Source organism: Paramacrobiotus metropolitanus, unplaced genomic scaffold (genome assembly GCF_019649055.1).
Source record: "Paramacrobiotus metropolitanus isolate TYO unplaced genomic scaffold, Prichtersi_v1.0 Parri_scaffold0000029, whole genome shotgun sequence".
NCBI lineage: Eukaryota > Metazoa > Tardigrada > Eutardigrada > Parachela > Macrobiotidae > Paramacrobiotus > Paramacrobiotus metropolitanus.
Window position 1 is genome coordinate 964,810 of NW_026570249.1, and position 276,431 is coordinate 1,241,240.

General features: G+C 43.6%; 37 protein-coding genes, 4 long non-coding RNA genes, 1 other non-coding gene and 2 pseudogenes across 57 annotated transcripts; 19 read left to right on the top strand and 25 right to left on the bottom strand.

The window, feature by feature from the left end:
• Positions 1–5,531: 5,531 nt before the first annotated feature.
• LOC129588460 (oviduct-specific glycoprotein-like) lies at positions 5,532–14,989 on the top strand. Its single transcript, XM_055482667.1, has 15 exons — positions 5,532–6,096; positions 8,265–8,535; positions 8,810–9,017; positions 9,395–9,565; positions 10,535–10,656; positions 10,966–11,023; positions 11,090–11,150; positions 11,994–12,036; positions 12,298–12,382; positions 12,525–12,598; positions 12,798–12,913; positions 13,158–13,210; positions 13,584–13,636; positions 13,727–14,069; positions 14,282–14,989. Exons 1-15 carry the CDS (start codon positions 5,741–5,743, stop codon positions 14,839–14,841), a joined length of 2,574 nt encoding a protein of 857 aa, XP_055338642.1. The 5' UTR covers positions 5,532–5,740; the 3' UTR covers positions 14,842–14,989.
• A 54-nt stretch (positions 14,990–15,043) lies between these two features.
• On the bottom strand, positions 15,044–18,469 carry LOC129588463 (dehydrogenase/reductase SDR family member 12-like). Its single transcript, XM_055482670.1, has 4 exons — positions 18,000–18,469; positions 17,812–17,887; positions 17,036–17,432; positions 15,044–15,649 (listed from the first exon to the last, which is right to left on the bottom strand). The coding sequence occupies exons 1-4, from the start codon at positions 18,136–18,138 to the stop codon at positions 15,275–15,277; spliced, it is 987 nt and encodes a 328-aa protein (XP_055338645.1). The 5' UTR covers positions 18,139–18,469; the 3' UTR covers positions 15,044–15,274.
• Positions 18,470–18,634: 165 nt separating this feature from the next.
• LOC129588465 (suppressor of cytokine signaling 7-like) lies at positions 18,635–20,978 on the top strand. Its single transcript, XM_055482672.1, has 3 exons — positions 18,635–19,118; positions 19,408–19,541; positions 20,197–20,978. Exons 1-3 carry the CDS (start codon positions 18,974–18,976, stop codon positions 20,692–20,694), a joined length of 777 nt encoding a protein of 258 aa, XP_055338647.1. The 5' UTR covers positions 18,635–18,973; the 3' UTR covers positions 20,695–20,978.
• LOC129588462 (cation channel sperm-associated protein 3-like) lies at positions 20,932–23,264 on the bottom strand. 2 transcript variants are annotated; one of them, XM_055482669.1, is made up of 3 exons: positions 23,157–23,264; positions 22,326–22,901; positions 20,932–21,772 (listed from the first exon to the last, which is right to left on the bottom strand). In XM_055482669.1, exons 2-3 carry the CDS (start codon positions 22,724–22,726, stop codon positions 21,019–21,021), a joined length of 1,155 nt encoding a protein of 384 aa, XP_055338644.1. In that variant the 5' UTR covers positions 22,727–22,901; positions 23,157–23,264; the 3' UTR covers positions 20,932–21,018. The 2 variants fall into 2 exon arrangements, with proteins under 2 accessions (XP_055338644.1, XP_055338643.1); XM_055482668.1 differs by lacking the exon at positions 23,157–23,264 and having other exon boundaries at positions 22,326–23,126.
• A 978-nt stretch (positions 23,265–24,242) lies between these two features.
• LOC129588298 (uncharacterized) lies at positions 24,243–25,733 on the bottom strand. The gene is made up of 3 exons (XM_055482464.1): positions 25,581–25,733; positions 24,920–25,345; positions 24,243–24,848 (listed from the first exon to the last, which is right to left on the bottom strand). Exons 1-3 carry the CDS (start codon positions 25,731–25,733, stop codon positions 24,444–24,446), a joined length of 984 nt encoding a protein of 327 aa, XP_055338439.1. The 3' UTR covers positions 24,243–24,443.
• A 2,446-nt stretch (positions 25,734–28,179) lies between these two features.
• On the bottom strand, positions 28,180–29,532 carry LOC129588300 (uncharacterized protein F54H12.2-like). The gene has a single exon (XM_055482465.1). The coding sequence runs from the start codon at positions 29,530–29,532 to the stop codon at positions 28,180–28,182; it is 1,353 nt and encodes a 450-aa protein (XP_055338440.1).
• Positions 29,533–39,026: 9,494 nt separating this feature from the next.
• On the bottom strand, positions 39,027–41,940 carry LOC129588301 (uncharacterized). Its single transcript, XM_055482466.1, has 3 exons — positions 39,951–41,940; positions 39,134–39,888; positions 39,027–39,083 (listed from the first exon to the last, which is right to left on the bottom strand). The coding sequence occupies exons 1-3, from the start codon at positions 41,938–41,940 to the stop codon at positions 39,027–39,029; spliced, it is 2,802 nt and encodes a 933-aa protein (XP_055338441.1).
• A 3,729-nt stretch (positions 41,941–45,669) lies between these two features.
• LOC129588464 (uncharacterized) lies at positions 45,670–48,049 on the bottom strand (annotated as a pseudogene).
• Positions 48,050–49,273: 1,224 nt separating this feature from the next.
• LOC129588367 (neuropeptides capa receptor-like) lies at positions 49,274–53,164 on the bottom strand. 3 transcript variants are annotated; one of them, XM_055482553.1, is made up of 7 exons: positions 52,949–53,164; positions 52,223–52,602; positions 51,482–52,135; positions 51,135–51,380; positions 50,802–50,942; positions 50,331–50,571; positions 49,274–50,234 (listed from the first exon to the last, which is right to left on the bottom strand). In XM_055482553.1, exons 4-7 carry the CDS (start codon positions 51,371–51,373, stop codon positions 49,671–49,673), a joined length of 1,185 nt encoding a protein of 394 aa, XP_055338528.1. In that variant the 5' UTR covers positions 51,374–51,380; positions 51,482–52,135; positions 52,223–52,602; positions 52,949–53,164; the 3' UTR covers positions 49,274–49,670. The 3 variants fall into 3 exon arrangements, with proteins under 3 accessions (XP_055338528.1, XP_055338529.1, XP_055338527.1); XM_055482554.1 differs by having other exon boundaries at positions 52,223–52,306; positions 52,423–53,164; XM_055482552.1 differs by having other exon boundaries at positions 52,223–53,164.
• A 403-nt stretch (positions 53,165–53,567) lies between these two features.
• LOC129588402 (atrial natriuretic peptide receptor 1-like) lies at positions 53,568–59,419 on the bottom strand. The gene is made up of 18 exons (XM_055482598.1): positions 59,306–59,419; positions 58,989–59,219; positions 58,853–58,891; positions 58,746–58,770; positions 58,245–58,564; positions 58,005–58,048; positions 57,638–57,676; positions 57,271–57,477; positions 56,899–57,135; positions 56,690–56,828; positions 56,538–56,622; positions 56,162–56,444; positions 55,812–55,967; positions 54,894–55,507; positions 54,594–54,813; positions 54,243–54,469; positions 53,920–54,061; positions 53,568–53,717 (listed from the first exon to the last, which is right to left on the bottom strand). Exons 1-18 carry the CDS (start codon positions 59,346–59,348, stop codon positions 53,658–53,660), a joined length of 3,111 nt encoding a protein of 1,036 aa, XP_055338573.1. The 5' UTR covers positions 59,349–59,419; the 3' UTR covers positions 53,568–53,657.
• A 1,925-nt stretch (positions 59,420–61,344) lies between these two features.
• On the bottom strand, positions 61,345–69,462 carry LOC129588469 (bromodomain-containing protein 3-like). Of its 3 annotated transcripts, XM_055482680.1 has the most exons (9): positions 68,988–69,462; positions 68,854–68,914; positions 68,457–68,756; positions 66,585–67,807; positions 65,543–65,836; positions 64,775–65,174; positions 64,259–64,617; positions 62,572–63,344; positions 61,345–62,219 (listed from the first exon to the last, which is right to left on the bottom strand). In XM_055482680.1, exons 3-9 carry the CDS (start codon positions 68,725–68,727, stop codon positions 61,799–61,801), a joined length of 3,741 nt encoding a protein of 1,246 aa, XP_055338655.1. In that variant the 5' UTR covers positions 68,728–68,756; positions 68,854–68,914; positions 68,988–69,462; the 3' UTR covers positions 61,345–61,798. The 3 variants fall into 3 exon arrangements, with proteins under 3 accessions (XP_055338655.1, XP_055338656.1, XP_055338654.1); XM_055482681.1 differs by lacking the exon at positions 68,854–68,914; XM_055482679.1 differs by having other exon boundaries at positions 68,854–69,461.
• Positions 69,463–69,472: 10 nt separating this feature from the next.
• LOC129588470 (CDP-diacylglycerol--inositol 3-phosphatidyltransferase-like) lies at positions 69,473–72,921 on the top strand. Of its 4 annotated transcripts, none has more exons than XM_055482684.1 (3): positions 69,473–69,845; positions 71,102–71,632; positions 72,244–72,921. In XM_055482684.1, exons 2-3 carry the CDS (start codon positions 71,145–71,147, stop codon positions 72,512–72,514), a joined length of 759 nt encoding a protein of 252 aa, XP_055338659.1. In that variant the 5' UTR covers positions 69,473–69,845; positions 71,102–71,144; the 3' UTR covers positions 72,515–72,921. The 4 variants fall into 4 exon arrangements, with proteins under 4 accessions (XP_055338659.1, XP_055338657.1, XP_055338660.1 ...); XM_055482682.1 differs by having other exon boundaries at positions 69,484–69,957; XM_055482685.1 differs by lacking the exon at positions 69,473–69,845 and adding an exon at positions 70,370–70,887.
• Positions 72,922–74,007: 1,086 nt separating this feature from the next.
• LOC129588366 (INO80 complex subunit C-like) lies at positions 74,008–77,123 on the bottom strand. Its single transcript, XM_055482551.1, has 4 exons — positions 76,111–77,123; positions 75,805–75,904; positions 74,479–74,546; positions 74,008–74,344 (listed from the first exon to the last, which is right to left on the bottom strand). The coding sequence occupies exons 1-4, from the start codon at positions 76,489–76,491 to the stop codon at positions 74,213–74,215; spliced, it is 681 nt and encodes a 226-aa protein (XP_055338526.1). The 5' UTR covers positions 76,492–77,123; the 3' UTR covers positions 74,008–74,212.
• A 488-nt stretch (positions 77,124–77,611) lies between these two features.
• LOC129588349 (mpv17-like protein 2) lies at positions 77,612–80,013 on the bottom strand. The gene is made up of 5 exons (XM_055482530.1): positions 79,925–80,013; positions 79,709–79,824; positions 78,422–78,586; positions 78,098–78,303; positions 77,612–78,016 (listed from the first exon to the last, which is right to left on the bottom strand). Exons 1-5 carry the CDS (start codon positions 79,975–79,977, stop codon positions 77,939–77,941), a joined length of 618 nt encoding a protein of 205 aa, XP_055338505.1. The 5' UTR covers positions 79,978–80,013; the 3' UTR covers positions 77,612–77,938.
• Positions 80,014–81,776: 1,763 nt separating this feature from the next.
• On the top strand, positions 81,777–83,550 carry LOC129588302 (uncharacterized). The gene is made up of 4 exons (XM_055482467.1): positions 81,777–82,250; positions 82,484–82,522; positions 83,136–83,160; positions 83,241–83,550. The coding sequence occupies exons 1-4, from the start codon at positions 81,887–81,889 to the stop codon at positions 83,548–83,550; spliced, it is 738 nt and encodes a 245-aa protein (XP_055338442.1). The 5' UTR covers positions 81,777–81,886.
• Positions 83,551–83,977: 427 nt separating this feature from the next.
• Positions 83,978–90,072, top strand: LOC129588433 (atrial natriuretic peptide receptor 1-like). Its single transcript, XM_055482636.1, has 16 exons — positions 83,978–84,025; positions 84,174–84,254; positions 84,406–84,549; positions 85,621–85,671; positions 85,736–85,921; positions 87,252–87,381; positions 87,459–87,540; positions 87,619–87,733; positions 87,814–87,951; positions 88,039–88,215; positions 88,368–88,939; positions 89,101–89,320; positions 89,392–89,527; positions 89,606–89,654; positions 89,717–89,858; positions 89,933–90,072. Exons 1-16 carry the CDS (start codon positions 84,023–84,025, stop codon positions 89,981–89,983), a joined length of 2,277 nt encoding a protein of 758 aa, XP_055338611.1. The 5' UTR covers positions 83,978–84,022; the 3' UTR covers positions 89,984–90,072.
• A 128-nt stretch (positions 90,073–90,200) lies between these two features.
• On the bottom strand, positions 90,201–92,844 carry LOC129588303 (sialin-like). Its single transcript, XM_055482469.1, has 5 exons — positions 92,747–92,844; positions 92,216–92,436; positions 91,685–91,921; positions 91,446–91,550; positions 90,201–91,094 (listed from the first exon to the last, which is right to left on the bottom strand). Exons 1-5 carry the CDS (start codon positions 92,760–92,762, stop codon positions 90,201–90,203), a joined length of 1,473 nt encoding a protein of 490 aa, XP_055338444.1. The 5' UTR covers positions 92,763–92,844.
• Positions 92,845–94,240: 1,396 nt separating this feature from the next.
• LOC129588304 (atrial natriuretic peptide receptor 1-like) lies at positions 94,241–99,871 on the top strand. The gene is made up of 21 exons (XM_055482470.1): positions 94,241–94,637; positions 95,026–95,064; positions 95,129–95,153; positions 95,244–95,551; positions 95,730–95,773; positions 95,842–95,880; positions 95,952–96,032; positions 96,187–96,255; positions 96,325–96,375; positions 96,441–96,623; positions 96,835–96,964; positions 97,045–97,129; positions 97,192–97,306; positions 97,416–97,550; positions 97,636–97,803; positions 97,891–98,453; positions 98,928–99,147; positions 99,243–99,378; positions 99,444–99,492; positions 99,544–99,685; positions 99,761–99,871. The coding sequence occupies exons 1-21, from the start codon at positions 94,280–94,282 to the stop codon at positions 99,803–99,805; spliced, it is 2,985 nt and encodes a 994-aa protein (XP_055338445.1). The 5' UTR covers positions 94,241–94,279; the 3' UTR covers positions 99,806–99,871.
• Positions 99,872–99,908: 37 nt separating this feature from the next.
• LOC129588431 (uncharacterized) lies at positions 99,909–101,440 on the bottom strand. Its single transcript, XM_055482634.1, has 3 exons — positions 101,300–101,440; positions 100,985–101,191; positions 99,909–100,767 (listed from the first exon to the last, which is right to left on the bottom strand). Exons 1-3 carry the CDS (start codon positions 101,376–101,378, stop codon positions 100,037–100,039), a joined length of 1,017 nt encoding a protein of 338 aa, XP_055338609.1. The 5' UTR covers positions 101,379–101,440; the 3' UTR covers positions 99,909–100,036.
• A 6,622-nt stretch (positions 101,441–108,062) lies between these two features.
• LOC129588368 (cyclin-dependent kinase 5 activator 1-like) lies at positions 108,063–109,977 on the top strand. Its single transcript, XM_055482555.1, has 2 exons — positions 108,063–108,726; positions 109,051–109,977. Exons 1-2 carry the CDS (start codon positions 108,409–108,411, stop codon positions 109,648–109,650), a joined length of 918 nt encoding a protein of 305 aa, XP_055338530.1. The 5' UTR covers positions 108,063–108,408; the 3' UTR covers positions 109,651–109,977.
• A 7,511-nt stretch (positions 109,978–117,488) lies between these two features.
• On the top strand, positions 117,489–119,783 carry LOC129588411 (uncharacterized). The gene is made up of 2 exons (XM_055482609.1): positions 117,489–117,868; positions 118,908–119,783. The coding sequence occupies exons 1-2, from the start codon at positions 117,724–117,726 to the stop codon at positions 119,540–119,542; spliced, it is 780 nt and encodes a 259-aa protein (XP_055338584.1). The 5' UTR covers positions 117,489–117,723; the 3' UTR covers positions 119,543–119,783.
• A 566-nt stretch (positions 119,784–120,349) lies between these two features.
• LOC129588437 (uncharacterized) lies at positions 120,350–121,847 on the bottom strand. Its single transcript, XM_055482640.1, has 2 exons — positions 121,674–121,847; positions 120,350–120,986 (listed from the first exon to the last, which is right to left on the bottom strand). The coding sequence occupies exons 1-2, from the start codon at positions 121,786–121,788 to the stop codon at positions 120,406–120,408; spliced, it is 696 nt and encodes a 231-aa protein (XP_055338615.1). The 5' UTR covers positions 121,789–121,847; the 3' UTR covers positions 120,350–120,405.
• Positions 121,848–124,992: 3,145 nt separating this feature from the next.
• LOC129588430 (uncharacterized) lies at positions 124,993–126,328 on the top strand. The gene is made up of 2 exons (XM_055482633.1): positions 124,993–125,273; positions 125,463–126,328. Exons 1-2 carry the CDS (start codon positions 125,147–125,149, stop codon positions 126,050–126,052), a joined length of 717 nt encoding a protein of 238 aa, XP_055338608.1. The 5' UTR covers positions 124,993–125,146; the 3' UTR covers positions 126,053–126,328.
• Positions 126,329–128,633: 2,305 nt separating this feature from the next.
• Positions 128,634–129,920, top strand: LOC129588381 (uncharacterized). Its single transcript, XM_055482573.1, has 2 exons — positions 128,634–128,959; positions 129,115–129,920. The coding sequence occupies exons 1-2, from the start codon at positions 128,854–128,856 to the stop codon at positions 129,705–129,707; spliced, it is 699 nt and encodes a 232-aa protein (XP_055338548.1). The 5' UTR covers positions 128,634–128,853; the 3' UTR covers positions 129,708–129,920.
• A 334-nt stretch (positions 129,921–130,254) lies between these two features.
• LOC129588382 (uncharacterized) lies at positions 130,255–131,983 on the top strand. The gene is made up of 3 exons (XM_055482574.1): positions 130,255–130,620; positions 130,684–130,880; positions 130,996–131,983. Exons 2-3 carry the CDS (start codon positions 130,754–130,756, stop codon positions 131,622–131,624), a joined length of 756 nt encoding a protein of 251 aa, XP_055338549.1. The 5' UTR covers positions 130,255–130,620; positions 130,684–130,753; the 3' UTR covers positions 131,625–131,983.
• Positions 131,984–136,127: 4,144 nt separating this feature from the next.
• On the top strand, positions 136,128–137,611 carry LOC129588305 (uncharacterized). Its single transcript, XM_055482471.1, is given in 3 exon segments — positions 136,128–136,506; positions 136,509–137,480; positions 137,601–137,611. Coding segments are annotated over 3 exon segments (1,362 nt in total).
• A 305-nt stretch (positions 137,612–137,916) lies between these two features.
• Positions 137,917–139,226, top strand: LOC129588419 (uncharacterized). Its single transcript, XM_055482617.1, has 2 exons — positions 137,917–138,232; positions 138,361–139,226. Exons 1-2 carry the CDS (start codon positions 138,121–138,123, stop codon positions 138,972–138,974), a joined length of 726 nt encoding a protein of 241 aa, XP_055338592.1. The 5' UTR covers positions 137,917–138,120; the 3' UTR covers positions 138,975–139,226.
• A 2,468-nt stretch (positions 139,227–141,694) lies between these two features.
• Positions 141,695–143,142, top strand: LOC129588347 (uncharacterized). Its single transcript, XM_055482528.1, has 2 exons — positions 141,695–141,999; positions 142,198–143,142. The coding sequence occupies exons 1-2, from the start codon at positions 141,891–141,893 to the stop codon at positions 142,665–142,667; spliced, it is 579 nt and encodes a 192-aa protein (XP_055338503.1). The 5' UTR covers positions 141,695–141,890; the 3' UTR covers positions 142,668–143,142.
• Positions 142,839–147,479, bottom strand: LOC129588346 (uncharacterized). Of its 2 annotated transcripts, none has more exons than XM_055482525.1 (14): positions 147,338–147,479; positions 146,643–146,840; positions 146,079–146,192; positions 145,793–145,983; positions 145,606–145,722; positions 145,327–145,447; positions 145,058–145,227; positions 144,866–144,976; positions 144,659–144,773; positions 144,424–144,596; positions 144,218–144,358; positions 143,967–144,078; positions 143,450–143,640; positions 142,839–143,358 (listed from the first exon to the last, which is right to left on the bottom strand). In XM_055482525.1, exons 1-14 carry the CDS (start codon positions 147,381–147,383, stop codon positions 143,146–143,148), a joined length of 2,013 nt encoding a protein of 670 aa, XP_055338500.1. In that variant the 5' UTR covers positions 147,384–147,479; the 3' UTR covers positions 142,839–143,145. The 2 variants fall into 2 exon arrangements, with proteins under 2 accessions (XP_055338500.1, XP_055338502.1); XM_055482527.1 differs by having other exon boundaries at positions 142,841–143,358; positions 146,079–146,189.
• A 4,496-nt stretch (positions 147,480–151,975) lies between these two features.
• Positions 151,976–152,079, bottom strand: LOC129588473 (U6 spliceosomal RNA). Its single transcript, XR_008690482.1, has one exon. It is a non-coding gene; the product is annotated as a U6 spliceosomal RNA (small nuclear RNA).
• Positions 152,080–152,973: 894 nt separating this feature from the next.
• LOC129588438 (uncharacterized) lies at positions 152,974–154,225 on the bottom strand. Its single transcript, XR_008690474.1, has 3 exons — positions 153,789–154,225; positions 153,474–153,581; positions 152,974–153,097 (listed from the first exon to the last, which is right to left on the bottom strand). It is a non-coding gene; the product is annotated as an uncharacterized LOC129588438 (long non-coding RNA).
• A 201-nt stretch (positions 154,226–154,426) lies between these two features.
• On the bottom strand, positions 154,427–155,245 carry LOC129588441 (uncharacterized). The gene is made up of 3 exons (XR_008690477.1): positions 155,089–155,245; positions 154,591–154,766; positions 154,427–154,524 (listed from the first exon to the last, which is right to left on the bottom strand). It is a non-coding gene; the product is annotated as an uncharacterized LOC129588441 (long non-coding RNA).
• A 9,299-nt stretch (positions 155,246–164,544) lies between these two features.
• On the bottom strand, positions 164,545–165,485 carry LOC129588440 (uncharacterized). Its single transcript, XR_008690476.1, has 3 exons — positions 165,286–165,485; positions 164,726–164,839; positions 164,545–164,655 (listed from the first exon to the last, which is right to left on the bottom strand). It is a non-coding gene; the product is annotated as an uncharacterized LOC129588440 (long non-coding RNA).
• A 3,532-nt stretch (positions 165,486–169,017) lies between these two features.
• On the top strand, positions 169,018–171,020 carry LOC129588406 (uncharacterized). The gene is made up of 3 exons (XM_055482603.1): positions 169,018–169,426; positions 169,537–170,040; positions 170,252–171,020. The coding sequence occupies exons 1-3, from the start codon at positions 169,339–169,341 to the stop codon at positions 170,728–170,730; spliced, it is 1,071 nt and encodes a 356-aa protein (XP_055338578.1). The 5' UTR covers positions 169,018–169,338; the 3' UTR covers positions 170,731–171,020.
• A 1,206-nt stretch (positions 171,021–172,226) lies between these two features.
• LOC129588407 (uncharacterized) lies at positions 172,227–173,846 on the top strand. Its single transcript, XM_055482604.1, has 2 exons — positions 172,227–172,795; positions 173,077–173,846. The coding sequence occupies exons 1-2, from the start codon at positions 172,657–172,659 to the stop codon at positions 173,466–173,468; spliced, it is 531 nt and encodes a 176-aa protein (XP_055338579.1). The 5' UTR covers positions 172,227–172,656; the 3' UTR covers positions 173,469–173,846.
• A 662-nt stretch (positions 173,847–174,508) lies between these two features.
• On the top strand, positions 174,509–175,841 carry LOC129588364 (uncharacterized). Its single transcript, XM_055482548.1, has 2 exons — positions 174,509–174,721; positions 174,945–175,841. Exons 1-2 carry the CDS (start codon positions 174,616–174,618, stop codon positions 175,487–175,489), a joined length of 651 nt encoding a protein of 216 aa, XP_055338523.1. The 5' UTR covers positions 174,509–174,615; the 3' UTR covers positions 175,490–175,841.
• On the bottom strand, positions 175,764–176,974 carry LOC129588306 (uncharacterized). Its single transcript, XM_055482472.1, has 2 exons — positions 176,269–176,974; positions 175,764–176,161 (listed from the first exon to the last, which is right to left on the bottom strand). The coding sequence occupies exons 1-2, from the start codon at positions 176,972–176,974 to the stop codon at positions 175,851–175,853; spliced, it is 1,017 nt and encodes a 338-aa protein (XP_055338447.1). The 3' UTR covers positions 175,764–175,850.
• Positions 176,975–179,050: 2,076 nt separating this feature from the next.
• Positions 179,051–188,787, bottom strand: LOC129588356 (unconventional myosin-Id-like). Its single transcript, XM_055482540.1, has 15 exons — positions 188,413–188,787; positions 186,989–187,025; positions 186,051–186,222; positions 185,828–185,921; positions 185,057–185,144; positions 184,914–184,991; positions 184,463–184,732; positions 182,980–183,183; positions 182,304–182,678; positions 181,726–182,099; positions 180,997–181,333; positions 180,713–180,936; positions 180,091–180,451; positions 179,872–180,020; positions 179,051–179,497 (listed from the first exon to the last, which is right to left on the bottom strand). The coding sequence occupies exons 1-15, from the start codon at positions 188,505–188,507 to the stop codon at positions 179,329–179,331; spliced, it is 3,027 nt and encodes a 1,008-aa protein (XP_055338515.1). The 5' UTR covers positions 188,508–188,787; the 3' UTR covers positions 179,051–179,328.
• Positions 188,788–188,942: 155 nt separating this feature from the next.
• Positions 188,943–189,703, bottom strand: LOC129588439 (uncharacterized). Its single transcript, XR_008690475.1, has 3 exons — positions 189,416–189,703; positions 189,167–189,335; positions 188,943–189,077 (listed from the first exon to the last, which is right to left on the bottom strand). It is a non-coding gene; the product is annotated as an uncharacterized LOC129588439 (long non-coding RNA).
• A 267-nt stretch (positions 189,704–189,970) lies between these two features.
• LOC129588329 (single-stranded DNA-binding protein 3-like) lies at positions 189,971–195,195 on the bottom strand. 2 transcript variants are annotated; one of them, XM_055482501.1, is made up of 14 exons: positions 194,799–195,195; positions 194,099–194,160; positions 193,963–194,035; positions 193,530–193,591; positions 193,143–193,227; positions 192,987–193,076; positions 192,738–192,836; positions 192,571–192,676; positions 192,307–192,398; positions 192,034–192,251; positions 191,864–191,969; positions 191,605–191,641; positions 191,390–191,530; positions 189,971–190,702 (listed from the first exon to the last, which is right to left on the bottom strand). In XM_055482501.1, the coding sequence occupies exons 1-14, from the start codon at positions 194,799–194,801 to the stop codon at positions 190,539–190,541; spliced, it is 1,338 nt and encodes a 445-aa protein (XP_055338476.1). In that variant the 5' UTR covers positions 194,802–195,195; the 3' UTR covers positions 189,971–190,538. The 2 variants fall into 2 exon arrangements, with proteins under 2 accessions (XP_055338476.1, XP_055338477.1); XM_055482502.1 differs by having other exon boundaries at positions 194,700–195,194.
• A 2,144-nt stretch (positions 195,196–197,339) lies between these two features.
• LOC129588307 (uncharacterized) lies at positions 197,340–198,805 on the top strand (annotated as a pseudogene).
• Positions 198,806–231,511: 32,706 nt separating this feature from the next.
• On the top strand, positions 231,512–233,544 carry LOC129588417 (uncharacterized). Of its 3 annotated transcripts, none has more exons than XR_008690471.1 (4): positions 231,512–231,725; positions 232,040–232,209; positions 232,515–232,891; positions 232,963–233,544. XR_008690471.1 is itself a non-coding variant. In XM_055482615.1 (4 exons), the coding sequence occupies exons 2-4, from the start codon at positions 232,062–232,064 to the stop codon at positions 233,074–233,076; spliced, it is 369 nt and encodes a 122-aa protein (XP_055338590.1). In that variant the 5' UTR covers positions 231,512–231,725; positions 232,040–232,061; the 3' UTR covers positions 233,077–233,544. The 3 variants fall into 3 exon arrangements, 2 of the variants coding, with proteins under 2 accessions (XP_055338590.1, XP_055338591.1); XM_055482615.1 differs by having other exon boundaries at positions 232,515–232,621; XM_055482616.1 differs by having other exon boundaries at positions 231,526–231,644; positions 232,515–232,621.
• Positions 233,545–235,352: 1,808 nt separating this feature from the next.
• LOC129588332 (uncharacterized) lies at positions 235,353–263,805 on the bottom strand. Of its 4 annotated transcripts, XM_055482508.1 has the most exons (6): positions 260,537–260,813; positions 255,040–255,132; positions 252,837–253,668; positions 239,052–239,148; positions 236,543–237,298; positions 235,353–236,029 (listed from the first exon to the last, which is right to left on the bottom strand). In XM_055482508.1, the coding sequence occupies exons 3-6, from the start codon at positions 253,651–253,653 to the stop codon at positions 235,906–235,908; spliced, it is 1,794 nt and encodes a 597-aa protein (XP_055338483.1). In that variant the 5' UTR covers positions 253,654–253,668; positions 255,040–255,132; positions 260,537–260,813; the 3' UTR covers positions 235,353–235,905. The 4 variants fall into 4 exon arrangements, with proteins under 4 accessions (XP_055338483.1, XP_055338484.1, XP_055338482.1 ...); XM_055482509.1 differs by lacking the exons at positions 255,040–255,132; positions 260,537–260,813 and adding an exon at positions 263,750–263,805; XM_055482507.1 differs by lacking the exons at positions 255,040–255,132; positions 260,537–260,813 and adding an exon at positions 258,445–258,717.
• LOC129588333 (uncharacterized) lies at positions 243,377–247,920 on the bottom strand. Its single transcript, XM_055482510.1, has 2 exons — positions 246,638–247,920; positions 243,377–245,888 (listed from the first exon to the last, which is right to left on the bottom strand). Exons 1-2 carry the CDS (start codon positions 247,473–247,475, stop codon positions 245,278–245,280), a joined length of 1,449 nt encoding a protein of 482 aa, XP_055338485.1. The 5' UTR covers positions 247,476–247,920; the 3' UTR covers positions 243,377–245,277.
• Positions 263,806–276,431: the final 12,626 nt, after the last annotated feature.

Consider the following 276,431-nt stretch of genomic DNA (forward strand, 5'->3'; position numbering starts at 1 on the left):
TCTTTAAATTTTTGCAGGCGCTCCATTACGACAGATTGTGACTGATGTTGTTGTGACAATAACTGAATGTGGATTTTGGGTACTGGTGACTGTGTCTGACGGAGGAGGAAACAACGTCGCTTGTCTTCGTTTTTTTGGTCTATTCAAACCGTTGCTTTAGGAATACCTTTTCATTTATCATATTAATTTTTCGAGGTAACGTTTTTAAATATACCAGTGTTTTAACATTCTAGAGAGCGTGGAGGTCTTCCCTGCAACTTTTACTTCATTGATGGCAAAAAAGTGTTTCACTCTTTTTGTCCGCCTCACCTGGCGAAGAACCTTGTCTGCAACTGGCGCAACTTGCGCGATGGGGCTAAGCGGTCGGAAATTCCGGTAAATATTTTGTTGTTAATTTCAGTAAATCCTTAGACGATTCATACTATAATCAGAAGTAAGACCCGGTTTATTTTAAACGATTAGTGGTACGACAAAGATGGCAAGAAATACGATCGCGGAGTGAGTTTCGAGTATGTGTGGCGGTTCTTCATATATGACCAGCAATCGGAAAAGAAATTAGCTCCCAAGCTGACCCTTAAACTTCATATGGAGCCGCATGCGTATGCCAAAATGAAGTTTTCTGCGGCAATGCAGCTGTTGAGTGCAACAGTGGCAAAGTAATTAACTACCGTAATGTACAGTATATATATACAATATACAAAGTTTATTGTGGATGGCAAAAATTACCCTTATATATACATACAGTATAAAAATACACACACAGTACATACATACAGTATATAAAATATATTGTTATTAGTTGAAATTATCTTTAGTGCCATGAAACATTGCAAGGATTCAACCATCGTAGAACTGGCACGCCAGTTCAAAGGTGCTGATGCTACCATTGACTGGGTTCTGTTTTGGAACAATGTTTTGGATTACCTGAATACGTCTCATTCCAACGAACGCCGCGAAAGCAGAATGCCAATTACAGCGGAAGAATCTTGAACACCATTGGACGGGTCGATGTAAATCACTTTTTTCATGTCATAGCTTTTTACCGGAATTAAGCACAAATTTTGACTTGACAGTACTTGGAAAACGCCATAAAGAGGCTGGTTCATTGGAAAGAGAATATTCCGCAGAAGGATCGTATACGCAACTCACTAATTGATAGAATCTTGATTTCAATTATGACTGCCATTGACGTGGGTCGCATTTTAGTTGAACAAAATCACCAGGTAATTGAATTATTTAAAAAGCTTTATTAGTTTTTAATTTTTCAAATTTGATTTTATTGTAAAAACCGCTGCAATCTTTGTAGAAGTACATAAACACTCGTGCCCTGTGCAACGACCATGTGGAGTTTTGTTTTTCGCGGATGCGCGAAGCCAGGGGCAGCCGTTTAGGTGGTCTGACCGCTGACCATTGTGGTGATTCTTTCCGGACCGTCACGCTGACAGCAGCTATTAAACCGTCCAAATTCGGGAATCATACATCAGACGGAATATCGAACGAAAGCAGTTTCAGTGTTGTGCGCTTTCTAGGGCAACAGCGCCATACAGTGTGCTGACCCGACTTTACTGCTCACATTGACAAACTAACGACAGCCCTTGAAAAAGAAGAAGCTGAACCTGAACATGAAATTTGCTATGATCAATACTCCAGCTATTCCCAGTGGTGCGTCATCTATTATGTTGCTGGATATGCGTTGCACCGACGGATGTCTGCATTTCCGAAAGTGGGCAGTTGCCTTTGTCTGGATTGCCGTAAATTTGTATTTTTAGACTGCAATCAACCCATGCCATGGTAACTGAAGCAGTTTTAAATAGTCTAAATATACTACCCTTGTTTTATTTGATTTTGTAATTTTAAAGTTTTATTACTGCAGGTTTGCTCAGTGGTGCAGAAACGCTTCACGAGGAAATCTCACAATGGCAAGCGTAGCCATTTTCCATCATTTTCGAGATGTCAGCAACATGTTCGATAGCGCAGTGCAGCACCTGTTTTCCTCATCGAACGTTGGACATGTAGCGATTTTTTTGGGAGTTTTAAAATCCAGAAAAGTTTTTGATGCGATCTGCCGAAATAAACGTAGTAACTCGGAGTGCGAATGTAATATCGAGCCATTTATCCTAGCGGCTACGGAAATTTTCGTGCAGTCTCTTCTTACTATGCATGTAAAACATAAGACTTTAATGGAAAAGTCTCGCCGGTACGGGAGCTCCAAATCAAAGCACGCCTCTGCCGTTCACAAAGCAATCAAGTACGGATATGCACGACCTGAGTATGATGTAAGTATCAAGTATTAAGAATTCGTCATCAAATTTAAATAATTTGCCTTATTGTTGGATAATTTTACTTATTGTTGGATTTTTTAAATGTGTATATTCTCGGGTTTGTAGGACTGCGAGGAGGATGAAGATGGGGAATGTGAAGGTTTTGTGGTTTTTGATCGTTTTTGTTTTAATTTTTTCTGTCATATCTAGTACTTTGTGATGCATTACATTGATTGGTGCGCATACATTCGTTTCGTTACAGTGCATTATTAACGTTTATTGCTCGGCCGCTATTTTTGCGACCGCAAAAAATGAATTATGAAATAGACCAATCATGACACAGTTCATTGTTCAGTTGAGGAACAGGGCGGAGCATGTCATAACCCGAGCATCCGACCTAAGTTTTATGACAGTGATTGCTCCTGTCATACAGAGCGGAGAGAGACGCGGCGTATGTTCATTGTCTCTATGGATCCATCTCGAAAAATACGGTCACCACGGCTTATCCTGCAAAAAGAGCGCTGGGCGTTTTCTTCGCCACACCGCACTGAACGAACTGATTCGGAGAAGTTTGGTCACCGCTAAAACGCCGGCTGTACTAGAGCCGCTTGGAACAAGTGACGAAGACGATCGCCGTCCGGACGGTGTGTCGCAAATGCCTTGGAAGAACGGTTTACGGCTAGCCTGGGACGTGACGTGTGGATACCGTCGCATTTTCAAACGTCATTAGCAGCAGCGTTAAGGCTGGAGAAGCGGCCCGAAAAGCAGAAGACGAAAAGCGGCGGAAATATGAATATTTAGCACCTGAGTACTATTTTGTTGCATTGGCTTTTGAAACTTTTGGCGTCGCTAGCCCTTCCTGTATTAAGTTTTTGCGAGAATTGGGCAGGCGGTTAAAGGATGCTACGGGAGAACGACGCTCTTACGAGTTTCTGCTACAGCGTATTAGCATTGAAATACAGCGGTGGAATGCGCTGTCTGTGACTTCAACCGTACCGCGTTCTGATGGTTTTAACGCTGTTTACTTTGTTTTATAATGTTGATGTTCAAACGTCTGAACGATAAGCAAACCAATAAATTCTTCATAGTCTCGAAAAATAAACGCAGTACTTGCTATGTACACTTGTACAGCAAATTTCTCAGTACTTGCTTTAGCCTGTAGGTACGAGTACTTAACTGTATCTCCTTTGAGAAATTATGGGTTAAGTGAGTAAGTTTCCATAAGTAGTAATTATGTAAAAAAATTATAATTAAAACATACTTTTAAATTTTAATTGAAAAATTTACAATTTCCCCGTGCCCGCAGCTACAGAAATTTCCATTACAGAAATTACGTGGCTATTTTACTCAGGAATGGCATTACCTTAATTCAAAAATCTTCATGGAAAAAAACACTACAGATTCTTACGTCTTCGACTCTTCTTACGGTGACTTTCAAGTACTTACTTCATGGTACTGCACTAACAAGTATAGATATTAACTCGCAACATAGTAGTGATAGTATTCTGTACTTGCTATGTACAGCAAACTTTGCAGTACTTGTGGTAGGTATTTTCGTTGAGAAATTGTGGGTTAAGTGAGTAGGTTTCCATAAGTATTAATAATGTAAAAATTTATAACTAAAATATACAATTAAATTTCAATTAAAAATTTAAATAATTCCCCGTGCACGCAGTCAACGCCCGTGTAGGAATCCCGTGCCCGCAGCCAACACCCGTTCCCAAACTCCGTGCACGCAGCCAACACCCGTGCGGACCCAAAAATATCACCCGTGCAGCCATAATGATATAAAAAACATTTGGAGAAGATGCTGATGTACGTATATACGTACGTTACGTAATCTGTTCATAATATATTTGTAGGTCATCCGAACTCTATGGTAGATGTCCAAATTAATGGAAAACTTTATCGCAGCGCTCACAGTTCTCTATACTCGAAACGCAATCGCGAAAGGAAGCATATTCGTGTATTTTTTCTCCTTGTCATCATTGTCATGCTGTGCTGGCTGCCAAACAGTCTGCGTTTTTTATTTACGTACATTAATCCTTTGCTATACAGCAGTGGTTATGGTCTTGCCGGCACCATATTACAATATTCCTCGGGCATATTCAACTGTCTGGTTTTTCATCTATCTACGCCGGAATTCCGTCGTTTCTGGAATTGTCGTCGTGCAGTTTAATTTGCTTTGGTTACAACCGAAGAACTCTTTTGCAATAAAAAGCTACGTTCTGTACAGTTTTTAGTGCATGTGCTCTGTACATATGCATGCAAGAGAAACGAATATAATCCCGTCTTCCAAGTTTGTTTTTGGGTAACAAAGTGAACCACGCGCGTATGTACAGAGTACAGATCTTCTGTATGTAAAGTAACAAGATTTAGTATGTTCAATCTTACGTGGCGCGGCACTGCGGCACAGAAGGGCCTGCAGAAAAACAGCGCGTTATTACACATACTGTACTGTATTCCAGTTCCAGATAATCGTACCGCAGGCACCTGCTGCCGAAATTTGCTACTCGTGCAATATACGATCTTCTGGTCGTCTCGCGGTTCGTCAAGTGGCGCGCTAAGGACAACAGTACGGCTGATCAAACGTTTGTGGTTTTCTAAAGCCCGTTGTTCCAGATTAACAAAAGAAAATACGCACTACTACTCGCTTTAACAACAGACTGTTCAATCCTCATGCGCATACCTAATTGTAAATCATACCCGACATATTATACGAGTACAACCGCGAAGAAATCTGTACAAACTACAAAGTAAGGCATCATTTGCACCGCTTGCAAGGCATTTCGCCGGCTGCAAACTGTGTGCCGGTGAGATCGACCATAGCGCTCAATTTTGCTGTTCTGTAGGTGTATTAGGTAAAAGATATAAAAACGCACCTTTTATTGCATAAAAAACTTTCTGTTGTAAGCTCGTTTTATCAACTATGCAAAACACATTAACGATTGCATATTCCGTATTATGCAGAATACCAAAGACACTGAATAACCGGTTACCAAACCTATCCGAACGATTATGTAACCATGGCGGTCTTGAACTCGTTACAATTCACGCGATTGTATAAATTATGGAGCTACCGTTACGTTTCTTACTCATCATAAATCGTCCACAACTAATGATGCCGACAATCAGCCGACTTTAAACCAATGGGTAGAAAATTTATGCATACAGCCTTTAAGCGGCTAATTATAAAGCCACCAGGGCATTGTTACATAAAATAAAAATTCTCACCAACGGAAAACGAACTGTAACACTGAGTGTGCAGGTCGGGTATTGTGGCACATTCTAAAGTTTCTATACCGATTAAGCAGGCACAAATGCGGTTCGTTCGCCAGTGCTCAGCGCAGTCGTAATCGCTAAAACAAGAACCGAAAAATATATCACGGTCAACGTAATTTTTAAATTTCATTGATCGATCCGATAGACGCTTGGTCGATGTAATACTAATATCATTTGGTCACACGAGATTTTACAATATGGATAACGCTGTGATTGTCACCGTGTTGACGGCAGTGATATGGGCTGGCTGTGCATCGGGACAGACCATCTTTGATTTGCTGAAACCGCAGCCCAATGGGGCGCAGGTCATGGCGCTGCTAAAAAGCGGCGCTATGGCCAATGCGCCCAAACTGATCGCCATTCCCGACAACGCCACCTATGATTGCCGGGCGGAACAACAAGCGGGATATTATGCGGATGAGAATTACGAGTGTCAGGTGTTTTACCGGTGTGAACGCGATGGGAAGACCAGTAAATTTCTGTGTGCGTCACCGACGGTGTTCAATCAGATCACGCTGGTGTGTGATTACTGGTACAACGTGGACTGCCAAAAGTAAGGGAGCTTTTTTAAGTACATATTTCGAGTTGCTGTGCACGTTAACAGTCAGAAACATTTGCAGCTGTAAAACCGCAATTACTAAGCGCAAAAGCTGTTAGCGTCTTCAGAGTGATCGTGAGTTTTAGTGCTCTTTTTTTATTAAGTACGAGTATCTTTGTATGCACTAAGCGCATCTAGCGTCATTAACTATAAAGTGACAAGTGCTCGTAAATTTCCTGATCAAAGTTTATTGGATGATTCGGAGCAGTAGCGAAAGCAGTAGAGCCCTGCGCGAGCGCTAAATGCTTGCTTCACGCTCGCTCGCGGTAGTTTAACTTTCGCAAATTTTTTCTCAGCTCGCTCGTGCTAGCTCGTTTGCTCGCTCGCTCGGCTCGTTTCGGCATGTCTCACTGCTCAGATCGCTCGGCTCGTAAACCGAATCAGTTTTTCTGCTCATTTAACTCGGAAGCAAACTAATAAAAAATTACTGCATTTTTAATTTTTAAATTTTCATTCAGATAAAGTAGTCTTTACCAACGCAGGTATTTTTGTCATGTGGGCATAGCAAGTTTTGTCAGTTTTCAGATCCTGAATTTATCCCATTTTATCGGTTTCGATAACTAAGATGCTCTACAGTCGAAACTCTGACTGGCAGACGCAAGGGTATTATTGATTTATACGGAAACAAACCCCGCTCGGTGCAGACCAACGAGCAACAGCGTATTGAGATGGGGCAAAACTAATGGGTACTTTTTGTAGAGATTGTTCAAGGCCGCGATTTTCGGTTAGGTATACATTGACCGATGCTGCAGAGTGACTAGTAGCGTCACCAAGTATGTGGCAGATTTTGCAAGTAGTGCAGTTTTTCAAGGGCCGTAAAAAAAGTACTGCTCAGCTCGCTCGCCCTCCCAGAGCGCCGCTCGCTCGGCTCACTCGTTGGTCAATAACCAACAACTCGGCTCGGCTCGGCTCGTGAAAAAACTGACAATACAGACAGTTGTTCGCTCATTCGGCTCGTGAGCGGCGAGCACTCGCGAGCCGAGCCGAGGCTCGGCGCTCGCGCAGGGCTCTAGAAAGCAGTTTATTGATCTGCCGAAATTATTGTGATACGTATCTAGTCGCGTCTTTGTGTGTGGCTGCACATAAAATCATGCGTAAAAAACAAGCTTTCATCTTGTTCGTTGTTTTGAGAGACAGACAGTATTTTGCTACAGAACTGTTTGGCGGCAATTCAACAACACAAACTGAGATGCTGTGCTGCAGTCAGTATATATAAAATCTGCTGGTATGAAGCGTTAGATCTCTTAAAGTTTTCAAAAATTCAAGACGGTGAGCCGAGGCTTCAGCATATGTGTCGTGATTATTATGTGATATTCGCATTTGTATTTACTACTTGCATTAGCTCTTTAGTGTTGCACCGTTTCGAGGCTCCTCGTTTTTCGGCATTACGTCAGATAATTAGTCTGATAATTGATACATGGGATGCCGATGGCAGTACCGTATTACACAGCTCATATTGTAATTATAAGCTGCAGAATCGGTATTGCCTAATTTTACGATTAAATGCGGTAAATATACCAGTGCAATAAATTGTAAAAACGTTGAGTTTTCGCGAAATATCAGCTGAATGTTGCTAATTATGTGATAGTGTAGATAGTAGAGCGTCAACTTTGTAAAAATTTATTCCCGGTATCCTATTCTGAAATTTCAGTCGAACAATACCTTGCGCCGCGCTGAACTGATTATCACACCCTTTTCAAAAACTACTAACAAATTACTAAACAAATCACTAAAGTCTTGACAACTCAGTATATAATAAACTCATTAACATCTTGCTACAAGTTACAACATAACAGAAATCGCGATTTTCGACATTGATTAATTCAAAGCAATACAAACACCTGCAAAACTTGCGACGACTTCTCAGACAGCCTAATTACGTATATGCTGTGTAACGGCAGCCAAATTCATAACAGCTAGCTAAATCGAATACGCGCGCAAGTGATTCAAAATGTACTGCATAGAGAATTTCGAATATCCTATAATCCTCGGGCACCAGAGAAGCTGGAAAGTAAGTAGTTACTACCTACAAAAAAAATGGTATAATAAATGCAGTATATTGCTATAATGTGAATAACAAAAAATTAAATATGTTTTGAATGTTACTGCTCCTTCGGTCATAGGTGGGTGGCGCTGCGAAATTTTGCCAATTCGCGGCTATATCTTGATACCAGCGAGCAGCTGTTTGAAAATGCTCCTGAAGACTACGAGTTGCCAAATTTTGGCAACCCGGCGTTTCCTAATTTGCCCTATGTCAATCGGACAAGTCAGCCGTGGAAGATAAAGAAGGTTGTTACTGCGCCGCCCCATCGCAATTCCAGAACACCTTATGTTTTCGGTTTCACCAAAGTTCCACCTAAGCCGGCCGTTTACACAAAGGCACCAACTGAACCGGTACGGACGACTTATGAAGTGCCGCATTATTTGCAGCAAGTGTATTAGTCGAACCTTAGTGTGTATAGCTCCAAAATTTCAATTTCATGCTATGTATTTACAGTAGTGGCTTCGACAATATATTTTACTATATTGTGTGTGCGGCCGAAAACGCTTAGATTTAAGAGACCATCGCTTTTGTGATTCTTCCTCTGTATTTTATGCATCGGAAATGCGAAAATTGACACATTTACAAACGTGCAGATGCGTATGCTCTTCTCCGATTTTTATAAAGGTGACAACAACTCGGTTGCCGACCACTACATCGTACTACGAGCCGTCTGATACAACAGAACCAACCCATACTTACGAAGCCGATACCACAGAAGCGCCGAAAGGAGTCACGAGCGGTGGAGATGTGGAAGAGTCAACCCTACTTTGCACAACGTGCACAAGTGGACCACTTCTTGTGGAATCCTCCACCGCTTCCGGTAACGGAAAAGGTATGGTCATTTTTTATATATACGCTAGGCTAGTGAAACAATGAAACTGACTGGCACTGGAAAGTTGTCTGCAGTGCTAGTCTGTTAATTCTAGAGTGCATTTGCATTTGTAGTACTCGGTTCGTACGTGTACCTAGCAAAATTACCGCGCAATTTCACTATTATTATGCGAAACACATATCTCTCAACAATAGCAATGGTAACCTTGGAGTTCGTAAACGCTAAAATCTACCAGCATAATTGAAAACGTATGATCTGTGATGGTAGTATTCGGGCTCAGTATTATTAGTTTTCTCGAACAACTGCTCTAACAAGAAAAGCGATGATTTTCAAGGTTCTGTATTGCAACTTTAAACTGTCATTTTACTTACTTACAGCTGCAACAACAGCATCCTCTCATGTGTCCACGGAATTACTCCCTAACGAAGTAACAGACGTTGCCACTGTGCCAACACCAACTAAAACGCCGGTAACTAAGCTAAAAGGCACCAAAGCGCCACGACCACCACGACCGGCCAAAGGCTTAAATATATCTTTAGGCGCAGGAGGTATGTACGTATCTGTCGTTGAATACTTTTTCTGCTGATGTGTTCGAAAAGATATTGTTATATTACACCAAAAACTGGAATAGGTACATTCGGCATTTTATAAGCGCATTCTGGTCGAACAGTTTAAAAACTAACAATCTCCTTTATTCCATTTATATGATATTACGTAGAGAACGGTAAACATAAAAGTGTCACACCGGCGTAATACTTTTTATGATACCGTAATTCGTCACGATTTATTAAAACTTGCATCGTGCAAGCTTGATCGACTGAAAGCATTGCCTTTACTAAAACTATCAAGCTTTCCAACTGTTTTGACTGTACTTTACTGTAAATATATTTTGATTTCGTTAAAACCGCTGCAACGCAAATTTTTATACTTATAACATTTTGGAGCAACAATCCAAAGTTTACTGCAAAACTAACGAATTTTTGGTGCACATTTTCGTATACGATGGTGACAACGCCTCATAACGTAAATCATTTCTACAATAATCAGCGTAGTACAAATTTTATTAGGGCAATTAAAGGCATTATTAGGCTAAAACGTATATTTTTCTCTGATGATTCGCGGATTAAGTGTAACGGTTAATGCCGTTGGCTACAATTCGCAGTAAAATCGCCGACCATGATTATCAGACATTGATACACCAGATAGTTACGATTCTGTATAAAAATACGGATCGTTCATCATTTTCTACTTATACACAATGCGCTGATGAAGATCCTACACTTAGAATAAACGTTCTTTTTGTTGTAGCATTTATTAAAATCAGTATTACTGTCCAAGCTGATGCATGCGACATAGCTGAAAGCTTTATTTTACGGTTGCATAATAACAATACATAATTATATTAAAATATATTTAGCCTTACACAATGCAAGCTCTGAAAATGCAAACTTATGCGGGAGCGGGAATTATATTTTGTTGTTTGATAAATGGCTTGATGGCGGCATCCCAACGTTTAGATGTGGTGACCTGTATCTACAGTTCCTGGGCAGCTACTCGCCGACCAATTGGAAGGATGGCCGGTAATGATATTCCCGTGGATGACTGCACTCATATTGTCTACACTTACACCAGTATTTATGTAAGTATGTGTGATTGGTTTTAATTTTAATTGCTATGATTGGTTCCTATATGCATCTGGAAAAAGTACGTACCCATAAATTATTTATACTGCATACATAAAATTGTGTAAGAACCCTAGCTCTTCTTCATTCCGTTATGTGATGCAGTTCATATCCGAACAGTCAGTTTATGTTGCAAAAAGATGGCTAGCTTTCCACTGGAAAGAAAGATAATACGATAAAAGTTACCCATAAAACGCAATTTTGTTGTACCTATATAGGTTTATAATATGTCATGTACCGCTCCTTTATCGTGTTGAATTTTGCAGGAAAACAAAATTTTTACACTACAGCCGGCGCTGGATGATAAAGAGAACGAAGGAATGGGTATGGAGTACTACGGCGTATTGAATCTGCGGCATGTGGGAAAACAGGACCTAATTTTTATTTTAGGCAATATTGCCAAATTTGCTGGACTGAAGGAGAAAAATCCCAACTTGAAGGCTCTTATTGGGTACGTACAGGATAACAAACTCAGCATGCGCGCACCGATGCATTAAAATTATAATACGCTATACGAGAATAGTTGTAAAATTAATGTTCTTTAAAGTAAGCAAGCAGGACTTTTCTAGAGTTTTGTTTACTTGGCAATTAAAACGTCGTTAACTGACAGCAGCGGCGATGTGCAAAAACGCGCAGAGCATTAATCACAAGGTCACAGACTAACATGGGAGATGGCTGTGGTAGCGATAAGTTACAGTGGCAGACACCGTGGTATCAGCATTTCTGCTCATTCTATTTAGAACATCGGGCTACTGAAGCCGTTCGACTGCAGTTTATAAACATACTGAGAGAAGATGACCCTTTTTATTAGCAGAAAAACGATACAATTAGTTAATTGTTCGATTAAGAAATATCTGTTTTGATGTGTCACGACTGTCGGTAATGTCTCATCAACGGTCATCGATATTTCCGAAAGATTTGTTCACCAGTCAATCACCTGCAATCCGCATCCGTTCACCATTAATTACTTAACTACCTGCGTAGACGCAAGCTGTAAAGCCATTATTATTTTAAATTAAACTAATCTTTTATTTCGATCCTCAGAATTCTCACGGCTCCCGCTTTAAAATTAGGTTAGAAAGTGGAACCAAAGTAGCCTTAGCGCCGGCATCAAGCGGTTTTATGTGTACCACCCAAACACGCTTGTCTCGTCTCTCTCCAAACCTTTTTAGCCTAAAAGCTTAAAAAGATCCTTTATTGGCTTGCCCAGCACACTAAGGGCTTCGCAAAGAACACGATATAAATCTGTTATTAACCTATAAAATTTGCATTTATCTTGGATACTGTTGTCCAGGGTTGGTGGATGGAATTCTGGAGGATGGATTTTTAGCACAACGGTAATTTTATGTTGGAGTTCATTACTCCCACAACATGTACTGCATTAGTTTAGCTTAAATTTTTCCAAGTGTCTAATTTGGTCACGTGTCTGTACGCCGCTAACACCGGTAAAGGTTGCGCTTAATTAGCTGTGTAGATACCGCGGTGTTTGCATTGTACGGACGTCTCAACGATACTATGCATATCGTATAGATTTAGGTGCAGTTACCAATTCAGATGTTGTTGAAGAGAAGCGAGTATACAAATTTCTTGTCTTTCAGTTCTCATCCCCGGAAGGTCGCAGGGTATTTATTCAGAGTGTTATCGAATTCTGCCATAACAACGATCTAGATGGAATTTGGATTGGTATGATTTTAATTTGCAAAAAACATGAGTGGCATAAACATATATACCACTTAACTTCATACAATTTTTAACTGTTGTCTGAACACATAACCCGCTATCCAAAAATTTCCGGTGCAATACTCAAGTATTTGCTTTGATGCAGATTGGCTGACACCCGGTGTCGAAGTCAGAGGAGGTGCGACTGGAGATTATGAAAATTTTGCCTTGTTGCTTACGGTACACGCATTAATGCACCTAGTCCCTCGATTCAAACTAGTTTTTAATTTCATAAATCCAAAAAATTATTGTACCGGGTGTACACAACTAACACGTATGCTAACCTACAGATATTATATGCAGGCGTTAAAAATAATGTACCACTACAATAATTACTTGTAAATTTTGAAATTTCACCAATCGCAGTTTTATCTTACAGGAAATGCGCGACACGTTTGATGCGGTACCCAGCGGTGAGGCAAAACTTTTCATCGGCGTGACCGTGGCAGCCATGCCCGGATATCTTCACAATTACAACGCCGAAGTGCTTGATAAGTAAGCAATGACGGAATCAGGAAATAAAATTAATCTTGACGGGTTTATTAGGTATCTCCATGCACTTTATCTACTCCTTATATTCGGTTCCAGCGGTGTTTTATCAACCTACGCAAATGTTAGCGCATACGAGTAGTTTTAAATTCTTAAATAATTCTGGCTTTTCAGAAGTGGCATCCTGGATCAAACAATATACGAGTAGTTTTGGAGATGCATGATAATCTCTTTATTTCTCGTTTTCTAGGACCGCCGATCTCGTATATCTCATAGCTTATGATCTCGCCGGATACTGGAACGGTACGTGTACATAAACTGATTAACTGGAAAAATGATCATGACGACACTGTAGATCTAGAGCGTATAGTTGGATAATGCAAAAATCGTGCGCAAGATACGGCATTACGATACATATTGACAGAAAGAGAGTTTAGTAGCGCCACGAATAATACCAGAACAGCGCTCATTAATATTGTACGTAGCTTACCGCTGCTTATTTTACTACATGTCGTAAGACTGATAAAAATGGTAGAAGAAACGATATACTTCGTACAGAATTAATTGTAACTGTAGTACTTGTTGTAATCACGTTTTTCCTTCTTGGTTTGTGTTATTGCACAGTACTAATACTATTTTGAAATGGGATCAAATTAAACCTCGTTTTACTTTTCAGGCACAATCATGCACCCCTCACCGCTTTTCAATGAGGAAGAAAAAGCTAGTGCGGTAAGTCATACCATACATTGCATACAGCATATATGCATGAAGCTTCATAATGATCGCTCCTGCCGGTTTAACAAGATTTTTTCCTGACAGGATAACGGTGTTCAAATGTGGATCGATGCCGGCATCGCTCCCGCAAAACTCGTTCTCGGCATTCCCACCTTTGCTCGTACATACAAGATGCCACCCAATGTCCAGCCGAATCAAGGCTACGCAGGTAATTTCAGCGGCGACGGTATCCGGGGAGCGGTCAGTCAAGCGCCCGGCTTCCTGTATTATGCCGAAGTGTGTTCGCGGCTGCAAGCTGGCGGTTACACCATTGTCCGCGATCCCTTCATGAAAGTTCCCTATGCGTACAGCGCCGACCAAATCATTATGTACGAGGACGAAATCAGCGTGCGGGGAAAGGTCGACTATGCTAAAAAATCCGGACTCGGTAAGACGTTCCACAGTGAATAAAAAGGTCTTTCTAATTTTAACACCCTCGTACACAAATTTATATAGATTTTGTTGTTTATACAGTAAATAAATTTTACTTAACACAAATTTTGCAATATTTAATAAAATTAAGCAGACAGAAATACAATTTCTTTCAAAAAAAGGCGTTTGACGGCAAAAAATTATAAGCTACGTTTGCGATTTATCTAGCCGGCGTTTATATGTTCACTATCGACGAGGACGACCCGAAAGGCTTCTGCGGTGAACCGTTCCCGCTGACCCGTGCTGCCGCTTCCGCTGCCGGTTTGGATAAATCCACCGTCATCACCCCGGCAAAGCCTAAGACCGCCCAACGCTGCGTCTCCTCGGAGAAATCCTGCAAAGACCAGGCCGCCTGCATCGTTTTCCCCTCCATGACCTTTGCCAACGAGAGCTCCGATCTGTGGTGCGGCGCCGGCGTCGTCTGCCAGGATCCTATCAGTATCGTCGAGTGCCCAATCAGTGATAAAATTATGACCGCTACCAAAGATCCCTTTATTTCCAAATCACCCATCTACATCGGCAAAGCGTCCAAATCCGCCACGGCGGTCAAATGCCGGCCCAATCTCCCGGTGACCACGGCGGGAGAAAATGTCTCGTATCTTTGCGTACAAGACGGTATGCTGGGAAAAAGTGTACAGGAATACACTTGTCCCGATAATACCAAATTTACTGCGTTATATCTCAAGTGTGTTGTTAGCGGGAATGTGGCTATGCCTGAGCAATCGTAAATCAGTTTGTTAATTTAAGTTTTTAATTTAAACTGTCTTTCTACAACGGAACAGCGCAGCGCGTGGGTTCAACTGAAAAAAAAAACAACTATTTACATCTGCCGGTGTTGTGATCTCCTAGTTCGTAAAACCTGCAAAGACTTCCAATAAACGATGAACAAAAAGTCGAAAAAAGCCTTCAGCAGTCACAATTGTCCCCGAATCGAAATTAGATTTATTTAATCAATAAATTTTCAAATACTGCCTAACAGGACATGCAGGGTCAATATTCTTAGTCAAGTAAAAAGAAATAAAAAGCCGTCAATTCATACGCAAATTGTGCGAGCAAAAAAGCAATCAGGTAAGTAAATTCGTAGAGGAATCAAGAAAACTGGAGGCAACGTACCAATCAGCAGACTAAATCACTATGACAAAGCATCAATTGAGCGTCAAATTAAGTGGCCTCAGTAATGCCTTTTGTTCGCAACGCCTGCATGGTAAAGTCTGCCAGCATAGTCATTAGCTGCGCATCTTCTTCCGGTGCACTGTGCGTCCAGGCCAACGGCAAGTGTTTGGACACTGACTGCCGATCAAAGTAGAATCCCCCATTAACAATTCCGGAATGGCTACGCGGCACGGTGGACAACCAGATGGCGGTGTCGGCGCCTTCCGCCGGTTTTCGTAGTTTGTTCTTCATCATTTGATAGAAGGTTGGCAGAGAACGTTCCACTCCCGGGGTATCCACCCAGCCGGGATGCATCGAAGTGAAAAGCACTTTGGGATGCTTCAGAGCAAACTGCTCCATCATGATGACCTCCTGACGTTTTTGCTATAAGAAACAAACGTCAGTGACTTACCTAAATATTAAAGCAGAAATTCCGTAAATAATACAAGTGCCCTGTAATCTTTATTTTGATGCGCCCACCCAAAAACGCTTCTGCTAGTCAGTCACTACAACTTGACGAAAATGACAAAGACGGGTGGATAGAAAAGATCCAAATTACTCATGGTACTTCTAGACCGAATTCAACGATTACAGATAAGTGCGGCAAAGGCTCTAATGTAACACATCAAAGGCACCCATAACTTAACTAAGAGAATATTCAGTTAAACTGCTTCAAAACGATTTTCTTAGCTGCATACTTTGGGAAAGTTGAAACCTTTAAGCCACGATAAAATTCTTGAATCCAAGGCGCGGTATTGGCAGCACGAAAGTGGAAGCTGCAGCGGAATTGGCCATCCAGGTCAAAAATGCAACGGCTTGGCTTGCACAGAACACTCTTTGCATCAACGAAAAAAAGTGCAAATTCATGTACATCTGTACTGAATCAAAGAACAGCCAAACTTCCCCAGTGCTTACGATCAATGGCCACCAAATGGATGAAGAAAAGTGCGTGAAGTATCTTGGTGTCTACATCGATCGCAACCTAAAGTGGAGCAATCACTTTGATCACATACTGCGGAAAGTCAACTACGGTATCGCAATGATAAACCGCGCGAAAGACGGCCTGGACATGCCTCAGCGTAGGAGCCTTTACCATGCCTGTGTGCAGCCACATCTTGACTACGCGTCGGATACGTGGTCTCCGGCATCTTCGGCTTTACGTGGCAAACTGGACAGGGCACAGCGGAAAGCACTGCGGGCGATTTCTGATTACAAGGAGCGGGTTACACCCGAGCTGTATCAGAAACTGCGCATCCTGCCGGTGTACGACCGTTGGAAGCAGTCTGAAGCGGTGTGGCTGTACAAGATCTACAACCACGAAGCGTACCATCCACCGTCGTATATGGTCGAGATGATTAATTTCACGGATATGGGAGCGCGTTACAACCTACGGAATCCGACGAGAATTGCCGCAAGAGCGAAAATGAAGATCGGAGAAGGCACGCTGGCCATGCGGCTGAAGGACATCTTTGAGCGCATTAAGAAAGTCAACATGCAGATACTTAGTGTTGATGGCATCGGTTTTTTCAAATTTGCTCTCCGAACTGTAGATCTGTTTTGAAGTTATTCACTGTTGAAGTCTTTTTTTTAGCGACCAGACGTTGAAGTCCTGCTAAGCGGGTTGTCTGCTCTTGGTGGAATAATAATAATAATTATCATTAAATCTTCCACTAAACTTTAGGTAATCAGTTTTGAAAAACTAGAGTTCTTTTGCAACGTAACCGCAGAAAATAGAAAAAAAATTGGAGAGAAATGGCAAATGCACCGTACCTGCGCGTACGCTCGTGTTCCATTAAATCCCTTGTTGATACTCTGAATATCCTCCAAATCCAACTTCTCATTGTACATTCCGCCGCTGCTCATGGTGATGACGCGCGCATCCGCACTCTGCTCCAGCAGTGGCAGTAATTCGCGCGTGAGGACGTACGGTCCGAGCGAGTTGGTGGCGAAACTGACGTCGAATTTTTCCTTGGAGTTAATCTGCTCGTCCAACAGTACGCCGGCATTGTTAATCAACACATCCAGCTTGCCGATGACTTTTTTGAAACGCTCCGTGAATTCAAGGATGGCCGACATTTCGCTCATGTTAACCACGTGCTCGGTGACTTGTGCCGATCCGTTCAGCTGGCGAAGATGCCGTCCAGTTTCGGCACATTTATCTGGATTTCTACACAAAATAATTTTCAACCAATACGTACACATTAGGGTAAACTTACGATATCAGTCCCAAAAATTTCTAATCAAACCAACTTCGTCGTTAGATCAAACAAGCGGCAAAACCATGGTACAAAAATTAAAAACAAACTCGGCAAAGCTGAATCAGAAATCAAAAAAGCTTAAACAAAATCATAATTATAAAAATCAAAATTTAACTTAAAAATAGGTTCATTTACAGTTAAAAACAACATATAAAAAAAGCAAGAAATTACAGTCATTAAAAAACCTGTAAACTGCATCAGGAATGTAAGACGTCAACAAAAAAATTCAAAATTCAAAATTCAAATTCAAATTTCAAATTCAAATTTCAATGCAGGTTCATTTTTTACCTGCACACAATATGCACGTTCCCTCCGCGACGCACTAGTTCTTCAGCAATAGCCCGGCCAATACCGCTGTTGGCACCTAAAATACGAAAACGGCTTACATTTTTTATCTGGAACAGGAAAATGGTGGAATGCAACAGGCGGTTTTCGGTACGAGTGTTCACTACGCTCTCTCAGTCTCTGTGACTTACCAGTGATGATAAACACACGGTTATCGCAGGCGACCGTCATCTCTTCATCGTGGAAATTTGCTCGAGCTCGTTCAAATCCGCCTTTCGTGAACTGCCACATTCCCTTCACGGAGAAAACTGAACCACGAAACCAACTCATTTCTCAAGCGGTCCACAAGAACAAAATTTAAGAATCAATCCTGTTATTCGCGTGTTTCAAGCCAACAATACGTCAACAACTCAAAAAAATCACAACGTTCGATCGAGATTTCTTCGGGAACTTCGAAGTAACCAAAATCAAAAATTCCAGTCACCCAAAACAAAATTCAAGTTCAAGTTCAGCGTGATACACACAGAGATGAAGATACAACTGAAGAAATTTCCGTAAGTCTTATTTAAACGAGGAAACCCACAACATTTCGGGAAAATCTTCGGTTCAAAATCCAAAATCTATGCAAATCAGCTGTTGAATCGTCGTCGACTGCTGCTTGTCGGTTTTCCCACGATCACACTGCAAAAATGTAGCGTAGCGGGCAGCAGAGTGGCCACGGTTACTTCCGGCCCCTGGTAGGCCATACAATGACCCTGTCTGTACATTCGCGCGCTACGCCCACCACCAGGTTTTGCTAACTCACTTGTTTCGTAATTCGTTCACGATCGAATCCGCGTTGCGTGTGATTTTGTTTGGGCTCGTCTGTCGTAAATTCATGTTTCCCTTGTTTTTCTCTTTTCATCCAGCTTTGCTTTTTTTAAATCCGTTTTTAACAATCATTTTCCATTGTTCTTTAGATGATCGTTTTATTTTTGAAGTTTTGTTATGAATCCAGCGATCTATCGACTGGCAGCTTGGCCAGTCGATCTGACAGATTCCAGTAAAGCGTGAATCGACGTGAGCGATGGCTTGATTTATTCTTATCCTTCTGGGCAGAAAACCCTGGAGTTTCTTCGTACTGTCTGCAGAACAAGGCAATCTCACGGCCCAGCATTCCGTAGACATGGCTGCTCGATCTCTGCGTAAAGCACTCCGGAAATTTTTTGGTCTGCGGAAGACCAGTTCTGAGCCTCGTCTCAACCAGATCGTGGATGCACAGCCACGGATGAATGGCAGCCACACTCTGCTTTCTCGAGGTCGGAGCGTGGGTAGGTGACATAATAACACAGCGATTCAACCGTTCCATCGTTAATTTTTTGATTTTACATTACATACTGGCATCATGTACTGATATTTTAAAATTTCTATTCAAAGTTCCGCTGTTTTACTGGTAATATTATGAATACCCTGCTGATTAAATTCATAATATATCAAATTACTGCATGATTAATGCAAATTGAATATTGATATTTGAAATAATCACCGAAGTTGTTTATTTGTTCAAAAGTTTACCTTCTATCTTTGATGAGGAAATTTACATGAGGAAATTTTTTTCAGGTATCGGGCAGCATAATAACGATATCGCCGATGCGTATCTGCCATCAGTAATTCCCGACGAGAACTTGGTTCCGGAAATTGCGGAGCACCTGCAGAAATTGAATGCTGCCCGCAGCATTCGTCTCGCACAAGAGGTAGGTGCTGAGCCCGGTCGTAATTGTGATTTTTATTATTTTCATTGATTTTCTGAATTTTCGTTTATTATTTCAGTTTTATTTGATGTTGTTTCTGAGTTTACGGGATGATGATTTTGGAAAATGCTTTTTTGTAAAAAAAATCTCAGTTAGCTATTTCGTGGAAGTCGTTGAGGCTCTTTAGCAGATTTTTGGTGAGTCAAAGTCGTTTACGGCGTTTCTGCATAATCGATGGAGTAGAGCCCAGTCAAGCAGTGTGTTAAGTGTAAAGGCGTCAATTCCGCGATGGAAATACCAAGCAAATTCGTAAAACGACAGGATGTGATGCCCACAGAACGCGCGAAGGCCAGTGTGGCGATATTTATCAGTTCCTTGAAGTTTGCACTACGGCAGTAGTCGTACTATCGTTGTCGATCAGAAATCTTTTTAATCCTACAAGTAGTGACGTGAAAGCAAAACATTTGCGGTTTTATAATCTAGATCTTGAGTTTTTTTAGAATAATAAAAAACTGTCTTGAAATAAATTCGAATTAGGAATCAGTTTTGCTGTTTAGGTGGTTTAATTTAAATTTGTTGTAACGATTTTTTGCTGTTTAGGTGGTTTAATTTAAATTTGTTGTAACGATCTAATGTGGTTTTTTTTTTGTTTTTGCAGTCACTATGGTACTGGGGTCCCATTAATGCCGCCGTCGCGGAGACCGTTCTAGAGAATGAAGTGGACGGGACATTTCTAGTGCGTGATAGTACGGATGAGAATTTTCTCTTCAGTCTTTCCTGTAAATACGACGGCAAAGTGGGCCACGTCCGTATCGAATACTCCAAGGGTTCCTTTATGTTCCGCAAAATCCACCACTACAAATCCGACAACATCAAGGATTTCATCGAGAATGCCGTGGATCATTCCCGCACCGGGAAAATGCAGTTTATGACCCGGCCGCGGCCCGGTGTGGACGCCACTCAGATTCTGCTGCTGTATCCGCTGTCGCGGCGTCGGACGGTGCAGTCGCTGCAGCATTTGTGTCGCTACACCATTATGCAGAATATCAAGGATCGTGACGGTGTCGTCGTTCTGCCCATACCGTTGGGATTGAAGAAATACTTACGACAACCGCAATATTTTGTCGAATTTGATCGGAATGGACCTCCGGTCTAGCTAGAAGGGTATTTTATGTTGTGTAGAAATGGTTGTTTGACCAAACTGTAATGTCACAGTATGGTGAGGGCGTGTTTTTATCTTTGTACTGTTTTGAAATTTTCCATTCCATTTGAGTACTGCTTGGGGCTTCTTCGCGGTGAGATTGTTTTTACCCGATTCTAGTTTTTGATTTTTTTAACCCGCATTCGTTACGTAATTTTATAACGTTCTAGCTTTTAAGATTTCCCGTTTACTTTTCTGTTTTCGTTTCATTGTACAAGATGAAAATAAATACAAGTTATTCGTGCAATTTCAGTTTGTCGTGTAATTTATCCAGGTAGTTTATTCCTTTTTGGAAGGTTCTGTGAATGTTTGATTCATCAGTTTCTGTTCAACGACTAATCCCAATAGATTCCCCATCTCCCGGTACAGATTCCGCTGTATATACGTCTCATTATCGATCAGGTCCAGCACACTGACAAACTGCTGGACAAACAGGAGATTCAGACTGGTATCCCCGCACAACACCCGTTCCTCCGGTTTCTCCGCATGCTGCAACAGTCCCTCCACGGATTTCAGCAGCTGTTCATAGTTAGCGAATTTCGCGCGCCGATCCTGCTCCAAAAACAACCGGAAGCTGACGGCCTCTTCCTTCTGTTTCTGATTCATGGCGATTGTCTTGTCGGCGACGATCTGTTTGCGCTGCGCCCGGTCGGCGTCGATGTAGGCCTGCGTGGCGTCGGTGAGGTTGACGATGACGATGGAGACGAAGACGTTGGTGAAGATGTATGAGCCGATGAAGGTGAAGATGACGCAGAACCAGCGGGCGCTCGGCTGGCTGTCAATGTCCGCTTCGATCTCCGTCCAGTTGTCGGTGGTGACGAGGGTCACCAGCGCCAGCATGGACTGACCCAAACTGGCGAATTTGTCCGAATAGGGCGCGTACAGGTAGAAGGCCATGACGCCGAAGATGAACATGATGAGGAAGAGGACGACCATCAGGTTGAGCATGTACTCGCGGATGGTGGTCATCAGCGCGGTGACGATGACCTGTAGGCTCTGGATGAAGGAGATGGTCCGCAGTACACGCAGTAACCTTTAACACAACGATTCTGGCTTAGTGAAAAAATACAGAATATAAAACGCGCAATGCATTCACTGCTACAAGAGCAGAATATCACAAACATCTGAAACCATCCGTATGGAAAAGCGTAAACATTTAATCAGTTATTTCGGTTTACCGTATTATCTATCCTAATAAATTATAGTTATACGTTGCACAAGTTTTGTAAAGTTCATTTTGAAACATTACTAAAAAATGCGCTAAGTTAACTTACTATGTTATTAGATTATTTGCTGGATAAAAAATTAATGTTTAAAGTATTCAGAATATTTCATTTACGGAGAAAATTGATAGGTTTTCGTTAATTTTTTATACGAATACTTCAAAGTCGAAGTTCACAATGTAAACTACGAGGGTTGGTAGTTATGTTCGTACACAAATTAATTCAACAAAACTAATTCTTGAACGCAAAATACGAGAAACAATTTTTTGGTAGAAATATTTAGTAATTCTTTACGTGTTTTGGAATGGCAGCAATACTACTTTTTCGTAAATTAATGTTGTGTTCCTCATTATACGACCTTACCGTAAAATTCTAAGTACCTTCACGAAGCCAAACTGCGAGGAGTTTTGCGATGACGCCGACACGGTCACCGCGAAGTCCACCCATGTGAAAATCAGCACAATGAAGTCAAATAAATTAAACCCGTTCTTCCAGTATCCCGTGGGATCCACATAAATTTTTACAAAAAACTCGATAGTATACACAGCTAGAAAGATATCATTAAGCACTTTAATGGCCAGCAGCGTCCAACTGTCCAGGTTGTCTGTCGTCTCAATGGCCAGGACGATGGCGTTGACGGCAATGGTGAGTATCACCGCACCGTTGAAGGACCAGTGATGTGTCCATTGCAGCATGTGCCCATGCAGACGCGAGCGCAGCTTGATGGGCTCGTTGTCCGCGGAGGTATCCATTGTTGCGGTCATGGTGACCTTTGGGCGGATGTCACTCCAGATTTCCAGTTACAATACACTATGGTTCTGATTTATTCATGAAAAACTTGATATTATTCTAACTTTGCAAGCATGTTCAGATCGAAACAGATTGCTTCGCTTTGCTGCTTGAAAATTTCCGAACTGCATTCGTTAAGGACTCTGCATTCTATATTGATATGCACAATTATGTGTAATTAGTTTTGCTCTTAAAATTCTCCTTCCGCTGTAAAATTCACAGAAGTAATATATAAATAAGTCTTCTAAGTCTTGTACATATTGAGCAATTAAATAAGCTTATTCATACATGTCTCATGACATTAAGACATTTCACAAGGCAAAGGCACACTGCGAAGTTTACAGTGTAATCTGCAAAAATATTGTTGATTTAATTGTAAATACCTTACTGTTACAGAATCCTTACTGTTACAGAATTATTTGCGAGTGGCTTTTGCGTAAGTGGGTAAGAGCTTTGTTTAGGCCGCTTCGTTTGTAGTTAAATCGAGCTGCCGTCGTTAAATTCGAAAAGTCTTTCGGATTTTGTTGAAAAATACGTTACAAGTTGCGTTTGACATCGCACCATCGTTTATCGACATCCGTATATTTTGCAGCTGGGCAGTTCGGATTTTATCGACTTCCGTCGCTACGATTACCGTGGTAACAGCTTCTTACCGTATTGCAGCGCTTGGTTAAGTATGAGCATTTATTTATCATAATAATTATGGGGTACAAACCGTTACAAATTAAAATGACATTGTTTTCTGTATGCTGTACGTACTATTTAACGATAAGTACTTACTTTAATTTTGTACCGGAAATCTCTTTGATAGTTTTTTTTACCGGCATAACTACTCGTACAAGGACAAGGTAGAGCCATGGTAGACAGTTCAATCTGTCAAATCTACCCAAGCATTTTTGTAAATACTACGTAACTCTACGCCGAGAGCATCGAACAAAAATCTATCAACAGTGATTAGTGAATGACGTTCGTCCCTAACCTTTGTAATCGAAAGGGCAGTACAAATAAATTTTTAAGTGCTGTACGAGTACAATAATATTTTTTTAAGTACATTGATAATTACATAAAATTTCTTACACTAGAAGTACCCCGTACGTATTGCAAAGCTTTGCTTTTATATAAAAATTTTTATAGCATAAGAAGAGTACTCGGGGGAAAGAGCATGGATTTTCCCCGTCAAATAGCATCCCCCGCCCCTTTTATCCCCGTCAAATAGCATCCCCCGCCCACGCTCGTACAAATAGCCTGGACTTCCGGGCGGCAGCTCTCTCTCTCTCTCTCTCTCTCTCTCTCTCGGTGTGTGTGTGTGTGTGTGTGTGTGTGTGTGTGTTTGTGTGTGTGTGTGTGTGTGTGGGTGTGTGTGTTTGTGTGTGCTGTACCGTGTTACTTCCGTTTCTTGTTTAACAAAGACCAACAGTCGGCGGCATTAATTTATTATCATTAATACAATAATTATTACCGTCACCACAACAAATTTCCCCACTAACAAAAACTAACAAACAATAATGGCAATTACCAACATGCGCGACACCACTAATGACAAAAACAACTACATGCACAACTTACTGCATACCAACGCAACAGTCAAAATAACAATGTAACAAACAAACGACAATGACCCACCACCGCGTCGCCGCCACCGCCGCCGCCGCCGCCGACGCCGCCATTTCTCCGCTCAAAAACAGGCACACATTATTTATCCGTGGGAGGCAAGAACGCCAGGTACGGGTGTGCTCGCTTGTTGTGCTTGCGCTCCACGAAGCGGCGCACACACAACTGCTGCAGACGCTTCGCACGCCACTCTCCGAACGTCTGGGCCACACCGCGCAGCAGGTTGCGCTCCTCCTCCTGTAGCATCGCATACTTCCGCTGGGCATCCTTGTTGCCGGCCTCCACCACACTCTTACGCAACTCCCAAACCAGCCCCCGGATCTTCTGGTCGCGCTCCAGGTTGGCAACGTCCGGATAGATGGGGACATATTCCGCTGCAATCCAGCGGAATTCTTTCTTCAGCGTCCGTGGCACTTCACCACGGTTGAAAGCCAAGGCAGCGTTCACGTGCTCCGCGATGACCTTTCGACACTTCTCCTGCTTACCCTGTAATACAGCCATATATATGTATATAATGTATCTATACATATATATTTTGTACACTTTAATTTACGCACCAGCAGTTCAATTAACTGCTTCGAATAACGCTGGACTTCACCGTCCAGTGTCAGGAATAGGTCGGCTCGCTGCAACGTTGAAGTCGACGTTGCAGTCATGGCCACCGCCACCCCGGCAGCCGCTACTCCCGGGGCATTCACTGCCGCTGCCACGGTAGGTGCGCCTTCGGCGACCTCCTTGATTGCCGCACGCTTCTCAGCGGCAAGACGCTTGGCTTCCTCCACTTCCTTTTCCCGGAGACTTTCGCGCTCCGCAGTGGTTCTGCGGAGCAGAGAGGCGTAGCTGTCCTCCGATGCACTGCAGCGCGCTTCCAGGGTATTTTTTTGCGAGGTCAGTCGAGCTACTTGTAGCTCGAGCTCGTCCACACGCTGCTGCACAGCGTTCGTCGGCTTCGTCGGTTTCGTCGGTTTCTTCACTGGATTCATCTAGAAAAAATTAAAAACATGTAACAAGAAATAACAGCAGCGCTTGAACCAAGTACTGCATTAAACAACGTCACAAAAACACATTAATACCTCAACTTGCAACTTCTAAGATTTGAATAAGGGTGAATGCTGACAACAAAATTGCTCGATCCAATTGTCTAAATTCTATAGTAGGAGTGTACATTGAAGTCACTGGTTTCAAAATAATCTCTAGGTTTTGGTTTATTTTGTAAACATGTTCGGTTTGGTCCAGATCAGGAGAATAGCGGTCCATGTGAACCAACCATTCCAAAAATTCTAGATCTCGTTTGGTAAGAATCACTCCAATCTTTTTGGCCTGAGTGTAGCCTTGCTCGTCAGCTGACGAAATATTATTTGCAATGACCATTTTACCGACTGTGTAGTGCCAGAAAATAATTGTTTTACCATTACCAAACCGGTACGTTCGGATCCCCTCAAAACCGGGGTAACTAACTTCTACCAAAGCCGCCTCCATTATAAGTAATTGTGCTGACTTTCAGTCTAGTTCTAATCCAAGTGCCGATCCTTAATGCAAAAAAGGTTCCCAAAATAGTGACGATGTCAGCTTGTCTGTCAATTATTCTGACAAGCTAAGACCGTCACTAATTTGGGGCAACGCCCTCTTTTTTTTGCATTTTGAAACTTTTTTTGCTTTTTATTTATTTCATAGGAAAAAAAATTATTCAGAGTGTTAGAACAGCTAATTTGGCACATAGGCCACTAAACTGAACAAAAGTTAGATCCAAGGGCACTGCCCCAGCACTAGTGATGCGGAAGCAGTTTGTGTCCCATAAGTGTGGTCTGAGACGGATCCGAACGGTTCTCCCTGTGTCGGTCCTGATTCGATAGCACTGAGTTTTCCGTGAAGTAAAAGCCCGATCCCACATCCGAAGAATTGTACCGTCCACATACAACTTTGCCATCCGTATAACAACTGCTTTATCATACTCGCCGATGGTTTGCATAAAACTACAACTGGATCCACGAGCTGCTAATGATCCGATAATAAGATGCCCATCTTGTATTCTGACACCCACGCGAATGTTGTCCGTTAAGTGATACCATAGCACGCCATGGGAAAGGCATAACAACGGTAAAGATAGGCGCTCCATATTGGCGGCTGCAGGAAGGCGAGATATGTGATTATAGACTCTTAGTTTTTCCTAGATAGCGATACAAGTGTGTAACCGCTACACTTCTGACGTTCAGAGTGGCTATGTTACTTCTGTACAACTTCTGACTATGCCGCTTACCATTACTGATCGATCAGTGTCATGAGAGTTGCACAAAGCATCCGGAACTCTAATACAGATATTTCCACGGGTCCACCATTGGCTGGACGTATAAAACAGATCTGTGCTTGCTTATTCATCGCACGTCCATTCACTTTGATGAACAAATCTTTACGCTTGGCATCAGTGATTACCCGAACAACAGGTTGCCAACGATTAATCGATTTGACAAGTGTCTGGGGCATCTCACCGAAGAGTTCCATCCTAATAAGTTTGCGAGCCACACGCACATCATACTCATCCATACTCTCAACAGACTGTTCAAAACCTTCATTGGGATCATTATTTACCAAACCGCCAGGGCATACCCGTACAAGCATAAACGACTTGTTAGCCGCACGCCACCCCATGCACAGAGTATCGGTAAAATGATAATACTTCACACCGTCCTTCTCCTCTGTGTTAACGGACATAGCGTCTTCAGGTTGTGGCTTGATTGAGGACATTCTTAGCTCTAGTGAGAGGGAGAAAACTGGTTTGTTTAATACTGAATGTCCACCGTAATGATACGTATTGCTATTTCCTGGTTGTCTTCTGACATACTCATACCTTCATGGATCTGCACATTGAGAGTAGCTTAACATCTGCCCTTTTATTTAAACAGTCAAAGGTCCGTACCCGGTTATTCTGTATATTTGTCGTCCACCCAGTAGGCTAGTTACGTTATGAAAAATTTTGTTGAACATGACTTCAGGGATCATAACCGGATCACTAGGCAGCTGTGATGTCATCTTGATTTGAACATACACTTCCAACGTCCACAAAATGATGCACAATGTCGAGACAATGCTGTAGAATATGAAATCTTTTTTATCCATTGTAGCTTGTCGAATTGTTTCCGCCGACGTCATCTGACGTTAATCTCAGAGTATTTAGAAACGCTTCTGTCACGTCCTTCGATGCCTTGATATCGATTTCCGTTATATTTCTGTTTCCCCTGATGGATTGATAGATTTGCAGGGAATAGAAACTGAGTAGGAGGCCAAACATAATCACCCAGAAAACGGTACCTGCGACCTGCTTTCTGTTAATTTTTGAGAAGTCCATTTATAAAGTTCCGGTCTTTCACTCGTGTTCGCATACTGAAAAACTTGTTAATAAATTTGCATACGAACACATCGTTCACTCCTTTATGCTTGGTTAACGCTGACATGACATCCTTGTATGTATATCCGTAGCAGCGTAGCGTAACAAAAAACATACAGTATTGGCCGCATACTGTGCTGTTTACGCTTTGTCGCTCCGTGTTAGATAAAATAATAAAGTCGTCTCCCATCCAGTTCTTGATATGCTGCGAGTAAACGGATGGGTTTTCACCGTATGAATCGAAAGCCTCAAGTATGCCTGGTGAGACACAGTAGAATGCAACCCAGTGCTGTCCGGGATCGCCCTCCACCTCCGTATTGACAATGTAAGCGCCGGGAAATTCCTTGTCTGGGATTCTGTTGGCAGAATACACTCCGATAAAAATCTCGCGGATTTTCGGATCTCTCTGTAGCGCGTCTTGGATCTGTATGTTGTTCATGGTGCAAAGTCAAAAATGACTTGACGATTATTGTTGATTTCTATAACGTTATCGAATACTAGCATGGCAACACAAACAACATTTTCCTCCAAACCCTTAGCAAATTTCAAATGTATGTTCAGATTTCCATGACGCGATAAGGACATTGCTCCTCGTCCTGTGTGTCCACGTGTGAAATCGAAACCGTATAGGCAGAATCCCCCCTTGTTGTACTGTTCGCGGTCTATTGGCAATTCACCCGCTCCTTCGTTAAGACGTTCAAGTGTATCAAGCAAGCCTTCATAGCCTTGTATAGAGCTGCCTTTCTCGTAGTTTAAATTGTAGCCTTGTGTGGGAAATAGCTGACCGTCAATCTCGGCAACAATGTTCGTTAAATTGCAGTGCGTGAAATTAAATGGTGATGATGCATATTCCCCGGCAAACGAGCGACTAGGCACTAGGCCAAAAATCATAATTTTCGGCAACTGTCCCATTACAATATTGGACCAAACAGCCTGTTGCTGTCCAAGAATAAGTGTATGTTCACGCATCACCACTCGCTCAATGTGATATTTGACTGTGTTGCTGAGTAGTTGTTTGCTCATTGCGGTAAAATAATCCGGAGATGGCTCAAATTTTCTTACTTGCAAACGTGGATTTCTTATAGCCACAGCTTTTGGGGCGTTGCTATCACTGTCAGCAACAAAAACCACTTCATTTTTGTTCCTCACCAATTTAATTGTGAGCTCAACTCCAGGCAGGAGTGGTTTTTCTTGTTGAAACAGATCACAGTGCAGCTTGCCTGACAATTGTAACGGTTTCATATTCTGTAGCCAATCGCGTCGTTTGTTAGCTCCATCGCTACAGAAACGGTTCACTTTCGCCGCATCCGCTGATGTTACATGACCTGGTTTCTTCTCCCAGTTATTATCCAATGCAAATCCTGATAGAGTTAACTGCGATTTTTGAGCTTGATCCGTAAAGCCGAGCAGCGACTCTAGATACGCACGGTAATGATACAGCGTGCTTGTATCCGTGACATTCCTGCCACCGATACTAACGGTGACAGATTGGAATAAGCTGTGCAAAATGTTGTTAATTGGTGCCAGACAGTCCGAGTCCTTCAAATCTGCGCCATCCTTATTCGTAACGTGCAAGTCACACTTAAATCTAATATCCGCTAGGCTCACCAACTCACTCAGAGAGGGAGCAATAGTAAAAACAATATCGTTTGCTGAATCGAATGTTGCTTGAGCTGGCCCAATGTCATAGTCCTTCGTATTCCATCTTTCTGTCAGTGTTGCCGGTAGGTAAAATAGATGGCTTTCCAGAAGCATTGAAGGCTCCGAGTTTGCTTCGATCATTGCCATTTTTGTCAAAATCTATTAGCGATAGCGTCGATTGCTAACTGCCGCTTGGTTCGTTTTCTTGTTCCTTTTCGTTTTGGCGTGCGTTTTGCTTGTCGACGTGTTTTCTGCGCTTTGTGTCTTCGTACTCTCCGTCGCCTGCGTCCTCCCTTAATGCCCATTTCTTCGCCGGCGGACTCTTTTAGCTTTTTGTTAACTTTCTCTACTGCTGTATCGATGACCGACTCCACTGCCTTAGAAGCAACTGTCTTCATATGTGGTTGTGCTTTGGTTACAAGGCTCGAAATGTAGGGTGCAGCTTTGCTAAATAGACCTTTAGCAAATCCTATCACCCGCCCCCAGAAGCTGCCACCAAAAACTGGTGCGCCTCGGTATTTTGGCATACCGAAACCATGCTGTTTGGCAAATAAATCTGTGTAGCGAGATTCGCTAAAATGGTGCTCTTTGAGTACCATGGTTAATATCTTTTTGGTCTGAAATGTAACTTAATCACTGCTACTCCGCTATGAAATCGTATTTCTTCTCCTCTGTCGTCAGTCACTTCAATCTCCACTGAGCTAAATGTCTGTTTTTGAACAGGCAAGTAATGTGGATTTTCAAAGCGCAGAACAGTACCATCGTACGAACTGGCTTCGGTACACAACGTGCGCAGAACAGGGACCATTGCATCCCCTACGAGTTGATATTCCACTAAATCACAGTAAATGTTTACAATGCGACAATGTTTTGGTGGACGTAACACGAAAGGTTCCTTTTCAATCCCCATATAAGGATAATTATCGTGTAATCCAAGGGCACGTGTATACTCCGCTCCTTCAAATATAACTTGACTGTCACCGCGCACGAAAAGCTGTCCGTGATCTCCTTGAATTTTGATGGCTGCAAAAGGGAGTTTTTCATACTGCTTTTTTTCGTCTTCCGTTGTTTGGGGTAAGTCTTTAGGCTCTCTGTTAATCAAGTCGTGGTGGCTGTAGCGAAAGTCCAAATTGCGAGCGAAACGCGGATTGTATGTGAGCATTTCGTTTACGCTACTGATTAAATCATATTCATCTCTATAGAATAATTTCCTTGGCAGTGTACACACTTCAAAAGTCGGCAAATATGGTTTGCTTATCCCAACCTTTAGATCTGAATGAAAACGCATTTCCATTGGCGGGAGAATCAGTTCAGAAAGTCCAACCTCCCACGATCCGTCCAAGTCAATTGAACGGACGAGTTGTGTCGTATAGCAGCCAGGACGATTATCCGGGAATATCGTCTTGGATGCAGAACTTGGTAATGACATGTAAAAACTCATTTTAGATTCTCCTTATTTTCCCATGAATCATAAGCTGGTCCGTAACCGTACCATCTCACGAGATATTGTTCCTTTCCTTTATGCTTTCTCGTCCTTAATATGCGTGATATTTTATGACCTGGTCGTTCAGTCATAATAAATTTCGACAACTCTTGACGATAGAACAGGCCGTCCACTGCTTCACCTGATAAATCTTCAACTGCATACAACCATTGCTTTCCTTTCTTGACAACTTTTACTATTTTGAATAGCTCTTCCGTGTAGTTTGTTTCATAGCCTTTCTCAAACGTAAGTTTTTTTTTGGCAAGTCTCACATAGTCGTTAACAGCAAAAACAGGAGGTTTCATTGTATCCTTTTCATCATCCTCAAGCATTTTCCCCCGAATAACGCGAGCTTCTTCTACGTCCACTTCACTTGGTGCAAAACCTATAGCCGAATGCACGCTGTTATTATATGCTGATACTACATTATCCAGTGCATCCAGGTATCGGTAGGTCTGCTTCTCTGTCATATAGACATAAAGTCTGTCCTTGAGCGTTCTGTTGAAGCGCTCCACCATCGCACACTTTATATCGTCGTTCTTTGTGGTGAAAAAACTAACTCCACAGTCGCGAAAGAAATCTCTAACTTCCTTTGCTGTGAATTCTTTTCCATTATCGCTCTGACATCTTAGCGGCGGTGTACGTAAATCTCCATAGATTTTTCCAACGCTCGAACGATCTCCTTTGGTTTCTTCGATTTTACAGGAATCGCCCATGCATATCGTGAGAAACAATCTATGCAGGTTAACAGGTACTTCACTCCATCGTTTTCCTTATAAAACTTCTGCATATCGGCAAGGTCAATTTGATGTTGATCGTTTACGCCGACACATATGATTTTTCTTCTTTCGAATTTTGAGCGGTGCGGCCGGTGTTCGGTGTAGGTGTCTTTTGACTGCAAGTATCGTTCAACTTGCTCTTTTGTGAATCCGTGTTTACTAGCTTCCGCGTACAGACGCTGAACTCCGCCCAAGCTACCTGGGTTAGAGGGGGTCCAAATACAAATCATCCAATGAAACCATTATGCAAAAGATATCCAACCACCACCGCCTGTCTGGTGTTGTGTTTTATGTTTCTTTGTTGGAGGCTGGTTATCACTCCTGGCTTTCTTGCTTCGCAGCGGCACTATTTCTTCTGGCTTGTATAAAATTGCTGGAACGGGGGGTTTTGTTTGGTGCCCTATATGTCAATGCTGGCGTGACTGTCGGTGCTGGCAAACTATGCTGTTGAAAAGTAAGCGCTTTTCTGGCCGCAGGTGCTGCAATACTTGGCTGCTCGTAGGTCAAAGCTTCCAATTGCTGAGATGTTGGCAATTGTGGCTGCGCATATGTGATAGCTTTCCGGCTTGAACTAGTAGGTAGCTGCGGCTGCTCGTACGTTAAAGGCTGTACTAAGGCTGCGGATGGTATCGCATATAAAGAATCTAAATCATCGTCACTTTCTGGCCATTCAACATTCGGTACAGTAGTGTTATCAGCTAAAGCCAGCGTAGGAGAAGGACTGCGTAATTCCCAGTACGGATTGCTTGCTGTGGGCATTGGAACATTTTGATACACAGGCTGCGGGTTTAGGGTGTTGTAAGACAGGGCAGGTAATGCTGGTCCTTTAGTTATTTTAGACAGATTTGGTTGCCGCATCGTGCTAGATGTACTTTTAATACGGGCCTGCTTGGAAATCCGTTTATTCTTTGGCTGAGGTTTATAAACATGCCGCACAATTGGTCTTCCCGGTACATTGATATACTGAGGCACGGACACCGGATAATATACAGGCTTTTCCTTTTCGATATACTGAACCGTAGGTTCGATTGGATCGGATTGTGCTTGAGTGTCTACCGTTAGAGGTTTAGGTTCGGGAAAATACTGAACCATGGGTACGGTATCCACTTGTGCGGCATGATCGTGAGTAATGGTTGACCGCAACGGTGCACTAGGGATTTCCGTTTGGATTGATACCGGTGTCGGTTGCGAGGCTACGAGATCCAATTGAGGAGGCTTTTGTACACTAGGGTTTCTTTCGGTGTTGTCTTGGTGCTGCAAATGTCTTTCGATCTCGCTCCGAATTTGATACGCTTTCGTCCAGGGTGTTGGACACGGCTTCATCACCGTATTATATTCTGTCTCCGGTACGAGCACATACGTCTTCATTTTGCAATGAATGTAGATAACAGTGTTCCTAATATTGGTAGTAAGGCACCAAGAAATCCGCCTTTTTGCTGCAAAATTTTCTGTTTCCGTTTTCGCGGAATATCGCGGTCTGCCAGTCGCTTAATGCTTGCTGCATATTTTCTAGCTTGGTGGACTTCTGTTTTGCTAAGACTGGCTGAACTTTTTAGCAAATTTAAACATGCCTCCTCTATAGCACTCATTTGTTTCTTGGTACATCGTGCAAAATAGTTCCTGCGTTGTATGGGTGACATTGTTTGCAATGCGCGAACTATATCAAAAATTTCTGATGGATTCATGGTGTATAAATACGTCTGTGATTAAAAATATGCGATTGGAGTCGTAGATTATCCGGAGTCTCAGGTCGCAAGTTTATAATCAGATATCCGTATTGCTCCTTAATGGCCTTTTTGTATGCGTCCTCTAAATGTTTCATGCCAAGTTGCCGACTCAAGACACGAATTTGTTGAATGTCTCTCACACTTTTGAACAAAATCAGATATTGAGAATTCACTGCTATATCACGCATGCTTTTTCCTTGTTTAAACAAGTTTTGTGAAATAAAAATGGCAGTCACATTTTTATGATGCACATCTCGCGTGAACAGTGTTGAGGCTTTTACATTATTTGCTAATTCTTCCATCAAATCATCAAGAATGAGTAACGTTGGGACAACAGGGTTGAAAAATCCTTCTTCAAACAGTTTATTGAAATCAGATATTAATTCAACAGAAGATGGGAAATCTTTGAACAAATTCTGCCAACTGCCGTATGCATATACAATACGCTTGGGGCAAGGATAAAAGTACTTGTGCGGCTCTTTCAGTAACTTTATAATCAAAGTAGATTTGCCAGACATTGTGGGTCCACAAACGTACACCGAACACGGTGTCTTGAAACGAAAATCAAAATTTACACGCTCCATTCCTTGTTAAGTTGTAACACAGTGTTTACAACATATACGCAACCTAGCAGCCTGTACCAGCTTAATGAGCAAATTACCAAAACAGCAGTAGATTCAACTTGACCGCAGGCAAGTTAAAACTTCTACCGATTTGGAGCAATTCAGCTCTCTTTTTTTCGCATTTTCTTGAAACGAATATATGGAGTTTTTCTTAACAGAACAATGAATACAAATAACTGCCTAACATGTATGTGGAAAACTCAGAAAAATGTGTAGCAATGCATGCAGAGTCAACGGAAACGTCAAGTCGTAAAAGTCAAAGTTTGCGATGGGAAAAACTCATTTTTTTTAATAGAATCGTGCAAATTAACTGAAATTTTCAAAACAATTCTTCGGGCAAGGTAAACAAGCCGACAGTTCTATTAGGACACTGCGCAACCAGTTTCTCACACTGTGTTAACGTAAAAATTGGCTCATCTTCTTCCGTTTTGCACTCGTCACGCTGGTCGATTCCGATGGAATTATTTTCCCATTGTGCAACCAGTTTATCGCATTGTGATAAAGTAAGGACTGGCTCCTCCTCTCCACATTTGTCAATTTCATTCAGCCATTCTTCCAACTCGTTGGACTTTTCCTCCTGAACAGGCTGACTCAAATCAGCCTTAACCGGATTGGTCCGATTTTGCTTCTGAGGTGTGGTCTGCGTACTTCGACTAACAGATTTAGTACTAATCTTGAACTCGCACATCATATCTGCCTCCGGCAGCCGCTTGCGCTTGCGAGGTGTGGTCTGTGTACCTTGAGTAGCAGTGGTGGGGTGGCACCAACCAGTGACTCACACATGAGCTCCGCCTCAAGTTCCTGACAAACTCGTCAATGTCCGAGGTAGCAGATTTTCGTTTTTTGCGCACGGCACTTACATCAAAGTCAGGAGACGGTGGCGGATTAGAAGGGAGAGTGGATCGGAGGCGGTCAATGCAAGTGTTTACTGCTTTGACACTCTTGGCGCCTAAAATCGTACACTTTCCCGAACTAAACACTTTAACCGTGATTCCAAGATCGTCGTATCGCATTTTGGCCGCATCAAACAGTTCTGGCTCGTAATACAGGCTGTTGGCTTTCGCAAATTTATACAGATTAATAGGATGCTGATGGTTGTACGTCGCCATGATGTTTGCAATGCGCTTGCTGAGAACTTTGGCCGAAAAACCAAGATGGGTTAAGCGAAAACGGTATCGCTTCAACAGTGTGCGTACTTCTTTTTCAGAAGTACCACCATTGATGATCGCTTTGCCCGAACTGAAAACTTGGCAATAGCTCCCATCATAAGATGTAAGATTGAGCGCCTTAAAATCCTTCACAGATGTACACTTAGTGGACGATGCAATTTTCTGCAGATCAAACTTGCAGTCAAACACAACAACAGTTATGATATGGTGAATCATTTTCCAAGTAGAATGAAATAAGAACCGTGCAAAACTGAAAATGAAGTGAGACTGATTTCAGACCTGTTCCTTCATACCCTTTTTATATGCATTTCATCGTTCATATCTGCTACGGAGCAGAAGCAGGAATTTCCGTGCACCGTAAGCCAATCAGAAGTCAAGATCCGCCTTCTAAAGAAATCTGGAACTTTCCTAATTTAGAGTGCTACCCAGAAACCACAATACTTTCAGCTTGGCCGCAGACAAGCTAAGAGTAATGCAGATTTTGGGGCAACGCCCTCTTTTTTTATTTTTTTTATTTTTTTTATGGTTTTTTACATTTTTTCTTAGATGATTTTATAAATAATAATAGGAAATAAGTAGTTCGAACAAATTTATTTACGGTTTAGGAATAAGTTGGCTAAGCAGTTTGCACACGCTCCGAAAATTCCGGTATCCCAGCATAATTAAGGCTCCCTCAAGCGAGATAGAGATCGTACGTCCAAAGGAGGCGTGGTAAGCCAGTTTAATATCGATAACCGTATCGTTGGCATCTTTTATGTGGGCGTACTTTGGGGTTTGTCCAATGCACGCAGCGTCCAAACCCAATCGAATTTTGCCTTCGTTTAGCAATAGGAGTAGATTATTAATGGCAGGTAAGTCCAGTATAATACCTTTCTGCCGGGCAGTACTAAGTCCGTCAGAAGCGGGACTGCGGGCAAGAATAACAGTGTTACCGATTGTATCAAACCATAATGAAGGTTTGCTGGTGATCTCATAGCACTTGACGTTGCCGTCCTGAAACTGGTACTTCAGTTCGGGAAAATCCATTGTGTAAGATAAGGTAAATATTATTGACTGCAAGAAGAACAAAAATAAAAGCAAGTGTAAAATATGTGTCACAAACGCCGTGCTAGATAACTTTCAACATACTTCTGCCATATTCGCCTCTACCCATAAGAAAAGTATGATTAAGGATATGGGGACAGATATCGACACCATCAACGGGTTTCACTTCACTGACATCCGGCAGATTGTCCAGTTCCATATCGGAATGAGCATATGGCCCATCAACTTGATCCTCGGAGTCATCGCAACCACAGTGGAAATTCAAAACTCTCCGATTCCATCGACTAAGCATCCATCCGCTTAGCTGCTCTTGCACATCCAGTACATTCTTTATAAATTTCTTGCTAACTACAGTATTTAGATGCTCACACGTGTAATTGTATCTTGCGTGATGCACACTGATATCCTCAAAAGGTAGGAGATCTTCAACCCCAATCCGCAAGTAAAACAATACAACCGACCAGCACCGCGGTGATAGAACCCTGCCTCAGCCATCTGGTAAATATCCTGACCAGGGAACAGATTTAAAAGCCAAAGAACGTCTCTATGCGCTTATTCACGTCCATCATGTTCGAATTGAAAGGACTACCTCGTCCTGATAGTCACGACGATAATGCGTATACGTAGGTTCCAAATCTTTAGGATCCACCATTTTTTTGCAATTGAACAGAAAAAATCCGAAGAAAAAGAGAGAGTCAAACTTACTTTGTACACCACCCTGTCCCTGATATATTTTCAAATATGTTAGTTCGTTCAATTCTGACGTAAGTTGCGACTGTGTCTGACTTGTAAATCTTCGTAAACTTCTGCCACTGGTAAATCAGTAACTGAAATTACAGATTTTCGAGCAATGATTCCTCAACTGTAGCCGTGTCAGATTGCCTTAACAGGCATCCCTAACACAGGTACAGATGGGGGGTTTTTTTTGCCCTTTTTTTTTCCCCCATTTTTTTTTTATCATTTTCCCCCACACCTTTTTTTTTTTTTTTTGATTTTTTTTCCATTTTTTATTTTTTTTTAAACAAGGCTTTTTTTTTGTAATTTTTTTCTCTTTTGTTAATTTTTTTTGGGCTTTTTTCTCTTTTTTTTATAAAAATAAGTGCATCAAAACATCAAACGAAGGGTTGAAAAAATAGTAGAGAATTTATCGTGCGAAAACTTCAACACAGCTTTATTCCTGGCTTGAGAAAAATAAATGCAGAAAAATTTTCCAGTCTTGAAAGTAATCTTAAGATTATCATTTGCCCCATCACCATGCAAGAAAAGTTCCATCGGCTTACATTTTAACACTGAAGAATCCAAAAGATCCTGAATAGTGCCATCAGAAATGTGATGAAGTATTTGCGAAACAACGGACGAAGATAATTCCATGGCAGTATACACAAAGCGTTGGTCAGCTTCAGTCGAAAAGGTCTTGCAGAATGATACGGCACTGGTCTTCTTGTGAAATCCATGTACGAGTCACGTTTAATCTCGTACCACACGGTCGTTGCGTCTTCCAGATACAAGTCCATTACGGTGGCTGCGGGTCCTGTGAGTAGTAAAATGAAAACTAAATATAAGCATAAAAGTCTGCACGCCGTCCTGAGTGTTTTGTATCATCGCATTCTTCATTAACATCTGACTATTGATCTGACACAGCGGCACAGACGTGACTGAACACGCTTACCGGGTTCTTGAAACCGAAAGGTACTGTGGTGAAATCCTCCAGTAGCACACGCTTGTCGTACACCATACGTAGATGCTTTTAAGACGAATGGTGGAAATTTCTTGTGCTTTAAAGTTCCGTTTAATGTACTCTGGGTACACAACCTGCGCAAAAATTGATAGTAATTACTGGAGAAGTTTTTAAGTTTTGTTTTAATGCATACAGGTAGCGTAGCGCCCTCTAGGATTTCGGTTAGTTTGGCGAAATCCAGCTTCTGTCCGGTGCGCTGAAGATCGTCGTTCAAGATATCTTCAGTGTATCCGTTCTGTGTCATACCCTTAACCTTCAACTGGATTCGGCCGGTATTGGTCTCGTAACTGTATACCTTCGGACCGCAGGATACAAACCGGACAATGTGCTCATCTGGCTTTAACTCACTGCTCCATTGGCCAAGACCGCTGCCGATATCTGGAAGCCAACGCCCTTCTTTATGGACAAAAATTACCGAATCTGTATCGAAATAGAAGCCGAGGCCAAGTTTGGCCATGGTTTTGAACAACTGGATGCGGGCATGACTGGTCGTAAATGCTGCGATTGCGAGATTGGCACAGTTGCTACCTTCGTTATAGTCATCTTTCTGAGAGTAAGTTACCATCATACACTCAGCAGTGACGGCATGAACATTGTGGATTTCGACGGACTTGGATCGTATCAGATCGAGGTATTTTTTCACGCAGAAGATGAACACGGTTTGTTGCAAATTATCTCTTTGACCAAATTTTCCCCAAAAAGAGTTCAACATGAGTTTAGCAACGGCGCGCCTGGCAGGATTATCTTCAATACGATTGATATCGAGAAGAATTCCATCGCGGAGGGCAACTTCTTGAACATACAACTCTTTCTGTCGCTGTGTGGTGCAGCCTGCAGGAAATCCGCTGGCTTCAACTTCTCTTTGTAAAACTTATCCACGTATTCCTTGAACAGGCCAACCCGAGTCTCACTCCAATGCCACACTTCATATATTTCCTTGACCTGATATCCCTGTCTGAGTGCCATGTGCAATTCCGGAGTACAGAACACTCCTTCGAATGATCTTTCTTCATCCGAGTGCGAACAGTAATCGTTCAACCCTTTTTCCGCACACGTTCGACAAAGTGTAAATATCAGCTTATTGTTTACGGTTGCTGGCAACACGGGGTATCGAATCCTGGTCGGTGCTAGGACCCTGCATTTAACAAGACCGAAATATTCAGTTACGGGTTTGAAGTTGGATACGATTATTTTTGGATGTCCAATTGGATGCTCGGCTGTCTTGTTGATGAATGGGTACAGGGAAACGATGTCGTAGTGAAGAATTTGCTCATCGTCTTGAATTTCTTTGAATAAGCATGACGCGTTGGTGCGGCCTCCTTTAAACGCGTCACGAGGCTGCAGAGGATCGCGCAGATTCTGACTGAACAGGAACTGCTGGATGTCCGGATCTTTTCTTTCCTGCAGCCATTCGCAAGACCACTTTTCTTCCACATTGTACCCCATTCCTTCCAAATATAGCTTCTTACGTATCCACTGCTCGTACACTTCTGACATTTTCTTGAGCGAAAACGGTGTCCGGTCATCTTCGTTGGTGCACGTAGGATGTCCGTGGTGGACACAGCCGTTGTATTCATAAATCGTATTCGTATCAGGGTCAAAACCATCAACAAAATACCGATCAAATTTCCGTTCTTTGCCGTTCCGTCCGTGCTCAATGTTCGGATGTTCCAACCGTAGCCATTCAAGCCACTGAGTCGCCTCTGCACTTGTCTTACGATTCGGCTGGTATCCGTTTGCGGATATGACAGCAATTTCCTTCTTTTTAAGAATTTTAGTCTTGAAATAAGTTGAGCAAGCAGCAGCGATCGTAACGCTTTGATAAGGATCAACGTTCGTCATGGCAATAAAGTTGTCTCGAAACTGCAGAGCACATTTCCTCAGGATTGTAACATCTTTCGAACAATAGCCTGCCATTTCCGCACGAAAATCAAAAACACCTGTAGAAGAAATAATTGAAAAACGGTACAAAACCTTAGAAAAATAAAATTCACAGTCTAACCTTTCGCGTGTTTTTCCTCGGTGTGCCACTGTTCAAACTTTCGTCTATCCGCGCGGTTCAAACCATCGATCATGTAGTCTTCAAGGTCTGGAAACGGCAGAACTTTATCCCAATTGTCCGGCTTATTAAAACGGTGGGGAAAGTCCCCCTTCTGCTCGCATTCGGCTAGACCCACGGCTTTCGGAAAGTTCGAAAGTTTTGTCATGACAAAGTTTAAGGTGTCACGAGCGCAGATCTCTAGGGCAGGATACCGAAGGTCCAGAATCTGACTCCCCCGTCGTATGACTTCCACTCCTTTAAGATTGTTTTCAATGAGATAAGATAACAGGAAGTGTCCGTCGTAGCCACGGAAATTGTGGGCGATTAATGTGGCTCCACGATGCTTTTCGGAAAAAACCCATTCACCAAATTCTTTCTGAACGTCGTATCCTGCCATTGGAACCCCATCAGGCGGAAACCGAAACTCTTCTCCAGTAGAATATTGCGCGACTGCATAACAAGGCTTGTGTATCCCTTCCGTGTCCAAATAAGTTTCATAATCAAAGAAAACGAAACGGTTCTGCTCTCCGTGCATGCGCGGTTCCAACGGTTTCAGGTAACATTTGTGGGTGGCCTGTTTCACCCACTCTTGGCATGGATGGCAAAACATCTCACCGCATTCATGAATTTTGAATTTACGAGTAAGGAAACTGACAAAAACTCCACACTTCGGACATATAAACAAATCCTGGCAATAGGTGCGTCCGTTCTGACGCCGCTTTTCGTGAATGTCGAAGCAGTCGTTGTTGTTGAACTCCCGCTTACACTTTTGACAGAACACGCGATCCTTTGGCTCCGGTTCCGGGCACTGCTCTCGGGGCCGATAACATTTTGGACAATATCCTGGACAGCGGTGCTCTTCTTTGTGGTCGGTGGCCTTATCGCAGCTGTGACAATAATATGCACGCTGATGAAATCCAGACGGTGTGGTGATTAAATCAAAATGGCCATCTTCGTAGAGTAAATAAATGACCTTGCGCTTCTCTTGCTTTTCGGGGAATTTGGCAATCACTATATTTCCTTGCTCAGCCCCGACTACCTTGATCTGGTAGTCCTTCAAGACCGTCTTCTGGAATTTATCAATGCCCAGGATTGAGAATTTTTTCCCGACATCCAGACCTGCTTCATTAACAAGTTCACAGGCTTTCTTCTCTAATTTCAAGCTGGTCTTATTGGTGAGAGTGCGCCAGTACGCGCGATCCTTGTTCGGGTCGTGATGACATTGCCCGAGGACAAGGCAAGCTGGCAAACAAAGATTTTTTCCCACATTCACCTGCACAATAGATCGTGCAAACCTTTTCCGGTCGTGTGATGAGTGGATATGCTTGCGCTTCGCAGCGCCTCCGGCAGGGATAACGGTACGCTGAATTATCAAGCGCAACGAGTCGTCGATACAAAAAAGGCCACCAGAGTTTATCTTCATCACCATTTCTGTCAGGTCACGTGGATTAAAATTACTGAAAAATTGCATCTTGAGATGCATGGGATTTTCCATGGTCTTCGTAAATATCGTCACACAGACAGCATCAGTGGGGTTGAAATCTTTCGAGCAAAGCTCCCATACGGCCTGAAAAATCTCCGGAAGCGCTTGCAAAGACGTCACCGTGTCAAACTCTTGCGGGAGCGATTTGATCTTTAGACTGTAAAAGTACTGATCGTGATTGAATTTCTTGTTCCGGTTGTGGGCCACCTTTTTAAGCGTAAACGTATCAGACCAGTCGTGTATGGTTGGAGGCGCTGACGGTCCTGGCTGGGGGCTAAACGTTCCGGCTTGCTCTTGAACAGCCGGACTAAGCAGTTCTTCGTCCGATACCATATTCGCTGCAATGGCTGCATCCGCATCGGCGTTTAGTTGATTATTATTCGCGGGTTGTGCACCACCACCACCACCACCAGACTGTGCCACCGCGGCAGGAGATTGAGGCGGGGTGAAGACCTGCGACCAATGCATGCTAGAATCGACATCCTGAGACGTTGATTGAAGAGACTGATTATTAGCCTCAGTAGCTGCTGAGGATTGCGGCAGTGGTGTGTAGACTTGCGACCATCGGAATGGATTGGTTGGTGAATGTGTTGTGGATGGCTGTTGACCAGGCGGCGAGTAAGGATTTGTGAATAAATGGAATTCAAATCCATCATCGTTCATAGGATCGTTTTCGTGGTTCATCTCCGTGCGGACGATCTGACAACTAGGTGCTGCTGAGGACACGGTTGCGGGTCTGTAAACCATATTTATTATGTTACTAAATGGCTTCTAGCATAGCAAAATAGATTCCGATCTCCCAACCTTAGTTTATCATACGCCCTTCTGAAGTAGTCGCCTCCTATTGCACTTCGGATATGGTTACAGATCTCGGTAATCTGTTGCGATGTGACTTGACGGCTAAAATTTACTCGGTGCCCCATCAACTGAACACTGACGCCGACTTCGCGGAGAGAAGCTTGCAAGTCATGGCCTGCCATGACCTTTTCCATAACGGTATGAACAAAATATCTGGAAAGGTACGTACAGGCTTTTCCAAGTACAGGCTTTTCGTGTTGGACACTATCCGGCAGAAAATTGTGGAACTTCCGCGGAATTGTCGGTAGCCACTGATCCGCGAAGAATTTATGAAGAGTTGGAAACACCTTAGATTCTTCCAGGACTGTCCTGATGAATCCCACACAATTTGGCTCGGAGATCGAGCCATAACTTCCGCTACCATCGAAAACTGAAATGTTGATTTTTGTTCCTAAAACAGTCAAATTTTTTTTTTCTTTTTTTTTTCGTTGTTTAAAAAAGATAATAGAACGGAAAGAAATCTACTAACCTGTGTTCGAGTAAACCATAACTGCAGAGTGAAAAAGGTTTCTCTTCAGCATTTGTCGGCTACTGCATTTCATGAAAATCATGAAATTCCCTCTCAAGGTTAAAGCTTCAAACATTTTGAGAACGCTAGGGAATTTGAGTGAACTCGCGAGAAAGTCGAGATCCCACTTGTCGCCGAACAAGCGACCAGGGATATGTGAGTTGTATCGTTTGGTATCGTACATGTTGGTGCACCTTATTCCGGAACGGCGGGCAAGAGCCCTGGTAACTTGATCCAAACATCCAGTTAATCCCGTGGTGGGGCAATCAAGTTCGTTAAGGGCGTTTTCATTGTACTTAGCTTCGGTTGGATTTTTTGTCACTAGCTGGTCAAACAGGTTGGAGAGTTCAGGGCAGTTTCGAATTATATGGTTATCCACAAGTTTTTGACGACACTTTGGGCAATTTTTCATATTTTCTTGTGACGATGGGGTCATAGACTTTCGGATGATGATGTTCTTCTTCTTCTCCAGCAAAACATTTGCCTGCACACTCCGGTTACGAACCGGAGTTAGCTTTGGGCGTACCATCACGGTACCCACTATTTAAAAACGAAAAAAAGAAAAGTTGATATGCCTGTAATAGAAGGCACAAAAAAAACTTCAGTTCGACCCGTTATGTCACGCTGAGCAAATACAGTACATAACGCGGTCGAGAACCGGGTTCGAGGCCAGCAGAATTTGGTGTTGTCATTGGGGGCCATGCCGGATAGAAATCCCTATGAGCCCCTGAGTTCCCTTGCACTTGCATAGAAACTCAATGGCGACCGCCCACAGACGTTGGTATCGTCATTGGGGGCCATGCCGGATAGAAATCCCTATGAGCCCCTGAGTTCCCTTGCACTTGCATAGAAACTCAATGGCGACCGCCCGCAGACGTTGGTATCGTCATTGGGGCCATGCCGGATAGAAATCCCTATGAGCCCCTGAGTTCCCTTGCACTTGCATAGAAACTCAATGGCGACCGCCCGCAGACGTTGGTATCGTCATTGGGGCCATGCCGGATAGAAATCCCTATGAGCCCCTGAGTTCCCTTGTACTTGCATAGAAACTCAATGGCGACCGCCCACAGACGTTGCTTTAACAGTAACGAGTCGAGGCCTTGTATGACCCTGGAAATGAGAGACCCGCAGGGGCCCCTAGACTACACCGTGATACGTGAACGTGCCCTCACATTAAAATCGGGCAGAGGTTTCCCCATTCGGGTAAACCAAAACCCGATTTCCTCGTTTTCCCTGCTGCATTCAAAAATTTATTTTCCTCGGTTTCCGTGAAACCTGAGCGAACATTTTTTGAAATGCGGAGGTCGGGAACACTGGTTCTATTTCCAGTTGAGAACACCAACTGCACACACTTCCGGCGCAGTCATTCAAATTAAATATTCGACTGCAATTTGTATCCATGTTATATGCAACTGGTTTTTTTTATATTCTAATAGAAGATTTACCAAGAAAATCCTATAATGTTATAAATAAAGAAATAATGCTTCTGCGAAAAAATTAAGAAATAAAAGTCGTGTGAAAATACCATAGGAAATTCATTGATTTTACCTTAACGTCTGTCCGTTGGCGATCCGGAATGGTTCCGATATAGACGGCAAAAAAAACGGAAGTGAAGAAGGATTTCTGTTGTGGACAAGAAAACAGTAGAAATATATATAATATGTATTTAAATTTAAATGGTACTAACATTATTCCGTTGGCGGAAACGTGGTCGGAAGGCACGACGCACAGACACAGACACACAGCGAATGCTTGTGTACAAAAACGCAAATACGCACTGTAAATAAGAAATCTTGTGTTATTTTCATTTTAGTGTATAAAATATCATATTGTAACATTTATAACATCATATTATAACATATAACATCAAATATTAACTTTATTATAATTATATATGTATAAAATAAATGGAAGAAAAATTGCACATACGTTTTCCAAACGGAGCTCACGCACGACAATCCGTTCCCACAAACGACACCAAACACATACACACGGAATCTGAAAACAGAATAATATTATATAAACTATAATCATACAAATATACAAAATTTAATAATTAAATACTTACTTTTAGCGATTTGAATCGAGGAGATTCAAAAAACCAACTTGCATCCACACGGTGGAAAAATGGCGCTTGCAACGGCTGGCTTGCATTAACTAATGTTATGCAAGCCAGCCTAACAAGCAGGTGCATAGCAAGCAGGTGCACACCACTGCCCTCTGTCCGACACACAGACACAGCACAGACAGGGAAAATGCGCACACCCACACACACACACACACACACACACACACACACACACACACACACACACACACCGAGAGAGAGAGCTGCCGCCCGGAAGTCCAGGCTATTTGTACGAGCGTGGGCGGGGGATGCTATTTGACGGGGATAAAAGGGGCGGGGGATGCTATTTGACGGGGAAAATCCATGCTCTTTCCCCCGAGTACTCTTCTAGCATACTTACTTTGGTACTTTTTTATTGCAAGTTAGTACATTAACGGTACTGTGGGTACAATCGTGTATAATAGATTTGACAGGAACAAAAAAAACTGTGGCACCGAACTGCCGTCTTGATTTATACAGCATGAGACAACTGCAAACTTTCGACGAAACATTTTTGATTATTGTAATCAGCTAAACACATGTCTGTCGCGGTTCGCGATCAGCCGTTCATAGGTACATAGCACATACGAATACTAAGTCTTTGTAAATGTAAAAAATGGTGAACGTTCGAAGATGCTGCATCACGCCGGTGCGACAAGACGCTAACGACGGCAAACAGCTGATTTATGGGAACATGATCATTCATTTCATCAGGGCAGTGATTTAATGCGTATAACAAACAGACAAAACAACGTAACAACAAAAGATGTGCGATCGATATACATTCTTCTCGCACAGTTATGGATTATAATCGTAATCATATATGCTGCTAATGAGAATCATTTTTGAGATTTTTATACCGACAATTATTTGACAGCATATTTTTAGTGCACTGGAGTTATTATCAGACTCTGGTCACGCCTTCGAATGGGAATTTTCGTAGAAAATACTGTCCCGTTAGGATCAATTCGAAAAAACATTGTCTGTATAGACTGTTTGGCGCTTAAGGCTTTCTTTGGAATAGGCGGCTGACGGATGCCGGGCACTTCGTTGTCGTCCAGCCATGCACAGCGGATATCGTCGTAGCCGAAACAAATACCCTTCGGGCCGCGGTTTCCCATAAAGGCTCGCGGGAAGAAATAATGACAGACACTATCCGGCAGCACGGAGCCTGGATTGCACATAATACGGTGCTGATATTGTTTAAACTGGCTGTGGTTTTTGGCTCGGGGAAATCAACATCGTTGATATTAGGAAAAACACTGTCGATATCATCATCTGCCAGAAACAGATTAATTACATGACACGATGAAAATATTTAAGTTGAAGTGACAATTTAGACATATCGTTGATTTGATGTACAGTTATAACAATATGCAGCAGTGCAGTTTATTATACAATTATTGCTAAATACATCCGGCCGTACCTTTCATAATTGCGGTAATACATAATTCTTCAGTTTTAATATGAAAAAAATAATGTATTGTCAAAATTAAAGCTCATGGTCAGCTGCATCGATACTGTGTGAAGTTGTAGAATTTGCGTGGCGTTAGTTACTGTATGTGCGTTAGCAATTCTAGATGCAGATTCTGTCTAGTTTTGTTAAGTAAATATTTTTGAAACAGCAAAAAACGGAGTTCGGTTCAAGACATTTTTTAATTTGAAAAAGTATTGTACATTTTCGATTGTTTAACTATAGTGCCAAATTATAAACGTACGTGCTTTCTTACCGCATACGTATCTGTGGCAGCATTCTCCAGGCATACTAACGGGCATGCAATAAAGAGCATCTGCCGGGGGTGGAGCGCAGAGCGACCGGCACTGATAATCTCCATTGCCCATACATTCGCACTCGACGGAACAATGGGGACTTGGATAATTTCCGAGATCTTCCAGATTCTCCTCCATCCCATGGGGCGATACCCCCACCCCGCGTCTAGCACGGACAAGCATGCCAGTGAAAGGGCATACCGGCTGTCCCACTTCGACACCTTTTCCGCAGATCAACAATTGATTAGACAATAACTAATAACTTTTTGACTATTCTTAATGTAGGTAGAATAATGTGATTTCAGTAGTTCTGTGCATTGTGGATAGAACATGCGTTTTACTGTTCGTAGATTACATATTGCAGTAGGAGAAATTGATAAGAAAAGTGCGCAAACCTACCCCACTCGAAATATTCTACGATGTCATTAGAAGGTAGCATATGTATTGGGATTCTGGCGGTAAATGTTTTGCGCATCTGGTTTGCTCCAAAGAAACCATCATTCATAAACTGGGACTGAGCACCTAGAAAAGAAATTGTTTATTCTGCTGGCAAGATAGTACGAGTAATTGTACGAGGCCGGTGCTCTACGTAATTATTGATATTTGCCGTCGTTACGTGCAAACATGTTACGGCATTATGTAGATCTCGGTGTAATAATTAATTGGCGCAAAATGGTTGCAAGTTGCAAGTAATCTTCGGCACGGCTTATGCGTATAATAATGTAGGCAGATGTTGCAGTTATATAGATATTATGTTGCAGCAAGTTTAATAACTCAATGATTTAAATAAAGCTTGTCATAATTCCCATGTGTTTTGCTCATAGAAAATAAAATCGGTAGCAACGTATAAAATATTTTATTAAAATAACGCTCAAGCTGCAAGCTTTATAGGTTAGCTACATAAAACGATGTCGTACGTAGTTGCATTTTGGAAAATTTAGTAAGTTGTAGTTTGCTTCATAGACGGCATGTGCATTTTTAAGTTAAAAGAAAGAATTAATACAGATGTTCGTACTTTGGGATAAAGTACAGAAGTGCGTGTTTAAATAAATTCTTACCACATATAAAAAAATCAGCGATGGCAAGTAAAATTGTTAGGGCTCCACGATTTGCCGGTGAGATCAACGAAGCTAACATTATAAAATTATCGGTGAGAGCTCACTTTTTCCAGCTCCAAACAGAGTAATATTCAAATGATTATACAACAAACCAGATGTAACTTTTTCAGTGCAAAGAAAGTGAAAGATGTGCAATGCTCTTAATATAAGTGTATATGGACGTTCAACTTAATTACAGATTGCCTTGCCGTGCCAGGTATACGAACGTTCTACTAGGTTGACGACGAGAACCGACAATTTTTGCCGATGAGTTATTACGCAACTTGCTTGTCTTTGTCATGGAATGGTTTTTTTAAGTTTAATAGGCAATAACAATAAGTGCGCATTATGACTAACCGTATGATTATGGGCGGTGTACGACAACTGCAATTTAATTTGGCTGGCTTGAAAAGGTACACCAATACACGGCTGTAAATCATTCCATAACGAGCAATAACACTAACCGTACGTAAGGCACAGTAGTACAAGTTTAGAACGAAATATTAAGTATGCATTATAATCATAAATATGCGGAATTGCGGATATTTTAAAACCTACGACCATAATGTCAGGTTCAAGGTGCGTTAAAATGCTGCTCCATAAAAGAACAGAACTACGTAATTATACACACGACTGAGCGATTTAATAAATAACTTCGAATAATCCGGATCGCTTTCAGTAACAGTAGCAGGTATTGCAGTTTTCTTTTGAGAGAGACCGATCCCAGCAGTAAAACTGTCGTAAACTTCACAGGTAGCTTCAAGGAAGGAATACGCGCGTTATGCTTTGCTCGTGGAAAATATTTCACGGCGGCTTAGGCAAAGTCATATTTTTATCCACGACAGCCAGAAAGCGCATAATACAAATTGTTTTACGAAGTTATGTGTTGTGCGTATAATTGTTTGCAAACGCAGTTTAGAAAAACATTTGACATGCCCCATAATTTGAAAAGATAAGCTATGTTACACTAACAGAAAATTTAATTCAAGCACCACGCAGAGATTGATTGCGTCATATGCTTAAATTATTACCAAATTCAAGTACAGAAATACGAAATAATTTCTCAAACAGAGCCACATATTCGGGACTACTTCTGTGGATCGACCTAAAGATGGGACCCAACTTACCTTTATATTAATATTATCCCAACTTACAGCTTAGGACAAAATGGTCGCATACCCAACATCTCCACATTCAGTACGAATGCAGCGCAGTGCACTGTACGACTAAGTTCAAAATATCCGGTTCGTACAAGTGCACTGCACCGCATGCGTACAGAATGCTGGGTATGGGGCTATGCGACCATTTCGTCCTACATTGTACCTTTATATTAATATAGAAAGTTCGTGTCTTTCTGTTAGTGAAGACTGAAGATGTAGTACACCCCGTATAAGATGCACTTCATCAATTTTAGGACAGCAAAAAAAGTTTTAGGCTTCAGTCGTAATGTTAAGAGCAATCTTGTTGCATTATTCTGAAGAACAGTTGCAGGTGCATTAATATTTTGGACAACTGGCATTCTTTTAATCCCTGTTAATAATTTTTAAGCACAAACAAACATCCGAAAATGTTAAAGGTAGTGAAAATAACTGCTTAATCAGTAAGCACAGATAACGAAGCAAATACATAATGCAGTATACGTATACGATCACTTATGAGAACTAGTTTGCATTATCTGTACTTGAAAGCTATTGCTTATGTATGTACTGTGCATAGAAATGACAAGCAGAAAATTAGTATACTCGTAGATATACTGCAAGATCAGATATTTGCACCTATATTACAGACGTAAAGAAAGGAATTTCGAAAATAGCACATTGGTCAAAGGAGGAACTGTGCCGACATGTAAGAATTAGTATCATTCAACAGACAGGTTACTGAACACTGCATTAACTGTGTTCCTCGGTCGTGAATGCGATACCGGTACCGGCTTTTTCGAATTCTTTGTGTGCCGTTGTCGAGAATCCGCTGCGATACTGTACCGTAACCGAGGGACAGCATGACACAAATAAAAGACACTCCGCCGAAACCTTTTGTCGATACTACAGTAAACCAGAAAATTGCAGGAATAGTTGACATTGAGGAGAAAATTGCAGACCGGCACCGCCACGCGGCGCCATTCCACCGGATATCGGCGAATGCAGGATTTCTCCAGCAGATGCAGGATGTTATGCACAACGACCGGCATCTGTGTAATGAGGAACATGAGCACCACACCCCCTAGCAGAATCAGAGCGTTCTTTTCCATTCGCGGATTGATACGTGCGTTGCTGGGCGTGCTGTCACTGCTGTTCGATGATGTATGCGACGCCAATGAGCGCTGAAACTCCACCTGCTGGAATTTTCTGGTTCGTATAATTTCCCGCAAAAGTTTTGCATTGACAGCTAATATGATGATAAAGGTCGTCACGTTGATCAGGGTCTACAAAAAAAGCGAATAATAACACAGTATTATAGTGAGCATACAGATATATAGAAGTAGTCGATATATGCAATTATTTTCGTTATTAGTACGCACAATTAGCCACGTGTAGACTTTATTCCAACCATCCAAAAAATCAGGTCGTTTGTACGGTGAGCCAGTAATGGCGGTCGCGTGGTACCAGTAATAATCGACCAGACGGTGGCTAGCCAGGACAATGGCGGTCGGAAGAATACCTGCGATATTGATCCATGACTGACGGACGTTGTCCTTTACTAAATGTTTTAAGGGGCACCGGATCGCCATAAAACGCTCCACACTGAACGCGATGATCAACCTGAAAACATTATGGTATCTGTATATAAAAACGGTAACACGTGATATTTAATTACAGAAAATTTTAATGGTAATAGAAAAATTACTTAAAAATCATATGTTGATTAGTATATATTGAACTCGTCCTTACGTGCATGACATGATACGTAGCGCGATAATTTAATTACTCTGCAATACAGTTTTATATTTCATAGCGGGGTGGTTCAAGTGGAGACCAGACCGTGAACATACCAGGAAGAAAAAATTGTCGCCACTTCCTGGCAGAAATGGCAGGCTCCGCCCATGTGGCGGACCATTGCTCGTACTGAATCTCTAGGCCGTCCATGTACCTCCCCGTCGAAATTGGAAACGTACACGAAAAATCCCATCCACCTTTGAGAGCAAGCACAGAAAATGACAAGAACTTAATTGTTAATGATGCACCTTGAAAATGGTAATATGCATACTTTCACGTATGCGTATGGTAATAACATGTAAGATGCACAAAAAATCAGTGAGAAAAACAGATTACACTACGCCATGCTGTAACGTATAGAGCATTATAAACTGCACTGTGAAACTTACATAAAAAGCATATCCGATAAAGCAATGGCAACGAGGTACACGTTTTTTGATGTGCATGGTTTTTCTTGCTTGAGAACGATGATATTGAGCAAGTTGCCGAGTGTACCAATCAGCAGTAGCAGCGGATAGGTATAGAGATCCAGGTGACGAATGTCGTGCCGGTCCAGGTTATGCCTGGGGACAGTGGCTATTGGCCATCCGCACGCCGTCAGATTCATAGAGACGGAAGAGTTATCCATTGTTTACCTGCAGCCAATCATCATTCACCAAGCAACTTGTAGTATCATATATCACTCAGCTTATGTTGCTATTGTCCTTTGAAATAATCTTATAAATTTCAAACTAACCGATATTACTCTTAACAAACAGGAACGGATAAGTTTTGCTGTTCTGGGAAACCATAGCTAAAAAAGACTGCGATTGAGCTTTTGACTAACTGGCGAATAAAACGAAAGCGAAAGTACTACTTTATTACAACTTAAATAAAAGTGTATTAATGTCTGTGAGTCAGTTTTATCGACGGCCTGATCAACTTATCAAAGAATCACTTTCGCACATGTTTTACCGCTGTGTACTTATCAATCAGGCATCTTTACTAGCCTTTTTAAAAGGCTGATGGAAATTGTCGCGTGGTACTTTGTAATAAACAACAAACCATACATATATCCAGCGACACTGAGATAGTTGTAATTAAGTGTTCCAGACGAAAAATTACGTGTTGCCGCTATAATCGCTTGTCCACGCATTTTATTACTCGTAGCTTCCGTCACTGAGACATTTCAGGGCTCAACAACAAATTTTAGGAACGATCAAAGTCCATATTCCAAAGTTGTATGTACATTTGCTCTAGGAGCAGCATATATAAGACCTTTGCCGAAAATCCTTCTTGGCTGAAATTGCCCAGATACATGTCCAATAATGTTTTCCAGTGATCGGTACCGATTATGAGATAAAAATTATCCAGGGGAGTCGCACTAAATAGGTGACTAAATATACGGATCCTGTAGTAGCATAACACGTCGTGTAAGAAGAACCGTACATAAACAAAGATGTTTAAGCTTCGCGCGAATTTTTACAAAAATTGTTACCTTCTTAGTCATTTTTTTTTTAAATTGGCTTGGGGCATGGTATCGTACTTCTGTGTCACTTTCATGGACTTCTCATTAGAGTAACTAAACACAAACCGAAATGAGACGTGCATATGAAATACACTTTTGCTCTATGGGGACAGTCGGTAATGCACGTGACTGCGATAACTGTCACAAATTATGCGGCAGACAATCATTACTTTCTCGTCGATGTTTTGTTCCAGAATTAAATGCTTTATCGGGGTCAAACCTTTATCAGGTTGTTAATAAAATAAAAGAATAACCGAGAAGTTAGCCATATACAGCGACTAGCAAGTTTCCGGAGGTTCCCGTAATTCAATCGTTCCGTCGATACCTGCCGATGGCGTCGCAAATTGGTTCTAATAAAAATAATCATAGCAGTTGCACTGGAAAAGGTTCATCCCAATGGATAATCTTATGTACTGCATGCATATTGACACACTACTGTTGTCTTGTCACTTTAAACAAAACTTTTGAAAATGCATTATACATGCCTGCATTGTGAAGTTACAGAATGCAGGAACAGACGAGTATTGTACGTACGGCTGTACGTGCAAACACCGGCGCAAGATTCTGCAGCCGTATCAAAATAATTGGTTCAACTGAAGAATCTTTGCTTTTGCAAAGTATAGATAATCGGTAGTGCGCGTATTGAAGAAACAAATCAGCTTTACCAAAGCAAAAACAAGAAGCCAATTAACTTACCCGGCAACGCTAATAATACAGTGCAAACCGGAAATATCTGTTCGACCGACGATGGCGGATAAATTGCTGACAGTTTTCCAAAACATAGACTGCGTTCACAATTCCCGATAAAGAAGCCTTACTCTAGGGAATCTGGCCAGTCCGTAAACTGTTACCCTTTAATGAGATGCAGTCGTTCGCACAAACCTCTGTACACTTCCAAGCTTGGAGTCGATTATGGGAAAAAAGGCTCCATGTAAGGATATCAATATAAAGAACGGGCCACTTAAACATGCAACATGCATGCAGTAACTGTCAGTAAGCTAAACATCACCAACAGTGTACAGAGTACTTGCATGCAGCGCAATAGCAGTCTGTAAGAACTAACTATAATTCGGACTGAAAGGAAGATATAGCTTTTGGCGGTTTTTTTATGGTTTGAAGTGTGATGATAAAATGCAGGTAGAGTTCGATTACGCTTGCAGGTTTTATCACAGTACTTTGCAGATGTTGCCTATATAATTTTACTACTAGACCTTTTAAGGAAAAAAATCTTTAAAAATTGTGCACATGGGCGGTATGTGGTGTAGAAGTACAACGAAAATCCAAGTCCATGTTGTATGAATTTATATTACATTGTTTTGTTTTGTTACTCGACACATAAATACAAGAAAATCATCAATACTTCAAAGTACAACAAAACAAATAATGCAGTAATATATACAACTCATTAAAATAATACAGTTTGACTGTTGATCACTAACCAGAATGTTTGCATTAGGCCCCTTCCCTGCAAATCATATGCGCAACTTTGTTAATAATCGTTTGTATCATGTAGTCAGTTCAAAACATCACTAAACGGCCAACGCAGTTCACACTACTCTACAGTTAGAATACTCGTACATTACTGTTTGTGGGCCCGGCAGTTATTCTCCCACTGTATTTTTTCAGCCGCGACTGGGACCAAGGGAATACATCCAATACAAACTCACCTTGACGGCAATAACTCCGCGTTCCTGACAAAGGATCTCACTAAAGGGCAGCAAGCGGTGTGCAACATCCTCGCTGACCTGCACGCGTCCCGCTTGACCTTGCGACATCATGCGAGAGGCAACATTGACTGTATCTCCAAACCTGTTACAAACCACATTTATCTCGAGAATGTCGAAATGCGTTTTCACTGTACAATTTACACTAAGCGACGCCAAGAAATAACTTTTGCGCAACGAACTTTTTGCAAAGTAAGGCTACGGTACCGTTTAGTTATAAAATTTATGATCTTGGCTCCTAATTAAATCAGTGAATGCATTCGTACAAGCAGTAGCGTGGTACTTTGCTGCCGATGACCCCGGCAGCACAGCTGCCACAGTGAATGCCCCACAACAAACATGATGAACGAGGGCGCATTCCACGGTAATCTTTCCCGCGAAGGTCCACATCGCTGCCTGCCTGAGCGTCCAGTTGCGTCTGGTGTGCTTTCACCATTTTGCACATTTCCACCGTATGATCGAAACCTTCGTCCACCGGAATCCCACTAACGACCTGTCAAATTACAAATTCACGTACTGTATAAATGCATTAAAAACAGGACCGTTCGTTAAATTAGTTTTCCATATTCCGATGCGAATCGACTACCTCTATAGAAACTAAATGTTTATATACATACCAAGTTGCAGTCGTTCACAGTCTCGATTTTCTGGACTCGAAATCTGACAACAACATGGTCGAAAACGGCATGAACCAGCTGAAGTCCAGCCATGATAATGTCCGGTGAGACAGTAGCCGTCCAGTCGGCAAATCCTTGCAACTGACTAAAGCAGATGGTGACGCTTTCATATTTCTCAGCTTGCACAAGATCACCGTTTCTTAATTTAGGCACGACGAACCTGCAAATAAATTCACAGTTTCTGCTACATTAAAAACCACTAGGGTAGAACGTAAATCGTGCAATGCTAAGCAGGCTTACGAAGGTAACATCTGCAAAAGAATATCGTCACATCGGGCCTTCTCCGAGTTGAGCTCCTTCATACGCTCCTCGGCCGCGACCTCCATAAGCTGTGCATATTTGTCTAATTTCAGTAGTGCTTCTTCCGTAGCCGATCCTTCACCACAAGCACATTCTTTGCGAATAGCGCGGAACGTTTTCTTCACAGTCTTAATTTTTGGCCGCGAACTGGGACACTCTTCACTACAGCTGCCGATTAGCTGCTGTACCTGCATGCCGCAATCGAGATCACTATGGAAAGCGCCCGGTGTACGATCGTTGGTGCCAATACAACCGCTAAGCAGCGCGCTCATCAGCATAGCCAAGGAATACACATCCCCGGCACATGACCGGCGGTCCTGACGCAAACTGCCATATGTCCCACGTCGGCCGTATCGTCGCTGTGTGTACTCCGGGGGATCCCAGATGGTGGCGATGCGTTGATGCAGTGCTCGAGGCTGGAATTCACACAGATGTTCTGTAATTTCGGCAAAACCGTATTTGCCAATTTTTAGCGTTAGTCGACTGTCCACTAGGCAACAGGACGGGTGCAGGTGTCCATGTGATCCAACACATACATGCAAGTAATTCAATCCCTGCAACAAGATTTACTAATGGATCAAATGTGTTACAACGCTGTCGAACAAGATGAGTACAATACTAAAGACTCTTAAAATAAATCACAACAGTTCGATACGATCGATCAACGGTATAAGTACGATCAACGGTTTTAGCAATAGTTATCTACATACAGTTTTAGTGTCTCATGCCTTAGCAGAAACGGAAAGGTCACCTAGATTCCTGACGTGTTCAGCGTAAGCATTACGAGTAATTTTATGCTTAGATTATGCGATAAGAAGGCTTGTTTTGAAACTGAGAATTAACCGAACTCGGACAAACTTCGATTAAGTCGTCGATGAGTGCCAGCTTGAAGGCAACGTCGAGACTGGTGATTTCAAATATATCTTGCAAAGATCCGCGGTGGCAGTACTGGCTCACAAAAAGGATATTCCCAGCTTGAAAGCATATGCCGATTAAGGAGCAGATATTTGGATGCTGCAACAAATATAATATGTGATTAAGCAATACGAGTACAACCTAACAGGCAAAAATATTTGCCGGTGTTCTGCTACGAATCTGAATGACTTTGCTGTCAAAACACGCGCATGGTAAGTTAATTGTACGGTATGTACTTCTGCTGTTTGAACCATACATATTACATTTGAATTGTGACAGCATTGAGAGCTTACACATAGCTGAAAAGGATAAACGCTCTTCATGAACTTTGGTGTTACAGTCATGCCGCGATCCATACGGGCCCATCTGATCCAGACGACTGTGTCACGCCACTGAACCGCTTGTCCATTGGCGCTCTGGATTTGTGTGTGGAAACGGCCGGTGTAGCTGCTGTTTCGAGCTGATGCCCACCGCGCAGCGCCCGAAATCAGCTCATGCCATGCCGGTAGCTCTTCTTCATCCATCAGCCACCAGGGATGCCCATTCTTCCAATCAACTCCTCCCAAGCGCCAGGTCCTGTTGACCGGAAGGTCACCAAAATTGTTGATTCAAATATGAGCATGCGAGGCTGGTTGATCCTTAATTACAATTCTTCACATTTAAACTTACTTCACATATCTCAGGCTTAGTCCAAAAACTATAATTAAGGCCGACAAAGTGATGATCGGGGCAATAAACTTGACGGAACCAAAATCTGCGAAAAATATGTCATCCTATGGTATGAGTTGGCTTTAAAATAAAGAAAGGATAATTTGTCATACTGGAATATAGGCATCTGCTGCTATGTCCCGAAAAGCCGCACCAGGGTATGTCAGCTGGTGAGGATCCTGAAGGCCAGGAAATTGCAAAGTTTGCCGACAGTGTCATTTGTTGAAGAGACGAATCATACGATGCATACAGCTGCAATCATATACTTGCAGCCCTTGCCTAACCGACAGATTATTATTGACTATGAGACGAAACCGACTACCTGCATATTTCTCGAATCCATGGAAAACGCATAGATATCGGCATTGAGGTTGTGAATTCTCTGAGCGTTGACATACAGATTGTCGATAGATGTGGTAAAGGTTTTGTTGACAACGGTTCGGGCTAACCGCAGTCCAGTGCAATCGTCAGTGTCGTTTGCGGTATCGGACAGTGTCATTAGCGCCATCAGCACTTCAACGACATTGTAACTAACTTGGACCACAAAAGAATCTAGTGGCTAAATAAAATACAGTACAAATATACAGACAAGCTTGCAGATACATTTAAATAAAAGCAGGCTAAGATAAAAGTCTCGCATACTAATTATTTGAAACTAATTTCGATGAGACCGTAACGGGATAGCGAAGCGTACTTTGCTTTCAGCAGAATATGTCGTGTTGAAATCCCGCATGGCTCTGTATGCCAGCTGCGCGTTGAGCTGGTCGGTAATTAGTTTCGGCGGTTGGAGAGTGATAAAGAGCAGGGACCGGGTCATATTTAGCATGCTGTCAGAAGGGTCACGGAAGTCGGATCGACGACCGTAAACATCCGTTTCAATAATTTGCACGGTAACAAATGCCTGAAACAGACCCAGGTGCGGATATTATAAGCAGATGTTTCTGTACGTTAATGAGACACAGTATCTATCGGATTTTAAAGAAATTGTTTGCCGTTAGTTTATAACGCATACATGCTACCGCGAGGTGAGTAGTACCCGTGCTATATTTTAAAGCACTTACGTATTCTCCGTTATCCATACTCAAATTCTGAGCGGTTTCCTGTGACACAATTTACAATTATGATGCGCAATATATATCTTAAAAGGCACAATAGAAACTGGACAATAAAATACTGTTACTTATGTATGATCTGTGCTGGAATGGCTATTTTGATGTTTTTGCTAAAAAAGCAGTAGCAGTGAGAGAGAAAGAGATAATTTTAGATAAGCACTTCAAAGTAATTGTACCGCAGTTTAATTTATCAGGTATAATTATCAATATTTATATTTAATGTTTTTGGAGTTATTAAATTGTGGTAACATACAGTTAAACACCTGTCCAAGGATAATCAAGATTCAAGAGCGTACGCTGACGCTGTCGCACTTACCAGAACTTTTCTAATTTTCTTGGTTGTCATCATAAGTAACAACACTGCAAAATTGTATTAAAATAACCCAATGTACATTTGCCAACTTAATGCTGTATATGAAACCCTGCCAGAAGGTATACTACTGCAGTATAGGGTAATACTGTGGTATAAGGTATCCTGCCAGGAAGGTATATGAAATCCTGCCAGGAAAGTATACGGGCATACTGTAGTATTAGTGGCAAAGTGTTACATACTTACCTCTACTTCGTTGTTTGGCATTGTTTAACGTGATAGCCACAGAATCCGCTGTGTCGTTGGAAAAGTTCAAAATCTGAACATCAAACGGCTGCAGCGTACCGCGTCGTTTCCCCAAGGACTTGAGGATTTTAAAAATTGCATCAGTCTGGAACTTGTAGATTAACATGCCGGATTGTTGGTCAATAAGGAGACTGACATGATACCAGTTGTGGTACTGCAAGATATCCAGCACCGCTAATGCAACACCTTCGTACGTTCCGGCCAAGGCCATCGCAGAGGGATAACTGAATTCGTTCACGTCATCTTCCAGACTGATCCCGCTACAATTCCAAAAATGCCCCTTTGTTAACATTGTACGCTAAATATACTGCTGCTGATGTTCATATATCATTACAGTATATTTAGATTGTTTGTAGAGAAAAGCCAACTGAAGGTTAGTTATAACTAAAACCAACATTATTATGTGTGTATATATCATTTACTGCAATTTACACTTCTTACTTATAAAATGCCGGCCAGTTCCACTCTGTAAAGGGACATCAAGTTTTCAAATTGCCAATATGGAAGTAGTGAATGAAAAGTTACACCTGAGAAGAAATTTTACTAACCACGAGCGAGACCGCCAATCGAGCCAATGCCATTACACGCTGTGAAAAAGCAAATATCAAAAAACAGCAAATATGCGCACCCAGTACGAATGCGTAATTAAAAGTACGAGTATATAAAACAATCCTTGCAACTTACAAGTGTACAAAATAGCGTTGCATGCGGCCGATGGGCCGGTCTCGTGAAAAAGTTCACGATAGTACAGCTGCGACAAGAAATCGGCACTGTTGGCGGACAATTCGGCACAGGTCATAGGAAGCAGTTGGGGAATGGCTCGGATGCTGATCGAAATATTTTGTGCTGAATATTTTTCGTTGGCCCGCTCGGCAGCCGTTAGAAGAGCACTGCCAGTAAAACGCAGTCCGCTGGCTAAGGAAGGATCCAGAGACAACAAATGTATCAAACGAATATGTCTCGTATTAACACTGGACAATGTTATCACAGCGAATGCACACCGCACGGAGGTCCAGATTGCCGGCCGCATGATATCGATCTCATATCTTCAGTTTCAATTCCGGTATCGATACAGGTAAACTAAAAACTCATTCTGAGGCGGACGCCTGCAAGAACCGAAGGAACAATAATGTTAAACTGGAAACAAATGTGAGATCTGATGTCAGCTACTTGCACTTAAATAAATATTATGCACGTTACACATACTGTGTGTATTCCACTATGTGTATTCCACCATAAGGACCGAAGACAATTAGACTAGCAATTTATAGCCATGACCTTTAGATATTTACTGGTAATTAATATAATCAGCTGCATTTCATTTCCTCGTCTGTATCGGTTCCCGATTGTCTTACGGTTCCATGGCGTGCCCCGTTCATTTTAACAGAAAAATTAAACCGAACAAACAAATTTACAGGTGCTTTACCAGGAATCGTATGGCCGGCTGCGAAAATCGCTAGCAAAAATCTTGAGTTTTTAACCACGTCAGGCCACAGGTGTGGCTAATCTAATTATATTGCACAAATATCGATCCAAATTGAATGCTCTGCTAGCAAGCACATAACCGTCATAACGGTTTAGGTTAATCTAATAATTTTGATCAATATATGCTTAATGCTACGATAGGATGGAAACGATTCGAACGTAAGAGGCTGATAAATCACTAACCGGTAAGCACTAAGCATATGCAGATCATTGTAATTATTAGCTCCTGTTATACATGTAAATTTGGTTATTCCAAAATTGTTTTGATTTACGAATCTGCGGTCGCGAATATTGAATTGCGACTTGAATTGCATAACAACTGTCGCGAATATTACGTACGCGCCAAAATACAAATATGTACCGTATGTTATGCTATGGCTGTGCCATAACTACTCGTAGTTACGGCTCAAGCCAAAGACAGTTTACGCTTTACGAAATACGTTTTACAAAATACTTTACAAAATGAGCAAAATTTTATAGGAATAGCACTGATGACTTAGACTCTCAAAAACGAGTTAAACGCTGTTTATGGTAGTTGCTACGGACCTGCACACATAGCAAAAAAAAATTTTGAAATCGGCTGGTAAATGACCACTAGCCAGCGGTTGTGATGGTTAAATCCGAAAAAAACACTTTGCGAGAAAAACGCGTTCGAAAAGTAACTGCGTTACGTATTGTGATACTGGGACGTTATCGCAACCTAACCACAGCACATCGCACGATTCTCAAACTGCCACCCCTTTGAAGCCTGGTTGTAGAGCAATGTTTTCTGCATATGATAGAGCATATAAGTCGATTTCGACCCCCGTGGGCGGGCGGTACCGTTTTCACGCTCTCCTGTAAAGTACTGTGTGACGTCATCAGTGCTAGTCCTATATAATTTTGCTCAAATACGCTTTGGCGTATTTTGCGTAAAAAATTTCTTTATTGCTTAAGCAATAGTTAAGAGTTTTCTCTATGCGGCAAATGAATTTTACTTGCTAGTAAGTCCAGTAATTTTAATTAATAATAATAACATTAAATTTCAGCCGGCCTAGCGTATATATGTATGTCAAACTCTGAAGCATGTTTGCCTTTTTGTGTTGTTTATCCGAACATCTAGACTCTAGAGTCGAGTAGTTCAAGTACACTGTGCAGACGTTCAAGCACAAAGTCTGAAAATGACTACCGATATTCCAAAATAAAACTAGATGTTTTTTAATGAAATAACCAATCCTGATCCAGCTGCATAATTAACCATCGTATTCTACATAGACAGTCAACCAAGAACCGAACCGACATGGAATTGGATACCAAAGTAGCGTGATAAATCTATCACAACTCACAAACAGAGAAATACAAGCAGCGTAGATAAAACTGTTAATAAGACTGCGTCCGTATTCCTTATACATCAACAAAAATGTCAAAAACTCCCGCTTTCCTCCGCGCACCGTTCGCCAGCCAGAAATCCATATCCGGTCGTGGACAGGAGAAAATGCAAATGCCGTAGTGTGTTTGTCCAGATTCCCAATCAACAACCCAGACACCAGCAGCAGGTTTTGTAAAGCCAAACAAATAATCAACGTCTTTTAATTTTCAGACAAGGAAAAAAACTTTCTCTGACACAATCGCATCATACCCAGCGCAGCGTTTTCGCAGTACACAAATTGGAAAAAATGAAACAAAAACTCGTCCATCACGACAAATTACAGAAACATGACACCAAAAAAACAAATTACATTCTACCGCGCCGCGCCGCTTTCCCCAAGCAAATTCTCACATAATAACAGAAGACAAATTCTCGTCCCTAAAATTTTCACGAAATCCCCCCTTCCCCTCCCCCGCTTCAACCGCGCCAACGGGCACACCAACCTCTCTCTGTTTGGTAAATTTTCTTCGAGATAAACCGAGACTTATTTCTCCAAAAAAATCAAGAAAAAAAATCCGACGACTATATACAACGTTACGAAACGCGCAACACACTAGACGTACACCTTCCATTTTCACATCCGCGCCGCTCACTCGCCTGCTCAGTACTGCATCTGCGATTCGAAACTGGCAATAATGTCATGTTGATGATTCAGATCAATCCGGCCGGCCATGGCCTGTCGACGCCGTCGCTCCGCCTCCCGCATCCGATCGCGCTCCCGCTGACTCATCGTCGCGCCGCCGCCGGCATTATCCGCCACGGGCTCCGGCGGGGAGGCCGCACTGCCCGGTGACATACTCAGCGAACTGGGCGACATACTGTTCGACGGGGACGGCTGCGACAGCACGAAACCCGACGGCGAGGGGTTGTTCATGAACATGTTCCCCTCGAAGGATCCGCGGTGGTGATGGTGCGCCGGTTGTTGGGCGGGATGATGATGGTGGTGGTGCTGATGGTGTGGTTGGATGGCGGGCTGGTAGCCGTGATGACCGTGGTGCATCTTCTCCATGTCCATTTCACGTCTACATTAAAAAGAGCGTGTTGTATGTAAATCCCGCAAGTTTAAAACGATAAAAAGCGTTATAAAACGAAAACACAATGACAAACCACAACAGCATGTAATAACTTATGTGCAACAAAAACTAAGTTAAATTTCAAGATGCGGTGGTACGTAACACCGTTTTTAAACACAAATACTTGAGCGATTATAAGTATTTTTCCATGTTACAGTGAGAACAAATGCCGAGCACCATTCGCATAATAATCCGTAAAGAAGCAACTTAATTACAGTTACTACTTAAAATAAAATGATAATTGAAGCTTTGTTATTCAAAAGTTCAGGCAATTAATTTCACCAACTTCACTGCCTCTTACCCCGCTCGCTCCCGTTCCCGTTTGGCATGCTCCGCCTCGCGCTGCTGCTTTTTCGCCATCTCCTGATTCTTCAGCATCTTCTGCTTATCCTCCTTCTCTTTGGCCTGCTTGCGAAACTGCTCAAAACTATCCTGAAAGACTGACGTACTGTTCGTCTGCTGCGGCGCATTCTTGGCAAAGGACGACCACGACTCGGCGTTCTTCAGCTGCGGCACTGCCGCCACGGCAGCCGCCGTCGGCTGCTGCATCTTCCCGCTGTCCTCCTTCAAATTATTCTTCCCCAGATTCCCGAACGTCTTCTCCGCCGCGCCGCCCAATCCGCCCGTCAACGGGAAGACTGGCGGCATCTTAGGCGCTCCTCCAAATACTGGCTGATCCAACACCGTCGGCGTCGCCGATAGTGGCTTAGCGCCGCCGCTGCGCTTTCGCGTCTGCTCCCCTTCCGATTCAGAGTCCGTGGAGCTATCGCTGGACGAGCTGTCTGATGAGTCGTGCTTGTACTTGTTGGATTTGGCTTTCTTGGCTCGCGTACTTTCGGGTTTGGGGGGCTCCGGCTGAGGAACGACCGCACCGGGCACCACCGGCGGCTCCTGTGCGCGCAACTCCACCGGCGCCGGTCCCGGCAGACCCAGTGCTTCATTGACGAACATTTCCAGCGTGCATAAAGTCGTCGGATTCAGTGTCTCAAAGTCAATCTCGATCTCCTCCGGAGCGTCAGCGTACTGGGGTTCCAGACTCTGGATGATCTGCACGACGCGCTCCAATTTTTCACCCTGCAGTATTGCCCAAAATGAAAGTGTGCAACGATAATTAACACGCAAGGACTAATCGGGTATTCAGTATAAAATCTTCACAAGTTAACTGAAATAACGGACAAACGGTTCCTGACAGGCAATGGACTCTGTCCACCGTTGCTATCCACACGTATGAGGTCGCGAACCCCTAATATTAACTTAAACAAACATAAACGGTAGACCTTTGAATAGTACGAAGTTACGAACGTGAAGCACAGCCTTAAGCTAAACAACCACAGCCGGGAAAAATCACTTGCCACTCGTGCAGCAAAAACAAATCAGAAAACGGCACTGAAAACTGTAAGGGATTTATTTGAAAGTTTTTTAGCTACCAAACTGGGCAACTGACTGCGTACCCTCTACCCAGCGCAGACCAGCTTAACAAAAAAGCATGTTTCAACGTGACCAAACGTCACGACTCATGAGTCACGAAGTGACGGTACGCTTTACGTACTACGCATAACTAACCACGTACTCGTACCGTATTCCCAATGACCGCAGTGACCCGCACTATTCAAAGCAGCAAATCACACCGGCAGAAACATGATGCTGCACATGCCAAGTTACGTAGACTGTAGAGCGTACGCAGATTTAATAATTTGTTAATGCGGGTAATACAAGTTGTAAAATTTGCGTAGTATTTATTGTTATGATCGGTAACTGTGTAGTGTGTACGCATTATATAATCTTCCGTAAACGTAAACTGCAAAATGGGTACTACAATGCGACAAAGTAGCCGTTTTTTTTTTATCAAAAGACCGTTGATTTCCTCACAATATTCAGCAAAAATTCTGAACCAAAATTAGTTAGGAATTATTTACCGAATTCGAATAACAACATCAGTTTATTTTGCGCTTTGAGATCATGGCCACAAGAGTATGTTTTAGACATACCTGGAGAGAATTGATCCGCACACTCAACTGCTGCTTCTCATCAAACGTCATTTCCCGGGCATTGGTCACTTTCGGCAATGGGTGGCCAGTTTTCTTGGGAGATGCGGGAACGGCAGCTGGTGCTTGTGGTGGCGTCTTGCGTTGTGGCGAAACAACCGGCGATGTAGTCGTCTTCGCAGCCTTGGCTGCTGGCGGATTGATAACCGGAGCTGGCACAACCGGCGCCACTTCAGGCATTTTCTCGATGGTATGCTTCGGTGTACGAGGCTTGCGTGGCTTTTTAGCTGGTGGCGCTACGACTTCCGGTTCCATCTCGACTGCGCCACGTTTCGGAGACTTTTTCTTGGATGACGCTGACACTACGATATAAACAATCAGGTAAACAACGACACAAACAATTATTTACTTAATCAAAATTAATAAACGATAACAAAAAGTCACCGGAAATTATTTACTTATTTAGCGAGTGATTTACAGAATGAGCACGCGAAGAATTTCAGCAAATTAACCATTTACCTGGTGTAGCCGGTTTCTTTTCCTCGATATGCGGGATCTTGGCTGGCTTTTCCGGTTCATCCGATTTCCTTTTTCGGCCCTTGGAAGCTGGCTTGGGTGGCGATTCCGGCGGAGGTGCCGGCTGGGGAACAGTATTAGGCTGCATTTTATTGACTGTATCCTGTAGACTGAGCAGTTGCTGCGACAAACTGGAGATCAAAATTTTTGTGGCTTTCTCTTTGGGTTGTGATTTCTTCTTTTTCTCTCCGCCAGCGACAGTGGGACTCTTGGAAGCGGGCGCTTTAGGTGAGTCAGGGGCGTCATGCAGCGGCCACAGCAAACAGCCCTGCTGTTCGCGTAATATACTCGGTGTCGGTGGAAGAGGAAAGGGGACTTTTCCCCATTTCAGCTCAAATACTTCCTGCAAAGGACGCAATAATAATCAGCTACGCATTCTGGATGTCAGTATTCTCTAAAAGCACTTTATTGCGATTTGCATTGGGGAAGTCCATTCGTCTACATAGCAGTATGGTCACGTCAACCAACAGGAAATGTCAGTCGTTAGCATTTATTAAGCACTAGTTTCGTATCGGTATGAAGCTTCATTAATCGGCACTTTAGTGCAAACACAGCTCCAATCACCTATGTACAATACCCACACATTTCAAGGACTGCATTAATTATCAAGTAAAACGAATACTTTTATCTACTTTCTACAACAGGTACTACGTGCGTGTTTCACAAATTTATGGAATTTCAAATTTGGTAAAATTAATAATGCTGATATACCTGTAACTGCCATGCCATGTTCACCACCTCGTGTCCCTCCGGATTATAGCGGTAACAATTGAAAAATATCAGCCGAATGTCGTCGCAAAAATCCGCGGGTGCTTTATATGCTCCTCTAAGAAACTTCTCCTTCACCGTCTGCAAATCCATGGGTCGTTTGATAACCTTGAAATAATCATCCAGTTTCAACGCCTTCACATCCACCGGAACAGCAAATGGCCAAGCATATTTCTTATGGCGATCGTGGTTTAATTCATCCAGTATCCCGTAACAAATATCCATTTGTTCACGGATCTAGTGGAGGCAAGACTTCGTTTATAAAAAAAGCTATCATATTTTACCAAAGGTTATAAAGGAGTCATCTCCTTACAAAACTATACTGATCACCAAATCACCTTACAAAACTATAATGTTTATAATGTTCAAGAAGGGTTTTGTCACTAAAACTCTTTTCACCAAAAAATTGAAAGCGACCCTAACATTCGATGGACCGAACAATGAAAAGATCCACTTTACCAGGAAGTTTTGTGTAGTCGTTTAACCGTCGCCGTATTTCATTCTTAATTAAATTCAAAACGATATTCGTACAACGCACTTCAACAGTAGCCGAAAACAGCAGATGAAAACCATTAATTTTACTAGTAATGGCTCACAAGCTGACAATGAGCGTAGTTCCAGTTAAAACTACTAGTAATTCCAGAATACTAATTTACAGCTGTCGAAGATTAACTGTTAGCTAACGCAGTTGCAGTTTTGGGGGACGCGTTCGTAGATTACTCGTACTGCGTACTAAAATCTTTTGGAAAATAGGTTGTAGCGACTTAACATTTTATTCAAGTTAACTGATACTGTACAGTATTCAATAATACACGATATTTAGGGGTAGCATAAGTACCAAATACTGAAGAAACGGCTTATTAAAGTTTCGACTCGGTAGTTGGTACTAAATCTATTCGTTCTGTAAGTTTGGAAGACGGTTAACCGTTAACGACTAACCAGTAATTAATCGACTAAAAACTTTTTGCCATCTCTACGATCGTACCGAAAAAATTTTTTCTTCCTTCCTCTCCGCATCCGACTGCCGGTTCATCTTCTTAACAGCGATCTGCTGCTGATTCTTCTGCACCGTCGGAGTCGGCGGCGGGGCAGACTGCCGCGGTTGCGGGGGTGCGTTATGGCGCGCATTGGAAGTAACTTTCACATTGTGCGCCGGCGGCGGCGCCTGCGGGATGGCCATGGGAGGGCCGCGCATCTGTGCCGGCGCCGGATTTCTCGGAACAACCGACGTGGTAGACTTTTTCCGGCCGGGGCCCGAGGGCGGTGGTGGTGCGGCGGCCGGCGCCGTATACACCGGTACCGGTGGGGTGGCCCGCGGGGTGGGCATGCGCTGAGATTGGTTGGGGCGGGGAGTGGGGCCCCGAGGCGGCGGGGGTGCCGTCGTGGCACGCTGCGGAAGTGGTACGGTTGGGAAGGTGAAGGGGCCCTGATTGCTGAGCGCAAAGACGCTATTGGCTCCGGCTACAGACACCGGCATCACGGGGATCATATTATTATTTGGCATTATTGCAGGAGCGGCCGCGGCGTGGGCTTGAGGAGGACGCGGCGGCGCGGGGGTCGCTCGCGGCACCACGGGAGTGGGTGGACCACCGACGGCCGGGACAGCCGCTGCTTTCCGTCCACTGCCCACCGGGCGACCGGGACCGCGTTTGCCTTTGGCAGGTTTCGTCGGTTTGACGGGAAGCTCGACCATCTCAGCGGGCATGAGGGCTAACTTGGTCAGGAACGTCTTCTCCAGCTCGTTGGCCATCTTCACCACATCCTCACCGGACTGGTTGTACGTATAACAGTTCGTGAACATCACCTTGAAATCGGCGATGCACTCCTGTGCATCGCGGTACCAATAGTTATCCAGCCGCTTCTGGATGGTGCCCAGGTCCATGGGCTGCGTGATGATGTCATGATAGTCGGGGATGCACAGCGCGATGGCATCCACCGGCGAGGCGAAGGGCCAGGCCATGTTGTGCTTGGTCAGGGCTTTCATCATGACGTTCTTCAGATACTGCAACTGGTTGGAGTTCTTGAGAGGGGTGCCCGGCGGGGGTCGGTAGGGGGGCTGGACGATACCGCCGCGGCGGTAACTGCCGTCGAGATTCTCATTACGGGCGCCTTTGCCGTTGGAAAGACCGGATGGGCCAGCGACTAATGCACTGCTGGTCGAACTGTCCTCGGAGGATATCGAACCTGCCGAGCCGTTTATTCCTGGACCTACAAGAAGGAAAAATGAACCAAAATCAGCTGCAAAACAGCCATCATTCTAACTAGCTTTCGAAACATAATACATTCACTACACCAGATGAACAGGACGGACACGAGAAAATGAAAATTAAAGCCAATCGTCTAAATTTCAGTAAATTGTTATTTTACGGCGCTGCTGTTAAAGTAGCCAAAAAGGCAGCACTGTCACAAAATTAACCATAAGATCTCTTAAAATTAATATAGGAAAACTTCAGCAACCTGAGAAAAGGATATACAAGTCATAGTCTCACCAGTGGAAGAGTAAAACTACCGACTGCTTAAACGGATGACGAAACGCTGGGGACCACATCACCACAAGATCGCGATCAACAATTCAACACTGACAGTGAGTAAGTAATTAACCATTCGAAACTCTTTAGTAACCCGTAGATCTTACCAAAAACGCTACAGAATATCGCTGGAAAAATACTCCAAATTTAAGACAGAGAAATTTGACATTCGAAATTAAAAAAAGAACAAAATGATACTGATATCAGTATACGCAGATACGCTCCACGACAAGCGTTCAGCTTAGCGTTTACGAATTCGAACACTGGAGATACCCCAAAACACTCTATTCCTTATGCCAGAAGTAATACGATGTGGGAATTTCACTCACCGTTGGCGTGAAAGCCATCCATGCCGTCGGTGATCCCGCCGTTCACCATCAGCATCCCTGGTCCGTTGGGAGTGGAAGGGGCGAGCCCCTGCAGATGGGGGCCCGCACTGCCCTGCAGAGGCCGATTGCGGCTGCTCAGCAGATGATTAATCGCCGCACCCGGAGTCATGGTACGCAGTGCGTTATGCGGCAGCGCCGTGGTCGTCACCGCCAACCCGTGAGGATTCCCTGGAGTACTGGAGGACGACGCGCTGGTGCTGCGGCCGTTCATCGTGAAGCAGGGACCGCTTACGGTACTGCCTACATGTAAAACACATTCTGCGTAGAGATTCAGGTACCTAACTGACGGGTGAATACACTAAATTCGTCCCAAATCGTCAAAACGGTTGGTACGAACCAGATTCACTACGTCTTCCGGGTTTCCTCACAATAACGGATCAAACACGGATAACACAGGGCTACAATCATAGCCAGGACGTCATTCTACAGCGGAGATCTCGTAGTCTACCAAAAAAGCGCGAAAATCCTTACGTATGATCAGATTAAGGCAAACACGGAGGACAACATCCCGATTTTATGGAAGATCCCAAGTCGGCGCTGGATACCATCAATTACCAACAGATTCCGCTATGTTTCCGCATAGAAACACGATATTCTTATCAATGAATATTTTCACTATGTTTTTATGATTTATTTCATCCAGAATTTGTGGAAATAATGGGAAGAATTATCGTCATCACGGTAAAACATGGCGACTATCTGGAAAGGCCATTGAATGCTGTAACGTGTGTCTGTGTGTGTGTGTTATTTGGAGGCCCCAGTCTGAGCTTATGCGCACTTCCTCGTGATGAGTGCATTTCTGCTTTGGCATGTTTTGATGTCATGCCACTGCCAGGCGCTTGCGCATAACCACCCTATAATGCACTGCCGTATCAGCCATTTTGCTTTCCACCGCAGCTTACAACACACACAGCAGCGGCAGCGCAGCGCGCTTTGAAGAAAAATTTTCCAAGCTTGTGCTAGATTTTCGCCGACTGGCAGCGTTCACGCTTTCAACGTTGGCGCAGTATGGGAACGCCCGTCTCGCAGCGTGTTCATCGACTTTACTTCAGCATTCAACCAATCAGGATGCTCGGCGGGTTGGTAAATTTGCGCGCGCTTTCTGAGAGTAGACAGAAAGGGGCGGACCTAGAGCAAGGTTGGGCGTATTGAATATTGATCTCTTTTCAGTCTGTTGCCGTCATGTGACCTCTTTGTTACTGCGATTTTTCCCCTTGGGCATTTATTGTTTATAAATTTATCCATTTTTCCTTGTTTTTTGGGATTAAAATATTTTCCAACTTTATCGCAAAAATTCTTTGGAATGCCGAATTTTGGAGGAACATAATGGTATTTTTTATTTACTATTGCGGGAATTTTAACCATTCTATTTATTCTGTGATTTGATGGGCGATTTGGAATAAATTATTTCTATTCCGATGTTGGGGAAATTATAAAAATTGTGAGTGTAATTTTTATGCATCAACTTACGCTTGACATTTTTCAGCGTATTATGAGCAATATTTCAAAATTAGTCACTACTACCATTCAGAGTGTTTACTCACTTCAATGCCGTTTGCAACCATACAGGGATTTTGTGGGTGGCGTTTGGATCTGTTATTAATTTTTTGGTTTATTCGACCTTTGCCGGATACGGCATCCTGATATCGTATTTTTATTTTGTATATTTTTAATTTTTTTTCAACTTTTGACCTCCTAGCGGAACCTCTGGTGCGATTGGTATTATTGTATTTGTGTTTGTTCCGTCCGGAACGCTTAGAAAATAATAAAAAGTGGTAATTTAACTGCGGCACTGCGGCACGTAACTGTACATTGCGCATTAGTGGCATTACTATCTACAATCTACAGTTGGACACCGTTTTTCTGAATTTAAACAAAACATTATAATTTTAACTTTTAAGAGAGCAGTATCTTATCGGGAATATTTGGGGTAATCTATTTTAATAATTGATAATAGAAAGTGCTTTTTCGACGTTTCTTATTGTGTATTGGTGAAGGTACAGTAGTTATAACGGTCCATGAAATTTCAGGCTCTTCTGCTGGGTTACGTTGATGTATCATAACCGAATGGTTTATTCACAAACTTATTCATTGTTTTGGAAAAAGTTAAGTGTTACGGTTTACCGTACCATATTATTGAAAGAAGGTCAAGGAATCATAAAACCCAAATCGAAAATTCGAAACGATTGCAGAGATGCCGGGTGCATTGTCGCGCGGATGCACCGTGCGGCGTGCACAGCAGCCGTTTCCGGTTGCCGTCAGTCCAATGAATCCATTTCATTCATATTGGGAAATCGATTATTTCTGTGCTCATGGGCCACGCTAAACATCCGGGACGCGTCAGCTTGGTCGTGTGTTTATCAGGCATTTGGTATAAAATCTCTTGTCGTTGTTGTTTAAATGCTACAAGAAAAATATTAGGAATTTGCTACAGAAAGCTGAAAATCTGAGGAATCCGCGTGGTCTGTATTGCAGAGATTAGGGCCATTAGGCAGTGGTTAGTGGTCACACGTGAATCAGAAAAGTCATATCTGCGATATAATTTCTCCGAGCTTGAGTTTGATCGTGATTTTGTGCTGTTGTAGGTTTTTTCGTTGATTCCCCGGATCCGTTAATTCTCCTTCCATAATGGCCACTCCGACCTACGTCCGTGATCTCAAAGACATGCCCGGGAACGCGCACAATCCCTTTTTAATCCCGGGCGCCAAGGAGGCCCCGCGCGACATCTTCCTCTTCGTCCCGAATCTCATCGGGTATTTCCGCGTGATAGCCGCCCTCATCAGCTTCTACTACATGCCCTTCAGTCCGTACCTGGCCTTTTGGTGGTACATGGCCAGCGCCCTGGCCGACGCTCTCGACGGCTACGCGGCGCGCTACCTGAAGCAGACCAGTCGGGTGGGCGCTCTCCTGGACATGCTGACGGATCGCTGCGCCACCAACTGTCTGATTATGGTGCTGGGCCATTTCTATCCCAAGTGGATGGTGCTGTTCCAGAGTATTGTGGCGCTGGATATCACCAGTCACTGGATCCACATGTACAGCGCCATGCTGAAGGGGACCGTCTCGCACAAGATTATTGATCTCGCGGCGCACCCGCTCTTGAGGATCTATTACAGGTGAGCCGAGTTGGAAACTGGTTTATACTTAATACTTAGCAGAGGGCTAAGAAACTGTCATTTCAATGTGAAATCGATAGATGGCGCATGTAATTGGTGGAGAAGGGCACGCAGTTGAAAACCTGAATGCTGGTTAAACGTAGCGGGGAATCGTGGATTAAACGGAATTACGATCATAAATGATTTAATAATCGTATTTTGCAGCATTTGTGTCTCTTCTTCGTTTTCTGGCACATCGTCATCATTATTTTGTGTTATTAAAATTGTTTTCGAAATTTGTTATATATCGCTCGCATACCATTATTACAGGATTATTGGTTTTCAGTTGCAAGTGTAAATTGCTTTTAGCTTGTACAAGTTACGTAAAAATGAAAGAGATTTTATTACAAGGTGGGTAGATTCCAGATTTAAAGAAGCAGTTGGATATTAAATTGGACATCAAGTGTAATTTGTGATTTTCGGTTACATAATGGGTTAATGAGGAGGCGTTTTTAAGCAGACTTGGATTGTTAAAAGTATTTATCGTTGATTGCATTTGTGATGTTTCTAGACTTGCTTGCAAGTGACAGCTTTCGATTGGCTCTCCTAAATGTTTTGTCTGCCTGTTGTAGCTCTCGCACGGTGTTATTTTGGATGTGTGCTGGAAACGAAGTATTCTACGCCGCGTTGTACATGCTGCACTTCACCAGTGGCCCGGGAATATTCTTTGGATGGGGTCCGGGATTATTTACCACCCTAGCCATTTTGTGCACTCCGGTGGCAGTTGTCAAAGCCGGTATCAGTGTCATCCAGCTGATTGCAGCCATGCGCAACGTGGCCTCCTTCGATGTGGAGGAGCGCGCCGAAGTGGCGCGAACGGATCGGGAGAAGAGCAAACCGTGAATGTTCGTCATGCGGCGTTATATGGTCGTTTTATCTCATATTTACAAAGATATTGTTGCTCCATTGAAAGGATTCCTACATTTCAGAATGTTTATGACTGCCAAGAGGTTTTATTTTGTTTGACGGACGGCGTCGTTCCATTGTGGCGTGAAAAGTATTGTGCTATCAAGCCCGGTGGCAGATATTGCTAGTCTATCACACTGCTACATATCAAACTCCTACGAATCTTGACTAGTCTAATGGGTAATTTGTGATGTAATTTTATTATGTTGTTATTAAGCTTTATGATTCCGATTTATTACTAAAAGCTTCGCTGTTCAAACTGTACTTGGTCCATTTTGAAGTTTGAAAAGAGGAAGATAGGTACTGGCATTAGTCATCAGCTATTAAAGCTACCAAAGTTATCATGATATTTCGATGATTTCGTTTTGTTGTCGAAAGAACTGCCAGCGATGGCGAAAATTATGGTTTTTTAAAAAGAAATTCGCATAATCCGCTCCTAACGCTTACACAAATCACAAATGTACAGCATTTCAGTTCAAAGTATGTCACTATATCTATACGATATACCATCCAGCAAGCACATACGTACAAATTAGCAGTAAATCTGGATGCCCAGTTGAAACAAGGATTATTCTTTACTTCCCGTCTACTCGAACCTCCGCTTGCGATACAATAGGTGCACGGTGGTCAGACTGTTTTTCCCGAAAGACGACCGGTGTCATAATTATAAGGGGTGTTTCTGTCATCAGCGTTAAAATAGCACCAGCATCTTCTGAAGTGCTGGTCAAATTTCCTGCGGAAACGTCAGTGATATGAGACGCGTTGCCGTCATTGTCGAATACAGTAACAGGAGTACACGCATACGAAGCAAAGATCAGGAAACCATATGCGAGTGTAATGATAGTGCCAGCACGGTGGAAGGACGCTAAGAAGCCAGATTCAGGCATTGTTCGATAAATATCACCGACACCCGCAATACTGCTGTTATCATCTGCGGCTTCCACCGAAACCTTTTCGAAAAGGAATGCGTTCTTAAATTACTGAACTATGTACGTAGGTATGTGTTTCTTTGTCACATTGCACTGTGCTAACTTTCTATTCATCATTCGGAATTTTCTTAAGGCTAATGTTACTCAACAAAAGTCAGCCAAATGCCAAAGGCGAGATGTTAACTTGACGCCAGAATTATTAGCAATGAGAACCAGAAGATCCATGACGATTAACTGCTGCCAATCCGGTCAGCTTTAGGCTTCCTGAAAGGCAGATACCAGTTCAGGACTATAACAGCTACGAGTAATGATAGCTGTAATGCCCAAAATCCAAATATTAGCATGTTAAACTGCCGAATGTCTCGATTTCGATGATTGATTTTTTCAACAGATTATGGTTCGCTCACCGAATAGTCAGTAGTGAGCATTTACAGTAAGTAGTTGTATATTAATCATAATTAGGTAAGTTTGCAGCATTAACAACTACTCTACTGCACAAAACAAATCTTCAATATATTTATCCCCAAATTATACTGATTTCTGTACAAAACACTGAAAACAGAACTGGTTTGCGTCGATACAAAACAAAAATGCAAAACAAACAAACAGGAGTCTATCGATGGACGATGCGCATCTTATTTCTTAAATGAAACACAAACGAATTTTGGCAGTTTACAGAATTCAGTAGACAATTGGCGTTCGCCGGTCAGCCGATTATGTCTACAAATCCTCGTAGTCGTAAATAACTCTGCACCAGATCCCTGGTCAGTGAGCGGCATACTTCAAACTCCTCAGCGTCCGCGTAATGTAGTTTGGTTTCTGGATCGATGTATTTCGCCTGATAAAAACGCACCAAATCAAATGCCACGGTCAAAATCTCATACGCTACGAAACGCTACCAAACGATAATAATTTCCACCAAAATTGATTCCTAATAGTAATTGCAAGCAATACTGAGGGTGCGCAACTTACTTCCAAACCAGAAATGTCGGAGTATCGCTTCGCGGGCTTCAGCCGCGGAGGCGCTCGGATAGTCCAATCTACGACAAAACAACCACAATTGTGTAAACACTAAGCGCCACCAACTACCAAGTTTACAAAACAGACGAAAGATCGGCCTCGCTATCGGCAAACTCTGCTGTGTTCGGCCAGGTTTAAATTCCTATGCTGTGTATCAACGTATGTAAAACAGCAGGTTTATTGGTTACCTGTTTACCGCGATGAAACTACTAAGAATGCCCCAAAATTCAAAATATTTACATCCCCAATAGCCACATTTTTCGCAACAACTTCCGGTTCAATCAATCTTCTAAACAGATTATCATTAACCGTAATAGGCTTTTTGAAATTTCCTTACACAATACACACGACTACAACTAGCAACTACAATGGACGCCAAAATTGTCTTACACTTATGTAATCACAAAACTCGCGCAACCAAGCACTTTTCTGTACTCAAACAGCCAAATTTTTGACTGGCCATCGGCCTGCTGACATTTACACTTGCACCTTACGCATTTCCCAACGAAAACCATCGACCAATATCTCAAACGAATGAGGAGAAAATTTCAAGCATTTTGATACCAAACAAGGTGTTCTTTATAAGATCTAAAAGATAATCCAGGCATCTAAAGTTTCTCGTAGACATAGCATAGGATTTGCATCCGCGGTTTGGTTTCAGTTTTCACACAGAAATCTTGTGCTTTTTCTACGACAAACTAAAATGGCTCGATTTTCTCTTAGATCTCATAAAGGATGACATGTTTGGTATCGAAATTCTTGAAATCTTTTTGTCTTTCGTTTGAGATATCGCTTGATGATTTTCGTTGGGAAATGCGCCAGGAACAAGTGTTCGTATTCTTGCGCGTTTTCTGTTTGTTGGTCATTTGGTCCTGGCCATTTATTTTTATTGGTCATTCGGTCCCGGACCGAATGTAAGACAATTTTGACTTCCATTGTACTGATGAATTCCTCACAGCAACAAGTTGCCCAACAAGAATTAGGCAACTTAAATAAACCAACTTGAAAAAAATTTTCGAACTACAGCATGTTATCGAAAAATTAATGTTACTGATGTTCGCGCAATGGGTAAAAACGCAAAATGCGCCGCCAGTGCGCCGAAATCTATTAAACCTGCTGCAAAACTCAGAATTTATACCGAACTTACTGGTAGGAAAAAAAGTAACGATTTAACTGCTAGTTTTGCTAATGGTAATCTGCTGGTAAACTACCATTTCGTCAAACCTTACGCCCATCGTCTTCACGGGATCGTCTTCCGATAATGCATTTGCAACTTACAGGAGGGATGCGACGGCACATCTCCCCATTCCGCTTTCTCCTGGGCGATAATGTGCTTCAGCAGCCGATATGGAGATTTATCTTCATCGATGGCTCTGCGCTGTTACAAAAACCAAAACAACATCAACTCAAGTCTCAACCATAATTATGTACTACTATTATTATTAATTAATTACTTGGCAGATTAATAAACTGGTACACCTGCAGTACCAACATTCATTAACATCCGACTATCTTTTTCGTGTGCATAATCTGTGCTGGTGAAATCAAAAAATTCCAAGATCAGTTCCGAGGATCAGTCAGTACCTTGAGAATATAATCCGGATTTTTAAAGGGGAAGGGATGATGCATCATGATATTCATCGTTGGTTTGGGGATTTCTCGTTTCTTGCCACTACGCTCGCCGCCATCCCCGTCCGTGTACGACAGCTCCAGATCGTCCGTTTCGCCCTCCAACTGCGCACTGGAAGGATGCGAGGTCTTGGCCACTTTAGTCTGCTTGGCGGAGGACTTTTTGCTCTTGCGCTTGGACTTCCCCGTCCCTTTTTTCTTTTTCTTTTTAGCGGCGGGGGGTGTCACGACCACTGGGGCGGGTTCGGGTTCCTCTTCGAGATCTTCTTCTTCCTCTTCAGGGTTTTCGCCCTCTAACTCATTGGGATCCGAATCTCCAGATTCCACTTCGTCCATTGTTGACGGATAACAACGGACCAATTTAGGACTCCAGAATCAGAGTGGAAAAATGTTCTGGACCTCACAGCAACAGTGTTATACCCCAGCGAGATAAATAATTCAAATCAAAATAATTCAAATTCGGAAAAATGTGAAGACTCGGTGATACACCAAGTTGATAATACTGGAATTTGGTGAACTGTAGTTGAAAACAAGCAAACAGTAAACAGGCGGTTTGCAGCAAACTGCAAACTGCTGAGTCAGTATGTGCAATCCTCAATTCATGAAGCAGTAAATAAACTGTAAATTCAATGCTTTCTGTTTTCACGTCAAGCGTCGCCGCAGAAGCAGAATTAGAAACAACCTCCTAGAGATCAAACGCCGACGCAGAAGTAAAATAAGAAATACTCTCTTGGAGATCAATCGTCGACGCAGGAACAAGATTAAAAACAATCTTCTAGAGATCAAGCCTTGACGCAGAAGCAAAACTAAAAAAATTCTCGTAGAAATGTACTTTCGGAGAAACAAAAGATATAAAGTAGACTTTCGCATTTTGGAAAAAACGTTTGCAAATTACATTATGAAATAATTATTATTTACGTTTGCAAAAATTGACGTCGGAATACGACATGCAGTTAAAGCATCGACATCCAACGCGGGAACGCGGCCTCGGTCATGGGAACAGCACCAGCTTCGGCTAACTTAGACGAAATGTTCTGCGTGATTAGGCCGCCCATTTCTGTAATCGGCTGAGCTGTGTATTCAGTACAAATCTTTCACTTTTATAGAAAATCTGCGACAAATACTCGTGTACCTTGAGTTTTGAAATTAATAGTTAAACCATGGTCTGTGGTTAAACCACACCAACGAGATGTAATGCAGCGGTGCGGTTTTGGCAATTCAGCGCGCCAAAACGCCGGTATCCTTGGTGCTTGGTGGTTGTTACCGCTTTGAGGGAGACGTAAAGAAATAAGTATAGATAATAGATATAACGGCTCTGGTATTATTAATAAAGTGTTCTATAAGTTATTCTTGTATTATAAATTTTTTGTTATCGATACCTCGTAATATCGTAAAATTATGTGTTGTAATAATTTATTAGGCTAATTGAAGGTTTTACCAAAAATTATATCACACATGATTTTCCATATAATTTTATGTACAATACATGCATGCTGTTGATACAAAATTCGACCGATGTACGGCAAAACAAAATATTAACAATCAGCTATAAAGATTTGCGGTCTGGAATTCTTAATTGAGTGACATTCATGACATGCATCGGCAGACAAAAAACAACATCTCGATTCTCGAAGCATTATAATATTAGTAATTAGAGGCAAGCAAAACACCAGTCGTTTATGCGAGCATAAGTACATTTATTTTGTAATAGTAATACTGCTAAGCAAATAATCACAACAATCTGGATAAAATGAGCATCGAGCGGTTTCTGTTGGATGGTGTATTACAGCATAGGCAAGGCGTGTGTGGAAGCTGACCGCTGAATTGCTTTGATTTCCCGCGCTGCTTGTACCGGGAGGTCCTATTTTAGAGTTGAACATTAATTGCACAGTTCCACAATGTAATATTTATATGTGCGCATGCAGTTTCATTAATTACGTACCGAGTGCTTGAAGTAGGAAAGAATGGTGTTCCACAACACAAATACACAACTGATGAAGAGAATCCTGTGTTGAGGTTGGACAAAGTAGAAATTCAATGACTGCAGGGGCACCCACACCATACAGTCAGCGGCGAAGACATAGGCGAATTTCGACTTAAACTCGTGTGTGATTTCTTTCCATTTCTTTCGTTCCAGTGTCCCCATGCCTGTGAAATTGTGCAGGCATTTAGTTACATGAATAAGAAGAAAATGTATGACTGGATGCAAATTAAATAGTATGACTATGTACATGTATGTACTGTTTCAAAGTTCAAAATTACTTACTCCAGAAAAAGGCGAACTGGAATGCCGGGCCGGATCCCAGTTGATCCATGGCCACTTTCTTGGCGATCGTTATCCCATTGCGCAAAGGCCACATCCGGTCGAGGAAGCGGAACCAATGGTGGGATAGTGGACCCATAACGAACATGCCGGTTGCTGCCATTCGGCCTGTATGATACAATAAATAAATTACACCTTTTTTTGTACAACAAGTCAATCATGTGTTCAGAATGCAAATCATGTTGAAATTCAAGGCCAGAAAGCCGATGATAGCAAATTATCATAGGCACGTGGTTACTTTTACACAGTATACGTAACAACTGAATGTATCTCAAGCAAGTGTCTCGTGATCATTAATGCAGTATTGCTGTACGTATAAACTGTGTCATCACGTTAATTTTATGCGTTACAAAACAGGCATTCCGTGGAACGGTGTTCCGTTACTCCCATTTAATACTATCCGTGTATTCGCAGTTGCATATAACGTTAATTTAAGCATTCACGTCATATGACCTTATCTTGGAACGGCAGTTTTACTACTGAGTACAGACCTATATTTTTTGAACAGGCGTATATCACTAACATCACTAATACAATAAATACGATGATATCACTTTAGCTAAAGGTATGGCTCATTTGCTGCGGTGCTATAACTAAAGCCACGCTCAACAGGTAAAGCAGATATTTAGCCTACCGAAAGGTCACAGCAAGAATTTGCTGTATTATAATTAGTACGATTTGCAAAACTACTGTTAACTGTAAGTAAGTATAGTTCTTATTTCAGGTAATAAAAATATGCAATGTATAAAACCAAATTACTAGTAGTAGACTAGATCTCACCGTATTAGACATTCAGCTGGACTGGCCACGTTTACCACGAAGTAGTGAAACGGGCGTCTGCTAAACTGACCGGAAGAACTGAAAACACTTTGGAAAAAAAACTGCATCGTTAGTTAATTCACGCATTTGAAGGAGTGAACAACCCGTGCCAAAAAACCACGTCGCATATAAATTATTTATATCTTGTGTTTACTCTAATTACAACCATGTAAAACAAGAGTAAGTACATAAGTAAAATAGTGGCAGTATCTTTGGTTACTTCCAAGCTGCTTAGCTACTCTAGGCAATCGGAAAATATAAAATTAGTAATAAATTCCTTATTTATATTGAATTGATATTCCCAGTCAAGATCAAGGAGGACTATTTAACGTTTTAAATAATATAAAATTAAAAAAAATGTAAATACGCATTTAGAAACGGAAAATTTGGTAAAGAGTAATTACTCCATACCTGTTCGTGCCCAATCGAACGGCTTTTTGTTCTTTTGGACATGGATTTCGATGTTTTGCTGTAGCGCATCACCTAACCCAAAGAGAGTACCGCTGACGGTAATATTAGTAAGGAATCTGGAACAAACAGAATAATTATGTAATTGGTTATCCGATGGATTATGAGTAATTATCCAGTCATCGCAAAAGTAAAGTAGTGAAATGTGAAAGTACGTACAAATGGCGTTCAAACAATCGCTTGGCTGCATCGCGCACTTGAATAAGAAACATTTTCGTAAGGACGACATTGCCCTGGTGGACGAACCGATTTGAAAAAGACGATACTGCAAGTTCGCCCTTTTATATTATTGTCTTGCTCAGTGTTGAGCGGAATAGGGGATACTTCATGATTAACGCATGATTGTTTATCCGTTCCCCATTGTGCATATCTATACCTTATCGCTTATCGGAGATTGTTCCGTGCAGAAATATGCGACCTGGATTGTTGCATTGTCCGACCGGTGGTAATCGGAAATCATCCTGGGTGCAGACCCATTATAGAACAACGGATTATGGATGCTTATCATCTGTGTTTAAGATTGAATTTGACATTGTCGTCGAAGGGTAAACAAGGTAATTAAATCGTGTGACCTCCCAAGTACTGTGTATTTATTTCGCTACCGTATGGTTTAAACAAGGACAGGTACTAATTTTATCTGTATGTTTCCAGTATTACGTTGCGTTATGTATTCGAGGTTTGGAAATGAATTATGGGCAAAACGTAATCGAAACTACCACAATAAAAATTATTATGCATCAAGCGTGCGTGTATAGTCAGTCACTTGACGAATCTGTCAGCACATACGGTGATTATAGTGTACAATGATTATGAGTTCGTACCGTGATCGGTGTTCATAGAGCTGTTGCGTATATACTTTGTATATATAGATATATAGATATTATGTACGAGTAGTATACAATACCAGTCACTCCGGTCGGTCGCAATTATTGTAATTATTAATGGTGCAAGGTAACGAAGTTTTATACAAGAATTTCTAGGATTTGATTGACTGAGTTATTGTTAGCATCGAAGGAGATTTTGACCACCTCCACTACGCGGATATCAAGAAAAAAAATAAAATGCTCAGTTTTAAGCAGGACAGTTGAATAAATCCTTACATTTTTTCACCCGATAATTGTGATTGCACCGAGGCTTGCATTAGTAAAAGTATTCGTACATTTCCATTTAACTACATTTCCAGAAGACTGCTCTAAACCATCTTTGAACATGCTTCCTGTGAATGTTTTCTTCAAAATAATTTTTTATAGCTAGGCTGTATGCAGTGCTTTGTAAATTATTCTGTATTTTGTTTACACACGTGCATCTATTATGACTTAACGAGTACTCGTATTACAAGTAAAATTGGATATTAGGTAATAATTGCCACCATCGGTGGTATGTACTGTGTTGATTAAAATTTTTGCAACTACATGTAAGTGGGAGTTTCTGCTGAATTCTGCATGCACGTGACCTTTTGCCATTTATTGTATATCAAAACTAAATCCGACTACTGTGAACTCTATCTTTTCTGGAGCCGCTCAACGATATTTATTAATTTTCTGTTTGATACATCTGTATATATCTATACGTACTTCTTATTTTTCGGTTCTCCGATCCTTTCGTTTAAAAATGCATAGTGCACTTGTATTTTTAGTCGCGTAGGTGATTAAATTACTTTCCCGTTAATTCGAAGGTTTCTATACTTTGTAAACAGAACGATATTGAGGCGTGACTGTTATTGTAACTTCATAATAATGACAGTTACCTTCAATATTGAATCACGATCCTGAGCTTCGAAATATAGTGTCGTCTGGGGATCGATCGTAGAATTCCGCAGGATGGTGTGCCGGGAAAGTAGCCAGATTAGTACAACCCATTGGAAGTCAATTAGGGCATGGATACCTTTATCAGTCTACTCTAGGATTTCAGGTCTCGTGCGTGGATGCGTATTACGCACATTCAGATTCTCACGGCATGCTCTACAAATTTCTAAATCTTCACATGTCCTTTCCTCTCTAAGCTTTTCCTTGTAGATTATTTTGTTGTTTAGAAAAACTTCTGTACTTCTAGCAAGAGGCATTAAGAACTGCTCACATTGCATCACGACTTTGTATAGTTAAAAAAGAAAGATATGACATTATGTTCTTTTTTGTGAAAAATGCTAATCTACCGGTAACGTCTTTCTGCTGTTTGTGGTTGCTGTGGTTTGCCGGCCTGGCATCCAGCTTGAATATCACTTTCGTTACATACGGTTTCGGAAATGTTTTTGGAAGAGGCAGTGGTACACGGCATACTGCTGCTGGTTTGGATGTGGCCATCAGTGAATTTAATAACGGGCTATTTTCTACGTCCAAGAATTTAAATTTAACATGCAGTCAAGTAATCCTGGAGATAGCAAACGCCACAGACTGTAAAGATGCCGAAGCCAACGCGAACATGGTTGCAGACTACTACTACAAAAGAGCTTGGGACGATGACAATATAATGACCTTGATTACATCAGGTAAAATTGTTTGTTTAGCATATGTCTAAATTTAGCAAATTCAACTTCGTTGTAGAACTGTGTCTTAATCCATAAAGCGTACAGAGCTACAGATTTTCGTAAAGAGGAATTTAATCGTGTGTTACAGATCGAACTAATTGCTCCAATTGCTGGTTAAACTAATTGCTCCAATACGAGTACCTAAGCACGGTCTTGCAGCCCAGGTAGATTTTTTTGTTTGGATTTTTTTGCAGGATGTGGGGATTCCTTAATTGTTGGTTCTTTGGCTGGAGGTAATCACGACAAAAATACTTGTACATACATATTACTTGTTTCAAATAAACTGCAAAAGATGTACCAATCTTTGCCTAAACAAAACAAGTGAAACAGTGCTTTCACTGAAAGCACGAATAAGGGCATATTACAATTTGCAAATAGGGATTTTAAAAAATCTTGTATTGTTGCATACGCTAAATGCTGCCTTATCATAATAAATTAAAGAAATTTTTATTATCTTATACTTTTTCAAATTCGAGCGAGTATTTTTCATAAAGGAGCTGCCTATCTGCGGATCTAAATCATTCTGCAACGAAGAATTTTACTGAAAGCATAGGATTCGTTTGTACAGCCACAGGATATTGCTTCTTACTTTAAGAAATTCGCAACCTCAGCGCAGTACTAATAAGTTATAAGTACTAGCTACGTTGTCGCTACGATCATCTCTAAATTTAAAGGTAAAACGTCATTCGTTATGCAAAGATATCGATTCCATTTCCAAGCAATAATGAGGCTGGTTTTCTTCCCGCTTTTGTAGAATATCATGTGATAAACATAAAATAATTAGCGATCGAAGCATCAATTAGAGTTATATGCATAGTACGTAAACCGGAAGCCTGCGTTTTACAGAGTGGGATGTTTTCATGGCAGCCACGTAAGCTACAATTTGTTATGCCAGCGTTTAATGGTACGTGTGAAGCCCTATTTATGGCGCCTAATTCTCTGCCGTTATAGCGCTTTTAGTTACCCCGATACACGTGACCGGGATGCTTATCCCAGTTACGTGACGTTTTCCAGCATCCAGGTCTCCGTGATCGTCGATACCATGCTGGCTTTTTTCGATCGCTTTAACTGGACCAATGCTGGCGTCATTTATGATATGAGCGGGTTGCCCAGCTATTATGAACTCATTGGGACAATGAAAACCCAGACGGCCATGGTGGGGTCACCGGTACAATTCGGTTATCATGGAGTGCGTTTGGATAAAGCCTTCGCGCCTAAATCTCTGCTTCTCACCGTAAAAACCTACGCAAGAAGTATGTGACAAGTGAATCAAAGACCACCGCGAATCATAAAACAGTATCAATACCACGGTAACACATACTAGTACAATAATAATTACTTATCGTAGCTCTACTTTTACCTATAGCATATGCAAACTGTTCGAGTTCGTAATAACACGCCAATGGTAATATAATATCAATTTAATTTTCATATTTCAGTAATTGTTTTGTCCATGCATCCAGTGAATGTGCGAAAATTCATGGTATGTTTTGAAATTCCTTTAATATGAACATTATACAAAACACATCTGCCTTAGCTGTTTTTGGCTACTGTTTCAGCTGGCTGCTCGTGAGTTGCAAATGGATACCGGCGAGTACGTAAGTATACTTTTGAATTAGAGTCTCTATTTTAACAGGACACTTTCTGATTTCTTCGTTCCGGATAAAGCTAACGAAACACTACAAATTAAAAAAACCTTTAACGTGGATGCATGATGTATATCTACAGTACGTATGGTAAGCAGCCAATGCGGAAAATTCAAGCTATGTTTGTTTAATAACTGTAAGTTTGTAACTAGGCTTATAAGCCTAGAGATAATTACAATTATTAAACATAGCTGCTATGTAATTAAGTACATAACAGCTATGTTTAATTTGTTACTAGGCTTTTATAACAGTTACAGCCACACCGGGAGCAGCGGTCAGTGGGAACCTTACCTGGGAAATGCACGATGACCAGGACGAGGTGGTTTAACTTGTCATAAATTAGTTGATTTTTGTTTTGATTTTTGCAATCCTGTTTCTTTTGACGGGGTGACATGTGCCACAAGTTAATATATCGCACTGATTTATTTCGGAAAACTATACAATGTATAGTATGTGTTGTATATTTATAGAACGCTTTTCAAGCTCTTCGCAACCTGTTCAGCATTCAACCCTGTCCAAGAAAAAATGCGACACAGAATCTCATGACTTTGAATTCCATGAAACAAGTAAACGCTGAAAAATATAACATCTCCTTTGGATCGGGCGACGATAATGTAAGTCAAATTGCAGAGTGCAGTATGTAATGACGGTTTATCGGTATTCCATTATTTTTTATATAACTTTACTGCAACCTTCTCAAACCTTCTCAAGACAGCCGTCAGAAGTCTTACCCTTATGTTTGATGCATTTAACTGACCAGGGCACATTTTCCGGGTCAAATATAAAAAAAAGTCCATTTTTTTGCAGAAATTTAGTACATACTCAGAACATAATTAAAAATAATAATTTTCGGTACTGAGGCTCAAGGGCGTGGCCAAAAAATTTAAGTGAATACCATAATACTAAATACTACTCTGTACTATTGCAATGCACTAGTGAAGCACTCGTACATTACTTTACGTAATAATAATTCAGAAAAACCTCCTCTTTTACCTAACTGTACGGTTAGTAAAAAAATAATATTATCTGCAGAGGTTAATAAGGCACTGTCAATCACAACAAATTTACAAAAGCCGACTGCAGGTGCAATAGTACTGCACATTTTCATGCACAGCTGATTCCTATTGTTTCAGGATTTCTGTCCCGCGTACCAGTACTTAGAGCGAATAACAGACAACATTTGTTTGCTATTTAACAAATTTTAGAAACACAATGCGGTCCACATAAAGTTTTGCCGTCCCGTACCTCTCAGCTGCAATACTACTACACTCGTACCGGTATTTAGTTTTTGATACTATTATGCCCGGCGACTTCCTGTTGAGCTTTGCAGATGATGTTAATTTTTTAAGCATTCGCATTTATACATACCCTTCGGAAAAAAAATAGTAAACAGTTTAATATGACGTGAGCAGCCTGTACTGGTACTGCACTGGTGCATTGCAATAGTATGTGGTATTATGGTATTCAGTTTAATTTTTTGGCCACGCCCTTGAGCCTCAGCACCTTAAATTATGTTTTTAATTATACTATGGGTATAAACTAAATTTCTGCAAAATATGAGAATTCTTTGAATTTGGACCAGAAAAATGTCCCTGGTGAAAGTAATTTACTGTCACTTGGTTTATGGCTCTTATGCGTGAAAATTCCTAATGGTGCTTCGATTATGTAGCTTCTTTGCTTTGCAGCCAAGTGATTTCAATATCGCCGCATATCAGGCATTTGATGTGTATGTGCAAGTAAGTCGGTGATGACCCAAAAGTGAATTTTAAGAAGAAACGAATAATAAAACGCTTTTACCAGACGTTGTTGGAGATTTACAAAAGTGGAAGTGGAAAGGAAGCATTTGGTGGAGCTTCTGTAGCGAATCACATGCTGCGAAAACGGTATAATACAACCGGTTTCGGAGCATTGTATATTGACAACGGAGGGCAGCGCCGATCTCGCCACTGTATTTTGGATCTAAATGTCACCAGCAAACTCTTCGAAGTAAGTGTGTTGTCGCCCAGAAAAAACTTTTAACAATTTATATTTTTTATTTGAAACCGTCTTTGAGTAAGTAGCGTAAATAGCGTATGTAGTTGATGATAGATCACATGAATTCTTGTAGCGAATAAATTACCTTTTCGCTTTGTTAAACAACAGCGTGCAAATAAATTGAAAAGTGGAGATTTAGGCGCATTGCGAGCTTATACAGTAATTGTGAAGGCCGAAAAGCGAGCTAGTCAATTATGCTATTATATAACAGATACAGACTGTAAAAATTGAACTACAGTATAATCAGACAAGTGGAAACGAGATAGTAGAGGAGACAGAGATGACCTTTCCACATTCCGCCTAAGGAAGTGGCCGGTACATGGTACCAAAGTCGAGTACATGCACGAAATCTATCACTTCGCGCACTCCCCAACTCTTTTTCTCTTGTTTTATGATATTCTGTAGCCAAATGATTGTATACACTGGCTTGAAAACCGTTTGTGCGCGCAACATCCGGTTCTCAAGTTATGGCTGTTAGAATGCATTTAGGTGTACCAGAAGTCTCATTATGGACCGATCTCCTTAAAATTTTGCACGTAAATGCACATAACCACGAAGAACGTTTCTACACCAGTTGACTGTTCTTGCATCTTTTTTAGTTTTTAAAATGAAATCTTTTCTTTTCTTATAATGAATCTTTTCTAGTTTTTAAAAGAAATTCAAAAATTTTAAAATTCATTTTAAAATTAAAAAATCATGGACACGAGTAAAACAGCTTGTAGGAAAGACGTTAGTTTAACGTGTAACTACCGTTAGGTGAAAAGAGGCGTGTCAATTTTAGCCGTCTACTAACGTTTAGCTAAGATTTTTTTGCAAGTTTTTTTACTCGGGGGAAGTTTGGATCGGCGTAACAACGATCTTCTTGGCCTGTAAACTTTTTTGGAATTCGCTAACAGCCATGACTGCCGAACCGGATGTTGCGCGCACAAACGGTTTTCACGTCAGTGTATACAAATCGTCTAGCTACAGAATGTCATAACCCGCAACAAAAATGCTTTTGGGAGTGCGCGAAAGTGAAAGTTTTCGTGCATTTGCACGAATTCGGAACCATGTACCGGGCCATTTCCCTTAAGAAATCTAAAGTTTGTCAAAGAACAGGATCGGAGAGAAATTTTTAATGTTCGACAAGTAAACTATATACACGTAGGCTAAAACATAAGAGTATATAGCTAAAACATAAGAGTATATTAACTATATACACGTAGGCTAAAACATGAGAGTATATTAATGTCTAAATTATAAAGACAAAGTAAGCAATTAAATTGCTGAGCCACTCTTTCAGACAGTGATTTATTATGAACCCTACTTGAAAAAGATGGACAACGACGACGGCATGGTACTGGACTTTGGTGGCGGGCCACCGCCTCGAAACGAACCCATATGTGGATATCTTGGAACTAAATGCAAACCAGGTGGCTCGAGTGTTGTAGTTAAAAGACTATAAGTACTTCTGCGTTAAATGTAACTGAAGCGGCAATTTAAATTGCAGCCGACAATATTCTTACGCGAACGCTTCCATCGGTCATCGCAGCACTGGCTGTTCTGGCCGTGTTCTTCTGGCTTCTTTTCAAGTAATTTTACAAGTTTATGTGTATGTTTCATTTATAAAAAGTTAAAAAATCTGTAAGACGTCGTTGCACTGTTTATAGGCGTTTGAGTCGCGAACAGCAGATTAAAAGTAACATTTGGTCACTGGACGCTACTCTTCTCGAGCCGGCTACCGGCGTCAGTGTGTCATCCGCCTCTTTCAAATCCAGCAAAAAGGTGACGCTACCCGATAATTTCGTTCCAGTATTTGTTTTGATTAGCAGGATTCGATGATGCGAGGGTGTTTCTTTTTACAGTTGAATAATTCGATGCATCATCATTACGAGAAACCAGATTATCGGTACAAAGGCGAACCGGTAGGCGTGCACATTTATCTGCGAAAGCATGGTCGGAAGGTGTTGGACAAGCGCAATGACAAAAAATTACTGATGCAAGTAAGCATAATGCGACGCGTAGGAAGCGTTTGTAATCTCGCAATAACCGGTTGTTTGTGACAATTACCAGTACGTTCGGTTTAACAGATTATGCAAGCGTCGCATCCCAACATTGTGCCCTTTCTGGGGGTGTGCCTGCAGAATGAGCGGGTATACTTCTTGGAAAAATTCTGTTCCCGAGGGAGTCTTGTCAATGTGTTGCTGGATACGAATCAGTATTCCGATTGGGAGCTAAGGTGTTCGCTTATCAATGACCTTATCGAGGTAACTTAAGTAAAGTGCCCCACTGCGTATTCTCAAACCATTCATTAAAGAACAGAATTTGTAATGTTCAGACTTTAACATCTTTTCACGCTCGTTATAACCAAGTACGATGTCTCGGCATTGCGCAGAAAGTTAAACATCCTTATTTGCAGGGACTATGCTACATCCATGACAGTCCTCTAAAGCGCCACGGTTCACTTTTGCCATCCGTTTGTTTAATTGACACGCGGTTTACTCTGCTCATTTCCCAACTGGGTTTCGTTGATCTCGTGGGACCGGCCCACAATCTGATCGCTATCGACAAGCACGGCAATCTCATGGACGAAAGTGACCGGTGGGCGGTGTCATCTATGAATCTGAGAGCCAGTGAGGAGCGGGCCCTAATGGATGCCAGCGGCGATATTGTGCGCCTGGGTCGCATTATTGAGGAAACACTATTAGCCGCGGACACCAGTGCTCCGCCGACAGAGACACAAACTAGTCTGCAAAAACTGGTTACGTCATGTTCTAGTAATGTAAATCCGAAACTGCATCCAACGACGAAGGTTATCCGAGATCGCTTCCGCCGTATCTGTAAAATCAAAGGTGATGGCTTGTTAGTGAATATCTTGGCGCGGATGGAAACATACGCGGCGCAACTGGAAAAGCAGGTGCAGGAACGTAGTGCGGCACTGGCTAAGGAGAGAGCGATCTGCGATGAATTACTGCTAGAAGTGCTGCCCAGGTATGTATGTACAATATGTACTCGTGTACAGCAGGTATAGTCCTAAAAAAATATATGCAGTACCGTCATGTTTTGTGCCGGTATCTCTGCATTTAGATTCAAATGGGCCGACCGGGCGTGTGGTATTTCCGTGATATGTATAAAGTAGGATATGTTTACAGGTGGATTCTGGATCAACTATATTCAGGCAGCAAAATTACACCAGAGGTGTTTTCGTCTTCCACAATATTCTTTAGTCATATATGGGGATTCCTGCATTTCGTATCCACCCACAGTCCACTGCAAACCTTCAGCGTCATCAGTAGTTTATTTGTAAAGTTTGATAAAATTGTGCCTAATTTTAATGTCTACAAAGTGGAAACCGTGGAAGACCAGTACATGGTATACACGCCCGTTTACAGCCCGACTGAGATTAATGGAAAAAATTTGTTGTGAAAGGCTTTGCTTAACAGGTTTTCAGTGGACAAAGTGATACTGGGAAGTACGAACATGCGGTGGAAATTTGCCGAATGGCACTGTCTTTCCGAATTTCGTTTTCCCAGACACGCAGCGACGGTTTATTACAGTTCATGGCTGGCGCACATACCGGTACGCAGAGTAATTAATACTATGACCTTTGAATTTTAATAATGCTTTGCGTCACCTGATGACTAACGAAATCTATAGGTCCATGCGCCGCCGGAGTGATAGGGCATAAATGTCCTCGATACTGTTTGTATGTATGACAAATCTGCATTTAAAACACTCCACTGCAGCTAACACGTGAATATTTTGTAGATTCGGAGACAGTGTTAATGTTGCGTCACGAATATCGACAAGCAGCAAACCTTCCCGCATCCACCTTTCGGCTTCCACTGCAGAAAGTATTCAGAAATGCCCGGAATTCGTTGTAAAACAACGCGGACTAACCTCGCTGAAAGTATGAGTTTACTGTAGGATCTGTGATAGCAAAACAGCAATTACTAAAAAACTATAAATTTTCTTTTCAAACAGGGAAGAGGGGAAATGCAAACATTCTGGCTGAACTCGTCCTCGCAGAATTGAGTAAAACCGCTAAAATGGAAGCTCAAACGCAGATAAAATTTTCCACTAGGGAAATATAAGCATGCTCGATTTAACTTTGCAGTCGGCAAATATATGTAATGTTAGGATTGCAATCTTGCCAGAAAAAGCATTAATAAAAGACAGAAGACAAAGTTTGATTGATACCTCCACGCAGTATTCCTACTGAAAATGCACAATTAGTTATTTAATATGACGATTAACGATCGTTAACATCGCGATGTTCTTGTCCTCTGGTGCGAGCACGGCGTTTTTCTTCCCAGTTCTGCTCTTCTCCCGATCCAAAAAGGCAGTACATTATTGCTCCGAAAATTCCCATAGCGGCGCTGATATAAAACACTATCCGCCAATTTTCCATAATCTGTCCGTTTGGGCCACCGGTAACCACCCCCACAACGTAAGGCGTAATGAAACCCGTCAGCATCGCCGGTGTCTGCGAAATCCCTCTCAGAATTCCTGAATACTGAGGTGAAAGGTCGATAAAGTTTGCACCAATCGCCACGAACGAGGCACCGCCCAGACCGACTCCCACGTTGAGTAAAATCATTGCGAGATACGTGTTGCAGGTAAACCCCACACCCACCAGACAAACTGATGGAATAACTAATCCAGTTACGTGGCTGACCTTTCGCACCACAGTCGTTGATGCGTAACCTTTTTGTTGCACCCAGTCTGATATAAAGGATGCGATCTGCGTCAAGACGATGGAGGATAAATACGGCGAGGCGGATAAGAGACCGTTGGATTCCATATCAAAATGCAGTACATTGTTCAGATACGTCGGTAAATTGGTCATCAGTGTAAAGAAGGTCCAAGAGAAGACAAAATGACATAACATCACTGCGATGAACGGACGAGACGTCAGTGCTTTTCGCCACGGAAATCTTGCATTCTTTTCATCCGGTGATGGCTTGGTGACGTCGAGAAACAGCTGCAGCTCCTCTTTGGAAATATGTGGATGAGTGGAAGGGCATTCGTAGACCAGGAGCACCCAAAGGGCAAACCATATGCACCCCGTACTGCCAAAAAGATAAAATATGCTGGCCCATCCCCAGTTGCTTGCTAAATATCCAGATAGGGCTAGCGTCACCACCTAGGATAATGATAACAATTTATTGCAGCTGTGCACATCGGTTTATTTTACAAAAATTTGCCTATTACCGGTATTAGCATCTTTGTAGTTTACTAATGTATGAGAAGTTGATCACGAAGTTTACGCAAGGATACGGATCTACAAAGTGAAGATGCATATTGTAATTCCTACAGGACTGGTCATTCTACCTCTACCGTACTCACATTTTTATGACCTGGTACCGCGTGTATACGTTAGCGTTAACACAAACTGCAGTGTCTGGACGATACGATGAACAGTGAACTTCGTAATTTTCGTAATAACTAATAATTAATCACTATATGGACAAGGAGAGGCTCGGAAATTATTTACCATGCCAAAAGGTTGTCCGGCAGTAAGGAAACCCACAATCTTCGTTCTTTCATTGGAGGGCGTCCATTTGCTTGCCATAGATTGTAAGGCAGGGTAGCACACTCCCTAGCATAAACATAAGTCGGTATTGTGTGTAGTTCTTCCAGAACGCTTTGTTCAGTTAATGTACTGCTGCTATAATTATGAACAGTACATACAACACTATGCGTTTGCTGTTGAGCGGCTACATACGTACGTACATTGACAACTCCTTGAATCGCACGTGTAGCGATCAGCGCTCCATAGTGTGTTCGGGCTGCTAAGGGGGCCAACAGCGTCAAAACGGCACCAATCAACACACTTGGTCCAAAAATATACTTTCCACCAAAACGATGTCCTAGCCATCCTCCCAGGCAACATGTAAACACATATCCGTAGAAGAATGACCCCAAAACCATTCCTTGAACCGGGCCATCCCAGTTAAAATTTCCATTCGGCTACAAAGTACCGTGCATGACCTTGGGAGCATTATATATTGCAAGTGTAAGTATCTGTTTTCTAAGTTTGCTTATTGCCATATTTATTTTGCGCAATAAATGTTTCACCGAAATTTCCAACTTTGTGTCCTACGAAAATTAACGTCAAAATGACGTAAAGAAAGTGTTGCTGACCTTGCAAAAAAGGAACGGCATCCGTTTTACCATACACTCAAAGCGAACGTTGTGCGACAGTTGTCGGCGTTATACACGTGGGGAGTTGATTGTGCTCAACAGACTAATTGCAATTCTTACCATTGTTTTCTCACGCAGAATTTCTGTAGTAGCAGGACAAACTGTTCCGTTCAGATGCTGGGTGGCGCTCGCGCGTTCTGCTCGGTCTATACTGGTGTGGTTGACCATGGCCACGATGGCGACACTAAGGTTGACGCTTAAAGCATACAGATGGAATGAGCCGAAGAATGCCAACACGACAAAAAGATACCGGTATGGGAAAACGGTGCAATTTCTCATTCCTGGAGACAATAAAAGCATAGTTTACTGCAACAGACCCATAAAGCAGAAGTACAGATACAGGAAGATAAAATGAATTCAGTTTTAAATGCAGCCGTTGCATCGTTTAATTACAGTGCGGTATATCGCATTAAGGATTCATTACACAACAATATAATGTTATACAATGATTTTCGACCGGTGACTTATGACAATTAAGACTGTTTCTTTTGCGGAGTGTGTGCAAGTATAAAACGTATAAATTGGCTAAAAGTTGTCATCAGTTTAATTTACTGAAAAGTAAAAATTTATTTACGCAGATCCATATCGCACCTTTCAAGCAGTTCATTTTGGTCTTACTCTATTTCCAAAAATAAAAAATTCTACGGTGTGCCGCAGATAGTGCTGCTGCCAATCAAAATTTAACTTATGAACGATACATATTTTGTAGTCACAGACGCAAAAAATGTTTTAAATTTCCCTTGAACGCATCGTGTTTATGCGGCCGGCAAACCACTGATACTGCAGGATCAAAGATGACGCTCGTGTTTACCACAATAATTGTATCCGCTGACTATCAACTTTCTGTTGTCGGCAAATAAACCTTTAGAGCAAACATGCGTACTTTTTGACAGGTCATTTTGGCGATATGGATTTTTAAGTTCTACACACAACGAGGGCTCATTTGTCTCTACTGGAACTTCTTGGAACTCTTGGCTTTTTCCATTCCATGTTTTCAAAATTGCCTCAGACTCAGAGACACTTAAGCACCAAAAAGTGTTGAATTACGATTTTCGAACAATAATATTTGAGTTCCCACGATTGTGTCGCTGTAGATGTAAAAGCATTAATGCACAGCTAATGGTAAACGTGCATTTCATATGCTGTACGAGTTGCTACATGAAATACTGTACGTAAAAATGCCGTTGAGTTAAGAAGAGTTGCCGCCCATTTCCCAGAATGCTGAAAAATGCGACAATATTGGTTTTCTGTAGAAAGATCTTCCTGTTTTTGTCATTTTATTTCCAGATCACGTGTTCTCACTTTGCTGTTTGTGGATCCACGTGCAGGGGAACATTAGACATGAGTGTGCATTTCTTTTCACGGAAGCCCCGGACTGCATTAACCGAGAATCCCACGAATGAAGCAACCGGCGTATATTATTAAGACGGCACACCCTAGCGTCCCATAATACGGTAGAAGGGCAATTAGACCTCACCGCAGATGGCAAACCGCAATGCGCATTACCCGTTTTTAATGGGAAGAGGAACAAAATATCCTGTATGAACTGAATTTCACCAGATACGTCAGAAAAATCAGCAATACAGTCAAATCTCCTGTACGAGTACCAAGCTACTGTAATCAAACAATCTGCATAGCTAGAATAATTATATCGTTGGTGTGTCGGTCAGCAAATAGAGTGTTTCATCCTTTTTTGTTTATGTTTTCTGGTGTCATATGTTCTCTTTGTTTGATATTGAAAACATTGCTCATGGTAAAATGCACCTTTATTCTTCGGCATAGGAATATCTGTGTCCGGGAAATGACCTTTGTGTGTATCTTTATCTCGCACGCACACAACGAAGCATTTGAAGTGCCGCGGCAGACACAGAGATCTTGTCAATGCCGGGATTAACGTGTTCAAAGGCCCGGCAAAAGGTCTGCGAGCGACCCCGTTTGAATCTGTTCAGCGTCCCATGTTTTGATCGGAAGCGTTGTCACGTTTTCGAAATGTCGCATGCGAAATGTGCTCCTCTTGCAAAGCAGTATCAAAACACTTCTGCTCGATATGATTCCGCTCTCGATTGAAGACATGTTATGATTTTAGTACAGGTTAGCTGCTACAACGCTATCTGCGCACTGAAAATGCCTCCTGACCGAATTATAAAAACAAATTTGTCCGCACTTTTAATTTTATTTGCCAACTGTTTATCGATGGTGTTTTGCATAAATATAACATTTGTTTCATATGGATATGGTAACGTTCTGGGAAAGAATGGAGGAGCTCGTCATACGGCGGCCGGTGTATCCGTTGCGATTGACGAATTCAACTGGTATAAGAATCTTGATTATCCTGACCTTAATCTAACTTGCAACCAGTTTGTTCTGGAAATACCAAAGAGTAGTGATTGTAAGGACACCGAGGCTAATTATTATATGCTGGCGGACTATTATTATCGTCGAAAATGGAGCGAACAAAATCTTATGGCGCTCATAACTTCCGGTGAGATCGAGCTGTCCGGCTGCTTGTTTGAAGGCTGTGTTTCCCTTTTTCCGTTTTAGTACTCTATATACAATACAAATACGAGTATTTACTATAAAAGCAATAAGCACTACTTGAGTATATATTCTGAAATATGATACATATCTTAATATAATAACTAGTGAGCAGACTGGAGCAGACAACTCGTTCATGGAACTTTAACAAAGACTATCGATATCTTATACACCTGAGGATAAACCAACCCGCTTGTTTAGTGAAATTAGACGGTGTACCTTTTTAATTTATGGTTCGGTGCGGTTCGGTTTTTATATTTCAACGTTTAATGCAATTAGTAATGCAGTGTAATTAAATAAAACAATGGCGCTCTTAATAATCAACTGCGGATTAGGTTGTGGGGATTCGCTAATTACCGGGATGCTGGCACGAGGTAAAACATATTGAGAACTCTATCAGCTCATATTCTGTATTACTTAACAACTGTTGGCTTCCAGAATGGGATGTTTTCATGGGAGCTACGTAAGTTGTCTGGCATGACCGTCGTAATAATTTTATTTATGCCGTAAGTATAGTCTTATCAAACCTGTAGATTGCTTTTCTTTCAATTAGCGCCTTTGCCTATCCCGCAACGCGCGACCGCAGTGCCTATCCCAGTTATGTCACGTTCTCCAGTATCCAGGTGTCGGTGCTAGCTGACACCATGTTTGCGCTCCTGGACCGCTACAACTGGACCAACGTGGGACTAATCTACGATACCAGTAATGTGCCAAGTTATTACGAATTAGTCGGAGTCATGCAGTCGCAAAACAAGGCGCGCCGGTCACCACTGCGCATTGGCGCGGTAGAAGTACAGCTCGATAAAGATAAACCATTCTCCCCCAAGCCGTTCCTGCTGACCTTGAAGACATACACCCGAGGTAAGCACAATCAATATTTATACTAACATTGGCATTTTGCTAGTTAAATGGTGCCATGGTAGCTTTAAAGGGAATATTAGCAGATTGTATTGCGCATTATATAACACCGCAACGATTTCTGGTAATAGCGAGCTTAATGAATTTGCATGGTTGCGCTTAAGCTTTGCACTGATTTCAGTCATTGTCCTCTCCATGCATCCTGCCAATGTGCGCAAATTCATGGTACGTTCAAAGGCGACGTGGCATCCGTTCATAATTGATACTGTTTTACTTTTTGGGTTTTTTTGCAGCTTGCTGCCCATGATCTACACATGACTAACGGAGAGTACGTAAGTGACCTTAGTATGACTGGCCAATGCACCTGCGCCAAATTGTATACGGTTGTTTCTTTTCTTACGAGGTGTACATTACGGCAACCGCAGCGCCTGGCTATTACGTATCGGGAAATCTGACATGGGAGATGCATGATGGACAAGACGAGGCAAGTTTAGATAATATTTCATCGCTCTGCATAGCACGTTCTTGCGCTGCGAAGGTCCGCGAAAAATCGAACATTTTAGGTCGCATTTCAAGCTTTTCGCCAGCTGTTCCATATTCGGCCTTGCCCCAGGACCGTTTCTACCAAAAACATGCAGACACAAGACACCATGGCCAGTGTCAACATAAATCGGTACAACCTCTCATTTTATCCAGGAGACGACAATGTAAGGAGATTACCACGGTCGCGTGCTAGAATTATGGTTGAATGTTGCTTAAGCCCTGTACATTTCCAGCCGAACGACTACAACATCGCGGCATATCAAGCGTTTTATGTTTACTTGCAAGTAAGCTGGACACAGTCAGCCAGCAGTTAATTAAAGCACAGCGCAAACGTTTGTACTGGCAATAGATATTGTCGGAGATATTTAATGAAACCAGAAAGCAGGCATACGGGGGAGCGTCTGTGGCGCGCCGGATGCTGGGGCGGCAATTTCCCAATGCAGGTTTTGGCGAGGTGTTCATCGATGCAGGTGGTCAACGACAATCCCAGCACTGCATCCAAGATCTGAATATTACTACCGGTAAATTCGAGGTACGTCATTTGGAACCAAAATATGCTTCGTGCATTAGAAAAATTAAAACGGCACAAATGTCTTCAAACAGCAGTCAAAAACTATGCTACGTAGCATACACTCGTCAACGTTGTATAGCAATGTATACATTGTTAATTGTTATACAACATTGACCGCGTTTAAGGTTTACATTTAACTACGGTATGTGCAATTGCTCTTCAATGTTATTAGACGGCGATTCGGTACGATCCCTATCAGAAAACACTGACGAATGAAAACAACGGGGAACTGGATTTTGGTGGCTCCGGGCCACCGAAGAATGAACCACCGTGTGGCTATTTGGGAAATTATTGTCACTCAGGCGCGCCATCAAAATTATAAGCTGCATTGTCTATAATCTACATATTTAGTTTCAGATACCGGATATTGTTTTATTTGTAGGTGATTCAGATAGCAGTTCTCGTACCATTCCAGCAGTTACGGGAACTATCGCTGTTCTGGGGTTTCTTTTATGGTATCTTTACAAGTAAGCTTTGAACGGTTGCGCAAAAAATACTGTGGATTCATCCTAACCCTTCTTTCTCGAAGGCGCTTGGAACGAGAACACCAGTTGAAAAGCAATTCTTGGATGCTGGACACTGCATTCCTTAAGCCACTTAATGAGAAAGCTGTTTCGCGTGACTCCGTCAAATCTAGCCGAAAGGTCAACCATGCTTACTTACACATAACTTCAGTTTTATTGTATGTGTTATGGTTTATGGAACTACAGTATATGGTTCATGGTGTAGATTGGACCGTTCATTATTTTATAGAATAATTATTCCCTTCGTAATTACGATAAACCGGATTACATTTACAAAGATGACCCGGTCAGCGTAAAGCTCTTTATAAGGAAACACGGTCGAAAAGTACTGGAGAAGCGGAAAGACAGAAAGCTGCTTCTGCAAGTAAGCACATACTGTAAGCAAAAGGTTTACAGTACCGTAAAGGTGCAGTCATGGTCTTTGAAATTATTTTTTTTAGATAATGCAGGTTTCGCACCCGAATATTGTGCCTTTTGTTGGAGTCTGTATGCAGCATGGGATCGTACATTTCTTGCAAAAATTTTGCGCCAGAGGAAATTTGCCGGAAGCGTTGCAAGACTCGACTTACAGTGCTGATTGGGATCTGAGATGTTCGCTCCTTAGCGACCTCATAGAGGTACAGTCATTGTGAAAATATATCTGACCACGAATGCAGATCTAAAGGTCGAACACATTAAATTTGCAATAAAGATAATGATTGTAGGGAATAAGGTACATCCATGGCAGTCCATTAAAACGCCACGGGTCGCTAACGGCTGCCATCTGCCTAATCGACATCCGCTTCACCCTTCTGATTTCCGAGCTGGGTTTTGTGGACCTAGTGGGTCCCTATCACAACCTGATTGCAGTGGACAAACAAGGTACACTGCTCCACGAAAGCGACCGTTGGGCTGACTCCACGCTGACCGTCAACAGCACGGAACGGCTGGACGGGAGCGGTGACATCTTGGCTTTGGCGCATATTATGAAGGATATGATTAAATACTCCGATCTGAACAGTCGCGCGTCACAGCAGCAGCGGACTGGCCTGCAGACGCTGATTGGGGCTTGTGCGGAGAGAGACGCTAGACAGCGTCCGACGATACGTGTAGTGAGGGAGCGGTTTCGAGCGATCTGTAAGGTCAGTGGCGATGGCCTGTTGGCTAATATTCTGACGAGGATGGAAACATATGCGGCACAATTGGAAAAGCAAGTACAGGATAGGACGGCGGCGTTGGCCAAGGAGCAGTCGGTGTGCGAAGGGCTATTACTGGAAATGCTACCAAAGTAAATAATTATAATAAGTGGAGAAAATTTAAAATCGTTATGCAAGAACGTTACATACATACGGTATTACTGGTCGGTATAGCTGCTAACCATAAGAGTAAGAGCGTACGGTAACACAAAAAACCGATTTCCCAATAAGGGATTTAAAACCGAGTTTACCGGGTGACTACGAGTAGTCTCACGAGAGTTTGCGTACGCTTTTTGCCGCCTTTGTTGATGAAATATTTTGGTCCGATGGTCTGGCGTAGGGAATTAAATCTTGTCCCAAATCTGCTTGCATCTTAACGTGTACATTAAGATGCAAGAAGATCTGGGATAAAATTACTTTATTTCCGTACTTCAGAAATTTAAGGTACATGGTACGCGTACCACGTACCTTAAGCTTAGATTTCTTGTGGTACGGAAGACATCCAAATAATCATTTTTCAGGGCCGTTATTTCTCGTTTTCAGTGCATCTAAGTTTGCTTTTACAGATGGATACTGGATCAACTGTACACAGGAGACAAAATCACACCCGATGTGTTTGCCGCTTCCACCGTATTCTTCAGTCACATCTGGGGATTCCTGCACTTTGTATCCACGCATAACCCGTACCAAATTATCGAAGTCATCAACACTCTTTTTACACGATTTGACAAGGTCGTGACGAATTTTGCGGTGTACAAAGTGGAAACGGTAGAGGACCAATACTTGGTATGTTGTATATCACATCAGCTCAAGTTCCAATGAGGGCGCATTTGCCAGTGCTGCTTGAAAACCACTACAGTACTTTTCTGCCACAACCACAGGTTTTTAGCGGGAAAAGTGATAATGGGAATAACCGGCACGCAGCCGAAATCTGTCGCATGGCGCTGGCCTTTAAGAGGGAATTCTCTCAACTGAGGAATGACAATTTTCTACAGTTTTTGGCTGGCATACATACCGGTACATCTGGTACAATAAGGTCATAACTATTAACAGTATCGTTCACCGTCTGCGAACGGTTTCAGGTTCGTGTGTCGCCGGCGTGATTGGTCACAAGCGTCCAAGATACTGTCTGTAAGTATTGCAACACCACCAAAAAAGTTGTCAACCATAGAGGCTTCCTAGGTTCGGCGACACGGTGAACGTTGCATCCAGGATAGCGACCAACAGTAAACCCTCGCGAATCCACATCTCCATAACGACAGCAGATATTGTGCGGCACTGTCCAGAATTTGCCGTGAGACAACGTGGATTCACGTCTCTAAAGGTTTTGCCAGATTGCAAAATGGTTGTGTAGCTGCAATAATCTGCTGCGTCTGACAGGTTTTTTGGTTTCTACTAGGGACGAGGAGAAATGCAGACATTCTGGTTATTCGCACATGAATGAAGTGAACGTTTGTTTGAAACAAACGTAATTGTAGTAATTGTACATGTAACGAATAAAAGATCTGGCAATTTCCATTCAGTTTTAATTCAACCTTCCTGTTCTTAGCACGCATTGACAGTTCACAGCCGCTCAAAAACAACCAGTACAAAAATTAAGACACTCGCAAGTATCGATCATGACCAGAAAACAACGTCAGAAAATCAACTCAACAAGAAAATTCGCTCAACCACACTATTCAGAATCAGTTGAGCTATCAGCGCTTTCATCAGACGAACCAAACATGCTGTCATCGGATGAGCCCTCATCCGCGCTTTCATAGGCACTCTGGTACTGCTCCTTCAGTTTCTTGTAAATACTATGCGGAACCGGCAAAACACGAACCATGGACTTCTCTTTACCTTTAACGATGTTGTCCAAATCCTGATCCGTCACGGCTGTCTGGACGCGCTTAGGGATGGTCTTGTGGAGACGAGTGAAGACTTCATGCGGAACGCGCAGCACTTTCATCCCCTTCACGTTGGTGGCTTCCTCCTGCTCGGTGTTGTCGGCGTCGATGCTGGCCTCCATGGGGACTTCATTGTCGATGTCGGTCATACCGCTCTCCGTCATGTGGTCGGTGTCGATGCCGTGGCCGGTGGACTGGCGAGCGTGGTGGACGAAACGGCGGAATACGGAGGTGGGGACGCGAATGATACGGACCTTCTGGTTCATGTTGCTGGTGGAGGTCATAGGGGCGGTGTTGGTGGCGTCGATCGAGGTAGCCATGTTGGCAGTGGAGGACTCCATGCCGGGTTTGTTGTAGAGCTTCACCTTCATCTTGTGGATCATGTTGCCGGGGATGACGATAGTCTTGAAGTCGCCCTTGCTGTAGGACTTCATGTGGTCGTCCATCATCTCGTCGTTTTCGCCGTCCATCTGAGATTCATCGCTGGAGCCACTGGGCTCTTCGTCGAAGAACAGGCCTACACAATGAACCGCGATAAGTCAAAAGTCGATCCATGTCAGACGATTCCAAAAGTCATTAAACGAAAATCGTTCTTTATCACCACAAAATTAAGATTTAACCAGTCACAAAACTGAATGCGTAGAAAAAATTACTTGAAATTCACGAATCAAAAGCCAAATCACAAATTATTCAAAATTCACTCATTTCAAACTGATAATCAGCTTGCACTATACCTGGGTATCCGAAGCCGTATCCTCCATATCCAAGTCCACCCAAACCGTAGCCAAGTCCGCCAAAGCCAAGACCGCCATAACCCAGTCCGCCCAAACCGTAACCGAATCCGCCCAAGCCCAGTCCGCCGAGACCGAATCCGCCAAGACCTGGGAAGATGGCACGCTGGGCGGTTACCCGACGGATGATAGCGCGTTCTTGTGGACTGGCTACAAACGAAAAAAGACGTACAAAGTTATATCAGACACAAGCAACGATGTAATACACTAGCGATAACCACTGAAAGGTCAAACTATCAGGCAGGTTTTCAGACTTACCACTATCACTCATGTCCATGGGAGCAGCCATAGCGCATGCGACGAACGAAGCTAACAAAGCAAAAGCAAACTGAGCCATTTTAAACGTGACCTTTTAACGAACAAACGATAGGACTAAATCTGGATGCAGTTGAAATTTAATTTAACGATAGTGCAGCAATGAAAATTTCGGAACGTGTTGAGAATGCTTTATATACTAGCCTTGGTAGGAAGATTCAACAGTTCAAACTAATATTCGATTACGCCACCTGAATGTTTGACGCGCACTTTGCCTGAAATTGCCCAAACCCGGATGCCTTTATATTGAGCGGTAAAAGACTTCGTTCTGTTTAATTGCATCAGCTGTTAGAGGATACCAGGACGCGTGCTGTACTGTATGTTATGGAAACTTGTAATAACGGATTCGTAAAAACGCCTGTGTAAACTTTGATTTCAGGTTTTATAAAATAACATCCAGGTTCATGACCCTGTAAGCGCAGACATTACTAATTTTGACTGCGGGTCGATATATTTGGTAAAAGTCTAAATGTGGTACATAGATCACATACCAAGTTATTAATAATAACTACACTAAATTGCGGTCTTCTACGTAACAAAATTGGTTTAACATTAAGCAGACACGTTCTTATAACGTTATTCTGTGCATGAACGCCCTGTTGTCCGAGACGTCTGGCTGTCATACAGACATAATAATGTGGATGGTAGTAGTTACCTGCAGACAGAGCATTCTGTCGATAAAAATGGTTTTTGCTTGCGTATTTGTTTGCGTAATGCGAGTATTAATATCATCTAAGAAAGAAAGAAAATGTCTTGTTGTTAAGACTAACCGACCCGATATGAAAGACCAATGAAAGAATTCTATTTTACTGTTAATTAATCGAAATAAAATTAGAAAGAAACACGACGCGTGTGTATGTGAAAGCGCCGCACATTGCCAGCTTAGGCACGCGCTTGTATTGCAAATGGTCAACCTTTCGGCGTAGGTGTGTCAGGATCTCCATTGTTACTGAGAACTCTTCACCGGCACAGCGTGATGCTTTACGTAGGAAAACCCGTGAAACATCTTAATTTCCAGTAGATGCGTCTGAATTTCTAATAGACCCTGTCGCCACAATACCTTCCTTTTACACTGCACGTGTTATGCAATCGCAACTTCAACACTTCCGGGACGTTTGGGCGCTTGGCATCCACAAGTGCCGTAAAGTGCCTTCGAAATGTGGAAGCACATGTGAGCTCTTCTTGGCATTTTTTGCAGTGTCCGCTCCGCACCTTAAATCAAAATTGGTGAATCGTGATTTTTTTCCAGCATACAATATTGTTGACCTTTTGGCCGTTTGGTCGAATCGTGTCTAAGTGCAGTGACGTCTCGCATGCACGTCATAAATTAGAAAACTGAATGAATTGTATTTTTCCATTACTCTACTTATTGCTTAATTACACTTCCACTGTAAATGCTGTCTTTCCTCTTTTCCTCAGAAAACGAGGAATTTTCAATCAAAAGCATATGCCAGATTGATGGTGTTTTTTCCCGAAATACAGCATTTGCATGCAAATGCAAAGTGGTATGTTTTGATGTTATTTATAGTTTGGATAGGGCTCTTCCGGGCTGGCAGAAGAGATATAAAATCGATGGCTGTTGGATGTGCCCGTGGTTTGGTGATAGGAAGCAATTAAGCCCTAGCAAGTAGCATCTTCAAATCCATCAGTGTAATTGCACCATTGAAGAGTCAGATGACTTAGCTGGCTTGAAGTTAACGTCAGACAGTCTCCCGTTAGGCACTGCATATATGGAGGAGCACAGTCAAGGTCAGAGTGTGAAATATTCATAAGAACCTGGAAACCGGCAGCATCTGGTGTTTGTGTCGGGGAAAATAAAACATACCCCGCAGAGATTTAGCTGAAATTCGTAAATTCTTAACACTGAATTTAGGGGATCACATGTTTTTCTTCGATTCCAGATTTGTAAAATACTTACGCAAACCATTAATGCAATTCTTTGGCCTTCTTATCTAATGTTGAATTAGTACCGCAACATTTTTTTTACAGAAATCGGAATTACGACCACAATTTTATATGCTGTTAATTAAAAGTCATTTTTTAAATAATTTTGAAATGTTTAAGATTTTTTAAAATATCTGTAAATATTTGCAGCTTTTGAAAAATATACGAAAGTGTGTTTGAAAAAACTGGTTGCAAGAAGTTGTGATCAATGAGCGCAGCACTGTATCTGTATCTACTGAAGGATATTAATGCCGGCATATGTAAATAGTGAGTAAAAATATTTTTATTCTTGACAACCGTCCCCATGGTGCAATTGGAAATTGCGCTGCTATTGATGATGTTCAAGTTGATTAGATTTGCATTTCATTTACGGAGTATTAGTGTCTAAGGCTGATGTGCATGCTGATGTGGCATGTAATCACGCGACCTTTAATACAATTTAAGATAGTCAACTTAATCCCCAACTGGATAGGCATGTGCGTGCAATTAAGCTCCCTCTTCATTCAAGGATAACTCAATATGCATATTTATCTGTGGACAATCCGATAAACAAGTGCCTCTGCCAGACATCGACGTCGTCGTCTCTAACCGGCTTGATGCGGCAGCAGCGCTACCAGGCACCGGGAAAAATTAAATTGCAATCTGGGATTATTGCTCCACTATATCCATCGTAATGGACTGTCTTTTTCCATACAAAACAAACCGAATTCCCGATGAAGAGCGTTCGGGGGTGTTTTTGTTGTATTGCAATAATTGGATGTCCGCGACACTGAATGAATTATTGGCGCTAATATTGTTTACGAAAGCATTTTGCTGTGCGTTCGGAGACTTGTGCGTTGCGCAATTAAAACGACTCTATGGAATATATTACTGTTTCTGTATAGAGTACTGATTATAATACATGTATCGCTGGTTGTAAGATTTGCTTGCTAAAATTAAAGATACACATGTATTTGCATCAAGAAAACATTCAAAACAATTTTTTTATCTTTTGTTAGAAATAAATCCGTCGACTCATGGTACATCAGCCACTTATTATTGCATTTATGTGTGTTTCTAACTAATTCATCAAACGTCAAAGCATAAGAAAAATTGGCCGAAATCAAAATCAAATAAAATCTGCATTTATATTAAATTTTTTCCCGAATTTACATAGACAACGCCCGTAATTCTAAATACACACAGAGTAGCGCGTGTTGATTTTGCCGCGACGCCACTAATTTGTCAATGGAGTGCCGCGCGCGCGCGTTCTTTGACCTTTTTTTCCGGTGTAGACTGAATTCATCAAAGGTTCAAAGCAAAAAGTTTATCGATATTTGACCGAAATTGTTGTTGTTGTAGTTGGTGTGGAAGGGCTTAGCGCTTTGATAGCAGCAGTGTAATCAGGAGTAAGTCTTATTGACTATAGCGTTCTAGCTGTCTTAGAAGGAAGACCGGCATTTGTGCCCCCGCTGCAGGCGCTGTCGCCTACTTTATTGACTTCCGGTCGCTCTTGCTTCAATATTATGCCATCCGACAATAAAATAACGCCAAGCTGACGTCAGCAAGTCGGCACAGATTGTCACGGCGAAGATCAGGCGTGAAAAATCTGATAGAATCTATTAAAAGTCTGGAATACATTAAAAGTAATCTACATTTTGACCAATAAACAATCAGCAACATGTTTATATCGTACATGCAATAGTTAAACAGCTCGCATCCTAATTATTTTAAGCTTTCTTATAAACCTGCAAAATTCAGTACTCGCGCAGTAGTTGGTTTGAAAAATAATAATGGGTTTTCTAAATACATTTCCCGAAAATTTAGGATGCTTATATAAGAGAATTGCATGATTAAGTGCTGTTATGATTTGCTATAATAATCTCCCGTAAAAGGCAATTATGTCCATATTCCTGCACGACAGCGCGTGAAATTCTGACAAACTCGTGCCTAGATAATTGTGGTAGGGTGCAATACGAACGACAATTTTCCGGCATCTTTTCCAGATTGTGCTTTGTCTTGTGAGTTGCTCGATCATTTATTAAAATGCAGTAGGCTCCTAACGACCTTCTGACGCGGTCAAACAGAAATTATTCAAGTGCACCACCATGCATAAAATATCGTTTAGTTTTCAATTTTGCATTTAGGTGTATTAAATAGTGTTTAGCGTAATGATAACTAACGGTGATGACTTTATTCAGTACGTTTAAACAAATGTAGCGCTTTGCATGGGCATCGTAATTGATAGTGAGCCTTGTGCAGTGTAAAATGCAATAATTAGGGGTTGGCAGAACGAACTTAGACTTTCAACTTTTGATAGGTATTTTATACGTGTATGCTACTACGTTATTTGCGCAAATGTAGCTTTTTCTCACAACGTTTTGCTTTTTGGATACAGTCCTAATAAGCTGTACCATGCCGGCCTGTGCATTACACTTGTTTACGGCAAAGTGTAATGCCACTTTTGTAAGAAAATGGCATTTTCTAATAAACTGTCCTTTAATTTTAAATAAGCATTTACATATATTTGCAAGCCTTGCATCTTCGCTTTTTTGGGTTTATTTTTTTGTTGTCCAAGCTTCAAAGATTTTTTAAATGAATGCAACTAAACACTCAATAACGGCGGAAGGATCCCGGCGAATAACAAGAAGATTAAAGCATTATACGCTGGGGCGCATTCCAAACCGGCATCTGGCTTAAAAGTCAGATTAATTGGTCGTTTCCTTGCGTTAAGGGGATATTAATAGCCGGCGTCTACGTATACATGTATATTCCTGTGGCCATTTCTTCCCGCGCCGTAAACACCATCCGACCACGCTGTACAGCTGCTTTCTCCCGCGATAAGCATGATGGATGCCGATGACACACGGCTGATAACGATGATCCATGGTGCGGGAGGAACGGGGCGCAGGCGGACACGTCCATCTCCCACCGGAAGCGCCGGGCACAATTGGCACCCGTGCTTAATTGTGGGGCAGCGAGCGCGTGGGCCTCCGCGCTCCGGAGATAATGTGGTTATCTATAGCAAATTTCTTCTTCTTTAATTCTATCACGCGAGGGCAGCATTGTGCGTCATCGGGGAATTTTTTCCCTATTGTTAATTTGGTTGTAAAAAATGAGAGCGTGCGCTGTCTGCCCAATGAATGCATTAAGTATCAACGTGAGACATTGTCGACCGGCTAAATTTATCATTATTTCGGCGAAATTTATGCGATTATGAATTAAAGTGTCATTGTAGTCTTCACTGTAAAATTGTTTATCCACATTGAAATCACACGAGAAGGGTGACCTTTATGAACAATTTGCCAGTAAAGGAATATGTTACACAACGCGCATGTCTACGTATAAGGTTTATATAAGAGACAGTATTAAATGCTAACAATGCACTGCGTCGATACAAATGAGCAGGATCGTCTTACAAGCCGGCTCCCAACGGAATGCATTGTCCTAATGTTCTATCCGCCCCAGAAACATTATCATGTACGTCAATCGCCTACCGGAAAATGGGACCGCAACTTATTTATACCCCAGGTGGTCATAATATTTATCAACGCTGATTGCGTTTGTATTTTTGTCTTATGCGCCGCATTTAGCTTTTGCTAATGTTTCGGCTGCTCAATGCGCAGGAAGCATTTGTCAGGTTTCCAAATGCTCCTGCGGCGTACTGTAACCGGCTATTCAGGATGCATTTTTGGGAGGTGCACAGTACACGTGCCGGCGTAATTTGGTCACCCTAAATTAAGTGTACATAACATTTTCAGGTTATTTAGGCGGTATAAGACATACGTGTCCTTTACCATTTAGCAGTTTTTAGTGGAGGTTAAGGTGCAATTACGTTAAAATAGCGTGCCGCACGTTTTTGTTCTGACAGGTTCATTAAACACACAGTGGCAACGAATTTACCGGTGAGCCTCTTAAATCTTGGCAATGTACTGCGCAGTCTGGTGTGCCTTCTAATAAAAGAATCCAAGGCGTGGCGCGGTAAATCTTGAAATAACTCGTAAACAATGGCGCTTTATAAAAATATTCCTGGGAAAAAATTAAAAAGAAATAAGCGGAGAGGAGTGCGCACATCGCACGTATCTGTACATGCTGATTTATTCGGTCTAAAAATGTAGCAGAATATATACTGCGCTGCATTTCAAATTACGTAAGGCACATGAATAGTCAGTAGTATATATATAAAAGACATCACACAAACCGTAAACAAGTTCTATCAATTTAAAATTTATTGTTTGATGTGTATCTTATATTGCTTTTTTTGCTCTGTTCGATTTGCACGAACATGCAGTATCGCTGGTCAAAGCTATTTATAGAGCACGACGAAAACGATAACCCTGGAAGCCGAGCATAAAGTCCCACACAATGCCCCGATCGTAACTTTGTCACCCAGAATCCCCATCAGTGCATGTCCCCTTCAGAAACGATCATTCCCGAGTCTGAAAAGAATCTTCCATTTTTTCCCCATAATCTCGCTGATCAAAAAACACGAACACCATTAAAAAACGCCGGTTCCAGCTCATCACATTATCGATCGAGTGATAGACACGACAGGGCATTGGTATGTACGCTGATGCCGGCATATATATTCACTGATATACACTTCAGCATCCTTGCATCCCATGCTGATTAAATATTCTTCCAATAAAACGCCTGTCATTCCCTGATATCCACAGGCTGACGTCAACGCCCACAGCTGGAGCCGTTCTGCTAGCCGGTGCAATTGGGGGATCCATATATTTTACATGTCTGCGTAAAACACTCTTGCCAGGAATGATGTGCATATATAACAGCCGGCCCGCACGCCATTTCATTCCGATGGAGTGCAGCCTCCCATAGACTGCTCTCTACACAGCTATTGTACAAACACATCATTCAGGACCTTTTTCCCCCGTAGACCAACACCGTACACCAACGTTGCTTGTCTTTTGTATTCGGCAAACCCGGCAACGCGGGATAAACAATCCGTGACGTTGACGGTGCTAGTTGCGAATTAACCGGCACAACGCGACGGATTTAGTGGACTAATTTAGCACACACCGCGCGCGCGGGGGAGGGGTGTTTATCGCACCTTTATCGCCGATTCCTGTGCGACGTATTAATCATCCCGCTCGTTGGTATATATACACATGGTACAGCAGAAGATGGGTGCCACATTATCCGTTTTCACGCCGACTGGCGGGAGTAATTTGTCCGCACCGACCAAGGTAGCCAGTGTATTCTCCTATCAAAGCCTGCCATCGAGTAAAGCCGTACAGGACACCACCGGAGCCGCTCGCAATATGATTGCGCAACACTTCCACATCATGAACACCAACACCTTGAAGAAGCTCATCAGTTCCGGTGCGCTGAGCCGTGCTAAACGGAATAGTAAGGCACGGATTCTGCCGGAAGATCTGGTACTGAAACGAGCTGATTCGGAAAAGGTCATCGAGAGGACACATCAGGTATGCGGCACGCACATGAATTATGCACAGCGGTAGAGTGCGTAACCAAGCTTGAAATTCGATTTATATTGGTAATTCTCCGGATAACTCGGATGCCGCGTGAGCGTGTTTAATGCATAAATCATAATCATATTCAAAATTAAATGGAAAAATGTTCTATATAATGCGTAGATACAATTGTATTACCGTGTAAACAGCATGTATAAATTATTGTATGTTCGAGCTAACGATATCGCGGTTTTTACCAGTTTTTGTATGAGCAAGCAATTCCGATGAAAATCTTCTTATTCATTTTTCAGTATTGTGATTGTAATGCATTTTCAGATTGCACAGGAAGACCTTTCTCGTATAACCCGCGAATCTGACAACAAAGAGAATGTAAAAGCCGACACAGCAGATGTCAAAGAGGAAGTCCCGCGGATTGTTAAGCGCACCGTTCTGCAGGCCTCCACCTCGGAGCTGCTGCGCTGTTTCGGCATCTTCTTACACGGTCGCTTCCGCAACCTGAACGGCGACTTCTCCCCACAGGATCCGCCGTTGTGGCTGCGCGGTCTGGACCGTAACCTGATCGCCCAGGGCTGGCAGGACATTGGTTTCATCAATCCGGCCAACATTGTCTTCCTCTATCTGCTCCTGCGCGATCTCAGGATGGAACACGCCAAATCCATCCGGCAACTGCAGGCCCACGTGCTGACGGCCTTATACCTATCCTATTCCTATATGGGACACGAAATCTCCTATCCGGTGAAATTATTCTTATATGCCGATGAGAATAAGGATGATTTCTGGAAGCGCTGCCTGCACATGATCGACGTACACAGCGCCAACATGCTGCGATTAAACTCCGATTCGGGATATTTTGCCAAGATCTTCGCCGAGCTGAAGTCGTTCGGCGCCATTAAACCGGTTCAATACGTTCTCTGATAATCAAAATCCACAAAAGGCTTATCTTTATTTTTTTCTAGTTTTTCTGTTTCGTTCTTCCGGGAGAAGAAAGGTCACGCTGTTATATTTTTTCCGTATCACGCCCGGTAACCGGCATTTCTTGATTGTTGAATCTATATATTATATATATGATTCTATAATTCGTATGGTTTCCAAGAAGCGCATGCTTTTCTTGCTCAGTTTGTGTGAGAATGGGGTGTCTATATAATACTGTTCGACAACGATTGATAATACAGCTGAAGGTTATATAAACCGTTTTCATATAAGACATTTGACTCGGCGCGTGGATGCTGAGGAATAAATTGATCCGGAAATGATGCTTTGCATTTGTAGCTGCGTTTTTTCCTTTTTCTCTGGCTCTCTCTCTATCAGGCACTCACCATATATCCTCGTATATATATCCACATTGTAGTATGGGTGGAATCCGGCCGGCGCGTGTACACTTGACGAGGGGTTATTTGGTTTACATAGATCGTCTGTTGAAAAATGCGACAGAAAATCAATGATAATACACAGTTACACAATTGCATGATAGGAAATTACTCTATATATCCAATAGAACGCAAATGCCCCCCATCCTAAGTGGAACATGCATGCCACAGTGTTGGTGGGTGTGTAAAAACGGGATCGATGCTGTGTGCGTTTGCTCAAGTTTTTTCCCATGTGTAATACCGTGTATGTACAGTCTGTGCGTGGCTTTTTATGCCCTAGAATATACTCACTCGGTCAACAATTATCGAGCGGAAAAAATCACAACCTTTGACGCTACATAGCATAAAAAAGCGGTAATGGTTAAGGAAAGCATTTTAATTAATTTAAAACTTTTCGACGCAAATCAGTAGCTTAAAGCCATTAAATTACCACCGATTCAGTAATTACTTACGAATTTTAAATACAATTTATGGCACATAACGCGGTCATTACGCACAACCCTTTTAAGTTCAATTTAAATGTTATCATACTTGATTTTTGCTGCGATAAAGTACAACAATAATACATAGTACCACACGATTTACTAAATGCGTTCTGTGTTTGCAATTATTATGTACGTCACCAAAGTGATCACGTTTTGCGAATTTTTTCAATGATTATTAGGCTCTTTTTCATTCTAACCGCATTAGTCATTTCCGTTGAAGGTTTCTGGCATGACAGTCTGACGGAGAGAATTTAAAACAGGGAATTAGCCAACGCTTGACTGACCGGATGGGAAATGGAAATTGAGCTTAAGTTCTCACAGCCGACCGTTCGTTGTGTTGTATTATGGAGGCACACATCAGCGGATACAGTCGGGAGAACAGGGAATCTTATTCTCCATGACAGTCACGTCAAACCCGGAGTGAATTGCCAAGACAGCTTGTAATTACATTTTTCCTGACAGTCTCCAAATCTGGAACGACATAAATTTGGCTTAGCGCTCAGTCCGACTAGTCCGTATTCCCCAAAAAGTGGGATGTGTGCTATATATATTTAACTGGAGTAAAATTAATGATCCCTGTAAAGGGTTGATAACAGTGGATCAGGATTTTCATGGCCGGCGCCAAAAACAATCGATCTAGTTTTGAAAAAAGTGGAGCATGTTCCCCGTCTCAAAATAAATCAATAAATAAATACTCTAAAGATTTAGCTAAATTTTATAAATATTCGATAACTAAAGTGCAGAATTACGCACTTAAAAATTTAATAACACAAGGATATAACAAAACAGCAGATGACGTCACAAAACTAAATCGTGTGCACGCTGTGCCGATGGTTTTTTCCCGACGTTCTAAAATTACCGAACAGCATGCGTGTTTATTTTTCCGTTGGGCCATTGTGCTGTTCTTCCTGTTGTGCAGTACGCTAATTTACTGGCACGGGCCAGCGAATGTTTTCTCAAATGCAATGTTTTTCCATCTTGGCGCGCGCGCGAAATCCCTGAAGGCCGCCGCTGAGCAGCCGGCGCTGATACGGTGGCATTATTAAAAACGTACTTGGTGTAATTAAACATTTCTGGATAACATTGGGGATGTCTGGGCGTTGTTTGCCCGCTGGGCTCAATCTACGGCTAACACTGTACAGACGACGGGCCTCTGCGTAGGCGGCTCGGTTATGCGATTACGCGCTGGATTATCTCCACGTACAGCATATGTACGCTGATGCTGTTAGTTGCACGTCTTGTATACATCCCGTAGCGTGATGTACAGTGTATGTTACGCTCAGCTGTTGCTTTGTAGTGGATAGTTCCGGTGACCTTTACAATAGCTTACCACGCAATCTTGATCCAGTTGTTTATGTTGTTGCAGTAAAAACAACAACATGTTATTCACACGACATTGTTTCTGATTTCTTATACAAAATCACAAAAAGCTGTCAATATTTTACTAAAATCAGAATCTGCTTTCCAGATATTTTTAGCAAGTACGAAAAACGAGATAATTCCAGCTTTTTACAATGTTTAAAAAGATTTTAAAATTCTAGTGGAATTATATTCAAGTGGACCAGATGTCTGGAAGTATTATATTTCCAGACATGTATTTTTATTATTTCGTAGAATATGGAGATTTGCATAACTTCGTATATTTTTATTGTGAAAACAGAAATGCTAACCGCAGTTTCCTGGTTTAGTTCGTTTCAGTATTTCGATTTGGTTTGTCATATATTTACATACAGTTCCAATTAAGTATATATACCCTGTCATTTAGATAACACTCACAATCAGGACAAGTAACGATATCTGCCGTACACAGCGCTTGACCTTATTAGAGTTCAAACTGCACCACTATGCAGCAGTGGCTAATGAGAATATTTTGAAACTTCCACATAATTATAAACATGGAAAGGAAACATTAAGGAAACTGTATACTGCGACTGTTGCCTGTGTGTTTGTACTGATGCGCAGTGGAATTGGCTGGATTAGTTGGGTAAGAAGCACTTGAAAGCTGCGCGCGCAATCAGACTTTAGCGTATCTTCAACTGCGCAGCCGGTCCCGCATCGGATGTCCTGTTGTGGCCGCAACTTGGCCGGAGATTATGTTCATTGACGATAGGAAGAACAAATCTTGAGGATTGTGTTTGCTGGTCATTCCCGGGTGATCATATGACGCCCGGCATACTGTATGTAACGCCACGCTTTATTTTATGACTCATGCTTAGCTAAATACTGTTTTGGAACGCAGTGAATTGGCATGAAAAGCGGGATTTCAGCGGCTTCTCTGATTACATTTTGTTGTGATCTTCTTTCACAACTGCTTATTAAAAAACGAAAATATTTGCTTAGGCTGTCAAAGTGGAAATGCAGGTACATTACATTCATTCACATTCCCGCTATTTTTTAATCACGAAAAAAACTGTGATAATCGTACGTACAGTTTACACACTTATCCACAGTTTTTATAAAATACATGGAATTTGTTTTGCAAATATGCAAATGGCTGACATTTTGCTACAGTATATAAGTAAGCAAAGCAAAATTGTTTTTACTGTGCAAAACTTAGCATGCAAAAACAAAATTTTTAGATAAAGCACACAAAATCCTTAATATCCTTTTGACTTAAATCGAGCTGATCGATGAGTTGTAAATTAGGTATTCAATTTGGTTAAACGTAGAAAATCGAGGTCAAAAGAAGCTGGATAGCGTCCCGCGTCCGTTTTAGTATCGCCGCAACAACAGCCATGTATCGCTAACACACGTGTTAATTTGCCGTGGACCAGTTTGGTTGGATACAGCAATAAGACACAGTCCACGCATAATACACACCAGTGGCACTGGTGTGTCGTGATGTGCACACATCCAGCGGGGCTTAATTGCATCCCTGGGGGATCGTGTAGTCATCCGTCTTGTCGGACATTTCCCATTTTCTCATGATACTCGTGGTGCATGTTGAGTAGGGTGCGGAAGAGAGAGCGGGAACGGCGCAAGCGAGCAGTCCCGGCGTAGATTGACGTGCTGCTCTCAGGGGAAACGCCTTCGCGTACGAGGTGCCGTACAATATTTGCGTATACCGATGCTGTATGCTGCTGCGCAAATAATCCGGGGGCTAGATCAACTCATTTTAGTATTAGCTAATGCAAAACGTATAAAAAAATAAATTTATACGTTTCGAAGAACTTCCCTGCTTTTTATATAATACCTGGATTTTCTCTTTAATACGATTTTCTCTTTAATACAAAAATATTACTTACCACGAAGTTTCTGGGTCAGCTAGGGTAATTCCGGCTGGCCATTACAAACGTCGAAATCAAAATAAAACTTGGTTGGTAGGAAGACTGTGTTGTTCGTATATTACAAACATTTGTATTTATTTATAATATTTAAAGATTAACAATAACATTTTTAATGATCAAAACTAACAATGACATAGTATTTTGTCTTGGTTTAGACGCTACAATATTTCTACATACTGCAAATATAATGCTCCAGGAAGGGTGATAAAAACCGGGACGTGTACAGTATCGTTGCCAATGCTATACAGTGGTTCCGGATTAACGTGACTGTGCAGTGTAATCAGTAGCGGGATACGTGTGGGATGTTTGTTGTGTAAGGATATTTGGACAAGTGGAGCAGTGCGGAGCGTTATTCACCATATCCCGTGCTAGTGCAATATGCTCCGCCGGCCTAATGGTCACTCGCCACTCAGTCGCCAGCGTACATATAATATACTCGCTACCGTGGCTCAAGTGGCTGCTGTCCGAATATTGACCCGGAAACCTCGCCAGATTAGCATACTTATCAACTGTATCCAGCCGCATTCCTCCGCATCCCCATTTAATCATTCAAATGCATCGCCGCGACTGCATAATAACCATGATTACAAGGCGCACCATTTGGGTGTATTAAATTTTTAGTTTTCGCAGTTACAGTGAACGGTGGCATATATACTTTTGTACGTAGCAAATACTACATAATTATAAGCCTGTTTAAACTCTTTACAACACTGTTTTCGTGTTGCTGCTTCTTAAAGAAATTTTTTTTAATATAATATAGTTTTCGTAAAACAAAGGAACACTGCCCACAAGAAACGGCCAATGATCAAACAGTTATAAAAAATATCAAAATAAATTCGTATACTCGTATTTAACAAAACTGGAGAGCGGCAGGTTGTTGACACATTTTTTTGTCCACGCAAAGTGAACCAAATCGCTATATTCGGCACTGACGAGATAGCTGTGACGCATTCCGGTATCCTGGTGACGAAGTTCCACCGGCTAGATAATAAACTGAAAAGGTTATCCCTGATCAAATGCAGTCGTCTACTGTATAGCGGAAATAACACCGGTACGCCCATTAACCTGGATGAATTGTCCGATGTGCTGTTAAAGCGGAAGTGATGATTTGCAACGCCAGCGATCAGGAAATTATTTAACATTGACAATCATTTGTAAATGTCTTCACACGTAAGACCGGTGCCAGGTATCCTTAATGTGACCGAGGTCAAATTTCGCTTATCAGGTCAGCTAGACGACCCTGTATTATAATAGACTGAATGTCGACCGGAAATGCACCACTTTTCAAATGTTAAAATAGCCAATATTCTTCAAGAGAAACCAAGAATTTACAAGGCCCGTTTAAAGCGAATTTTGCATTTAGTGAGCAACAATTTATATTAAAAATATAATCAATATATTTTTAATATGCGTATTAATAATATAAATGAAAAAATTGAAAAAATTAAAAACCATAGATCTTTTTCAAAATCTTCGGGAGTTGGAATAAACCAAGTGAATCTATTTGTAAGTGTATCTTCTACGTAACTTTACGAAATTGCTTTCTATGTAATCGCCTTTGCAATACTTGCATGGATATTAATACTTTGTTGAACTAATTGCATTTATTTTGATGTTTAACGTATCCGGCCCGAAACAGTTGCTGTATTACAAAACTGCTTTAAAGGATGCATTACTGAAATCGATTTTATTTGTGCATTTTGTGGACATCAAGCTGTTTAAATCAATATTAGCTAAAATAATCTACTGTTCGTTGCAGGTCATAAAAGTCCGGCACAATGTGCTGGAGTGATAACGGCTATAAAGCGTCAAATCGCGTTTTCCACGAACTTTTATTACAATTGTCAAATGGTTGATTCTGTCGTCAATCACATGTTAACAAGGAATCTTTCGGCACTTGACTACTGTAAATTATTTCTCCTCGGTAAAGTTAAAATAACATTGCTAACTGAGCTGCTACATGGGTATTTGGATGCATGCAGAGTGTATTACACAAATGCTTTTTGTACGGAGAGTGCCTGTGCCTGTTTCCTGTGCATTTGGATGTCTTTGGAAATTTAAAGAACGTTTACAACGGGATAACGTAGAATAAGGGCTGTTGCAGAATTTGACTACCATAAATTATCATCAGCCAGATTTTAATGTGATTTTGTTTAAAGATATCCCAATAAATTTGCTTCTTTTTTTGCTTTTACTTATGCCATTTCACGGGTAATTGTTCCCTTCTTTACAGTTAAATATTCTTTCAAAATTTAACGGAAAACATTTTACCTACTAATATTTTTTATCTCGGTCAGCAACGTGTCATTTTTAATTTATATTCGGCTCTTCTAGTTTAATATGGATACGGTGGTCATTTGCGGATAACATTTTTTGACACATAGTCTGTACAAAATTAATTGGTATTATACAAATCGTACGAATTATGCAAATTATACGAGAAACTGAAAGGTTATTGTACGTCTGGTAGCGTAGTCTGTCCAATGACATCTGTCGGCTGTCCAATAAAGGCGCTCCCATTTTTAACCCCTTTCCATATTAAACAGCAATAAATAAGCTAGCAAAATCCACACCACACTCATTACCAGCTATTATTATTCCACAGCCGCCGTAAACCAGTCGATAAATGTTACATATATCAGACGGGAGCAAGCAGTGCTTTCCAGTCCCGTCATGCATAACAAATTAGACAGCCACGAAATAAGCGCTCGTTATTAATGTTTATTGAACATCAACTTCCCCCCACCACTAACGTCCCGTTTATTGCCGCATCTTGTCATCATATGATTCACTCTGCTGGACTGCCGGCTCCGGTCAGAACTAAGTACCGGAAGTGGGATTGTGGGCTGTTTGGGTGGGGTGGTGCTGGAAAACAGTTAAATAAAAGATTGACCGTTAAATGGCCTTTCTATCGCTCTTTGATACACCATAAACCTAGCAATACATTTTCAAAAATTGCAGATTATTTGTGGTCTAGAAATGTCGCACCACTAACCAATCATCGAATTATCAAGTTATCTATAATTATTATTCATGATGCCTTAATGAAAAGAAGCGACATCTTGCCACAATTAAAAACTGTGCACCAGTTAACGGAATCTTACTGCGTGCATGTAAATAATTTACTAATTACACAACTGTTAATTATGCCGTACATATGTGCACAATTACTGTAATAAAAACTACAGTAAAAATGAAAGGAAGCGTCACTACTCTACAACTACGTATACTCGTACCCGAATAACCAGTGCCAGTGCAATATACTCGTACGTACTTTAAATCAATAGGGTAGTAAAGAGTCTTCTGGTAACTTCAAAACTGCGTTCTAGCTTGTGTTTGACACAGGTAAATACATTCCAACAACTAAACGATTTGATAAATAAGTTTTTGACACATAAACATGACATGCAAGCGTAAGCGTCATGCTAAAGTAGCGGAAAATCCCACGGTTTCTGCGTAAAAAAATGATTATAATTCATTATTGACATATTTATGTATATTTCCTAGAAATTACCGGGTAGGTTTGCCGTGCACGATTGATAAATTTGCCGCCACAGTGAAAAATTTCTCTTGAAATTTGTTAACAAATTTTGGCTTCTGGCAATGTTTTGGTTTGGAAATATGTAGACACTACATTGGCCAAATCATTCTCATGTGCATGTTTGTTTACTGCTTGTACAAGTAAAACACTTTTTTTAGTACTGATCATCTTGTTAGACTTTCTTTCACATGTCCTTTAAAGTTTCAAGGACAAGCTGCATTCAGTTAATATTTTACAGTTTATTTGCAGGCATATTGTTTGCAAACAGGCGTTCGTAAATTTTGGTTAATAACGGTAATTTGTTGAAAATGGATACCAAAATCAAAGTATCCCATCTCAACGGAGCGCCGCAGCAGATTCCGGACGTACAAATGCAGAACCGTACGGCGCTGATGCTGTTTGCTATTCTTCAGTTTGTATTTGGAATCGGTTTGATTGCGCTGGATATTATCAGTAGGTTTTTCATTTTATAGTTAAGTTATCAGAAGTATAAAAAATACTTTTGCCCGTATTAGATAATATGCGCATATGTATATGATACTTGGTTCAAAACACCGCCAACACCTGTTATTTGTACGTATATTACGTATAGAAGTGGTCTTTTCTGTTCTGTTTTTCTTGTATCATTGTATAAACCGATTAACGCTGTCAGAGTATACTTGTACACTATGTACGTTATAATTGTATTTTATTAATATATTTCCAAGTTGCAACCCAAGTCAAGTAATAGCCGGAGGAAAATCCAGGGAATGAATACAGCGTACGGTATAACAAAGCGAAAAAGGAGTTCTCACTTGTACCTACTGCAGCATGTACTTGTGATAAAAAAGACAGTCATAAATATTATAACCTTGGAAGACAGTGTTCAAGGCACAGAATTACGGTTATTACAGATAGATACCTACGTAAAAACCTTAATCCTAATACAGCAATGACGTTGATGTCATGAAATTCGTTCACTTCGTCACTTTAGTTTTCATGTATCACTTAACTATAACTGATCAAGATAACATTCAGCTGTAAAATAATTTCTCAATTTCGGCATATATATTCGGGCTGTATATATTTTCTTGGTGGGAAAACTCTTTTTCTTAAAGGTGTCACATTGAATCTTTACCCAGAATATGTACGAATCACCTAGGACAAAAACAAAGCTTAACGAAAACGCTGAAGTACAAATGCGCAACACTTTTGCTTCGCATGACCTTTTGCTGACTTGTTCTGCCAGGTTTATTCAAAATTGTCGTCCTCTTAAAAAACAAGTGCAAATTGCAAAACTCTTGCTCAAAGGTAGTACGAGTAATTGTTATCGAGCGTTATAGAAGTATAGATATTAGTAATTTGGAGTACAGAGTTTAGTTTTATGCATAGAAAGCTGTTGGTGACAACATGTTTGTGCACGCCCGGATACACGGATAGCTTTACAGCATTTGGTAACAATTTTGTTCTCATAAAATTCTAATTATGTTCCAATTTTTGCTACTTGTTGCAGCGTTCTCGATGACGCCCCTGCATCATGCCATGCTGTACAGCATCATCGGGTCGGGATTCTGGGCCGGCGCCTTTTTCACCCTGAGCGGCCTCTTCGGCATCATCTCTAGCCGGCGCAGCACGTGCCGCAACTCCTTCCGTGAGCACCGCTGCCACCTGGGCATCATGGTCACCACCAGCGCCATCGCCGTCATCGCCTCCATGGCCCTGACCATCATCACCGGCGTGGCTTTTATCCTCAAGCTGACCGGTCTGGGCCGGTATGCGCAGTACGAGCGCATCGGGGTCAATCTGATGATCGCTCATTTTGCGCTGTACGTCCTCATCTCTATTTTCAACATTGGGCAGATTATCGCCAGTCTACTGAACTTCTGCCGGTTGAAGGCCACATCCGACAGGGTCACCGTGTATCTATCCTCGGAACATCCGCCGGCGAAGGCTGCGGGGTTGCCGGCATCGGTATCGTATCCGGTTTTGTCGCATATAGGCGGGTTGCCGGTGTCCTTTTCCTATCCGGCGCTGGTGACGGTGACCTCGCTGGGAGAGAAGCCGGTACCCGGGGCGGTGCCGTTTGAGAAGAGCGCAAGGTTCTGGAGAGAGGAAGATGTGCGACTGGCGTCGTTGACCCATCCGTAGTCCCGCACACAGAAGGCTGCTTATGTAAATCGCCTCATGTGCTTTCGTTGTTTTCGCAGCTAGCGTTACTCTTGTGTTGTCTTTCGTATCGATGCTGTATATTTTTGCAAATTGCTTTACGGCTTGAACCCTGCAGTATTTTAATCATCTGTGACTATCCATAGGGATTGCAACCAGTGCAATCACTTCTAAACTACAGTATGTATAATAATATAAAAGGTATTATATATATTTGTAATAGTTCGCCCGGATCAGCTTTTCCAATACATACGAGTCACTGCGAACCTATACGACATTAATGTACACAAATATTATATATTCGTTTCCATTACATTTTGTAGAAATCCTAGAGTCTGTACATGCTGAGTTTATTATAGCGGAAGCTTAACATGCTCTTTCGGATCAACAGAGTAACAACCGTTGGGCTGTGGTTTCAGTTTAAACAGTTGGTATGTTTTATTAAATAACAGCAAACGCGTCGGGGGCAACGACACAGGTGACCTTGTATCCATCAAATTTATGTGCTAATATACCCGTAATAAATTTCAATGTACTATAATTATTGAAGTACAAGTACCTATTGCGTAGGTCTTTTGCATCTGCGGCAGGGATATATTTTGTAACGGTTCTCCCCTGATAATTAAGCACTCCCGTCATATTTATATCTATAGTCATTCCACACAGTACTGCATTTACAAAGGGTAAAGTTACTTATGCGGTACATTATATAGTATTTATTTATGTAGCACTGCAATTTAAACTGTACAAGCCATATGGCACATGAAAAAACATCGGTACTGCGCACGGGACATTATCGTGAAATGTCATGCAGACTAAACAACATTCTACACTTCTCAGTTTCTCTACACTTCCGATAATCGTCGACTACTAGGTGACGCTGTATTTTTCTTGCATATCCTGGCCCCGAACGCCGTGAGAATCACATAGAGAAAGTGGATCAACAGCACCGGTATGACACCGGCCAGACTTCCGGTGGGCCGGCCGCGGTACACCAGGGACGGCAGAGTGAGGATCACGTGCGTGTATCCCGCACCCGAGGGCTCCGTCGCCGACATGGGCGTGGTCGGGGTGACGGCATCCAGCCACTCCACTCGTCGCAATGTCGTTGATGATGTAACCGGCATATTCACGGTTTCGGTCGTGAATTGGCGTTCTTCGGGTGTTACGTACCAAGGATAGGAGAGATACGTGCGCCGGGTGTCCACGGCTAACAACGTAGCGGCGCAGACGGACAGGATTAGAAGGAGGGTGAAGAGTATACAGAGGATGATGTTGAGGATGGTAAGGACGGTGAAGGGCCGTTTAACGAGGCCACCGCGACGGACTTGCCGCACCGTGAACACACCAAAAGCGCCGGTGGCCAGAAGGAGGATATCCACAATGATGAGAATAATTATGCCGTAGGAATGACTTCCCGGATCACCTGCAAAGGATTGTACATAAATATCTATTGCATGAAAAATATAACGTTGTATTTGATATGAGATCGTTTTCTGGTATTATGCAATCGGTAGTCTAGCGTGCAAACAGGCGCCGCCAGCTATTTACATAGTGCAATCCAGGTTCCATCAGAGTATAATATCTGTACTGCAAATATACTGTACTCGTACTGTAAACTGTCTGCTGGGTAGGATACGTTATGCAGTGCCATAATATTAAAAATGCCAAAATATTTTTTTAATTTAGTAGCAGCATTAGTTTTTACGCGCAAGTTAGAATTTTACTGCAAATTTTATATGCGTTTGTAAATACGATTATCGCAACCTGCAATACCAATCAAATAAATTAATAGTTTGATATAGATACTTTGTACACTATAACCTCGAATAATGCACAGCAAAAGGAAAAAAGTACATGCCCGAGAATCCCGGACATGGTTGCGTAACCAAATATCAGAATTTTTTGCTAGGCGCTAATTTTTTATTAGAGGCTTTGCTTTTCTCTAGATCCATTGTTTGCCTGGACGCTCAAGACGTATATGCGTAAGACGGAAGATCGGTACGCATTATTGTATACGATAACAATTTAAAAACAGTAACACCACTTAGGTCTTCTCAATTGTACAAAAACAACAGAGAAAAGGGCCGATGAACCCCCTGGTGTGCCTTACCGATGAGAACCGTTATTGAGCGGATGAATCCCACCACGCCACCGACGACTTCCGCTATGGAAATATAGCTAAAACACGGTATGGAGCGGTAATAGGGATTTCCGACCTCTCCCATGGCGAAATCAGCGAATGTTGTTACAACAGATTTAAATGTGCTGCACTACCACATTATGGTTCCAGATGGTATTCTTAAGTACCCTGCACACGTGTGCAATCTGCATAAGCGTATGTATATAAGTGGCAAGAAGCGTGGATCACCGGCCCTGATACGTATACGAGCCTGCTAGCTTCCGGTTAAGTCGATAATCCTCGATTACAGCATTGGCTCTGTGTGTTGGGTTAGTGTGCGTATAGAAATTTTCTTTGATTGTTCACCGATCAATAATTTCTTGTTTTTTTGCCCGCTTGGGAATCGGATAAACGCCGGTCCCCGCCGGCTGCCCGTGTCAAGATGATGAAGCAGGCAAGCACGCACATAACCACGCCGGCCGGGGCGCGCTCATGTAAGCGTAACAATCTTTAAGTGATGTGATCCATCATTTGCCACGGGAATCCATAACCTAATCTATATATACCGGGTTCATCCCGATGTGATACACCGATTTAGTACAGGCGCGGATACACGAACCACTACATGTATTTGTAAGCTCCATTTGCTTCGAATAATCGTGTAACACACAGTATTAGTTTTACGACCTGTTGTTGCACAGGTTTTTTATACTGTCGGCCGTTTTTTTATAAACGGGCCATAAATAAAGTCTGTTAAGCACAATACTGGAGCCCCGCTTTTACTGCTTGGTTAAGATTTTTCGCTTTTTTCTCCTGATGTATTTTATTAAGTACAAGATCTATACTACGCGCGGCGCCCCATATAGTTTTCCGATCTCAATAATCAAAACCATTTTTTTTAAAAACTGACCACGCCAGTAGATCGACCTCGGTCCACAACTGGCTCACATGATTTTCGTTTTTAAATTCGTTCGACCAGAATCGTGTCGGCACGACGCCGCACACGATCCAATCCACTTTCGAGGTGACCTTGGGACTTCAAAACAATATGCCTGGATACATTACAAAACATAAATTGACATATTACACTAATTAAACCGAAAAATAGATAAGTTGTACTTATTTTCGTGCGGCATCAAGCGCATAATTATTAAGAATTTAGCCTTCCGGCTTTGGTTGTCGGCACTTTTGTACGCTATTTAAAGGTTCTCATCGTACTTACAAGTGCTGGAAGTTTATCGGGTAGTTTGATATTGCTAGATTCAAACATTCACTACAGCTGCATTTACTAATATGTGGCTACTCACTAGTTCCCCATAATGTTTAACTTCTATTCGGAACTAAATATGCAAAAAAAGAAAAAGTTTTCGAATTTCTTAAAGCGTTCTAAACAAGCTGAACTCGAATTATGTCTCTGTTAATCAACAGCGCAAATTTACACCAAACGCGTGAGTGACGGAATTACCACCCCTGTCCAGTTAGAAAAAACGGAAGCCAGGTTTGTGACCGAACTTCCATCATTGCCCAGGGAGCAAGATCTCTGGATGAGTGAATGGCTGAGTTACCACCACCGACCAGTAAGAAAAATTTCTAAACGAGTGAGCGACCAAACTACTATCACTGCCCAGTGAGAGATGAGTTAGTGACCGAGCTACCACCATTGCGAGAATCACTGGACGAGTTAGTGACCGAACCTACCCGAAAAATCACCAAACGAGTGAGTTACCGAACTATCACCCCTTTCCAATGAAGAATCTTTAGGTGCAAGAGTGACCGAGCTTCTATCACAGTCCAGTCTATGCGTGGTTAAACTTATAATTTTTTGGTGAGACCCATCAACAATCGAATCTAGATTCTAGTCTTTCCTCAAGACGCTGTACAATAACTGCTAAGGCTGTTGATACATTTAATGAACTTAACGAATTCTCCATTCAAACCGGCCGTGGATCACAAGAAACACGGAGGCAAAGCCGAAGCTGTTTCTTGTAAGTACTATTGTGCGCGTTCACATCAGCACCCTTTATACTCGTATTCGCACACTAATGCAAAAGCCAACATGCGTAGACACGTTAGCCGCAACATACATCGACCGCACCGCGGTTACAGCTGGAGCCGCTGCCGAAATTGCCGAGAACGCTAAGCGACTCAAGCACGCTTGGCTATCTCCGCGATACAACTTTGCTGCTGCTGCGTTCGGCCCACAGGGTGAAGGCGCGAAAAGCCTAGTGGACCGTGTAGGGCGTGGGATCGCTCAGGCTACCGGCCAACCACGTTCCAAAGAGTTTTTCCGACAGCGACTGTCCATACAGATTCAAAGAGGAAACGCGCTTTGCGTTATGGGCACCTTACCGGACACCGACGGCTTATCTGAAGTGTTTTTGTTGTAATTTTGCTGTTGTGTTTTCGTTGTGATTGCAATGCAACGGTAGTATTTGCATACTACATATTACATGGCTAGTATTTACTCTCAGTATCCCCATGTTTATATCTATAGTCTATTCTAAAGCCAACATAATTCACGTAAATGTATTGTTCAATGATTATGTTTTTATCAATAATTTTCATAATAATTCCAAAGTTGTAGAGCATAGAATTTTTAGTAGTAATTCCAACGGTAAGTAGTAATGCGAAGGAGAGAAGAGGTTCACTGGCAAGTATTGTAAGCGAGTTTTAAAGCTTTGTTACGAAATTCTGCAAGTTAAAATGGGTGTCTTCAATGTAAAAACTGTCCCCTAATCGTGCACGAGATTTTGACTTCTTTATCCGAAAACGAACACGTTAGTCATCAACTCATCATCATTGGATTAATATTTATCGGTACGCAGGAAATTGCTCCAGTGCACAATCGTGTAGCCGTTTAGATCAACTTTAAGAACTCTTGAACTCGCAGCGGCTAGGGACTTTTTTATATTTATCGGTGGATTCGGTGTTGGTTGCACAACTGCTGTCCAAATTTTCAAAAACGGGGATGCGATTCAGTTTCCGGTACCGTGCGTGACTCGTATAATGTAAGACACAATGCGCAGCCATAATAATGCGAAGGACTTCGTACTCTTTGTACTAAAGAAGCAAACGACAAACCAAATGCTCAATTGTTACCGTCAAAACCCTTCAGTGATTGCAGTAAACATTAAAGATCATAAACTTATCATTCAAAATCCTGCGTGATCACTGATTAGTGTTGCGGCAGTTTTGCCTAATAACAAATGGGTATTATCCATTTTCGAAATGGCCCAGAGCTGTCAACAATATTAGCCGCAGTGTTGTGTTTGTTTTTTAATCGGTATACATGAAAACATTCAAAAATAAACGAGTCATAAATAAAGTCTGCAAAGCATAATACCGGACCCCGCTTTCATTGCTTAAGTGTTTTTTTTATTTATCTTCAAAATGTGAAAGTTGCAAAGGGAAATCTTTTTGATTGTCCATGTATTTGGAGAAGAAGAATCTTTTGGCATTTTGACATGTCGGTCGTCACTTTACAACCACTGGCGGTTACAACTGGGCAGCTCCACAATCGTCTAGCAGTGGTGACCTTTGGAGCTCTGCAAATGTCATTTGGGATATTGCTTGTTATATTAGAAGCCACAAGTAAATAATCTGATTTTTGATAACTATGGTTGTTTACTCTTCACGCTTTCTCTCCGCTGCACAGACCCTTTCGTCTTTCGTTTGTTATATTGTGAGAATACTGTGGAAGTCATCAGAGTTGAGGATGTTGAGGTTGAGGAAGTGATCTATGTTGTTGTTAAGGATTGTATTCTTTCCTTGACTTTTCAGGCTTCACATGGTTTCTTCACGTGGATCATACAACTGTCAGGCGTCCCAGTACAGCATTCGGCTCAGGATTTTGGGCTGGTAGCTACTTCCTTGGCACCGGTATAAGTGGTATTCTCGCGGGACGCGTCATACCGCCTCCACAAGGACCAAGGGTTCGTCGTGGCGTGCTGATTACATCATTAGTGCTCAGCGTTCTGGGCCTAATTCTTGCCGTGGCAATGAGCGCATTTTTTTGTAAACACTGTAAATATTTAGTACATCCGGCGTGGGTCTTTTCGAGCTACCATCTTGATGCCGATCAACTGTTTGTTCTACTTCACGCTACATGCTACATCGTTATGGTGGTGGTCAATTTGGGTCAGTCGATGTCGACCAGTGTCAACCTCGGCAAATTGCCTAAACATGCTGCCGTAGTGACGTATATTATGACCCAAATGCCCATTGGCTCTGATCAACAGATGACGACGACAGCGATCCACGCAGACCACACTCAAGCAAAAACCATGCCAATCGTACCCACGGATTTGGTTCCACCTCCCTACTCGCTAGCACAACAAAGCTACGTTCAACCTGCCGTTAATTTGAAGTAGCCTATTCGTACTTTCCATCTGGAATTATTTCAGTGATACATAGTTTTGTTATCGGTACGCAGTAGATGAGCCTGAAAGAAGGCTATGCATACTATGCATATACATATATGAACACTTGGTGAAAGAATAATGGTTTTTTGTCTATTGTAAATTTGTATCCGATATTGATGGTTTTCTCCAAATCTTGTATTATTTTTGAAGCGCACTGAGGCGCAGCTGTAACTAATTTTATAACGGTTTCGACGCATTCTTAGCATATGTACTGTTAATAGTATATGGCCATAAACACTTGTTGTTAGGCTTATTAAACTATGTTTCATGCCGTTACAATGACTTTTATATAATCAAAAACCGATGAATTCTGCTTAAATTGTAATTTTTTTCTCTTTACGAGCACAACTGTTGCTGAGCTCGCGAGAAAAAAGATCACAATTTTCTTCACGAGCACAGCAAGAGTTGTTGTGCTTATCCAATGCCGTCCTACAGAGTGCACTACGAGTAGTAAAGGTTGAATTGTTTATTCATCTATACTACTGCAACTAGAATCTCATAGCGTACGAGTTGCCTGCACTATTAAAGTACAAGTACCTGTAGTCCAAATGTAGATGGTTTTGTCTGCATGATAACTAACTCTGCAAAGCATCTGTATTTGAATTGCCTAGGGCGGCAGTGCAAAAAAAGATTTTTGATAACCATAAACATGGAAGCATAAAGATGCCGATCGTAGCTAGCATCGGTAGGCAATTCTAATGGGTATAATTTGAATGCTACCGGAAGCCGCTTTTAACGCCTTCTTGTTTGGTAAATACAGCCCTCGTGATAAAAAGTTTTCTCGGTTCGCTCGTATACAAAAAATTCTGTAACGCAGCAAGCATGTCTAATATCGTCACTTTGCAACCACTAGCAGTGTCTACATGGCAGCTCCACAATCGCCGGGCAGTTTTGACCTTTGGGAATGTGCAAGTATTGGGTGGAATACTACTGGTTATATTGGATATCGTAGGTAAATTATCTGATACTCTTAACCATGGTCCATAATGCAAATATGTATTGTATAATGTTTATCCCACCTACTTGTGCATTATGGTACTTTTACATGTAAGCACTTTTACCGAAAAACCTCCTTTGCTAATACATAGATTTTTAACACGAAGTTTTTCCATGCAGCCTTCGCATGGCTTTATAGTGCCGTCGTGTCACAACATTTGGCTCGGGATTCTGGGGTGGCGGTTTTTTTATTGCGACCGGCATATTGGGCATTCTTGCTGGACGCGTAATCGCTCCCCAACAAGAGCCAAGGGTCCGCCGCGGGTTCCTGATTGCATCATTAGTACTCAGCAGTTGCGGTTTTGTCCTTTCCGTGGCAGTAAGCGCATTTTCCGGTGATACCTACGAAATCCTATTTCGCAACGACCACTTTGTAACTTTTGTTGGAGTAATAAGTGTGCTTCACGTTGTTCTGTTCACTGTTATGGCGGTGGTCAATCTGGGTCAGTTGGTGTCGACCAGTGTCAACATCGCCGAACTGCCTACAGATGCTGCTGTGATGACTTACATAATGACCACAAGGTCCACTAGCCAGCTTGGCCCTGATCAGCAGATGATGACGATACCGGTCAGCACAGACCACATTCAGCCAAAAACTATCTCATTGGTTCCCGCTGAGTTACTCCCACTGCCCTATAATTCGCTTCCACAACAAAGCCAGGTTCAGCAAGCCATTAATTAATACGCAAGCGAATTATTCGTTTATGCCTCCGAAACTTGCAGTTGTGGTATTTAGACTTGAGAGTACACCAGTGGTTGAGAGTATGCAGTGTATTGTACATATGCGCACTTGGCGACAGAATACGGTTTATTGCAATAACTATTATCTATAATTCTGGTTTTAATTCTCCTAATTAATAATCCTTTTGGTCGAATAATTTGTTGCGTTTTTTATATTGGACTTATATATATATATATATATATATATATATATATATATATATATATATACAATAATTATAGTAATGTACAGATGTCGGCCACGAAATGTGTTGTAACGCCGTTATCATCAGTATGTTTAGGATCGAGAAACGATGAATTTTAAATACTGCGATTTTTTGTTTGCATGAACGTGGCTGAGTGACTGTATTTGCGTATTTTTGAACGCCTAGTCGCCTACTGAGTAAGCTTCTTGTCTGAACGAGTACTGTACATACGTGTATCAGACTGTTAATATCGCACAACGAATTACAGTCTTTCTTTAAATACCGCATAGCACAATGCAGTTTATGCTACAGCGCAATAAAACATGTCTGCATTGGGTGTATCAGACTGTTAATATCGCACAACGAATTACAGTCTTTCTTTAAATACCGCATAGCACAATGCAGTTTATGCTACAGCGCAATAAAACATGTCTGCATTGGAATATAAGTTATTCACAGTAAGGCAGTAATTAAACGTGTACTTCGATGAAGCACGGATGTCATAAACCGTTTCGGCAGACCCGTTTCCGGTCCGTCAAAATGCCCCGAGCAAGAATGACTGCGTACATCGCGGGCCGTCGCCACGTTCAACGAAAGCGCTTCCGGTTTTTCAGCTTTATAAACGTGACGATACGTCAAGGACGCTCGCTCCAAGTGGTAGCCGAAGAAAACATGCACTTTTACACACCAGGTGCAGCTCTGTCGGAATCGTAAACGGCAGCAGAAACGTCAAACGTCTCTGACTTTCTGCATACCGTACGGGCACTGCATCTTCTCAGCAGTCACTTAAATCCTGATTCCTGACGATCCCTCACGTTTACCGCCGTAATGGAACCGATTTTTGGTGGACAACTGCATAACCGGTGTGCGGTAATTACGTTCGGTGCTTTCCAGGTGACGGTTGGATTGTTATTGATTCTGTTGGATGGAGGAGGCAAGTATAAGCAGAACTACATAGGATATCACATGTATATATAATTATAATATACATACACTTGGACATATGTATTCTGTACTTGTATAAAGTATAAATTGTTTTGCTCAGTTATTTGAATTGAAACTTAAATACATACTTTGGATTATTTGTAGATTTCATATTCGAACAGACAAATTCCTACATTAATTACGGAATGTGCAGCGCGCTGTACTATACCATCCTCGGCTCCGGCTTTTGGACCGGCGGGTTTTTTGTTATAACTGGTGCATTCGGCATTGCCGCTGGTCAACGGATTCCGGATCATAAAGAACCGCGCAGCCGCCGATGTCATCTAATCACATCGCTAGTGCTCAGCATTCTGGGTTTGCTTCTGGCTGCCATAATGGCCCCTGCCGCTTACTTCTACGCATCCCAACCGGTGCTGCTGTTATGCCTGGAAAAGTATCCATCCAGTCAGATTGTTCCGATGGCGCATGTGGTGCTGTTCGGTATTATGGTGGTGCTGAATTTCGGTCAGCTGGTGTCCAGTAGCGTAAACATTAGTAAACTGCCGCCGCGGATCGCCGCCTTCACCTACACAATGACCACAACGGCCGTTCCCGCCCAGCAGCAAATGATTGCCACGGCGGTGCACACGCATCCGGCTGGTATTACCCCGCCGCAGGGCACCTTTGTCATTCCTCCGTACTATGCAGGCCAACAACAAAGCTATATACAACAAGCCGTCGAGACGCATCCCAAGTGACAAGACAAGCGTTTTAAAAACCAATGCCGGCTTTTATTATTTTACATATATGTACTGCAGACGTTGTCTTTAGATCTCTTCTTTCTGCGACAAGAGCTGCAGTTTTCGTATCTTTTCCTCTCAACTTGGCAGTTTCTAAGCGGGATCTAATATTCTTGAATTGCGAAACACATTAACACAACAACGAAAGTCATGATAAAAAATTAAAACCGATACTTTAACAGTTGATGGCTAACATAAACGTGTTGAATTTAGTATTCAGATTGGTAGATTGCCTAAAGGTATGGCACGAACACTACAGTTGCAAAAGTAATGATTGATTCACTCAGTGCATTCAACTCTCTAGAGAAGCATAATGAATTCAAGCGCTGATAGTGCTTACATAATTATTACAAGTAGACGCAGCATGTACGTAGTTGACGCTGTATAAGTACAGATACTCACATGGGCGGAATAAGTAGTAAAGATTTCGAGCATGTTACAGTGCAACGCGAATGGCTTTTTAGTTACATAGTTAAGTAACTGTCAGAAACACCAAAAATAATTTTATTATCAATACCTTATCTTGCAGAGGATGCAAACAGGTTATTGATAATGTTTTGATTTCAGTATACCTACCGTACGCTCACCGGCGTTTGAATTAGCTGATCCTGATCAGATGTTAATTTTTTAAAAGCGTCATATAAGCTCGCGGTGACACTTGTATTGCTAAAGCACATCACCTGACTCAGTCCGAAAAAGTTCCGGTTCTATTAAATCGCCCAAAGCTAGTTAAAAACTGATGGGTAACCCCCTGAATGAAATCTTTAATTTTGTTGAAGTTGTTTAATTCAAACGCTGCACGACAGATTGGAAATTGTGTCCACAACAACTGGAATTTGGCTGTTTGGCAGTACATATAAGAAACCGAACGGTAAGTAACAGAAACTGATTGCAGTTTATAAATGTGTACTGCGAGCTGACTTTGCCGGTGCAGCTGTAGACAGTCACATTTCCATTTGCCAACGTTGTCTTAACCCGACGGCTTCATTTTCCACTGTCCGAAGATGTCGATCGTTACGCTGCAACCATTGGTGCTGACGACTGGACAACTCCACAATCGTATAGCAGTACTGACTTTTGGAGCCTTGCAAGTGTCTTTTGGAGCATTGCTTGTCGTGCTCGATGTTGGAGGTAAGCGACATAAAAAGAAAATGAAATTTCTGGCTAATTATCTCACGAAAATATTTTTCAATTTTGATGATTTTCTGTAAACGTTATCCTGACTATATTTTGTATATAATTACAGCTTTTATTCGTTTGGCCCCGCCATCAAACGCAGGGTACGGCTGGTGTCACAATGTGATGCGTAGCACCGGCATTGCATCAGGATTTTGGGGCGGTGGTTTATTTATCTTTACCGGTATATTTGGCCTGCTCGCAGGACGCAGCATCCCACCACAACAGGGACCACGAAGCCGTCGCGCTTTTCTCATCACGGCACTGATATTCAGCATTTTTGGTTTGATTGCTTCCATGGCAGTGAGCCCGATTTCCAGCTTGTTTGCTGATAATTTATCTTATTGTGCGTATTATGCATCCCAGAAAGAAGAAAATACAGATACCACTCCCTTCGCCGGCCTTATAATAGCAGCGCTGCATGCGACTATATTCAGTATTATGATCGTTGTTAATCTTGGTCAACTCGTGTCCACCAGCGTCAACATCAACAAGCTTCCCAAGGATGCTCCACCAGTGACCTACATTATGACCACGATGCCAAACGTCCCGGACCAGCGGATGATTCTGACAGCGGTCAATACCCATCCAACCACTATGCCATTACCATTGGCTCCCGTTGATTCGGTCCCGCCTCCCTATTCGCTGCAACAGCAAATTAGCTTCGTGCAGCATGCCGTCGACACGCATCCCAAATAATAGACTTAGCATCCATTAATTTCCCGGGAAATGCAACAAGAATTGCTGGATAATTTATAATTTACATTCTACATATGTTCGTAACTTAATCTAGGCCACCATGTCGTTGAGACTAAAACTATATACTGTAATATAAGCGCAGTGGCGTTTTGGCAAAAGTTACTTAAGTCAGTTTAATTTTGATGCGTTTAGATGATTACAGTATAAGCTGACCAATCGTTATTATTTAGTTTTTTGCCATATTGAAATGCACGAGAATTGCAGTACAGGGTAGTACATGTTTGTTGATGATCTGCTTGTATGTACTAGTAATTTTAGATAATTAACCAGTTCAGTTAAACAAATCCTTCGAATGGGGATGGCGTCGTTTTCGGATCGATATAAAAATTAATACTGATCGACTGTAATTAATAGATATCTCGCTATGCCGCTGTTGCCTCGAGCCTAAAACCAGTTTTGTTCACGCATTCTGCACGTTTTGTGCCCCTCGAAGCTGTATTGTATTCATGTATTGAAGCTTACAATTTCTGCGCTGAGAATTTTACTTCTAAACACAATACAATGTCATAATATGGTACGTACCCTTTGTACTCTTGCAAAGCCCTGCACACGCCTTTTCAACTCCCACTGCGAAAATCAAACTGCACTGTTGCACAGTGTTGTACATGATGCTCAGTTTAATATAAATATGACTACAATATTAGGTGCTACAGACTGTGGGATTTGGTGAGAAACAAATTACGTCCCGTAAACGTGAAACGCTACGCAAAACAAAACCAGCATCCGAAGAGAGCTACTATGCATGGATTTTTTTGCAACGATTACAGTACGATTGTTACTTAAAACAGGAGCTGACTTAGAATGATACAATTCCTTTTTTTTCAAGTACCTTTCACCCAAATTTTGCCAATGACAAAATGTGACCTTTGCACATACTCATTCAGCCCTTCGCTTAAAGTCATTGCAATAGATGCGTTAATCAGTTATGGAAATATTGTGGATCGGGAAACTAGGTAAATACTCAGCTAGGATAGTAGGACGGCATCTGCGAATTAACCCACGGAGGTTGTTCAGGATAGCCCGGATAAGTTATCGCACCCCAGTAGCAAAATATAGGATGTGGAGCAGAACACCCCGAACCGCCACATCCTGTGCAAGGAGGTTTTTTGCGATGAGGATGGGCACTGGACACTAACAGTCCGGCTGGTCTCTTTAGAGAATAATCACCAAGAGGCCGAGCAGGGGTAGGGGTGGTCATCAGCCACTGCGTTGCCGGTGATACTGGTATAAGAACTACTCCCAGAATTGTTAGCGACATCCCCACCAAAAAATGTCTTTTCCCTCCGTTTTTGTTCATGTTTTAAATTTCGAACTGCTACTACAAGACTACGTTGTATGGCGCGCAGTACTATAACAAGAAACTGTACTTAAACACGTTTTAAGAACATTTAAAGAAACAAAAGTTCATTAGAAAACATTCAGAAACTGTTGTAAAGAACACGACAGATATACAGAATCTGTACTTGGTCGCGTTTTTTCGTTATGTTCTTTAAACCGTTTCTCAACTGCTTATAAGGTTGTAGAAGCATGCATGGCTAGCCTTGGCACACCCACGGTGATTACAAACTGGAAGTCGACTCCAAGGCGTTAATTATCGAGTTCCGCTGGCATATTATACTGTAGTTCCCGAAATACTGTACGCCGAATCGCCTGCAACGTAGTTACATCATTACTATTTTCTGCAAAGTAACACAAACACAAAATAATAACTGCCTTTGAATGACCCGAACTTACAATAAACAAAAGTGCACGCATGTTGTACAGTTTTTTTTCCGAAAATGCCAAATTCTATTACGTAAATAAGGAAATATATCGAGTGCCAAGATGCGGTATTATTATGTCGAACGTTGTAAAGATATCTGTGCCGCATCACTTACATACTGTACTTCGGAAGCCTATTCTGGTGCTGCAACTGCATTGCAGTAGTAACGTTAGACTATTTTGCAAGGACCTTGTTTGAGCGCTCTGCAGTGTCTGTTTAGACGCTACAGAATGTAATAAACCGAAGCAAAAATGCGTTCGGGAGTGCGCGGAAGTGTAAGTTTTCGTGCATTTACACGAATTTGGTACCATGTACCGGCCCACTTCCCTTAAGCGGGAGGCATCCAACATATTTTTTGCATTCCCGAAGCGGCTGGTTTGCAGCCAGTTTAACTAATGCATTATGGCACCAACTTTAACAAGTTGTGTTACCATTTGATAATTTTTCCATTGTGTTTTTGTACGACCGTCAACAAAATAACCACGAAACTGTTTTTCGACTTCAATCCAGGTGAAAATATTCACTGTTGATTTTATTCAATTTTAATGTTGACTACTTAGGTGTATCTGTTTCTGGGAGGGATTTTGAAAACTAAAAAGAAACGCTGTAGAACTGTGTAAAGCAATATTTCAGGCAAGATCCTGGCACTGACATACAAGTATACAAGGTTTAGGAAAGGTCACGCTCTAGTATGTCTGCAACACCGTTTCCCCATGACGCTTTCACTTACCAATTTTACACTTTCATAAGTGCCGAAGAACGTACGATCTAAGCACTTGTGGCTTGTACAACCACAGTTATTATTTGCAGTAAAAGTGTAGGTAAGTACTGAACGCCACCTGTTAAATTAGAAACATGTTCAGCCTATTGTTAGAGAAAATATGCCGGGATAACTCTACTGGAAAAGTTTTGATCCCCTGAGCTTTGAGTTTACACTGGAGAAAAAACTAATATTCGGAGCTTCAACCAATATGTAAAGAAATATTGAATGTTAGTTTAAAGTCGAATACGGAATGAAAGCATAATCTTAAACCTCCACCAACAGGCATGTCTGAGGCGCGCAGTCCATTTTGATGGATTAATTGTCGATGGCTTGATTGGTAGAATCCACCGACTAGTCGATCATTGTCCCAAACCGTAATATTTCACTTGCAGTTTGCAAGATACCGCTAAGTGTGTCTTGCTAATTACAGAAGACCGCAATCATTAAAACTTTTTGGTTTTAAACCTTTCAAAATGCTTTGTTGACATAAGATTCCGTTGCGCAAGGAATGACACAGTGACCAATAAAATCCTTTGAGCTATAACGCCAATTTCAACAAAGGTCACAATGGCCCACGATCGCCATTTTTTGAAATGGTGAAGAAATGTCTGCATATATTGGGCTCGCTTAGTACGTACGGGACGATGATCAATCTCATGAACCATACTTCCACTCAACCACCGGCAAACAGGGACAACAAATGTCTTTGATATTAGCAAACTAGCAATGTAGTTGTGAGCCCGGCCCTTCCACAAAGCAAAATCAGCCACTGCACATGTAACTCGCAAACACCAAGCTGAATGGGACATACAGACTGTAGTGTTGATAAGCACAGTATGCTAACGCTCAGAAACAAGTTAAAGAGCGAAATAGCGAATTGCATTGTGAACATGATCATGTTGATATAAACATCTCAGCACAAAACCTTTTTTTGGTTAAAATACTTTTATCCATGCAGCAGGACCATGCTGCAAAATTTTTGCGCTTGTTTTTTTCAGTTATTTAACCCAGAAACTACCAACCGGATGAGGTTGCATGTTTGTTGCCACACGATCTTATTGTTGCTGCAATAACATGATAACATTTGATGTCACATATCTCGTGCATTTGACTTTCATAGTGCCTTTAAAGCGATTGACATCTACTTTGTAATTTGTTAGTGCATACTTTGTTTTTTGACTAACTATTAACGGAGGTTTGCCTGTGGGCCAGTTTTGGTTAATGCACCTGCATTGTAGATCGAATGTATGCCATCACTTATATCTGCAACCAACCATCCTGTTTACATAGCCACGTCCGTTTAGATAACCTGTGCAGTGTGCAGCATAATATAAACCGTATAATCATAGACTTCCGCAATTTACGGAACTGTACCTACAGTAACAATCATTTTACTTTTGGAATATAATTAATTCAAATCGGATCTGACTCCGAATTCATCACAAATATGCTTAAATTTTAAATCATTTTAATTACTATATTTGCAGTGCACATATGAGCTATATTTGCAGCGCACGCATGCAAGCCTGTCCCAATCTGATTCTGAGTTAGAGTTAGCGTATGTAGATGCCAAGCAAAAAAATCCTCATGTAGATCTCTGCTTTTTTAAATAAAACAAAGATCTAGATTAACTGTATGACCGCACTGTCAAGTGAAATCATAACAACATTTCAATTTTTTGTGATACAGTTTTTGTGATACATCTTTTTACATACAGTTTTAAATACATGTACATACATTAATACATTTTATATACCATGGTTTTTACAATATACGATTGGGCCGAGACATAATTGCCTCGGCCCATGGAATTCAGCAGGGAGATCCGTTGGGGCCGTTATTGTTTTGTTTGTGTACAGATGAACTCTATAAAGGAATGCGGTCTGTATTCAACTTGTGGTATTTGGATGATGCGACGATGGGAGGTGTTGTGGATTCTGTATTTTCGGATTTTAAGAACATTATCGACTGTGCATCGGAAATTGGGCTGCAGATCAACCCTCAGAAATGTGAATTGTTCATAAAGGGAGGAACGGTCGCTGAGCAGAACGAAATTTTCCGGATGTTTAGCGAAGTAGCTCCCGGTATCCAGTGGGTGGGCGAAGACGAGCTGGATCTGTTGGGTGCCCCGCTGACTGATTGGGCAATTGGGCGAGTGCTGGATCGCAAGATCGGTCAGATCAAACGACTGACCGATCTTCTTGGTGTGTTACCAGCTCATCAAGCGTTATATTTGCTCAAGAATAGCCTTTCTCTGCCCCGGTTATTGTTTACTCTTAGGTGTTCGCCTTGTTGGAAGTGCCTGAGAAGCTGCACGAATTTGACGATTCCATAAGGAGGAAAGCGCAGGAAATCACAAACGTTAAGATGTCGGATTCAGTGTGGAAACAAGCTTCCTTGCCAGACCGGATGGGAGGAATAGGGCTTCCAAAATCAGAGGAAATTTCTTTGCCTGCATACTTATCCTCGCGTTATGCTACAAAGACTCTCGTTGCCGAAATAGTGCCAGAGGAAGGCAAAGACGACATCGGGTCGTGCGTGGAGGAGTTTCGTGAGAGGAGCAGTGAGGAGCCGCCACCAGCAGAGTATCGTCGTTATCAGTCGGCGTGGACGGCAATTGTGTACGCTAGGGAGCATCGGTTTTTATTGGAAAGTGCTGACGTTATCGAAAAAGCGCGCTTGTTGGCAGTCTCCACAAAAGAATCAGCTTCCTGGTTGTCCGCTTTGCCTGTAGCCAGCCTTGGGAATTTGCTGGACGAAGCGGCAGTGAGAATCGCAGTTGCGCTGCGTTTGGGTGCTGTCATCTGCAGCGAACATAAGTGCATTTGTGGAAGTATGGTTGATAAATTCGGTCGTCACGGACTGTCCTGTAAACGAAGTAAAGGGAGGATTCCTCGACACGAACATTTGAATGATATCACACAAAGAGCAATCGGATCCGCGAAGATTTCATCTATCCGTGAGCCTACGGGTCTGGATCGAAAGAACGGTAAACGGCCGGATGGATTAACTCATTATCCGTGGAAAAACGGCAAAGCGCTGGTGTGGGACGTAACTGTCGCCGATACGTTTGCACAGACTTATATTGGTCAGACATCCGATCATGCTGGTGCTGCAGCAGAAGCGGCCGAATATCGGAAGTGCGGCAAGTATGCTGACTTGGCTGACCGATACAATTTTCAACCCGTCGCGTTAGAGACAATGGGAAGCTGTGGTCCTCTCACCATGGATTTTATTAATGATCTAGCTAGACGCATCAGAGAGCAGACTGGTGAAATTCGCGCAAAGTGTTTTCTGTTACAACGTTTTAGTATTGAAATTCAGCGCGGTAATGCTGCTTGTGTCTTGGGAACTGTTGAAAAACAGCATGAGCTGGATGGTTTATTTTTAGTTTGTGCATAGTTTCCTACACAAGAAAATAATATATATACGATTATGTTACTTTGCAAATTACTTTTGACAAGTGAAGTGTAAAACATTAGCCGAAGTCTTAACTTGCATTCGCAAAGCATTCCGCCTCTATGCAATTTAAATGAGTGCATATTTCTACCGATGTGCGTGCCGGTCGTCGGCAATATAACCACTTCCTACTTCAATTTTTGCCGGATAAGTACTGACTCGGAATATTTTCCGTGATTGTGGGCTCTTCATCGGGTGACAATTTATGCAAATCTCCAGTCTTAAATAGCGTCACCTATTTTATGGCATTGAAGTCGTCGTTGTGATCGCATGACGCTGCTTCATGTTTGTAACGCTTGCACTTTACAGTTTTTCGTCTAGCCGGCCTTGCAACTAAGTTTCCACATTATATTCCACATTTTATCTGGCATATTAGCTTTGTGATACAGAAAACGCAAAATTAGAAATTTTTACACTATTGTTTTTGTTATTAAGATTTAATTTCGGCAATTATGGAACAAGTATCTTTATTTCCCAGAAGACTGTACAACCCAAACGCTGTGCTAAGCTTTGGGGCTTTACAACTGACTTTCGGAATATTCTTTTTTCTATTGGACATCGGAGGTAACAATTGTTCAAATGAGTCAATGTCTGAAGAATGTTGTGCGCTAAACTTATAACTAGGTCCTTCATAATTTATCGCACGTTTTTGCATTAATCGAGAATTCTTTGATTGATGCTCAATCTTGCAGTGTTCGCTTACGGAAAAAGCCATAGCACAACCCGCACTATAACTCGGGAAGGATATGACGAAGTCGATGCGTACAGCTGTTCCCCACCTAGTTATACTGGCATTGGCTCGGGATTTTTCTGCGGCTTCTGGTTTATTTTGAGCGGCTCGTTCGGCACAGCTGCCGGACAGCGGCTTGCAGCGGACGAGGGACCGCGATGCCGACGTTGTCATTTAGTGACGTCCCTAGTGCTCAGCATTCTGGGGTTTCTGTTGTGCATAATTTGGGCCGCGCTTACCGGTGTAATTGTTAGTCTGAGCTGCGTGGTATTCAATGACTCGTATCCAGGAGCAATCGCAGCCGTTCACACGGCGATATTTTGTATTATGGTGATCATCAATCTGGGCCAAATTATTTCTGCCAGTGTGAACATTTATCACCTCCCTCCGCCGGTGGCTGCCATTATGCACACAATGACCTCAACGGCATCGGATCACCAGATGATTGCTGCTGCGGTGCATACACATCCAGAGTTTGTGCCTGCTCCGGCGGTGGTTCCAGTTGTCCCTCCTTACTACACATATGGACAATATGGTCACATTCAACAAGCTGTGGAAGCGCATCCCAGAATCTAGCGACTTGTGCAGGCAAAGACTGATATTACGCTAGATATCGTACATCCCCTAACTTGTAAACTCTTTCTGACACGCTGTGGATTTGCCAACGTTTTTTGTATTTTTTATTCGCAAATTTGTTTGCTACACTAAGTATACTGTAACAAATGCAAAATTTCATGTGCATCTTGGTGACTGAACTCTTTACGTTTCGTGTACTGTAACGCTGGCCTACTTTATCAGTCGTCTCGATTACCATTAGTAGAATCTGCGTCGACCCTTATCAACAAGAATTTAACTCAATACCTGGTAATCCCGAGCGGAGAAAGTTGCCGTTAACAAACAAGGTCAAAGGAGTTGAGAGGCATCATGAAGATTTGCGCTGTCGCAATACACTAAATCTTTTTCAACCCTAATTACGTTAAGATGTATGGCTAACGGCTCTATCCATCTTCAGTAACTCGCTGTAGGGCGCATTCCCGTGATTAGTGCCTGAACTACATACAAAGAACTGCATTACGGCGCACAAAACACAGGTGCGCTAAAACTTCGAAGATACAGACATGCGCAGAAACGTTAAAGGGACCGCGTTCGGGTAAAATACAATGTCAATCTGTTCCGGAAGAGACCACTTAAAAATGGTCTAACGGCAAAACTACTTAAGTACGCCGAAGAGATCCTCCTCACTGTGGTCGGTTGTTATCGGGTGACTTTAATTTCCGGGATTCGAGCAGGTTTTTGCACATGTTCTCTATTTAACGATCTTGAGTTTTTCTATTGTCCCCGCTGCGACATTATATAAACCCGCACGCAATACTGGCATTCCAGTACTCGGTTTTCCTGCCTTTGCAACACTCATTTGGACTTCGCACAGAAGATAGTTCCTGGTAATTCAACATGACTTCCTTACCCAATCGAAGTTCGAATTATACCGAAATTTTTAATACATCCATGCGTTGTGGAGGAAAATTCACAACCACCTCACAGCAACGCAGTCTCATGTTAATACTCTTCTGCATCTGCTCAGTCGGAGCGTTCTGCAGTTTCATCAACCTCCTAGTGTTCCGCAAGTGGAAGAATAAGCAACCGTTTCTGTACTTTCACGTGTCGTTATCTCTGGCCGAAGGTCTGTATCTTTTGATGCTGACACCGTCGCTATTGGCCCGCGTCATTGGCACATCACCGTCGCATCTCTGGCCGTACATCATTGGCGTTGTGGCGTCGTACTACGGCGCTATGTTGTACAATATTCACATCTTCTGTATCAGTATGGACCGCTGGATATCGGTGGATTTTTCTGTGTTCTACCGCAATCGTATTGGCCGACTGGTGATATTGGGAGTGGTCAGCGGAATGTGGATTTATTGTACGGTTTTTGCTGCGGTCTTGTTTTCGGTGCTCGGGCAGTATATCGTGGTGTCTTGCACGTCGGTGGCCGTTTTTACGTATCCGAAGATCTGGTTTGCTGTTTATGTGGAGGGCAGTCTGGTGTTCACGACCGGTGTCGTTGCGGTAACACAGTCGCGGCTTATCTTCGTCGCCATCAGGGCAAAGCTGCGCGTGCTACGTACCCGCAAAATTAACTCGGCCTCTTTGTCGTACGGTAAGAGTAGCTTTAAAGTTCATTTAAGCCATTGGTTTACGTTGGTTTTATCTTCATAGGTGAAACAGGAGGAAGTGTGAATAATAGTGGACGCAGGAATATCATATCGGAGTCGAAGCGGACCAAGGAACTGCTGGCCGTTATGACGAAAACGGTTTTGACGGGATCGATCGTCGTTATTCTAGCCGTTGTGTGCCAGATTCCCATGGCGATTCTACGGTGGACGAACCAATCACAGAGCAGTCTTTACGCGTTATTTGTGCTGCTGTTTCACGGAGAGCATATTTTACCGTTATTTGTATACATCATTTTTTATCCTCAGTATCGGCTAGCGGTACGGTCTTTGATTAAGCAATCCGTCGATTTCTGATATTTTTCGTTACGTGTATTGAAACTACATTTCGTGGAAGAGAATTACTATGTTTCATATCCGTTGGTGTAAACGCTACCGGTAGTGGTGTGCCGGATTGTGGATGAAAACAATCGATAGCCTTCGGCAATATAGCTTATAATCGCATCGCATTTCCTGCAGATGAATTTCTTCTTTATAAAGTTAGTGCAAGTGCAGGCAGGCTTTTAAGTTTTCCCTTCAAAACTGAGTACCCCAGTAAGTCATTTTTAATAGTTCAAAAATTAAATATTCATATGAAGAAGACAGCTCTGTATTTTTGTAATTTTCACTAAAGTACTGGAGGAGCGACAGACTGACAGTACGTTTTGTTTTCTCTGAAGCACACACTACAGACGTACATGTCGTTTTCACTTTTCATTATGCTGGGAGCGTTCCGCTTACATCAAATGGACCCTTATACTGTAATTATCCTGACACTATCCTTTCATTGTCTTCCAAAAACGATGGCCTCAAACTAGAATTTGAACAATTGTTTATGTACTGAGTGTGTCAACACAATGACTGTGGCTTGTGACACAAGCGTCAAAAACACGGATTGGCGCTAATGCACACTATTTCGCGCTTTGATACTTATTTCCTCTCCGTCGTACAATGACAATTTAATTTCTGAACTTAAGTCACGAGCATCGTCATTCCTGACATGAAAAGCCTGTAAGCCAGAAGTGCGTTTCTCGTCAGTTTGCCAACAAAACGGCCTGAACGTCACTCGGATCTATTTAAGACACAAACTTTGCGCCGAAGTTAGCAGACGTTGTTGTGGCATCTCGAGTACACCTCCGAGTTGCGCCTTTTGTTTTGCAGTCTGCTAAGCAAAAACTCTCACTAACGACAGCTTTCTAATTTCTGTAACCAGAGTCAACAGAAGTAGCTAAGGGGATAGCTTTGCTATCTAGCTAAGCGTTTTAAAATTCCTCTCCTGATCATGCATCAAGAATCGGCGAAAGGACAACTTTACAAACGTGCTGCTGTGCTATGTTTTGGAGTTCTATATATCGTGTTTGGAATACTGCTTGTATTACTAGACACAGTCGGTAAGGTTACGTAAAAGGCGGATTTCATAGTTTGGAAAGGAGAAGGGAAATTGAGTACGCTAGCAACATGCCTGAAAGTTTACTAATCCAGGGTACAAATTTTAAAGCGAGGCTAAGCTCTGATAATTACATATCGCATGGCAGTGTTTGGAAGATCAAAGCGCTGTTGATTTTGTATGACCTTAACTTGTGCTGCAGATGTTGCACTGAAACGACCAGAGATAACATGCATCGTACTGCCGGGGATTGTAATCGGTTCGGGATTTTGGACAGGCGCCTTTTTTATTGTGGCGGGTATCGTCGGAATTCTTGCCGGTCAACGCATTCCGCCCAACGAAGGACCACGCGCTCGCCGTTCCTCTTTAATAACCACTTTAATATTTAGCATCCTGGGATTGCATGCAGCTCTGGCACTCAGTGCTCTTTCCATTCTTTCGTCTGTGTACTTTTTGAATGATTGTTTTAATCAGGATTTCTCCGGGTTCATCATAACTCTAACCCATGCAGTTATTTTCTGCATCATGGTGCTTATTAATGTCGGTCAATTGGTATCGATCAGTGTCAACCTGCACAGAATGCCACCGCCGCCGGTGACGAACGCTCGTATGATCGCGAAACCGGAGTTGTGGATGATTGCAACGGCTGTTAACACTCATCCACCGGTCTGACGGATCCTAAAAACGTTCTCATTGCTACTGTTATGGTGGACATTTCTAGGGCTCGTGTTCCACGAGCCCTGCTAGCATGAGCGCAGAACAGCTAGTACACAGAAGTACCAGACCTCAACGAATAAAAAAATATAGACGGTACAGGTAGGACGTGAAGTTATAACGTCGTCAATATGACTTGCGATCTTCTGAATTCGAAATCAGTTCAAAGTACCCGGCATGAAACTTAAAAGCGTGCTCGTACGTGTACACGAATATTTTTACTGAACCATCTTGTTTGTAGTCGGCCGAGCACTATTCTTATCTGCATTTCTTTTGATGTAAACCCTTACTCTAACGTTCCACCGTAAGAAGGCTGGTGCCGTCACAATCTCATTTTTTACCATGTAAACCGCGAAAGATATCTGAAGATCTCAAACCCAAACGGATTGCTAGTTCGTAGTTGGACCGATATGCGTCAGCCGTCAAGTATCGTGGCTCAAGTCATTTGTTGTTTATCCGCAACAACATATGCCCTGGCTTTAAAGCATGTTGTCCTGCACATGTATTCGTGTAGCCCTTCCGACGACGCCTCAAGAATTACTGCCGGGATCAGATTTTGTCTCTCTGTGCGTTTCCAACCGGCAGAAGCAGTTGGGAACCCCGTCAGTATCACCTTTCCATAGACCTCCATATAATCGAATGTCAACCTCTGCATGAGAGAGGGCAACAGTCATTATAATATGAATGGACTATACTTTTCTATAAAGCATCTGCTCTATAAAGCATCTGCGATTGCGCACCATTTCTGTTGGATCTGGCTCCTGACCGCCCGGGGATAAAAACGCTGCAGGAGTATGCAGAGGAAAAATTATAACCCGCGTAGAAATGTCGCTAGGGCCATCGCCAAAAAATGTGTCAACGTGTATCTTCAGCTTTCCGTCAGGCAGCTGACTGATTTCCATACTCGAATTTGCAAAGCCTGGTTGAGAACCTGACAGTGAAACAAAAGCAACAACATTACACTTCTTTATAACGGATAGGCGAAATCCTTCTGAGTTCGAATAATTTTATTATTTTCAGTTATATAGCAACAAGTGGTACAAATATTTGCTAATGTTATTACTTTTATGATTTTAGTGAAACCGCATAGGATGAGATAGTTTGATTCTTACTTTGTACATCAAATAGTATCCGTTTACAGATAGTTAGGTGCATATACTGCATGTGCAGCTGCTCTTATTTCCTGCTGTTAATTAAATATTGCAGCTGCAGATTAGCATACGCACAATTATCAACGCGCCTAGGCATATTTCTTACCTTTGCCGGTGAAAATGAACTTCCCCAAAATGAGAGAAGATGCAATGCGCTGATAATATTTATCCCACTGATGTGCCCTCCATTGTCCTGGCCGGATTCCCTCTGTGTAGTGCTGGAAGCGCAGTTTTAAGTTTCGGTTATAAGGATATAAGGATGCGAATTAAATACTAATCAACGGCGCAGATTCGTACAGGTGAATCGAGTCTATCAAAATACTTTAATCACCGGCATAAGCCGCAAAGTAACTGTACCACATGCAATCCTGCATTGGACGATTCCTCAATTTTCAGTGTCAAATTGCGCTCCAGTTCACCTTCGGATCCATTTTGATACCGCGCATACGACAGAATATTAATTGTCAACTGCCCATCCGTTCCCAGTTCACTGCTGACCTAACCATTAATGTGACCTTTCGACAAAAATTCAGTTTCCTGCACGACAAATTACAATTTCTGACCAGGATTCTATGGTTGTCTGAAACGTTTTTGTCTTGCTCTACAACATCATTGGCTTTGATTCGGTAAGGCATCTTGCGGCATCCCAGCTGAAGCAGGACATCACGGCCGTCTGGTCCTTGAGTTATGCTGATGCGCTTTCTTGTGGTGCAGTTTACGTTAGAGTTATCGTCATCTGGGAGTTATCACAAAGCTGTTGGCTTTAATCAGTTTCCATTAAAGTGATAGCGTCCTGACCTGGAAATGTTCGTGGTTCGACGTCATTTTCGGTATCTTCGTAGGTGCCATGATACGTCCAGGGAATTGTGCGCTTGAATGTTAGCGTAGCATTTTTGTGCTCACCGATAATATGCTGCAAAATAACGCCGTAATCCAATACAAATTGATGCTTAAGTAACTGCCGGTCGGGAATAATGCGTGCAAAGACGAGTGATTAGCACAAACCTGTGTTATTGTCTGGAACTGAAACTCGGTTTTAATGGTGACATTAGATTCCAAACGACGGCGCAGTGAGGTTGAGAAAGCAGTCGACTGATCAACGTGTACACGCAGTCCCTGCACAAACAATCAAACATGCCAGTTGCTGCTGTTGATGAAAGAAATTATGCAAAATTTCACTATGGAAAATTTTTTTACCTGAGTGATTTCCAGCAGATGTTTGGCGCTATGATTCCAAATGTATCCCTCGTAGCGAAAATGCTCCGTATCGTAAAAAAGTGTCGATTCAATTTCGTCAGCTTGATGAAACGGACGCTGTGAAATCGAATAGCCGCTTTGGTTTGTCCATCTCAAAGGACTGCTGTTATCTGTGGGCATACGAACCGATACAATATCGGACGAATCGGGTACCGAACCGGACATCAATTTAGTACCAGTAATTAGGATGGTCGCTCAGCAGTACTTACTGTAGCTCAAAATGTCATTTGCCGTATCGATGGCAGCCGCATCAGGATCTATGACGAACGCGCCCAACATGTACCATCTCATTGCTGGCACATAAAGCGCTTTTGGTTGCCCGTTGAAACTCTGATGGCAAGCACAATATTAATTAATATTCAGCCGTTTGAATTTTGAAGTTTTGTATTGTCAGTGTAAATCCGTGCCAAATGGCACAGCGGTGGACAAGACAGGTAACTAGTTTCGATACTTGTATGTTTCAGAAAAATGAAATCTGAAATACTTACAACTTCTATTCCTTGCTCAGTTGCTTTGAAGAGAATTGTAGTTTCCGTAGTCGCGCATGACCCCCAGGAGCGTCTTATCTTGGCATGTATGCTGCCGTTCACTAATGCGAGCATAACCTGCAATAAAAATTGGCTGAGAAAAGTCATCCACCTGATAAAAATCAAGAGATTCTAAGACGTAAATTACCTGTACTTGGCCTCCTTCCACCTTTTCGGTAATTTTTTCGTTGAGCTTGAACGGAATGCATTGCGCAAAAACACCATTTCTGCTGCTTGGGCTATTTTTAAAGAAAACACAATATGCGTCGTGTTCGATGAAATTTCCAGGTATGAATTCGAAAATGTTCCCTTTTTTCAGATCGATTATGTCCGAAATATCTAAACGATGCAACAAACATAAACGATCTAAACGTTGACCCATAAATAAATCTTTGAATACTATAAATTCTAAAACTTGTTTTGCGCTTTCTTACTGAAGATATTCCATAAAGCGCTAATGTGGTTTATCTTGTCTTCCCCGTTAGTGAATGCACCAAGGTAGGCGTCCGGGATTTTCCTTTCTGGTCGTTGTTTATACGTCGAACCTGCTTGTTAACACAAATCCCGATTTTTATCCTATACAGCGATCTAACGAAAGAATGTTTAGCTGCATTGTTTATATTGACTTTATATCGTGATTAAGTAACAATACATTTTACAGTTATTTCGTATTTACTGTATTACCGCTTTTTAGCTTCATTATGTATAAGTATTGCCGGGCATGTTCTAGCAGAGTAGTGGCTGTTTTATATATGCATACTCGTACAAACGGTTATTATTTTAAATACGGTAACCTTGTTACTTGTGGATTGATTTACTACAGCTATGTAATTTTTGCCATAGTCCCAGGCATCTATATGCAGATACATCTCGTAATGCATATATATTGGACCATAGAAGAAATCCTGTCAAGTTACCAGTAACAATCAAGGAATACATAATCGGTGCAAAAGAATGTTTTAAGCAAAATAAGAATGCGTATACCACTTTAAATTTACCTGGGAATACTGCCGACGACGCACTCCAGGTATTTGAACCAGTACCGTAGCTCGAGGTCGAGCGAGAACTACTGCCTGAGCGGGAGCCATAGCGCGAACCACTGGTAGATCCGAAGCTGCCGCCGCCGCGTTCACCGCCGCCTCTACCTCCTCTAGCACTTGTGGGGACTAGAAGCGCCCAACAGATTGTAAGGACACCTGCGGAAGTCAAACCGTAAACATAATCAAACAAAATTTATGGTAAGAGAATTGTAGAAATCTGCAGTTACTTTGGCCGTTATTAGCTGGCATACGATATACTGTATTTAGCACCATGCCACCATCCACGGTTTACTTCAGCACAGGTCACAAATCAAAGTTATAATTTATCGTAACGAAACTTAAAACCAAAAGAGTAACCGCATGTGGTTTCTGAAACGTAAAAGCAAAAGAATAACCACATGCTGTTTTCGAACATACGGACTCGCTGTCTGTCGTGGCAGACAAAATCCAAAAATTTAATACCTTAATAATAAATACGCAGTCTCAGCAAGGTTTTTCGAAGTGAGCAACATTACCGCGGCTTTCTTTAAATACAGTACTGCTATGGGAAATATAAATAGTATGTGCAAGAGCACAGTCAGTCGGAAGGTACGCGTATTTACAACTCCTGCTTATTGGCATGTTTATAAAATCTTGATGTACACTAACTTTACCGATTATAAGCATTGAAGAATACGGGAATTTGGATGCTGCAAGCATTTTCACTTTGCTAAATAAAAACACTGCTATAGGTGTAAATTAGCGCTGTTTGCACACTTCCCACATTGTGAACTTAGTGTATAAGCTTTGTAAAAGTTGAACGCTTGATTTTTATCACTATGTGCAATCAAATATTTAACTTTAAGACTCAAAGATATATCTTCGATAAAGGAGGATAAAAATCAACGTGTTACTACATAATATATTTCAACCTCTTTGGTGTTTACTACATCTAGTGATGTGTGAAATTTAGTCGAACGTTTGTGAATCATGCATGACAAAAATTGACACAAACTTTGACCCTTTGACACACTTTTTCACAGCAAGTTGTGGTACAGCAAACTGGAATCGCGTGTATTACAATAGCAGCTATTACAAAAAACAGGAAACAGAACGATAAGTAATCCCAGCGGCGCATAAAAAACAGCAGATACTATGAAAAACCGCTTTCAGTTTCCGAGATACAGCAAACTTTATAAATGTTAACTTACTGTCCGTGAACGATCAAACTATCCATTTAGTGCGAACATCCAGAGTTCGAGCCCCAAAACTGTTTCATGAACTGTACTATCAGCTTGCTGCTTTCCCACACACAACATGAACTTTGGCAGTAAGTTGCTATTTTATCGATACACGTGATGCCGTTGGGGGGTGACAGTTGCAAAAGTGCCTTGGAATACGCACATGTGGTCTGCCGGATTTGGCTGTTGTCTTTAAACATTGTCGCCTAACAGATACCTAGTCATCTTGCTGCTATGACCTTTACACGGCCTAACTGCAACATGGAGTTCTGCTGTTAGCCGAACGTAGAGAAACCCTTTTGAACAAATTTGCGGAAGGAAGAGGTCAGGTAGTTGTCTTAGATATGAGCGTATAAATGGGGCGACTGCGAATACCGTTTCAAGCAGAACCAACCACGACTATACAAATATAGATAGATATGTGTATGGTTTGCTGATGACGATTTTCAGTTTCCCGTACTCGCTTTCCTGCTGTTTTCTGTTAGAGGGCACGTGAAAAATATTATTATATGGTATTGCCTAAATTGTATATTTTAAGGTACTGATGCTGTTGATTTCACCGTTTGTTTGGTACGACTGCGGAAGATACGGCGGACACGACTTCGTGGCCGAATAAATATCAATAAATCCATGGCAAAATCAGTCCTCCCTCTTACAGTTACTGACCATACACTATACCTAGCTACAGTATCTGCACAATTTTTGATTTGAACGGATTTCTGAAAGCACTAACTCAGTTCGGTCAGGTGCACGGAATTTTGGGAAGGCTTTCATTACTGGTCAGGAACGTCGCTTACCTGTGTTACCGCCATTCCTGCATTCGTGTTAATGTGAAGCGTTTCATGTGTAATAAAGCTTGTACAGATAAAGTTGCAATTTCATTTTGTTCAATAATTATAGTAATTTAAATATCTGAAGCTCGCAAACGATCATTAAAAAAAGACTCCAATTTATTTCCGTGCAAACCAAACGGATTCTTAATGTTACCGCTTCCGGAGTCCACTGTGGGCACTGGAACCCCGGCTGCTGGGAAGCTGGTACTCTCGGCAGTCGGCTGAGTGCGGTGACCGTGGGTCAGCGAGAAGCCGGCCGACCGGGGGTCGGCAGAGGAGAGCGACCAGTGCCCTGCACAACCGAAGGCCCCAAACAAAACCCCAAACAATCATCGGTAAGGATTGATGCCGTCGACAGGCACAGTGCCGCGGATATATTTCGCGAAACATCCGGATTTCCATCGGCCGGTACGTTGAATTTGGCTGTCTTCGCATCCTGCCAAGGCGGCTGTCGTTGTACCGCCGATGCGGAAGCTGTGGGTACTATACTTCTGGTGATCCGGTAGCGCACGCAAAGTTTCTTCAAGGTGAAATCGACTGCAGAGCGGGTAAGGTAGGCACCGCTAGACTGAATGAAGAGCGGTTCGCGTTGGCTGGCCATGGTCGTCCTAACCGCTGTGTACGCGTGTAAGGATTCCACGGGACACACGGAACGCCCGGTCTTGCGCAGTGACAGACGATAACCATACCCGAACTGATCCGTCTTTGTTGACTTCAGATTCAGAACGACAGAATCTGTGTGGAGTGTAACGTCTTCCAAGAGGAGGGTCTGCTTGGCTGCAAACTGATTGGGCGCAGCAGCGGTATATTCGCTCACCCTCAAGAGTCCGGTGAAAGCCGCAGTGAAGGCTGCCCAGTACATTTTCTTATCGAGGGAAGGCAGGCTGGGCTTCGATATTTCGTCTTTCAAGTGACGCATAATCTGCAGCGTGATGGGCAGGCGTTGGTCACGTTGTTGTCCAGATAAGCGCTGGTAACCGTCCATTGCACGCATCACGACGTTTGAGCCAGCGTACGAAGTTAAGCCACGTTCAACATGCAGCTTACTAATAGCTGCTAAATACACCTTTGCGGTTGATGGCGCAACATTCCGCAAATGCAAATGCGCGATAAAACGGAGAAGGGTTTCTTTTGATGCCGGCAGGCTGGTTTCACCGTGCGCGCGGCAGTACGTGGCAAACTGGTGCCATCCGGACCCATATGTATTTCTGGTAGTCTGCGCCAAGTGGTGTTTCTGCAGCATGGACGCAACATCATTCAGCTGACCGAGGCCGTGTAGCTGCTCTGTAAATCGCTCCATATGTCGGGAAGACTGTCGGGGTAGAGGTTGGCTGCGGGTGCTAGCCGGCGAAACCGGTCTACCTGAAAGCGGGAGATTGCATCAGCTATGCCGTTATCACATCCGCTAATATGTTTGATGGTGAAGTGGAAGTTTCCTTCTGCTGCGATCATGGTCATTCTGCGCATGAGGTCAAGCACAGCTCGATTGGTTGAGCCTAACTTATCCCAAGCCTCACAGACTCCCAGATTGTCACAGTGGAACATAACTTTCTTATTCCGAAACGATTGCTGCCACAGCGTTATCGCGAACAAGACGCCTAACATCTCCAGATACTCGATGCACGGCATGGCATCTTTAATCCATTGTGGCCATGGAGATGCAAACCAGCGGCCGCTGTAATAACCGCCCACTCCAAGGCGGCCCGAGGCGTCGGTAGAGAGGTGCAACGTGTCTGGCCTGCTCCATTCTGGCTCCAGAATAGTAGCTGAACCATTCCAAGCGGGCAGAAACTTGAGCCACCAAGCGATGTCCAACTGAAAGTCAGCGTCTAGTTGAATGGACGTGACAAACCGGGGTCTGTGAGTGGTCAGACCGGACATTTTGTGAATGAGACGTCTTAAGTAAAGCCGACCAGCCGGCACACATTTGGTTGCAAACTGTAACGAGCCGACAAGACTCTGCAGTTCTACCAGCGAGCATGACGTTTTCTTCGACCAGGACCGAAGCAGCTCAGTTAGACTGTTGAGCTTTCCTTCTGGTAAAGACAAAGTCTGAGCAACGGAATCGATAGTTATTCCCAGAAAGACTATGCGCGTGCATGGGCCCTCTAGCTTGTTTGCTGCGAGCGGAACACCCAATTCGTCACACAGTTTCATGAACAAACTGACCAATTCAGCGCATCTACCACCAACCGGCGCGATGATTAGGTAATCATCAATGTAGTGTAAAAGTGCAACGTGACCGGAAATCTTGCAAAATATCCAGTGTATGGCATCAGAGCACATACAAAATAAGCGCGGTGCGGAGCGGCAGCCAAAAGGTAAAACCACGTCGTGGTAATATTTACCTTTGAACTTGTAGCCAAGAAGGTTCCACTGAGAGCGGCGTACAGGAATTAGGCGGAACGCATTGGCAATGTCCAGTTTCGCCATCACTGCGCCCTTGCCATATGCGGCGATCAGCTTAGTGGCATCGTCCACAGAACAAAACTTCAAAGGTGGTTCATCCTTTGCGATGAAGTCGTTGACGGATGTTCCAGTCGGTTGGGAGAGGTCCATAATTGTGCGAAATCCACCGCTGGACTTTGGTCTAACACCAAGAGCGTTGCAAACAAAGTTTGGTAGTGGCGGCCGGTCGAAAGGGCCGAGTGCGTGACCGCATTTAACGCTGTTTTCAATTGATGATGAAATTGCTTCAGGATTCTCATCTGCAGTGCGGGAATTTTTTGTGTAGCGGGATAATTCTGGGCCGCGGTATCCAATATCCGCTCCGTCAGTGATCATGCGGATCAAATCTTCGACAAAAGTTCGGTCAGGATGTGCTGTCAGGAGTTTTTTGAAGGCCGCCGGTTTTAGTGGCGTACTACTCCTAACGGCGTTCAGCTCGCTTGTCATACCGACGGGGGCAATTGTATTCGGCGTGACGTTCGGAATTGCATTCGCTGCACTCGTGCAACCGTCCTCGGCGGCATGGTGTTGTGCAATTTCCTTTATTGAAATTGTTGCAGATTTCGCCCTCTGCAGCCGGGCGCCCGCGAAAGGGCTGCTTACAGTCCCGTGCGACGTGACCCACCTCCTTGCAGCGTCCGCACTGCAGTGTGCTATGTCGTGGGTTCGACAAGCCGCTAGTGCTGGCTGTTCGTGCAGTGAGAGTCTTGGGATTAGCGATGCACTCCTGGAAAGACTCTTCATGGCGTCGCGTCCAGATATCAAAATCAAGGGGGTTATTGGTTTTTTTAAAATTTGGAAACGCTTCACGATTTTGCGTGTCATCCTTGCGCAGGGGCCATGCTAATCTTCTCTGTATCGTTTCCAATTTAGTATACGAGGTGGAAACACCTCGGTGTTTTTTTTTCTTTTTTTTTTTTTTAAAAAGAACAAGATCACTCGCGCGCACACGATACAGAATTAATGCAAAGACAACTGCATGTCGAAGCAGAAACGCAAAACCAAATGCGGGCACAGGAACAGTGCCGGACGCAAACAGCACGCGCAAGCGCGCCGGCGGCCGCTTTGATCTAAGGGCCACGACAGCGCGCAGCGCCATCTCTCGAGGCTCACGTAACGCGCTACGGCGGAAGAAAAGAAAAGAGCGGGAGGCATACCCTCCAGCTAACATTAACAACAATTAACTTGTTAATTGTAACATAAATCGCAGCTGGCATAGTAGAATAAACAGACAAGCGCCAAATAGCACCATGCTTTTAAATATCTTGCCGCCTCTGCACGACAGTGTATGTCTTGATTTTGTGGCATGTTGTATGGCACATGTATTCGTGCAACCCTTCCGATGACGCCACAAAAAATCCTTTCGGTGTCAGATAGTGTCGCTCTGTCCAACCGACAGTTGGAATGTCGAACGCCGTCAGTATCGCCTTTCCATAAACCTCGACGTAATCGAATGTCAACCTCTGCCTGACAGCAATAATTATTAAACTGGAAGAACTTATCGAGAGGGCACTTATGTTATGCTTTAATAGCGCACCAATTGTGTTGGATCATCTCTAGATGGCTCCTGACCGTCAGGGGAGACAAACGCTGCAGGTGTACGAGGACATTTGGGTGCTGTGAACATACCCTGCACGATTAGGCTGCGATGAACAGCCGCCTAAATTTATAGCCGTTTGCATTCAGACTGTGATATCAGTAGCGTTGCGAGCTACGGCTAACCAGCTGTTCATCGCAGCCTAATCGTGCAGGGTATGTTCACAGCACCCAAATGTCCTCGTATGTAAGGAGAAAGTTATAACCCGCGTTAAAACTTCGTTGTCGCCGTAAATTGTGTCCATTTGTATCTTTAGCTTCCCGTCAGGCAGTTGACTTATTTCCATAGTGGCATTTTCGAAGACCGGTTCTGAATCTGATGTAATTGAACAATATGTATCAACATGTGATTATACGTATATTCTTAAAACCTGATGATGAACAAATAAATGCTCGCGAACCAAAACGATTTTGTTTTTATTCGTTATGTAGCGTAATATGGGCAATAATAGCGAGCAACATTATTTTTATTTTTTTATAATTTGAATAAAGCAGCTTTAATACCATTAAAATTACTTAATTTGATTACCACAAACGAAACGCAGTGTACGCATAGGTGCGGTGTGCTTAATGCTTATGCAAATGTTGATATTTAATACTGTTAAACACTGAAGTTGGAGACCAGAGTTAGCTATATAGTATATAATATACAGAGTACTACCACTATTACTGTACACCCAGATATTCCCTACCCTTTTCGGTGAAGCTAAACTTCCCCAAAAGAAAGGAGATACAACACGCTGATAGTATCGATCCCACTGTTGGGCTCTCCACCGTCCCTTTTCCCAGTTGGAAAAGTGCTGGAAGCGCAATGTGAACGATGAACATTTTGATTTAAAAAATCATAATATCTGTGCCAAGTATGTATACTAAATAGTTGACCGAAGCAAAACGAAGTTCCAAAAAACTGAATTTGTGTCGGTCCCTTCGTCGGTCACGCACACATTTAACGATACGGACGAATCGGGTGATTAAACACACAAAAATAAACGTCACAGTCACCGTACCACATGTAATCCTCGCACGGGACTCGTGGTTGACGCTTCCTCAATTTAGAGGGTAATGTTTCGTTCCAGTTCAGGCTCAGACCCATTTCGAGACGCGTACGACAGAATACTGATTGTCAGCTGCCCGTCTATTCCCAGTACAGTGCTTGCCTAACCAACAATTAGAGACCTTTCGAATAACATTCATTTTTTGCAACACAGGCCTGCTAACCGAAATTGTGTGGTTTTCGGAAGTATTCTGCTCTTGCTCCACAACTGCATTAGCTCTGATTCGGCAAGGAATTCCGCATCCCGCTTGCAGTAAGACATCGTGACTGTCTGGTATCGGGGTTATGTTGAGTCGCTTCCTTAAGGTGCAGTTTGCAGAAGAATTTTCCTCGTTAAAATGATATAACCTATAACCTTGAGATGCTTGTGCTTCGGCCTCATTTGCGATGTCATCGTAGGTGCCGTAATACGACCAAGGGATTGTGCGCTTGAACGTCAGCGTAGCGTTTCTATCTTCACCGATGATGTGCTACAGCAATGCGTAACCGAATGCAAACCGGCGCTTAAGATACATTTGAGTACAACCTTGTACTCGATATCGTGTTTATTGGGGTGGTTGCACGCCGGCATTTTGTACCTGCGTTATCGTCTGAAACTCAAACTCAGTTCTAATGGTGATACCAGGTTCCATACGTCGGTGCAGCACAGTTGAGGCAGCAGTGGATTGATCAATCAGTAGACCGCGCTCCTGGAAAAATATTTGCCCGTCGCTGGGTGCTAAATTTCGCCATTCAGGTGACTAAAATATTCTTACTGGAATTTTAGTGGGTTTGCGTAGTTCCTTAGCACTATGATTCCAGAAGTACTCCTCGTGGCGGAAATGTTGAGTGTCGTAAAAGATTGTCAACCCAAGCTCATCAGCTTGGTGATACGGGCGTTGCGCAATAGAGTACACGCTCTGGTTGGTCCATCTTAAAGGACTGCTGTTACCTGTGGAAATACGTACAATTTTACAGCAATCTACTATCCTGCGACACACTTATCTACGTCGGTACGTGGTATCGGAAGGTTATGCAGGATTTTGTACGAACACAGTAGTCACAAATCAAGAGAGCGCAATGGAAATGCAACGCTCATTTCCTGTGCGTAGTTCGTACAGGTAAGTTAAGTTAACTGTACAGACTACGAACTACCATGCAGCAATTCAAACGCACATCTAATAATTTTGTAATAGTTTTCATAGCATTTACTTGATTGACATGCTGTATTTAATAAACGGAATCAATAATATTTATCGTGCAGTTGTACTTACTATAACTGAAAACTTCATTTGCCGCATCATTGGCAGCTGCATCAGAATCTATGTAGAACGCTCCCAACATGTACCACCTGATTGCTGGCGTGTAAAGAGCCTTCGGTTGTCCGTTGAAGCTCTAACGGCAAGTACAATATTAATACATAAAAATCATTCAAATGTTTGAATTTTGAATTCTATGCCAAGTTTTAGTTTTTTCTGCCAACGCTAATGCGTACTAAATTGCACACTGGAATATTAAATCGATTAATGTGTCATGTTGTGTATCGGATGGCTGTTACGTTAGAAGTCAGTGGGACGATGCGTGCACGACGACTTAGGATTCATTCTTGTTTTTGCTTTTCTGCCATTTTCTATATTTTTTTTAGCTTTTCTTCTGATGCGGAGCAGTAAATCTGCTGGGAGACGTAACAAAAGTGAATTTGTCGTGTCCCGTTCTTTTCCGCAGTAGGGAAAACCTAGAAAATCACGGGGGTATCGATTTGCCCTTGTGACAAGTGGCGCTCCTGTTTAACAATCACCACCTCGTGTATACCGGTATCGGGGAACCCAGCGAAAAATTCGTAGTTCGCCAATGACTCTGCGCAGTGGCCGTCGATTTCAGATGGAAGAACAATCAGAAAGGTACAACGAAGTGAACGCGGTGCAAGACCCGTTAAATGTTAGCGCGGAAAACGATCGCGCTGATCCAGTAGTTGAAGACGTCGTTGACGAAGAGCCACCGGCGGTCTTTCGCAGTCCTCGGGCTGCTATTCAAGTGCATGTGAATAATATTCCTCAAAACAGCGTAGCAAAGCCTACAGGAAAAAATAAACGGGCTTCTCACGGTAATTCCGGGCAACAAAATGCAACACCGGACGGTGTTCGACGTGATAGCGCGATGGCAGAATATGATGAGCCGCCCATGGGCTTCAGCAGTTCCCGGGCTGCTTATCGAGGTTCTGGGGACGGTATGCCCTCTACTAGTGCACCACAGTCTTGGGAAAACAATGTGAGGGCATCTCAAGAGAATTACGCGCTGCCCTCGGCCGGTTTCAGACTTGAGGGTGTGGTAGGAGACGACGGGGAAAACGCCGAACTACCGGCGGTCTACAGCAGTCCCCTGCCTTCGTCTCGAGCTCATGGGGACGGTATTTTTGGTAACAGCGGACCGAGGCCACCGCCAAGAAGTAAAAGGGCCTCCCTACCAAATTCAGTGCAGTTTGTATCGCCTTCGGCCGGTGATCGTCGCGACAAGGCCGTCGACCGCAGAGATTGCGCACCCAGGCAGTCGCTGCCGTGTTTCGACGATTTAGAGATGTCAGACCGTATATTTTCTCAACGCCGCTTCAGTGGTGTTCCGGTACAACATTCTTTTGCGACTCAGGAACAGAACGACATGGCTCGAAGACCGGAGCTGGGCGTACCACACGATATACTGCGTGGCGAACCTCGGCAGCCTGTCATTCCCCATCCGAAGCAATTATATACAGACAGGGATGCTTTAAACCGCGAAAACATCAGTCTCAAAAAGGAGCTGGATGAACTGCGCGCAAAACTCTTCCGGTTAGACGTCGAAGAGCTAGACAGCCGGCGGAGTTTTCGTCCACATTTGTCGGGAAACCAGAGCGTCGGACCGGTGCCGCCTGTCCGATCGCAACGTAGAAGTGCTGGCAGTGGTCCCTGTTTCGATGAGCGGCCGCTGGCTTTAGGAAGTACTGTGTATGGCGACGATGAATCAGGCAGTGTGGCAGCTGGCCTGGCTCAGCAGGTTGCCGCGTTCCTGACCCCATATTTTCAAGGATGGCCCGTTTCCGAGGCTTATCCTCAAGGGTTTTCTGCTACAGGGCGTGGACATTCGAACGGTCGGCTTGGCGGCCGTTTTCTTGCACCCCCAATGGATGCCAATACTGCGTTCGGAGATGGTTCAGACGAAGCATATTTGCCGAGACCAGGGTTGGCCGGGCGGACAATGGCATTGCCACCACCGCCATTTGAGCCAGCTCACGGCTCACGTGGCTTTTCGTACGTACAGAAAGACCAGCGGGTTAAAACCCCCGTCTTTAAAGGGGAGAAAGATGAGCGCATCGAATGCTGGATTCAGCGCTATGAAGCGGTAGCCGTAAAAAATGGATGGGATGATTATTTCAAGTGCATTGAATTGATTAATGCACTCCAGGGTAACGCTGCCAGATTTTACGATAAAATGGTGCAGTTGTTTCCCGAGGGTTTAGGCTGGAATGACTGGAAAGCCAAACTGCAGGACAAGTATTTCGACAAAGATCGGCAGTTCTTTGCGGCGCAGCAGCTGGCTAACCGCATGTACGATTGTAAGGAAACGGTCGACGACTACTACGAGGCCGTCATCGAGTTGATTGCCGACGTAGATTACGAAATGAGCCCAAAGATGCAAGCTCATTATCTGGTCAATGGGCTTCGCTCCCATTCGGAACTGTATAAGCTGGTGGCAGCTCAAATGCCACAGACTGTAGCAGCGTTCTTGACAGCTGCTCGCAACTGCAAGCGGATTGTCGACCAGACGGCCGCTGACCGCCGGCAGTCAGAATCGAGTAATCGCGCGGTTACATTCAGCGATCAACGGCAGACAAGTAGACGCGACCATCGGTATTCGAATACCAAAGTGCAGGACAGCAATCCTGGCACTTCCGGTGAGGATGGCACGTCGGACACTAGTCGGCCGCCCTCGCGACCCCGCACGCCGACAACGCCCGAGCCTGGCGACGCTAAGCCAAGTGTCACCTGTTTCACATGTGGTGAAAAAGGACACTACAGCACAACGTGTCAATGGCAGTCAGTGCCATTCGCCAATCTGCCCGAGTCAGTCCAGCAGTATCAAGCCGCTAAGAAACAACAGTGGAAAGGAGCCGTGCCACCTCGGGCGCCGACTCCAAAAAACTTAAAGCAGCAGTAAATGGAGGTAATACTGCTGCTGGCACTGTAGACAAACCTCTACCGGAAACAACACCGATCGCGGATGTTTATAGCACGGACACGAGCCTGCCTACAATATCTACAGGCTTTACGTATACAGTAGATATTAATAATATCGGAGTTGCTGCACTAATCGATACTTGCGCAGCTGTATCTATCATTTCTCGGGAATTTTGCGACGCGCATAGTATTCCGTGTACGCCTTTACCATCCGATCATAAGGGCGTGTGTGTGGTAGGCGTCGGAGGTGGTCGCGTGCCACTTCGTACAGCGTACTGTGACGCAAGTGTACGGATTGGCAAGAGTGATTTCCAGCACTCTTTTTATGTTTGGGACGGCGATCCTCAGTTCAGCGTGCTGATTGGTATGGATTTCTTACAGAGTAAGCCGCTGTCCATTGACGTGCAGGGTAGGCAGTTAATTTATTCGGCAGTCGAACGAACCGCTGACCCGCATGGGCCAGGCCCACCGATCCCTGCTGAAGGAAGTTATGAGATTACGGTACTACCATTTAGCCAGGAAACATGTGCAGTCAGTGAAGTGTTGCCTGCTTCCAAACCACTCCGCGGTTTCCGTAAAGTCTACGCTCTATCACAAGTGGTGATACCACCACGCTCAAGCGTAATTTCTGACGCTAAAGTTTTAAAAGCTCCAGATAACGGGACTTTTATTTTCTTACCGGAAGACAGCACGCTGCAGAGCGCTCAAGTATTTTCACCGAGTGCTATTGTTCAAGTAAAAAATGGGCGATTTTGCACTATGTTTATGAATAACACCGACAGACGTCGTGTAATACGAAAAGGCGCATTGGTAGGCACTATTGATTGGTACGATGAGGAAGACGACGTACAGGTCAATACTCTGTCACCTGACGAAGAAGAGCAAGCACTAAAAGACTTTGAGGAGCTGTTACCAGAACTGAATATTAATAAGGAACTAACTAAGCAGCAACTGGAACAACTGCTTAAAGTTTTGCGTAAAAACCGTAAGGTTTTTCCAACGTCGAAAAATCCTTATGGGTTTTCAGCAGCGCAGTCCCATCATATCGACACTGGTACGGCGCAGCCAGTTAAATCAGCGCCGCGCAGAACGTCATGGAAGGGACGTAAACTCATTCAAAATGAAGTTCAGAAAATGCTTGATAGTGGCATTATCCGAAAATCACAATCACCATGGAGCAGTCCAGTAGTAATCGTTCATAAAAAAGACGGAGGTATACGGTTTTGCGTAGATTTTAAGGATCTCAACAAAATCACGCGCAAAAATGTTTATCCTTTGCCGTTAATTGACGATTTGCTACAAGCAGTCGGCACCGCTGACTGGTATACCGGGTTGGACTGCTTCTCAGGGTTCTGGCAGATCCCGGTTGCTGAAGCTGACCAGCCAAAGACCGCGTTCTGTACGCAGGATGGTCTTTACGAGTTTTTAAGGATGCCGTTCGGGCTTTGTAACGCCCCGGCAACCTTTCAAATGACAATGGACAGTATATTAAATGGTCTTAAATGGACTATTGTACTCGTATACCTAGATGATTTGGTTGTATTTGCATGCAATTTTGAGGAGCACTTAGAGCGACTTGATATAGTGCTGTCGGCATTAAGAGAAGCCGGCATTACGGTGCAACCGAAAAAGTGTTCGTTCGCTATGAGAGAACTCAAGTTCTTAGGCCACATAATCGACGCTAGTGGTGTACGTACTGACCCTGACAAAATAAAAGCTATATCAGCTTTTCCTAAGCCGGTTAGTCAGACGGATGTTAAGTCTTTCTTAGGGCTCGCCAGTTATTACCGAAAGTTTATTAAAAACTTTGCGCATTTGGCTCAGCCACTTACTGTATTGACCAAAAAGGAAGTAAATGTAACCGTAGTATGGGGCGAATCTGAAGAAACTGCATTCAGATGTTTGAAAGAAGCCTTGTGCATAGCGCCAGTTTTGTCTAGATTTGACCCCGAGAAGCCCATAGTCATCGAGTGCGATGCATGTGGTTACGGTTTAGGCGCCGTGCTTTCACAAGAAGGCCACATTGTAGAGTGCGCAAGTCGTGGTTTATCGGCGGCTGAGAAAAAGTACGGTATTACAGAGTTGGAATGTTTAGCTGTAGTATTTGCGGTAACTAAGTTCCGGCACTACGTGGAATTCGGAAGGTTTACTGTCCGGACAGACCACAAAGCCTTAGTAAGTTTGCGTAAGCACAGGGGACCAAACGCCCGCCTAACGCGATGGGCGTTGCTGTTGGACCCTTACGATATGGTGCTCGAGTACCGTAAAGGCTGCCTTAATGGCAATGCTGATTGTTTGAGCCGCTTTCCGATTGATGAACCACCAGTCGACGAAGTAGACTTGCCGGAAGTGGCTGCGTGGTTGATTTCAGCGGATGCGACCGATGACTACGAGTACCTGCGTCAGGAACAAGAGAAGGACGAAGTACTGCGTGAATTAGTGAAAAATGTCGCTGATTTAAGTAAAGCGCATGCGCCATTTTATAAACGGTTCGTCATTCAGCATGGTGTGTTGTACCGGACACGCCGGCATAACGGCTGTGATCACCTGTGTTTCGTGGTGCCCAGACATATGAGGGCGGACATACTGAGATCCGCTCATGACATTCCGATGGCCGCTCATATGGGCGTAGAGAAAACCTGGGACATCGTGGCACGCAGGTTTTACTGGACCGGCATGATTTCGTATGTACGCAGATACATCGAGTCATGTGAGGAATGTCAAGCGCGAAAGATTCCGAAGAAAGGAATTCATGGCCTTCTTCAGCCAATGCCAATTCCGCCGGCATTCCACACCCTAGCAATGGACATTCTCGGTCCATTTCCTGTCTCGGATAAGGGAAACAAGTATATAGTGGTTGCAGTCGACCACTTAACTCGCTTTGTGATAGCAAAGGCGCTGCAAAAGGACACCGCACAAGAGGTAGCGGACTTCTTTATAACTGAAATTGTATTTAAATATGGGACACCTTCGAAACTGCTGACCGACCGCGGGACTCATTTCCGTAATCAGTTGTTAATGTCCGTAACGGACATTTGCGGCGTGAAGCAGTTAAAAACAACTGCCTACCACCCAGAAGGCAATGGATTATGTGAGCGCCAAATGGCACCTATAGCAGAGGCGCTTTCAATGTTTGTAGATAGCAAACAACGTGACTGGGATGTGTACGTGCCGGCTGTTGTTTTTGCTCACAATTGCGCTAAGCAGTGTACTACCCAGGCCAGCCCGTTTTACCTGCTATTCGGACGAGAGGCAACGTTGCCTCTAGACACAATTTTCAAGACCAATCAGCAAAAGGGTTACACTGACTATCCTGCGTACACTAAAGAATTTATTCAGACTCTCGAATCCGCTCATGAAACTGCACGTGTACGAATACGGGAGCAGCAAAATAGAGATGCTGCTAGGGTGAACGAGCACCGTACAAATACCGTATTTGAGGAGGGCAGTCTGGTTCGGGTACAGCAGTTTGCAAGAAAGAAAGGTCTAGCCGACAAGCTATCTTTTAAATTTAAGCAGCCCTATCGTGTACTTAAACGTTGTTCTGATAATGTATACGAATTAATACCTTTATTTGGTAAAAACCCGAAGCCGGACAAGTACAACGTTGACCGAATGCAGAAATACATCCCACGTATTTCCGGTGTTGTGGATACAGCAGCAAATTTGCCGGGTAATTCCCAACAAACTTCTGCTCAAGATCCACCGTCCGAATTGCAATCAGCTGACCACATCACCAAAAAGGGCAAACATCGTGGAAAAAAGCGGGTCAACTACCGACTGCTAACTCACAGTCTAAAACCAGCGCCGTCTGTGTCGAAACGTGGACGGTTGATTAAGCGTCCAACTCGATACATAAACGAGCATTAAGCGCCGCCTTCCGGCACTGGAAGAGTAGCTTTCTATTGGCTGCTAGCTGATCTAGTTCACACGCGCCAGGTCAAGAAGACAAAGAGCAGTCACGCCGCACTGCTGATCAGTTTATAAAGTAAGCTGTCAACATTCACTTTACGAATTCATTTTCAGACCGAACAAGTTTCTTATTTTTAAATTTTTTTTGTCTCAAAGTTTTTGTTAATATGAATTACGATAATCAGTTTCCATGCGGTGCCTGTCGCGCCGCTTACGCTCGATCGTACGTAGAGGGAACTCCTTTCGAAATCCCCTCTTGCCCACATGTTGCAGTCCGCAGTTTCGGGGAGATTCCTTTTGGCTGCTTTACTGAGGAGGATTATCAGTTGGTCCCCGCGCGTACTCGCGTGTTATTCACTGCAGCCTGTTCGGGATTAAAGGCTGCTTATCAAGAATTACGTGAGTCGCCCCGTCATCAAGCATGCCTGTCGGAAGCCATGAAAGGGGCGCTGAATGAAGCTCACCGAGTCTTCTTTGAAAACTTTACGGTGACCCTCTACGATCCGGACCGGAACCGAGCGGCGTATTCCAACCCACCGCTGCAGGCGACCGCTCATACGGCAGCCAACACGTCTGCTGCAGCCCTGTTCAGTAGCCAAGGCCTTTCGGGGATCTTTCCCGGCTGCTCGGGTGTGACACTGCCGGCAGTAGTGTTCAATGGAAGTCCTTCCATTACATCCGTAGCTGGCCCACCAGTGACTTATGCAGCCACTTCGAATAACGCCAGCTTGCAAGGCCCTTTGGGGACCTTTACCGGCGGTTCCAGCGGAAACCCTTCCGCTGTGCACATGGCTGGCACAGCAGCAGCTCCCGTGGCAGCTGCGTATCATGCCAACGCGCAAGGCCTCTCGGGGACCTTCCCTTACGGCTCAAGTGGAAACCCTTCCACTGTGTTTATAGCTGGCACAGCAACAGCTAATGCAGCAGCTGCTTATCGTGCCAACGGGCAAGGCCTCCCGGGGACCTTTAATAATACCGGTTTGCCGATTTCAGCGCCGGCTGGAATCATGCCTAGCAGATTTTCATCTGCTCCGCTTCTTGACGGCGCCCTTGGCACGTTGAACAGTGGTGTCCGCACTGCTACCAGTTCGGTGGTGCATCCTCACGCACCTGGCATGTCTGTTCCGCAGTCCAGCGTTGAACCAACAACGCTTCGAGGAAAAACAGCTCAAGAGCTGTTGGATACCCGTTACACGAAGTACAGCGGCCCGATTAGCAGCAAGACTACTCGCAATCAAATCAATAAATGGTGGGCTGCATGGGAGTATCAAGAAGTGGAAGGATACGGTTGCCTGGTGAAGAGATTTCCTCTCTTAATGCGGGAGTCCCAGAACGTTGCGCAAATGGTGTACGAATGCACCATTCCTTTTGGGTACACTGGACCATCGGCAGCCGATGTCGCACGTCGCCGTCCCGACATCCTAATCCCGTCTCACTGGATTCCCGGCGAGAAATCTACGCAACCACCGGCACCATTTCAAGACGTTACTGAAGAGGGAGACAGCAGTGCCGATAACATGCCATTAGCTGCTGAAGCCGAAAACTCAAGGGAAAAAGAGGGTGGAACGGACACACAGCAGAGCAAGCTTAGCGAAAAAACGGCTGACGTGTCCGACGGCATGGATGTCGTCTCTGAAGGAGAAGCGGAAAACGATATCAATGGCGCTTCTGTCCGAGCCAAACCGCCGCTGGAGAGCGCAACGCCCGAAGCGAGCGAGCTCGTACCGAACGCGGCCACCGATCCGCTCTGTCGCGAGCCTTGTGAAGTGGCTACGAACACACTGGAAAACATGGAGGTGGTCACTGAACTTGAGAAGGTGAACAGCGTCGCACCGGCCGATGATGGCGAAGGAACTGCGGAGCCGACGGATCCGTATGACCTCCCACTGGACTGTTCCGAGTAGCCTGGTTTTAGTAAGCAAAATCTCTGGGTCCTTTATTCCATTCTGTCTCTTTCTTTTACAAGTACCACTGTATTTTAGCCATTTGGGAGTGATACTTTTTCTTGTTTATTTCCTTTTAATTTGTACGGGCTGAGGGCAGCCCTTTTCCCACCGAGGGAGGATGTGTCATGTTGTGTATCGGATGGCTGTTACGTTAGAAGTCAGTGGGACGATGCGTGCACGACGACTTAGGATTCATTCTTGTTTTTGCTTTTCTGCCATTTTCTATATTTTTTTTAGCTTTTCTTCTGATGCGGAGCAGTAAATCTGCTGGGAGACGTAACAAAAGTGAATTTGTCGTGTCCCGTTCTTTTCCGCAGTAGGGAAAACCTAGAAAATCACGGGGGTATCGATTTGCCCTTGTGACAAATGGCTTTGGTAAATTAACAGAAAATCATAAAAAAACCGGAAGTGCTTACAACTTCTATTCCTTGTTCCGTTGATTTGAACAGAATTGTAGTCTCTGTGGAGACGCCTGACCACCAAGAGCGTCTTATCTGGGCACGTATAGTATCGTTCACTAATCCGAACATGACCTACCAGCGCAAGAACGAAGTATGAAAGGTCACCCAACTTAGAAACTCTCATAACTGAAAGTACCTGTACTTGGCCGCCGTTATCTTTTCGTTAAGTTTAAACGGAATGCATTGCAGAAAAACATTGTTTCGGCTGCTGGGGGCATTTTTAAAGACAACGCAATATGCATCGTATTCGCCGAAACTTCCCGGTACGAATTCGAAGGTGTTCCCCTTCGTCAGATCGGTTGTGTCCGAAATATCTGAATAACAGTGCATACTTTTTATTGACAGAATATTACACCATTTAAAATTTGTTCAGTGCTTTCTTACTGAAAATATTCCACAAAGCGCTAATGTGGTTCATCTTGTCTTCCCCATTACTGAATGCGCCAAGATAAGCTTCCGGTATTTTGCTTGGAGGGCTACGTTGTTTATAGGTGAAACCTGCTCAATAACAGTTCGACTGCCGAATTTTGACATATCCTAGAAGTGTGTTGGTTGCAGGCTTAATTAGTTTTTTCATTTACATCTAATAAACAATAAATTGCGCGAGTATGATTCAATACCTTTTCATGATTTTCTTGTTGCCTTGTGTAATCAGAAAGCCTCTTACAGGTTACTTACGAACACTCATACCGAAAGCTAATTTTCTGTTGTAATACAGAAAATATCTTAGAGTACGGCATTGCAGCTATTACAACTAATGCAGCCGAAGGATGAACGTTATAAGTTCAAATTACATATAGGCGTTCAAATTACATATAGGCGCTACGGGTATTGGAGATATTTCGGGAGCAATTCTGTCATCAGGTTAAGGTCGACACTCGACACGACACTGGTAAAAATCAAAATTTGTGAGCAAAATACAAGTTCAGATGCCACGTATTTACCTGGAAGTACTGCTGATGCACTCCATCTGCTTGATCCACTACTGGAGCTGGAACCCCAGCGAGAACTGCCACTTGATGAGCTGGAGCGAGAACTATTGCTTGTTGTACCCGAACGAGACCCTCCGCCTCGGCCGCCACGTCCACCGCCTGCTCTGGCACCATTGGGCAGTTGTGCATGTTAAAAGCGCCCAACAGGTTGCAAGTAGCCTACGGAAGTTAAACCACTAATACAACGAAGCAAAAGAAATATATGGTATCTGTTGCTTTTATCAGCCGATATATACCGACAGCACTATAAGTACACGGATCGCTATCGTGTCTTTCACATTAAGTTTGAATGATTGCTCGCACAGTACGAGTATGTGCTGTAATACGCAAAAGCAGCTAATCGGAAAATATTTTTATAAATTATACATTAACATTTTTTACCGTCAACAATAAGAACTACAAAAGGTTGTAAATTAGAAGCTCAACCTTGCATTTGTTAGCACATGTTATCTAATTTTAATGTAAGATGACGTTACCAGTAAGAAGTATTGGAGAACATGGGAATTTTGATGCGGTATACATTTTTACTGCAACAATAGCACTGAGCCGGTTAAGCGCTTTCCATTTAAAGTGTAACCGTGCAAATACTATAAACGATTATAGAAGCCTAAATGCTTCTGACACTAGACTGTTAACTGCTTACGATCTCATGCTTAAAAACTTTAAAATTTTCCAATGCCTGATTTTTTATCACATAGTGCAATCAGATATTGAGCTTACCATTAAGATCCAAAGATATTGAGCTTACCATTAAGATCCAAATATACTGTCTCGATAAGGTAGGATAAAAGTCAACATGGTCATTCTGTCCAAGGTATTTCAGTCTTGTTCGGTGCTTTCTACAAGGTACAATAGGTATAGGTAAGAAGGGTTAAAACCCTTTATAAAGTACCTTGAATTTTGCATCTAGTGCCGTGAGAAATTCAGTCGAGAGTTCATCGGTTTATGCCTGAAAAGATGGAAAGGAACTTCAAATCTGTTTGTAACACACAAGCTCTGGCAGAAAAAATCAATAAAAGCTAAATTATCATACGGAAAATAACACCTAATTCCTAAAGCGGTCCATGAATATACAGATACTGTTAAAAACCTATTTTCAGTTTCCGAGATATGTACGTACAGATACATCAATGATCAATCCTTACTTATTATTAATTTTTGCATCGAGGCCGCGAGATGTTGTGATGAAGCATAAGGCGCAAGTCTATTGCTGCACGAAGACCGTAATGTTAATGCAACATTTGTCCAAATTCTACGAGTCCAGTATTTTGAAGTCCAGTATTTTGATTTCCATTTCTTGTTGTAAAGTCACTGCAAACGCTGTAGACTGTAGTTAACAACCACTCGCTAGTAAATATTTGTATGCCTACAAAAATTAAAAATGGGGCAGTGGGCCCATCCATTGATGCAGGTGACCTTTGAGTATGGCGTTTATGCGTTCACGGCACGACAAGTACTCGGCTGCTTGGCTATACAGTTGTATGTGGACAATTTAGCTACATATAATATACTGTAGTATTTATAGAACGGGAGCTTTAATAGTAGGAAGTATTCAAATTTAATGTCAATATATCACCCCTGATAGAGTGATTGAGATATGTCTAGTTTGAATATTCCTATCACTGTTATTACTGGTACTAGCAGACCCCGCGCAAATTGCGCGGAAGAAATTAAATGAACCACTGTGCATATGCAAATAACTTAACTTGAATACGTGTTTTAAGGACTATATTTTTTAGCGTATTCCTAAGACCGAAGTACTTTTATGGTAAATTTTTATTTTTTACTATAAATGTGGCGCTTCATTCGGGTTAAATGAGGTTCGGTTCAAACTGCATGTTTACAATTTAAATGTACAGATTAACAATTTTCATACACTGCACTAAAAGCTATTCTACCCGGTACCATAGCTGTAGTACGGCGCGACTCAAGTTTACGTAACATTTTTTCAAACGATTTTTCAGCTTCACTCCCGTTGTAGAGCGCTAGAGTGACCGAATTATTACAACCCGGCTACCGTAAACGCAACACAAAGCCCAACTGCCCCTAAAAAAAATTTTAGTTGATTTTTTAAAAAAAATTTAATTAGATTAAATTTTTTTTATTGTTTTCTATGGTGTCGTGCAACCGCTGCAAAGTGCAACGTATGAAAACCCTTCCGACCCCCCTCCCTTGTAACAAAAAAATTGCAAAAAGTCCGACCATTCCCGCCGCTTCGTATTACGTAATGTTTGAATCGCGCGTACCGGAAACAGCATCCATCCCTGTTTTCCGTAAATTGCATAGAAGTATGCAAATTGCACGTTATATTAACTACTCAAAGAGCCCTCAAAAGACGCCATGAATGCCTTTGATGCCTTTGTTTTGAATGCCTCTGATGTACACCCAGAAGAAATCCACTTTTTCGGTAATTTTACCACAGAGCAGAGACTTGGGTCAATTTTAAATTGGCCGCTCCATCACAGTTATTGACGGTCATTTATCGAAGAACATAACGATATGGTAATCGGTGTATTAACTTTTCTGTCTTTTCCTGCTATCGAATTATTTTGAAATCGCTCAAAAGTTTTAATTTATATTAAGCGGTAAGCACTAATTTAAGTGGTATCCAGTTCATATTTTCAGATTTTAATTATATTCTACGCATACATAGATTATAGTTACCTGCACCCTGTGTAAGTTCTGGACAATTTCGGACAATGGGAACTGCCTTATTCATGTTTTGTTATCCAGAAAGTGGATGCCTCTCTTGCTGCTCCGCGAGCTCCGCTCGCGCCGCAGCTCGGCGTCGCCTGCGGCTCCGCCTTCGGTTAATAGTCCAGAAATACTCAAACGTGCTTCTAAATCTTTAACTGTTACTACCCGTACAGTACTTGCTGTTCAACAGTAAATATTGTCCTACCCCATGGACGGGCTGATACGTTAAAATCACGCATACCGCTCCTGAAGGCAATTACTTAACCGTCTACTGGTTTCGGAGTTATTTCCGATTTCCTGATTGGCTATTGCATTGTTCCGTAGACTTTGTACAGTAGGGTTTCCCAGATTTTTCTTTAAAAGCTATTCGTTTTCTGAAATCAAACCGATTTTGTAAAAACCTACCAAATTAGGGCTTTCGAATAAAATATAGAGCTTAAAGATTGATCCAGTGTGTCGTTCGCGATGGATGCGCAGACACGCCGACCACACCTCATCTTATTCTTTTATTATAAAGGATTATAAAGGATACGGCCATTACTGGATAGTGTACTGTATATTGCGCGTATTGTTCATAATCGAGGGCAGCAGACAGTAGTAGCGTACTGTCACAAACTCACATGGAAATCGTGTTTACGAGCCGTAGAAAGCGATAGCCGACTGGCAGTACTATGAGTCGATGGCGAAATAATGCAGCCTGCTAACAGGTAATGACATAGAGATTTTTTGTGTGAATCTCTTGCGCATACCTAATATGAACGTACAACCTTGCATAATAAATATGTGGGGCATCTAACACCTAGCTCGAGTGATTTGCAGTCATGGCGTCCATCGTTAAATCACATCCCTTTGTACGGCGAATTGCTTACGGCGTTACCGCGCTAGTACAATTAAGCGGTATGGTTGGACACAGCTTATGCTGCACACACCATGCAGTACGAAGTAGTAAACCGCCGTGTACAGCGCAACGTAAAATACTTTGGTAGCAGTTCGCTGTAAAAGTGTCATAATTCAAAGCACAACACAGGAAGCATGTACGCAATGATGCACGCTGGTGCCATGCGGCGTGCATGCAACATGGTCGAGCATTGTCAGTATCCGATTTTTGTTCAAGTCAAGCTATGATCTCATGTTAGACATTGTTCTTTAAGGTAATCTTCGAAATTTTTATCAATATTCGTCGCTTTTTGAGTCCATGCGTAAGCCACCATATATGTGGTAGAAAATACTTACTGTCAGTAATGTAACAAGAAAGCTGACGAGCGCGAAATTACATATACGCATTTCCCCACCAGTCCATTTTCTACAATGCACCCAAGTGGACAGTTACGCGCTATGAGACTGGGAGCTCTTCAAGTATCCGCCGGAGTCCTGCTTTTCTTCACCGATACTTTAAGTAAGTTATTTTGAGCGCGAATCGGCTCGTTCAAAATATCGTCACTATATGTTGTAATTCTTTCGATAAAGCAGGTACAAATTAAAAAAACTTACAGGTTGTATATGCAGATTTTATACTCGAGCGCTCCAACCACGGGGAATGCATTGCACGGTCCAACACAGTATTTGGCTCGGGATTTTGGGCCGGGGGATTTTTTGTTCTAAGCGGATTATGGAGTATGTGCGGACGCCATTTTACAGGCGATCATCGGCACCTGACTGCGTCGTTAGTGCTCAACGTTTTTGGATTGGTTCTGGCGCTGATAATGACTGCCGTATATGTCACTTTGATAACAACAGATAACAGCCTATACTACATCGGACAGTGCGTGGGCTCATCAAGTGTACCGGTGTCCATGGCGCACATGATTTTATTCTGCGTCATCACTGTCATCAATCTGTCCCAGGTGGTGTCGTTAAGCGTTACCTTCATCCATTCAAGGTCGTCAGTATCCAATGCCCAGAATGCGTCACTCGTTAGCAAGACAGCGGCGCATAATCCTGTTTTAACATTGACCTTAGGAATTGTGCAGGCATCCTTGGGAATGTTACTTTTTATCTTCAATACGGGAGGTAAATCTTGCATAAAGTGTATATTAAATAAGAAATATACGAGATAAAGTATATGTAAGAAATTTCTGTATATGTGTGAATGCATACTTAACTAAATACTGTATGTGTAAACATTTACACATAATAGTACATAAATATGAACATATATAAATCATATACATATAATATGAAAATTATGATGAAAGCTAATGTCGGGCTCTTATTTTTGTAGTTTTCGCATACGAATTCGGTTATCTTCACGGTTTGGTGTGCAACGTCACGTATTACACCATTTTCGGATCGGGATTCTGGGCTGGAGCGTTTTTTATAGTCATCGGTGGTGTTGTAATTTCCCACGCACAGTGTGTCCTGTATGAACCGGAAGCAAAAAGCCGGTGGTTACCCATAATGGTCCTGCTGAATCTAGTTGGAGCGGTTCTCAGCCTGATCCTGGCACTCGTCGCCGTTGGCATGTCCTTTATTGAAATTCGGATATCGTGTTTCCGGTCCGAAGAATATAAAGTGGCAGCGGTCCATGCCGGAATCTTCTTTGTGATATTTGTGATTAATTTTGGTCACTTGGTCTCTGCCAATGCGACGGTCAGCAGTGCGCCTCGGCCAGCTGAGCCGATTCGCACCAATATAAACACCGTCGCGATCATACCACCTCTAGAAGGAATCGCAACGGCAATGCAGACGCATCCGGTGTAATTTGCTTTTTCCTAATGATTTTTTGTACAATTTTCTCGGCAGTATATCTCCTGGTTTTTGCACTATTAGAAAATATGTATTATTCTTGGCAAACGGTTTGCTCAATGAAACAAACAGACGTACAAAGTGTTTGTGAATCTGTTCGGGTATTTGCTGACTGGGACAAACGTGCTTGTATTGTCTGCACATCTTCGTGAGAGAATTCATAATTGTCCGCCGCCAAAAGTGATTTTGCATGGCAGCATCTATAAAAGGCTTTTGAAGTTCATCGCATTTGGTAGCACTTGCAAAGTGTTCCTTTACTTCCTGATCACTATTCACCAAAACAAGAGATTTTTAACTCTGCAGAAGCTGTTTTGACTGAATAATACGTTTTAAGCAATATTTTATTCAAATTTACCATTTCGTAAAACCCTTGCTTACAAGTACTACTTATTATAATCGAGTTAAACTTTGACCTTTCGGTATCTTTATGTGGAAATCAATTTGTATTACTTGTATTTTTAGTTATTTCGTCCGCACAATTGATCTGATAGGGATACGGACGTTCATACAGTCATATACAAACTGTCAACGTAATATGCTTGGAACTTTAATTAAGCACAATACGTGCACATAGTATGTATCTAGCGCTAACTACAGTAATCGTGGTTACGCTGTTACCTGTCCTTTCCCTTCTTACTTTTGCAACATCGCGCAAAGCACTATGTTTTTTCCAACATGCATTTACAGATAGTTTCATTGTTAGCAAATAAGTACATGCAAATTCTTGTTGCGCGTTAACAGTTTAACCACAGCCCAATAATACTACTACGTAGGGGTGGGTTGTGGCTTAACATAAAGCCTGCATTCAAAGGTCATAAACTCCTTTGGTTGGTGACCTGATCTGATTTTTTGTAAAATCGGACTCGTCATGACGGGTAACTTGGATATTTCTGTAAGACCTGATAGGTTAATTCTGTGCTGAATTTCGCTTAATTCTAATGGCTTTTGGCTATTATAAGATACTGTCTGGTCAATCCCAGTCGTACTGCAATTTTTTTTGTCCACCTTATCCAGCCGTGTATGAGGGAAGGCAAAAGTCCTTCCGTTAAGAGTTTGATAAATCGCCAAGACTGACCATGAGGAAAATCATGGCATAGTGCGTCACTCTAGTTCCAAAAGAGCGGGAAATATGCTAATTTTCTGTACGGATACTGTACTTGCTACAGATTTAGTGTTCCGCAGACTATAGTCCTAGTCACTCCTTCGTCGCATAAAGAAAGCATAATCCAGTTCTACTGTGTGATTGTCTCCCATACTAAATAATGATGGACTGAATGCCGGTACGTCGTACGGCACTCGTACCGACTCATTCACGATTATACAAAGGAGTTTACAAAGCAGGAAGCCAGTCTTAATTGATAAACGAAGTCGTGTTAGTTTTTACTTGACTGACATTTAAGCTCGCATTCCCAGAACAGCCGGCATGCCGGTAAAGTTGAATGACTATTTTTTGCACGGTCTGTAGACTGTATATGCGATGACTAATCTGACTCCACCGATTCTCCAATGCTTTCTAGGAACGGTACATAAAAATATTATTGTACTCGTATTATCGATCTAAAGCGCACTGTTTTCTCGTGCATTCTTAGAATTAAGCAGCAGTACTGTTTCATAATGTCTCTACCATGATCCGGTATTGATCTGTTGTTCACTGATTGAAACACACCATTGGGTTCTTCACTTTTTAACTTATCGAGCGACGGTTTCAGTATTTTCTATGTTTCGTTCATACCGTTGCAGTTATTTTATGAGCAGTTGAGCACCTTATGCGGATGTAATATTTCCAGCGCTAAAAGTACTGAAATTCAACCTCCGTTTTATAACAGAATTATACACATGTGTCACTACTGTAAATTGCCTGTGTTATAAACGGCCATAATTATGGAAGGACCTCCTTACAAATCCATTGGCAAGCAAGAAGTGCCAGCTATTGAGAAGATTCCCAATCGTCGTTTGATTACTGCGTTTGCTGCCGTTCAGATTGCGTTCGCCATCATCCTCTTCGTGCTGACCATCATCGGTGAGTGTAGAATTTGCTGCCGGGATGTTGCCTAACCCGCCATCTGAACTACGTATCGCTTTGCCTTGTTTGGTCTTTCGGATCGCAGGACGACCGTCTTAACGCATCTGGCTTATTTGAAACCGTATTTGTGTGTGCAAAACCGTAGTCATAATTCAAACATCTGTCTTGCTTTTGCTCCCGATATCGGCACAGAAATATGACTTACATATATATAATATAAAAATAACATGTGTACATATGTAAAAAAACACCTCATATGTAAAATAATGAATTTGCAGATCTCTGTGTGAATGAGGGTGATGCGCCGTTTATGAACAGCGTAATCGGATCGGGTATCTGGTTGGGAATCATCTTCATCGCCGCTGGATCATTCGCGATCGCCTGGATTCGAATGCCACCATCGGAGGGGCAAACAAAACGGTTTTGGCGCTTCTTGAAGACAGCGTTGGTTTTAAGCGCAGTTTCGTTTGCCTTCACTGTCATTGTGGCGCCGCTGTCGTTTTGGTTTCCCTTGATTGCCGAACACAATCCCATGAAAAATATGGGATTTACATTCTTCGCCATTTATCTACTGATGTTCATCGTCAATTTAGGACAACTGATTACCTTGAGTATTACTCGGCGTAAACTGAGAAATTCGAGCAAAGTCACGGTTGTCTACCAAAGCTGAGCAAGACGCCAGTTCAGCCTAGTGCCAAATTTTCAGTCCAAAGATTTTCTTCGCGTTTAATCAAATATGTGGCTGCTTTTGGCCGGAATCAACGATGTACGTTTTGTACAGGGTGACTTTTCAATGTTTTTGTGGGAACAGATATTCTTGAGACCGGGTCTTTTAATGGACTCTTTTTAAACCAAAATTATGTCTTGGTATACAGAAATGTAACTCGCTGACTCCATAATACGTAATTTTGTATATTTACGCCTCGCAACTATTCGAGTACTCTGCAGATGTTTTTGTTTGTATGACAGTATGAACTATGAAGTACAACTGGGGTTGTTTTTTTGTCTGTTGCAAACGCATACCTATATATATTTGAATTACAAAGCGTATATTTTTGTGTCAACTTTTAAATCGTCGTTGATGGGAAAGATTATTCTGTTGGTGTTGTATACATCATCGCGGAAAAGAATGCATTATAAAATTTTATTTGTTATCAGCAAGACAAGGCATTACCCATACTGCGAAGGTCGGATTCAGTTGTTTTTTTAACAAACACATATTTAGTGTTTTCTGTATCTATGATACATATAATAATAATATCAGTAATAAAGTTTGTAACTACGAAGCATAAGGCCAGGAGCAGCACTTGCATGTCAGCAACATGTCATCGGGGTTTATTAGAAATGCACAACCAGAATAAGAGACACCTCACCGGTAATATCATGGAGCAAGTACAGTTTGCTTACTTATAATTCGCTTGCGCTAACTGACGTCTTCGGATAGCTCTTCCTGGAAAACATATCTTTTGTGCAGGAACCCAACCGATCTGATAGGACGATAGAATCAAAAATTTATTACCTACAGACTAGAGTACGAGAATGATTCCCCGCGACCATGACTAACCTGATGCCATGCCGAAATCAATGTACAGTGCTACACTAGTTACAGAATTTCTGACAGTGTTCTTTGTATGCATTATCAGATTAGAAGATATAATCAAGTAAATACGATGGAAAAAGACGATTAACAACTGCTTCGTATAAGTACAAATTGGAGTTATTGGACAAAGACAAAAAGTCTACTACTTCAAATTGTGCAGTTGGCATTTTTCTTTACGACAGATTCTGCTGCCGGAATACCATAATTTGTTTTAGCAATGGATGTAACGAATGTTGGACAGCTCCATAACCGCGCTGCGGTTGTGACCTTTGGAGCCCTGCAGGTCTCGATTGGCATACTGTTTTTCCTGCTTAACATTATCGGTAAGAAAACTGAAAGCATTAAGCACATCTATAATACTTTGTAAATAAGCCAGAAAAAAAACGTGCATAACCTAAAATTGCTTAAATTGGATTCTACTCGTATATTTACTTATATACGAGCACACATATGTGGCCAAGATGCTGCGCTAAATATTATTCATCTTCATACCGTACAAAACAAAAATCAATCGCATTCAATATTTTTGTTTATTCTATGGAACAGATTTGGCAATCAACGTACCAGGTGTCTTCATGAACAGCGTGTGGTTTTCTGGCATATGGATGGGTGGCTTTTTCATTTTAACGGGATCGTTCGGCATCGTCGCTGGCCGCTTCTTACCTCCCGGAATCCCAGCGAGAAGCCGTCAGGGATTCCTGGTCACCGCTCTGGTCCTCAGCGTTCTGTCATTGACTAGCACGATCATCGTAACTCCGTTTTCGTTCATATTTCCAATACTCGTTGGCCCCTATGAGCACAATCAGCTGATTCCGTTGGGCATCACGTACTTTACCCTGTACCTGGTCATGTTCATCGTTAATCTCGGACAACTGGTTTCGACGAGCGTCAACATCCATAAATTGCACCCCAGTGCTCCGACTGTCGTTTACATGGTTAATGTACCATCCGGTGTTCCTACCCACCAATTTATCACCACCGCCATCGCGCAACCACAACCGGCGCCCATTGTTGTGGGTCTTCCGGTACAGCAGCACAATCCGCCGCCATATGTCATCGAACAAGCTCTGGCGACACATCCTAAATTCTGATTACTTGCAGTATAATGCATATACGAGCAATCGCATAAACCCTGCAAACTTTGCTCGACACTTCATCAGTTGTAATAGACACAGTCAATGATACATAGTTTATGATAGTTATACAATTAACATTGCTGGTTTGCTCCTAACTTCTTTCATTCCTTTTCTACTGCTTATCTTTTTAGCTCTAAATAGGGCAATGCCGTTAAAATAACTATTTAAATCTGAATTATCTGCTTCAAAAATTTGCTATGACAAAAAATGCAGTACGAATTGATTACCGGTACTTCGTCGTTTTTTTACGGTATCGTAGCATCAGTGAGCTACAGTCTTCGTCATGAATCAAAAGTTACTTCTGCAATACATTCAGTCACTGCAAAAGTTTCCGTATATCAGCTATAGAACGCACAGCGCAACGGTATTGTGGATAAAAGGTCAAATATACAAAAAGAGGCAAGATGTGCTGGCCATGGAATACTAGAACAAAGAAAGCGTAAGCACTAGTCTGGCTTTGTCGGGTCCACCGTAAAATTGCCATAGGAATCTGGCACAACACCGCAATCACGACAATGATGGATCCAGTCAAAACCGTCTTTGTCATGACAGCTAGCAGCGCTTTGGTTCGTTTCGCTTCGGCGGTTTGGTTACGTGTGTCGGTCGCTGCGTTTCCCACCGTTTCTCCTGTAACACAGCAAGCGGTTAGTGTTTTATTTGTCGTATCTAAGCATACTTTAAAATATAGCAACTGTTAAAAAGTTGTAAACATAAATTAATGTAAAGCGTTGTACCGTTGACTGAAAGTGAGTGAACTTTTCGATTGCGGAATATCCGCAGTTTTCCTTGAACAGCGACATAGATCAGGCGCGCCTGCGTCACCGCAACGACAAAAACCGTAAACACCAGACTTCCTTCCACATAAACAGGAAACCAGATTTTCGGATAGGCGAAGAACGCCACTGAGTTACAGGGAACCATAATAAACTGTTCTAGCACGGTGAACAAGACTGTCGTAAACAGTGTACAGTAGAACCAAGCACCGGCTATGACAGTCAAGATAGCGCGTTTCCCAATGCGGTTTCGATAGAAAGTCGCAAAATCAACCGAGATCCATCGGTCAATACTGATACACACAATGTGCACATTGTATAGAAGTGCGCCATAATAAGTAGCCGCCACTCCGAGAATGTACGGCCAGAATTGCGTGTGCCCGGTGTCCAAAAGCCGGGCAAACGTCGGTACGGTTTGTAGCAGGAGATACAAACCCTCCGCGACGGATAAGGAAACATGAAAGTATAAAAACGGTTGCTTATTTTTCCATTTTTTAAACACTAATAGGTTTATCAAACTGCAAAATGCGCCGGTCAAAGCAATAGGTAGAAGGGCGATCATCACGTTCCATTGTTGCGGCGTCCCGGTGAATTTTCCCGTACAGCGCATAACAGGCGCATTGGAGATCTGAGTGTAATTCACGCTTTCATTTAAAATTAATGCCATTCTTGATTTCGGATAAGTCAGCAGTCGAGGTTCAACGAGAAAGCAGCCATATTTTGCAAAACTGAAAAGGTCACTGAATTCATAATTCGCAAAACTATAATTTGCAAAACTGAAAAGATCACTGAATCCCAGATATCCGTGGTGTAGGCATGGAGCATTCCAGACACAGGAATTTATATACTGAAGCAAGTACAGGCAGGAACTACTTTAATCACATGAGAAGAAAATACCACGCGACGTTAAATCCGGGAAAGGAAAGTTGCAACAGCTGCGTCTATCATTTCGCACCAATTTTGCGCGATGCCTACTTATGTTAGTGGGAACCAATAATTTTTCTGAGTTTTGGTACACATTTGTGTTATACTATGTATGATACTTATTAGCAATCCAAGTGTCCGCCGAAACCATTGGGCGACTCGACTGGTTAGTTAAACTGATTATGCTGTTGCTCAGAAATGACAAAAAGATTGGCTAGCACGCAAAACTGAACTTATTTGTTAGAATGCACCGCAGCGTTCCAACATTTATAAGAGACACATGTGGCTGAGAGTTTTTGAAAAGTGTTAACGGACACGCACTCTTCGTGCTCGAAACAAAGACGCACCTGGGACGAAAAGTGATTACATACATATACAATACATATCTATATACAAGTACGTAGTATAAAAGTACAAAGACAGGTTGCCGGATGCGGAACTCATTAGCTCAAAGTAGTCATCGAGTAGCGGCGAGAAACAAAATGTGATACATATACTGGAAATGGAAATCTCCGCTGCACACTTTGCCACTAATTTTAATCAAGGGATAGTAACAGAAGTATGGATCCGTTTGAGACACCAATGCAAAGGATCGGAAGACCCGTGATTCCAGACATAAATGGCAATAGAAATCAGTGTTTCCAGACATTACAATTGCAAGTATCTTTAAATAAGAAAATTAGATGTTTTGGATAAATAAACCACTGAACTGAAAAGCGACTATGAATTTGTCATTGACTGTTTAGACATACAGTTTGCGTTTGCGCTGGACAGCTTTAGACACAGGCTACAGCCAAAGGCCAACGGATGACCTTATATAGACCTATATTACTATATACACAAATTAACCCAGCAAAGTATCGCCTTATTTCCTTCAAACAACGCCCGCTCACAACAATCTGTACCAAAATAAAAGAACTTCGATGCACAAACCGCTTTAATATAGTCCAGTATCACTCAGACTGTGCTATTGTGACCGTCGCAAAGTCGGAATTCTAGCGTTATTTGAGTTGTTACCAGGTATGGATTGTCCTAGTGTCCTAGTGTTTCATGCGACTCATTCAGCACGTACTGTATCGAACACGTGTTCAGGTTCCTCAGTAGGCTACCACAATTCAGGTTGTCCATTTTTTAAAGTTTGTAACGTCAGTATCGGTTCGCGCTAATAAACTAACGACAAGCTACACGATACGCGTATTATAACAATCAGAACCACCTAGTGTCAAGTTCTCCACCAAATACTCCGCTGTAGCGATGCTATCGGCACTCTTTGGGAGCTATTAATTTTGTGATACTGTGATGCTGATTTAACACTTGCTACTTGAAGAGACACGACCAACTCGAAATGGTTAATTATGCCCCAAACCGTGTGCTGTTGATTTTTTTCGAGCGACACTGATGTGAATAACGGTTGCATAAATTCATACAGAAATCGGGTAACGGTTTCTGTTATAAGATTTTTACGGTGTTAATCACCGGTTTTCGTAGTCAAGAACCAGGATATACTGTACGTGCGTACTACATACTTTAAAAATTAATCTCGGCAACACCGCTCCAGTTGTATAAACTGTGAGATACTCACGGAAACCGAAAACTTATACGGGGAGAACCAAGATACCATTCCTTTTGACGTATCGGCCGGCAAACTGGACCTTAATCTCAACTCGGATCGAGGTCAACAGAATTACAAGAAAATTCGAAATCGAATTATTCAGCGAATTCCAGTAGCAAAAACTGTTCATGGGAGTTTTTACGGTGTGCTGTTAAATACGTTTTGATTTCGTACTCGTACAATAACTATACGAGAAGTCGAGAAGAATACGTTAAGGGATGCTCTTTCCATATACCGGTATCAGCGTTTTACATATATCTGATCAAGACAAAAGAAAGCACAGTTTAAAGCACACCAAAGCAGACATGTAAAAATAACCACAATTTCACTGATTTCAATACAAACATCAAGCTAATTAAAAACGTAATTGCTTTCTAGTTTTGGCCCACATTAATACACACATGTTGTTCCCATCGTAAACCAGCTGCACAAAAAAATAGGAATCAAGAAAAAGTAGGTGACAGATATCTGCAACACACTGTATACTAAGCCGGTGTATCCAACACCATACAGTCCGACGACTGTTTCCGAAATACGGGGGCAGCCAAGGATCCCCCGGACACCGGATGCACCACGATCCGCACCGACTTCCGGCCGAACATGCACGACACTTCACCGGAGGAAATTGTCACACGGATATCGCGCCGATACACCCTGCAAAAACCCGGATCCTTCAACTCACCATCAATATTAAGCTCAGAAAATGCAAATTACTATGAACGCAAATAAACTTTTAAAACACCAAAATAAATTCAAAATACGTTCAAAATAAATTAAAAATGTAATTGAAATAAACAATACTGAAAATTCGAAACACCTTTCCATGTCCAACACCGCTGAGCTTTTTGAGTACATTACACGTAAGTGCCTAAATTAATTTCTAAACTACCAAAACAAAACAGGTTAAGGGTGAATTAAAAATGTAAATGAACAAACAACAGAAGTACTGAAAATTCGGAACACCTACGAGTATATATCCAACAATGTTGAGCAAATTTTAGCGAAACCGCTACCAGAATTTTGCTTACTGTCGAATTCGATTGGCCAGGACTCCCACCAACTCGGCCACTCGATTATCCGCATTCGCTGGACGCAAGCAGAACGCCAGATCCGATTTCCCATTGAAATGAATGACAACCATCTGGTCATTTCCGTCGGTTACACTCACACCAGTAACCTATCACATACCATTGATAAATTAATTTCTACTGTAATTACGGCAATTACGCTAGAACAGTGCTGCCCACCTGGTCGAGTGCGTAAGGTGATTTGAGCGATTTGAACTTTTTGTTATCCAGTTTATAGACGCCTTTTTCAGTGACCAGAATAGCGCGTTCCGCGGATTTCATATGCTTGTTGACCTTCAAAATAAATCCCGAGAACAGGCACAATTTGAAGTGGTCGTGCGAGCGCAGCCCATGGATGGCCTGGACGAAGTTGGACGACTCGGGATTCTCTGGACTAGTTGCCAAATAGTTGCCCTGCCATTTCCGGCCGTAATCACAGTATTTCCGGCGCCCGGCGAGAGCATCGTACGCAGCGATTTTCGTTCGGACTTGATCCCAGTCTTCGTTCGGCAGACGTTTCAAAATTTTGTAAGCACGCCACCTATCACGAATAATAAGCTGCAAAATACATAAAACCAAGAAAAAGCTATAAAAAATAACAATTCCAGCAAACGTTAACCTATCACTGAATCCTGGTTATCAATCATTTTGCTTGACGCAAAAACGAAACCAGGACAACAGCATTATTTCTCAACTGATTGATGCAGAAATAATGAGTTATTTTACGATTAAATACATATATACGTTATTTTAGTTTTTTAGTGAGATTTAGCAAAATGTTCAGTTGAACTTTAAGTTTTACCGATTAAATATGGCCTTTGTTTTATCCGTAAACGATCGCAAGGTGCGTGGCGGCTCCGGCCAGCGTAAAGCTTTGCCAAGATCAGGACGCCGGTCGACATTCTTGAAAATATTCTGAATTTTCATCAAATAGCTGCGCAGTTTGTAGTTCCTGTACGCTTTCACAATACGCCGCACAGCCAACATCTGTTGATAATGTTTGCGGGCAAGTGCTCCTCTCCACATCTACGAACCATGAATATCATGTGAGTAAAAACAAATGCGAAGAAAATTCACAGAATGTACCCTTTGTAGTAAAATGACCATTTCCGGCAGCTTCTTATTGCGTGCATCTTCCAGGTAGGTGACGCTCTGCGGCTGCCGGATGAAGATCTTGGTGGTACCGAAGGCGGCATCGTCCAGTAATTTATGCTCGGCCAGTATCGCTTTCACACCGTCCATATCACTGCCGGCGAAATTCGGCCACGTCTTGCTGCAGATCAATTTGTAACGCTGCAGGAAACGCTTGTACGGCATGCGGTAGGCGAAGCCGGCACGGCGCACGCGCACATTCTCGGTGATGTTCAGGTAACGGATCTGATGGCTCACGCGTTCAACGTCAAACTGCGATGGTGATTTTATCCTGAAAAAATAAAACATTATACTGTGATAAAAATATTCTCAGAAATCAACAGAAAAATAACTGCTTATATTTCTAATGTGCATTCATCACGCGAGATTCGTAGACATGATTCGTTTTCACGAAAGCAAGCCCGGAGTTCTACCACTGCACTACGATATTTCCGTGCTAGGTACATGACGTCTTGCACAAGAATGCGTCTAACGCGATCAGTACACTGAATACAGATACTAAACACTGCGAAATAAAGTCTCTTAATAAAAATTTTATTATTTAGGTTTTATTCAGTAAAATTGTACTGATGTCGTTAAATAAAATTTTTTATTATTGTCATTCAGAAACAGTTAAAGTTTTGCTAAAGACATGGACAGTTGTATGTCTGGGTATCATCTTACTCGTTCGGTTTGATACACCGTATGTAGTGCGGCTCCTTGGACTGCAGTTTCTGTACCAGTGCCGCCATAGAGGTCTTGAAGGCGGTGGCCGTTGTGATGGGTCGCTTGGTCACTGTGGATTTGTGGGCGGCTCCTTCCGGCCACATTTCCTTAATGAACGGGTCGGTGCTGTTGAATAACACCCGCTTGAAATCCTGGAAAATGGGATCACGATTCTTGTCCAAGAATCCTTCGATGTTGTATGTAACATCGCCGGCGTAATGCTTAATGCGGAACTGCTGGTGGTGAATGAGCGATTTATCCTGGGGAGTTGTTTGACGCGACGCATAATGAGGATGCTTGGTGAATTTCTTATCCATTGCTTCCAGGAAAGTCTGTAATTGAAAAAAATCCTCATAGCTGAGCCTCTCATAAATTGAAATAAATTCTTAATTATTTGCACGCATATTTTTGAAAAAATTCCGCAATTTCGTCACTATACATGTATCAAATAAAAAACTGTTTTAACCCATTTCTGGCTTTCGAAATAACCATACTGTTAACGCTACGCATGTTCCTGTACATATTATTAATTATACCTGATCGGTAGGATTTCCGACATTTAAACACGCTTCATCCATTAAAGCAATTATGCCATTATGCGGCTGCTCTACCAAATCACAAATAATCCGGTTGTTGAAATAGCTGACCGGTGTCCATTTGATATTCTCCCGCTCATATTCATCCTGTTCTTGCTTCAGTACCAATTCGATGAACAACTGCTGGAGCTTCTCGTTACAGTAATTAATGCAGAACTGTTCAAAGCTGTTCATTTCGAAAATCTCAAAGCCATAAATGTCCAGAACACCTATGACCGTGTTCCTTCCATACAGCGGGGAAGATGTCGGCGCCGGCGCTTTCAGTGTGTCGTTGACTTGTTTGACAATCCACGAAAACAATCGATCATATATAGCCTAAAAATACAATCAATCCAGTCACTATTTAAATAGTAATTGAATCGGTATACCTCCGCCAATTTACACCAATCTAGCCAACTTACACTTATCTAGCCAACTTACATTTATCTAGCCAATGCACTTATCTAGCCAACTTACATTTCGTTGAAGTCGAAAAATGTCAAAGTAAACAATACTAATTTTACCTAACAAAGTTGATACAGTATGTCATTACTCATTAGTATAGTATTTCAATTCGTCTTAAATTTTATGGTCAATATAGTCTAAATTATAAAGTGGCATAATTTACACAACATACTTTGGCAAAAGCATCTCGGGCATAAAACACTTCGCTTTCGGTTAACGGTTTATCCATCACTTCTCCACGTGCGGCAACCGTTCGCGAGGTTAAAGCTTGGCGGAAGTCCTTCTCAGAAATGTGAAGCATATTCACAACTGACTGGAGACGATCAGCGGTGGTCACTTTGACCAACTCTCCTTCCCGAGCGAATGAAATATTGCCCTACAATTAAATCCACACAAATCACCGTAGCAAAAATCAAACTTTCTGAAAAAGTGGAAACTGTAGCTTCAAATAATGATAGTTAGTAGAACAAATGGAAATCAAATCAGCCAGAGCAACGCCGTGCAACTAAACCACCAGCCAGTTCTCTACGAAAACACTCGCGTGGCGCGGCTCGTAGCCGCATTGCGAAGAAAATGGACGGTTTGATTACATAATTAAAATCGAAAAAAAATGTTGTTGTGGAATTTGTTTACTGGGAAGTTTCCTTGAGTGCATCGCTGTCGGCCCGTTTTAGCGAGCTGGTCTGCGGCAGCCACCTCGCGTACGCGCTTACATGTATTAGTCTGGCTAGCAGATCCAAGTCGCGACTGCCACTTGATCTCCAAAACTTGCAGCCTCCGTTTTTCTATGTCTCCCTAATGAAACATTCCAGTCAATGTTTCAGAACAGAGAATAAAATTTCAGAATTTTTTTGATATCTTGAGAGTAGGTTTTATAGGGAACCAAGGAAGTTATGTTCGCTTCGGTTTCTCATAGACACAGCATGGGTCCGTGCGATGGGGGCGTTGCTTGCACCCTATGCATTGTCTACGAGAAACCAAAACAAGCATAACTTTCTTGGTTCGCCATAAATAATTACTAATCAGAGATCAAAAAGCTTATAAATTTTTTCTCTTTCTTCTGAGATGTAGGTTAACAAGTTTTATGGAAGGGTAAACGCAAAAATAGCGCTTGAAACTCTGGATCAACTGGCCATGGAATTCAGTGCATTCTTTCACCGTTCACATAACCTGCTCCTCCCATGCATCTGCACCCTGTCTGTCCTCAGTTACAGCAATTCTATCTCTCCTAAGTTACAAAAGTTAACATTTCTGTCTCTCCTGAGTTTACAAAAGTTAGTTTCTCTCTACTCTCAGTTAATTTCTGTCTTTCTTAAGTTACAAAATTACAAGTTACAATATCACGCGACGTGGATCCATAGCTTAAAGCAATATTACATATAATTATGTAATATTGCTTTAGAAAATATGCAGCGCTATTTTCTTCGCAAAATTCATTACAAAGGTGTGAGTGTAAATTACAGTTAATGTAAAAAAATAATAGCTGTATAACGGCCCACAGACTGGCGAAAATGGACATAGCTAAATTGTTAATCAAATTATTCCTTCAAGTGATACAACAGTTCAATAGCGATAAATAAAACAGCTTTTGTTATCATAAAAATTCTGAAGTTTTTCCTCTAAAGAAAACTGTTTATAACGAATTCTGCACGCACCAAGTGGAGGATAGCCGCCACCACTCTCCAGATTGTTTCGGCATGATTACCCGCCAGTCCCAGAGCCGACAGCGCCGTTTGGACATTGGTGAAATCCTGCTTGTCGTTGATACTGCTGACTGGGTGCGCTGTGCCCTGATTGATGTAATTATAAGATTTGTGATCGCGCTTCAGATGCAGCTGCGACAACAGCTTGTCCGTGGCGCCCGTGAGCAATTGGTAAAAAGCGTGGAAATTCCGCTCACCGCTGTGCTGGAGTACCACACGCGACTATCGAACAGAGAAGAGAAAAAAATCAAATTAAAACCGACAAATCGTCATCAATCACGTTCCAGATCACTGCTGACCACTTGCACTGTCTCTGCGCGCCGTGGTGATGGAGCGTGACCAAGAGGTTAATTGAAAAGCGCGCTCATTATTGTCTCCGAGCTGATGTCTGTGCTTAGCCTACCTTTTCGAGTAGGTAGTTCTCAATGTTGCCGCCCACTGGATCGCCTTTGAAATCAAAGTTGATGTCCATGTATTTTCCCTGAAAAGATCACAAATAAATGCTTGCGTAAAAGGGTTTCGTTATGCTTCGGCTTGTTTTCTTACGAAGCGTGAAGAATTATCATTTCGATTTGTTTTCGCGTTGCCGAACGCCTCCAGAATACATGTCGACTGGATCAGGATATTCTTCACTCTGGAAAGCATATAAATAAACCACTGAATTTTTTGCCGAAAAAAGGAAAAGTCGAAACATTTCGTAGAGGATTTCATCGCCAACCACAGATTAAGTAATTCAGTTCACATCGTTCAACAATATTCTGCTTAAAAAAATTCTGATCATTTTATAATTCAACAATGTATTGCAAATCATTCTGAGCGGTGTCTATGACTCTATGCCAGTCTTTGGAAGCTCTCAATCCCGGCCAGTACCCTACGATAATATCTGATCGATGCAAACTTATTGTCAGCAGCAATAACTGCCTCAATATCAAAATTTCAATTAAATTATTAAAACTTATACAAGTATCGACAAACGGTGAATGCTTTTATATCGTGATAAAAGATGATGATGGTGACCATCATCGCTATATATTACATGAAACGGATCCGAATATTGGTGTTGATTGATCTAAGATAGGTATCTTTAATTTTAGTTTCAAGTTAACAATCATAAGAGTTGAAACATGATAAAATAATAATGAACCATTAAAACTTCAGTATAAACCATAAACGAATTCAAAGATTTATCGGAAATGCTTCATATGCTGACGAAATTTCGAAACCAATAATTTTAATCTTCAAGTAAGCAATGGCGCAAATGATTAGTTACCAAAAACAACAACAACAACACAGGCTGAAGCGCCGGATTGTCCGCACCTCTCGATTTCCGCCCGTTGAGCCACATTGGTCACCGCGGCAATGTACCGCATGATGATCTTGGAGGCTTCCGTTTTGCCGGAACCGCTCTCTCCTGTTGACAAAGCAGCCGTACAGTCACTCTAGCACTACACACCGCACACGCATTAATCAGCTCATAGCGTCCGAGCTGACTCAACACGAGCGCACACGCGAGACAGGAAGCCGGCGAGGGCCGTTGTACCGGATATAACGATGCAAGTGTCCTTGTTAAGTCGCCGCATGCTCCTGTAGGCCGCATCGGCCAGGGCGAAGATGTGCGGTGGACGCTCGTAGAACTCGCGGTTCTTGTACTGCTGCACCACATCTTGACCGTAAATATTCACGGGTTTATACGGATTAACACTGACCACAACCTGTACAATTAGACGCACTTTTAGGATAAGGACGAAGATATACCCACACTCTGCTGTGTATCATAACCGCAAGATCCACTTGAAACAAACGATGCAAAATTACGAGGAAAACTGTTCACAACTAACAGCTAGAAAATTAACAGTTTTGAAATCACAGCACAATGCACCACAAGTTAATTTAAAGAATTATAGTAAAACTTCAACAAAAATGAATACTTACTGTTGACAATCCTTGCCAACTACGAAGTTATCAGATCTTTAAATAAAATGGTCTGACTTTAGCCCTAATTTACACTTTCATTGCTTGCAACAACTCGTACAAATTATAAGTAAAATAAAAAGAATTTATAGACAAAAAATTCAAATATCTATACATTTTTAAGAAAATTGATTTCGGTTCTTTGCAATGTGCTTATACAAATTTGTATAAACGCTTCAGTGTGAAATTTTCCATGCGCTGTGGGTGGCGTCTGCGCATCTTATTGATGGGAACGTCAAAAAAGTCTGGTGTAATCATAAGCCGTCAAGAAGAAAAAAGAAGCGACGTTCAGGTTTTTTTTATAACCAGGTCAAATAAAACATACGCAATACGTAATGTGTTTGTTCTAGAAACATGATTTATGAAGTAACTTCGGTCATCCCAGGCATGGAACAATGAAAGTCGGAACTGAATATCTATCTGTATACGCGCATAGTGCTTATGTTTGCAAAAATAAACGAATAATCCCGGCACGAAATTACACTACTGTTAAGATTTGCCGCTTACCTCGCCAATATATGTGTAAATCTTTCCCTTGCTGAACCTGCAAATCAAAAAAATGTGTCAAACGATAACAACATGAACAGCCAAAGAAGTTAGTGTTTCCATGACTGTTTCAACTTTTTAAATGCAAATTTATTGAATATGTGTGAGAGTCAACAACACGGACGCGGTCAACCGTGCACATAGAGCAAACACAACAATAGCCGCGCCAGCACAAAACAGCTGGAACCGATACTGATATCGGTGTACATATATTGTCCTTTTCCCTACACAATAAACGAATTGTTTATCTTACCCCAAAACAAATACGTATTAAATTTCGTTTGTGGCTTATTTAGTGATAAACTTCTTGTGATGATATTATTCACTTTTCCGGACGTCCGACATGCAAAATAGTCAAAAATAAAAGTATCCAGTTCACTACACCCGATGCGTAACAGCAGCATTTACGATTAGTAAAGAAATAAATCTGCAACCAGACTGTATTGTCAACGGCATGATCATTTGTCAGTTTTTCAGGTTTGGCGCATCGTATAACTAATTTAAATTTATTTTCGTCATTTTAACATTGCATTATTTACCGCACCTGAAAACATTTTTTTGCAGCAAGGCAGGTAATGTCAAATAAACTTTTAAGCAAATTCCCACGTAATTCGCACCAAAATCAGCCAAGAAAATTTCATTTATTGCTGTACAATAACTGTAAAAACGCAATAGTATACGTGCTTACTGTAAATCATAACAATGCTTAAAATAATCATAACTGTGTGTCTGGTACGTGGCCAGTGGCCTGAAATTCCAATACTTCTATTGCGATGCTGGCCCAGCTCAAGCTGCCCAGACAGCGTAAACAATAATTATTGTCAGCTGTTACAACATTTTTATTATCTTTCGCGCTATGCCCACGATCCACTTCAAAGCGGATGCATCAATAAACAGTTGCGTCTACGTTTTTGTGATGTAAAACAGTAAAAATGCTGTACTGCACACTTATACATTTCTGTCATATGCTGCACCTGCACAAGTGCTTTCATACACACTTCCGGCATAAACTGATAAACAAATGGGACGCGGCGCAGCGCATTCTTGCAACAATGCGAAAAACCGCTCTGAGATTTTAATTTATTACATAACGTATTTTAATAATGCTAACGCGCTCGCATTGAAAATATATTCTCGTAATAATATTAAATATTTTCTCGTAATAATATTAATTTTTAGAAATTTTAACTGCATTTCAAAATTAATTTCCACTTTTGTAATTTATTTTCGGCTTATCTGGACGAATTTCTAAGTTTTTCGTGCTATAGTAGGTAAAGAAAAATCACCATATTCCCACGGAAAAAAATCTGATACAGTTGAGAAAATAGTAAAAGTTGTGGTCATAAAAAAATAAAATTCTGCCAAAGCGTCTGATGTACCTATACCTTAATTTCAAATTGTCAACAATGGCTTGGTCCGTAATAGAGCTGAGCAGCACTAAATCTCCCACACCAAACTCCTTTCCTTCGTGTTCCACCATTCTCCTGCGATCTGTAAATCACAACATTAGCATCCACAAACACGATGGATAAACAACAACCGTCCAGCGTTAACACCCTCCACGCTGCACCATCGATCAACAAAATTACGCGGCCAGAGTCTGACGACGTCCGTGACTCGGGAAAACTACACAAATAAACGAAGACTACAACGCTGGACGGTAGTTTTACGTCGGTCCACGGCGATCAAGCAGAAAGAAAAAGAACGGCGACACTAACAAGTTTCTTACAAGTGCGTTCCGTTTAGCGCCTGCATTTTTAATTTACAGTTGCTTATCTCAGCCAAACGCTAAAAGGTAAACAGGCGGCTGGTTTATCGCTGTCGATTGGCCGGATGACTCAGCTGATAATACGTGCGCCGGGTGCTGCACAGAGTGAAACGCTTCGCGTACACATAAAGCCTTGTTTACCGAGCGGGGTTTTATAGTTGGCGATACGCGGTTTTGTCAGATGCGCACTGTTTATCGCTTCAGCGTCGGTCAACTTGTTACGTACGTGTGGTCGGTAGTCTCGGTGCGGCGCTACCGCGTTCTCAATGAATGGCCAGTACACTACAAAAGTTTGTTTACAAACTTAAACAGGATTATCGACGAGCGGCGCGGATCATCAACATGGAAATCAGGGGATTGTACACGCTTACCTTACAGCGGTAAATATTTCCGCGGCCAATCTCAAACAATCCCGGCACTTTAACACCGAACTAATCCGCTAAAACTCCATGCTTATGCAACCGTTTCTACCACTTTATTCATAAAGCCGGTGTGTAATACAAGCGGCAAGGTTTGTCACCAGTCACCAGTTGATTCCGCCTTAAAAAATGCCCGATATTCATTTTTTAAATTTTATTAGTGCATAGTACTATGCATACATAGAAGATGTGTACACTCACATTTCTAGCGTGATGGAGTGCTTATTCGAAGTGCCTGAATCATCGTCAGGTGTGCCGGCAAACACTTTGCACGAGATTAAGCATTATTTGATAGCATACTAAATAATATCATTGAAGCCATTTAAATGAAATAATCTTCTGTGCGATATAATAGTGGGATTATTGGGATAAATTGATTTTTATTGCAAACTCGAACGTGAATTTTGAAATTCTGAATGATTTCGTGCCGAAGATATCTGCACCAACTAGTGAAGAACAATTTTTATAGCATCATAGACATTCATAGTTCTTTCGTTGTAACAAAATGCACATGAATGTTGCTCTGTGCATAATTATAGTCACTTTTCCGTTGGTAGAAGCTACTGTAATTAAAAATGAAACTTTACATCCAGCGTTAGTCACAGGTCCAGTCAGAATTATTTTTAGGGATGTTCAAACAACATTTCCGGCAAATCCAAGTGAATCATCGTCAGTAAATCTTGTTAGATAAAGCCGTTTTATGCATGTCGTAAAATATTGCGATTTTGAACAAAATCGAGCCTTACAAGTCAGTCGCGAAGTTTTCCGCTTTATTTATCCAGTAGGACCAATACGGCCACCTTGTACACAAACAATGCAGTCGAATAAATTTGTCACAAACACTACAGCATCGTTCCCACTACAACAGATAAAACAACATAAAATCATAACCAGCAAAAAAAAACCGCAAACGATTAAAAGCTCAAAATTTGGCATGATAAAACCACAAGATAAAACTGTAAAGCTGCCCACTAAATTGACAGAAAAAAAGCTGGGAAAAATAATTTAAAACAAAGAGAGAAAAAACTCAGCCACATTCAATAATTAACCAAACCGCCGCTGCACCGAACAAAAACGCCCCCATCTTTGGTACAAATCCCTGTCAGAAATTCCATATATTGTAACAAAAACGAACGCAGATCCAGGTTTTGTTGTCAGCTGCCGCTCCACACATGACTACCGTTAACAATTAACACCACACACACTGTTGATTTCTTCATTGTTTTGAGAACAGAGAACGCGGGGAAATTCGTGTCTGTAGATAACGGAACCAACGAGGCGCCATCCGTACGAGAGCCCCTCTCCTCGTACGGGGCTACTGCCGTCATTCCTGCGACGACGCGGATGCCGCGGAGGCCACGGCGGCCGCCGAGAACTGGCCCATACCGTACTCATCCACCACATTGTCCATACCGCCGGGATTACGACCGGATGACGGATCGGATTGACCGTTCAGGCTGGGAGAATGCTTCAGCTCCATGCCTTCACCTGGTAACACAGGAAGCGAATCCGTTAATGCCGTTAATGGAATGCGACATACAGTCTCATACTGTTCTCCGCCGACGGAAGAGATAGTTTACCAAAACATAAAGACAACTATACTTAACTTATATTCCGGATTTTGCTACCAACTTACAAGGGGATGTTACTTATGAATCCAGGCATGTTAAATTATTACGTTTTTCATCGTAGAGATTTCCCATAATTAATAACTGCATCTGATACACGCATTATACATACATGCGTTTACCACAGCTTTCAATATTTTTCAAAATCAAATCACAAATTCTACTCTGGTCATTCGACGGGGTGTCATCCATTAATTCAGGCTCTACTTTAATGTTTCTCTCGTTGTAAGAAAATTTTATTTATGTTAATCACGATATAACGACTCCACATTACATGCGCAAATTTTTGGGGGAAAAAATCTGTATGCGTTAGCAATGATAGCGTGGTTCAAGGAATATTATCATAGAACACCGTAAACGAAGCCGTCAAATTCCTTTCTTACGAAAGAAAAAGCCTGAACCATTTTTAGTAAAAGAGCATCAAACATGACGCCGCAAAATCATGGTAAACAACCCAAAGCTACTCAGACACCCGTCTTTATCCACCCTACCATAATAGCCCATGAAAGACCGATCATGACTGGCCTGTTTATCCAGCTGCGCCTACCGTTCATGGATTGGACCATATCGACGCCAACCGGCACCATATTCCCCATCGATCCATCCGGGATCGCATTACCGAATCGATCCGTTACCGGTCCTTTCATCATACCATAGATATTCTCCGATCCTCCCGATAATACTGATTCTATACATTCAGTCCCCATTGACGCAACATGCTCAGCAAAAAAAGCGTAATTCTGCGGTCGTAACAAATTTTACCTTGAGAAGGACTTTGCATATGAGACGGAGGACCCATCTAGCAACAGAAAAAAAGTTTCGTTTTTTTAGCAATATGCTTTTTGAGTTTTCACTGCAGTAGTAAAATACTAAAATGTCCGCATTTGTTTGTCTGTTTCTAACAAAAATTAGTTGTTCGTACGCTACTTCAGTACATTATTCTTCAATCATCAGATTATCAAGAACGAAAATAAAATCCAGAGAAACACGCATCACCGCGCTGATGAATAATTCTTCTTACCATGCCCATATACGGGCCATTGGGTGGTGATGGTGTGCCATAGTGACCCATCGGACCAACATGCTGCTGCCACGGCGGCTGACGCTGTGTTTGATGAATCGGCGGTCTGCAACAACATTTCCCGTTGACGAACAGATTATCTACAGCATATTCCACCGAATATCACATACAATCCCATCATATTCGGTCCGCCCTGAGGCGACCCGGCTCCCGGATTGAGCATCCGCTGCATGGGTCCACCGGGACCGCCGTACGCTCCGGGCGGCATGGGCGAGGCCGGCATGCCTCCGCGTCCCACTGGACCGCCTCCGCCCTGTCCACCGCGACCGACCATCATGCCCGGCGGTACCGGGCCTTCCGACGTCATCATCATTCCGCCCGGAGGAGGCTACAACCCAGTATCTGCATAAAATGTTCAGGTTTCCGCGGATAATCATCCCTACCCCAAATTCAATCTGCTGTTGACCGGGATGCGACATCCTCGTTGCCGGTGAGCTGCGGTTAGACGGTGGCGCATAACCCCGTGGCATGTGCCCTTTAAAACGGTGACATACAACTTTACAGGTGCAACTTAACAAGAGTCACGGTATTTAACAATAACATAAGTGCTGAGGAGCAGAAAAAATCAATCAAACTGCACCGGAAATGAATAACAAGCATACTACAGCGAAAGAAAACAAAGACTGTATAGAACCGCCTCGCGTTACCTTGTTGCTGCTGCATAGCGCCCGGTGGAGGTGGCCCCGACATCTGCATCATGGGCATGACTCCATGGGGCATCATCTGGGATGGAGAAGGGCGAAGATGAGATCCCTGAGCGAAAGAGACAGATTCAGATTCATTCCTGTCGTGCGAATGGCACTAAGCACCGTACCGGAAAGAATCCCGGAGGCACCGCGCCATCGGGTCCCGAACCGGCCAACTGGTGCATGGATGGACTTGGGACTGTCCCGGGCCCGCCTTCTCCCATTGCCTAGCGCACAATTCCGCATTAAACTCATTCAAAGTAAGAGAGATTCATATCCAAACAAACAACGAAACTATTAGTAAAGAACTACGAATTTTCCACCAAAACTGATAGAAAATAAGGACCCTGCAATAAATTTTTGTTGATAGAACTCACATGCGGATGCCCATGAGGAGGCTGACCGGGTGGTACACCCATGCCGTTCATATTCGGCGAGAAAGGATACCCTTGCGATGTCATAGTGGTCTACAGAAAAGACAAGCCACGTAAAGATCAGAAGTAACTAATAAACTTCAAGGCAGGACTGCTTACGTAATCATGAAAGCTCGAAGCCTCTTTGGAATGCATATGGGTATCGCGTCGCTCGGGAGCGGCACAATACAAATCCCAGAAGACGCTAAAAAATCACATAATCCAGCCACATCAGCTTATTTATGCAGCAGCAAAACATTCGAACTACCTACAGCATAAAATAAGCAAAAATACAACAAAAAACATCAAAAAAGATCCAAAAATTAAAAATCATTTCACTATCCACGAAACTTCCTAAGGAAGCTGGACATCGGGTTAAGAAACCCCGAACGATAAAAAGTTGAACACCGAAAATTCACGTTGTCTGGCGCATTATCATTACTGTTCAGAGCTGGTAAAATTCAAAACCATGTTTTAATTTTTAGCATCACTGGGGTCAAAACTTACCACCACCAGCATTGCAAAAATCCAGGAGGCTCACTCGGCGTTACTGGCACTTTCCAACCTATCTGTAACACAAAAAAATTCATTAAGCTAAATGAAGTTTGGTACATCAATGCGTAAATCGGCACCATTACTAACCTATCAAGTAAATACAATTCTACAACTACAACTCCAGCACAAGTCAGGAGGCGAATTATCTGCCAGACTTTTTTACAAAATTTTCACTTTAGTGGTATGTATCGTTTCGCAATAAATTTTCGAAGTGAAGACTATATTAAACAAGACGTATTCTTTTAACATTTAAGGCAGGCGGTTTTGATTATTTTCTAATTTTTCTGCAGCAAAACTTCGCAGTTTTATTTGCGCAAACAAACACTCCAGGTAACCACAAAAACAGCAAATGAAAAATCTCGTGTCATTTTTCATCATTACTCACCTCTTTGAGGAAAGTCTCGGCGGCATTGCCGGCTCCCTGATGGTAGAGATATTCATAAACATAAATGACTAGTCTACAAAAGACCGCTAATTAGCCAGCATCGTTTACACGCATTAACACCCGGTCCGCATCGTACTTATCGCGTGCTTGCTGATCGGACGGAGCCTGTCCTCCTGCCTTGCCCCGGGCGAACATTTTCTGCAATGCCGAAATTAATGGTTAAATGCTTAACACTAAAAACTGAACTTTTCACGAACTGTGCTGGCAAAAGTTTAGAATACTGCTGTCAAGTGACGAGCCACCAGTCACCAGAGCGTACCACGCAGAAGGGAAAACATATCAAATTATCTATGCACACGAAATATGAAAAACAAAAACAATAAAAAAGGTATAGCTTCACAACAACTATCTTGGAGCCCTCTTGTCCAACTAAAAAAATAAATTTATTTATTTTTACAATCTACAAGTAATGAATGAAGGAAAATCTAAGAATAACATAAATTTCGGGGATGTTCATAAATCATACTTTGGTCGAAAGTCGAAACCCTTAAATTCAACATTCTATTAATTTGTTTTTCCAGCTTCCAACAGCATCAAGAAAAAGCTCGTACCTTCTGCGTATGACATGCAGACCGTAAAATCGCAAAGTCACGTAAAATCAAAAATGCAAGCAAAATTACAGATTTTATGTACTTTATGCCCACGAATTTCCAGACTTGCTTCTAATGTAATCTTACCTCCCGATTTTTACGACGCTAGGAAGTTATAAACGCAAAGAAAGATCCATTTCGTAACACTATGCCGCGTCAAACAGTAAAAGAACGAATCATCTCTACCATTCAACGGAAACTTTATCCAAATTCAACAAATCGTAGCATTGCGGGAAGAACGGCTATGATGGATGATGAAACGCGGAGATCAGTGAGAATACGGCCAGAGAAGAACCCATGAAGAAGATTCCAGCGACGCTCAGAAGATTAATCATAAACCCGTAAGGTTCAATGCATAACGGCCTGATGACTTCTCATGCAGCAGAATCCGAATAATTAGGAAATACACCGAACGCATTCTAAATCAACGCAAATATGGTTAATAATAGAAGTGCAACATTAGCAACAAAACGTTTGCTACAAAAACAAAGCAAGTTAAATTCTAAAATGAAAAATCGTTAGAGTGTAAACTGTGAAGTGTAAACAGTACACAGACACACACACGCGCAACACCAGTGCGCGGAAAAAATTTATTTCAAGTCAGAGTTTTGAAAAGTCCAAACTGCAGCGCGGTGGTGTGTTGGGAATGCAGCAGCTTTGGTGTATAGGGCACGGCACGTCAGCTAAAGGTAGCAGAGAGAGTTCGCATAGAGGGCGCTGTACTCCGTAGTAAAACGGGAACGGGAAGCGATCGATTAGATCATCATGTGAAGTTCAGACGATCACCTTCGACGCTGCGGCTACTGCTTTGTTAACCGGAAGTGGAGCAAGCTGAAGCAACCACTGCTCCAGTAGCTGAAACAGCTTTTGTGGACCAGCGGTCTTACGAAAACAAACGAAATAAACTACCGCATTCAGGAGTTGTAAGTAACAACTAATTATTGCTCTTAATCTGACCAGATATTTGCACTGCAGCTTGTGTACTTGCACTGACTTGTGAATTACTCGTATTGATAACCTACGTATTAAAATCGATACGTATCGGTTTAAAATTTTAAAAATAATATATCCACCACAAAAAATGTTTCGATATCAATTTTGGGCTTACCGAGGACTGCAAAAGCCTGTAAATTACATGTCTTCGGCATACTCGATCCGATCGTACTCGTACCTACTCGTATAAAGAATTTTGGCACATTTCGGTGAAGTATAGTATGAGTACTGCCGCAACGCAGTGAGAAAATTAACAACTTAAAATGTTTGCCCTTGACGCACTAGGGTATTATACGAAGAGTGTTATTCATTAGTAAAATTAAAAATAAATTTGTTTTTACTTTTAATTTAAACGATAACAGAGTTGAGCGCTGAGTTCCTGGAGTTGTGTTTCCAAATTACGTGACACAGATTCGAAAATAAGCTGTATAAGTTAAGTTCGAGAATTTTGTTGACGACATAATTGTGTACGTCGACATTTCAGAGTACAGGTCACAGAAAACTGTCGTTTCAAGGGCGCAGAAAAATACAATTGCAATTACTGTTACAGTATTATAGGATGCATATACAGTACTGCATTTAAAGCGGTCGCAGTACTGACAAACACGACTGCAAAGTTGAAAGTTGAAAGGGTTTTCAATCGAACGCAGCATGATCACAGTAAATGGCAGCCGCATTCACAAGACCGTGTAGTATTAAACAATGTTAATTAACTTTTTTAAAATGCGTAAATATTTCTTGTTTATTTTATAACATCATTAATTCTACCCGCGGTTCTAAATTAATTACAAATTACAAATGATCCGGACACCTAGCGTATCCGCTGCAGCCGTTATAATTTGGTATGGACTTTCTGGATTAGCGAAATGCAGCCGGGATTTCGATGATCAGTTGGTGGAGGAATGCATCCTGCCGCCGTACAGATATAGTACTTGTATATTCGCAATCAGTACTATAGCCGGGAAAACGGTCTGAATACGCTGACCGTTGAGGCGGCATCGTCTTTAGAGCGGAAAACGGTTGTGTCCATTGTCAGCGCCATCGTTGATATATCTATATACGTCGGCTATGGAAGACACAACCACCAGCGAAGTCTGCTTGAAAATGAACTGCAATCGACCCAGCAAAGTCACACGAAAATGCCAGATACTGGCGGAAAATGGACAAACAGTTTACGACAGCGATATGTATCGCCTTCTTATAAAAGACACGTAAGTCATAAGATACAAGATATGATTCCAGATTTCTAATCAATTTCAAAAACGCCTTCATCCCGTTATGCACAGTAAAATTAATAGCAAATACTTTTACGAACTCTGTGGTTTGTTCAGTTTCTATCATACAATAAATACTTGTATATCTTATTCTTGCGCAGTACCAAAAATTGCTTTCCGGTGCCGTGAGCTGCCTATATCCGAACTATTAACGTCCTGGAATTTCGTCAGAGTGCTTTCAAGTGAGCCGCCTTTTCAAGCGCTATATCACGTGGTCATATAATTAAACAAAACTAAACTAATTGTATTTGTTAAGATTCGGTATGCGGCTGTAGAAATCTGCGTTAAACTAAAAGCGTTGATTACAGTTACAGTGTGATAGTATCATAGTACTTAATTTGATCACATTTTCTACCTACGAAAAACTTGAGATTACTTTGCACAGCGGAATGCTATTCTGCCGGGATGGTCGAATCCTTACCGCTGCTATGTCAAACCTTACGCGACCGGCTCCTTCGTCATGCAGTGCCGTGGGCCGGTGACCCTGTTCTCTGTCAATCCCACACCGGTATCGAGCATCGAAGGGGTGGAAATTTCAGTATCATTTAGAACAGTTTTCTGGCCATCACTGCAAACATCCGAAGAACAATCCGACTTCCTGTCCCGATCCAGGAAATCGATACTCTACCGAAAACAGATTTTACATCTCCTACGGTGCTTGTTCGGACTTTTCCTGGAGGAAGGAAGATCCTGGAATTGTACCCTTTCGTGATTCCTGTATGTGACATTTGTCGATGTCGAACTGACAATTAATTACCAAGCACCAGACGAAAATACATGTATGATTAAGTAGTAAACTAATTGTATTTGTTAAGATTCGGTATGCGGCTGTAGAAATCTGTACAGAGATTCTTCTGTACAGAGTATATGAAGATAAATAACCAAATTCAGCAGACCTAATTTACACGAATGTACAATATTATACTATAGACTACAGTATTGCAGTTATAACAGCATATTTTATATTTTATTAGTTTTCAGCTAGTATGGTTGCTTATGTACCGCCATTAATTCCATAAGGAGCTATAATTAGAGCGTTGGCTTAATTAAGAAAGAAACCACGAGCCCATTTCAGAACGGTCTTACAGCATCAACCTACAGAGTATGTTTCCTCTCCCCGTTTCTATGTTTTCGCACCTATGACTTTCACGTGTCTGGGTGACTGGTACGTCGGAAAGGACCATTATTTCGCTGCTGCCAATCTGGGCGAAAACCGACCGGAAGAGAAATATCGTTGCTTCGTAAGGACACCGGAAGATAGTTTCTGTTATGAAAATGTGGATTAATATTATCGAGTGCAGTATGTTTTGCGCCGTAATTGCTTACCTGCATGTGCAGACACTAAGCAGCTACACATTGTGTGCATCGGTATTGCAAGATACGTAATGGTGTGAACTGCATTCTAGATCGAAAATCGCGATGATGACCAATACCTTGGCCAATCCTTGACCGCAACCTGCGCTAATTTGAAAACTCCTCGTCGATCACCGGTGATAATACGGTTAGAACGCGGTTTGTTACGCTTTAAATACGGTTATGAGACCTACGGCATTTATTCGATTGAAATGATCTCCAATTTGGAAAGCTAATTAGGAGAAATTGGAATAACTAAATTTGTTTCAAAAATACTTTTTATTAGGCAGTGGAATCGAAATACCAAATTGTTGCAGTCAAGATGTTTTATCTTGCTTATGGTTCCATCATATTGGAAGTTGCAGTTAAGCCAGCGATAATTAATGCAACATGCTACCTACCGAAAAATTTCACGGGAAAATGGATAAACACTGCGACACACGTACTGTGCACGCTGCTGTGGATTCGAAGGTCAAATCACTTGTCTAATTGTACGATCGAAATAATTTTCGTGACTGAGATTTCGTTGGTACATACATTGTAGATTAAAATAAAGATTCAATTGACTACTTACTCGCCAACGAGACGCTCAAGAATACACTTGAGCATACACTTGCTATTTGGCCACACGTGCCATTGTTCTTTCTTCCTGCTATTACGCAGCTTTGTCAGCCTTTATTGTCTAATAAAGACGCATCGTGAGCTCCTCGCCATAGTCTGTTACATGGTAGCAGCATCTTTCTGGTTTTCTTTCCTACGGAATCCTTTGAGGAGACGGTGAAGGCATCTTTTCGGAGAACTCGGAGAACCTTTTCAGTCACTGTTAAGAGACTGCTGAAGCAGCCTCTTCCCTGACTGTCGATCACACCGATCGCATCGTCTTACAGCTGCGGTGAAACGGAGATCACTGAAGTGATTTCTGCCCAGCTGGTGAGCCACAGAATTTTCGTCTCTTCCACACTGAAGAGCACTCATCCTGCGACACGCACGGATTTTCTCTCTCCCAACTGACGGACCAGACTCGAACGAGAGTCAGCAGCGCGAACGGATTACTCCATTATACGGGGACCATCGGTTTGAACACCGACCCGCAACTTTACTCGCGGATTTCCATCGAGAAACGACGGATTTCCGACCTCGGACGAAGTGCAACCGACCAGAACCGACACCGACACCGACACCGGTAAAGTCGTGGTTAGTCGGTAAACCGGTAAAGTCGGTAAACCGACACCGGTAAAGTCGTGGTCGATTTTAGCCGTAACTAGGTCGGCTTTTCACTTTCCAACCGTAGAAAGTGATTTCTAACTACTAAATTTTAATTTCTGACGGTGAAAAAGTAAATTTTACCGGAGAATCCGAACTAAAATTTTACTTTTGGTCGAGAACCGACCTCCTAGGTCAACGAACCTGTCTAGACGAAGACTAACCGACAACAGGTCGGAAATTCTTCTTCTATTTCTAACGGCGGTTCGACCGCCAGAAAAATGCTTTAATTCATAAAAACTATTTCTAACGGATAAAAAATCAAAAATCCGACCAGATAAACTTTCTGGCCGACCTAAAAATAAATAATATTTTCGCGGAAAATAGCGCGAACTTCCTGTGACGTCATAACGACCGGAATTCAGTACTTTAAGGGCAGCCAATCAGCGTGCAGGGGAAAGTTCCCATAGGCTAACATAGGCGTGAATCATCATTTTTTTAACTTTTGCACGCGGCTCGCATTCTGTGGCGTAGGCACATAAGTGCAAGACCACTTAACCCTGTGACGTCATACTGGTTAGGACAATGGTATAAGACGTACCATACTGTACTACTATTACGTACTGTACTGTACCATAGTACTGCATATTAGCCCTGTGTACTGAGTCACCAACAGACACAACAATAACAACAACATCTCTCCGGACGTTCCTGACACTTGGAAGTTCCTGAACCAAAAGACGTTTCTGAACTTATCGAACATCTCCACAAAGGAGATAGTTCGATCTAACGCTTTTAAAGCAACAAGTCTTTAAGGCTCCATCAGAGCCGACCTTATTCGACAACAATGTCGAACCCTAAGGAGAACGACTACGCCAGAAAGTTAAACACGGACTATTCTCGGCGGGCGAACCTGACCACGTCGTACTCTCTGCGGCACTCCGGTCAGGAAAGAAGTCAGCCGTCTTCAACCGACTCGACCAAGTCGGCGGAAGCTAGGGAGAAGCGTAACGAGCGGATCCTCCTCGCTGACTCGAATCCAACATCGGATGACAGCTTCAAGGATGCCCGGGATAAGAAATTCCTGGAGACCCACGCTGACACAGCAGCCCTGTCCCACCCGACCGGGGGGAGGTGGAACAGCTGCAGACTGAGACCCCATTGTCTCATGCCGACCAAGAGTCGAGCTTACACAAAGCTCAAAACTCGGTAACGGCTATACAAGCCACCGAATCCGGACGAAAATCACCCAACTCAAAGGGTGAGCAACCGAAGTCGACCTCGTCCAACATTGGCGAGGCTGCTAAGGAGTCGGACAACAGAGTCCGATGTCCGAAGTCGGTCAACGGCAACCGACTACGGAAGTCGACCAACGGAAGGTCGACCAACACCAACAAAGGAAACCGAACAGCCAATAACAAAAACCGGCAAAGCCCAACTGACTACACAAGTCGGAAGAATCTCACCAACCTCGAAGGTCGGTCAACAGCGACCGACCATGGAGGTCGGTCAACAGCGGCCGACCACAGAGGCCGGTCAAAAGGAGGTCGGACATCCGAAGCCGACCAATCCTCAACAACCAACCGACAACAAGTCGGATATCGGAGTCCAGCCGACCAAACTTACGGTCAGAACGGAAGAATCCGATGTGCCGCCACGAAGCGGCCCCCATCCAGCTGGATCACTGACCAACACACCGGCACCCAACGAACGGGTTACCTCACCGGTGAGTCGAGCTCTGCCAACAGAGGCTAAGTCGACTCGAGTCGCAGAGACGCAAACAAAGGGGAAGTCGACAACAAGTCGACTGGTCAACCGGACACCATTCCCCAAGTTTGCGGTCGGAGATTCGAACAGCGAAACATCACCGCCAACCGACGACGTCTTCGACCCAACGGGATCATTACCCAACAGCGGGGATGAATCTCTTCAGACGCCAGCCAAGTCCAACGAGGACAGATACGACGCCGGCGTGCTGGAATATACCGCACGGAAGTGGACTTCGGCAACACCGCCGGAGAAGATCGAAGACGTTAACGTGCTCCGACAACGATGTCACCAGCTGATCACACAGATCGTGCTGGCCGATAAACTCGTGAACTCAGTGGAAGGTTCATGCGCACGGTCGGGAGAAACCCACCGACTCGAACGGAAGAAGTGGGAAGCCGACATGGCAGCCGCCAACAAAGGTATTGCCGACCAACAGCGCGAGATCGACAGACTAAGGACCTTCATAAAACGGGTTGAGGGACCTTGTCGATATGATACGGATGAAGTAACTATACTCAACGGCAAGTTGGATCGGTCAACACAGGCCGTCTCTGAACTGAAGAGACAACTTGCCGATGTGGAGAAGGAACTGGCCGATACACAAACGGCCTTGGTCGCCTCGGAACAAGCCGCTGGACAGTTCCATGAAATGCTGAACCGAGCTACCGAAGAAGCTGAGGTTTACCGCAACGAAGTGGACCGGTACACTGTCGAACTGCGGCAGGCCGACAACGAGATCGTCCAGCTCCGACAATTGGCCGACCGACTCCAAACGGAGTTTGGAAATTCTGACGGCTAGGAGTCGGCAACACAGCCCGACTTACCTTGGTCGCCAGCAATCCTCACCGGAACGGAGAACTCTCATTGCCGACCTGCAAGACGCTGACACACAGTTAGTCGACCAAGTCTACGGCTTGAAAGAGTATCTCAAACAGGAGGAGAAACTCCGAGCTCAGCTGGAATACAACATGGCCGAAGCTCACAAGGTGAACGAAGCGCAACGGAACCGCATCGTCTACCTTGAAGCCCGTGAGAACGAACTGTTCGATTACGGCACGGAAGCAGCCAGCAACATCACGGAAATGATGCGGCAAATGGACGAGTTGGACACCGAGATTCGGTGCCTTTGGGAGGAGAAGAAACACCTGAAACAAACCAGGGCCGATCCCCCATCCTATAGGACGTCCATGGCACAGGACTACCATCCGTCGCAAACAATACGCGACATCCTGTGGGGCGATAATCCAGCCCAAGAATTGGGGAAGAAGGAAACGAAAACGTCCTACTTCGTCGGAGTCGTCACAACCGACCCGTCCACCGGAGCGCCCCCACAGCCGAATCCGATACCGAGTCAGCCCGAGCCGGAGCGTAACACGTCAACAGCGACGTCGTACGTTCCGACCTCGAACGTGCCGACTACAACAGTAGCAACGGCCGGTACGTATACGAGCACCTCGTTTTCGACGCGTACAACAACGCACGCGCCGATTCCCACCGCGTCCCACCCGGACAACAGCGACGGAGCGGAAGCGCCGAGGGGATTTCCCTTTAACCGCCCACAACGACGGTTATTGGGAGAACGGACAAACTCCCACCCGGAAATGGGCAACATGGATCGCCCGAACCAACGAGGGTTTGACTTTGAGCGATCAAGGACTCGGTCATATAACACGACCGACCAGAGCGGATACTACGACGAACAGGAGTCGACCCGCCATCCAACTGGCTACCCGGAACAGAACCGGGCGCCGCCACATCGACCAACGGAAAGTCGATTGCCGACGAGAGGAACACAACCCAACTTGTACGGCAGGGTGAATGAACAGCCCAGGTGATTTTATCCACCACTCCTAAGGACGGTCCCGGCACCACAAGTGGGACCCGAGGCGTACGGAGGCCACTCGGAACAACCGAGGCTACGACAGCCAACGTCACAGGCCCGGACGCCACCTCCACAACAGTATGGAGGTCGACCGGAACAGCCTCGTAACGCAAACCAGGCCGAGGCACCGCATCCGCAACAGAACGGACACGATGGCGAGTACGAACCGGCTCATCATCAGGCGGGATATCCGGATCAACAAGGTCGGACATTGTATGCCAACCCGGCACCCGCCCCGGTAGCGCAACCAGCCGCACCGGTGGCGCAACTGATTCCCGCGGGACAAGACCCCGCACACGTCGCCATGGTACGAGCAATAGCCCACGGACGAAGGCAACCACTGCCGCCGTTCGACGGCGACCACACCAAACTTCATGGGTGGTTGAAACAAATCCGCAGCCTGCATCGGCAAGCTCAACAATGGTACGAAACCGATCAGACTTTCATGGCCGACCTGGTGGCTAAACTCGAGGGTCTGGCGTAGGAGTGGCACATCCAAACAGCCGCCTAGGAACCACTCGGAGGATGGACAGTCAACTTATGGCTGACCAAATTCAAAGAGCGATTCGCGGATAAAAACAGGGAGGTGAACGCAATAGCACACATGAACAAACGGATATTCCGTTTCGGCAAAGAAACACCGGAACAGTATTACGACGCTATGATGTTCATTAAGTCCCAGCTCCGCACGATTACCGATTACATGGTACTCTATCACCTCAAGGAGAACATCCATGAGCCCCAACTGCGGGCGGCCCTGGAAATCAGGATGGCGACGACACCAACCGAGCTCCGCGACTACATACGGAGCTTTCTCAACGGCAAAGAAATGTACGAGGTGAGGAAATCGCGCGACAGCGATCAAGTTCGAGTCCGAGTTGCAACACCCGCACCGGCTCTAACTCTGCCGTCACCGATACCGCAACAAACCGTGTACCAGCCGCATATGATGCCAGGATACCAAACTCCTCCGGCACAGTTCGGACAACCGAGCCGAGCGGCGACACCACCGATGCAACAAGCACCCGTCCAGCAACCGACCTGGGCCGGAACGGTGGCGATGAACCTAAATCCGACCCCGGCACCTGGAACCGGAGCCCTCGTTAACAACTACGGAGGCGCAGGTTACAGTCCGGGCGGTAACCAAAACAACACGGGTTTTGGATACAACCAGAACTCTAACCAAGGATACTCCGCATATGGCCAAGTTCCAACACAGGGATACGGCGGCGGAGGCTTTGGCCGCGGAAAAGGACGTGGCTTCGGGAATCGAGGCCGAGGTAACTTCTCCAACCGCGGAGGAGGAGGAAACCAACAAGGTAACCGACCTCCCCAAGCACAACAGAGTGCTCGGCAGGCGTCGACGTACGTTGACAAGATGGAACAGTTGTTCCTCCAATGGACGCTAGCGAACAGCTTCACTTGCCACTTCTGCAAGTTCGGCAACCATGACCAGGCACGCTGCGCGTTCGCAGGCACTCGGGTGCAGGACACCCCGAATCGCCGTTGGTACGAGGATTGGCATACGCGATACCTGACCGGAGGACCGGTAGGATCGGCCAACCAGAACTCGGCACAAATCGTGCCACCACCGCGCCAACGCCAACAAGGGCGAGACTCGGGCGGTGCTGGTAACGGAAACCAGCAGACCGGCTCAGGAAATGGGTCGGGTGGAAGCCGCAGAAATAGCGGCGGGAGCCAACAAGGGTCTCCGGAACAGCGGCAACAGTTACCGCCACATCAGCCCTTCGGCGTGCCACCGTCCAACAATGGACCGGCTCGGGACAACTCCCCGGGAAACGCCTAAGGTCGATGAGCCCCGGTGACTCATTCGACCCCAACATCCCACCGAACCACCGGACAAGGATAACCCGATTTACCAATCTAACTTTGACCGGAACGAACCGACCTTTACCCCGTCACAACAACGGATAATAACAGTCCTGAACGCATTAGGACTGGATGCCGACAGCACCGAAGAAGAATTTTTGATGGCACTTACGGCCCCTACACAGGAGGCAAGGACTGCTCGAAACATGGCAGCCCAACTCGGTATATTCGTCAACGACGACGGAATCGAGATTCGATTCGGAACGCAAGAAATGCCCGACTTAACCGACCCAGTGTATCAACTTGGCACTGGAACGTCGAAGGTCGGAACGCATCGATTGCCCGGATCGGCCGACCCAGCGCCTTGACTTGGCACTGGAACGTCGGAGGTCGGAACGCAGGAATTGCCCGACCCACGCGGAGCTAACATTGCGTCCGCGCCGTCAGCCACACAAAGTGACACTAAACGGACCGGCCACGGAAGTTGGACCGGATTGCCGGTGAGAAGAAACTCAACCGAGCAGCCCAGACGAGGCCCAAGACGCGGAGGACCGGGACGCCGATTCGCGCAGCGGGGCAACAGAAACTACCCCAATGTATCATCCGTATCCGGAACGGACAGATACGCTGCAACATTAGCAGCCATTGACCTTACCGAAGAACCGGGAGGATTCGAGGAATGGAAAACTGTCCCACTGGAAGCACAAGTTCCTGTCTACTCTCGGCCGGAGGAAACAGGCTTCTTCTAACCCCAGCCACGAACAGTAACTGGCTCTCGAACGTTCCAGAACATCAACTACATGTTGTCGACCGTGAGACCGACGGACGTCTCTACGGTGGAACGTATACTGGAGCAAGCACGACAGCTCATAACTGCCGACGCGCCGAAGGACGGAGTAGCTAACCGACCCGAAGCCCATGAAGTAGTTACAGCCGAAGTGAGACGAACAGAAGTCGACCTTGGACCAGTATCACTCATTCCCGTTAAACCGACCGTACGGGAAGTGACCTTCGAAAAGGGCACACACAAGAAACCGAAGACGGTTAGAGCCTGGACACATGAAATCCGGGTCGGATCCACGCCCACAATGGCAATGTTGGATACCGGAGCGGAAACATCCCTCATTGAGAAACGATTTTGGGAGAGGAACGGATCGACGATGCAACCCCTCGGACATTACACCAAAATACTCGGTGTAGGCGGACAAGTCGCCTTCATGGTCACTCATTGCTGTACCGCACCTGTGACATTGCAGGGCTTTACGAGTCACCATACTTTCCACGTCCTGCCGACCGAAGCGGACATTCCAGTGCTACTCGGATGCGATTACTTGCACTCGAAGTTCACCTTCATCTTAACACCGATCCCTAACCCGGAACCACCGGAAGGAACGACGGTAGTGCAGTCTATCCCGATACCAGAGGCATCGGGCACGGTACCAAATGAAGCGAGGATAAGTCGGATTGATCACCCTTCGGACTCTTCGCGAAACATTTGCCGTGACTGCCGGGACACCAACCGGACTCTGATCGAAGAACTCCAGCTGCACAACGCCATTGAAGCGTATGAAGGACGGAAAAGCACCGGAAAACTACGACCGGCGAAGACTATATTAAAGTCTATCCCGATACCAGAGGCATCCGCTGAAGCGGATGCCCAGAACCTGGAACGAGTACGACAAAAGTACCGAACTTGGGTCTCGGGAGTTCGGCACTTTCTCGACCAACGGACGTCGGAGATGGTGGCCACTCTGCAACAGAACGGAGCGGTAACTTCCGACCAGATATAGGAAGCACAACAAAGTGTGAACCTGTAATCGCCCTAGCAAACGACATCGATGACGAAGCGTGGGAATGGGAAGATGAACGAATCCCAATCCATCGACAGTACATGGAGTACGGACTCCCCATACCACGCCCATTGGAGATGTGCTGCCAGGAACTTGGCAGTCAACTCTTCTCCTACCTGCAACGCACGCACCAGTATGAAGCGACCGGAACAACAGCGTTCTGGCAAAGGTACGGCGAGGATACCACCATAACACGGCGAATCCCCGACCCGTTACCACCAACTACGGAACATTACCCGAAGAACGGTAAATTCTGGAGAAGCTTACCCAAACCGGACGAAAATGTCCTATTGGAGGAAACCGATAAACCTTGTCGGTGTATCATCTGTCAAGACAATATTGACGGAGTGGTACGGGCCATAAAGGCCCACCACGACCTAACTTGGTCGGACGGCAGACCGTCGTCACCAGCACCTCCGCAACCGGACCGGAAGGTAGACCGTTTTCGAAAGACTCAACCGACAGTCATCCGATGGCTGAGCCACACAGACTCACAGCCAATCGACCTCGAGAATCAGGACGGAGCGAGTCGACCAACCCAACCGACGGATATGGCCGACCATTCCGAACCGACCACAGAAGTCGGATACGATAACATGCCGCAGGTCGACCTCGACGAAGGCGGATCGGCCATAGAATTCGAACACTGCGAGTCGGACGACTCGGATGTACAAAGCACGAGCGACTCGGCGGACACGGACTCCGATAACTGACCTTCGGAAGAATCCGAAGAGGAAGATGACGACGAAAAATTCGATCCGTCAGTCCGACATTGCAGAACGGATAAACCTCGAAAAGACGACCCGGACGAATCGTCGTCGGAGGACGAAGAAGAAACCTTCGACGTAAGGCTAACAACTGCTTTACGGTCGATCGTCCATACGGAACTCATAGTCGACACACAGCCGACTGAGCAACCCGAACCAGTTGACCCGGAAAAACAAGCCGAACAGGACCAACTGGCAGCCTTATTCGAATGGGCAGGAGGACAACCGGAGGAAATCGACCTCCGACCTTCAACAATAGTCGTTCAGCAGTTGTCAACCGGACAACCGACCCCAGTCAACTTGACCGACCAACAGAAGTCGGAACGACCGAACCCACGGAAGGCTCGGATTGCGAAAATCAACACGGTCGAAGAGTTAAACCTGGACAACAAATGCCCAGCAGTTTATCATCTCAAGCTGGACGGACGAGATTTCAAGCCACTGAACCGACAAGTGGTTTTCAACGGTGAACGAGTTTCACTCCCACCTTAATCGACGTGCGCTATCAAGGTACGGACGGCCAAACCAATGAACCCGAGGAGGCGGATTCACTTCGTAACACTCCGAAGAAAAATCCGACCTATCCGACCGATCGAAGCGGAGATCGACATCCGACCTCAAATATACACGGCCTGGATAAACATCCAGAATACAACGCCTCATCCGAAGATACTGAAAAAAGGTGTACGACTTGGCCATTTGCAATATAGCGACATCTACGAACCGGACATCGACAACGAGCACGTCCTTTGGGAACTCCCACTTGGAGTAGCGAAGACATGGCCGGCCAGATCGGAACCAAAGCCATCTCCCAAATTCGACATCTTCGAGACAACAGGAGTCAGAGCTCAACGGAAAGTCAGACTCCTAGCTCGAACGGTAACCGAAGTCGAGGTCGTCCTAGATGTCCCGGTATCCCCCTTACAGAACCTCATGTACTTGGGTGGATCCGACCCCAAACAAAGTGGGATCGACATGATGGACGGTGCAACAAAGCACGACGGAAAGATATTTACCGTCTTGGTGGCAAATCACACCAACCACCCGGTCATTCTACGCAAGGGTGTACCGATGGGTCGAGTCGAACCGTTCAACATGATGACGGATGACCAGAAGATAGAAGAAGCTCGAGTTAACACAACGCACGTGGAAGGAGAAGACGCGGAATCCCAGGAGGAGCGACGGAGAATCATCGACTCCATGAACTTCGGTAAGAACTTAACCGACGAGCAGCTTGCCACACTGAAGGCAGTTGCATGGGATTACCGGACCGTCTTTCCGACCTCTAAGAAACCTTACGGAGACGTCAAAGGGGTAACACATACCATCGACGTCCAAGGCGCACAGCCGATTAAGATGAACCCCACCAGGACAAACTGGAAAGGACGGGAATTCATCCAGAAACACGTGCAGGAGATGCTCGACCAAGGAGTCATCGAACCGTCATCGGCTGCATGGAGTTTCCCCGTCGTCTTAGCCGCGAAACGGAACGGAGACGGCACGGTAGGAACTCGTTTCTGCATCAACTATATCAAGTTGAACTCGGTAACGAAGAAGAACAACTACCCACTACCGAACCCAGACGAACTATTGGACCGGTGCGCCGGAATGGAGTACTACGGAAATAGACTGTCAGTCTGGTTTCTGGCAAATTCCCATGGAAGAAAGTTCCAAGAACTACACCACCTTCGTAACACCGGAGGGGATGTGGAGATTTAACCGTATGCCATTCGGAGTCTGCAAGGGACCAGCAACTTTCCAGATGCATATGGATAAGATAACGGCATCTGCCAGGAAGAAAGGTGTGTTCGCCTACATTGACGACGTCATCTTCTTCGGCAAAACCTTCGACGACTTTGTCGAGGCTTTTCGAGCGACTCTCGAATGCCTCAAAGATGCCGGATTCACGGTTAAACCCTCCAAATGTGAGGTCGGAACGGACAGACTGCTGTTCCTTGGACACGTCCTCAGCAAGAACGGAGTCCAGACCGATGATGAAAAAGTGGCCTGTATAGCAGAATAAAGCTGCCCGAGAACGGAACGCCAACTCAGGTCGTTCCTCGGACTGGCCAACTACTATCGGAAATTCATCCGAGGATACGTTCAGAAGACATCACAAATGTACGAGCTCCTACGCAAGGACAAAAACACCAAGCTCGATTGGACGGACGCCCACGCGGCCGAGTTCAACGACATTAAGAACGCGCGAACAGAAGCACCTGTACTGGCGAAGTTCGACCCGACTAAGGAGACCGTCATTGAATGTGACGCAAGCGGAGCCGGACTTGGCGCGGTGATCTCACAGGACGGACACCCAATCGCCTACGCCAGCAGAGTACTGCGTTAACCGGAACTCAACCACGGAGTTACCGAATGGGAATGTTTAGCCGTGGTACTTCCCGACACTTTCAGTTGACGAACATCGGGGTACTATTCTGAATATTTTGGAAACATGACTGATTGTGATTTTTCTTTTGACTTTTCTGGCTCTAAAGTTAATTGGGAAAAATTTATACCCGAATTTAAGAAATTTGTTAACCATGTAAAGTGCTTGGAATCAAAGATCGAAGAACTGACTGTCGAAAATGTGGCCATCAAGAACCAGCTGAAAGTTGCTCCGTTAACAACCTTGCCAAGTCCGGTAGAGGAACTTCCTAAGGACAACCTTTTGTCGCCTACTGATATCGCCGAATTGAATATTGGAGTAGAAAAACTGTGTGATCGAGTTTTTGCGATAGAATGTGGACTCGCCACTGGTGGTGAGACCCCTGCCCGGGGATATTACTGTGATGATGAGATGGATCCTGTTGTTGCGCGTGTTGTTGATGAAAACTTTGGATATGCTCCGGGAGACTGGGATCTTCTGCAAGAGAAAAGGAATACTATGGATAAAAATGGCACACTGTGGAAACCTCGAAAGGTTGAAGTGTCGCGGCATGGTGCAACGAAATGTCCTGAGTTTATCCCAGCGGACAATGGAACCCGATCGAACCCTCCGCCTGCACCACATCCAGCTACCCACGCTTCATATGCGCATGTCGTTGCTGCTAAGCGGCTGCCAAAGTCAGTTCGTGGAAGTTAGACCTTCAACGGTACTGACATGGAACCTCGCAACGAACTGAGTAAGACCCTGCAATGTAAGCGAAAGCCTCACGCCGACTTTTGTGTCAGAGGCATTCCTCGCCTTGAAAATTCAAAATTCGCCAGTGCGAAGGAATACAACGACTTCATCGCCAGTCAGCTAAACAGCGAAGGGATTGCTACCAGATTTGTAAGTGTGTTTCTTCCCCCTCGCGGAGATAAACGTACGGCAACGTTTGCTCGGATTGGAATATTTAAAGATGACGCGGAAAAAATCCTACGACCTGAAATTTGGCCCTCCAATGTTTTTGTTAGAGAATGGGTCTATTGACCCGTATGACGACGAAGTGCGATCTCTTTGTTTTCTTATTTAAATGCTGTAAATGAGTATCATTATTACTGGTTAAGTTATTGCGACATCTCAAAGAACTGTTAAAAGTGGCTGCCCATTATTGTGGCAGCTGAGCTTCTGCGTTTGTCTACAACCTCGTGCAGGTTTCTCCTGATTGTTGTAGACGTTAAGCTGATTAAACAAGATAAACAAGACTTCATCGACCATGGACCATTCACCGTGAGAACGGATCACCGAGCACTGCAGAATCTGCTCCGATGCGAGTCGAACCGACCCGGCATCAACCCTCGACTAACATGATGGGCACTGGCTTTACAAGGAAGGGACATAACCATCCAGTATAAGCCAGGAGTATTTTGGGACAATGCAGATGCCCTGTCGAGATGGCCACTGGAACGTAGTGACGACAAAGATCCACACGAAGAACTGGGTCAAGTCCCCCACTTCGAGGACTTCAAGGATGAAATCAAGACTTGCACCATTAGGACCATCAGACGTCTGAAGGACAACGCATGTAAGAAGAAACGGAAAGACGAGGAGGAACCACTGGAAATTCCACTTCCACCGCCTCTTTCAGGATTTAATGTCATAACTGACTGGCATGACTTAAGTACCACAGAGGTACATGTCATTAACATCCCAGCACCGGAGACACCGGAGCCAATCATTCGAACCGTCAACGCGACGGAGGAACCGGATGAGATGGAAGTTGAAGAGAAGCTCCCTCCACCGGCCCACCCGAACGAAGAACTTCGAAAGCGCAGCTGCGAGACCCGCAACTACGTAAAATTATTGATGATCTAGAGAAACCCGAGAAACTCGACCATAAGTCGAAGCATCTGGAACACTACCAGATGGCTCAGGGAGTTCTGTATCGACTGAAGACGATCAACACAAAGTTGGAACGTTGCTTCGTCGTACCGCTCTTCATGCGCAACCAGATCATTCGATCACTCCACGACGGAAAAACCGGAAACCACTTCGGACGGGAGAAGACGATCGAAGCAGCGAAGTTACGATACTTCTGCAAAAGCATGACTACAGACATCATCGAGTACATCGAGAAGTGCCGGCAGTGCATCATGTCGAACAAAATCCGACGTCCACCACCGGGTAAACTCCAAAAGACAGAGATTGGTGAAGCTTGGTATCGCATTTACACGGACTTTAAAGGTCCTCTTCCTCGGACGGAGACGAAGGGATACCAATACATCGCAGTGGTAACCGACCAGCTGACGAAGTTCACCATCGCCCGGGCAACGAAGACCAACACAGCGAGGGACTTCGAAAAATTCTTTGTGGAAGACGTACTACTGAAGTACGGAATGCCGACCTACATTCACTTGGACAGAGGAACTCACTTTACGGCGAAAACGTTCGCCAAGGTCGCACGGATCTTCGGCATCCAACATACGCTTGGAACCGCCTATCATCCGGAAGGACAAGGACAAGTCGAACGGCAAATGCAGACGATATGGGACGGAATACGTAAGTTCTGTGACGTAAAGGACAGACACCGTTGGCACAGAGCCTTACCCTACGTCGTCTGTGGAATGAACAGAGCAGTCCATGCCTCGACGAAGTTCTCACCGTTCTACATGCTGTATGGGCGAGAAATGTCCATGCCACAGGACATAGTGGCCGGAACAAACACACCGGAAACCTTTACGGATAAGGAACATTACATCCGACGGATAAAGCAACGACTTCAGCGGTCGCGCGAAATCGCACGCATCAACATTGATGACGCAATCGAGGGAAACGCCGAATATTACAACAAGAAGAAGTCGTTTCGACCTTCAAACCGAGGGATAAGGTAACGGTGGAATTTCCAACGAAGGACCCAGCTAGAATGGAACGCTACGACGGAGTTTGGACGGTCATCAATTATGTTGGCCCAAACAACTTACTCCTTCGATGCGAAGACGGACGTGAAGATACGGTAGCCGTCGATCGAGTAAAACATTACCGAGCCGTGACAAGTCGGCCAGTAACTCGATCATCCGGTCCAGTAGCCGACCTCACAAAGGGGAAGGCAACTGAAAAACTAAAGAAGACACCGGACGAAACCGTCGAAAAACTTTCGGATCCAACCAACCAGACGGATAAAACCGAACCGACGGTAAAGAAGAAACGGGGTCGACCTCGGAAGAAACCACCGAACGACTTCGAAACACCGGCACTGCAAGAACTGCAGAAGCAAGATGTCATAGCTGCCGAACCGGAACCAACAGTGAAAAAATCGGCAGAGAAGATAGTCCAACCGACCACGGAGAAACCGAAGGGATCGGGGGATAAAACGGAAATACCGAACCAACCTACGGAAGAACCGAAGTCGGCAACCAAGCCAGCTCGGAAGAAGAGGACGGTTAAGACAACCGACCCGTCGGCACCGACCATAAAGGCCGTTGTAGCCGACTCGGCAGTCGAACCGACGAAGTCGAAGAGAAAGTATACGAAACGGAAGGTCGACCAGTCCAATATACCGGCACCGGCCACGGAAGTCGTAGTAGCCGATCAGGCGGTCGAACCGACCAAGCCTAAACGGAAATATGGGACGGCAAAGAAGCCGAAGCTGACAGCACAACAAATGCTGGAGGAAACTGAAGTCGCCGAAGACGAAGCCCATAAGAAAATCCTCGACAGAATTTCGGAAGGACGGGCAGACTCGGAAAAACCAGTCAAAATAGCAAAACCAAAGACACCCAAAACAGCAGTCACAACAGAGTTGACTCAGTCATAGGGCCATAGGTTTAAAACTTAAAATTTTCTAAGAACTTAACTTAGGTAGCTTAACAGTAGCTAGGTATGGACCTTTGGTGTCGAAATGGAACCTCTTCAGTTGACCGGGACATCTTCAGTTGAATGTACGGGAGTTGGTAGAATTCTAACGCGCCGTATTTCCTTTCCTTAACAGCAGACAACATGTCGGGCCGACATCGACACGACCCACCTTCCAGCGGATCTAACAGTGGACGTAGTGGTAGCGGATCGAACCGATCGAACCGATCGCACCCTTATCCTTCTCATCGCTCGACTTTGCGAACGGATAACTCGCGGTCGGCCACGCAGACGCCATTACCGCAGGTAGACAATCCGAATGCTAACGTAACAGCTAACGTTTTAGCAGGTCTTACGGTCGGGCCACTCCAACAACGGACAGTATCGCCTTATCCCGCAACAGAACTTGCCACCGAACACAGCGGTCGACGACACCGGCTGCCTATGGAACCTTGGCACAGCGAGTCAGACGACTCCGGTAACGGCAGCAGACCCACATGGCCAAATGCCACCTTATCGCTGGCCGGTGCCGACCACAATAGTTGGACCGATCAGCCCAGCATCAACAATGATGACTGGACCAGTCTACCCAGTACCAACAACGGTACCAGGGTTACGAATGTACCTGTTTAAATTTACCCGGCACCAACACTGGCGCCAGGGATGGTCAACGTAACCGGACCGATCTACACGACGCCCACAATGGCGCTGAGTAGCATGTCGTACAGCGGACCGCCGATGCGATTTGTACCGATACCACCAACACCGGGAATGGTATCTCCGACCAGACTGGCGACAATCAGCATGGGCGGTCCGAACAACACTGTTTCGCCACCGAGGGCCGTGCTGATGACACCAGTCGGACCTCTTTCTCCCCCGATTTCACCAAACCAGCTAGGACACCCGGGACAACAGAGTCTTTGGGCGAATCCGAATGCAACGACTTACTTGCTGGATCGACTGAACCAACATAGGATTCAGGTTGGAGGACAGAACCCACAAGGACCTGTTCCGACGACGACTACACAAGTCGTAACGTTGATGCCTCCATCGGGAACCGGCAACGAAACATCGGACGAAGGACTGCGCTATCAAATGCAAATGGCTCATTTCCAGATCGCAGTGCTAACACAGGCATTGTCGCAAACTTCCCAGACGAACCCGAACCTGACCCAATACCGGGAAATGTTACGGACCCCGATCGCAAATCATCAGGTCAATATTAACGACAATAACCGACAGTTGCATGCCAGACAACAGGCAGCAGCTGCCGAACGGGAAGCAGAAAGACTTCGCATCTTGCAAAAGGCAGTTGCCCAACAAGTGGCCCAGAGACTGGAGGAAGACACGTCGGCTACGACTACACAAGTCACTACGCCGACCTCCCAGTCCACCCCATCGACTTCGGCAGCCCAACAGACGACTAGCCGAACACCGTCCCTGGAGATCGGAAAATTGCGAATCCAGAAGGAGGAAAACATGAAGGAGGCAGTAAAGCTCAGAATGAGCTATTTAAAACTCCCAACGACAACGGAAAATTACTCCTTGGAGCTAGACAGAATAAGTCGACAGGAACGGAAACAGATCGACTATGCAGTTAACGTCGGGAGACAAATTCGGATAAGGGAACGAGCCTTGAGCCTGTCAGGAACGCCGGCACCGACCACACAGGCGGTGATCGACGAAGAAATCCGAATGGCTCGGTTGGATAACTCCGCGAAGAAGCGCGATGAAGCACTTCACGAAATAAACGAAGTAAAGAAACGCTTAGCCGGACTCGATCCAACCCATCAGGATTACCCAGTGTTCCTCCAGGCTAACACTAGCCTGCTAACGCGTTGGACTAAGAAACTTACGGAAAGGAACGACGAAGTCCGAGCGTTACAGCCGACGACGACTCAACCAGCGGTCGTCCCGACGAACCAACCTCAACCCATCATTGAACTTAAGCCCGGACCAGCCACCGATTATACTTCCAGCAATACAGCTGAATCCGACACAACAAGTCCCACAAGCAGAACCGTTCCCAACATTACAGGAACTCAGAGACGTTTTGCGGATGGCTAACATAGTCATTGGGCGTATCGGCATAATACCGGAAGATACGGAAAGAGGAACTCCGGGGTATGGCGAACTCGAACACGATCGGAGGGTTATCGGAGACTACATACAGTGGCTCCGACCATACCTGGAAAGCGGTATGCCGACGGACTGTAGTGTATGACTGTACGTATTGGTACAGTGACGTACGAGTGCAAGTATCTCGTGAATTGTTGTCCGGTGGCTATGGCTAATGTGCCGTAGCAACGGCATATCTATTGTCCATTGTTGTCGCCCTGTTTAGCGATCAGTTGTCTGGTTGGCTCGGTAGCGAGCAGTTGTATTAATAAAGTGTACACCGCCGCTACGTACATTACACGGACTCAGCTTTGCTAACGGCAATCAGCAATGGGATGAAGAATGTCTGCAGCAGAGCGGCTAAACATCTGCAGACCCTAAACCCAAAACCTGGAGGCAGCTGAACGACGGTCGAACCAAGTACCGATGCCTACGCTGGACCAGATACAGACCGTCATCGTCAGAGGAGAACGACTTCTCGACAGATGGATAATGACGCGCCAGACTCTGGCGACCGTCGAAGGAATGACGACCAAAATAAACGCCCTTAGCTGGAGTCTAAAGATAGTCGGACAACTTTCAGCACCCGGATACCCAGCCACGGACGATCAGGCTATTCGGCTGAACCAACATTTCCGAAGGATCCAACAGATGATCCAGGCGGACCCGCAAGGAGCCAAACAACAGGTTCCGACTTATCATCATGTGATGACGGTCAGCCAACCGAAGCATGAAAAGCGATCCTCACCGGCAAACGAACCATCCTGGGCATTTACGAACATGCCTGGCCTGGAAGTCTTAACTGGAAGTTTAATAAAATTAACGATCTCATAGCCAACATCGGCTTAATTGAAGATCTAACAAAGTCCGGTTTGCCTTCAACAATGGAGGACAAAAACCGACTTCGGGTGGCAATAGCTCGCATAAGAACGGCCAACTGGGCAGAGAAATTCCCAACCTTCAACACTGAAGGTCCGACGGCTACGCCAGGAGATATCAGGACTTCACCGATATCGACGCCACCGCTGCCGACCACACAGGTCGCCAACGGAGCACACCCATCGGACTCCCAGATGTCCAACGCGGAACGCGTCCGAAGGTTGACCGAACTTAAACGGGAACGGGAGGACGTCATCACCCGGTCAAATGACACCAGACAACGGATGGCGACCCTTCCAACGGGAGATAACCATCCTCAAGAGTTCCAAGCTCTGCTTGATGAGTACAGACAGCTGTACAACCGTCATTCCGACCTGGACAGACTTATCCAGTCGGAGGAACAGAAAGTCCAACTGGACATAGCCTTAACGCCGGCTACGACCACACAGGCCGTAACGCTGACGACCTTGGCAAGTGACGCAGTAATTGTCCAAGGAAGAATCGCCATACGGGAAGCGGAAGATATTCTGAAGCGCATAAAGGAACGTGCCGAAAAAGGACTCGAACCGAACGTCCAAAAGATAACCGATGAGTTCGCCACTCACATACAACTTGTGAGAAACCTGATACAACCAGGTATGGTCGAACCCGGAATCTATTCTCAACTGGTACAGAACGGCATCAACTCCTTACGCGAATTCAGCCGAAATCAACGTCGACCAACGGACTTCGACAGAACGTCACCGGTAACACTACCATCGACGTCGTCCGCATCAGAGATGCACGCAACAATGCGTAAAATTTGCCGAGAACGAATGAGATTGGTGATCTCCGACGGATGGGGTTTACTGGAAGACCTTCAGAGACTATATTAAGTACAAGATCTATACTACGCGCGGCGCCCCATAGTTTTCAGATCTCCATAACCAAAACCATTTTTTAAAAAACGGACAACGCCAATAGATCGGCCTTGGTCTAGAACTGGCTCACATGATTTTCTTTTTTGAATTCGTTCGACGAGAATCGTGCCGGCACGATGCCGAAAGCGATCTAACCCACTTTCAAGGTGACCTTGGAACTTAGAAAGAATTTGCCTGGATACAATACTAAACATACACTGATAAATAAACTAATTAAACCGAAAACTAAATCAATTGTACGAGTCTAAATTAATAAATTAACAAATAAATTAATCTCGTACTTATTTTCGTGCACCACCAACCACAACATTATTAAGAATTTAGCCTTCCGGTTTTGGTTGTCGGCACTTTTATACGTTATTTCAACGTTCTAACTATACTTACACGTTTCAAGTATCACTAAAATTATCGGGCTGTTTGATTTTGCTAGAACTTGGAAGCTCGATCACTCGCTCACCTAACGGGCTCTGTGCACTGTACAGTAGTTGCAGCTCGGTTACTTAGTCACCTAGCGATTTTTCTTACAGGACAGGCACAGATCCCGTTTGGTGAACTAGTGACCGAGCTATCACTACTGACCACAGAGCCTGTTAAGTGAACTAGTGCCCGAGCTACCACTACTGCCCAGTGCACCCAGCCCGTTGGGTGAACTAGTGACCGAGCTACCGCTACTGCCCAGTGCACAAAGCCCTTTAGGTGAACTAGTGACCGAGCTACCACTACTGTCCAGTGCACACAACCCGTTAGGTGAACTAGTGACCGAGCTGCCGCTACTGCCCAGTGCACAAAGCCCTTTAGGTGAACTAGTGACCGAGCTACCACTCCTGTCCAGTGCACGGAGCCAGTTGGGTGACCTAGTGACCGAGCTACCACTACTGTCCAGTGCACACTGCCCTTTAGTGGAACAAGTGACCGAGCTACCACTACTGTCCAGTGCACAGAGCCAGTTAGGTGAACCACCACTACTGTCCAGTGCATAGATCCCGTTAGGTGAACGTATGACCAAGCTGCACTTACTGAACAAAGCAGAACAGGCCCGCTAAGTTGTTAGTGGGTGACCAACTGGCACCATTGTCCAGTCTAAGCGTCCTTTTAGTTTGTAATGTAGTGCTCTCGTGGTTGATTAGTTACGGATAGTTTTTCGCCATGAAAATTTAACAAAAATTCCCTGTAAAGTCAAAGTAAATGCGTTCGAGTGCACGAAACCAAGCCATCTGTTTTTTTATAAAATTTTTAATATCGGGCTCATCAAATTTATCCATTCTGTTTAAGAGGTTAGCTTAAAAATCCGGAGGAGCTTTGCCAACCAAGTTGGCAATATGCGAAGTCGGCTGTTCAAATAAATAAAGCAAATAGTAGAAGATAAAATGATAAAATAAGATAAGGAGGGGAACAATCGAGTGGAATATTCTAGACTAACAACCCTGTAACAAGTACAACCCACCTTGATGACGCGCAGAGTCCCTGACCTCTCAAATCCCTCGTAGACATACCTCTCAAATCTCTCGTAGAGAACATTCGGATCTACCCTTTACATCGGAACGCTGTCGCGCCCGCTTCGCACAAAACTGATCCATTCTAAGTTAACAAGCCGCAAACCGGCCGTGGAGTTTAGAACCCAAGAAACGCGGAGGCGAAGCCGAAGCTGTTTCTTGTATAAAGATAACGCCAACGGACGCGGAAGCTATCAAAACAGCGCAGCAGAAGATTGACAAGTTGATGGCGTACATGAAGAAGGCAGACCTCCTCGGAAAGAAGGAACCGACCGACGTCGAAGAACGACAACTTAGGTCGACCGTAGAAAGGATCACAAAGATCCTCGACGCGGAACCCGAATACACTCGGATTAAGACGCCGCCACCACCTCGCCGATCAGCACCGACCACAACAGCGGTGATGACTTTGGTAGGCACTACGCCAATGGAAAACTTACTCGGCAACATCGAGGTGATTTGCCAAGCCGGACTGGACTTAGCTGAAATCTTCAACCATCGACTAGGTGAAACTCTACCGAAGTCGGAGGCAACCGACCTCGTCGAGACTGATCGAGCTCTGAGAACCAAGCTGGATTATGCCGACGCACTTGGCTCATGGGGAATTCCAGGTCCTGGACCAAATCAGGATCGACTTGTGGAAGCCCTTCAATCCATCCTGGACCACGTATAACAGCACTTGGCGAATCCAACGAGACAAGCCCCGCCAACAGAGGCAGAGCCGTCTCCGGTCCCGTCACCAGGAATGGACGTCGAACTTCCGTACGTCGACAACGCGGTCGACCAACAGGAAGTCGACCTCAACAAAGTCGAAGACCAATACCGTGAAGCTGTCGACGTCATGGAGAAACTTTCCCAGCAACTCCGAAACCTCGATCCAACACAGGACTTCGAGAAACGGATGCAGAGAGCACTGGAAGAGCAGTACAACACCTGCTCCAGGCGAGTCGAAGATCTATGGAAGATCTTAGAGGCAAACCCACAAAGGGTTGAGCCGACGTCGACTCAGCCGCAACCGACCGCTACGGAACAACCCGGTCAGCCGACGTTGGCAGAACAAAAGAAAACCAGAAGTTGGCCCGCGCACAACAGATTGCAGCCGGCCTACAACGTCAGATCGACAGTATGGACGGAACGGAACCGACCATCCGTAACATCCGAACAGCAATAGAAGATCAACTCAGGATCTCTCAAATGCATGTCCAGGACTTCGAAGCGGAAATTGATATGTTGTGACGCCAAGGAGTCCAACACGGGACACCGGCGACACAACAGCCGACCAGCTCAACTCAGCTGAATTTGACATCGGCGCAAATCCAACCTCAGCCGAACTCAACAGTGAGTTCGACTCTACGGACACCAGTAGACACAGTTGACCGACCGATGTCCCCGGCTACAGAGGCTTGGATCATGGAAGCAATACCCGACAATGACGTATTGCCGGACACGGTCGCTCCACACATCGTGAAACTGTTAGCCAGAGTGACGGAACTCATCACAGAGATGAAAGCCCGTCGGAACTTCTGCGAAACTAACAGCCAGGAGGCGCACGACCTGGATCGGGACATCTTGGCGTCGGGAAATAACGCCCGGTTCATACGACGACTTTGTCATCCGGACGCCCCGCAAACAGCCAATACCCGACAACACCTTATTCGAACCACAGCATGGCTGGAAATGCAAGTTCGTGACTATGAGGAGGAAAAGGAGAAGGATAAACAGACGCCGATTACCAGCCTGGCAACCGAAGCCATGGCTACTGGCCGACCTTCACGGACGAAACAGACTCAGTCGACACGGAAACCGAACTTCGACTCCGTCCGACTACCACCTCCCCGCACAACAACCAGTCAACATTGACTCGGAAATGTATGCGCGGATCCAAAGAACCCTAAAAAGGGCCGACGAAGTGACGATGGAACTTCGTCAGATGATGGACGCGACTGACCAACGAAGTCCTCAATACTTACAGATTGACATCAACCTCGGACACTTGGAAAACAACGCCAAGGAAATCCGTTTTTTTCTACGACCAACAACAGTGTGGTCAGCGAAGAACCAGGAGAGGTTGATGCTCTTAGTCGCGACGATCGACTCCTTCATCGAAGACTTCGACAAACGGAAGGAAGCCGAGGAGCAACGTCGAAAGGTGAAACAACCGCCTTCGGCGAAGAAGCGTAAGTCCAAAGGTCACCACCGAAGTCGACCAACTCGGCGGAAACAGTTCCACCAGTCGATCAGGACGATCCAATGGATGATGCCCCAGTACCACCACTCTAGGACGAACCCGGAGCGATGGACACTACAGAACTGGTAAAGCGCAAACTAGTCAGACAGGCTAAGACGTTGGATCTTCAACGGATACTCTACGAAGCACAACTTCCAGGAGCAATCCGAGATCGGACCATGACCGACGACCAGCAAACCGAACTAGCTCAGCGGATTCACGCCACTATCCAGGACAGAGATAAGACTCTCAGGCGATTGGTAGTTGTGAGATGCGGAAAACAGGAGTTACGGCAAATCCCGCTGGATTCGACCAAAATAAAGTCGATTCAACTCCTTCGCCGACCTCGTATCCATCCAGCAGCCTACACGCTGGAAATTGAACCTCGGCCCGGACAACAGGTAACCGAAAAGATCTCGATAGTAATGTCGGATAGCAGCGGAGATGAAGAAAACGAGGATAACGTCCACACTGACGACTCGATGCAGCAAGAAGCGGCACCAAAATTGAAGGGATCCACGCTCAGACGCAGCAGATCCCCGGTCAAACAGATCTCTCCGAACCGAGCAGCATCCCAACCGACTAGGATGCCAAGTCAACCGACCTTGGAACAACCACGTCGGTTCACACCTCGGAACACCCCAACGAAACCGAAGAAAACCCAGGAAGAGATGGACACAACGTCTCCTTCCGAAGCTAAAACTGGATTACCGATCGAAACGTCACCACAAAGGGACGAACCGATCTCGGTACACTCCGGCCCACGTCTAACGATAGACGAAACAGATCGGACGGAGGAATCCAAAACACGACCGACCAAACGGAGCACAGAAAGGAAGTGCCACCGCAGGACGAGTCGCGCGAATTCCACGACGACCCGGCCTTACAGCACGTCAAGGACTTACACGAGGTCAGAACAGGACGTTAGCGTCGACATGGCGTACCCGGAAGACAGGAAATTGTGGCATATGCTTCGGATCCGACGAACTAACCTGGTTGGAAACACCACAGCTGTCCGTCGAGAACACGACCGACTAACGGAGAAGATGGCCGAAGTCATGAAGCGTATGGGAGATAATTTCCGAGCGGAGAAGAGCCGACCGAAGGCATTACAGGAGCCAACGCAGGCTCAACAGAAGATCACCGCCCGACTCCCAAGCCGACCATGAAGACGACATCACAACTTGTCGTCAAAATGAAAGTCCTCAGCCGAACCGAGCACCGTCCGTGCAGATCGACGATGATCCGACCTTGGACACAAGGGTAATCCACTCGGCTAATTCGACGAGACTGTCACGAAAAGACAAGCGGAAGGCAAAGAAGAAAGCAGCGAAACAAGTCGCTACGCCGAAACCTGTGGAAAAAGCCAAGGAGCCAACCAAACCGAAGTCCACAGTCAAAACGCCGAAGCCCAACCCGGCCAAGCGGCATAAGTCGTCAAACGACCTCGACATTTCCGACGCCGGCCCACAAAGGACCGAGCGTAAGGAGAAACCTGCGAAACCACATGATGCCAAGGCAGACGCACGGAGATTTCAAGAACTGATGAAAGCGGCCGGCACAAAGCCGACCAAGCCATCTAAGCCGGCGACATCGGCCGAAAAACCCAAGCCCTCGACATCGAAACAACCCGATAAAGAATCCGATCACATCTCGGATATCGAGGACAAAGATTCGATCTCCGACCATGGAGACGGCGATCCATACGAAGGATTTAAGGGAGACTTGAAGGAAATCTTCAAGCACGGAGCAGACACCGACGAATCACAGTGGCCGGCTCCGGACGACATACGCCAGCGTCTCCCAGATGAACAACCAGACGACCCGGTTGACATCGTAATCCGTACCGTCCGAGTGCATGTGGAAGTTGTACGGAGTATCGAAAACGCCAAGACGAATGGCATGGACGTTTACCAGTCCTTGGTACGAGACCTGTCAAATAACATCGAGGTCGACGGCCAAACCGGAACATGGTTGACGCACCAGTTTATGATGCAAGTTGTCGCTTGGACTCTGGAGTTCAGATTAGCGGTAGACGTTCACCGACAATGGGGACGGATGGCCGAACTGCTCCCACCAGACGTCTTAAACTCGCTTAAAAGTAGCACCGGAAAGAACTCGGACGACATACCGACTAGAATTGTTCGGTGCATCGGATACATCCGAAATCCCCGTGGATCAACATTGGTCCAGATTGTGCTCGTGTATATAACGTGATGTACCTGAACAAAAAGGGGAATATCGACGAGATCATTAACGACATCTTAATGGATCATATCGCATCCATGGTTGAAGAAAACACTCTCCAGACGACCAACGCGGAACGCGGAGTACCTTTACGATACTCGGTACCTGGATTCATACCGTGAACGGCGTGAATTCAACCTCCGGATGTCCTATATCAACACTAATAAACCACCGGAAAGCACGGAGATGATCGTCGAGGAGTACAGCGAGGCGGACGAACAACCGTCCGGAGAAGCAGTCGACATGCTGCATATTGCCAGATCGGCCGGACTGTCGTCACAGAAACGAATTCAAGTCCGACCTCGACCCCGCGCACCCTTTGAACCGCTAACTTATGTTAGTACGGCAGCGGCCCCAACAGGACGGGCAAGCACCGCAAAACAAACCCGGAGCGCCGAAGGACGGTTTGTAGCGAAGGCTGTACAGTCACTTCCACCGCCCTCGCCGATGGAACTTTCACCAGAGCCGGAGGATCTGACTCAACGTAAGAGCCAGCCGAAGACGACGACTTCGAAAAAGAAGCCGGCTAAGAAGAAGGAACCAAAGTCATCCGAAGTGGTATCGTCTTCAGAAGAATCATCCGAAGACGATGACGAAGACGACGACGACTTCCAAACACCTGGAGGCGGATCGCCGAAGGATGACGACGACGACGACGAGAACGGTAAACCACCACCGTCGGCTCCGGCACCTCAACAGCAGAGCGAACCGGAGATACCGGACAAACAAGCGGAGTTTAAGGAGAAAGACGGAGACAAATCCGCCGATAATTCCAAAGACGACGACGGAGGAGTATTTGTCCCTCACCAATACGGGCAACGGATATCGGTGACACCGGATTCCGACCAACAACCACTTCTTAACGAATGGAACGAAGACACCAGGCAGGAATTACCAAACGACATTCCTCCGCTGGCAAACGTCAGGGTAAAATACACCGGAATTAAGAGTGCTCAACAACCGAAGCCAAGCGTCTCGGACTACGACGCCGGATGGATGTACACATTCGCCGCCCTGAAGGCCCTCGCAACACGCGGACCGAAATTCGCCACACCGAAAATCGCTTTCAAACTCCTCCAACATTGGAAGGTGAATGAATGCGAATGGCGACAACTAATCATCGGCCTCGTAGGACGCTACTGCGACCTCGGATATTGGGGAGGAAAACTCATACGGACATACACCAGCTCAAAGCGGATGTATTACGAGTTTCCCGCGGAGAAGAAAGATCCGGCCCCTTCAACATACGAAGGATGGATACACGCCATCGAACCGTGTATGGAATTGTCATGGCATCCGGACGGAATGACACGGGGCGAACTCTTGCACCAACTGACTGCACGATTCGAGTTTGCCTGGTTCGCTAAAGAACCTCAACTGACCGATCCGAAGTACAATCCGAAGAAGGATCCGAAGAGAAAGGGAAACGACCTGGCCGAAGAAGTGGGATGGGTCTTAACGAAAGGACTCTCCCAGGGACGATTCGCCTCAAGTACGGACGGTACTTTCCCAAGCCAGCGATTCGTAGCATGTAACCCGTCAATTCACCGACACGGACATCTACCGAAGGAACGATTGGCCACGGAACAACAGAACGAGTCGACCGACTCTCTCCAAGTGGACCGGCCGGAAACAACCGAAGCACCCACTCGGGAATGAGGAGACGCAGAAAGCGTCGGAGGAGTTGCAGAACCGACTTACCTCCATTGACACCACAAAGGCGTCATCGACCAACAGGAGTCGACCTACCTCACCCGACCAACAGAAGTCGAATAAGCACCACAAAGGCGCCTTGCACCAGCTCGAGAACCGACCTGGCCCGACCGTAGTAATCATAGGGTGTAAAACTTATAGGACGCAACCGACAATGGTTCGCTTAACTTTTATTTTGACAGACTCGTACGGAGCCCTACACAAGGGACTGCCAACAGTGCAAGGATAACGCGACACGGGACAACAACAGATTGCCCTGCGCAGACTGTATTGTTTCCTTTACGAATGAACGAACTGTCGGTACCGGACCACAGCTAAGGGCTCAGGCAGCGGCACTTTACATCAACGTGGTCGTTGGAAACCTGAGTGCGAACCGATATTTAGCCCGCAGAGAACAACTCGTGGACCAGCTGGAAGCACATGAACAAGACAACCTGGCCATCATGCAGCGACAGCGAGAACGTGACCCGAGATGGAACGGGACAGTTCCACCAGTCTTAACAGACAGACTGTGGGAATACCGTCAAATCCAGGATGTGAAACGACAGCTGGCGGACCAGAAACAAATCAGGGAGGCGGATCGGAAGATTGCAACAATGCAAGTCCATCCACCATCGACCTCTTACGAACCGGAAATAAAAGTTCGACTTCCAGCACCCACACAGGGTCGCTCGGATACAGAACAGTTGATTCACAACATACGTGATGTCTTCGTCGGAGATCCTCAACGACCACTGAAGGATACTTCGGTAAAATGGATGATGAATATACCGGACGGAACTCAACAGTTAGTTACCCTTACACCGGCGACCGAGGAACAGTTGACGGCAGTCCAACAAAGGGCTATGCCAGTAGTCACACAGGCTCGGCCAACTGTTCCCCAGCAGATCCCCCAACCTGGAACGTCAACCCGAACAATGGCTCCACCGACGACTCAACAGCAGTCACGTCGACCAGCCAGAGATCTCGCCGGACACGACCTCCGACATCGGATCGGCCAAGACGCTCGACACAAAATCGAGGAACAACGGGCCGTTATCCGAAGCGTCGGCAAAGAACCGACCAGACCCGGAAAACGAACCAGATCCGGAGAAACCGGAATCGGACTGGTGATCGACTCAACAAGGAAGTCGAAACGGAACCCCGTCCAACCAGAACAGCAACCGGACGCCCACATGGCGGAGCCGGCAGCCGAAGTAAATGACGAAGTCCAACCAGAAACTCAACCGGAGCAAATGGATATCGATGTGGCCAATCAGATGGCACAACTACCAGAAGTCGAAGTGCCAGCTCGAGAAGACCCTCGCTACGACCTTGCCAGACAACAGGCAATAGAAGTCGTAATGCCACACCCGAACGAACGCACGAATTACATCATGACTACCATGGAATATGAGGAGCGACATCGCCCACAAGTCTGGCGCATGGTAGAAAACCTACGGCAATTCCTCATTCGATCCGTATACCAGACGTTGGTCAAACGACACCAATGGCAACCGGACTTCCACATGGGAACTCACACCAACGAGAACGTGGAGCACCCGTATACCAGAGCGAACGCCTTGCCATCGATGACCGACCCGGCCTTATTGAACGTTCCTTTGTACAGTCCGGACTGCGCGCGTGCAAGTCAACTCGGGGCCCGCGAATACGCGCATGACGAGCTGGAAAGTATGGCCCAGTTCTTCATTACCGACGCCCACCCGGCCTTTGTCATCACAGCGGCACGAGCAGCATTGGACTTAGTCCAATATCTCCCAGAAGGGGAGATTGACCTTGCCCCCGACGGTACGACGGCATTCCTGCGATACATCTTCGCAGCAAGGATTGGCAATTACTTTGCCATTACACCCTGTACGGACTCTGCCAAAACCAGCAGATACCTGAGGCCCTGCAAACCATTGTGGCCCAACTTGGTACTCCGATGCGAAGCAGCATCCAAGCCGTCTGGTTACGCGACCTACTCTACACCCATGAACGGTATGCGGTAAAGTATGGTTTCAGCGAGGACTACATCGATCCCTGCGACGACGCAACGAGGTTCATCAGCTGGTACCGAGAACACAAAGTCCTGCCCAGCGGATTTACTTCGCATCCATACGAATCATGGATGTCGGACGCCCTGGCACCCGGCGCACAACCTTTTGCGCTGAAGCTTAGGTAACAAGCGGCCAAAGAGAAGAAGGCTAGAGCTGAACGACACGTCTCAACGGAGTGGCCCGGCGACATGTAAACCGTCGTTGTTACGTCCGCACCACCGACCTCGCCCGATGACGACCACGAAGAAGATTACTTCGGCGGTGATCCGCCGATCAACGTCGAACTTGGATAAGACCAGGTTCCCACACTGGAACCTGATCCCCCACTCGGAACATCTGAGGGGATTGAACATCGACCACAAAGGCCGATCATAGTCGAGAACCGACCTGACTGAGAAACAGTCTAGCTGAGAAACAGCATCGTCGAGAAACAACCTCGGAATGGAATGGATACCTCTCTTAAGTTTTCTTTTACAGAAACCTACTAACCATGTTAACAGCGGAAGTCAACAATGACTACGCCGGATTCTTCGGTCTGACCCGGAAACGAGTGGTTAGACCAGGGTACTTCGGTCCTTTCACCGTACCGGTACGTCCCCCGAGGAATCCCCTGGAAAGAACTGGGCAAACCGATCCCAGTTCCCCAGCATGGCACTGGCAGATCGCGAACCACATTTGCTACGACCGCAAGCCAACAGACGCCCCGGCTTAAGGTAGCACATCGCGAACCACGTTATGCTACCATCGGAGCTAACTGAAGCCCCAGTCCGCGTTACGTGGAGCCGCTGGAAGTTACATGGTACAGATCGCGCCATCAACTACGATCGGCTACGAAGATTACTCCGGCCAATCGACTCCGGAGCATAGACCGAGAGGATTACGCTAAAATGGCGTAGAACACGTCGCTGCGCGTTCTCCGTCACGTTTGCCGAAGACCCGTGGCCAACCTAGGAACCGGGTAAGCCGACCAGCAACCTTCACCATAGGAAACAGCGGATATCCCTCGGCCGAGCTGCCAACAGCGCAGGAAGATCAATCTGACCATAGAAATTGCGGTCGACCACAAAGGCCGACCTTGCTCCTCACCCATAACTTCATAACCTCCGCAGACCGCGAATACAACCACGATACGACGAGATCCGGAATGGACCGTACGAAAAGCGGCCTGTCAGCGGATCGGTGAGGAACACTCCCCGTTCCGCTGGCAAGCCACTCCGGCGAAAAGACTCCGGAGAACGGATTGCGACAAAGCAGATCGCCGAACCACGATCGCTACTTCAACCGACCACAAAGATCGGTTGTGAACTCGGTAGCCACTTGGAACTTAACTTAGCCGATCACAAAGATCGGAATGGACGACATCCGGAACGGATCGGAAAGGGAAGCATTAGGAGGACGCAGACCGCGCCAATAACCATAATGACTAAGTCGTACCGGATTCTCCGTTGAACCCAGAGCTACAGACCCTGTACCCGGAGTCCAACCGACGTCTCCCCCGGATGATATCGGACACAACATCCGATTCACCGGTGACCACGACTACGCGCGCCCCGAACGTGCTGCCTTACCTGAAGAGGAACAACGACGGTGATTCGGCTACCGGCGTACCGACGACTCCGCCGCCAACCTGCTTCCCCATGTCCTTAATGGAACATCCTAGGCAGACCGCGTTAGAATACGCGACCTGCATTCCTTGACGAACACCGATGACGGAGATCGTCTGCCCGCATCAGTGTCGGCCAGATGTTCTGCGTCATCGGCAAAAGAATCCCGTGGACTTCGGACGTCTACCCCCAACAGACGTGGCTAGGTGTCCCTGGTTCGCGACAAAGAAGACGAAGAATCGTATCTGATACGACCTCAGGAACTTTGCATGGGCATGATGGAAACCAAAGAGTCTGGTGAGAAGGGACCACAAAGGCCCTTCCTCACCATACGAAATCATGATGCATGAGGAAGTACTAGTCATTTGGCCAACAGACGCCACGACAACGTGCCATGGCCCAACATGGATCTTAATGGAGCGGGACTCGGACGCCCAGAGGCATTTCACTCGAGTCGATCAACCAGAGGACGCGCCGGGACTCGGACCCGTCCAGAGGCATTTCACTCGGATCGACCAACAGAAGCTCGGATCCGACCCAGAGTTCATGTCAGGAACAACATAGCCACAGAAGAACGAAGTCGTGCTGCCGTGTATTCTTCTGCCAGTCGGAACTGACCGAAGGATATTCAGACACCGGAGACCCAGTCAACTGTAGCCGGACAGACGGCACACGCGGAATCGGCCAGACGAATGCCAACTAGCCCCACATTGGGCGTAACGGTATAAGTCGTCTTGATGGACCATGAAGAAGAATATACAATCGACCTCGAAGTCGGAGGTCGGAAGTGACCAAACGGAGGTCGGATAAATGCGACAACAAGTCAGAACAGCAGTCAGAAGTTGGACATCGACGTCCCAACGGAAGAATTCAGCTTTGGGCGGATGGAAACACACTCTATCTGACCTCGGTAAGTCGGACACAACATAGCCGACCGTGGAACATCCACATGGATATCCGACCTCAATTCAGATATGTTAGCCGACCAACATTGGTCGACTAACTCAGTCAACATGACGGAAGAAGACAAATAACTACTTCGCGATGGAGGAATCCGACCTGAATGGACTTGTCAGCCCTATATTGGCACGACAGAGTAAGTTAACCTAGGTCGACCTCGAAGGACGGAATATCCGATCTCACTTCGGATACCATTATATCCGACCCCACATCGGACAACGTTAAGACCGACTATAGGTCGGAGGACAACAACATGCATCGGATGGAAGTGAACCGGACACTTCCACCGAAGAAACCAAGGATTTCCGACCGGACCTTCGAGCCAGTTCGCATCGGATGATTTCATAACCAGGCTCGTGGTAGCAGATTTAACGGTTTAACCGACCACTTTTGAACGGAACTGCTGTACTTGACGACCACAAAGGTCGCATGACTTGGGTATAACTTTGTCCGACCTGGACTTCGGAACTTAGCCGGATTTCCAACCTGCCGGTCGACTTACCGGTAGTCCGACCTCGGTCAACCGACCTTGGTCTAATTCCCCCATTCAGAGAGGATGCTTCGGCATTTGCAACTGCAACAGTGCCTCTCTCTTCCCAACGGACGGATACGAGTCGGAAGTAAGTGTTAACCATGCTTATCCGACCTCGGTGATTTTAGCCGGTTACGACGGGTAACCCGGGAACCGACGCCCCGGACCCAACTCACCGGATGAGATTGGACAGGAGACCCCGTGGCAACTCAAGTACCCCGTGGACGTCATCCTAGTCGGAATAGGACCCCCGGACAGATTTTTGGATTTTTTTAGCACTTTACCTAACAAACGGAATTGTATTTTTCTAGTTCGATCTCTTTGACAGATCTGTTTTGTAACCCCTTTTTGCTCACTGGAATTGTGAATAAAACTTTATTTTTCTTTCGCGCTGTATAACTTTCATTACATCTTTCTTTTCACATTGTTCTCCGATGCCAACTGACGCAAAGAAGCCAGCCAACAGATGCATCACCGGCCCAACGAAACGCACGAGCAACTTCCGGATTTCTCGGCCGTGAGCTGCTTGCCTCTCACGGGTTCGGAAGTGGATCAAGGGACGGTCAACTAGACACCGGACTCCCTGTCGACAGAGGACGCGTACCGCGACCCCACAATAGGTCCAACCGGAGAGTTGTGCAGTACTGGTGCGGTACTGAGTCGGAGCACCCTTCGCGGGAGCTCGGATTCCCGCCCAGAGGCATGTCAGGCACATGAGCCTGTGCGTGGTGCGTACGGCTCAACATAGAGCGTACTTGCACTCACGTACATGCCATAATTATTGCCTCTCTCTTGTACGTACGTGTGACGCTGCACTGCACTCATCCACTGAAGTGGATATACCGCGTGCGCACACACTGAGCATACTTGCTCTCTCGTCCCTCTCTCGCAGTACTACTCAGCGTTCATACGCTCGCGTTGGGTAGAGTCCAGTCTGCGCATCACACAGCTGATTCACGTCTTGGCCTGCATCAACGCACGTGCTTGCCGCCAGGATTCAGTTGACTACTTACTCGCCAACAAGACGCTCAAGAACCCTGTTTAGCATACACTTGCTATTTGGCCACACGTGCCTTTGTTCTTTCTTCCTGCTATTACGCAGCTTTGTCAGCCTTTATTGTCTAATAAAGACGCATCGTGAGCTCCTCGCCATAGTCTGTTACAGTCAGTGAAAAACTACATTGCGCACTGTCGGCCTTAAAAGTTGAAATTATGTATAACACCTCGACAGATCACTTTTTTTGCGTAAGACTTATAATATGTGAAAATCCTTTCACACACTTATACATGTCGCGATTACCATAATACATTTATCTGAATTTGCATGACATTGCGAGACATATACAGATATTACAGTACTGTACCTGATCACAGTGTCTCGCAGACCTTATATCTGTATATACGAGTATGCCTAATTCTGCGCATTGTACGAGCTTGTATTGTGCTCGTATAATTATGCTGTACTCGTATAGTCGTTTAAGTTTGCTTACCGGTTAGGTTGCTTTTACGTATTGCTGGTAGCCTGGTACCGTGTATCTGTACTAATGCCTTTTTTCCAGCCTCCAACCCATTTCCGGTGGAATGTCCGATTGGCGGGAAATTCATTTCGCGCAAGCCGGTGATATTCCCTTACAAACACGCGTACGCGGAGGAGTGACACAATCACCTCGCGATCAAGTGGATTGCAAAGAATATGAAACCGATTTTTCCGTGTGGATCCTCAACAATGGTACGAACAATACACAACCAAACAAATCCTTATCGATTTGGATAAATGTATGACACTGCACTGGCAAGCAAAACCAATTGGCGAATACGGTACATATACTAACGTAAATTAAACGAAGTAAACTTATGTAATAACCCTATTCTTACTTTACTGTAATCGCAAATCTTTTATATAGGTGTTCGGCATGCACTTAAAAAACATCCACAAACTCGACATACACGCGATGATTAGATAAATATTTGATCGTTTGTCGATATAAAATTCTTTTTTGCTTACTGGCTTTTTAATATTTGTATTTATGTCAGATGAGCCCGATTATATCCTGCACTGTATCGGGTTTTGGAGAGAGAATGCCCGCTCGTTTTTGGTGACCTATGAAAAAGAAGATGCCCTAAGTCCATTCCGCTGCTGGGTAAATCACTAAGTAAAATAAATATGTTTGGAGCAGCTGCACAAAATCCAAAAATCCGCTTCCTGCGAATAAAAGTGCTTTCTAACTTAAAATCCGCTGTCAAGAGGTTTATAACCGCATTAGCTACAATCGCATTCTTTTATCGAGGGGAGCGGCATCATTTTGTGGCATCCACCAAGAGCCCGATAATCAGAATTTCTCGGACGGTGCTTCCTTGGCGCTGGATCTGAGGGAGAACGAACGTTTATGTAGAATTTGAGCTGTTTGCGGGTAAACGGGGTCAGCTTTAGTTATTAGAAACACTGACTTATAGGTAATATATGTAAAATATTTTTTTGCAGTTGACGATTGTCCGTTACGTTTCATTGATGGATGTGACCCCTGGGCAGTCGTGGAGCAGTACGGACTGCTTAATTCAGTCTGGCGTCTTCGACAGATGTATACTTTTTGTCTGAAGCGATTATTGACAACTAACTGCTCCCTAGACTGGACGTTGTTTTGGCTTGTTGTGTTAATGCACATCAGAGCAGATCGCACGCTGTTACGTTAATGGTGGAGGTCAATTACATTTGGGTAACCGTTGCGCGACGGGTAACGGGGAAACGCGTAAAAAAGTATCCATGACTCAGCAAAAAAATTATCGCCCAATAGTAAGTCGAGTACGCTTCCGTGCCAAGAGAGAAATTGAACACCGAAGTGGAACTGAAAAACTCATTTTTAATGCTGTAATGTGCTAAATGTGGTATTACGTCAAAAAAGTTAATTATGAGTTTTGGAGTGCAACTCTGGGTCGCTGGATTTACTTTTGGTCCAAACACAAACAAATTTTGTTAATCTGTGCAGGAGAGTTAGGAGTTACTCGTAGTTTGGGTAATGGTTGCGCTTCGACGTCGAAGCGCAACGCTTACGCGGACAAGTAAGCTGAAAACCCATCCCAGATTTTGTGATTGCGAATCAGAATGTTTGCTTGCTTACGCGCTGTTACGTCACATTTTTTACGCGTTTCCCCGTTACCCGTCGCGTTACCTTTTTGGTCTCGTGGCATGCTTGCCACATAAAGTTGTAGAGTTCAAATATCTATACACTACCAAATAATAAATAATATCGTACACTACCATATACTATTTGGTCTGTTTTTTCTATGACCACAACCGGTAAACCGTAAACTGCGTAAAATAAAAAAACGTCACGCAAGTATACAAAAAACTCTCGTTCAGCTGTTCCCATCGTGACGCCACATTTCCCGCTGTATTTTTATCGACAATTGCTGTCATAGATCTATACTTATGCGAGGATGTTTCTCCGGCGGGCTGCCGCAGTCTTTTACCCAGTTCTTTGACGAGACCTTTTGCCGTATGCCCCAAGGTTCCGACTTCTTATTGTCAACCACAGCTTTGCTTAAGGATGAGGTAGCGCCATCCATCTTCATTTTGGCGAGATTTGCGCCCGCACATCTGCTTATTGTATCGTTCAATCGTCGTCGTCGGGTCGTCGTCCTATGGGACAAGGGTTTAGCGTGGTCGTTATCCTCTGAAGTGTGAGATCCCAAATGACTTTGTACCAGTTATTCACAAATCCCGGTTCGGTCTGGCAAGTGTGCCGCTCGCCTGTGCAGTCCAAAATATCCAATACGACCTCTGCAGGACTCAGTTGCAGATGTCGAACGGATGCAGTAGGTCGGATGTTCCGGGTAACAGCTGCGCCACGTGCCGCTTTGCGCCGCATAAAGACCATACCGGCGAATGGTTCGGGTAAAGTCGCCTGTCGGAGGGTTCACTCGGGGTCGATTTCTCCATCCTAATGGAGCCGTGAAATTTGTCCATGGAATCGGTTGTCCGTACTAGCTCCGGGCGGTCGCGTTTCCAAGTGCACCGGGAAACCAGAGACCATTTCGTCGTCCGAGTCGGATTAGCTCAGTCTATGTCCGGCGGTTTTGGTGCTAGTCGTTGGTCGAGTAACCAGCCCACACTGACTATTAACGTTTCTCGCGGCTATGCCAGTGCCATAGCCACCGAGCGTCTGTCCGGGCATCTGGACGGGCGCAATATCTGGTCGCACGACTGCTCTTGCGGAATCAGCATAAACTTTAACGGGGGCTTTAAACGCACTGGTGCATTTTATGGGCCCAAGAATTCGGGAATTGACTGGAGAAGCGTCTTCTGCTGCTTATATAACGTATCTACGCGATTATTGTGACACGTATCTCAAAAGAAATGCTGCTGCTCAGCTGCTGTATTAAGTATGTACTTAATTATAACGTTTGACCGTCCGGTAGACTGAAATTTTGTATAAAGTTTTTACATTCACAAAACTTTAAATTCAAAACACGTTTAATGGCGTTTAGTAAGTAAAAAAAGTAGTGCACCGGCTTTGCAAGTTGCAACAGTTGTACTACTCTAGTACTTATCTTGGTGGCTATTGACAATCACAATTTTTAAAAAAGGCAATAATGCATGTCTTAAGGCAGATATGATGCCGCAAGACCTTAGTGTTGTGTAGTAGTACTGTGCAGGGTCTACGAAGTGGTTACTTCCGGCTCTTCGAACAGTACGTACTGCATACTGATGGTGAGAAAAACAGCACAAAAATACTAATAATTATAAAAAGAAACAAAAGCGCATTGTAGTACATGCAGTCTGTAGTGGGTGAACACGACAGGATCGGATGATTGCGCTATATAATGGCGTTAGAGGCATTGTCCACGGTTTTCTGGGTATAACATGTTTGCTCCCTTGTAGAGTTGACAAATTTATAAACTGAACAAATCCATCGTAGTGATTGAAATCTTTTCATGATGCCCACAATCTACTGCACTTATTGCACACATTCCACATCATTCCATATCGAGATTGGAATCCTACTCGTAGTGAGTAGTGCACAAAACAAATAGCAATGCGCAAAAGAAGCGCGGAACAGAAGCGCACAGGACGTTCCCATTTACACAACCCAGAAGCCAGACAAGAAAAGAAGACAACTGGTTAATTTATCGAAAATAATTTTCAGGACAATAATTTTTGGAGGATAATTTGCAGTAGTCAAATTAAGCAGCTTATGTCATCAAGAAGTTGTAAAATATGCAGCTTATAGCGACACGCCCCATGCCGTAATAAGGGATCTTCCGATACTGGTAGTGTCCTGGAAATAGTAACCAGGATCGTACAGCTTGTAGCGATATGCCCCATCCCGTAACAAGGGATGCCCCGAAACTGGTATTGTCCGGGAAATACCGATCAGGGTCGTCTCGACTCTTCGAACGGTATCAAAGTTGATGCAGCTGCACCGCTTCACACTCGGAACACCTCGTTTATACCATGTGTGGCCATTTTACTCCATGTCGATAAATCGACAACCCTCAGGTCGATCTCCTCCCACACTTTTGGCCTTCCGTCAGGTTCGAACCCACTGAACCTGCGCAACACGAATTTTTCATATTATACATATTGTCCATGGTAAGACCAGATGTGAATACATAATGTACTTAATCTTGTGGCAGCTCTAGCTGTTAAGTTGTGTGCGCATTGCGCACTGCGCAATGGCCCTTCGTGAACTAACCTGCATGTATATTGTACATACAACAACGACTACAAAAAAACAGCAAGATTCGCATGCTCAAATTGATTACAGAAGTATTGCTCAGACCGTCGGACGGGTATTAAACAGTACTGTACTATAGCTACAAGTGTACGATATTAAAAGTCAGTGCTTACTGCTTACAATTAGACCGAGAAAGCTTTCTTACTTCCAACGCTAATTAAACGATTAGTAACATCATTCCGTCTCATTACGGATGTTTTAACCCCGACAAAGACAAACTATCGATTTAAATTAACAAAAAAATTGACTTCGAATTAGAAGTGAGCTCGAAGGATACCATATGCCGCTGAAGCTCATAATAATACATCCTATGAAGTATCCACTTACATTAGGAGATAATCGCGAATGCTCTGCCAGTCCTCTGGGTAGGTCAGGTTGCTAACCCAGCGCGCATGAACAGCCGTAACCTTTGCTACAATGTCCTCCGTGACCGGCGAGAAGCCGTCATTTAAGGCGCACATCATGCGGCTGGCCATGGGCATGCTGCCGTCGCTGCACGGCAGCAGAAGCTTCGGGATGGTGATCTGTAACTTGTCAATGGCAAATTCCTGCGGCTTGTATGTAGGAGGCAAAATCCACTCTCGGTTATCTGGCAGGAGACGAAAAATCTCCTCCACGCCGAAATTTAACCAATTATGCTCAAAGAGATCATACATATGTAGACCAAAAAGGCCGGAAACTTTCCAGTTGAGCAGCAGAACAGAGTTACAACGGTTCTTATATGACGTAACAAAATCCGTTGCTCCATGCTTTAAACGCGACGGTTTTTTCACACCTATGCGATATACTGGTTGGATGGTAATATGGTCTTTGAGCACTAGTAGCGGCACTTTGATTTCCATGGCTTCTAACAACGGCTGCAGAATGTGATGCGGTGGAAAGACTCTCAAGATGGTCAGACTGATGGTCGTTGAGTTGATTGAGCGACTGAGTAAAGAGGTCGCTTTGAAGCAGTTGTTGCTGTCGGCTCGGAGGATACGGTTATCACCGTCGGCTTTGAGGTGCCAACAGCTTTCGAAAGAGATGCTGATATGCTCCATCATTTTAGGGCTACTCAGCAGCAACTGCCATAAAGCACACACTCTGTGAAGAGGCAAAAACACTGGATTACTACTTACTACATATTACTACATACTATAAATAGTAAATCCTATTGAATATTAAACTCATCATAATTATTTTGCTTATAATTTTGATTAAGCTTATCATAATTGAATATTGATCAGTTTTAATTATGATCAGCATAATCAAAATTCAACAATTTTAATTAAACTGGAGCATAATTAAAATTGTCCAATTTTAATTTTGCTTATCATAATTAAAATTCAGCTTTCGTTTGAGCAGGCTATTTATATTATTCATAATTTGACTCATAATTAAGCTTAAGTATAATTAAAATTGAACAATTTTAATTATGCTCAAGCTTAATTAAAAATGCGCACTAGTAAATCCGTACGAGAATTGTCAAGGACCGGTTCAAAATTCAAAAATGACGGCACATTCTTGAAGAGTCATTCGCTTAAGTACTGCCGCTTTACTGATTCAGTGTGAATATTGCAGCGTACATTATGCAGATGATGTATATAAGAAACCATAAGAAATATAAGAGATATAAGAAGCAAAAGAAAACACGAAACACCCTTTCCATTTAAAACTTTCCGTCGAACAGTCGCGCGATCTTTTGATTACGTACGCGCCATTCCATTGCAAATGCATAGTTTTGAGTATGTACCGATACACACTATCCCGAAATATTATCCAAAATTCCAAACGGACAGCTCAAACCATTATTCAGTTTTCTGTTCTTAATTTTCCACGTTCTGTCGCTCTGATATTCTGTCGTTCTCATGTTCTGACGTTGTGAATTTCTGATCTTCTAACGTTTTGATTTTTCACGTTTTGACGTTCTGATCTTCTGATACGTATTACGTTCTGACGTATACAAATACTGTATATGCGAAATTAGTGGCGCTGTACTTTACCTTTTATGGACGTTTACCAAATTACGTAATTTACTATTCACACAATAATAATTACCATCTACACTAAAAGCAACTATGTATTTATGCATTCGCTATAGCCGCTATAGTCTCCGTGGTTACAGTCATTACGTACGCATTGCTATGCAGTGATGCCAGTTTTACGTTTCCTATACTTCAGACCTGGGGAAACCATGTTCTAACCAATGGTTAATAAAAACAAACAAAAATCTATTGATTTTTTTTCAAAAGCGTCTTAATCTATTCTGCTAAGTGCTTGGTTTTTATAAAAAATTTTAAACTGGTCCTTTGAATATTGAATTACTTCTTGAATTGCAAACTTTTAAGAGGTAATAATGTATAAATCGTAAGATAAGATAAGATAAAGATACGAGTATCACAAAGACTGGAAAAACACAAACTTTTATGGAAAGATTTTCATAAAGAGCAACCACCCTGAGTGATCGTAGCGGCCAACCGCCCACGGTAGCGGCAGGCGGCGACAGCGGCACCCGCCCATGTTACGGTTGTGGACAGCCGTCCAGGGTGGCGGGCTTGTACTCAACTATGGCATGCCGACATTAGCCGGGAAATAAAAAACGACTCGGGGTGCAAATAGACATGTTTTATAATCAGTTATGCTGCATCGCTATCTGTCAAGTTTTCGTATCGTATTCGTAGAATCAATTTTCTGTACTAGTACTAATTAATCGAACATATTATTCTATTGTGATTTTACATATCTTTTAATGAATTGTGATGATAGTGCATGCTCAGTATATATTATTGTAAGTACTGTTCTTTTATTTTTTAAAAAGAAATTCTGAGGCAGAGCACGCATGATACGAAATCCTTACCGTCTTGCTCTCATCTGTGAATGCAAATCCAAGTGCGACAAGATATCGCTTAGAAGTGGAGGCGTCAAATCGCGGACACAGGCAGTAAACCTAATATCTAACAGAAAACAGAATTCTGATTACTGTGACTGATTACTTACTGTGACAACCAGTCAATTAAAGAAATACAGTTTACTTGCATAATATGTATGCAGAATGACTGTATGAGCACTGAGCACTATTACATACAGTATTACAATTTATAACCAGCTTAGCATGTGATAATACAAGCTGAGCTTGGATGAATATTGGCTTGCGACTACAGAGTTGAATACTGGCTTGGCGACTTGAATACTGGCTTGCGCTCTGTAGGTACGGTACGTAAGGCGATTCGGCAAACCCGGATCCAACAGTGGATCCGGGTGCGCAACTCTGGTTCCGTGTCCATTGTTCTTCACCGGGCGATTCGACAACCCTTTGGGGCGATTCAGCAAACTTTATTTTTGACAAATAGTTACTTAACTTTTACAACGCAGCATCTGTCATTTATGTATTTGCATGTAATAAGTGTTGTTGTCTGTCAATATAATGCTTTAAAATGGACGAAGGGTTCATATTCACTACAACAAAGCGTAATCAGACGGCGATTATTCACCGAGGTTATTATCATACCCGAAAAATTATTCATAAAGGTGCTAGTCATATCTTTCATCTTGTTTTTTTTTGCTGTTGTTTCTTAGTTGTTATGAGAACTGAGAAAGGTTGATCAAGGAACGCAGAAGTTAACTACATGTATTAGTAGTTAACTTCCAATATCGAATTATAAACTGATTGAAATAACCACGGTTTCCGTCGGTTAACCACAAAAAACACTGAGGCCAAGCCAAACTGCTTCCCCGCGCTCAAGCTTAGACTCAGACTCTGACCGCTCAAACTCTGACTACTCAGTCTGACTCTGACTGACTCTGACTGACTAAGAAAACCTAAGAAATCTAAGAAACCTAAGAAAACCTAAGAAAACCCAAGAAATTTAAGAAACCCAAGGATAGCCTAAGAATATACTACGAAACTTAAGCTTAAGGGATTTGGCCCGCTACATAGAACCAAATTCGTGTATATCCACAGAAACTTTCGCTGTCGCGCACTTCCAAACACTTTTTTGCATAGCTTTATGGTATTTTGTAGCCAAAAGAATTGCATACGTATATGTGGAATCCTTTTCCGCGCGCAGCATCCGTTTGCGCAGTTATGAGGGTAGCAAAATTCTAAAAAGTTTAAATGCATTCCGGTGTACCAAAAGTCTCATTATGCACCGATCTCCTTCAAATTTTGCACGTAAATGCACATATTTAACCATGAAGATTGTTCCTACACGGAACCAGACTTCAACGATTTTTTTCGAATTTTAAAAGGAATTTTAAAATTTTTGAAATTCATTTTAAAATTTGAAAAACATGCTAGAGCAGTGGATCGGTGTAAGAACGATCTTCATGGTTATGTGCATTTACCTGCAAAATTTGAAAGAGATCGGTGCATAATGAGACTTTTGGTACACCTGAATGCATTTAAACTTTTTGGAATTTTTTTAACCTCATTAACTCCGCAAGCGGATGTTGCGCGCGAAAACGGATTTCACATCTGTGTATACAAATCATTTGGCTACACAATGTCAAAAAGCAACCCAAAAAAGTGTTTGGAAGTGCGCGCAAGCGAATATTCCCGTCAATGTACACGAATTTAGTGCTATGTACCGGGCCAAATCCCTCAAGAATATCCTAAGAACCTAAAATTACCTAAAAATAACCTAAAGATTAACCTAAGAAACCTTCAGAATCAGAGTCAGCCTTTCAGTCGTACTTTGAGTAGTCAGAGTCAGACTCTGGGCAGTCAGAGACTCAGAGTCAGAGTTTGAGTGGTCAGAATCAGAGTTTGAGTATGGTCCGACTTGGGCCCAACTTTGCCGACTTTGGCCTCTATCGAGCAGCGATGTAAGTAGCGAATTTTAGATTTCACAAAACAAGTTGCGTCCAGTTCGACTTGCGGGTAGAAGTTGGCGTTACGGGTCGATTTACGTCCGTTCGCGACGTAAGGCGCCGTAACCTAACGTCGTTGGCTGACGCGTAAAAACTATCTGCCTTGCGTGGATCTGTGCAACGGCTCAGCCATATGGCTGAGCGATAAGCCAGCGCATGCTGCCTGTGGATCTTTTTTTGTGTGCTCTAACCGCCTCCCCGAGAGCAGGTTGGTCACGCTCTCGGCACTCTCGACTCGATTTATTTTTCAGCTGTACGTCACTGCAAGTGTGCATCCGTACAAGCATTTTAAACGCTGTCAATCTGGTAACGTACTGTTTATGTGACGCGGTAGTTTCTAGTGGACGGAGCCTGAACCATGTGAAATGTAAAATTCCCTAGTAACAGAGGGCCCGTGCACTTGCCGCAAAGGCTCACTATGCTGTTTCACTGTGTAAACAAAAGTGTAGCAGGCCCGGGCATACATACATAATAAAAACCACCCGAAACCCAGATGTGTGAAGTGCAACACATCATACCGAAAAGGAGCAGACACAAGAAGAGCATACAGTAAACTTCTGCTGGCCCTTGTTCTAGCAGACAGTGTGGCCTGAAAGTAGGAACTGATAAATTTATGTTTTTACTTTTACTGATTGGCCTTCGTTTAAATACGGTCCTCAGTAAATACGAGTATACAAATCGAGAAAAGCAGCTGGTCCTCAGTAAAAACGAGTATACGAAACTAAATAAACAGCCGCTTTTAGTTCTCGGTTAACACACAAAAAACTAAACAAATCAAGAAAAACCACTACAGTTCTGAAAGAAAATAAATTATATGCACAAGCGGCACTTACCAACTCCATTACTCTCTGCGTGCGATCCACAAAAACCTCCTACCGCCGCAGTGTTAGAACACGATTCTAAAGAGCACATTAAGCACCAGCGCTTCCCATTAAAGATTTTTCGTCGGCCGGTATCACGATCTTTGATAATGCGTCGATCCATTTTAATAATATTTATTACGTGTTAAAGAAATAACCGCAACAACTACCGCTGTCAACATAGATAAACTGAACTACTGAAGTCACATTTTTCAATAACAATAACTTTTATATTCCCATTTAAAATATTTATACGGCGCAGCCGAAGAATCCAATGTTATTCTCAAAGGCACACTTTTACTTTCTGCTAGATGGCACTATAGCAGGTGTGCACGTGAAGAAATAATGAACTCGCACACAGTTCTGGTACTGTTTTTGCAGAACTTTAATTGATACGGTCTGCTTTGTTTCAACCAAACAGACTCAACAAAGCTCTTTTGTAATACACGCCTTTGTGTTCGAGAGGCACACATTATGCAGCCCCGGGCTTGCTATGTTGCTATCTTGCTACCCTAGGTTTTTATGGCTTTCTTTGCCAGGAGCATAGTCGAAGGAGCAGAGGCAGTTCTGCCTCCACAGAGGCGACTTGAGCGTAAGCTCTTTATACAGACTTTGGTAACAGAAGCCCACTTGCGGTGGTTCGTGCCATTGCTGCTTGAGTGCACATTTTCGAAAATGTGTTATGAAGTACAGCTCGTATCTGCTTATTAGGGTATTACTAAAGTCTGTGACTGTGACTGGGTGGGAGTGGGAGTTTATGTGACTGTGACCGTCTGTGACTGTGCCGGACTGGGCCTGGGAGCGATTGGGACTGTGACCATTTGGGACTGGGACTAGTGTGCGCTACTTTACGCCAAATCGACCGAAAGCGCACTTCCGGCCGGGTTTTAAACTGAAGTCTTCTTTTTAAAATACATATACATCTGGCGACTCTGGTCTAAATGCTGCCACTGCTGGCAACAGCACCCACCCCAGTTTCTAGCAAATTGTATATTTAAATTGTATCCTTATAATATATGTTATCCATGCAACAAAACTTTATTGTTAGGCGTCAGTGCCGCTTCATATTAAAGAGGTCCACTTTGAATGCCTTTGATAATAGCGCACAGAAATTTCCTGTTTCCGATAATTTTTCCAAAGACTGTCATGAGTTTAAATTGACCGCAGTTATGTAAATCACCGACTCACAGTAAATACACAGTTACCGAATAACGTAAATTATGGTTACGGTGTACCAATTTCCTGCTGTTTATTAAGAAATTAGCTACTTTATAATTATCAAACAATAAACACTGATATACTTAACTAAATACTCGTAATATTCATTTCGTATTTTCAATTCTTTCCAGTTCGTATTCTGAAATCCTTTTTTTGCGCAAATTATGCTTTTTGTTAATCGGAAAGATACATGAAAAATCATAATAACTAGGCGAGGCGACAGTGCTAAGGTTACGGTATTACGCCACCGCCTATATGACAGCACACGAACAGAAACAGAGCGAATCCGTAATAGTAGTGCTCGAGCGAATACGTAATAATACGAATAGTAGAGCTCCTGTTGGCGCACCGTTAACCCGACTACCCCTTGTTACACGTGGTGGCGTGTATAACGGTCCCGTAATGGGAAGATCAGACGGAAAAGACAAACGGGAATAAAACTGCGGTTTTATTCGTATACAAAAACATCATCGGAAGACAAAAATCTGCGCGAATGGTAATGCGCAGGAAAATCGTAAAAATCAGGGAAAAAATGCAAAATCAGAATGATATCATCGCAAAAGACACACTCGTATCCCGACGAGGAGAATCGAACAGGGAAATGCACGCGATGCGTCATCCCCTGTAACACCCTTCAGTTCATTGCTATACTAGCAGACCTGAGCATCCCGTTTCTACGGATAAGAAAATTGCCGATTCTCGCCGGGGATGGCGGCATGGCGCCGTGTGGCGGTTGGGAGCCGTACGCCTAAGGCCCTAAGCTATGCCGGGAAGTCATTGTAGGCCCATAACAGCAAGTGCTTACCCCGGCACTTTTGAAACTGCGCGCGTTACAGGAATGATACTCTCACTTTGATTAATTTTATAGCCACGTCGGACACTGTAAATTCGTGATTCTCGCCGAGTTTGCAGACTGGCTGTGTGCCATTTTGACGTAACAAACAGGGATGTTATATAATTTATACATAAATTTTTCGAATTTTTTGAATAACTCCCGAACCGGATGTTGCGCGCACAAACGGTTTTCACGCCAGCGTATACAAATCTTCTGGCTACAGAATATTATAAACCGAAACACAAAAGTGTTTGGGAGTGCGCGAAAGTGTAAGTTTTCGTGCATGTACACGAATTTTGTACCATTGTAGTGACGGCCATGTAACGGCCCAACTCCCCTTAAGTGTTCACAATGCAGTAGCCGTCGCAGCTACCGAACACCGATGAATCTCATCCTCATGGTCAGGTCACAGGTGTGTGGCCCGCACCACCACTGCTGACGTCGACGAATTGCAAATTTAAAAAAAAAGTTTTCTGGAAAAAAGTGAGCATATTCGTTCATAAAAAATTAAAGAATTTGCTTAATTCACCCTCTCTGCAGCCAGCCAAAAGAGGTGTGCAGAGGCGGTGGCAATAGTCAAAAGGTGGTGTGAGAATTAATTCTTAAAAGGTGGTGCGAATGCCACCCATTTCGCCTAACAGACATTTCGCCTAACAGCCATTTCGCCTAACAGACATTTCGCCTAACAGACATTTCGTCTAACAGACATTTCGCCTAACAGATATTTCGCCGAATGGGCAATTTGCTTTGCCTAATACAGGAAGACCACATACGTATTATAAGCTACGTACTACCTATAGAAAATAACTTTATTTTCAGTACTTAGTACTTTCTATGTTAGAAAAACGGACACGCCTTGCGTTTTTGCATTTTTACATGATCTAAATGTAAAAAGCCATGGCAGTACTACCAGACCTTACTTTCAGTACATCGTGAATTTAGCTATTAATTTTATTTCCGACTTTGTACAAGCTAAACACCATTACACATGAACCATCCACTAACCAGAACGAACTCAATCTGTAATAAATAATAACCACCAATTTGAATTTAATTTAAAATAATAACGATATTATAAATATACAGTACGTACGATAAGTTCTTCCGCACACTCCATTGTTACGTTAAATAATGTTAGATTATTATGGTTATTATAACACAAAGCTGTTGCGCTACGATCTGCTCATGCATACAGAGTATGTGTGTAATATGTGGATATGTAAATCATAATACAGTATACAGAAAGCTTGATTAACTGAACAGGTGCTCAACAGAACCACTCAAAGTTTTAACTTTACACTCTACAACATGATTTCCAGATTGATGGCTACCGATCTCAAATAGCTGATCGTATCGATTTGCCCGTAGCTGGACGCGACGTTCTTCAGTCGTTTGGTGACCTCGGCGTATTGCTTCTTCTGTCTTGGTATTTCACCTGCCATGCGTGAAGCGGCCTCTGTTTGCTGATGAACAATTTCCCGACACAACAAGTTGAAGAACTGATAGATACCAGGGTGGTCTTTATTGATAGCATCAGAAAAAGTGCGGTGCCATGCTTCTAACCGATTGGTCGTGCGGTGAATATCTTTCTCAAGTCTGTCCACACAACTCCAGAATTTAACTGGGTACAGAGGCCGTTTGATGCAACATCCGGATGCTCGAAACATTGTTGTCGTTTCCCCGACATATGTTGTTTTCAAATATGCAATGAACAGGTCATCGTGTTTGAACGGAAAGCCCGGTGTGTCCAACAGTTCTATAAGAGCCTGTTCTACGTCTTCTACCGGAACAAACGCGAGAGCAAAAAGCATACGACACGAAATGCTGAATTCGGCATCAGTAGCGTAAGTAGGACCATGTCCCAGGGCTACTAGTTTCCGGTACAAGCTTTGTCCGAAATGGAAATTGCAACCTAATTAATTGCAACCTAATTAATTTATTTAAACAAATGTTAAGTTCCGATACATCTAAAAATATTAATTGAAAAAGGAGAGAAATGTAAATTAATAATATTCATAATAACAACATTAATTTGATTAATATTATAGGCGTCAGTGATACAGTAATAGAATAACAGCAATAATAAGGATAATAATAATAATAGTAAAAATAGTATTACTTGCAACAATATTATTAACGATAAAATTTATAAAAGTAATAGTAATCATATTTTTAGTAATAATAAAATAGTAATAATATCAATAGCATTAATAATATCAATAAAAAGCAATAACAGTAATAACAGCGATAATACTGATTATATAAGTAATATTATTAATAGTAATCAAAGTAACAACAGCAATAATAGCAATAACATTAATAATATTAATAAAGGCAGTAATAGTAATAACAGCGATAATATAAATAATATTATTAATAGCAATAATAGTAATGATAGTAATAATAGTACAGTAAGTATATTAATAATATATCAATATTGTTAATTCTTATTGACAAATGTATTTTCAAATAAAAATAACAAAAAATTACATGGAGCCAATAAAACTACAAAAAAAAACCGTGACGATTAAGTAAATATCTCAACAAATTCCGTTCATCAAAATACAAATTATCTCTGTATAAAAAATACGATGATGTAAGTATCTCAGAAAAATGAAAGACATTTATGAAAGTTGTAGAAAATATTTTTTAAAATTTTACCTCTTAGCTTTGTCCCCGGAAAAACTTTCCTGAACGCGATGATTGCCGATTGTTCGAAGTCCATTAACATGAATTCCGGCCCCACATTTTCCGATCGACTTTTATGAATCATTGCGTCTCGCAGTATTGTAAAAAAACGTCGATAAGTGAGCTCACATTTATTCGGCAGCAGGGCATAAATAAGCGGAGCCGTTGCACCACAAACCTCTCCATGCACCGTGTACAACTGTGTAAAAACAGGCGGGCTGACACTGAAGGTACCATCGCTGAGCCAAACACTGGTTCTACCAAAATAATCAAAACATTTTGGATCTCCAAACACAATAATCCGATGTAAATCTTCGGCCCCAGTGTCAGCAATTAAGACGGATTCTTTGCGCGTGGTTTCTTTCAGAAAATAGCTGCCATCGATATCAGCCAAGCAAGTTACACGAGCTGTAGGGACACCTTCCGCTCTTCTTTGGCGTCCAATGGTTTTGGCGAGAGCATTGTAAGAGGACATTTTTACTGCAGCATAGACTGGCATTTCGGCTCGAACTTCATCAATGATCTGGCGTGGTCGCTCCACTGTATTAGCTGCACGAACCTTTAGTGCCTGCCTGGCTGATTTCGCGGTAACCTTTATGATGTCCGGGGCGTGAGAATGCTGGCCGCGCTCAACAGGTTGTTCATCAGCGTAATACAAACGTGCGTTGCAATGTGTCCTTTCTCGACACCGCCAGTTATGACAATTCTCCGTTCTGTCATCTCCACGTCTCCAGTCTTCGATATACTCATAACCCTTGTAATTCAACACCTTGCCTTTCCGATTAGTAGTAGAAAATGATATTTCCGCCATAATTTACTGCATACCGGTACGGTTATGTAACTACGTAAAATTATAGAAAAATTCAAAACTTGCGGCTAATACAAAATCAATTGATGGTTCAGCCAACGGTTAACAATTTGAGAGTTCGATTTGTATAGTGCGGGAAGACAGCCTTGCTCATGCGTGTTATGATTTCGAATCTAGCTCATCTACATCAGCAGTTGTTTATATGCCGCTCAGTTTCGAATCTCGCTGATGTTGCATAGTGTGCAGTGTGCACATACCTGCACGTATACAACAACGTACAGACAGACACAACTGGATGAAATGGCTGATACATAATAATTATACAGTCATGATGTTTTTATACAGTATGCAGCTGCATGCTTCAACGGTGCATCTTATAAGATTGTAAATGCTGTTAAAAAGGCGAGCATAAACAAAATAGTTTACTGAATACTGCACTGTACACAATTGTTTTCTCTAAGATTCATTAAGACGAGGTAATTAATGGGAACAGAAGAGTAAACTGTAAACGGAACCGTACAGTGTACACATAGTATGTGTTAGTCGAAATGTCTCGTAGGCGAAATGTCCTGTAGGCGAAATGGGATGATACCATCCCATTTCGCCCATTTGGTCAATCTTTCTAGTCTTTTTACCTTTTGCCATGTAAATGTTGCTGAGTCCAAACGCAAAAAATACAACCTTTATTGCGATTTCGTCCCTATATACAGTACATACTCATACATGATAACATCAGACTACGGTGGGCTCCTATACTTGCAACTGCGGACAGGCCGAGATGTGTTTTTTTCTTTATATTTAGCCTTACAAATTATTTAGGGTGTGGCTATTCCCACCACCTCGCACCACCTTTTGGCTATTCTCACGACCTTTCACCACCTTTTGGCTATTCGCACCACCTTTTAAGAATTAATTCTAACACCACCTTTTGACTATTGCCACCGCATCTGCACACCTCTTTTGGCTATTCTCACCTCTTTATTGCATTTTTTACACACTAAGTTTTTGCCGTTAGTGGCGCTTTTGCTTTACGTTCCTTTTTCTTTACGGAATTCTTGCCATGAACTGAAATATTCCGGCAGTTCGGCGCCTTCAGGTTCGTAAAGCGAGTCGTCACTGCTTGTTTGGACCAGATCTTCCTCGTGATCGGAGGATATCCGATCGCGACTGCGACATGATTTTGTACCTGCTACGGCTGCTAGTACTTATTAATACCGGCAAATATTATCGGGTTTACTTGTCCCGGCTTCTAAAGGTCATAAACGCATTAGCGTTATACAAATATGATTTTACAATTATTTTTAAGGAAATGGAAAGATTTCCGTAGCACCTTAAAGTATTTATAAACATAATATTAATAATATATGTAAGGAGGTGGGAATAGTCGAAAGGAGATGTAAAAAGGTGGTGAGAATAGCCAAAGATGGTGCCAAGAATTTTTTTAAAAAGAGGGTGCGAATAGCCAAAACGTGGTGAAAGGCCGTGAGAATAGCCAAAGGAGGTGCCAGGGTGGTGAGAATAGCCATTTCCAATTATTTATCCAATTTATATGACTATATAGCTATGTATTGCTTTGTAGTTACAATACAAATTAACGAGATTAAGAAATCTCCCCGGCTAACCAAAAACCCGCTACCTATCTACGACTACTTACAGGTTAATTATTTGAGAAAATTTTCTTTGAGAATAAAAATAAATTTCGGGAAAAAAGGAAAGTGTCAAGAGACAATCGGCAGTCGAAACGTGCTGCTTGACTCTCTTGCTAACAAGCTTTCTGATGGCTGCCTTGTTTGCTCTTCGCTCCCTCCCGGCTACTACCGAAGTCTGAACGATGTCCACAATTGTGGTATCATTTCCACAAGCCGAATTCAGGTTGTCATTCGCTACCTGCGCTACAACAACGTCGTTCGAGGAAAATGCATCCGCCATGAATGTGGCATGCCCTTGTGCATAAACTGATTTTATCGATTTAAAATCGAACCCATCCGGAATGTAGAGAGTATCGCAATTAGCAGACCCATTTAAATTTAGCCACTTTTCGAAATTTTTATTAACAATAGCTTCAAGTTCATTCACAGTCGAAAGAGAAAGGTCATGCATTGTCAAGGCAAAGCGCATGCATGCAACAACATAGTCATTAAAAATACGGACCTTATAAGTGGCACGGAGATTAAGCCGATCTACTTTTTCAATTAAAGAATTAAACGCAGATTTGATTAAAGTGCCACTCGACGACGACTGGTTTTTTCACAAATATGGGCACCGAGAAACTTCATAGGATCTTTCGATATATTAGTCACCTTTTGCCCATTAATTTCAAACGTAGTTTCACAAGAAATTCCTCTGATAAAAGAATAGCAACGGCATTTTTCAACGTTTAAATTAAGACCAATCGAATTCATACAGATGTTGATTTCGCGAAGCAGCCGGCTCATACTCGACTTATTATTGGTAACAATGGTCAAATCGTCTGCAAATGCAAGATCAACAATTTTCTATTCTGGTAAAGCATCGAACGCAATCCCGCATTTTTTATTTTCCTCTAAAAATTCAAGAATACAATTAAAAACAATAAGGAACAATGCACAGCTCATAGTATCCCCCTGAAACAAACCTACATTAAACGGAATATTTTTCGAAAATTTATCATTATAGTTAATTTTAATTGATAAGCCGGTATAGTAATTATCAATATATTTAACAATGTATTCAGGAATATTATATCGACGTAAAGCTGCCAGGAGGACCTCCTTTTGAACAGAAGGATATGCATTTGCGACGTCTAGCCAAGCCACATGCATTGCCTGTCTTTTCGCTCTCTGCTGCTCAATTAACTTCAACAGTTTCATAGAATGTTCCCCGCATCCGTTAGTAGCTTCAATGAAACCCTTCTGCACATCCGTGCTAATCAGTTTATTCTTAACACAGTACGACATTAATCAATTAGAAATGACAGAGTGAAAAACTTTTCCAATACAGCTAGTCAAAGTAATAGGTCGATAGTTTCCCGGCATATCATATTCGCCCTTTTTGTACAAGAGAACCGTATTCCCCACTTTCCATGAACTGCACGTTGTGCCAGATGCTAAAAGTCTATTGAACATATTAGCTAAGAAATTATGAACATCCGGGTATGGCTTAAGAAAAGAGTAATTTATGCCGTCCAACCCGGAACCTGCTGAACCATCCTTACGAAAGAGAATAGATTTTATATCGGCAGGCAAGATATCTGTATTATTGAAGCCGGTGTTGCATGTCTTATTCTTTAATTTATTTATCCATGAAAAATTAAGAGGAGAAAGATTCTGGGGGTTGCAGATATTTTCAAAATAGTTTTCGATATCGGTCATTTTCAATCATAGCATTAGAAGGAGCCGAGGAAGAAGATTTTATCTTTACATCAATAAAATTCAACATACGCTTTGTGAACCAGCTATCATTTTCTTTCCGCTCGGCATTGAAACGCAGCTGTGAAATTTTAGAGGAAAGAGTTTTTCTAATTAATTTTAAGCGATGCAACCGTTCCGCATAAGAGAGGGAAAAATCACGATCGACGACTTTCATTCTTCGCTTCTTCCGTTTCAGTTTATTAATTTCGGTAGAAACAGCTAGCCTTTCTCTGATTAATTTTGCCGGAACTGCATACTTCGAATTTTTACTGAAAAATTTACCGGTAGATTGTTTGCAATGTAGCGCAGTTAGAGCATATTCAGCTAGCCCCCAAGAAAATAATTCCATGATTTCATGAGCTGCCCATAAGCCGAGATCACAAGCAGAAATAAGTTGATTACAAAAATCCCCCAAAAAAGAGTGAAAACGAACCGGTGCGGACTGATGTAACTTATGCCATTTAGGAGGTAAAATTTTCATACGGGAAGTATTAGCAGATATAATATTCTTTAAATCGGTTCGTACGGTACCGAATACCACGTCATGCAGATGTTGCGTTAGCCGATCTTCTTGCCGGATTGGGGAGTGACTTTGGGTGGAAGTAGTCATGGTAAAGATCAATCCGATGATGTTGCTAGTGACTAAGATAAAGGTTCCGTATTTTGGTAGATGGAGTACGGCAGTTCTCAAAAAGAAAACGCCAGATTTAAAAGGTCACCGCTGTATAAGGTGGATTTTTATACAGCAACTCGGTCAGCCAGCTCAGAGCAGCATTCGCGAGTGAGCAGCATTCGCGAGTGGGCAGCATTCGTGAGTGGCAGCATTCGCGAGTGGCAAAAAACATTAATCACATATTTGCGATAAGCAAGCGGCCAGTACCCATGCTATAGATAGCATGACTTGGAGGCACCGCGTCCTGCGTCTGAAAGGGATGCTTGCCTTTTTCGCCTTGCGAAAAACTGCACGCGCGATGGACCGACCACGGGCAGACACAGGGCAGACCAATTTCTCCCTCCACCTGTGTCTTCTCCATTGTTTTACATCGCGTATGCGCATGACCACTACCGGACTCCGCATAGTCACTTTTATGAGTCGGGCCCGTGCCTGTGGGAGCAGGCCATGTCTTAGAGAGCAGCGTCTTAATTACTTTTTAATTACTTTTTATGGCCCCTGCGCGCGGGTTGTGCGCCTGCTCTCTTGATCGGCGGCTTATCGCAAATCGGCTATTGAAAACAACAGCCATGCAAAGCAAGTAATGTACTGGTGGTAACAAGGCTATGTGAGTCCTATGGAGCTATGATAATAAGCTTTTGCGTTCCCACCATTTCGCAGCAGTCAAACTCGAGGGGCCCTTCTTGCCGAGAAGACATTTCGTCGCGGGACTGGGGCATTTTCGTTAGGGACATACTGCTTTCAGCTTTGTGACTCTTCTTCTTTGCGACAATTTGCCATACGTCGTGTGGTCGCGGTCACTTTGCCTTGAGACTCCCGGTTTCTTAGTTTGTGCGTTTTTATGCTTTTATATTTTTCTTACATTCACTTGGGCTTTCATATATTTTCTAATGTATTCTAACGTTTCTTAGGTTTTCTTTGATTTGGTTTCTTGATTTGCATAAGCAGTTGTCTAACACATGAAATGTCTGACATATGACATAACTCATAAGCATTTGTCTAACACATGAAATGTTCCTCCGTCGAAACGACCTCGTGACGAAACGTCTCGCGGCAAGATTGATACAGAGTATGTACGTGTCCAAATGTGTGCAACCGTCTTGCGACCAGTTGTACCCGACAAGATGTCGCGATGACCTCCCACCGCAGCACCCAATGTCAGTAATCAGCGTCCCCAGTTTTCCTAATACGCGGCCCTAAGCCCCGATAAGGGTACCAAATTTATAATTACAGTACTTCGCATTTTGTAGTAACTATTGAAGAAGCACATCTCAAAGACAACATTTACGATAAGCGACTAACCAATTTTGCTAGGTATATCTTCGTTCGCGAGAAATACTCGATTGTTGATAGGCGGTAAATCAACGCGGCTGCCCAGATGTGTTCCCAAGATTTCCGGCAGGCTTTCAACCATCCAATGTGTCGGTTTTGTGTCCGTAGCGAGACGGGCGATGACGAGTATGCAACTCTCCTGATCGAAGCGAAGATGAAAATGGCAGCGATCAGCCGGATTTCCACGGGTTAATTTAAATCTGACTTGAATGGCGTCGTTAATATGCTTGATTATGCGAAGTTTATCGGAAGGATCGCGCAGAACGTCTTGAGTCTGGACAAAAGGGATGAAGTGCTTTTCATACAGGAAACCGCTGCGGCGGTCCAACAAAGAGGGTCCGCTTGGTGGCAACGCACTGGCCACTTGGTGGAAGTGGACCACCTCAAAACCAGTACTGGGTGGATGAACGACTGTCTTGGAAACATCAGTTCTGATGCAAAACATTTTGCAATCCGAGTTACAACCATTAAGCATGTTTAGCATGACGGCTGGTCGAAAACAAAACGGCCCATTATATTCCTCACGCAGTGCCGCAAATACATGAATGTCTCCGTGCCAACCTTTTTCTCTGGCGAGCTTTGTGTCCCAGTATGACGGCAAATGCCAAACGTCTTTCATGTGCATCCATCGAGCTTGGACTATTATCGAGTTAAAGTGGATGAAGGCGTAGTTGCCGTCGATATCTTGGATATTTCCGAGCCACCAAGCGTCGCTGCTGCGGGCGACAACAGTGTTGTGATAGCTAATTTGATTGGCATCCGTCAACACCGTCTGATATAGGGGCATCCCGTCCAGGGGGGCCTAACAAAAAAAGTATTCATAAATTTATCAGAAGTCATAAGTAAGCAAAAAGAACATTTGGGCTTAATTTAAGTAGCAAATGCTTCCCAATATGGGATTTTTCGTGTAAACTCATAAATAGAAACATCACATTTTGAAAGATAATTTTGAATGACCGTAAGAAAAAACCGGTAAGTTACGAAATACCAAAAAGAAACGTGGTTTCGAATTTTATATGAAAAGCCGATTGCGTTAAATTTGGGTGTGACGAAACAAATATGATTTTTTCAATAGCTTTCTTTCACTCCGCTCATAATGACTAACCAGGGCACTATTTCCGCCTCCAAAATCACAAAAATTTCATTTTTTGTAAAAAGGTAGTAGGCTACCATGGTATGTTTAAAAAAATATTATCATCTGCAGAGGTCAATTGGGCGTGCGCATGGTCTAACATAAACTAAATGAGTACATAGTACTGCATACTATTATTATGCAGTACGGGCATTTACCATATTATTATATTAATTTTGCGGCTACTGGACCAGCCGCGGACCCTTCCAGGTGTCAAGCACCGACATAACTTCCAAAACGCTTCCGGTAGTCCCATCTTACCTGGCAGGGGCTACATCATACATTTTTTAGAAATCTCTTACCTAAAAGCTTCCTAATATTTCGTAAGCATATGGACATACAAGCAGCTTAAAAATTAGAGAAGTTATTGAATTTCTGAAATTTAATAATTTTGCTGCGATGGTCAACGCACGCGCGCTGTAGCACGCACTTCGATGCTCGGCATGTGGAAGGATCCACGGGACGTGCAGTGCTCCCAAAAACAATACTGCGGCATAAAATGCAATTATTTAATAATAGTTACATCTAATAAACAGTATGTGCACTCTGTACAGATTTAATTTATGTGAGACCACGCCAAAGTGCCCTTTGCAGATGAAAATATTTTTTAAACATACCACGGTAGTCTACTACCTTTTTAAAAAGAAAATAGCAAACGTTTGAAGAAAACCTCAAAAATCAAACATAGAAAGCTAATGGCAAAAATTAAGAATCCACCACTGCAAAACCGACCATCCCACCACTGTCTCTACAGCCAGAACGCGTTTTAGCCAACTTTGCTGGGCTGCTGTTGCCGGCCCGGTACATGGTACTAAATTTGTGCTGCCTTTGGGGCTATGCGCCCATTTAGGCCTCGTCCCGAATTCAAAACGAATCTCGTTGCGATACAGCAACTCCACCTCGCGAGGTGGCTTGGGGTACCGTATCTGTAGGCGTGGCCACTGCATACAACCACATCGTGCGGTTGAGCAACCGTACGATAGCGCGATTCGCTTTGGATTCGGAACGAGGCCTTAGTCCAACATTGTATGTTCAACAGACCTTGCTTCAAGGTCTGACTTTGTAGTAAACTGTTTTGGAAAACTAGGTGGAGTCTGAGGATGTCCCGAAACGAAAATTCGAGTTGCTCTATTTCTAAAACAAAAATTGCAGTTATTTATCGAAGTGCATTGCGTTGTGTCACATTATAATTTTTGGAAGAGAGGTTGTTCCTCGGTTTTTTACTGGTAAGAGCTGTGACTTTCGTATGACCGTGTTCGGCCAGGAAACGGGAGAGCTCAGGCCACGCACATGTAATTCTCGTGGAAAGGGCGAGTATACAATTTGAAAATCAGTTCTTTATTAACGCTTGGAGTAATTTTCTAGATCAAACCCGTTTTTGCAAGGGCAGTGTCTAAGCTATCTTTATCAGCTGAATTTTGTTTTTTTTGTTGCTCCCCGTCATGCAGCAAAAAATTATAGGGAAAATATATAAAAAAATTCAGGTAATAATTTGAAACTTTTTCGAAAAATACGGAAACGTTTTAACTGTATAGCTCATCCGGCGCAAGCACCATGTCACAAAATTTTTTTGAATGAATAACAATGTCGTTCTCTAGATACAGCAGTTGGAAAAATTTAAAAAGCTTTTATGGGAAGGAAATGCCGCAAGATTCTGCATTCTGCGAGCTGGAACACGAAAAAGTTTACGCAGTTTTATTTAGTCCCTTTGTTAACGAGCATGTGTCAATTTTCCAAAACAAATTTTGATGTTTTAGTATCAAACAAAATTCTCGATCGAACGAGTCTAAACAGTTTGCGATCGGGTAAACGGTTCGCGAGAATCAAGCCAAAAACGAAGACGGCCATTTTGTTCAGCCACCCGGTCCCTTCTTAACCTTTTAACCCGCGGGTGGATAGTGATTTTGGTTGTTTTTTTTAAGTGGACATTTCAACTGTGAAGTAGTGTGCCCACGCCAGCGCGCCTGCATTTTATTATTAGATTAACTGATTTGATTGCATTCACTGGGTGATAATCACTGTTGTAAGTGTTGTTCCGGTTCTTATCATCACTTCACTATATAATAATCGCGTAAACCTTAACGAAATCCCCACTCTGTCGAGCTCGCCAGCCCGATCCAGTGAACCAAACTTCCATGTCTACGTACCATTCGATAGCCCTTACTTGGTAGATTTGCCATCGCAAGTCAGTTTTTAGATAATAAGAAAAGTTTGAAAGAGAATTTAGAAAAACTTTAACATAGAATGCCAATGGGTAAAGTCGAAAATCCACCACTGCAAAACTGACTACCTCACCACTGTCTCGACCGCTAAAACGTTTTGCCAACTTTGCTGGGATGGGAGAAAAGTTCTTGAATCATGACCACGTATTATTCCGTAGTCTTGCATGATTCTTGAAAAATTTCTCATATGCAAAGGGTGTCAGAAAAAGTGAAGACCTAGCAAAGTCTGCGAGTATGGAACTGCCCCAAAACTGTTTGTCAAGGAGCTGCCGTTCGCAGTGGTTTGACCAGTTTAAAGTTGCAACGTTTCCACGGGCGGTTGTCATTGGTACTGTCGTACTGATTTGCCGTTGAAGTCAAAAATTTGTTATGACTAAGATCATGACTTGCGACTCGCAGGTTGCGAGTACTGTTAATTTGTTTTCTGTGGAAAACGATGTCCGAAAAAGGTGGTACTGATGTAGTGATGTTTAGGGTTGATGGTATTGCATGTTTATGGTTTAGGGACAGCAAGCTGGCAGCTGCAGCCTGCCTGCATATGTTCATATCCCACATGAGCTTAGTTAATGTGTATTAAATGCAGCAAAGCTACTTATATAGCGAACAAGTTTTTTATTTGAGGGAGTGCTTAGCGGTCGTTATGCGCGTCATCAAGGGAGTGCTTCATTGTTAAGAACGACAGGTTTTACGAAACTTGAAATAATTTTGTTAGTTTTTATAGAAGGCGGAGCCGCAGGCGACGCCGAGCTGCGGCGCGAGCGGAGCTCGTGGAGCAGCAAAGGAGGCATCCTACATACTTTACATTACTTTACTTACTTTGAAATTCGAAACAGCGCGGCTGAGCGCGCGAATCGCGACGGTAAAAATGAGCAGATAGGTAAGCCACTAAGCCGTATCTAAATTACAGAGCTACTATTTTGCAACTGGGCAGATAATTTGAAATTTTGAATGATACGAGTTACTTAATTGTTTACTGTTATGGTGCGAAGGATTCGTTCTGTAGAGCTAACCGGTAAGCTGAAATCCGGTTCATTTCCGGGAAGAAAATTTGAAAATTTTCACTTGCTCACAAGCCCTGTCCAGGGTTGTCCTGGCTTTCCAGTGACATTATAACAGCAGTAACATAATAATTCTATGATTTCCTACTATCTATACTTTTAGAAGTAGTTGAAACAGTTAGTTTTTTGCATTGATTTATTCATATCTTTTATTCCGCGCAGTTTGCGCGGGATCTCCTAGTAATATGTGATAATTCTATTGGTTACATACCAGTGATGTCCCGTTTGCAGTTTTTCATGTCCCGACCGCACTTTCACGATCAAAAACTTTCCCGCACCCGCTCCCGCACCCGAGCGCTCGGACCGTCCCGCAACCCGCTCCGATTCCCGATTTTCAATGAATCAATAATTTTAATAATTGTTACAAATCTATTACAAAATTTTTGTGACAAAGTTTCGTCGAAAAGTTTAATGGATACGCATTTTCTAGAAGACTAGACCTGCATGATAAATCTTACTTTTACTTTTCAAAAAAACTGAACTTGGCTCGTAATTATAACTTATACAATTGCCGTAAATATATTTTCTTTCGAAACCGACGTTTGCGTCACAGGAGCTACGGAGCTAGCCGCCGCTTATCAAATCGCTGTATCGCAACTGGATTCGCTTTGAATCAGAGACCCACCCTAAGACACCAACTTTCGCGCGAAGCGCGAAGCTGACGCACTTTTTGGCTGCGAAAATTGCTAGAAATTCTATAAAAAATTTTTTAATTCAAAGAAATCCCGTGTTTTCCCGAGTAGCGGGCGGGCGTACTAATCAGGCTATATTCCCGACCGCACCCGATCCGAGCAGAAAGCCTCCCGCACCGCTTTCCGAGCAAAAGCGGGTGCGGGATGCGGGAAATTCCCGTGATTTACCGAGCCCGTGAAAAAAACGGGACATCACTGTTACATACAGACTTACAGTATTACAACAAGTACAGACTTTTCGGGAGAGGGGGTGGGGGCGCTATTGTTCTCCGCGAGGTCGAAGTGTGGCGCCAAATGCGTCAGTCCGGAATTTGGTAAATTTTATATGGGAAACGAAATTTAACACTTTTTTCCCAAGTTTTCCTATATTCAAACTCCCAAGTTTAGACCAAAAGGTTCGGCCATAACTAAATTTTTCCGTAGACGTCTAGTCTATGCTATCTTCGGATTAGCTCAAGCAGTTGTATTACTTACCTACATTGCGCAGGCCTGTAAACAGGATACTAAACAGGCCTCTAAACAGGATATTTTAAACAAAACATACGTAAATCGGGGTGCGAACTCATGGAAAATATGAATATTAAAGATTAAGCTGGACTAAAACTGATCACGCGTGGACGAGGCCATAAAAAATAAAGTTAGTCACGTTGAACGGTAAGATTGTACCTCAACGGTAACGGTAAGTGTTCGAAATAATGGTCAAAGCGAAGTCTGCATACTTCGTACATATAAATATACAAGATTATTTATTGAGATTAGCGATAAAATACAATCACAAGTTTGCTATAAAGTAAACGACATTTGTACAGATACTGATTACACAGACTCGGCCGATTACGGAAATAGGCGGCCTAAGCCCTAATCACACAAAACATTTCATCCAAATACATTTAATACAAGATAAGCACGGATAAGTATTGGCTTACGAATACATTACGACATTCACAGGCAATTAAACTAGAAAAAAAACCTCGTTGATTTTATTAATCATCACTATATAATAATCGCGTAAGCCTTAACGAAATCCCCACTCTGTCGAGTTCGTCAGCTCGATCCACCGAATCAAACTTCTAGGTCTATATATCATTCGATAGCCCTTAGTGGGTAGATTTGCCATCGCTACTCCGTTTTTAGAGGAAAACAAACAGTTAAAGGAAAACTTCAAAAACCTTTAACATAGAAGGCCAATGGGAAAAGGTGAGAATCCACCATTGCAAAACTGGCCACCTCACTACTGTCTCGGACAGCTAAAAACGCGTTTTGGCCAGCTTTGCTGGCACTGGGAGAGTTCTCGAGTCATACCCACGTACTATTCGGTAGTCTTGGTTCTTGAGTGAAATTATAAAGTTTTCATCAACAAATGGCTTCAGAAAAAGTAAGTTTCAGCAAAGAAAGACTGAAGACCTAACAAACTCTGCGTGTAGGGAAGTGCTTAAAACTGTTTCTCAAGAAGCTGTCGTTCGCAGGGTTTGACCAATTTAAAGTTGCAACGTTTCCACGGGCGGTTGCCATTGGTACTGATATGCCGCTGAAGACAAAAACTTGCGACGAATTGCGACTCGCATGTTGCGAGTTAATTTGTTATCTGTCGACTGTCGAAAATAAAATCCGAGATAGATGGTACTGCATGTTTAGTGGTGGTGTTAAATTGCATGTTTAGTACTTTATGGTTTAGGGACAGCAAGCCGGCAGCTGCATATCCCACATGCGCTTCAGTTAGGTAATGTGCATTAACTGCAGCAGACCTAGATAATTAGTCTTTCTATTTGACCGATCATTAGGCGCGTCATCCAAAATGGTTGTTGAGAACGTGAGTGTTGAGAACGAGAAATTTTGCGAAACCCGATAAAAAATTCGTCAGTTTTTTATAGAAGACGGAGCCGCAGGCGACGCCTAGCTGCGGTGCGAGCGGAGCTCGCGGAGCAGCAAGCGAGGCAAGCTGCTTTACATTTCTGGCATAACGAGCGATGACCAAAATATTACAGTAGCTTGAAATGACTATTTGTTTTTTGAAAAAAGTAATTTACCAATAGTCGCGGACCAGCAGACGAGGCAAACCTGCCTTAATATAATATTTCCGGACTGCAGGGCTAACGCTACAGTGAAATCTGATACAGCGCCATCGTAGAAATGAGCGGGGAACATAAATTTTACTTAAATTAAACAGCTACTATTTTACAATTGGGCGAAAATTTTGAGTGATTGTGATTTACAGTTATGGTGTGAAGGATTCGTTCTGGAACTGAACGGAAAGCCGGTCCCGTTTCCGGGAAGAAAACTTGAAAAAATTCATATCCAAGGTTTTCCCAGCAGTCGGCGGGTTGAAAAAAGAACCAGTAGTGACAGCATACTATCATCAATTTTTAAAACGGTCATTGTTGACTTTTAGATTTATAAAAATTAAATAACTATTATTTTTTGCCCTAAATTATTCTTCTCTTATTTGTTCCGCGCAATTTGCGCGGGGTCTGCTAGTTTTAATATAATAATAATAACAGTTAATAATAAATAATACATAATTATGGCACGACATTGACAGCCAGTCAGTCACCAACCCCCAACTCACCACAACGCTCGGGATAGTGTTATCCATTTTTTCGCCCATAGAAATAAGTTAACAACAGATACTACCAAGATGGATGAAATATAGATAAAATATTACGTAGATACTATTATTAAAATTATGCTATCAGAAGCGTGAATAAACTGATCAAAGGGAAAATGTTTGTCGCTTCAGTAGTTGCACACTGCAGAAAACCATGGATTTGTCAAAATTTAACGCACAACCACGCTTCAAACAAACGCGTTGTGCCCCACTTCGTGCCCTGTTAACGGTTAAAGGAACGCGTGGAAACAAGCGCGCGTCAGCGACGTGTACTTACTCATATAGATATTGGACGCGTGTCTGTGCTCTGATCCAATCCTTCTGGAGGGTTGGGATCTGAGTTATTCACCTAATTCGGTTCATTCTGTGCACTTTGCGTCTCGTGCTCAGTACAGCAATTACACGTCCACTCTCGCATGAAATCCATTGGAAATTGTGGCTGTGCCGAGTCTAAGTTAGCGATCAAACAAGGTAAAATCAAAGTTTTTTATTTCGGATCTCAACAAATAAAAGTCATCGCCGACTACCTAATCAAATTTTTGAATTATAATTGTAAATGAGCATTTTCAGATTAGTTCTTATCCAAGTGTGAGGAACCTTGATGTGTACAGCGCAACTTATACACTGATCCACAAATTTGCATTTACTGTTGCACTACTTCATATAAATGTTTATTGAATGTTTATTTTACCATTACTGTGCTATAATATTTTACTACAAAACAGTTTATACAAGGCAACCAGGCGTACGATGTATCAGCGCACAGTATTTATAAAAGTTAGGCTACGCGAACAAAACTTATCCCTGACGGTTCTTTTCAAACCAATTAAACGGACATTGCAAATCGCGCCCGCACAAAATAAGAAAGTCAGAAATAAAATGAGCTTGAAAACCCAAATCTAACTTACAACCTCCAGTTAACTAAAACTTTTGACGATACTAATGTGTGCACTCGGGTTAAGACTTAGATTTGGGCTAACATGATCACTAAGGTTTATACTTGGCTATAAACTAAGAACAGCACTCTGGTGAAGACTCTGGTTAAAATACGGTCAGCAAACACTCAGATTTACCAACCCTTTTGTTCGGTTTCAGCTTACCCCCGTTTGGCAAACTCACTCGATTTTTTCCGCAAATCTTCTCGGAACTATCACCCAAATAAACGTTCGCATCGAAAATGTCTTCATTTCTGCTTTATCTTCGTTATTTTTTTAATAAAAATATTGAACTCAACCTTTTCGTTGAAAATGCTTTTAGTAATATCTACGCAGGGAAAGCCGCATGATATACGTACATTTCGGAATAAAAACACGGGGGCATAAAACGCTTTCGCATATAGCAATTTTAGCATAGCACAATTTGGCTTAAAATCCAAATTTTAATAAAACTTGAAAAGTTAAAACACATACTGGATTAAAAAAACCAAAGCCAGCTAAAAAAGGCTAATAATTTTATGAGCACCACGAAAATATATTAAGAAAACAAAAGAAATGTTCACAAAAACAACTAAAACATAAAAAAAAAACTTAAAATAACATTCTAATGAGATTATATACTAGAGCGTACACAAAAAAGACAGTAGCATGCCGAATGTCTGTGTGGCGAATCAGCGAAATGTTTTTGTGCCAAATTTTTCTCACGCCAATGTTTCAGCGTAAAATTGTTTTTCATAAGCATTTTGCAAAAATAGTTATGTGGAGCGCAACATTAACGATTCCTGAATTATTAAATGATACGTGGTGTGAAAATAAAGATGTTAGTGTTAGCTTTCACAAGAGTGTTAGTCCGAGTACTAATGCTAGTCTTAATCAACGTATAAACTTGAGTGGTGATACTAGTTCAAAGCATAGTCTAAACCCGAGTGCTCATAGTAGTGTTGGCAAAAGTTTCAAGCCAACGGAATAATTGCATGAAATGCCTATAATGCGTTTTAAAACAATTTTGAAACAATTTCCATTAGATTTGGAACGCTCTGCCACTTCGGCAGTGGAAGTAAAAAGTAGCGTAGCGGTAGCCTATTTTTTATTTCCAAAATCAGCTTAAAGGAAAAAAAAATATATTTGTTTCGAAATATTTAACCAAAGAAATGGTATGTTAAGATAACTTTTTATTCTCAGCTTTTTTTCTCTAGTAATTTTTCTCGATTGAAATATAACTGTTAGGTGTACGCATATCTATTATTTCAAGACAGCAGATTTAACAGACGTACAGGATGAAAAATTGTTGTGAGAAATGGCGGCGCAAAATTAAATGTGCAAGCAATTCAAAAACTCTCAGGCTTTAAATCCTCATCATTAATAATGTCGTATATTTTTTGCAATTACGTCATTTTCAGTTTCTAGTATTCTTTTGGTTTGTCAAAAATCGGCTACTATAAAATTAAATTTATTATACCATTAAATTTTCTTTAAATTTTTGAATTAGAATTAGTTCTTTTATAGTGCATCACTTCTGTTATAGTGCATTTCTGACTGAATACATTTCACTAGTGAACATAATAATAAATTTAATTAGGTTTAATTTATTTAGGTTTAATTTAATTTAAATAGGTTTGAAGTATTTTGTGGACGGAGGGACTTTTAAGTTTTTGGTAGCAGTAATCAGAGTTCGCAAATACTAAGCTTTCTTAGGTTTGAAAACCTGAGTATAAATGTTAGTTTTAAGCAGAGTATTATCAGAAGTATTGATCTTAGTTTTGAGCGCAGTCTTAACCCGAGTGTTCATCTTAGTTCTGTCAAAAGTTTCAGCTGACAAAAAAATTGGAACCTTTCGGATATCAGTGGATGTAAACATAAATTTTATCAAAAAAGGAACATTGTGATAATTTGGATGACTTTTTTAAAACATTGATTATCTGAGTGCGAAAACCGAATGCAAAACACTAAGAAACCACAAATTCCAATATGTCGAGACGTGTACAGCTGTAAACACTGCTACTTAGCGCGAGACGCAAAGTGCGTAAAATGAACCGAATTAAGTGAATAACTCAGATCCCAACCCTCCAGCAGGATTGGATCAGAGCACAGGCACGCGTTAGATATTGGCCACGATCGCTCAAAATTACAACCAATAGAAATTGCGAAACACCGATTTCCAGTCTGGGATTCTTACATACAACACTTTTAATTATTACGTATAACGTATTATACAGTACAGTAATCAGTAAGTACTTACGGTTGGTCGTAATCTATCTATCCTTTATAATAAAAGAATAAGAAAGTGCACGAAATTCGTGTTTGTCACGGTCTAAACTCTAACTCGGTTTAGTCATAGATACACCCAGGGCCGTAGTGAGGTCCGCGCGATGGGGGAGGCGCAATTTGCCTGCGCCAGTTTCGCCCGTTTCGAAGATCGGTCTGCGCCCACTATGCCCGTAAACTTCGAAGCCTGCGCCCGTTGCGCCAGTATACAATTTTTTTAGCAGATTAAAGAAAAATACGAGGTTCACAGCTTAAAAAATCTGATAACCAAATAAAATTGTGTAAAAATAAAATAAGGTGACCAAATAAAATTGTGTAAAAATTTATCGTGTCCCAGCTCGCAGAAATTCAGAATCTTACGACATCTGATCATACGAGCTTTCTAAATATTTCCAACTGTTTTATCAAAAGAATGGAATCAGTTTCATTCAAAAAAAATTGTTGACGTAGTGCTTGCGCCGGATGAGCTAGACAGTTAGAGCATTTCGGTACTTTTCGAAAAGGTTGCAAGTTTATCTCCTGATTTTCTGTACTCGTATATTTTTGCTATAATTTTTTTGCAGCACGACAGAGCGCAACAAACAATGTTGGTTTAGCTGATAAAGGTAGCTAAGACATTGTTCTTAGAGAAACGGGTTTGATCTATAAAAACACTCCAAGCGCTAATAAGGAATTAATTTTCAAAATCAACATGCCATTTTCACGAACATTTCATTTGCGTAACCGGAGCTCTCTCGTTTCATGGCCGAACACGGTCATAAGAAAGTTACTACTCTCAGCAGTAAAAAACCAAGAAATAACCTGTTGTCCAAAAATTGTAATGTGACACACAGCAACGTACAAAGCTGCAGAGAGGGTGAGACAACAATAAGAGTCTGTAAATAACAACAAATTTTTATTTCAGAAATAAAAAAACTCGAATTTTTTCCGGGACATCCTGAAACTCCCCCTAGTTTTCCAAAACAGTGGACCTTGACATAAGGTCAATTATTTAACATAAATTTTGTACGTTCTAAAGATTAATCTCTCAAATGAAACCAACACAATGCCAGCCAGACAATAAAATGATCCAGCGCACCTTGATAAATCAAACGGCCATTTTGTTAGGCCACCCGGTATATTTAGGGGTATTGCTAAAGTCTGTGAGTGTGACTGGGTGGGACTGGGTGGGAGTGGGAGTTTATGTGACTGGGACCTTCTGTGACTGTGACCGTCTGTGACTGTGCCGGACTGGGCCTGGGAGCGATTGGGACTGTGACCATTTGGGACTGGGACTAGTGTGCACTACTTTACGCCACTTTACGAAAGCGCACTTCCGGCCAGTTTTTTAACTGGGTGCTTTCAACGTTTTTTTTATGAATTAAGCAAATTCTTTAATTTTTTATGAACGAATATGCTCACTTTTTTCCAGAAAACTTTTTTTTTAAATTTGCAATTCGTCGACGTCAGCAGTGGTGGTGCGGGCCACACACCTGTGACCTGACCATGAGGATGAGATTCATCGGTGTTCGGTAGCTGCGACGGCTACTGCATTGTGAACACTTAAGGGGAGTTGGGCCGTTACATGGCCGTCACTACAATGGTACAAAATTCGTGTACATGCACGAAAACTTACACTTTCGCGCACTCCCAAACACTTTTGTGTTTCGGTTTATAATATTCTGTAGCCAGAAGATTTGTATACGCTGGCGTGAAAACCGTTTGTGCGCGCAACATCCGGTTCGGGAGTTATTCAAAAAATTCGAAAAATTTATGTATAAATTATATAACATCCCTGTTTGTTACGTCAAAATGGCACACAGCCAGTCTGCAAGCTCGGCGAGAATCACGAATTTACAGTGTCCGACGTGGCTATAAAATTAATCAAAGTGAGAGTATCATTCCTGTAACGCGCGCAGTTTCAAAAGTGCCGGGGTAAGCACTTGCTGTTATGGGCCTACAATGACTTCCCGGCATAGCTTAGGGCCTTAGGCGTACGGCTCCCAACCGCCACACGGCGCCATGCCGCCATCCCCGGCGAGAATCGGCAATTTTCTTATCCGTAGAAACGGGATGCTCAGGTCTGCTAGTATAGCAATGAAGTTGAATGAACTGAAGGGTGTTACAGGGGATGACGCATCGCGTGCATTTCCCTGTTCGATTCTCCTCGTCGGGATACGAGTGTGTCTTTTGCGATGATATCATTCTGATTTTGCATTTTTCCTGATTTTACGATTTTCCTGCGCATTACCATTCGCGCAGATTTTTGTCTTCCGATGATGTTTTTGTATACGAATAAAACCGCAGTTTTATTCCCGTTTGTCTTTTCCGTCTGATCTTCCCATTACGGGACCGTTATACACGCCACCACGTGTAACAAGGGGTAGTCGGGTTAACGGTGCGCCAACAGGAGCTCTACTATTCGTATTATTACGTATTCGCTCGAGCACTACTATTACGTATTCGCTCTGTTTCTGTTCGTGTGCTGTCATATAGGCGGTGGCGTAATACCGTAACCTTAGCACTGTCGCCTCGCCTAGTTATTATGATTTTTCATGTTTCTTTCCGATTAACAAAAAGCATAATTTGCGCAAAAAAAGGATTTCAGAATACGAACTGGAAAGAATTGAAAATACGAAATGAATATTACGAGTATTTAGTTAAGTATATCAGTGTTTATTGTTTGATAATTATAAAGTAGCTAATTTCTTAATAAACAGCAGGAAATTGGTACACCGTAACCATAATTTACGTTATTCGGTAACTGTGTATTTACTGTGAGTCGGTGATTTACATAACTGCGGTCAATTTAAACTCATGACAGTCTTTGGAAAAATTATCGGAAACAGGAAATTTCTGTGCGCTATTATCAAAGGCATTCAAAGTGGACCTCTTTAATATGAAGCGGCACTGACGCCTAACAATAAAGTTTTGTTGCATGGATAACATATATTATAAGGATACAATTTAAATATACAATTTGCTAGAAACTGGGGTGGGTGCTGTTGCCAGCAGTGGCAGCATTTAGACCAGAGTCGCCAGATGTATAGAACATTATTATGATACTGTGCACAGTTTATGTACAGTGTACTGCACATATTGGCAGTAAACATACAGTTCGGACAGTACAAATTCAGTACAAATTAAAATGTCGCATTAACTGTAAGAACTAGGTATGTTCTGGAATTTGGTGGTTAATTCGCTCAGAAATAGCCTATAAAAGGTAGTTCATAAATCACGTAAGCAAGGTAAGTAATTTATTGTAATCAGGTAATTTCTTCCGTGCAGTTTGCGCGGGGTTTTTACTAGTCAGAGAAAATAACACTAGAAGAGCACGTGTCACTTCGCTGCAGAACTTACATGGGTTACTCACCGTTACTGTTGCCGGTAAGCAACGGTTATTTTGCCACTTTCTTAAAAGACGTTTCCTGTCTTCCTGTGCTTGTACATCCAGCCCTTGCTCCAGTCAATATCGCGCAATGCGCTGTTACATCTTTCAGAGTTTATTTAGTTTTTGAATTATTGTTTTTTTAACGGACAAGACCAGGGAGAGACCAGGGCTTGATTTTGTGTTGTAAAGTTTGTAACGGAGGGACGCTCCGCCGTCCTGAGTAGCTATTCGCTGTTTCTGGGGATTTCCACCCCGCACATTGCTGCGCAGTTTTGACGGATCTGCAGCACAGTTGCACTGGCTGCAGAGTCCTTCCTTGTTAGTCTGGTGTTTGCTGCGCCACGGTGCGCATTAGATTCGGCAATAAAGCCTCATCCGGGTTCACCGCTGTTTCGCTGTCGAGGATACGCGTGGCGCCCATACGGCCTTGCGTTATAAGTTTTATTAATAAAAATTTTGTTGTGTAAAATGTTATTGACGACAACCATAAATGCATTAAAGGTGAAAAATTTTAAAAAGAAGACTTCAGTTTAAAACCCGGCCGGAAGTGCGCTTTCGGTCGATTTGGCGTAAAGTAGCGCACACTAGTCCCAGTCCCAAATGGTCACAGTCCCAATCGCTCCCAGGCCCAGTCCGGCACAGTCACAGACGGTCACAGTCAAAGAAGGTCCCAGTCACATAAACTCCCACTCCCACCCAGTCCCACCCAGTCACAGTCACAGACTTTAGTAATACCCGTATATTTAGTGATTGGCCACCGTACATTAGGCCTGCGCCACGGGCGCATGACCAGTTGCGCCCGCTGCGACCTTGAAGAAATTTTGCGCCCATGCGCCTTTGCGTCAGTTTTGGGCGCAAAATTAATTCAAAAGTTGGCTGAGGAGGGAAAAGGCAAAGCCATTGGAATATACAAAGCCTTGAAGCTGATCTTATCAGCAAAGCGGAGCTCCGCTTAGTTAGCATACGAGTCTACGGAGAAACGGCTGAAAAAGTCGTTTAAAAAATCGTGTTAATTCAGCCGTCCAAAATGCGCAGGTATGTCGCACGGTGGCCACCTGAAAGTTAACTGTCAGAGACCGCTCACTCGAGGCGGTAGACACCTCTTGTGGCTTGCTCTGTCGCCCGCACGCTTATGGCCACGCCATTCGTGCCGCTCATATACGCTGATAACGTCAGCGTATACTTTGTCTACGCTGACCAATCAGCGCATCGCTATGCACTTTTGGAGGTGTGGCCCAGCGCTTACGAGCGATCCCATGCTTTGCGGTACCAGCTGTGATTCAGCTGCAGCATGCCGCGGCATTATCACGATTTACACCGAGCTCGCTGGCAGCCACTTTCCACACAGCTTTTCCGCATTGGTTTTCTGTGTTGTTTTTGTTGGTTGCTTTATTGCTTCACAATAAAGGAGAGATCTTTGCTCCCATTTTCTCCCTGCTTCTGTGTCATATCTGACATGGTAGCAGATGCGTTCGGTTTTCTTTCCGACGGATCTCTGAAACCCCAGTGTAGGCAACACTCGGTCGAACTACGCAGCGACTATAAGTAGTCCTGTGATCCTGCGACCTTATCTTCCTGCATCATACAGGCTTTAATTGAAGCCTGCTACGCGACGGATTAATCATACGGGTCGCGGCCTGTAAGTAGGCCCCCCGCAGCTTTGGCTCCCTGCTCAAAAACTGAGTTGGGTACGTCGCAGTTGACCAAATAAGCACCCTACCGGGTTGCGTTGATCCGGGTCGCGGCCTATAAGTAGGCCCCCCGCAGCTTGGCTCCCGGCGCAAAAACTGCGTTCGGTACGTTGCAGAATATCCATTGCGCCCTATCGGGTACGCTGCGGCCCTCACGGTTAAAGAGGGTGAAGTGGAACGACGGAGCAGCAGTTTGGACGATTAAACCGACCAGTAAGACCAGACTGTGACGCGTAGGAAACTTTCGTAAAATTCGAGGTTTTCCCGTCGAACCTTTAACTTTAAAAATCCATAACTTTTGAACCGTTCATCCGATCAGCTCAAAAATAGCTTTTTCGGAATCCTCGTAAAAATTAGTCCTAGAACCGATTATTTTTACTTTATTAAAATTAATATCTGAATTATTATTAATTTTTTGGCGCAAAAACACCGCCGTTTTGTCCAGCCGGAATTTTCGCGAAAAGTCGCGTGACGTCAGTGGGGTCTATATCGGTCTAAAATTCTACCAATCACAGCGTTTGGGAAACTTCCCTATGTTATAAGACTCGTAATGAGTCACGTTGTTTTTGATTTTTGCTCACGGCACGCTACTCGTGACGTAGAGTTATTTGCAAGACCACTAAGTACGTGACGTCACACTGGTCAGTAACGTAACATAGGGCCATAGGAAGCTAACGCTAAACCTTAGCTCTAGCACACCTGACCAGCATCGACCCGCGATCCGGACCTGAGCCAACGTTCCGGTCCTGACCTAAAGACCAAGACCAAAGAAACTTCTAAGTCCCACTACCATGGGCCAAACTCAGAGCGCCTTGGCCAAGGTGCTACCATACACCAGCCATGAACAACTCCAACGGAGATTGTTCAGTCCTATGGACGGGCGCCAAACCAACGACTACAAGAAGCTATTGGGTAAAAACTACTCAATGCGCGGCGCGGCGGGGCGATACAGCTTTCGCACCGCCGGCCAGGCTGACTCCGACCCGGACCAGCCAAACTCGGCCGGCTCAACGAGTTCGGTCGAGGCCAAAGAAAGGCGGGACAAGCAAATCCTGCCCCCCGACTTGGACACAAGCGGGGAAAGCCTCGACGCCACCATGGACGATACATTCCTGGAAGCGCGCGAGGCGCTGTCCGCGGCCAACTCGCCGAAGGACAGCCAACTTGGTGCCGATAACTCGGCCCAGGCCAATAGTGTCCCTCGGGACTTGGCGCACCAACCGGCCATACCTGGTCCGGGCCAAGTCCAACCTGCGGCACCAACGGTGGCCACAGGTGAGGATAAGACACCAGTCGGACCCGGTGCCAATAACTTGGCCCGGTCCAACCTTGTGGCCCAGGATCTGACACCATGTCCAACCCTACCGGGCTTGGACCAGATCCAACCTGAGGCACCAACGGTGGCCAAAGGTGGGCGCAAGGTGCAGGACCAAGGCCAAAAGCCTGGTCCAATGGGACATGACCAGGGCCAACCGCTCATGAGTCAGTCACCAATCATGTTTGAAGCCATTGGCTCGAACCAACCAACGCCGTCACCAACCAATGACGTCATCGCGCGCCAGGCCGGACCCAACCGGGCCCGGACCTTCCACCATTGGACCTGGGACATCTGACCAGGACCACAATGCGGATAGACTCAAACCAGTCATCCCTGGACATTAGCCGCGCCGCATTCAGCCCAGACAAGCTGATCCAGGCAACCCCGCCCGAGGACATCGACAACATCGAAGCCCTCAGGACCCGAGTGCGGGACCTGACCAAACAGCTTGTCGCCGCCAACGAAGTCGCCCTGTCAGCCGAACAGCTGATGAGGGAACAGATCGACCATTATAGGGCCCTCGCATCCAAATCGGATGCCGAGGCCAAACGTGTCTTGGCCCTACAGGCCCAGACCCAACTTGAGTTCACTAAACTCAAGTTGGCCCCGTGTCCAGATGCTGAGCGAGACCAGCTCAACAAGGACTTACATCGCCTCGAAGTGGCGGTGGCGGGGCTGGAATTCCTGCTCGCCTCAACGAGGACGGAGCTGACCCAGGCCAAGAACGACCTGATGCAGGCCAGGGCCACCATTGACCAAACTGATGAGGAGACGGACCGTCTCCAAATCGACAACGATCGCCTAACCGACGATCTGGCCAACCTGCAGGACGAGACCAACGCCCTGCGCAATGGCTACAACATGCTGCACCAGAACCACCAGACTCTGTTGCAAGCGACCCAACCTGGAGGACAGTAGGACCTAACGGCCCGCTAGTTGGAAGCACAAAACGTGCAACTCCAGCAGCAAAACGCTGCACTTCAGCAGCAGAACGCTGCACTCCAGGACCAGCTCCGGACCGAGTCAACGGCTCGAACCCAAATGGCGCAAAACAGCGCCATTGGACAACAAAACTTTGTCCAATTGGAGCAGGCCTTCAACCAAGCCAAACTGGTGATCCAGGGCCAACATGACCGGATCATCAACCTGGAGGCCAACAATGCCAGCCTGGTCAAAGATTACCAGGTGGCCACCCAAAGAATAACTGAACTCAACGAGGACCTGGAAAGGCTGAGCACGGAGAACGCCTGCTTAGATGCGGAAAAATCTCATCTCGAGAATTTACATTCCGAGATGTCCGCAGAGCCACCCTCTTACCATACCTTTCCGGACTCGGATACACAGCGTCGACAAGCCAAAGTCGACGAGGCGCTGCGGCAGGACAAACGGTTCTACCAGCAGCCAGTGTATCACCAGCAGCATTACCATGCTAATGTCCTCCTAACGGAGCCATCGACGGGACGACCGCCTCTTGGGCCAACCATACCGGCGCCCTCGAGCCCCGTCAATCAGGGATCATCGACGGCGACACCAACGGTGCCGCCACAACCGGTCCCGACAACTACCTCAGCCACTATGGGTCCATCGACCGTAGTGACGCCAGCCACACAGACAAAACCGTCTGTGCCAACATGGCCATTCAGCTTTGGCCCGAACCAGCCGTCGTCGCAGAACCAGACGCCGAGCCACGGATTCTTCGGGTCAAGCTCACTATATCCGAACCTGAACTCTAACCCGAGCCCATACCTTGGCTCGGGCCAGGCTCCAACCAGTGGCGCGGATCTAAACCGGATCAATCCGCCGAGCCCAATGTTCTCGTTCGGACAGATGGGAGGCCAAAGTGGCACACCAACGGTGCAATTGCCACTTATAGGCCAACTCAGCCTAACTGGCCCTCCTGTCTCATCGGCAGCCCAACCGGGCCAAGCCCAGCCACAACCGGGCCAAAGTGCGCCCCCGGGCCAGAACGTGCCCCCGGGCCAGCCCCAGGGCCAAAGTGTGCCCCACCCACCCGGTGCCGGCCCAACGGCCGCGGCACCACACGGACCGGCTACCCAGCCAAACCAGGGCCAGAACACGCCCACATTGGTCCAACTACCTAATGGGACATATGGATGGTTGGCTTCCAACGGAGCCATCCAGTACATCCCCGGCCCAGCGTCACAGGCACAGCAGCCGCCACCACAAGTGGTGGTACAGCAGATAACGCCTGCACCTTCGCCAAGGGCCAGCCCACCACTCAATAATCTGGAGGCCATTGACCGCTATGCGAAAGCCGCAGGCAAGGCCAACAACCGCACCGCCATACCACCCTTCGACGGCGACAAAACAATGGTCAAGGGATGGATTGCACAGGTCCGACGGATCTGTAAGCAGTCCTCCGACTTAAACAAGCCGGACCCTGACTTCATGAGCCGAATCTATGGGGCCTTGACCAAACCGGTCAAGGAGTGGTACACGGGCCAGAGTAACCGCGAAGAAGGCGACGGTTATACGGTCGAGGAATGGCTCCAGAAGTTTCAGGAGCGATATGGCGATGATAATCAACAGGCCAACGCTCTGGGAGAAATCTCGCACCGTACCTACCGGCACGGATACGAGACACCTGAACAATATTACGACGACATCCTGACCCTCCAGGCCCGCGCCAACTTGGACGACAACATGACTCTGCACTTTTTGAAAACCAACGTGTATGAGCCTGAACTGCGCCGCGCCTTGGACATCCGACTGCCGAAGTCCCCGACAGAATTTCGGGACTACATCCGGCAGTTTACCTCAGGAAAGCCCCAGTACGACGGGAAGGCGGGCCAAGATCACCCAGTAATTCGGGCGGCCGTACAGACGCCACCAGCCCAAGTCGTACCGCGTCAGCCAACACCGCCGGCCTATTATCCCCCACACCAGATGATCTCACCACAACCACAGGTGGATCCATCATACGCCGCTGTTGCGGTTATGAATCTGAACTCCCCACAACGGGGGTCCACATCACCCAGCGGTGGTAGTGGAGGCTATGGCCAGGCCCAAAACCAGGGCTACGGCCATAGCCAGGGGAATGGCGGCGGACAAAGGGGCGGCTACTCTGGAAGCCAAAACGCCAGCTTCAGCGGAAAGCGAGGCGGCAATAATAACGGTCCCAGACGTAATGCCCAGAGCCAAGGAGGCAGCGGAGGCCAAACCGGCCAAAGCCAAGCACAAAACTCCGCAGAGGCTCGCAGGTCGGATGACATCTATATCGACCGCATCGAACGGATGTCCGAAAGGTGGGCCCGGGACAAAGCCATCACTTGCAACTTTTGTCTCTGGGGAAACCACAAGACCAGCGAATGCGGTTACGCCAACAGGAACCTTCAGGATAACCCTAACCGTAACTTGGTCCTGGATTGGCGTGAGCGGTACATGAAGGGATACCCTACCGGGTCACAAAATCCCAACCGCTTTGGCCTAGTGCCACCCAAAGCCCGACCACAACGTGGTACCGGGGGAAGCGGTAATCGCAGACAGTCCACCGGCTCAGGAAGTGGGTCCGGTGGTGGAAATCGTCAAGGCGGCACAGGCAGATATGGCGGACAAAGTGGATTTCAAGCACCCGCCACCGAAAGGACCGCCTTGCCGCCGCTGACCGACCAGCAGTTGCAGCCAACCAACAACATTGGTGGCGGCTCTAACCGGGCTAGTCCAACTGCGGGAAACGCTTAAGGTCGGGGAGTAACGGCAACTCACCTGACCTATTACCGGAACCTAAACCGCCGGATATAACTAATCCCCTTGTTCCATTAACCACAGTTCCGGAACCGGCCGCCAAACCAGCCGCCGGCGGATTCAGGTTTAGCGCCAAACCAGCGACTAAGCCACATGGCCCTAGAGTTGCGGCCATGCCAGAACGCACAGAGGTTGCGCCTGGATTGTTTGGCCCTAGAGTTGAGGCCAAACCGACAGCCGTCCAACCAGCCGCCAAGTCGTTCTTCGGAGCCGGGACTATTGTCCAGGTAAACCGACCACGTGGCAAAGCGAGACGTCGCACCACGAATATGACGTACCACAGATCGGCGTCAGAATCATCCTCATCCGACAGTGCACCGGAGGGATGGTCCGTACAAAATACGGACAGCGAGGTTGATCCACCAGAGGAGTGGACAGCCGAACCACTTGAGGCGTCCAGTCCCCGGACCTGCTGGCCCCAGACCGGTGGACGACCCCTCGGATCCGCACCAAAAGCGCGGACCATTAACAGTTCACGGACTTTCCTGAATCAAAAGCAGATGTTCTCGACCTTAAGGAAACGGGGACATTGCCACGGGAAGAGTCCGCCCAACAGAAGCTCCTAACACCCTTGGATGCTTCCAACGATCCGGGACCAGTGTCGCTAATCCCCATTATACCGGTGATGCGGGAAGTGACAGTTGGTCTTGACGAGAACCGTAAACCGAAGACTGTCCGAGCCTGGACACACTCGGTCCAAATTGGACCAGTCCACACGCTCGCTATGCTGGACATTGGAGCGGAGACATCCCTCATCACCCAGCAATTCTGCACCGCCAATGGCATCAAAACTGAGCCATTAGGACGGAACACCAAAATCCTTGGTGTTGGCGGTCAAACCGCCTTTGTGGTCTCCCATTGCTGCACCGTACCGGTGACATTGCAGGGATATAAAAGCCACCACACGTTCTTCGTCCAACCGACGACTACGGACGTGCAAGTCTTACTTGGATGTGATTACCTTCACTCCAAGTTTACCTTCATTCTGAAGCCAAACGAAGAAATCGTTTGGGACGCGGTAAAGTGTATCCCGATACCAGAGGCACCGGGATCCGACAATGAAGTAAGGGTAAATCGGACTGATCACCCGACCACAAAAAACTTCTACCTGCTCGGAATGCCTGGACACCATTGATAGCCTCGTCTGGGAGCTGCGCGTCCATAACGCCATTGAGAGCTACATGAACCAATTCCGCTCTGGCATACTCAAGCCAAATCACGGGATAGTAAAGACTATCCCGATACCAGAGGCACCCGCCCAACGGCCGGTGCCTGACAGAGAAATTAAGGAGAAGCTGGTCCAGCGTTACAAAACTTGGTTCATCGGGGTGAGAAACTTCCTCGAGTACCGCGCTGACCGACTTCTTGCCCTAGAAGAGGGCTGGCTCGAAGAAAAAGGCGTGCCACAAACGTGGGCGCAGATTGGAGCCGAATACGGACCGTTTGCCCAAGAAATGGACAAACTCCTCGAAGAGGGACAACTATGGGAGGACGAACTTCTAGCCCTGTTGTGGGAATACAAAGAGTACCACATGGAAACCCCAAAAGCACTCCAACGGATGTGCCCTGACCTCTTCGACGAAATTATAAAACTTCACAAGAATATGGCCCAACACCCTGGCGTAACCGCCAGCATATGGCCGAAGTATGACTTGTCCGTGACCAACGTCAGGACCATACCGGCACCATTGCCAGAAGCTGCACCGCACATAGCGACAAGAGTGCGCTTCAATGATGGCCCACACCCGGAACAGGGAGGCCAAAGGAGGGACACCAGCCAAACGCAGGACCCTTCATCAGAGGAAGTCCAACTGACTTGTCCTCTATGTGGAGACGGCGTTGAAGCAATAATACGGGCCATCCAGACCCGTGCTGCTCAGCGGTGGACCGGAGGCCGACCAGCCTCACCACTCCCTAACGGGGACCGTCTAACCACACCGGCTGACCCGGACGAACCTGAGAACCAGGAAGTCGAAACCGAGTCGGCAGAGAACCGAGAACCGGATCTCGTGACTGAACCGGCACCAACGGTGACCGGCGGCGAGCCAACCTCTAACGAGGACAAAGGCGAGCCAAAGCCAGAGCAGGACTACAAACCCGAGTCTACCGATTCGGACGTCCAAAGCTCGAGTGACTCACCGGACACTGACTCCGAGAACCAATCATCGGAGAAATCCAGTGATGATGAAGACGACCCAACCCTTCGTCAACGTCTGGCCGAAGCACCAACCGTTCGCCGAACCAGGCTGCAGCGGCAAATGGACGGCCTTAAAGAAGAAAAAAAAGTCGTCTTCGTCCATAAGCGGTACACCATACCAGCCTACTCAACCTGCTGGGTTAAGGTCCGCACATACCGAACCATGGATCCAAAGCGTCCAATCCACTTCAACTCGTTACGACGACCACACGGCCAACTCCTACCGGTCGAGGCGGAGGTAGAAACACGTCAAGACGAGCACGCATGGATCCAGATCCAAAATAAGTCTCTACGCGACCAAGTCCTCCGTAAAGG

What these genes read in the sequence shown, in the direction of transcription:
- LOC129588431 (XM_055482634.1), bottom strand. Translation starts at nt 101,378, where the DNA reads ATGGCTCAGTTTGCTTTTGCTTTGTTAGCTTCGTTCGTCGCATGCGCT. An exon ending in CATGGACATGAGTGATAGTG is followed by an intron (nt 101,192 to 101,299) that starts GTAAGTCTGAAA and finishes TTTCGTTTGTAG; the next exon opens with CCAGTCCACAAGAACGCGCT. An exon ending in ATACGGCTTCGGATACCCAG is followed by an intron (nt 100,768 to 100,984) that starts GTATAGTGCAAG and finishes TTCATTGTGTAG; the next exon opens with GCCTGTTCTTCGACGAAGAG.
- LOC129588469 (XM_055482681.1), bottom strand. Translation starts at nt 68,727, where the DNA reads ATGAACGGCCGCAGCACCAGCGCGTCGTCCTCCAGTACTCCAGGGAAT. An exon ending in TGCGGATCAATTCTCTCCAG is followed by an intron (nt 63,345 to 64,258) that starts GTATGTCTAAAA and finishes GCAATACTGCAG; the next exon opens with GGTGAAAAATTGGAGCGCGT. An exon ending in CGGGAACGGGAGCGAGCGGG is followed by an intron (nt 62,220 to 62,571) that starts GTAAGAGGCAGT and finishes TTTTTAATGTAG; the next exon opens with ACGTGAAATGGACATGGAGA.
- LOC129588411 (XM_055482609.1), top strand. Translation starts at nt 117,724, where the DNA reads ATGGATACCAAAATCAAAGTATCCCATCTCAACGGAGCGCCGCAGCAG. An exon ending in GATTGCGCTGGATATTATCA is followed by an intron (nt 117,869 to 118,907) that starts GTAGGTTTTTCA and finishes TACTTGTTGCAG; the next exon opens with CGTTCTCGATGACGCCCCTG.
- LOC129588382 (XM_055482574.1), top strand. Translation starts at nt 130,754, where the DNA reads ATGTCGATCGTTACGCTGCAACCATTGGTGCTGACGACTGGACAACTC. An exon ending in TGTCGTGCTCGATGTTGGAG is followed by an intron (nt 130,881 to 130,995) that starts GTAAGCGACATA and finishes ATATAATTACAG; the next exon opens with CTTTTATTCGTTTGGCCCCG.
- LOC129588381 (XM_055482573.1), top strand. Translation starts at nt 128,854, where the DNA reads ATGGAACCGATTTTTGGTGGACAACTGCATAACCGGTGTGCGGTAATT. An exon ending in GATTCTGTTGGATGGAGGAG is followed by an intron (nt 128,960 to 129,114) that starts GCAAGTATAAGC and finishes GATTATTTGTAG; the next exon opens with ATTTCATATTCGAACAGACA.
- LOC129588347 (XM_055482528.1), top strand. Translation starts at nt 141,891, where the DNA reads ATGCATCAAGAATCGGCGAAAGGACAACTTTACAAACGTGCTGCTGTG. An exon ending in TGTATTACTAGACACAGTCG is followed by an intron (nt 142,000 to 142,197) that starts GTAAGGTTACGT and finishes CTTGTGCTGCAG; the next exon opens with ATGTTGCACTGAAACGACCA.
- LOC129588470 (XM_055482684.1), top strand. Translation starts at nt 71,145, where the DNA reads ATGGCCACTCCGACCTACGTCCGTGATCTCAAAGACATGCCCGGGAAC. An exon ending in CTCTTGAGGATCTATTACAG is followed by an intron (nt 71,633 to 72,243) that starts GTGAGCCGAGTT and finishes TGCCTGTTGTAG; the next exon opens with CTCTCGCACGGTGTTATTTT.
- LOC129588437 (XM_055482640.1), bottom strand. Translation starts at nt 121,788, where the DNA reads ATGGGAGAGGTCGGAAATCCCTATTACCGCTCCATACCGTGTTTTAGC. An exon ending in CTCAATAACGGTTCTCATCG is followed by an intron (nt 120,987 to 121,673) that starts GTAAGGCACACC and finishes AATCCTTTGCAG; the next exon opens with GTGATCCGGGAAGTCATTCC.
- LOC129588302 (XM_055482467.1), top strand. Translation starts at nt 81,887, where the DNA reads ATGTTCTTTTTTGTGAAAAATGCTAATCTACCGGTAACGTCTTTCTGC. An exon ending in AATGACCTTGATTACATCAG is followed by an intron (nt 82,251 to 82,483) that starts GTAAAATTGTTT and finishes ATTTTTTTGCAG; the next exon opens with GATGTGGGGATTCCTTAATT. An exon ending in GATGTTTTCATGGCAGCCAC is followed by an intron (nt 83,161 to 83,240) that starts GTAAGCTACAAT and finishes CTGCCGTTATAG; the next exon opens with CGCTTTTAGTTACCCCGATA.
- LOC129588407 (XM_055482604.1), top strand. Translation starts at nt 172,657, where the DNA reads ATGGAAGGACCTCCTTACAAATCCATTGGCAAGCAAGAAGTGCCAGCT. An exon ending in CTTCGTGCTGACCATCATCG is followed by an intron (nt 172,796 to 173,076) that starts GTGAGTGTAGAA and finishes ATGAATTTGCAG; the next exon opens with ATCTCTGTGTGAATGAGGGT.
- LOC129588349 (XM_055482530.1), bottom strand. Translation starts at nt 79,977, where the DNA reads ATGTTTCTTATTCAAGTGCGCGATGCAGCCAAGCGATTGTTTGAACGC. An exon ending in CCAGTTCGCCTTTTTCTGGA is followed by an intron (nt 78,304 to 78,421) that starts GTAAGTAATTTT and finishes ACAATTTCACAG; the next exon opens with GCATGGGGACACTGGAACGA. An exon ending in TTTCCTACTTCAAGCACTCG is followed by an intron (nt 78,017 to 78,097) that starts GTACGTAATTAA and finishes ACTCTAAAATAG; the next exon opens with GACCTCCCGGTACAAGCAGC.
- LOC129588433 (XM_055482636.1), top strand. An exon ending in TGCACGATGACCAGGACGAG is followed by an intron (nt 84,255 to 84,405) that starts GTGGTTTAACTT and finishes GTATATTTATAG; the next exon opens with AACGCTTTTCAAGCTCTTCG. An exon ending in CATTTGATGTGTATGTGCAA is followed by an intron (nt 85,672 to 85,735) that starts GTAAGTCGGTGA and finishes CGCTTTTACCAG; the next exon opens with ACGTTGTTGGAGATTTACAA.
- LOC129588329 (XM_055482501.1), bottom strand. An exon ending in CCGAGACTTTCCTCAAAGAG is followed by an intron (nt 193,592 to 193,962) that starts GTGAGTAATGAT and finishes TTTGTGTTACAG; the next exon opens with ATAGGTTGGAAAGTGCCAGT. An exon ending in TATGCAAAGTCCTTCTCAAG is followed by an intron (nt 191,531 to 191,604) that starts GTAAAATTTGTT and finishes CTGAATGTATAG; the next exon opens with AATCAGTATTATCGGGAGGA.
- LOC129588417 (XM_055482615.1), top strand. Translation starts at nt 232,062, where the DNA reads ATGTCCGATTGGCGGGAAATTCATTTCGCGCAAGCCGGTGATATTCCC. An exon ending in CGTGTGGATCCTCAACAATG is followed by an intron (nt 232,210 to 232,514) that starts GTACGAACAATA and finishes TATTTATGTCAG; the next exon opens with ATGAGCCCGATTATATCCTG. An exon ending in TAAGTCCATTCCGCTGCTGG is followed by an intron (nt 232,622 to 232,962) that starts GTAAATCACTAA and finishes ATTTTTTTGCAG; the next exon opens with TTGACGATTGTCCGTTACGT.
- LOC129588367 (XM_055482553.1), bottom strand. Translation starts at nt 51,373, where the DNA reads ATGGATAACTCTTCCGTCTCTATGAATCTGACGGCGTGCGGATGGCCA. An exon ending in TTATCGGATATGCTTTTTAT is followed by an intron (nt 50,943 to 51,134) that starts GTAAGTTTCACA and finishes TTGCTCTCAAAG; the next exon opens with GTGGATGGGATTTTTCGTGT. An exon ending in AAGTCTACACGTGGCTAATT is followed by an intron (nt 50,235 to 50,330) that starts GTGCGTACTAAT and finishes CTTTTTTTGTAG; the next exon opens with ACCCTGATCAACGTGACGAC.
- LOC129588300 (XM_055482465.1), bottom strand. Translation starts at nt 29,532, where the DNA reads ATGGCAATGATCGAAGCAAACTCGGAGCCTTCAATGCTTCTGGAAAGC.
- LOC129588333 (XM_055482510.1), bottom strand. Translation starts at nt 247,475, where the DNA reads ATGGCGGAAATATCATTTTCTACTACTAATCGGAAAGGCAAGGTGTTG. An exon ending in TCCGGGGACAAAGCTAAGAG is followed by an intron (nt 245,889 to 246,637) that starts GTAAAATTTTAA and finishes GCAATTAATTAG; the next exon opens with GTTGCAATTTCCATTTCGGA.
- LOC129588465 (XM_055482672.1), top strand. Translation starts at nt 18,974, where the DNA reads ATGGCTGCTCGATCTCTGCGTAAAGCACTCCGGAAATTTTTTGGTCTG. An exon ending in TTCTCGAGGTCGGAGCGTGG is followed by an intron (nt 19,119 to 19,407) that starts GTAGGTGACATA and finishes AATTTTTTTCAG; the next exon opens with GTATCGGGCAGCATAATAAC. An exon ending in GCATTCGTCTCGCACAAGAG is followed by an intron (nt 19,542 to 20,196) that starts GTAGGTGCTGAG and finishes TTGTTTTTGCAG; the next exon opens with TCACTATGGTACTGGGGTCC.
- LOC129588402 (XM_055482598.1), bottom strand. Translation starts at nt 59,348, where the DNA reads ATGAGATCGATATCATGCGGCCGGCAATCTGGACCTCCGTGCG. An exon ending in CAACGCTATTTTGTACACTT is followed by an intron (nt 58,892 to 58,988) that starts GTAAGTTGCAAG and finishes GCTTTTTCACAG; the next exon opens with CGTGTAATGGCATTGGCTCG. An exon ending in TTTATCCTTTTCAGCTATGT is followed by an intron (nt 55,968 to 56,161) that starts GTAAGCTCTCAA and finishes TATTTGTTGCAG; the next exon opens with CATCCAAATATCTGCTCCTT.
- LOC129588332 (XM_055482506.1), bottom strand. Translation starts at nt 260,575, where the DNA reads ATGGGCGAAAAAATGGATAACACTATCCCGAGCGTTGTG. An exon ending in ACACTATCCCGAGCGTTGTG is followed by an intron (nt 253,669 to 260,536) that starts GTGAGTTGGGGG and finishes TTTTTTTGTTAG; the next exon opens with GCCCCCCTGGACGGGATGCC. An exon ending in TCACAGATGAGAGCAAGACG is followed by an intron (nt 237,299 to 239,051) that starts GTAAGGATTTCG and finishes GCCTCTTCACAG; the next exon opens with AGTGTGTGCTTTATGGCAGT.
- LOC129588430 (XM_055482633.1), top strand. Translation starts at nt 125,147, where the DNA reads ATGTCGGTCGTCACTTTACAACCACTGGCGGTTACAACTGGGCAGCTC. An exon ending in TGTTATATTAGAAGCCACAA is followed by an intron (nt 125,274 to 125,462) that starts GTAAATAATCTG and finishes TTGACTTTTCAG; the next exon opens with GCTTCACATGGTTTCTTCAC.
- LOC129588462 (XM_055482669.1), bottom strand. Translation starts at nt 22,726, where the DNA reads ATGACCGCAACAATGGATACCTCCGCGGACAACGAGCCCATCAAGCTG. An exon ending in AAGGTACTTAGAATTTTACG is followed by an intron (nt 21,773 to 22,325) that starts GTAAGGTCGTAT and finishes GTTGTGTTAAAG; the next exon opens with GTTACTGCGTGTACTGCGGA.
- LOC129588298 (XM_055482464.1), bottom strand. Translation starts at nt 25,733, where the DNA reads ATGGTCATTGCAAATAATATTTCGTCAGCTGACGAGCAAGGCTACACT. An exon ending in ATCTGGACCAAACCGAACAT is followed by an intron (nt 25,346 to 25,580) that starts GTTTACAAAATA and finishes AATTTTTTCTAG; the next exon opens with ATGAATCCAGTGAAGAAACC. An exon ending in AGCAGTTAATTGAACTGCTG is followed by an intron (nt 24,849 to 24,919) that starts GTGCGTAAATTA and finishes GCTGTATTACAG; the next exon opens with GGTAAGCAGGAGAAGTGTCG.
- LOC129588419 (XM_055482617.1), top strand. Translation starts at nt 138,121, where the DNA reads ATGGAACAAGTATCTTTATTTCCCAGAAGACTGTACAACCCAAACGCT. An exon ending in TTTTCTATTGGACATCGGAG is followed by an intron (nt 138,233 to 138,360) that starts GTAACAATTGTT and finishes TCAATCTTGCAG; the next exon opens with TGTTCGCTTACGGAAAAAGC.
- LOC129588463 (XM_055482670.1), bottom strand. Translation starts at nt 18,138, where the DNA reads ATGAGTTGGTTTCGTGGTTCAGTTTTCTCCGTGAAGGGAATGTGGCAG. An exon ending in AACGTGCATATTGTGTGCAG is followed by an intron (nt 17,433 to 17,811) that starts GTAAAAAATGAA and finishes TATTTTGTGTAG; the next exon opens with AAATCCAGATAAATGTGCCG. An exon ending in GAACACGAGCGTACGCGCAG is followed by an intron (nt 15,650 to 17,035) that starts GTACGGTGCATT and finishes TGTTTCTTATAG; the next exon opens with CAAAAACGTCAGGAGGTCAT.
- LOC129588304 (XM_055482470.1), top strand. Translation starts at nt 94,280, where the DNA reads ATGCCTCCTGACCGAATTATAAAAACAAATTTGTCCGCACTTTTAATT. An exon ending in CGTTTTATGTTTACTTGCAA is followed by an intron (nt 96,376 to 96,440) that starts GTAAGCTGGACA and finishes TACTGGCAATAG; the next exon opens with ATATTGTCGGAGATATTTAA. An exon ending in CCGTCAAATCTAGCCGAAAG is followed by an intron (nt 97,307 to 97,415) that starts GTCAACCATGCT and finishes ATTATTTTATAG; the next exon opens with AATAATTATTCCCTTCGTAA.
- LOC129588364 (XM_055482548.1), top strand. Translation starts at nt 174,616, where the DNA reads ATGGATGTAACGAATGTTGGACAGCTCCATAACCGCGCTGCGGTTGTG. An exon ending in TTTCCTGCTTAACATTATCG is followed by an intron (nt 174,722 to 174,944) that starts GTAAGAAAACTG and finishes TCTATGGAACAG; the next exon opens with ATTTGGCAATCAACGTACCA.
- LOC129588303 (XM_055482469.1), bottom strand. An exon ending in CGATTCAAGGAGTTGTCAAT is followed by an intron (nt 91,551 to 91,684) that starts GTACGTACGTAT and finishes TGTTTATGCTAG; the next exon opens with GGAGTGTGCTACCCTGCCTT. An exon ending in CCGGACAACCTTTTGGCATG is followed by an intron (nt 91,095 to 91,445) that starts GTAAATAATTTC and finishes TCATTATCCTAG; the next exon opens with GTGGTGACGCTAGCCCTATC.
- LOC129588406 (XM_055482603.1), top strand. Translation starts at nt 169,339, where the DNA reads ATGCACCCAAGTGGACAGTTACGCGCTATGAGACTGGGAGCTCTTCAA. An exon ending in TTTCTTCACCGATACTTTAA is followed by an intron (nt 169,427 to 169,536) that starts GTAAGTTATTTT and finishes TTGTATATGCAG; the next exon opens with ATTTTATACTCGAGCGCTCC. An exon ending in TTTTATCTTCAATACGGGAG is followed by an intron (nt 170,041 to 170,251) that starts GTAAATCTTGCA and finishes TTATTTTTGTAG; the next exon opens with TTTTCGCATACGAATTCGGT.
- LOC129588460 (XM_055482667.1), top strand. Translation starts at nt 5,741, where the DNA reads ATGGATAACGCTGTGATTGTCACCGTGTTGACGGCAGTGATATGGGCT. An exon ending in ACACTTACACCAGTATTTAT is followed by an intron (nt 10,657 to 10,965) that starts GTAAGTATGTGT and finishes TGAATTTTGCAG; the next exon opens with GAAAACAAAATTTTTACACT. An exon ending in ATTTTGCCTTGTTGCTTACG is followed by an intron (nt 12,599 to 12,797) that starts GTACACGCATTA and finishes TTTATCTTACAG; the next exon opens with GAAATGCGCGACACGTTTGA.
- LOC129588366 (XM_055482551.1), bottom strand. Translation starts at nt 76,491, where the DNA reads ATGGACGAAGTGGAATCTGGAGATTCGGATCCCAATGAGTTAGAGGGC. An exon ending in ATCCGGATTATATTCTCAAG is followed by an intron (nt 75,905 to 76,110) that starts GTACTGACTGAT and finishes TTTTTGTAACAG; the next exon opens with CGCAGAGCCATCGATGAAGA. An exon ending in CCGACATTTCTGGTTTGGAA is followed by an intron (nt 74,345 to 74,478) that starts GTAAGTTGCGCA and finishes CGTTTTTATCAG; the next exon opens with GCGAAATACATCGATCCAGA.
- LOC129588301 (XM_055482466.1), bottom strand. Translation starts at nt 41,940, where the DNA reads ATGCATTGGTCGCAGGTCTTCACCCCGCCTCAATCTCCTGCCGCGGTG. An exon ending in CGAGGAAAAACACGCGAAAG is followed by an intron (nt 39,889 to 39,950) that starts GTTAGACTGTGA and finishes TTTCTTCTACAG; the next exon opens with GTGTTTTTGATTTTCGTGCG. An exon ending in TTGGACATCCAAAAATAATC is followed by an intron (nt 39,084 to 39,133) that starts GTATCCAACTTC and finishes TGTTAAATGCAG; the next exon opens with GGTCCTAGCACCGACCAGGA.
- LOC129588356 (XM_055482540.1), bottom strand. Translation starts at nt 188,507, where the DNA reads ATGGTGGAACACGAAGGAAAGGAGTTTGGTGTGGGAGATTTAGTGCTG. An exon ending in AGAACTACCTACTCGAAAAG is followed by an intron (nt 184,733 to 184,913) that starts GTAGGCTAAGCA and finishes TCTGTTCGATAG; the next exon opens with TCGCGTGTGGTACTCCAGCA. An exon ending in CGGTGTATCAAACCGAACGA is followed by an intron (nt 181,334 to 181,725) that starts GTAAGATGATAC and finishes TTATTTTTTCAG; the next exon opens with GATAAAATCACCATCGCAGT.
- LOC129588346 (XM_055482525.1), bottom strand. Translation starts at nt 147,383, where the DNA reads ATGCTTGCAGCATCCAAATTCCCGTATTCTTCAATGCTTATAATCG. An exon ending in GTCGTCGGCAGTATTCCCAG is followed by an intron (nt 146,193 to 146,642) that starts GTAAATTTAAAG and finishes TGTGTTAACAAG; the next exon opens with CAGGTTCGACGTATAAACAA. An exon ending in CCAATGCAGGATTGCATGTG is followed by an intron (nt 144,079 to 144,217) that starts GTACAGTTACTT and finishes CTGCGCTTCCAG; the next exon opens with CACTACACAGAGGGAATCCG.
- LOC129588368 (XM_055482555.1), top strand. Translation starts at nt 108,409, where the DNA reads ATGGTACAGCAGAAGATGGGTGCCACATTATCCGTTTTCACGCCGACT. An exon ending in TCATCGAGAGGACACATCAG is followed by an intron (nt 108,727 to 109,050) that starts GTATGCGGCACG and finishes ATGCATTTTCAG; the next exon opens with ATTGCACAGGAAGACCTTTC.
- LOC129588306 (XM_055482472.1), bottom strand. Translation starts at nt 176,974, where the DNA reads ATGGCATTAATTTTAAATGAAAGCGTGAATTACACTCAGATCTCCAAT. An exon ending in TCACTCACTTTCAGTCAACG is followed by an intron (nt 176,162 to 176,268) that starts GTACAACGCTTT and finishes GCTGTGTTACAG; the next exon opens with GAGAAACGGTGGGAAACGCA.